Genomic DNA, 233,144 nt, shown 5'->3' on the forward strand with positions numbered 1-233,144 from the left:
CTTCTGCCTTGCAGCGCTGGGGTCCTGGGTTCAAATACCACCCAGGTCAACATCTGCAAAAGTTTGCTCTCTGTATTTGCGTGGGTTTCCACTGGGTCCTCCAGTTTCCTCCCACACTCCAAAAACATACTGGTAGGTTGTTTAGATTGTGAGCCCCATGGGGACAGTGACCAATTTGACATTTCTTTCGGCAGCACACATATGGGATTTATCCCCTAGGTACAACTCAGAAGAGAACAGGTTAACAAGCAGTAGTAGACAATTAAACAATTAGTGTCTTGGCTGACTCCCCCTATATAAGGCCGGAGCACACACACAACCCTTGTATTTCTTTTTCTCTTAGGTATGACAGAAGAGTTCAGGTTCTGTGTGTCTACACAGAAAGGAAAAAAAAAAAAAAAAAAAACAACTATCTAGATAATAAGTTTTCTAGGTCCTCTGTGTCTTTACACAGAACACTTGGATGGACCGGCCCGGGCTGTATACGCTGCATGCGGTCCCTCGTCCCGGAGGAGCCTGTACAGCTATCCTGTCCTTACAGGGGTAATAGCTGAGGCTGTGGTGTGTATCTACCACAATGTACCCGGCACATGAGATCGCTCCTGCATCTCCCACCTACTGGGCCTTGTGGTTCATCACCCTGCGTGCCTCACCATCAGACGCCTGGATCATCTCCTGCATAGGCCGCAGCCCAGGTAAGAGCCTGTACAGCTATCCTGCCCTTACAGGATTGCGTTGAGTATCTACCACACATCACTGACACATGAGATCGCTCCTGCATCTCCTCCCTGCTGGGCCTTGTGGTTCATCACCCTGCGTGCCTCACCGTTGGACGCCTGGATCATCTCCTGCATAGGCCGCAGCCCAGGTAAGAGCCTGTACAGCCATCCTGCCCTTACAGGGGTAATAATACAGACTGGGGGACATTTACTATGGCGTTTCCGCCAGTTTTGTGGCGCTCTCACCACATGTTCTGCTCTCCGACCTATTTATTAGCTGGCGGCGCCAGAAAAAATGCCTTTTTCCGCCTGCTCCGACTCTTCTCCGAAAAGGGGCGTGGCTTTGGCGGAGTGGAAACTCAGACACAATTACTATGTGTCGCAGCCCTTTTTGGGCGGTGTAAACTGACGGAAAGTAGACCAAAAGAAAACTGGTCTAGCAGGGACTGATGGACACATTTCTGGTGCTCGGGACAGATTTTGTCCCAGGGACAGAAAATAGTCTCGGCGCCAGAAATGTCTCTGCACAGCTCCACAATATTAAATGTGTGTCTTCTTACCGAGAGCAGGTCGGTAACAAAGCCAATGCAGACACCGACACTGTAAGTAAATGTCCCCCACTGTGTTGAGTATCTACCACACATCACTGACACATGAGATCGCTCCTGCATCTCCTACCTGCTGGGCCTTGTGGTTCGTCACCCTGCGTGCCTCACCATGGGACGCTTAGATCGCCTCCTGCATAGGCCGCAGCCCAGGTAAGAGCCTGTACAGCCATCCTGCCCTTACAGGGGTAATAATACAGACTGTGTTGAGTATCTACCACACATCACTGACACATGAGATCACTGCTAGTATCTCCTACCTGCTGGGCCTTGTGGTTCATCACCCTGCGTGCCTCACCATCGGACTCTTAGGTTGCCTCCTGCATAGGCCGCAGCCTGGTATTAACCATTTGTTCCCCTGGATGGAGGCAGCACATTGTATCAGTGAGTATATCCAGGCTGTATACCGGCCGCTGGTCTCTCATCCTCCTATGATATGTTATACAGTTTTTTAACCTGTTTTCTCCTGCTGGAGATCTCTGCATATTGTACAGTATTTACACGGTTACTGCATAGGTTTCTGCATGACCTGCTATCACTTGCAGTACAGGGAGCATTACATGTCAGCTCCTGGGATATAGATTGTCAGCTCCTGGGATATAGATTGTCATGTCCTGGACATTCTGGTGTTTCTTGTGCACATGTGTCGGCCATTGCTATGTATCGGTGCATTTTTCAATTTGCATTCACCTGTTGCAGTCATATCATGCAACCTCACAGCAGGTATCAGCTGCCAGATAACCTCTGCCCTCTGCAAGACAAGGTAAGAGGAATGCTCAGGTCTCCTATGTATCCCTGCTGAATGCATTGGTATAATGTCTACCTGCTGAATGCTCAGGTCTCCTATGTATCCCTGCTAAATGCATTGGTATAATATCTACCTGCTCAATGCTCAGGTCTAATGTCTTCTATGCTACCTTGCTAAATGAATAGATCTTTATTGCATTTCTAGTCACTCCTGCGCCCTGTCTGCAGGGTTTATATGCAGAGTCTGTGAGCTCTGCTTGACTTAGAATTATCTTACCGGTATTTCATGTGTATAATCTGTGATCTTTACACTGGATTTACTAACCATTTTCTCTGGACTAGACCTCCAGTATGTAATGAGCCTCTGGTATGTGATGAGCATGTACTCGGCCTCCGGTAAGTAATGAGCATGCACTCAGCCTCCGGTAGGTGATGAGCATGGCCTGTGTGTTATACACTGTACCCACATCCTCTGTCTGGTGAGATGTGCAGGTATCTATGATCTGTATACATAGTGACATACTGTAATAATGATACACAGCAGACTGATACCAAAATTTCTAAGTTCTGCTTCTATGTATGTTCTCCATAGTCTGCTCTACATGAATGGCATTGGAGAGTGATCCTCTCATATCCCGGCAGCAGAACTCCTCATACAGTGATGTTACCTGCATATGGCTTGTCTGTACACATCTTTACCTCATACTAATGTGTCCTTTGTGTTTTCACTAGACGTCCTCTCCTGAGCGGCTGTCACAGACCCTTATGAGAGGAGGAAAACTAGGCAGAGGTTATGTCCTCACCCATTGCCTATTAAGAATGAGTCTTGTATCTATTCTCCTGTGTTACCCCAGGATACAGATCCAGAGATCCACACAGATCCCAGGCCCAAGCCTTCTTATTATGGATCATCTCCTTTTCCTCTGGATCTCCAGACATCATTCTCTATTGCAGATTCTTGTCTATAGGAATATTAAATCTCAGAGATTAAATCTGATGCCCCAGACCAGATATTCCTTCTGAGGAAGGAGAATGTAACCACCAGTGGAATCCACTAAAGATCCTGAAGGGAAACAACAGGGAAAGGATGATTCTACTTTCCAGTCACTGATGATGACGTCTTCCCTACTCACCCAGTCCTGTCTATATATTTTCAGCGTGGCTGGCCCACACCTGATAACGGCATTAGAGGTCCAGTGACCAAGGGATGAAATCCTACTCTGTGCCACCACTGGCCATGTGACCTGTCACAAGAGCTATCTGATGCTTCTATTACCAGCATTAAGGATTCCTCTGAAGTCCTGGTTGCTTTGGTCGTGGCAAAAAGCTGTATGGACAAAGCTCTGGAATAAGGACGCTCCACCAAAAGGATTATTTGAATTTTCAAGATCTAAAGACTCAAAAATCCAGGAAGAGTTTGTCGTTCCATCACATCGACTTGGTACACAGGATCTGTCAGACACAGGCAATACCTTCCATGAGTAGGTAAAAAGCCACTTAACTCAAAACCGTGGGAGTAAGTACATCTGGCCTGGTGGAATATCAACAATAAGAAGGAGGTCTTTCTCTTCAGATTGGCCAAAGTCTTTATCAGACGCCTGGTGTCCTCTACAATACATCAAGTATAGACTCTGTAACCTTCCCACCTGACAGATCCTGACCAGCAATCTGCTAGTTGTATATCTCTGCCTCAGAGGTATCACTGCGCGGCATCATCTGTCCTATCAGATCTTCATATTCCCATCCTGCCTCCACATCGGGAGAACATCGGGATAGCGCTTCAGACTCCTGCCCACTGCATTGCCAGTCATGTCCTTAAAGGTTCCATACCTGGAGGACTGGTTATTTCCATGGAACTTCTGAATCTTCAACTTCAAATTTGAAGAAGAGTAATGAACGTCTATAAATATATTTTTGGAAATATTTCCCCTGATATCAGCTAACAAAAGTTAGTGAGTGACAAGAGCACTGGCCAAATGCCTGGCACCATAGATGTAGTGCAAAGAGCAAAGCCCATATCTGAAGTGAAGGAACCAGGCGCAATAATTTATGGCAAGAAAATTCTGGATTCTTCATCCTCGCACATTAGCCAGAGGGATACGTCTTTCTGAGGCTGGGGTCCCGTGTAGGAGATGATGAGGATCATAAGTCATGGAACACTCAAGAGAAGATATTGTCCTCTATTCATCGGGAGCTGTGAGCCAATCAGACCAGCGTTACAATACTTCTATGTTATTATTCTAACACGTCTATCACAATGTGCTGCTGCCTACATAAGTCATTTACTATAAAAAGGTTCCTGAAGTCTCCAACTTACAAGAGAAATGCTCTCTGGTCATGAAGCTCCAGACCAGCTGAGAGCCAACTCTACATCAACTTCTTTATCTGAGCTCTGTCACGTCTATCAGTCCTACAGAGAAGCCACGTGGTCCTCTCCATCCTCGTCTATAGATCTCTGCAAGATGGACTTCTCTGCCTCCTAAGGCTTCAGCCTTACACAAGGCGGTGCTTCAGCAGGCGACTAAGATCCCTCCCCATAAGTACTGCTTGCTACGTCCCATATGTGTGCTGCCGAACGGACGAAAAAGGAGGAAATTTGCTTATCGAAATTTCCATTTCTTTTAGTCCGTGAGGCAGCACAACTTTCCCGCCCTTAAATGATGAAACGTTATTGCTATATACCATACAAGGGTTGTGTGTGTGCTCTGGCCTTATATAGGTGGAGTCAGCCAAGACACTAATTGTTAATTGTCTACTACTGCTTGTTAACCTGTTCTCTTCTGAGTTGTACCTCGGGGATAAATCCCATATGTGTGCTGCCTCACGGACTAAAAGAAATGGAAATTTCGGTAAGCAAATTTCCTCCATTTTGTGCTGCGTAATCTGTAGGTGCTATATAAAAAATTATTATTGTATAACAGAAACACACCTACTCCTACACACCATCGGGTCAGCTCCAGGTTTCAATAGGCCCCTTTGCAGTGAACTCATGTGGTGGCATTAAAAATTCAGAAACTAAAACAATCTGCCGTTCTCTAAAATATTCCCTAGTTTATCAGCCCCTCATGGTTATTTTATATATGAAACCCTCATCTCCTATGGATTCAATAGATACATCCCTCGTCACCCCCATGAATTCCTTACATACAGCCTTATGTGCCCCCCCACCCCCCCCATGTAGCTCTGGTCCCTGGCACTTGCTCAGGTATTGCTGGCGCCGGCCCTGACACCACCTACTGGTAAAGAATTTGCCAAAACCTACAGTACCAGCAACATCAGTGAACAACTGCAAAGCATCAAGAGTCACCAACCTCTCCTGCCAAAAAATTATATAAAATTTGCAACCGCATCACTTCGTCCTCCTTGACATCTTTACATGAGCGTACATACAACAGCTTGTTCTTAAATTCAGCAATCCTCAAAGGTAACCTCCTGCAAAAGGACTTCAGAATGGGCGTAATCTAGGAAAAGTATACCAATAAACCCACAAGGAGCTGAACCCTTAATGGCAATCTATGAAAATTCTCAAGGGGGGGGGGGATGCTCAGCGACTCTACACATCTGAATGTCTTTCCACAATTTGCACCAGAAAAACAAGAAGAAACTCACTCTGTTGCTGGAGAGGGAGTACTGTAGTTTCTGGTCCAGATGCCTTCAGTGGTGTCACAGACTATTTGTCACCTGTTGACGTCCCCTTTTACTTAGACCACACCCCTTTGTCGGACAAGTGAGAAAGGGGAGAAAAGTTGTCTAAAAGCCTTCATAATGGTGGTTTTTAGCGCAAATTAAGCCAGAAGTCTGGTTTAATGAATTCCCCCCAATAATTCCACATCCCTGGAAGCCCTGGTAGCATTTAAATCCACAAGCGGCTGCCGCGGCTCCTCTCGTTGGAGGCTCAACAGCTTCCTACATGCAGGAGTACCAAGATGGCGTAATGTGAACTTCCGGTGCGGCCAGAAGGGACATCCCGGGCTGGTGATGCACAGCGATTGGAGCTCAAGAGAACTCATCTTACTGTGTCAGAGTTAGCTTGTATTGGTGAGTGGCACTCATTTTAAGTGTCTCCATTCTAGGCACCAATGTTGAGAAGAAGGAGAATATGTACATCCCTAATAAATGTAATACAAGAAAAAAAGCTAATAAACCTTTATTAGTGTCACCCTTAATATGTCCTTTTATTAAATGTTTCCATTTTTGGGGGGTATACCCCAGATCCTAAAGCACATCAATTTACTAATAAAGTCCAACTCATAATTGTGCCCGTCTAAAGGATCACACCTGCCTGGGCAGGTCATGTGATCACCACTATGTTTGGCTGTAGTAGGTTGGTTGCAGTGCATCCAGTATGGCCGGTGCTGTGGTAATGTGCATGGATGGCAGTTACACATCATTACTATGGTAACAGAGCAAGACAGTCTGTTACATCATCACTGGGGGCAGAAAATAAGATGGAGGAGGAGTTACTGAGAACTAAAGGATCATGGGACTTGTAGTTTCCAGCGGCGGGCATCTTGGTTATAACTTCACCTACTTTAGAGAGGCCATAGAATTTTGTGAATCATAAAAACTATTTAAGCTCCATTTTGTGACTAATGACATTGATTTTTGTTATAGTCATTTATTTATAGCATCATGCGTTTTTGTATCAGATGTCCATATTCCTGGAAAACCCCTTTAATATTTTTAGCTCTAGAAAACCTTAAAGAATTAGAGTTAGCTTGTGGCTTCTACTAAAACATTTATTTTTAAAAAACATCCCAAAAAAACCCAAAACAAATATTTAGATTTCATTGAACAGGCCTAATCTTCATTTCCACATGCTTGAAGGAGTATTGGTGCCCTCTTGCAGAGTACCAGTTGACGCCATCCGCATTGGAGGTGTGGGCTCCTAGATGGTATAACCCATTAAGGTTTGCTGAGTGACAATTGGTATACCACCAGCCGCCCTTGTACATTAGGGAACAGTTTCCCTCATAAGTGTCATTATCGTCATCTTTTGTAGAAAACTTAACGTTGCTTAGACCTCCCATGGAATTCCCTGCAAAATGATGGAGACGTCAGTTATCAGATCGGTTTGACATACATGAGGGTTTCATCATTGGACATCTTCATTTATAAACTTTACTCCACTTAAGATGTAGCCTCCACAGAAGAGAGGGGAAGCCATAGCAGGGTTGATATATTGTCCATGTCACCGCTCACCTGCAGTTCCTTCCTTAAATGCTCCGATTAGTAATGTATATTTCTCAGATTCATCCAAGACCTTGAAGCTTGTATACTGGGCGAACACCTTTTTCCCTTCAAAATCTTGTAGATCCACACGTAATTCCCACGTTCCTATATTAATCAAGAGGAGAGCAAGGAAAGCATAAGGAAGTGAAAACAGCCTCAAAAACATATGTTACGATGAGTCCTAAAGTGATATTATGATTGCTTTGGGGACAACTCATCTGAGGTGGCCAAGGTGGCTTTGCAATACCAGGAACATCCTATGGACCAGAGTGGAGTGACTTTCGAAAATACACAGCCATGTTTTTCTACTAAAACTAATTCATTCTAAGTCTCCTCACAATTCCAGGGCAAGAATTCTAACATTTACTACCTTGGATGAAAGTTTCTATAAGACCTTACATACAACAACTACTATCTTTATTCGCCTACATTCAGGGCAACCTCAGTACTCGATATTTATGGCTTACAATCGCAACTGACCTTTGATGTGCTGAAGGCCAAAGTATATTTTATTTACATGACTCACTTTAGCCATACATGGTTACAAGTTGTGGCCAAGAAGAGGAGTGGGCATGCCCTACCCCGAAAAGTGGTCAGACTTAATAAAACTCATTCCCCAGGTGGGCTGTTCCTCTCAAGATCAGAGTCAGAACTGGTTGGTGTGGAGCAGGAGCTAGCAGTCCAGTAGCATGTCTAAGGATGGTCCACAGATATGGCTTATAGTTCCCCAAAATTGAAACTGCAAAACTAAACTGATAATTATGCAGTAATAATCATCAAAAAAAAATTATTAACATCACCTAGGATTATTTGACCCACCACAACATATTGGGGGAATTTATTAATTTCCTCCACCGCCGGTCCTGCGCCGAGGCTCCAACCTCTTAGTGAATATGGGCACCAACTCCGACCTAGAGATATTTGCGGAGATTATAGTAAATGTGGTGAGCTACTCCCCCTCCCCACCCAGTCTATGACCTGACATGCCCATAGTGGGTCGCAGGTTGTAGAAACCCCAAAAGTGACGACGAGAGGGAGATTTATGTGTTTTCTTTGCCATAAAAGGACGGAGAAGCCATAATAGATCTGGGCCATTGTTCTGAGGGCCACCATCCATCTATACATAGTTCCCTATAATTCCTCCTAAAATAATGGACAAGAGTTGATGGCTACCATCAAATAAAGAAGAATAATGTTATCTAGTGCAGGAAAAGTCCGCAGCATCTACTCATGACCTGTCCCTCTTTAAATACACAATATTGATAAAACAATGGAAAGGACAGACGATGAAGAGATGGGACCATCACTGAGCAGAATGGTCAATAAGGAGATGGTCCCCCGGCCGTTTCATTACCTGTTGAAGTTATTTGGTGAATATTATCATTCCCCAACCAAAATTCATTCAGCCGACTTCCAAATCCTTTCTTATATTCATCCCAAGTGCGGAAGAAGTCCACTGACCCGTCCCAACGTCTCTGTATGACCTAGTGTAGGAGAAAAGATCTTGTCTGGACAATATATTCTGTTCTATAGGATAGGATACTCTCATGATGGATTCATATTATTCTGTATATGTAGATACTTACAATCCATCCCCCGGCATCAGTGTCCATATCACACAGGACCTTAAGGGGCTGGTGGCCATCCGGGTATATGGTGTACCAGTCACTGAGCACTGCCCCTTGATTCTGTACTTCTTTGCAGTTCCTGGCAGCTAGAAGATACACAAATACACCTATTAACAGAGGTCCAGAGTTCCCATTTGAAGGACATCTACTATCAGAATAGCTGATTACTCGCCTTCCCATCCTGTTCCCGGCTGCACCAATCTTCTTTTATTATAACTTGAAATGGGCGCATTTCGGAGAAATGTAACTTTATAAAATATGCAAATGAGCAAAACGTGCGTTGTGCTCCGCCTCTATATAATTTATTCATGCCTCCAGCCTTCCTTGGTCTGCCTACATATTGTACACCCCACATCACCCCATTTCTCTGCAAAACGTGCATGAGCGAGAACAACATTGCCGGCGATGAAGGGTGCAATGTGCGAGATTTGCAAAGAGACCTGGCGACATCTCCGGCTCTCTGTACACTATGTATGTGGACCAAGTAGGACCAGGGGCATGATTAGATAGAGGCGGAGCACAGTGGTGCTCTGCAGAGCACATTTTGCTCATTTAGCATATTTTATAAAGTAACATTTCTCCGAAATGCGTCCATTTCAAGCTATAATAAAAGAAGATCAGTGCACCCAGGAACGGGGCGGAGAGGTGAGTTGCATGGGCGTAACTTGAGGGGGTGCAGAGGGTGCGGACGCAAACAGGCCCAAGAGCCTTTGGGGGCCCATAAGGTGTCACTTTCCCATATGAGAAGACTAATACTATGCACCATACATTATAGTCAGGGCCTGGCACAGACTTTGCATTGGGGCCCATCAGCTTCAAGTTACGCCACTGGTGAGTTGTAATCATCTACCATCAGCTAATCTGATGGTAGATGTCCTTTAAGATTGTCACCTATTGGGCAAAGCAGTAAACATAAGGACATACCATGTAGTTCAAAAGAACCTGGCTGTGTAATACTTTTTTTCTCCTCTGGAGGAGCTGTAGGGAAACTGAATACAGGCGGTCCCCTAATTAAGAACACTCGACTTACATACGACCCCTAGTTACAAACGGACCCCTGGATATTGGTAATTTACTGTACTTTAGTCCTAGGCTACAATAAACAGCTATAACAGTTATCACAGGTGTCTGCAATGAAGCTTTAGTGTTAATATTGATTCTTATGACAACCCAACATTTTTAAAATCCAATTGTCACAAAGACCAAAAAAGTTCTGGTTGGGATTACAATGATAAAATATACAGTTCCGACTTACATACAAACTCAACTTAAGAACAAACCTACAGACCCTATCTTGTATGTAACCCGGGGACTGCCTGTACTTGGTTCTGGTTCCTTACAGATAACAACCTTTCTAATGGTCTACAGTGGAAAACCCATGGAAATTTTATGAAAAATGGCACAACTCTGATGTGGTTTTGTCAATAAACTGACATTTATGGCTAAAGCTGGCCAAACAGGAGTCCAGATTTAGAAATGTAACTTACCGTAAAGCGGCTCAGCGACAGCCCCTTCTCCTTTCTCTCCTAAATGAAAATGATATATATCTATTACAACAAGTGTTATAAGAGGAGTAACCCTTCCATAGTTCTTAACTTACCTTTCTGGCCTGGAGGTCCCATCTTTCCTGGCGCCCCCACAAATCCCCTTTCACCTGTAGAAAAGAAATTGCATTAGCTTTCTATGTGGGTGTAGCCAGAGCAAAGATAAAAATTATTCCTATTCATGTCCTGTCGGGCACAACCTTTATATCCAGGTTCATGAGATGAGATGGTGCTCTATATCTATGGCCATTTTTTGACACAATTAAACACCCATAATGAATCATGCTGAAACATTTGTCAATATTCTATATACATGTATCAGTGACTATAACATGATATAGAGATTATCTTATACAAGTGATAAGTTATTTACACTGTACAAACCTTTGTCTCCTGGTTTCCCAACTTCTCCCTTTTGACCTGGAGAACCAGGATGACCAGGACAACCTCTGAGAATTGACAATTTGTCCGACTCCCCGATCCCTAAAACTTTCACTTCTGTCAATACAAAAAAAAAAATTATATATATATATATATTTATATGTATCTTAAAGGAAATTTCAAACAAAATCTCTCATGATAAAGACTTTCTCACGGATCCAGGCACAGAGACTGTGATAATTTTTTCATATATATTTTTATATTTGTTATCCATGGTTTCCTGCCTTCCAAATTCAACATATAAAATCATGCTATTAGACAGTCTCATCCTCGCTCTCTGCTCTCCAAGCACTTCCCCCCTCCCTCTGCCTGATGTCATCTCAAAGAGGAAGGATAAGGATAAACATTTAAAATTGTGTCGCAAGCATAGCACCGGGGAGAAGAAGGTGAACTCCGGCAGACCTGATCGGGGAAGCGACACATGCAGGATATCGGGCGGACGCTTGTAGTGAATCGTGGCAGACTTCATCCTCGTCAGACATTCCAGATCAGGGATCGTGCAGGGACCGGGGGAAAGGGGAAGTGCTCCTGCACAGAGTAACAGCCTGTGAAACTCTGGAAACACCCCAGATCCCTTCTGGCTCTTTAGCATAAATATAAAAGATGATTTTAGAAGGAAGGAGGCTATGGATGACAAATATAAGAAGGTCACCACAGTCACGGCACCTGGATCTATGATTAAGTCTCACTGGTTTTTCATGCTTGATTTTGATGGTAAATTTCCTTTAAGTGATGCAAACTTAAAGGAAGTCTTTCTGAAGAACTCACCTGGACATGACTGATCACCACCAGAGAGCTTAGACACCAGTCCAAGTAAGAGCAGCACTGACAGGTACATGACGGTGTTAGGAGGGGTAGATGTCCTCTCTCTATACTGTTGTACTGATGTAGACAATATATACCATGTGATGCCTCCTAATGCTTGGTGCTGGACTTTGTAGAATATTAACAACAGACTGAATTTTATAAGTGAGTGATTAATCCTTGCTGTACCATTTGTTGTGCTCTATTAATGTTAATGGGCCATGAAGAAATGTGCAGAGTCTAGCTGCAGGGGGCCATAAGGACTTGGGGGAGTAAGTCAGGACTAGGTAAATGGTTTATTGCAGTAACAAGAGCAAGGGTTATGTACTCAATGGATTTGGATATAGAAACTGCCCACCATGTATGGGGTGTGGGTTAGGTACACGACATATAATGGTGGGGTTTAGATATTTAGATTTAGTTTCAAGAGAAGTGGACATTGGCCCACATTTACTACAAACAGTGCAGTCTGTACTAGGTGCAGTAACCTGTGTAGTGTGCAGGTGGCGCCAGATTCAGGATTTGTGGCACCCCCTGCACTGCCCTGAACGGGCGACACGCTTCTGTCGGACTTTGGATATTAAATGTGTTGCACGGTGTGACTGAGCATGCAATGTCCGACAGAAAACTGGCGCAGAAGCCATAGTTAATCTGGGCCATTGTGTTTTGAAGTTTGGTCACTAAATTTAAGCCTGTAGAACTTGCTTATTGGACTTGTAGGACTGATCACCCTAAGGCAGTGATGGCGAACATATGGCACGGGTGCCAGAGGTGGCACTCGGAGCCCTTTCTGTGGGCACCAAGGGCTGTCACCCCAGGACAAAGTTCACCAGACAGGGCTAGAATCTTCCTGCAGTTCTCTTTTGAGGTCCCCTTGCTGGCTCCATGATTCTTCCAGTACAAAGAGACCCTGGCAAGAAGCTACAATGATGTCTGAATAAGCTCTCCTGCTTTCAACTTTATTGAAATTTATTTCCTATACTCAGGAGATCGATACGATTGAATGTTTTGGAATAACACGGATCAATAATTTACTTTTTAAATTCTCATGTTGGCACTTAAAGGCACATAATTACGTTTTGGTTGTTATTTGGGCACGGGGTTCTAAAAGTTTCACCATCACTGCCCTAAGGGTTCATTCACACGGCCGTATGAGGGGACGTACATGCGGCCGAATATACATCCCCATAGACAGCAATGACGGCCCGGCGGCGGTATGCGTATACCGCATAAAGATAGAGCATGTTGTATCTTTTTGCAAGTGTGTGGCCGTGCGCCGCTGTTTTCTATGGAGGGAGAAGGGTCACCTCCTCCTCCTCTCCTGCACAGGTCGGTACCGCGTGTGAATGTGCCCTAGGGTCTGCAACTCAAGTACCCAGCTTGTCAGAGGTCCTCTGGTTAGGCTGCATTCTACTATCCTATGGGACAACATCTCCACCTAGTGACAGCCATAGGTACTTACAATGTACACTATTCCTGCACTATTATTATATATACATTATTATGTATGTGTGTGTTAAAGAGGACCGGTCACCCAGAAATTCGGCACTAGGAGATGCTTACTAAAAAAAAAACTGCCCTGAATTAAGGTGGTGCTGAAGAGTAGCTTCCAACGCCGTTTCCTGAATGTCAGCAAAGTGTTGGGAATACAAGTTCTGGGAAGACGATTATAGAACGGACATCCTGGTAACCTTATATGAGAGCCATTTGTTCCATAAAGAATGGGAGAATAGGAGAGAATGTGACAGTACAGGCGGTCCCCTACTTAAGAGCACCCAACTTACAGACGACCCCTAGTTACAAACACACCTCTGGATGTTGGTAATTTATTGTACTTTAGTCCTGGGCTACAATAATCAGCTGTAACAGTTATCACAGGTGTCTGCAATTACGTTTTATTATTACTCCTGGTTCTTATGACAACTCAACATTTTTAAAATCCAATTGTCACAGAGAGCAAAAAGAATTTCATAGGGGTTACAATAATAAAATATACAGTTCTGACTTACATACAAACTCAACTTAAGAGCAAACCTACAGAACCTATCCTGTACATAACCCGGGGACTGCCTGTATAGAGAACTTTTTTTATTGAATCTGGCCACACATAAAGCAAACGCATGGGCAAAGTTGGATCCCTTTTGGATGCCAGGTTAAAGGAATTCCGTTATATATATTTAAATTTAGGCCATTTAACCTCAAGAGTGGACATTGGGGCAGATTTACTTACCAGGCCCATTCGCGATCCAGCGGCACGTTCTCTGCGCTGGATTCGGGTCCGGCAGGGATTCATCAAGGCAGTTCCTCCGACGTCCACCAGGTGGCGCTGCTGCGCTGAAGTCCGCTGGAATGCCTCGAAATACACCGATCTATCCAGGATGAAGGTGAGTGAAATTTTCGCAGCACAATTTTTTTTTTAAATGCAGCGGTTTATATTCGGAAATATTCGGGTAACACGTCGGGAAAACGCGAATCGGGCCCTTAGTAAATGACCCCCAGTCTGTCTGAAAATAGGGTGGGGGGGGGGGGAGTGGATGGTCTGTACATTGTCCATGGTATTTAGATGTAGAACTAGAGCAGCAAACTGAAGCTACTGCCTGGGTACGGGAAATTATATAGCCAATATACTGGGTTACTCCAACCCTGCCCCTGCCAAACTTAACCCTTCATACTCCACTCCTCCTCAATGACATCATAACTATGACACGTATGGAATATACATAAGGTATTTTGAACATATATTTATAGATTTACAGTATATAATTCCAGGACTGCTTCTAGGTCTCCTTCTAAATAGGCCTAATCTTCATTTCTCCATGCTTATATGGGTAGTTATTTCTTCTTGCAATGAACAAGTTGAAGTTTTCTGGTCTGGAGGGGTGTGATCTTTGGTAATATAATCCATTAAGGTTTGGCTTGGGACAATTCTTATACCACCAGCCGCCTTTAAAGCGTTCGGAACAGTGGCTTTCATCCAAGTCATTGTCTTGATCTTTAGTACTAAACTTCATGTTGAGCTCCTCAGTTATAAAATCTAATAAAAAAAACAACAAGACAAATCACATATCAGAATAGCTTGTCATCTATTTTTTTATGCCATCTTCACCCTTAAAGGGGTTGGACACTCTTTTACATAAGTTGTGCCCATGTGCCTTTATTGCATTGTGTATGATCCCTAAATGTTCATCAAGTGATTCAGCGTCCCTGCTTCTTACTTTTGTGCTGTCTTCAAACCCTCCATGATTCTTTGATTACATGTTTTGACACATCCTGCCCCCCCCCCCTCCCCTCTTACTGTCTCTGTCAGCCAGGACAGACTGTGAGAAGAAAATTACAGTGGGAGAGAGGAAGCTGAGTTCAGCATGGGCAGAACAGGGAAATGATGAAGCATTTAAAGGAGGCAAAAAAAAATGGCCATCCCCTTTAAACCACTTCCAGATCAGCTTTAATCTATGCGGAAACCTGGAATTCCCTCTTAAGTTTCCATATAACAATGGGTTTTCTAATCTGGAAATTTGCCCTTAAAACCTGACAATTCATGTTTCAACATACCCTTCTTACTATAGGATGCATCCCAGATTTAGACATTTACACACACAGCTCTGCTTCATCCATACATTTACACACACAGCTCTGCTTCATCCATACATTTACACACACAGCTCTGCTTCATCCATACATTTACACACACAGCTCTGCATCATCCATACATTTACACACACAGCTCTGCTTCATCCAAACATTTACACACACAGCGCTGTTATACACAAACAAACAGAAATAGGAACACTCACCACTACTGCATACACTGTGCACTACTATACACACACACTGACCGGGCTATACACATAAATACACACACAGCTCCACTATATACATATAAAGAACACACTGGGAAGTACTACACACATGAATACATACACAGCTCTGCTATACACATATAAGGAACACACTGGGAAGTACTACACACATGAATACATACACAGCTCTGCTATACACATATAAGGAACACACTGGGAAGTACTACACACATGAATACATACACAGCCCTGCTATACACACATAAGGAACACACTGGGAAAATACATCATCCGATCTCCGTTACAGCGGTCAGGAGGGTCTGGAAGTGCTGGATCCTCCTGACCCTCGATCTATAAGACACAGGCACTTATTAGCAAGATTTTTTGTTGCTAAAAAGTGCGTCTTATAGTCCAGAAAATACTGTATATAGATATAAATTATGGACCCAATATTATATATCAAATAGCATTTACAGAAGGAAACTCCTATGTCATGAGTTTCCTGATGATAATCATCTATATAATTGTAACAACACTATTGCTCACCCGAAGTTCCTTCCAGAAAGGTCCCAAGCAATAATTGGTATTTCTGTGATTCATCTAAGATTTTGAAGCTTGCGTACTTGGCGAACACCTTTGTACCATCAAATTCTTGTTGATCGACACGAAGCTCCCATGTTCCTTCATAGAGAAAGATATGGAGAACATTATTAAGCTCTATAAAAGGAAAATAAAAGGTGGGGAAATTGAAAGATGTAACCGTCTTAGGTGTATAATCCATGTTATCCCACCTCTAGTCCAGGTTTTTGCCAATTATAATTCTTAAAAAATGCATAACAAAATCAACAGCTTGGATACCTCAGTACTGTGTCCAAAAATGAGCAGAACAGTCATTAAAGGGGTATTCCTCCCAAAAAGACAAGTTTCTTAAATGTACTCAGGATAACAAAATAACACATCCGCTAATTCACTGTTATTAACAAAAATACAACATTTTACAGATATAAGTCCAACCTGTCTCTATCAGTCCTGGTGTACACAATTTCAGTTGCCCCTAGTCCTGTAACTTCTGACTTTAGGGTCGGAGAAGCCATCTTGGTTTTATGTCTGACGGCTGTGGAGCTGAGATTTCTCTCTCTGTCTCTAGCCCCTCCATCTGCAGTCCAGGATAGAGATCACACTGATACACAGACACTGACATCCTGCCGGCAGCAGCAGCGTGAGCAGTGTAAAGCTACAGACAGATAAGTTCTTTATCAGGGGAGGGGGAGGAGGGCACAGCAGATCTAGTGTGTTGTGGAATAGCAGAGGTGTAAGAGAGCTGATTGTCATTGTGTGTAATAGGCATCTTATGGATCTCATCATCTTTGATCTGTCTCATCTCTATGTGTCAGATACTAGTGCAATGTTCAGAATCCAGATGAAAGTGTATATAACCTGTACCCTGATAATCTTACCACATTTTCAGCTCACAGAACTAGATGGATCATAATGGATCATAATGGGGCAGATTTACTTACCCGGTCCGTTCACGATCCAGCGGCGCGTTCTCTGCTGTGGATTCGGGTCCGGCCGGGATTCATTAAGGCAGTTCCTCCGACGTCCACCAGGTGGCGCTGCTGCGCTGAAGAGCATCGGAACGCACTCAAGTTCACCGGCCTATTCCTAGTGAAGGTAAGTGTAAGCTCCGCGACACTTTTTCTTTTTTTAAATGCGGCGGTTTTTCCGAATCCATCTGGTTTTCGTTCGGCCACACCCCCGATTTCCCTCACGTGCATGCCGATGCGCCACAATCCGATCGCGTGCGCCAAAATCCTGGGGCAATTCAGGTAAAATAGGCGCAGATGGGAAATATTCGGGCAACACGTCGGGAAAACGCGAATCGGGCCCTTAGTAAATGACCCCCAATGTGTCTGCTTAGAGAGTCTCTGCCCACTCTAACTATCAGAGTGATAGGAGTTGCAACAGCAAGAAAACTGAGTAAAATTGTGAAGTAAAGGGTTAAAAATCATCTTTATTGTGTAAACATCACTAGGGGATTGAAATTTGAGAATTTTCTTGGATGGGAAAACCCTTTTTAAGGAGATGGTCCTCAGGCTTTTCATTACCTGTTGAAGTTATTTGATGGATATTATAATTTCCCAGCCAAAATTCATTCAGCCGACTTCCAAATCCTTTCTTATATTCATCCCAAGTGCGGTAGAAGTCCACTGACCCATCCCAACGTCTCTGTATGACCTAGAGTAAGAGAAGAGGCGGTTTTCGGCATTGGGCCACATCTACTCATAGCGAGTATCATCACTATAGATATAGACCTGGTCTGGACAATAAAGTCTACACAAAGACTGCTATTATCCTAGACACATACAAAGTCCTAGAATTTAAGCATTTTCTCTGACCTAAAGAAAATACTGAGCTACCGTTCTTTTTTTTTTTTTTTTTTTGCAATGGATCCATATTCCCCCAGACAATCTCTCCACGGTCATATATTCAAATGCTGTAAATACTTACAGTCCACCCCCCTCCATCAGTGTCCATATCACACAGGACCTTAAGGGGCTGGTGGCCATCCGGGTATATGGTGTACCAGTCACTGAGCACTGCCCCCTGATTCTGTACTTCTTTGCAGTTCCTGGCAGCTGGGAGACACATATATAAGCATAAAACTCCATGTTAAAGGTTGTTTGGTGTACAAAAATATTTTAGTAAATTATTATCTAGTAGAAAAATAGGGTTTCCCCATTTAGGTTGTGATGGTTACAGATGACGTCATAACACCCACAATTTTCAGCAAACACCTGTGATGTATGAAGAGGGCTCAGCCCGCGAGCACTTCCCCCATACTACCTCTGCCGCCTACGTACAATTACGGCAGTTTCGTCCACAGGGTTAATTGTAGTGGAGCTCCCTTTGACCTCTAACCCTAATAATAAGAATCTTTATATAGCGCCATCAAATTCTGTAGCGCTTTACATATCATAGGGGACATATACAAATATAATATTACATTACAGAGAACAAACATATGGAACAATAAGAGAGAGGGCCCTCAAATATTTTGTATATACATACATATGTACATTTACTTACCCGGTCCTGTCGCGATCCCTGATTCGGAATGTCCGACGAAGATGAAGTCCGGCGCGATTCACCAACATTGTGCGCCCGAAATCCTGCATCTGTTGCTTCCCCCGATCAGGTCCGCCGGAGTTCACCTTCTTCTTTCCGGTGCTTGTAAGTGGGTTTCTTGCGACACAATTTCTGATGTTAAATCCTGGGCATTGTCCGAATCCGTCGGATTGTCCAACGGCCATGCCCCCCGATTTGTGTCGCGTGAAAGCCAGCGACGATGCACCAAAATCCAATCACGTGAGCTAAAAACCCCTGTTAAATGCAGCGCTAATCGGAAATCGTCGGGATTCCCACCGAAAATGCGATCCCTGGACCCTTAGTAAATGAGCCACATAATTTTTATTAGATTTTTAAATTTTTGACAAAAAGTACCGGTATTATTATACAGAGTCTCATACATCAAACACTTGTGCTCCTGGAGATAATGCAGGGTGCTTCTCAAATGTTTGGGTTAGAGTGCGGTGTGCTGTAGGGAGTCCATTTCAAAATGGTGAGGTTTCCGATTGTACCCCTGGGTACAGAATATTGGGTAGTAAGGAGTTTAGAGAGACTTGGGAGATAGGATAGTAGTTTGGTTCTTTGGACTTACTGTATAGAGGCACAGCTGTACCACTGTCTCCTTTCTCTCCTATAAGAAACAGATAAAGACAAGATTGATCAGAAGTTTCCTGCAGTTGATACTACAATACTCTTGCCATTAACCCCTTCCTGATGCGCGGCGTGGGTCTCGGTGCATGGAGAGGGCTCGCGGGCCGAGCCCTCTTCATAGCCGGTAAGTCTTTGCTGCATATCACAGCAAAGGCTTACCGGTAACACCCGCGGTCGCCAATCGCGGGTGCTTTCACGTCGATCGCCGCCGGCAATGCTGCCGGTGGCTTCAAAAAGATGGCGCCGCATGGGTGCCGCCATCTTGCAGCGGATTGTCGCTCCCCGGGGAGCGGAGATCCGTTGCCATGACAGCTTCAGGTCTCACGAAGGCCCGAAGCTGTCTCGTTTTAACCCATTCATTACAATGAAGTAAAATCCCCATATACTGCCATACTGTAGTATGGCAGTATATGGTAGGATCGATCAGACAACCTATGGTTAAAGTACCCTAGGGAGTCTGAAAAATAGTTAAAGTAAAAATTAAAAAAAGTTAAAAAAAAATTATAATAATAAAACCTAAAAATTCTAATCACCCCCCTTTCCCTTGAACTGATACAAATATTAATAAACAGTAAAAATCATAAACACATTAGGTATCGCCACGTCCGAAAATGCCCGATCTATCAAAATATAATAACGTTTTTTCACTGCCTTTAACCCCATAACGGAAAATAGCGTCCAAAGTCAAAAATGGCATTTTTTTGCCATTTTGAAAAATATAAAAAGATTAATAAAAAGTGATCAAAAGGTTGCACAGTCCTAAAAATTGTAGCAATGAAAAACTTCATCAAAAGTCGCAAAAAATGACACCACCCACAGCTCCATACACCAAAGTATGAAAAAGTTATTGGCGCCAGAAGATGGAAAAATCCCCCCCAAATTCTTTGTACAGGAGGTTTTAATTTTTTTAAATGTATGAAACCATTATAAAACCTATACAAATTTGGTATCCCTGTAATCGTACCGACCCAAAGAATAAAGTAGACATGTCATTTGGGGTGCACAGTGAAAGCTATAAAATCCAAGCCCACAAGAAAACATCGCAAATGTGTTTTTTCACCATTTTCACTGCATTTGGAATTTTTTTTCCCGCTTCCCAGTACACGGCATGGAATATTAAATACCACCACTATGAAGTGCAATTTGTTACGCAGAAAATAAGCCGCCACACAGCTCTTTATGGGGAAAAATAAAAAAGTTATAGATTTTTGAAGGTGGTGAGTGAAAAATGGAAGTGAAAAAACTAAAACAGGGCAAGTCGTTAACGGGTTAAAAGATTCGCAAATACCAACTGGAAGGACAAAACAAAAATTACTTTTAACAGGGGCATAATGTTATGGGGTGCAGTGGGTGCCCAGGAGCGTCTCATCCCCATACTAAAAGACCAATCCTAAAACATTTACAATTTAGTTAGTGCAGATTTTGCATTTGTTTCATATTTCCAAGTTTCCATTTCATTTGTAACTCATTGGCCTGATACAAAGCTAAAGCCCCACTGCGTAGCAAAATAAGTACCCGAAAACTACTGAGACAGAGGCTCAGATTTACTATTAGTGAGGAAACAGCTACTAGGTGCAGTTTGCCCCACTAATGTGCAGCGGACGACAAACTCATGAAGAGCGGATCCTGATCTACATTAATGTGGTGCACGCTGCACGTGCCCAAAGTGCAGGAACTGTGTGCAAAAACAAATTTTTTTTTCGCCATAAATATGGCGTCTGGTGCGCACCAGAATGCCCTTTTCTGTGCATGGGATTGTGTTGCGGAGCGCATAGCGCGGCCACAACACAATACTAGCGCAAACACTTCATAAATACACATGCAACCAGTATAGTAAATCTCTCCCAGAATCTTTACTAACCTTTTTCACCTGGAGGTCCAGCCACTCCTGGCGTCCCAGCAGATCCGCCTTGTCCTGGAAGAAAACATTCTCTAAGTATCCCAGCAGATAGAACATATCGGGGCAGATTTACTTACCCGGTCCTGTCGCAATCCAGCGGCGCGTTCTCTGCGGAGGATTCGGGTCTTCCGGCGATTCGTGCGCCCCCAATGTCCTCCAGGTGTCGCTGCTGCGCTGAAGACCGTCAGAGTTAACTGGAGTTCACAATCCTACAATCAGATCGCGTGCGCCAAAATCCTGGGGCAATTCAGGGAAAATCGGCGCAAATCGGAAATATTCGGATAACCCGTCGGAAAAAACACGATTCGGGCCCTTAGTAAATGACCCCCATCATCTCAATTCTTCATGCAGCGTTGTTATTAGCTATAGTCTCATTACATGTCATAGTTCTTTACTAACCTTTCTCACCCGGAGGTCCAGTCTTTCCTGGCAACCCAACAGATCCCGCTTGTCCTAGAAGGTATAGAAATAGAGTCATATGGGGAGATTTATCAGAAGTGTCTAAGAGCAGAACTATGCAACCAATCAGAGCTCAGCTTTTATCTTCCCACAGTTGTTTATAAAATGAAAGCTGAGCTCTGATTGGGTTCCATGGGCATCCAGAACAGCTTTATCTCAGAGACTCATGATAAATCTCCCTTATATAGGGTTCTACATGTGAGAGTCCTACAGCAAAGATAAATATGAAGTCCCTTTCAGGATCTGGCTGACACCACCATATCGTTCAGTATACACCCATTACAGTGGTGACAAGACTCATGTTAGTGACACCCACATGGGCTGTGTCTAAAGATCCACAGAATATACCTGTCCTGAGAAGCGTCAACATTATAGGGAATATCTTTCACAACCCATAAACCTTAATACTTCATAACTTGTACAAACCTTTGTCTCCCGTTGTCCCAACTTCTCCTTTTTGCCCCGGAAGGCCGGGATAACCAGGACAGCCTCGAAGAATTGATAATTTATCTGACTCCCCGATCCCTAAAACTTTAAGTTCTGCCAAAAGAAAACAGTTTATGTGAGGAGTGGAACATGAATGTACCCTCAAATATCATGTTGTAAAAACTTTTAAGATTTTGTTAAACTTCTTTTCCTAAAACAATGTCAAAATACACAATACAGTAGTATACAGGCGGTTCCCTACTTAAGAACACCTGACTTACAGGCGACCCCTAGTTACAAACGGACCTTTGGATATTGGTAATTTATTGTACTTTAGTCCTAGGCTACAATAAACAGCAAATGTGTCTGTAATTAAGATTTATTGTTAATTCTGGTTCTGATGACAATCCAAAAGTTTTCAAATTCAATTGTCACAGAGACCAAAAAAATTCTGTCTGGTGTTACGATTATAAAATATACAGTTCCGACTTACATACAAATTCAACTTAAGAACAAACCTACAGAACCTATCTTGTACGTAACCCGGGGACTGCCTGTATAAGGGGATTTAGTGCAAATAATAATAGCAAAGTGCTGAATATCACCTACTCTAATAGATAGATATAACTCATGTACTCACCAGGACATGACTGATCCCCGCTACAGAGCCTCGACACAGATCCAAGTAAGAGCAGGACTGATACGTACATGATGGTCTCAAGAAGATGTTCAGATCTGTCCTCCAGTCCCCACACATACTCTCTAAATAAAGTGGTCATGAGGTCATTCATTTTAATATGCATGTCATGTGACAGCCCCAACTACGTGTCCCTAGGGAGTCGGACTTCAGATAAAAGAAGTGGGAGGGAAAATGGGATGGAAAATAATGAGGAATTCTGTGGGGCCAAAAAGTAACCTTGAAAAAAGTTTCAAAAGACTTTATTTCAAGGAAAAGCTTTTACGTTTTCTACAGCTTTCATGTACAGTTATCTGACTCAGCTTTTGTAATGTAAACTAAGATATTTTATAGTCACCGACTCCTTCTTTGGTGGTTTGGTGAAGATCCAGGATACACAATCAGCTCTCCTGCTTTGTAGTGCTGGGGCGCATGCGCCAGAGCTTCCGAGAACTCGGTGACGTTACCAGCTCTCGGGAGGGAGAAAGGGAGTGCGGGCAAGGCTGTCTGATTGAGCCTGCGCGCATGTATAATCATGGTAATAACGGATCGCAATGCGCCCTGTGTTCCGAACACAGGCTCACTTAAGGCTCATTAGCATAATTTTACATTTTTACACTGAAACTGCTCAATTCCTTACCTGTACAAGACCTTGATCCTGGTGGTAGATTTCCTTAAGATGGTTCCTGAACTATACGATACGTAGTTCCTAGCGTCCTTCAAATATGTCTATACACATCCTTCACATGCTACTAAACGCTGAACCCATTCCATCTGTTCTGACCCCTGCCTGAATGACCATTATGACTCTGTGCCACCTGCCCTGAATTACGTTTATGTACAAACACTGCCTGCCCTGACCTCGGCTTGTCCACTGACCACATCTTTACCTCTCACTTTGGTGCCACATGCTAGTATCTTTCAATCTGCATAATTCAGCTGCAACTAAAAAGAGATGTCTCCAAGGAGGTAGCCACCTGGCAGTCCAGATCACTGTAAAGGAGTATAGTCTGAAAACTAGGGAATCACTACCCCCCCCCCCCAACCCCCCTAAACCGATTAGGCATAATGTTGATGCCATCCTTGGTAAATGTTTAAATACCAGGAAAACACTGCATGGTCAGGCTTTGCATCCTGATACACAAATGGAAAATTTAAGCTGTTAATATCTTTTGGGACAAAACATGTCTTTCGGTTGTATTATTGTTGAAAAACTTTAATGTGAAATATGTGCATGTTAACTTTTCTGTTATATTTCTTTGAAAAATGATAATAAAAATACAATTATATAAAAAAAAAGAAAACTAGGGAATCACTTAGACAATATCATTAGGTGTAGTCCTAAGTCAAATCTGAGTCATATCCCACTTGTTGTAGAATTTCTTGTGGTCACATGATGGTCTCCACGCTCCAGGAAATGGAGGACATCATTTAGGAAATTGGAGGTGCTCTGAACTCCAGGACTCCTCTTTTTGCTTCCTTATGTTATTTTACATGTGTGGGTCCCTTCCTCTTAAAAGATTATTGAGTCATCTGGTTCCCTCAGGCCAGGAGGCTGCTGCCTTATCCCAGAAGATAAAAGGTCCCATCTTAATGCGGTTATCCAACATTAAAGGAAACCTACCACTTGAAGTGGCAGGTTTCAGATGGAAATACCGAGCACCAGCTCAGGGTGAGCTGGTGCCGGAGCTTATTTTTGTTAGTGTTTTAAACCGCTGTATTGCGGTTTAAAACACTTTTTAAACTTTATAGCCGGCGCAGGGAGGTACGCGCTCGGCGCTTACCATGCGCGCGGCTACATAGGAAGTGAAGGAGAGCCGCGCGCCTGGTAAGCGCCGAGCGCGTACCTCCCTGCGCCGGCTATAAAGTTTAAAAAGTGTTTTAAACCGCAATACAGCAGTTTAAAACACTAACAAAAATAAGCTCCGGCACCAGCTCACCCTGAGCTGGTGCTCGATATTTTCTTCTGAAACCTGCCACTTCAAGTGGTAGGTTTCCTTTAATAATAACTTTAGTAATGGGCTGAGGGCAGCGAAAAAAAACAAACCACCTAACACTGCTGTGCCTCATGTTTATAGGGGCATGGCAGCTCCACTCCGACAATTTCCGGCGGCCTGGCATGCCCACCCGCTACAGCGCCAAACATAGGGAGGGTTGGGCTTGGCAGGTGAGCGGTGTTGACGAAGTGGAGCTGGTAAATAAACAGTGGTGTAGTAGAGACCGACGGCAGTGCGGGACACCGGGAGCGCTGAGGGATGTAAGGTTAAATTTCATTTTTTCACAGCAGCCCGACAGTAAAGTAATAATAATAATAAATAATAATTATTATTTATTTATATAGCGCACACAAATTACGCAGCGCTGCACAAAGCATGTCAAATTGGTGGTAAATGTTAGATAACAAGATTTTTTCTGTGAATTTTCATTTCTTCCCAGGATTGCCATAATCATGAGATTGATGGTGAACAGAGCTCCTTCATTTTCTCAATGGAGGAAATTGATAAATAGTGGAAATATAGGGGCACATTTAAGCCCCTTCCACACTGGCGTTTTTCACGCGCGAGTTCTGCGCGTGCATTTGACGCGCAGAACTTGCATTGCACTCTGTCCCATTGTATTCAATGGGTCTTTCTTCATTAGCGTTGGTTTTAACGCGCGTGCTTGCGTTCGTTTTCACGCGCGTCAAAATCGCAGCATGCTCTACTTTTGCGTGTCACGCGCGTTTTTCACGCCCCATTCAAGTCTATGGAGATGCATCAAGAACGCATTGCACTCGCAATCATTGCAAGTGCAATGCGAGTGCAATGCGTTTTAAACGTAAGGGTTGCTAGGTGACCAGAATAACAGTATTTCCCCTGCTCGCGATCGAGCATTTAATTAAAAAAACACAATGAAGAACAGTGAAGAATAGAATAAAATCATTGAACACAGTGAACACAGGATCATTTAAGATAAAAACACAGTGCAGAACACAGTGCAGAATAGAATACAGATGTTCGGCACATCTGCTTACTTGTCGGGAGATGCGCACGGAACGGTGCGCCCAAAATAGCATGTGAAGAACAATATATATGTGTGAAGAACACATTGCAGATGTATTTAAACATCTGCAATGTGTTCTTCACACACATATATATTGTTCTTCACATGCTATTTTGGGCGCACCGTTCCGTGCGCATCTCCCGACAAGTAAGCAGATGTGCCGAACATCTGTAATCTATTCTGCACTGTGTTCTGCACTGTGTTTTTCTCTTAAATGATCCTGTGGTCACTGTGTTCACTGTTTTTATTCTATTCTTCACTGTTCTTCACATCTGCTAACTTGTTGGGAGATAATATACGCGCGGAACAGTGAAGAATAGATCGCAGATGTTTGCAACTTATCAGAAGACATTATTTTTCAATTAAATAACACATTTTAATCCCAAACCATGGTCCCTTTGAAAAATGCTCGAGTCTCCCATTGAATCGCGCGTGAAAAATGCGCCGAAAACGCAAAACAACGCTAACAACACGCGCGTGAAAAACGCAAAAACGCTAATTACTCCAAGGAAAAATGGAACAAAAACGTCAGTTTTTCACGCATTGCACCCTGACGTGAAATGCAACGCTAGTGTGGAAGGGGCCTTACTAAGAGCAGCACAGTCTGTACTATGTGCAGTTAACTGTGTAGTGTGCAGGGGGCGCCAGATTCACACGTTCTGCATGAATCTGGCGCCCCCTGCATTGCTCCGACAGAATGCACCAGCTTTATTTTGGTGCACAATTAACATGGGGCATGCAACACATTTCTGTCGGACTTTGCATGATAAATCTGGCGCATGGTCGGACTTAGCACCTGAATGGTTGCGTGCGAAACAAATGTGGCACGGACACTTCTTGAATACATGTGCAAGTAGTTTGCATCTCAAAGAGCGTGCAAAGTCCTATAGAATACTAGTGCACGGCCCTTAGTAAATGTGCCCCATGGTTTAAAAAATCGTCCCTTGACCTTCTTAATAAAAAACATTTGCGGGAATCGCTGTCACATTTCTTGGAGCTGCCTGTGAGTGGTGTGGATAACATTTTCCATATTTCATTCCTTGTTTTTTTAGATTTTTTTTAAAAATTACAATGGTTATTGATTTTAGTTTTATTTCAATGTAAATCGGTTTTGTCTATGGCATTTCATTACAGATCTAGAGCAGCAGTGATAATCATAATCTGTTCTCTCGATGAAGGAAATTCTAGCATGAAAGGAAGCCTACACTAGGTTATCCCACCTTATTGTAACCATCAGGGCCAGCGCCAGCACTGGGCATACTGCTGGGGGGCCCACAAAAGGCTGTACATAAGGAATACATGGGGATAAGGAGTTGTATTTAATGAATCCATGTTAGTTAGGGGGGTTTGACTACTGTAACCTGGAGCCCACCATTCCTCAGGGACAACCTAACTATGTGATATGGCCTCCATCGAGACAGCTATATAAGACATTTTGAGTAAATACTTATAAAGTCATAAAACAAATTCTGGTCTTCTTCTCCATCGTCTTCTAGACAGACCTTATCTTCATCTCTGCATGCTTATATGAGTATTTGTACCCTCTCGCAGAGTGCCAGTTGATGCCATCAGCATAGGAGGTCTGGGGTCCTTGGTGGTATAACCCATTAAGGTTTGCCAAGTGGCAATTATTATACCACCAGCCGCCTTTGAAGATTTGGGAGCAGTGGCTTTCATATATGTCGTTGTCTTGATCTTTAGTACTAAACTTCATGTTGACCAAATCTCCCATGGAATCTCCTGCAAAATGAAGAAGACAGATCATTTATCAGAATGGTTTGTCAGACACTAAGGTCTCATTCACACAACATGTCCTGTAACTCTCCATGTGCAGTCACGTTGTGCTCACTCCACCGTGACCGGACGCCTTAGGCGTTAGGTAATATCTGGACGCAAATGGTGCGTCCAGATATCGGTCCCCATTCAGTTGGTGTGAATGTACCCTAAGGGTGATCTCGACATTGGGGCCAATATGACTAGCCAGTGGTATCCTTGGTTGTTTTGCCACCCATAAAAGAAAGGGAATTGCACCAACCAGGGCTGATCTCCTCTCCTCCCTCTTTTGTTTGAGGCTTAGAGGACATAAACCATCAGAATTTCTGATGATAGACTGCCCAAACTTACTTGGCCCTTCCAATTTTTTGTGTGTGGAACCGTTTTTCTTAACTTCAGGAACATCAGCGTAGAAAAATATGCTAATGAGCCAGAGGTGCTCCAACCTATGTCACTGGATCATCTCTTGGCTTTGCGGTATAATTATATATGCACAACCCCATTCTCTGAAGTTAAGCCTGATGTAACTGGCTGTCTCCAAATCAGCGGGCGGGACCAAGCTAAACTTCAGAGAGTGGGGGCGTGCATATATAATTAGACCGCAGAGCCAAGAAGTGCTCAGGTGACGTAGGTGGAAGCGTCTCAGGTTCATTAGCATATTCTACCAAGGGCTTTTTGCAGATAGATGGTGATGTTCTAGAAGTTAAAGGGGTTTACCCATGAAAAAAGTTAGACCCTATACACGAAATAGGACTAAAATTGCTGATGGATGGGGGTCTCAGTGATGAGACACTCACAGATCCCGAGAATGGGGATGTCGCCGCTCTCCGAGATGAGCGGAGAACCTGGCTGTGCATGTCCGGTGCTGCCACATTCATCTCTACGGAGCTGATGGAGCCAACCGAACCCCCTTTCTCGTGATCTGTGGGGTTCTCCTCACAGAGACCCACACTGATCAGCAAGTTAGGCCCTATCCTGTGGATGAGGCCTAACTTGTTTTGTGGGCAAACCCCCTTTAAGAAAAAAGGTTCCACATACTAGAAAAAGGAAGTTTGGGCAGTCTACCATCACAAATTATGTTAATATTAATTTAAAGGGGTTTCTCACAGGATAGGGATAAATATCCGATCGCGGTGTGGATGATTTCTGAGACCTCGGTCAATTGCAGAAAGCAGGACTGCAAGTTCCACATAGATGCATAGTATTGCAGACTTGTGGAATTGGCTGGAATTGGCCATGCACTGCAGGCTTGAAAGTCCATAGAAGAGAATGGGGCAGATTTACTTACTGCTGTTCTTGCGACACAAATTGTTTTTTAAATTCCACGGTTTTTCTGAATCCGCCGGGTTGTCCGTCGGCCACACCCCCCCCCCCATTTCGGTCGCGTGAAAGCTGGCGCCGATGCCTCAAAATTCGATTGCGAGCGCCAAAATCCCGGGGCCATTCGGCGCAAATTGGAAATCGTCGGGAAACCTGAAGAAAGTGCGCGATTCGGACCCTTGAGCCCCAATGAGGTCAATGCTCCATATCTTACTATTATTATAAAGGTGGGCATGTGGCACCACCAGGACTCCCCATTGGCAGTCATGTGCTGCCTGCTATTTAACCAATTGCATCTTTAAGACATAGTTGCGCATATTTACTAAGGTCTGTGCTCCCAAAAAAAGCTTGTGCACTCTGTCAGAGCAGTGCAGGGGGGCGCCAGAGTCATGAAGAATGTGTGCCAAAAATCCTGAATCTGGTGCCCCCTGCAGACTACACAGGCAAACTGCACTGTTCTTAGTAAATGATTATAAGAGCAGCGCTGCAGAGCTTCTTAGTTCTTGGCTCTACAATACAGATAGTACAATGATGTCATCAAGCCACCTATGTCCTTGCTGTACCCCGTCAGAAAAGGAAGCTGGAGGTAAGTACTTTTTGTGTGGGCACTGATATGTCTCTTTTGGCCATCACAGTGGAACAGTAAAATGTAAAGATGCTAAAAATCATCTTGAAGGACTCTACATACAAGCTCTACACAGCTTTAATAAAACTATAAGTCACCTGCAGTTCCTTCCTTAAAGGCTCCAAGCAATAATTGGTATTTCTGAGATTCATCCAAGATTTTGAAGCTTGAATACTTGGCAAACACTTTTTTACCTTCAAACTCTTGTAGATCGATGCGAAGTTCCCATGTTCCTTAATAGAGAAGAAGATTGAGAACATAGTAGAGCTCAATACAGGGAAACTAAAATGGTGATTAAAACAGATGTTACAATGAGTCCTACAGCGACATCATGGATGTTTTAGGGAAATCTCATTTAGGGAGGAGAAGTACAAGTCAGTAAAGTGGCAATGCTAAGAGATGTTTAACACAATAATTAGCCAGGGCCTAGAAGATATGAAGACTTTGAGTAATGTACGAGCCAGCCTATGTAATCCTTACTGTAGATGTAGATGGTGTGTGTGTACCAGGGGTATAACTAGGAGAGGCAGGGCCCATGGCAGACTTCTGAAGGCGGACCCCTTAAAAATTATGCATATTTATATATGCACATTTTTATATCATTTATATTTACACACATATATATATATATATACATATATATATATACTTTCATACACACATACAGTTCTACACTTATACACACATTTATACATTCTTACAAACATACATACATTTATACACTCATGCATACAGTATATACACTTCTTTTACACACATACAGTACATGTGTATCTTATACACACACATACAGTTCTACTCTCATACACACACATTTATACATTCAAGCATACACACAAGCATACATACATTTATACACTCATGCATACAGTATATACACTTCTTTTAGACACATACTGTATAGACGTATATAGAGAATAAACAAATCACATATACACACATACAGCATATATATATATATATATATATATATATATATATATATATATATACCACACACAATAAACAGGCATGAAGTAGTGTTTAGGGAATCTGTTTTCCCCTGCCCCAACATTTCTTATCTGGGCTGCCAGCTCTGGTGTGTACTGTGAAAGATGTGCACTGTTACATACATATTATGCTGTATAATGTGCAGCATAATATGTATATATGTATTCTTTAGTGTGGAAGGTTGGCTGGCTGGTCCCCCAGACACTATGGGCCCCGTAGCAGCTGCCATGGCTGTTACTCCCCTGCGAGTTGTTACGCCCCTGGTGTAGACCATTCTTGGTCTAAGCAACAAAGTTGGACTCTGGGCCCCGGCTCTAGCTTACTTCCTACTACTGCTTAGCCCCCGTGTAAGGTGCAGGTCTATAACAACTCTGAAAAGGCCAGTGTATCACAGGATTATGTGTTCCCAAACAATCCCTGGTGACCTCTGGTGATTATATGGTACATTCCCCCAGTGGAAGGTGTCAAATTTAGCTATCAAACCTTGTCAAGTTTCTGTAAAGTTATTCCAGTCCACTACCTTCTGTCTTCTGTGTTTGACCCTTTTTCTGATCTTGTCCCCCAGTGTGTTTTACAGGTTCCAAACCCCTCTTGTCACAAACCCCTCTTGTCACAAACCCCTCTTGTCACAAACCCCTCTTTTCACAAACCCCTCTTGTCACAAACCCCTCTTTTCACAAACCCCTCTTGTCTGGGTTAGCTGTCACCAACATCAGGACCATTCCAAGATGTAGCCTTTACGAAGACATCTTCTCTGATCCCTGTAAAGGATATTGTGAAGACCAGGGAGACCCCCTGGAAAACACAACTTAGGAATAGCCTAATAGTCAATCCAGTTTGATACCCAGTTGGTCCACATCTGCTGAGTTCTACACTAAAATAAAGGAAAACCATATCATCTAGTCAATAACAAGCCAAGAAGACCATCAACTAGTCAATAACAAGCCAAGTAGACCTTGGATACATGGTAGCCACACCAAAAATGAGCAGGATGATCAATAAGGAGATGGTCCTCAGGCTTCCCATTACCTGTTGAAGTTATTTGATGTATATTATCATTTCCCAGCCAAAATTCATTAAGACGACTTCCAAATCCTTTCTTATATTCATCCCAAGTGCGGTAGAAGTCCACTGACCCGTCCCAACGTCTCTGTATGACCTAGAGGAGGTTGTGAGAAAAGACCTGGTCTAGATTATATGGTCTACAAAAATCTAACACAAACTACCACAAAGAAAAATATTGAGTCACAGGTCAAATATATAGAGAGAGGATAAGATGATGTTATAATGAATCCAGAAGATTCATGTTCATGCTGTATATACTTACAATCCATCCCCCTTCATCAGTGTCCATATCACACAGGACCTTAAGGGGCTGGTGGCCATCTGGGTATATGGTGTACCAGTCACTGAGCACTGCCCCCTGATTCTGTACTTCTTTGCAGTTCCTGGCAACTAGGAGACACATACATAAGTATAAAACTCCATGCAAAAGTTTATTTTGGAAAGAATAAATATTTTTCCAATGTAATTTTTTAGATATTCAGTGTCTTGATCTAATAACCAGTAGAGTGTGAATATAGAGGGGCAGATTTATTTACCCTGTCCCGTCGCGATCCCGCGGTGCATTGTCCATCGAGGATTGGGGTCCGGCGCGATTCACTATTCAAGTTCGTGCGTCCGAGTTCACGCATGTGTCGCTTCTGTGCCAAGGAGTTCACCTGCTTCTTTCCGGTGCATGTAAGTGCTTGATCTTGAGACACATTTCCTTTTTTAAATTCCACGGTTTGTCCCCGATTTCTGTCGCATGCAAGCCTACGCCGATGCACCACAATCCGATTGCGTGCGCCAAAAACCTGGGGCAATTCAGGGCAATAGAGAAATATTCGGGAAACCCGACGAAAGTGCAGCGTTCGGACCCTTACTAATTGAGCCCCAGAGTGTCTAGCGTTCAAATTAAAATGTGTAATACTTTGTTTCTCCTCTGGAGGTGCTGTAGGGAAAATGAACACTGCTAGCAGTGTGTGTCTGCCACTTACATTGATTTTGATCCCCCATTTGATACAGTGTAGCCTTCTTTATCCTTCAGCCTTTGATTGTGTAATCTGCCCCCAGTTTGTCTAAGTTACATTGATGTAATTGGTATATTTTAGCAGTTTTTTTAAAGGAAGGAATTCTTCGTGTCCATTTCATAAAACTAAATTATTTTTTTATTTTTTTGTATGTCTTATTATCCCCTTATTGTGCAGGTAAGTTATATCTTGGTCGATCTGCAAATTTCATTTAGGGCAATATGGATTCTGTGTATAGGGAGAAGTTCACAGAACTTACCATACATCGGCTCAGCCTCACAATTGTCTCCTTTCTCTCCTATAAGAAACAGATGTGGTGGACAAGAGAAGATGATGGCAAAAGAAACAAGAAAACTTTGCAAAACTTGTTTGGAAGTCTTGAAAATACTAACTAGAAAGACATAAGAATAAATCTGTGACTATAGGCACAAGGTGCAGAGGGTGCCCAGGGGCACGAGGCTGCCCATATGAAGAGACCAATATCAATACGTTACAGTTGGGGGTAGGGGAATCTGGGGTAGATTTTGCATTAGGGTCTTGCAGTTTGAAGTTACACCACTGTGCCACACTCAATAATGTAAGATAATGTGGGGCTGTTTGGTCCTCATAGCTGGAAGCTTCATCTGGACCAAGCATATGAACCTACCTATGAATGCACTTTTTTGGACCCTTGAAAAACATGTGACATATCATTTATAACACACTGGCACCAGACAGAACAGATTATGTGAATTTTGTATATAATATTAAAACATTACAAGTCATAGTTCTTTACTAACCTTTTTGACCCGGAGGTCCATCCTTTCCTTGCTCCCCCGTAGCTCCCCTTTCCCCTGAAGAATAAAGCAGTAGTGTTATAATATGGGACGAGGGACCTAATAGCAAAGATAAAAATGAACCCCCTTTCAGAATCTACATGACACTAACAAAACCCTAAAAAGTTCTCAAAATTCATTACAATGGGGATGAAATCATTATGTATCTATGGTCCCGGTGCCTATTGATTATATCTACTAATCTAGAGAAAACCTAAACTGACACCCTTCTACAATATGGAAAATATCTTACACAACCCATAAACTTCAATAGTTATTCACTTTTACAAACCTTTGTCTCCCGTTGTCCCAATTTCTCCTTTTTGACCTGGAGGACCAGGATGTCCGGGACAACCTCGAAGAATTGATAATTTGTCCGACTCCCCGATCCCTAAAACTTTCACTTCTGCCAATAAAAATGCAGTTTCAATGAGGGGGTGGAACAATAGAAATCTTTTTATATAATTTTTTTTTTAAATATAATTTTGCCAACTTTGTGAAACTTTTTGATGTTGCTCCCAAAATCACATCAAAATACATGAGATGCATATACATGATGTACTCACCCGGACATGGCTGATCACTGCTACAGAGTCTGGACATGGATCCTAGTAGGAGCAGGACTGACACGTACATGATGGTCTCAAGAAGAGGTTTAGATCCGTCCCTTGGACCCTACAAGTTCTTTCTAAAAGAATTTGTCACAAAGACTCCCAGTTTTATATGGGTGTCATGTGATCAACACTCCTCCCCTTTGCCGCCGCCTTCTCCAAGGGACATGGACTTTCTCAGGCCGCAGTTCCATGTTTAACTAGTCCCCTCCGACAATTAGGAATTTGCAGAGTTACAACCTATGACAAAGTCTTCTAACCATCATTCAAACTGGAACAATCCCAAAGCAATTACTGTAAATATGAGGGAGGGAAGTCGGGTATAAGAAACCACAGCAATGAATGGGGAAGAAGTTACCCTGGAAAAAAACTGTAAAAGTGGCCCCATTCTGTGGGCGGGGTCAAGAAAGAAGGCGTGACCATGCAATGTGGGTGGAGTTACTAAACTCCATGCAAACTGTTGATAGATGGTCTAAATCAATATGTACAGTGCAGATAAAGAGACTCATAATACTGCCTCCCTTGCACAGGAAAAAAAGGCTCTTTTTTTAAAAGAACACAACTTAATACTGCCTTATATATACACAAGAAACTACTGCAATACCTTCTCTGATAAACAAGACTGTAACTACTATAATACTGCCCCCTATATACAAGAATATAACTACTATAATACTGCTACTATGTCATATAACACCACCATCCAGTCCCCTCAGTATACAGCCAGCCAGTCCCCCCAGTATACAGCCCACCAGTTCCCTGTATGTATATAGCCAGCCAGCCTGCCCCCCCACAGTACATAGCCAGGCAGCCTGCCCCCCCCCACAGTACATAGCCAGCCAGCCCCCTCCACAGTATATAGCCAGCCCGCCCCCCAGTATACAGCCAGCCAGCCCCCCAGTATACAGCCCGCCAGTTCCCTGTATATAGCCAGCCAGCCCGTCCCCCACAGTCAGCTAGCCCCCTCCACAGTATATAGCCAGCCCGCCCCCCAGTATACAGCCAGCCCCCCCAGTATACAGCCCGCCAGTTCCCTGTATATAGCCAGCCAGCCCGTCCCCCACAGTCAGCTAGCCCCCTCCACAGTATATAGCCAGCCCGCCCCCCCAGTATACAGCCAGCCAGCCCCCCCATTTACAGCCAGCCAGTCCCCCAGTATACAGCCAGCCAGTCCCCCCAGTATACAGCCTACCAGTTCCTTGTATGTAGCCAGCCCGCCAACAGTACATAGCCAGCCAGGCCCCCCCCTCCATAGTATATAGCCAGCCCGCCCAGTGTACAGCCAGCCAGTCCCCCCAGTATACAGCCCGCCATTCCCCCTAGTATACAGCCCACCAGTCCCCCTAGTATACAGCCCGCCAGTCCCCCTAGTATACAGCCCGCCAGTCCACCCAGTATACAGCCACCCAGTCCCCTGTATATAGCCAGTCAGTCCCCTGTGTAAAGCCAGCCAGTCCCCCCATTATACAGCCATCCAGTCCCCTGTTTATAGCCAGCCAGCCCGCCCTCCTCCACAGTACATAGACCCCTCCACAGAATATAGTCAGCCCGTCCCCAGTATACAGCCAGCCAGTCCCCCCAGTATACAGCCAGCCAGTCCCCCCAGTATACAGCCTGCCAGTCCCCCTAGTATATAGCCAGCCATTCCCCCCAGTATACAGCCACCAGTCCCCCCAGTATACAGCCTGCCAGTCCCCCTAGTATATAGCCAGCCAGGCCCCCAGTATACAACAGCCAGTCCCCCTAGTATACAGCCAGCGAGTCCCCTGTATATAGCCAGCCCCCCCACAGTACATAGCCAGCCCCCCTCTACAGTATATAGCCAGCCCGCCCCCCCAGTATACAGCCAGCCAGCCCCCCCAGTATACAGCCTGCCAGTTCCCTGTATATATCCAGCCAGCCCATCCCCTCCATAGTACGTAGCCAGCCAGCCCCCTCCACAGTATATAGCCAGCCCACCCCCCAGTATACAGCCAGCCAGTCCCCCAGTATACAGCCAGCCAGTCCCCCCAGTATACATCCTGCCAGTTCCCTGTATGTAGCCAGTCAGCCTGCCCCCCCACAGTACATAGCTAGCCAGGTCCCCCCTCCACAGTATATAGCCAGCCTGCCCCCCTCCACAGTATGTAGCCAGCAAGCCCACCCACAGTATACAGCCAGCCAGCTCCCCCCCCCACAGTATATAGCCAGCCCCACAGTATATTTCCAGCCCCCAGAGTATATAGCCAGCCCACCCCACAGTATATAGCCAGCCAACTCCCCCACCGTATATGGCCAGCCAGCACTCCCGCACAGTATATAGCCAGACTGCCCACCCATAGTATATAGTCAGCCAGCCCTCCCCACATTATATAGCCAGCCCCCCAGTATATAGCCAGCCAGCCCCCCCAGTATATAGCCAGTCTGCCCACCCACAGTATATAACCAGCCAGCCCCCCAGTATATAGCCACCAGCCCCCCAACAATATATAGCCAGTCTGCCCACCCACAGTATATAGCCATTCAGCCTCCAACCCAGTGGCTAGTCCATCCCTGGCTAGTCCACCCCTGACCCCTGCGATGCAAAGGGTAGGTGTTATCCCTCTCCATGTCAGGAGCTGCTTGGTCTCATAGTCCAATTGTATGCACTGTGTTACTGTAATGATAGAAGCAAACCGGTTGGACAAGGGAGCTGCCAGCTAACAAGAGGAGGTGATAAAGCCCATTGTGGCTGGAAAATTCGAGAGGTTACATCCAGCTGAAGTTTTGCTGCTATTTTGGCTGTTGCCTGCTGCCAATAAAGAACTGCAAGTTATGCTTCACCAACGTGCCTCTGAGTGATCCCTGGATCAGGCTGTACACTACCACGGGCGTCCCATCCTCCATCACCAGGGATCCCTATACACACATCAGGGTTGCCCCACGTTTCCAGCCTCTCCCTCTATTTTCCTGCACACACCACCTGCTGGAGACCTGCCAGGCTGTGGATGAGGCCTCCGTTCCCTGATACCAAGCCCCATGATCATCACCAGGGGCTGGGCCGCACTAGCCAGTGACTCCGGTATTCAGGACTCTGGTATTCAGGACTCCGGTATTCAGGGGGGATGTTGCACATGCAGATATTTTGTGTATTATAACATGTGTGTTGTGTTTTGAATCTCACCTTTGACATCGAGATGTCTGCCCTAAACTCTGCCTAAATTACCATATTGACTCTGACTGGATTACAGTAATGTATGAACTGTGACTGCGACTTATCACATCTTTACAGATCCCTCCAGACTTCTCTGGTAGTGGCCAGTTGTTCCCTGTAGAAAGGTCTCAATCCCCGTACTAGGGATAGGTATTTGACACCAGATTTTACCTTTCTAGAATTTCCCTCTTTTTTTTGTGAAATCTCACCTGTTTACCTACAAAAAAAGGAGAGTCATATGTATGCAGTAAAGTTTAGAAGCTGCAGGTGCACTTCAGACATTGGAGCACATTTACTTACCTGGTCCTGCGCGTTCCCCGATCCGGGGTGTCCAAAGCTCATGCATTCTGCCGCAATTCACTTACATTGTGCGCCCGATACCCTGCATGTGTCGCTTCCCCGCTCAGGTCTGCCGAAGTTCACCAACTTCTTCCCGGTGCATGTAAGTGCATGGCTTGCGACACAATTTTAAAGTTAATTCCCGTGCTTAGTCCGAATCAGTTGGATCGTCTGACAGAAAGCCCCCCCCCCCCCCCCCCCGCGTGTGACACAATCCCCTTCTAAAACCCTCTCTCTGCTGCGCGATCCCCAAAAACAATGCGGCCGCGTGACCCTTAGTAAATAAGCCCCATTATCAGTGGTTCTATAGAACCTAGAAACACTTACTCATACTTAGCCACTGCCATGAGATTACAGCGGGATGGGGGAGGTGCTGAGGGAGCAGGGGTTAGGGGTGAGACAGTGTAACAGCTTGTAAAGACGGAGTACAGAGGGGCTCGGGTAGAGCCCTTCTAGCTCAATAGTATCACTTTAAAGGAAACCTACCACTGCTGGCATGATAAAATCAAGCGAGCAGACCACCTGGTAGGCTATTTAATACTGATGCCGGCACATACTTTAGTTAGGCACGGCGATCGTTAGTTTAGATAAAAAAATGTTTTACTTACCTATGAAAATATTCCTCCGGTGCTACCCCTACGTCATCTTCGGAAGGGAAATGCCTTCCGATCTTTAATTATTCCCGCCTCCTTCATTGTAGCCGTCCTCCTTCGGGTGCCGAGAGCCGTGACGTCACCGAGCTCTCGGCACCTATCGCGCATGCGCAGATACTAGCTCTCACACAGCCGGACAGCGATAGGTGCCGAGAGCTTGGTGACGTCACGGCTCTCGGCACCCGAAGGAGGACGGCTACAATGAAGGAGGCGGGAATAATTAAAGATCGGAAGGCATTTCCCTTCCGAAGATGACGTAGGGGTAGCACCGGAGGGATATTTTCATAGGTAAGTAAAACATTTTTTTATCTAAACTAACGATCGCCGTGCCTAACTAAAGTATGTGCCGGCATCAGTATTAAATAGCCTAACAGGTGGTCTGCAGTGGTAGGTTTCCTTTAAAAGTTGATTTTAGAAGGAAGGAGGCCATAAATTACACATATTCCAAGTAGAATGCAAAGGACCATTGCAGGAACATTATGGTATTTTCTACTCCGTTCAGATACTCTTTAAATCTGTGCAGAATTTTAAGTTGTTTTTTTTTAAAAACTACAAGTAAGCTCCTTATTTTTACAGTTTATAAAAAAAAAAAGAATCACAGACTAGCCCCACTTTGATTATATGTACCCCCTCAATTGATTTATATACCAATACAGCCTTAATCTACCAATGAGATTCTAAATGTACTTGTTTTTAAGTTAGGGTTTTTTTTTTCTGGTTTGCTGTATCGTGGGAAAATAATACAAATTCCTTCCATTGCACAATTTGGGAACTTCCATCTTTCCCATGCAACCCCCCAAATACTTTCACATGAACAATAAAGATTTATTTTGAGAATATACCATCATTTCTGCTTTTCTTTTTTTGGAGTATTGGAATAACCCTTCCTGCCTCACGTGGGGTCTGAATGCTAAAATACATTCAAAGCGTAATATGGCGTGACTTGGTGGGAGGAAATAAATAATAACAAATATATTTTTATAGATTTATTGCACAAAATTAACAAAAAAACACAGAACCAGTCTGACATTCATGACTTATTAAACAGAGAGATCATTGGCCCAAAAAAGCTCTTTAAAGGAAATCTACCATTTGAAATATAAGCAGAAAAATGATCACTAACAAAGATGGCCCCGTAGGTACTACGTCATGAACATACATGCGGGGACCATCAACTGGTACTGCAACTAACAAGCCAAAAGATGCTCTTCGTCAATTACCCGAAAAATGACCAGTCCTGACCACACCAAAATAAAGAATTATTATATAAAGCACATGTGGCTGTTTAAAACATAACTTTTACTAGTTAATCTTAAAAATGGGTCCAAATAGACCCTAATTTTACATCCTTGAATAGCACCGCACAAACCAAGAACATAATGTCACATGATACAGCATTATACAAATAGGGCAGGTGTGTGGGAATATAATGGTGATAGCATTACAGTCTATTTTACTCTCCACATATCATACATCTAGTGGATGCCTATAAAGTTCTCCTAGTTGTCAGAATGATGATTTGACAATATTAAGATGACTAAAGGAGACAGATACTTTTATCCACAATATGTACACACAAAATATAACACAAGAAAAAAAATGGAATAATCTCACCAATTCTTGTAGGTTACGATTTACACGGTACGGTAAAGTCACCTGGGATATTCCGGTATTTCATATATCCCTAGTGTACCTGTACCTATCGCCCAGTACGTTGTTCCCGTCCTAACAAGGACGGTCCCACACTCACCCTAGTGACTAATCTGTCCCTAGATGTTCACAGGGAACAGAAATACTATGCATCCGGACACATTCTCTGGGGTTCATCAGGGGATTTACGGGAAAAAAGTATAGAAGGCACGGAATGAAGGTTCCCGATGCCTCACTTAGATATGCTCCCCCACGGTATAGGGGAGAATGATAAGCTGGAGTGGCGGTGGCCGTTCCTCCTCCTGATCCGGCCGTGTCAGGCGTGCGGGTCGTGATGCTGGCTGGCGTTCCCTGTGAACATCTAGGGACAGATTAGTCACTAGGGTGAGTGTGGGACCGTCCTTGTTAGGACGGGAACAACGTACTGGGCGATAGGTACAGGTACACTAGGGATATATGAAATACCGGAATATCCCAGGTGACTTTACCGTACCGTGTAAATCGTAACCTACAAGAATTGGTGAGATTATTCCATTTTTTTTCTTGTGTTATATTTTGTGTGTACATATTGTGGATAAAAGTATCTGTCTCCTTTAGTCATCTTAATATTGTCAAATCATCATTCTGACAACTAGGAGAACTTTATAGGCATCCACTAGATGTATGATATGTGGAGAGTAAAATAGATTGTAATGCTATCACCATTATATTCCCACACACCTGCCCTATTTGTATAATGCTGTATCGTGTGACATTATGTTCTTGGTTTGTGCGGTGCTATTCAAGGATGTAAAATTAGGGTCTATTTGGACCCATTTTTAAGATTAACTAGTAAAAGTTATGTTTTAAACAGCCACATGTGCTTTATATAAGAAATCTACCATTTGCTTTTATGCATTGTTAAGCAAACATACCTTGAAAATGCTGTAGCTACACTGATGCAGAAACATATCTTGTTTAATGCCCAAGCTGAGTGATTTTGCTGAAAAAAACAATTATAAAATTATGTTAATTAGTCTCTGTCGCTCCTTTGGCTGCTCCGACGCTTCTCCTCTTACCCTAATTATGCACTGTTTCAGAGAACTCTATATTCACTGTGTTGTCCCTGACAGGCAGAAGTAATCAATCGCTGCACCATCCCCCGGCTGGTGTGTAAGAGTCATCAATTTCAGGTTCATTAGTCCTGCCTGGGCAGTTCAGGATTCTCAGTGAAACAGAGAAGCCAGTATGCACCCAGCTTTCCCAAGCTCCTGGAAGTTATAATTATCACTCAGTTCAGGGATTAAACAAGATATGTTTTTGCATCAGTTTTGCTACAGCATTCTCAAGGTATGTTTGGTTCACAATGCATAAAAACAAATAGTAGATTTCCCTTAATGGCAGTAGAATTATGAGTTTAGCTCTGAAGTACGACAAAGGCTATAAAACAAGTTAAATGGTGTAATGCATGTATAACATTGTTATGAAGAATTAATAAATTGTGTCCAAGTTACTGGTGTTCATGGTTACTTATTCAATTTTTTTTCATGTTATTTATGGCTAAAAATCTTGATCCTTAGAGCAAAATTCATTTCCCAGGAGCATAACTGTGTCCACATTTGCACCCTGATCTTCGTTAGGCTACATTCACACGGCCGTATTCAGGGCGTATATACGTCCCCCATAGACGGCAATGGGCTCACGGCGCCGCTGTCAAGTTCTGCCCCTGTTTACACAACTTCAGGTTCGCTAATGACTAATAAAATTCACAGAGTGAGCTCAGAAGAAATCAAACCAAGACAACGTATGGTATAATGTCTCAGTCTCTGTTTTCTGATGAAAGGCTAGGCAGATGTGAGAAACTTTATTTGCGCCACAAAGGATTATACATAACTTTTAGTGAGGCAGGACCTGGGCTTGGTTAGTTATGGATAAGAAGTAATGTCCATAGTTCATTGGTTAGTGAATTATCACATGGGCATCCGAGAAACAAATCATCCACGGTCTGGGAAACTTATGCAATCGGTAACCAGACCCCGATGTCTTGTATTGTTTAAATGCAAGACACCTGGGCTCGATTACCAATCACACTCGCCCCCCCCCCCCCCCAAAGTTGTTGGATTATTTAACCCCGCCCCTAATCGGGTAACCATGCCCCATTAACCCTATAAAAGTCAGATTAAAATGTTGTAGAGAGGGGTGACTGGCTGAACTATGTCATTCAGGAGCCAGAAGAGCCGGTTCTTTATAGTAGCAGAGTCTAATGCTCCACCTCATTATAAAGAGCCACTTCCCATCACTACTATGCAGATATATAACATTTGCCACAACCAATATGGCTGCCCTAGGCCGATATCGTTTCAACAAACTTTATTCATGACAAAATGTCAGTGAACTCTGACGCTGACTGTGGGCGGAGCTTGCAGGCGAATGGCGTCGCGGAGGCCTAAGTCCCCTCCGCCTCCTGTGCCGCGGCTCCCGCGGTGTCAGTCAGGATTGTTCCCCGCTCTGCTCGTCCTGTGAGCGGCCTCCACTCCTCTCCCCTCTGGCCGCCTCTCCGCACGGAGCACCGCCCGCACCTCGGCTGCAGAGAGGCCCCGCGCCAGGCCTCGGCCTCAGGTAAAACGCGCGGCCGGGCCTGTCACTGCACAGAGCGGCCTCTTATAGGGGATGAACCGCTGCTTTTATGCGGAGCCAATGTCATCACCCTTATCATATGCCCCACATGTTATTACACTCTGCCAGTTACAGTGCCCATGTTATACCCACAATAGTGCCCATGTTATACCCACAATAGTGCCCCTGTATTACCAGCCAGGGTGCACTACAATAGTGCCCCTGTATTACCAGCCAGGGTGCCCCACAATAGTGCCCATGTAATACTAGCCAGGGTGCCCCACAATAGTGCCCATGTAATACTAGCCAGGGTGCCCCACAATAGTGCCCATGTAATACCAGCCAGGGTGCCCCACGATAGTGCCCATGTAATACCAGCCAGGGTGCCCCACGATAGTGCCCATGTAATACCAGCCAGGGTGCCCCACGATAGTGCCCATGTAATACCAGCCAGGATGCCCCACGATAGTGCCCATGTAATACCAGCCAGGGTGCCCCACAATAGTGCCCACGTAATACCAGCCAGGGTGCCCCACAATAGTGCCCATGTAATACCAGCCAGGGTGCCCCACAATAGTGCCCATGTAATACTAGCCAGGGTGCCCCACAATAGTGCCCATGTAATACCAGCCAGGGTGCCCCACAATAGTGCCCATGTAATACCAGCCAGGGTGCCCCACAATAGTGCCCATGTAATACCAGCCAGGGTGCCCCACGATAGTGCCCATGTAATACCAGCCAGGGTGCCCCACGATATTGCCCATGTAATACCAGCCAGGGTGCCCCACAATAGTGCCCATGTAATACTAGCCAGGGTGCCCCACAATAGTGCCCATGTAATACCAGCCAGGGTGCCCCACAATAGTGCCCATGTAATACCAGCCAGGGTGCCCCACAATAGTGCCCATGTAATACTAGCCAGGGTGCCCCACAATAGTGCCCATGTAATACCAGCCAGGGTGCCCCACAATAGTGCCCATGTAATACCAGCCAGGGTGCCCCACAATAGTGCCCATGTAATACCAGCCAGGGTGCCCCACGATAGTGCCCATGTAATACCAGCCAGGGTGCCCCACGATATTGCCCATGTAATACCAGCCAGGGTGCCCCACAATAGTGCCCATGTAATACCAGCCAGGGTGCCCCACAATAGTGCCCATGTAATACCAGCCAGGGTGCCCCACAATAGTGCCCATGTAATACCAGCCAGGGTGCCCCACAATAGTGCCCATGTAATACCAGCCAGGGTGCCCCACAATAGTGCCCATGTAATACCAGCCAGGGTGCCCCACAATAGTGCCCATGTAATACCAGCCAGGGTGCCCCACAATAGTGCCCATGTAATACCAGCCAGGGTGCCCCACAATAGTGCCCATGTAATACCAGCCAGGGTGCCCCACAATAGTGCCCATGTAATACCAGCCAGGGTGCCCCACAATAGTGCCCATGTAATACCAGCCAGGGTGCCCCACAATAGTGCCCATGTAATACCAGCCAGGGTGCCCCACAATAGTGCCCATGTAATACCAGCCAGGGTGCCCCACAATAGTGCCCATGTAATACCAGCCAGGGTGCCCCACAATAGTGCCCATGTAATACCAGCCAGGGTGCCCCACAATAGTGCCCATGTAATACCAGCCAGGGTGCCCCACAATAGTGCCCATGTAATACCAGCCAGGGTGCCCCACAATAGTGCCCATGTAATACCAGCCAGGGTGCCCCACGATAGTGCCCATGTTATACCAGCCAGGGTGCCCCACGATAGTGCCCATGTTATACCAGCCAGGGTGCCCCACGATATTGCCCATGTAATACCAGCCAGGGTGCCCCACGATATTGCCCATGTAATACCAGCCAGGGTGCCCCACGATAGTGCCCATGTAATACCAGCCAGGGTGCCCCACAATAGTGCCCATGTAATACCAGCCAGGGTGCCCCACAATAGTGCCCATGTAATACCAGCCAGGGTGCCCCACAATAGTGCCCATGTAATACCAGCCAGGGTGCCCCACGGTAGTGCCCATGTAATACCAGCCAGGGTGCCCCACGGTAGTGCCCATGTAATACCAGCCAGGTTGCCCCACGGTAGTGCCCATGTAATACCAGCCAAGTTGCCCCACGGTAGTGCCCATGTAATACCAGCCAGGTTGCCCCACGATAGTGCCCATGTAATACCAGCCAGGGTGCCCCACGATAGTGCCCATGTAATACCAGCCAGGGTGCCCCACGATAGTGCCCATGTAATACCAGCCAGGGTGCCCCACAATAGTGCCCATGTAATACCAGCCAGGGTGCCCCACAATAGTGCCCATGTAATACCAGCCAGGGTGCCCCACAATAGTGCCCATGTAATACCAGCCAGGGTGCCCCACGATAGTGCCCATGTTATACCAGTCTGCACGAGCCATAATCACCAGTTACTGTCTTGGTTTAGCCATAATAGGCTGTATTATAGTGCCCGCACAACAAGCGCTATCATACCACAGTGCCCGCACAACAAGCGCTATCATACCACAGTGCCCGCACAACAAGCGCTATCATACCACAGTGCCCGCTATAAAGTGTCAGTGCAGTGTCTACCATTTGTCATTGTGGTTTATCCTTTCTGTGTATGATGCCAGTGTGGTGCCAGCAGGGTGACCTCTCCATGTGTCTGTCTCCCTCTCTGTAGGTTTTACTCCTCAGTCTTTAGGTTACTGGATGGTTGATGCGTCCGTCACCTTCTGAGAGTCAATAAAGAGGAAGAGTCTAACGCTGTCTGCAGTGACCTACCCGGCAGTGCACCATGGCGTCTGTGCCCGTCTACTGCCTGTGCCGCCTGCCCTATGACGTGACCCGCTTCATGATTGAATGCGATGTCTGCCAGGACTGGTTCCACGGGAGGTCAGTCATGTCCTGATTTCCAAATCTTAGAATAAAATATTTAGATCGGATTTCTGGGGATACGACCCATTGGATCTCTGGTAATTGGGGGTGTACATGGCTTCTTGTGGGTGCCCATGCCATTACCTCTTGGCACAGTGGCGATCACTATTCACACTTGTAACTCTCTCTTGTCAGCTGTGTTGGCGTGGAGGAGGAGAACGCATCCGAGATCGACCTGTATCATTGTCCGAACTGCCAGATCACTCACGGGCCGCCAGTCAGTAAGTACAGCCGTGTGAGATGTGCCCTCACCCCCTGGTGCCATATTGCAGGGTATGACTAAGACGCTCTCATCCTAATCCTCTAATCTTCCTTCATTTCAGTGAAGAAAAGGCGAGGGAGTTCCAAGCAAGATCCTGCTGTCAGCAAAGAAGTGGGGAAGCCTGTGCAGACCGGAAGCGCAAGCTTCATCAAGGAGCTGAGAAGCCGAAATTTTCCGAGGTAAATGTGAAGTGTGAGCGGTCCCCTATCCCCAGGGTAGAGGATAACCTGCTGGTCATGAGTGCGGGTTCTGTTCTCCCTAATGTTTGGAGTGCACCCCTGCAGGTCTATTGATTCTCGGTGGACTCCCGGAGATGTCCGTGAATGGAGAATTAGGGCGCTTGCCTGAGCCATCACTCCATTCATTCTATCCTGTACATTGTCCCTTATCTATGAAAAATCAGAATGACTCCTATTGAGTCACTTGTATAAAGGAGCTCTGGTAATGGAGCCGTTCGCTCTTGTGACTTGAAGGGACCCTCCAAAATGTAATGATTGAAGCTGCGGCTCGTGGCCACTACACAAAGCAAGGAGCCATCTGTTTGTGTCTCTGCTTTGTGTAGCATCATGCCTGAGCAGATGATCTCTCTGGGAGCTGGTGTAGACTTTTGGATGAGACATTTATGAGCTATACTTAGCATAGGCTACCAATAAAAATACTAGAAGCCTCTCTTCTACTTTGAACAGCCGGTTTGGCAGTGTCCAATGTCAGATACCAAATTATTTGATCTTGAGGATAAAGCAGGAATATTTTACAATAAATAAAGATCTACTATGAAGCATGATAAACCAGGGGCTCATAGATCCAGACACTGTAATTTTCTTATATTTGTTATTCATATCCTCCTTCCTTCTGAAATAAACTTTTAAAATTATGCTAATGAACCAGAAGGGCTGTGGAGGGTTTTACCAGAACCCCTCAGTGTTGCAGTTTCACATAGAGCAGAAGATGTTTACACAACTCCTTGCTCTCTCCCTCCACCCGCCAGGGCTCTTCAGGTTCGTTAGCATAATTATAAAAGTTGATTTTAGAAGGATTTTAGCCGTGGTTGATCACGATGGTCACAATGGTAGATTTCCTTTAAAAATGACTGATGTTTGTCTGAAGGTTGTCATGTTGTGACCTGTCCAGGCACAGCCCCCTACATTGTATAATGGTGTCATAAGTAAATCATTCATGGTTTTTGAATATTTTTGTTTCTAATTTTTGTCTCCTATGCTTCCAGTGCAGATGATGTGATCCTGAAGCCACAGGGTGCTCAGCTCACCGTGGAATATTTGGAAGAGAACAGTTTCAGCGTCCCCATCTTGGTTCTGAAAAAAGATGGACTTGGGATGACCCTTCCACCTCCCTCCTTCTCAGTCAATGATGTTGAGTATTATGTAGGTAAGTGGGGGGGGGGGGGCTTTTAAATCTATATACAGGCAGTCCCCGGGTTACATACAAGATAGGGTCTGGAGGTTTGTTCTTAAGTTGAATTTGTATGTAAGTCGAAACTGTATATTTTATAATTGAAGTTCTGGACAATTTTTTTTGGAGTTTCAAAATTTTTGCTGTAATTGGACCCAGGATTATCAATAAAGCTTCATTACATACACCTTACAGCTGATCATTGCAGTCTGGGGCTATAGTAAAGCATCCAGAAAGCTTCACCAGAGGTCACAGTGGGCAGAGGGGTCTGTCTGTAACTATGGGTTGTCTGTAAGTCGGGTGTCCTTAAGTAGGGGACCGCCTGTACTCATAACCTGACTACCTTGTGTGGAATGTTAATGAAGCAATGGACAGGAGGTCCACACTCCATAGTTGTATATCCAGCACAAACAACCAGAAAACTTTAATATGATTTGCAAAATTTCTTCATTTATCAATTCAAGACATAAGACAACATCACATCATAGAGCAATATATTGGAAATGTCCTTAAAATCCATTAGGACGGCAATAATGCATACAATGAAGATAAGAAGAAATATCATCTAGTGTAAGAGTGCTGCGTGCACCCACGCCTGCTACGTTTCAGGGGGGCCTGCCTCAAGCGTTCAGCTTTTGCCACATTTTCAGGATCAGATTGGTATTATGCATCCAACACAGAATTTGCGTCTCATGATTTTAGGTTTGGAATACCCCTATCCACAGAATAGAATGTAAAAACCTGTTTGGTGTGGGGCTGACTGTTGGAGGACCCCAACCCATCATGAGAACGAACCCCCTACTCTTACTAATGCGTGGAGAGGCATGTGCCCTGCTGCTCCATTCAATACCATGGAAGTGTCAGCACTTCCATTCACTGTCTGAGTGCCGGAGATGCTTGAGCGCTGTACTCAGCAATTTCTCCAATAGGGTTGAATGAAGCTGCAGGACACATGGTTGCCCTGTTACTCCACCTAAGAGTGATAATGGGGTCCCTGTTCTCCAGAAAGCTGGGCATACCATAAGCAACCAGTTAATTATTCCCTACCTTGTAGATTGGGGTTAACGTAATTAGTTGGTGCAACACCTTTAATAGGGTATTCCAATCCTAAAACTATGTGAAGAAGATCCTGTACACATGGGTTACATGGAAATCTTGTTCTTATGTGGGCGTCTTCAGTACAAGTAACATGTGTCAGCTGAGCAACCAACTATTTGGGAACTGAACTCCTGCTGGACCCAGAGCACTTCTTTCTGTACCAATCCGACAGCTTTATGTGATCAGCGCAGAAGCCGGGAGCATGATTTTGGGATGTCCTCGAATGTCCACTAAAAACGACAATATTTCTTAATTTTTAGGTGGCGAGAAGGAAATTGATGTAATTGATGTGACAAGACAAGCCGACATGAAGATGAAGCTAAAGGATTTTGTGAAATATTACAATAGCCCTAAAAGGGAGAAAGTTCTGAATGTCATCAGCTTGGAGTTTTCTGAGACAAGGTATGTAACTACCGTATATACTCGTGTATAAGCCGAGTTTTTCAGCACAAAAAATGTGCTGAAAAACGTCCCCTCGGCTTATACATGAGTCAATACTGACTAAAATTGACTAAAAAAATAATAAACTTATATACTCACCCTCCGGTGGCCCCGATGCGCAGCGCTGCTCCCCCGATGTCATCGCGGCTCCTCTTCTGGCTTCCCGGCTGTTCTTCTTCCTTCAGCGTGCTGGGCGCCGCCATGCTCTTCTCGCGGGCGGCGCCTAGTATGACGTCAGCAGCGGCGCGTCATACTAGGCGCCGCCCGCGAGAAGAACATGACGGCGCCCAGCAAGCTGAAGCAAGACGAGGAGCCGCGATGCCATCGGGGGAGCAGCGCTGCGCATCGGGGCGCACGGTGAGTATATAACTTTATTTTTTTATTCTGCTGGGGGCACGGCTGTGCTGTATACTGCTGGGGGCACGGCTGTGCTGTATACTGCTGGGGGCACGGCTGTGCTGTATACTACTGGGGGCACGGCTGTGCTGTATACTACTGGGGGCACGGCTGTGCTGTATACTACTGGGGGCACGGCTGTGCTGTATACTACTGGGGGCACGGCTGTGCTGTATACTACTGGGGGCACGGCTGTGCTGTATACTACTGGGGGCACGGCTGTGCTGTATACTACTGGGGGCACGGCTGTGCTGTATACTACTGGGGGCACGGCTGTGCTGTATACTACTGGGGGCACGGCTGTGCTGTATACTACTGGGGGCACGGCTGTGCTGTATACTACTGGGGGCACGGCTGTGCTGTATACTACTGGGGGCACGGCTGTGCTGTATACTACTGGGGGCACGGCTGTGCTGTATACTACTGGGGGCACGGCTGTGCTGTATACTACTGGGGGCACGGCTGTGCTGTATACTACTGGGGGCACGGCTGTGCTGTATACTACTGGGGGCACGGCTGTGCTGTATACTACTGGGGGCACGGCTGTGCTGTATACTACTGGGGGCACGGCTGTGCTGTATACTACTGGGGGCACGGCTGTGCTGTATACTACTGGGGGCACGGCTGTGCTGTATACTACTGGGGGCACGGCTGTGCTGTATACTACTGGGGGCACGGCTGTGCTGTATACTACTGGGGGCACGGCTGTGCTGTATACTACTGGGGGCACGGCTGTGCTGTATACTACTGGGGGCACGGCTGTGCTGTATACTACTGGGGGCACGGCTGTGCTGTATACTACTGGGGGCACGGCTGTGCTGTATACTACTGGGGGCACGGCTGTGCTGTATACTACTGGGGGCACGGCTGTGCTGTATACTACTGGGGGCACGGCTGTGCTGTATACTACTGGGGGCACGGCTGTGCTGTATACTACTGGGGGCACGGCTGTGCTGTATACTACTGGGGGCACGGCTGTGCTGTATACTACTGGGGGCACGGCTGTGCTGTATACTACTGGGGGCACGGCTGTGCTGTATACTACTGGGGGCACGGCTGTGCTGTATACTACTGGGGGCACGGCTGTGCTGTATACTACTGGGGGCACGGCTGTGCTGTATACTACTGGGGGCACGGCTGTGCTGTATACTACTGGGGGCACGGCTGTGCTGTATACTACTGGGGGCACGGCTGTGCTGTATACTACTGGGGGCACGGCTGTGCTGTATACTACTGGGGGCACGGCTGTGCTGTATACTACTGGGGGCACGGCTGTGCTGTATACTACTGGGGGCACGGCTGTGCTGTATACTACTGGGGGCACGGCTGTGCTGTATACTACTGGGGGCACGGCTGTGCTGTATACTACTGGGGGCACGGCTGTGCTGTATACTACTGGGGGCACGGCTGTGCTGTATACTACTGGGGGCACGGCTGTGCTGTATACTACTGGGGGCACGGCTGTGCTGTATACTACTGGGGGCACGGCTGTGCTGTATACTACTGGGGGCACGGCTGTGCTGTATACTACTGGGGGCACGGCTGTGCTGTATACTACTGGGGGCACGGCTGTGCTGTATACTACTGGGGGCACGGCTGTGCTGTATACTACTGGGGGCACGGCTGTGCTGTATACTACTGGGGGCACGGCTGTGCTGTATACTACTGGGGGCACGGCTGTGCTGTATACTACTGGGGGCACGGCTGTGCTGTATACTACTGGGGGCACGGCTGTGCTGTATACTACTGGGGGCACGGCTGTGCTGTATACTACTGGGGGCACGGCTGTGCTGTATACTACTGGGGGCACGGCTGTGCTGTATACTACTGGGGGCACGGCTGTGCTGTATACTACTGGGGGCACGGCTGTGCTGTATACTACTGGGGGCACGGCTGTGCTGTATACTACTGGGGGCACGGCTGTGCTGTATACTACTGGGGGCACGGCTGTGCTGTATACTACTGGGGGCACGGCTGTGCTGCATACTACTGGGGGCACGGCTGTGCTGCATACTACTGGGGGCACGGCTGTGCTGCATACTACTGGGGGCACGGCTGTGCTGCATACTACTGGGGGCACGGCTGTGCTGCATACTACTGGGGGCACGGCTGTGCTGCATACTACTGGGGGCACGGCTGTGCTGCATACTACTGGGGGCACGGCTGTGCTGCATACTACTGGGGGCACGGCTGTGCTGCATACTACTGGGGGCACGGCTGTGCTGCATACTACTGGGGGCACGGCTGTGCTGCATACTACTGGGGGCACGGCTGTGCTGCATACTACTGGGGGCACGGCTGTGCTGCATACTACTGGGGGCACGGCTGTGCTGCATACTACTGGGGGCACGGCTGTGCTGCATACTACTGGGGGCACGGCTGTGCTGCATACTACTGGGGGCACGGCTGTGCTGCATACTACTGGGGGCACGGCTGTGCTGCATACTACTGGGGGCACGGCTGTGACCAATGCATTTCCCACCCTCGGCTTATACTCGAGTCAATAGGTTTTCCCAGTTTTTTGTGGTAAAATTAGGGGTCTCGGCTTATACTCGGGTCGGCTTACACCCGAGTATATACGGTAATAATAAGACTTACAGGGCATCTACCACCAGGATGGAAGACTGTATGCAGATTGGAGCTTGGAGTCCCTCAGACAGTCCTTCATCCTGGTGGTAGATGCCCTTTAAAGGATATACTATATCTAAGGTAGCCTAAGGAGGCGGACGTGACACAGAGATTCTGTGTCCCCATCACTACCTATAGCACAGTGTATAGTCTTAACACATATTACTATCAGTGATAATTCTTCATCATTTGTATGTTTTTTGATAGGTTATCTAACCTTGTGGAAACCCCAAAAATTGTTCGCAAACTTTCTTGGGTTGAAAACTTGTGGCCCGAGCAGAGCGTATTTGAGAGACCCAATGTCCAAAAATACTGCTTGATGGGGGTCAAGGACAGTTACACGGATTTCCACATAGACTTTGGTGGCACGTCTGTCTGGTACCATGTGTTAAAGGTAAGTGTTTATGTTCTGCTGCTTCCAATGTTCTAAATCATATTTTGTCTCCATTACCACAATGTATATTCCCAGCTCTTCCTTTGCGAGTCCTTTGCATGTGTTCTGCCTCTATAGGGAGAAAAGATCTTCTACCTGATCCAACCTACCAAGACCAACCTGGCGTTGTTCGAATGCTGGAGCAGCTCCTCCAATCAGAATGAAATGTTCTTTGGAGATCAGGTGGACAAGTGTTACCGGTGTCCAGTGAAACAGGGGCAGACTCTCTTCATCCCCACAGGTGACTAGCGTAGCTGTGACTTGTTAGTTTCCATAGACGGATAAATTTGGGGTTTATGGGCTGATGATGCCATGTACGTTCTGCGCAGGGTGGATCCATGCTGTTCTCACTCCTGTGGACTGTTTGGCGTTTGGAGGAAACTTTCTGCATAGTCTGAACATTGCCATGCAGCTCAGGTAGGAGAGTGGGCAAAGTACTTGTGTGTGTTTAAATTTTTATCATATTTAGGAAAATTCTCAAAGAATTTATTACCTCTTAAAGGGAATCTGTTAGCAGTTTTGATCATAGAAAGCTGCAGTCAATGTAAGGTAGTGTCTCAGGAGATCTATATAACCAAACATCTTTGTGTGTGATTAGTAGCAGCAGGACTGTGATAAATGCATTTCTATTTCAGGATTGTCCTCACACTGCTGTGCTTTTCTATCTGTTTATTTTATAGAGCATATGAAATTGAGAAGAGGTTGAGTACGGCCGACCTTTTTAAGTTCCCAAACTTTGAATCTATTTGTTGGTACGTGGGGAAGCACTTACTGGATATATTTAGAGGTAATTGATTGACCCCATTGGTTTTTGTCATCCTCCCTTGTTGTTCTCTGAGAGGTCTCGTTGCAGAGTTAAAGGAATATTCCTATTTCATAAGAGAACTTCTGCCCACCCCCCGCAGAGTCAGTGCTGCTTCTTTACAGTCAAGGACCCACAATAAAACCCATTCGGTTAAATCCGGTCACCCGTAGGGGTGTGTGGAAGCTCCACTGTAATAGTAAGAGGATTGCTTGGGCTCCCATAGGTCCGATAAGGGGCTCAATGGATAATCCATCAGTTTATGAGATGGGAAAACCTCTTAATAGAATACTATGGTTCTGAAGCACCAGGCAGCATTGTCCAAGTCTAGATACTGCTGCATGCACTCTTCATGATGACAGGTTATGATAAGCATCTTGTGTGTGTTCTAACTTTCTGCCTATGTTTCAGTCTTGCCATATCTTTGTGTATTCAGGTCTGAGAGAAAACAGAAGACACCCAGCCTCCTATTTACTACATGGAGCCAAGGCCCTAAACACAGCGTTCAAAGCTTGGACCAAGAAGGAGGTGATCCTTAGTTATATGTAACTGGGGTTGTCCCACTCCTCTCCCTGTATCTTCCAGTGGAAGCTGCCATGTGCCGTGGGGCCTATGTCTCCATCTCATTTGGATGTGCTTTGCCCTACAGGCCATAATGGATCACGAGGAGGAGATCCCGGAGACCATCATTACAGTTCAGCTCATAAAAGATTTGGATCGTGAAGTCAAACTAATGGAGGTGAGGTCTCTTATGGCTACATCTTCACACTGTGTACATATATCCATGCCATGCTGGTCATGCAACTCTCGCCCTCTCCTTTCAGGATATCTTCCATCAAAACATTGAGAAAACTGGTAACCTGCTGGGTATGACTCGAAGTCCCATCACTGGCACCTCCTCTCCTGTCATGTCCCTGCTGGCCAAGAATGCCAAGAAGAAAATCTTCAAACCCAAGGAACTGTTAAAGAAAGGAGGAAGGGGTCGTCCGGAGGATGAGATGAGCCCAGAGCTTTCTGATCTTCAGGGGAAGGGCTTGATTCCCAACAGCGAAATGGTAGGAAAATCATTGAACTGGCATAGAACAAGCTCAAAGGGGTTGTCCAGAATTAGAAAAACATGACTGCTTTCTTCTAAAATTAGCAGCACTCCTGATATTGTTTTTTCTGGAATGGAGTTTGCAATACCATGCAAGGCACAATACCATGCACAAAATATGGACATGTGTGGCACTATGTCATGCACAACCTACTGATGGGGGTGTGCCATGGTTTCTAGAAGAAAGCAGCCATGCTTTGCTAATTGTGGTCTAACCTTAATTGTAATTTTGTCATTGAGCTACTTCACTCCAGAGATTAAACATTGGATACATCTGCAGGTGGAGCCATTTTTTGCACTAGGGCTTCAATCGAGAGTCTTCACAGTTTTACGTATTGTGTCTTAAATGGTGACGACATGTGTATAATAAACTTTTCTGTGACCTCTGGTAACCAATTGATGAAGAGGCCGTCATATGGAATCATAACTTTGTCCTTACTGTTTTCCCCTCTGGACATCTAGAGGTGCAGAGAGGAACTGCATGCTCCTAGTTGCATCCCGTGAAGGGAAGAATCTAATGGTCTCCAGTGTTGAAGCATATTTAACTCTTAGATTGCTATTAACATTATATTTGCAAGGATAAGCCTTTTAATGTCTGATTATGAAGGGGTTTGGCCCTTGGGACCTGCAGCAATCATCAATTCAGTATTCAATTCAACAGTATTGCAGGGTTTACTTTCCTGTAAGGAGTCCCGTGAGTTCCATGGACGTCAATCGAGTACATTTTTATATTTATCCTGTATCCCATACTTTTTAGTGATCCTAAGGGAATATATAATGGCTATGTGATTGGCTGCTATGCTCGAGTCTATAAATCAGAAGTGTGTGGCACTGACCTGTGTTCCTTCTTTTATTCTTACTCTAGGGGGAAGATGACCTCTTGGATGACCTTGATGAAAAACCTGATGCCTGCTTACTGGATGCAGAATTAACCGAGAGTAAGCTGCGACTGGTCCTGGCCAATGGTTCAAATATGAGGTTGGTGGCTTTTTTGTGGCTATGAAATTCAGTGGAAAGACATCTGTAATTGGTGCTTATATATGGCAGAAGGAGATTTACAAATTTCCTAAAGATAACAAGTAATCTTTATTATGTAATAACTGCATATAGAATAAAACCAATATATTTGGAGCAACAACAGGTAAAAAGGCAGATGGTACCCTGGTAAAAGTCAGTGGTTCCCCTATGAGCACACAGTAATTGACCACTTTGAAATCAGTGTACATAACCCCTTCTCAAGCCCACATGGGGGGAGGATATAGCATAAAGTGGAAATAGAAGAGAGAAAGCACAGATAGGGGACCTGTAGCAATATAGGTGTGTTATGAATTACTCGTGGTAGATTAGGTTTTTCTTTTCGGTGTTCTATTTGGGGGGTGTTTGGGCTTGGCCCGGCTTCTTTCACCCCATCATAAGTTGGTATACTACTAAAATTACCTAAAGTTACCTAATGGTTTTTGAATCCTGCTTAACAATTAAGTAATTTAAAATAGAGAATTGCTAGGTATGTATTTTTTAATGTAGATATTACATTTGTTTTATTTTCTTATTTTCATTGTAGTGGAAAAAAGATTCGTGTAGGAGCAGGAAGTCGGCGTCAGGCGGCTCTTCTTAAAACCCCAAAAACAGAAACTCTGGATGATGAACTCTCTGCCAGCGACCCTTTCTTCATGGACTCTGAAGATGACCTCCAAATTGATGAGACCCCTCGTAAAGAGAAAAAACTACCCCCTACAAAAAGAAAGCTGCATAGTATGTACCCAGTACCAGCCTCTTTTTGTAAGGTGATGGGAATAGAAGTTGGGTGTGAGTTTGTTTCCTTTAAAAGGTTTTCTAGACTCTATCATCATTCCTAGGTATAACTAATTGAAGTGTCGCCCAGCACACTTGTGGCACATATACAATATGGATGATGCTGGAAACAAACCGCTTCATCCATAATCTAGCAGCCCTCTACACACTATGGAGGTTCAGCCCCTGTGTCTGTAGTGAGCCTGGGTATACAACTGTGATACTGTGGACAGAGCTGTGTGCTTCCAACTTTGTACATTGTGTAAATCAGCTACACCCCCATTAGTCTTCCATTATTGGTCTATCTTGTGGATAGTTCAATTGTAGTTAGAGTTCAGAAAATCCCTTAAACACGCCCTGTGCACAATATATGGAGTGGATTTTTAATGCGGGAAGCCCCAGGAATTGTAAAAAAACAGGTGGACGTGTAATAGGTCTTTTCTTCAGTCACTTCTGCTGGCCTTCCAAGGCAGCTATACCCTGTAGAAGTAAATGTAATATAGAACAAGCCTTTGGGCCTCTTCTCCTTTCTGTATTTCTGGGAACTTTGGTTTCCCTCATTTTCATGATCGCTGGGGCGCATAGCAGTCTAACATCAGATATCCCGTATCTTATGACTTCTTTAGCCCAACCACATTAAAGGTACTGTATGAAACTGGACAGAATAGTCCCCCAGGAAAAGTGCCTAATCTATCTAGTACAGCTCAGCCACCCTCAGACTACATAGGGACAAGACTAAAAAATAGGGAATCAATGTTTTCTTTTATGCAAATAAGCCATTCCCTAAAAGGAAGGAAAGTGTGTCTATAGAGCCATCTTTAATTGTGGCTACCCTGCAAGTCCTGACTATGGATATACGCCACATATCATACTAATATTCATAGATGTGACCTTGCCTTACAGCCTTAGTAACACATAGGTGTCTCTAGATTTACAGTTTTCCACCTTCTCATCTCATGCAAATTTTTGTTTTTCCATGCAGAGTTCCCCCGGAAACTCCCAAGAGCAAAGCCGTGTTCAGACCCCAACAGGGTGCGAGAGCCTGGGGAGCTGGAGTTTGATGTGGAGGTCAGTGATAACCTGGTTTGCATTATTAAAACAAATCTAACATCAAAATAAAGCATGGATAAACTAGAGACACTTCCTCATAGATCCAGGCACTGTGACTGTGGTAATCTTCTTATATTTGTTCTCTTCTTTCTAAAAACAACTTTTTAAAATTGTGACAATGAGCTAGAAGCGCTCTGGGGGGTGTTACCAGAGTCCCTCTGTGATGTAGCTTCATAGGCTATCACACTTTGCAAAGAGCACTTCCCCCTCCCACTGTGTCAGATTACAGCAGGCAGGGGGGAGGACTTGCTCTTTGTACAATGTTACAACCTATGATCGTACAACACTGTGAGGGGTTCTAGTAAAGGAGTCCATGCATATCAAATATGAGAAGATTACTACAGTCACGGTGTCAGGATCTATAAGTAAGTGTTCCTGATTTATCATGATGGATTTTGGTTTTCCTTTAAGGAGTTTGGTTTGAGATTTGAGTCTGAAAACTTATACTTTACTTGTAATAGGAAGATTACACCACAGATGAGGAAATGGGAGAAGCGGACGGAGACCAACTGGGCGCCAGCAGCGGAGGAATATTGGACCTTCTGAAGGCTAGTCGACAAGTCGGGGGCCCAGACTACTCTGAAATTGAGTATGGATGAAATATTCAGCTGCTGTTACAAATATTCCTTCTAGTTACCTTTTAACCCTTAATGTTTAGGTGTAACGCAGTCTTTCCTACCTGTCCTTAAATGATACTATTTTTGGTGTTTGATGTCAGTTTCACACTTTGACATTGACATGTAGTGGCAGACGAAGGCATAGGTGTTGCATCTGTCCGACCACTATGTGTCGGATGTAGCGTATTGCATCTCTCCACCAGCCTTCCTGAGTGGATATGTCGCTCAGCTGGAGGGAGGGGACCCAGTGATGTCACTGCCCTGTAAATGTACACTCCGACCCCTGCATTCAGGGGGAGGAGGGGGTCCCTGGGAAATGCCGCCATTTTGGTTGAGGTTGCCACTCCCTGTGACATCATTGGGGAGCAGCGATTGGTTGTAAAACCCAAGGCTATATGATTTCCGCAGATTTCTTAGAATATACCAGTAGGAATGATCAGACCATCAGGGGTTAAAGTACTCTAATAGGGTCTAAAAAAATAAATGATAAATCCTTTCCCTAGAACTGATGTAAAACTAAATAAACTGTAAAAATCTCAAACATGCTATGTATAGCCGCGTCCAAAAAATGCCCCATCTATCAAAATATAAAAATGGTTATAGCCGGCGGTGAACCATGTAACGGAAAATGGCACCCAAATGGGTTATCCTCCGAAATGACTTTTATATTAATTTTACATTATTAACGGCAGAAGATGGCGAACCAAAATTCTCTTTTCCGTACATGTTTTATATTCATTTTTGAAAATGTATAAAAACACAATAAAATTTATATACATTTGGTATCACCTCACTGAGAAGTAAAATTTTTTATGCAGAATTTACTGCTCTGTACACGGAAAAATGTAAAAGGAATAGCTCTTTGAAGGTGGGAGCAAGAAATGAACGAAAAACGCTGCGAAGCAAAGGGGTTTGATGGGTCTCGGGTCTAGCTACTTTTTTGAAAATATTTCCCACCCTTTTTTATTCTGATGTCACTGTATGTTCCTAACTCTAATATTCACTGTCTTTGTAACTTCCAGTGAAGCTCCTGCATCTCCCAGCACACAGGAGGCCATCCAGGGAATGCTCTGCATGGCAAATCTGCAGGCCGCCTCATCCTCCACACCCTCCAATCTTCAGGCATGGTGGGCAGCCGGGCAAGAGGGTGGCGCTTCAGGAAGCATGCCTCCAGGTGGTAAAGCTGCAGGGGGTAACAAGGCTGGCAGCAATGGCACCAGTGGAGGCACAGGAAACGGTAAAGTCATTCTGAGGCCAGGGAAGAGGCCCGTCAGGCGACCAGCACATCGCAGCATGGACAGCGAGGACGATGATGACAGCGTGGATGAGCAGGAGACCCTGGGAGCGTGTTTCAAAGACTCGGAATACAGTGAGTACAAACTTTCTGTACAAGTGCACACGAAGTCTGAGGAGATACATTGTCCAGTTCCAGTGATGACTTTATACTTCTGTACTTTCTACAGTCTATCCCTCTCTGGAATCAGATGATGACGACGACCCAGCCCTGAGGTCACGGCCCAAGAAAAAGAAGCAGACGGACGACGCTCCCTGGAACCCCAAAGGTATTCGTGTGGATGTGACAGGGCCTAGGCCTGATCACAGGCTGCTATTGTCCTGTGGTTGGGCTCTGTTCACATTGCTTATGATACATTGATGTATTCTATACAGTACAAATAACTGTAATAGGGCAAAGATGGTGAAAGTGAAGTGTCATTGTTATAGGGGTTGTAAGTGGTAGGTGACGGAAGGAAGGGAGCATAACCTGAGGCTCGGACAACACATGGTTTGTGGTCTGTTCCGGAGATGTAGGCACTAAAATTCAGCTACAATGTTCAAGCACTTTGCAGATTTCCCAAAGGTGATTCCATAGTATAGTTTTATCTTCTCACCATTACCCAGTGTGTGCAAGTGCTGGAAGAGATCTCCCTGATGACATTAACCAAATATTTGCCACAGTCAAAGCTGACAATACATGGGTCTATTGACACTATTGATGGTGTCTGCACACGCATCCCTTGCTTGTTCCACACCCTTTGCATTGAGCGTTTTTTTTGTTTGTTTTTTTTCCAGCCCGTGTCACTCCTACACTGCCTAAACAGGTGCGACCTGTCCGTGAGGGGACACGTGTGGCCTCTGTGGAGACCGGGTTAGCTGTGGCTGCCGCCAGGCTCTCTCAGCAGGTGAATTATGTGCTGTAGCACATAGGTTATACATTCTGTGTCCTGGGCCATTGCCTTACTGTGTTCCTCCTCCTCCACTAATAGGAACAACAGAAATCTCAAAAGAAGAAAGTCGCAACAAAGAAGAAGCCTCCAAGCGAACCAGAGCCTCCAGTCCTCCCCTCCGAACCTGAGCCCCCTCCACCAGAGCCACAGGTTGAGGTCTTCTCGGGCAGCCTGGTGGATCATGAATACACAGCAGGACCCAATATATTTGGTATGGCTCAGGTCAACCGAGGCACTACCCCTATGGCACCAGGTGTCTTCCTGTCCCACCGGCGGCTTTCTGCTACCTCTCCATCAAGTCAAGTAGTTCAGGGTAAGTATTTTGGCTTAGTTCCAATAACATGATGACTTGGGTTTTGGCTCAGTTCACATCTCTGTTAGGTCTTCAGCCAGTTATGAGGGGTACAACACGCAGAACAGAGGCGATGTGCGAAAGACTTACACCTGTTCAGTGTGTCCCTTCACGCCTGAGGGAAATAACACAATAACTGAGGGAAATAACTGAAGACCTAATGGAGATGTGAACTGCGCCTTCGTTGGATATTTATGTAACTATATTTTTGGTGATTTTCCACATTTTGACGATTCAAATACATTTTCAGGGAAGAGACCCAAGAAAGGCTTGGCAACGGCAAAGCAGCGTCTGGGCAAGATTTTGAAAATCCACAGGAACGGGAAGCTGCTTCTGCTGTGACCTCCTTCCCTGCGCTCTTGCTTGACCTCCCGGGTTGAATAGACATTTGTAGGGCCATTGGACAAACCCCTCAGAGAAAGCAGAGCTGCCTCCCCCCGGCTGTGCTCAACACTTATTTTTTTAAGAACTACATATAAACGTGACTTTTGTTTTACACAGAAACAAACCAAAATGTCAGGCGGGGCAGAAAAACCTCCCCCTCCACCTAGGCGCAGGATCCATACAAGATCCAATACCGTGGCGACCATTCTTCATCCTATGCCATGGTTGGGGGGCTTTCTCCTTCCATAGAGGTCCCAGGTTTCATGTCTTGTACATGGAGTTAGGAAGTCATGAAAGGTCCGGACACTTCCACATTTTTTTATATGTATTTTCCCTGAATATTTTTTCAGATGGATGGACTGCCTAAGGCCAAGGGGGCAGTAGAGAGAAATATCGATTTGTCGTTACATCCTTTCCTCCTTCATTCTCCTCTATCACTAAAATCATGATTTTAGAAAGTTTTTAAACAAAGTTTTTTCCACCGCACTGATCTGGCTGCTGTGAAATTGAAGCCTGAGGAAGCGTCTTCTTGCCCCGTGGGGGTACCAGGGCAGGACATCTCCAAGGTCTCCTTGTCCACCCTCCTTCCATAGACGAGACCCCCCTCATGTGGAAGTTGTAATGTCCCTTCCAGATGGACTGGTTCATAGGGAACAGCAGCATCGCTACACTCCGGACTCGACAGATTTCTGCTTCATATCCTCCAGAACTGGGCAAAACCTTTCCAGAACTTTGTAGGAGGTTTATAGAGGTGGTGCCTGGACCAGAGCTACATCCATGTGAAGAGGGTTTTTTTTTTCTTTTATCTGTGTCCTAGATTTTCTCTGGAACCTTCCAGTTATGTTTGCAGTGCAGTTGTATGATTAGGTTGGCTGATGTGGCAGGTTCTGGTTTATACCATGGTCCGTGTCTGCACCCACCCAGTGTAGTCACTAGTAGTCGTGCAGAGGGTGAAGATGCTGGGACTCTCAGTACAGCTGATCCGGTACACCATGGTGGTGATCTGGGGTGCACTAGTGCCCATGCTGCTTACTACACTTAAGGGACCCAATTTGGTTCCTCTGCTCAGCACTGCAGTCAGTGAAATGCCGACTATAAGTCTCGGAGAACGGTCTTCGGACCCGAGGACTCCAGCTGACTTAGCCGGTATACAGGCACCCGAAAAGAAGACCACCCCTTTATATAGCGCCGAATAATATACTTTTTATCCAGAAACGGCGCCATTCTTCATCACAGGTAGTGTCTGGTATTGCAGCTCATCCCTATCAACCGCATTGGTCGCGCCGAAATCTCGCTGTACTTAGCGATGTCGCTCTTCATCCGTATCTGCAGAGTAGATTTAATACTAGAGACTCCATATTTTTTAGCATTTCTAACACATGAACGGCTCAGGAAGAAAACTCAAGATTATCAGAACTATAACACGGACTCTACCAGCCAAGGGAATGAGGTTTTAGCAGTTTGTACTATTTTGTTTTATTTTTTTTTTAACAGAACATGATAAAAGAAAAAAAAACAAAAAAAAATAACAATCCCCCCCCCCCCCCCCATCACCCTTGCAGATGCAGTGTGAACGAACTCCTCACCGTGTTTGCGCATCGGCTTCATATTGTCAGGCAGCTGTAAGAAGCGTCTCCTCGTTCAGGTTTCTGTTTACTACTTGTAATTTATATATTTTTTTAGAATGTCTGGTTTCCCCCTTTAAGTAGCTATAAATGAATACGGCTGCCCGAATATCCGGCTCTACTGTGTGTTGTCTTTTATTCTACCCAATGTTACTTACAGCCTTTAAAGCTACCAGAATCCTCTGATGAGTATGACATATCCTCTCTATAATTCATGTGAAAATGAGCAGAGACTGGTCAGATTTGGCAGAAGTCGGTCAAATTTGAAGGCTGCAGGAGGAACATCACTTCAGACCTCTATCTTAAATTCTGTATCACCTAGAAACAGGTTTCTGGTGTCATATTTCAAGATTAGAATCTCATCTTTTAGATCACATCAGGCTTCTAGCTTTCCTTAAGGCTATATTCACACGAACGTATGGGGGACGTATATACGGCCGATATACGTCCCCCATACACTTCTATGGGCGCACGGCACCCTACGGGAGCGGTACGGTGCCGCACACGTGCAGCACCGTACCGTTCCGTTCCCGGGAAAAAGACAGGACCTATCCTATCTTTTCCCGTAATACGGCGCCGTGCGCCATAGGTTGCTATGGAGAGGGGCGGGGGTGAGCTGCGCTCACCTCCTCCTCCTCTCCCCGTACACTGCCGTTGCCCGGTACGGTACGGGCGGGCAACGGCAGTGTGAATATAGCCTAAAGAGGAAATTCTAGAAAGGACATTTCATACTCTGGTAGTTTAAAGGAAATCTACCTTCAAAATCCTTCATAATACACCAGGGACACTTACTCATAGATCCAGGCACCGTGACTGTGGTTATCTACTTATATTTGTTATCCATGGCCTCCTTCCTTATAACATCAACTTTTAAAATAATGCTGAAGGGCATTACCAAAGCCCCTCTCTGCTGTAGACTCACAGGTTACGCTGTTGCAGTGAGATTACATCTGTCAGTCGGGGGAAGTACTGAGGGAACAGGCTGGGCAGTGTAACAGCCTGTGAATCTGCAGCACTGAGGGCCTCTGATAACACCTCCAGGTGCCCTTCGGGCTTATTAGCATAATTATAGAAGTTGATTTTAGAAGGAAGGAGGCCATGGATAACAAACAAGGCAATTACCACAGGCACGGTGCCTGGATCTATGAGTAAGTGTCCCTGGTTTATCATGATGGATTTTGATGGTGTAAATCTGGATATTGGTTCCTTTTAAAAGTGATTCTTACCTGGGTCACAAGTAAAATAACCCTGTAGTGAAATGTCCTGCATCATGACATGAGAGGAAGGTGATGTTACACAGACGCCATTTCTGTGCACAAGAATATTTTTCTCACCTATTCATGTGGAGACTGTAGAAAACTTAGACCAGGTCCTTGTCCCCTCCCATATTTGTGGTTTGAGATATTATATATTTTAAAAAATGGAATATGAAGAATATGGAAGAATGTATATTCAGATTTCTCTACAATCAGGACAGATTGACGTGTCGAGACCTTATCATTAGTTTATTCCAGCTGACAGGTTCCCTTTAATGTTTAGCGGATGTTCCTGTGCATCTTGGATTAAGATGCTCCAAATATTTCTAGGAAAAAGTTCAGATCAACCTCCCCTGACCTGATGGTGTGAAAGTCAATGCACGGAGAGCTGTGTGTGGGCCAGCAGGTTAATCCAAAGAAACTAGAAATCCAATGGGAACTCCAGAAACATTTCACTTTTTATTGAGTACAAAAAATAAAAACAATCGGCAACATCAGATGGGGTCTGACACATTTCCGACCAATGGACCCAAACTGGCCTGGCTAAGACTGAGTACCCTATGGTCCGAAGTGCAACATCATCTATTCTCAGTAGTGATGTAATGATAGGTCAGTGTTATCTATATAGAGGTCATTGTACAGGAGGAGGAGGAGATAAGCTGTGACATCATCTATTGTCAGTAGTGATGTAATGATGGGTCAGTGTTATCTATATAGAGGACATTGTACAGGGAGGGGAGGAGATAAGCTGTGACATCATCTATTGTCAGTGGTGATGTAATGATGGGTCAGTGTCATCTATATAGAGGTCATTGTACAGGAGGAGGAGGAGATAAGCTGTGACATCATCTATTGTCAGCACTGACCCATCATTACATCACTACTGACAATAGATGATGTCACAGCTTATCTCCTCCCCCTCCCTGTACAATGACCTCTATATAGATAACACTGACCCATCATTACATCACTACTATCTATATAGAGGTCATTGTACAGGGAGGAGTCGATAAGCTGTGACATCATCTATTGTCAGTAGTGATGTAATTATGGGTCAGTGTTATCTATATAGAGGTCATTGTACAGGGAGGGGGAGGAGATAAGCTGTGACATCACCTATTGTCAGTAGTGATGTAATGATGGGTCAGTGTTATCTATATAGAGGACATTGTACAGGGAGGTGGGAGGAGATAAGATGTGACATCTATTGTCAGTAGTGATGGGTCAGTGTTATCTATATAGAGGTCATTGTACAGGGAGGGGGAGGAGATAAGCTGTGACATCATCTATTGTCAGTAGTGATGTAATGATGGGTCAGTGTTATCTATATAGAGGTCATTGTACAGGGAGGAGGAGGAGATAAGCTGTGACATCATCTATTGTCAGTAGTGATGTAATGAAGGGTCAGTGTTATCTATATAGAGGTCATTGTACAGGGAGGGGGAGGAGATAAGCTGTGACATCATCTATTGTCAGTAGTGATGTAATGATGGGTCAGTGTTATCTATATAGAGGCAATTGTACAGGGAGGGGAGGAGATAAGCTGTGACATCATCTATTGTCAGTAGTGATGGGTCAGTGTTATCTATATAGAGGTCATTGTACAGGGAGGGGAGGAGATAAGCTGTGACATCATCTATTGTCAGTAGTGATGTAATGAGGGGTCAGTGTTATCTATATAGAGGTCATTGTACAGGGAGGGGGAGGAGATAAGCTGTGACATCATCTATTGTCAGTAGTGATGTAATGAGGGTCAGTGTTATCTATATAGAGGTCATTGTACAGGGAGGAGGAGGAGATAAGCTGTGACATCACCTATTGTCAGTAGTGATGTAATGATGGGTCAGTGTTATCTATATAGAGGTCATTGTACAGGGAGGTGGGAGGAGATAAGATGTGACATCTATTGTCAGTAGTGATGTAATGATGGGTCAGTGTTATCTATATAGAGGCAATTGTACAGGGAGGGGAGGAGATAAGCTGTGACATCATCTATTGTCAGTAGTGATGTAATGATGGGTCAGTGTTATCTATATAGAGGTTATTGTACAGGGAGGAGGAGATAAGCTGTGACATCTTCTATGGTCAGTAGTGATGTAATGAGGGGTCAGTGTTATCTATATAGAGGACATTGTACAGGGAGGGGGAGGAGATAAGCTGTGACATCATACACTCACCGGCCACTTTATTAGGTACACCATGCTAGTAACGGGTTGGACCCCCTTTTGCCTTCAGAACTGCCTCAATTCTTCGTGGCATAGATACAACAAGGTGCTGGAAGCTCCTCAGAGATTTTGGTCCATATTGACATGATGGCATCACACAGTTGCCGCAGATTTGTCGGCTGCACATCCATGATGCGAATCTCCCGTTCCATCACATCCCAAAGATGCTCTATTGGATTGAGATCTGGTGACTGGAGGCCATTTGAGTCCAGTGACCTCATTGTCATGTTCAAGAAACCAGTCTGAGATGATTCCAGCTTTATGACATGGCGCATTATCCTGCTGAAAGTAGCCATCAGATGTTACAGGGTACATTGTGCTCATAAAGGGATGGACATGGGCAGCAACAATACTCAGGTAGGCTGTGGCGTTGTACCAAGGGGCCCAAAGAGTGCCAAGAAAATATTCCCCACACCATGACACCACCACCACCAGCCTGAACCGTTGATACAAGGCAGGATGGATCCTGCCGCCAAATTCTGACCCTACCATCCGAATGTCATCAGACCAGGCAACGTTTTTCCAATCTTCTACTGTCCAATTTCGATGAGCTTGTGCAAATTGTAGCCTCAGTTTCCTGTTCTTAGCTGAAAGGAGTGGCACCCGGTGTGGTCTTCTGCTGCTGTAGCCCATCTGCCTCAAAGTTCGACGTACTGTGCGTTCAGAGATGCTCTTCTGCCTACCTTGGTTGTAACAGGTGGCGATTTGAGTCACTGTTGCCTTTCTATCAGCTCGAACCAGTCTGCCCATTCTCCTCTGACCTCTGGCATCAACAAGGCATTTCCGCCCACAGAACTGCAGCTCACTGGATGTTTTTTCTTTTTCGGACCATTCTCTGTAAACCCTAGAGATGGTTGTTCGTGAAAATCCCAGTAGATCAGCAGTTTCTGAAATACTCAGACCAGCCCTTCCGGCACCAACAACCATGCCACGTTCAAAGGCATCAAATCACCTTTCTTCCCCATACTGATGCTCGGTTTGAACTGCAGGAGATTGTCTTGACCATGTCTACATGCCTAAATGCACTGAGCTGCCGCCATGTGATTGGCTGATTAGAAATTAAGTGTTAACGAGCAGTTGGACAGGTGTACCTAATAAAGTGGCCGGTGAGTGTATATTGTCAGCAGTGATGTAATGATGGGTCAGTGTTACCGCTTTAAAACAAATTTTTTTGGTGCTGGTGACCGCTTCCCTTTTAAACAAATTGCTCTTTCACCTGAAACAGAATGCAGACCCCCAAATCCAGTTCCTTTATTGATTGAGTTTGTATGTTCTCTCCGTGTTTGCATGGGTTTCCTCTGGGTCCTCTGGTTTCCTCCCACACTCCAAAATATACTGGTAGATTGATTAGATTGTGAGCTCCATTGGGGACAGGGACCGATTTGGCAAACTCTGTGCAGGACACCCCTTTCCATTGCTCTTGGATACACGGAATATAATTCTATGTTTTGTTTGAGTAGGAGGAACCATCACAGACGCACTTTTACATCAATACATTTATTTACAGATGAGATCAGTAGCGGTGGCTCTGTACAGTGACATGAGGTGACGCACATATTTACATCCTGGGAATATTTACAGCGGAGATTCATCTCTCTATACACGTTACAATTCACATTCATGGTTCTGTACTCCTCCTCCATATACAGTCTATAGGTCCGCCTGCTCCGACATCTAGAACATAAAGAAATCTTCACATCTGGAGGACAATGTTGAGATGACACATTGTGACGAATGTACACTTGTGCAAAGGCTTTACTATCCATCCCCTACCTCCTTTATGGGGGTTTTCTTTAATATTTATTAAAAAAAAATGTCAGGTTGTAAAATGCGACCAATCGTATTCTTCCTCTTATTTTTATAGTGCACATACGACTATGAAAGCCGACACATCACTGCATCACTCTCCAGAAAAGTCCCATCACTTTCCTGCCCAACCTTCTGCTCAGCTCCTCCCTCTCTGGTTAAAAGTTGCAGTGTGGTGGATGGGAGGAGCCAAGTTAATTTTGTCAAAGTCGTCCGAAGATGTGCTCCAGGTTAGTTTGACCATCCTAGATGATGGGTTTCCCTTTATAGTTAGAGAATTTCATTGATAAGATTTTATACAAAAATATAGTGACTGCCTCGCCAGCTAGATCCATTACATATATGCCGGGGGGGGGGGGGGGGGGGGGGTGGGCTAGAGATGGGAACAGGTTGGTCATAAACTTTTATAACTTTTCCTGTTGAAAATACAGTAAAATATTTCCAGTTCTATAAAATTATAGTCTCTTCAATGAGTGTATTGCAGTAGGTGGGATCCTCCTCCTATCAATGTATATCAATAGGGATATCTGATTTTTTTATTATTTTTTTTTTTTTTTGTAATGAATTTGGGATGTTCAGATGGATTGCACGTGTTCAATAGACCACAAATGAAATAATAACCACTAGGTGGCGCTGTAGTCCTGGGTATCAGTGCATGTTCTTTGTCCTACAGATTTAGCTGGATGGGCTGGTCAGTTCCATAATAGACCCCCCCCCCCTCCCAATATAAGAGCCATCAGGCTGTTCTTTGTGACTATGATGCTGTCATCCATCTTCCCTGAAATTCTAACTCGTTCCATGCCACCGGAACCAGCATGCACTGATGCTTAGGATATCAAAGCTTCTCATATTCCCCCCAATCCCAAAAAAGTGCTATATTTCCTCCATTAGAAGTCTCTGATTCATTGCTTTGGACACATTTCTTTGTGTTCTCGTCTTCGAGCTCTTTGTTATAACTCACTGAAGCGCACGGACGGTTCCAGCTTTTGTGAAAGAGCAGTGAGGACTTTGTCAAACTTGTCGTATCTCTCGGCCTGAGTCCCAGCGGCTCCACGGCTGCCCCATAGCATCCGCATCTGGAATTCTGTGCTGGAGACCTCCAGGAGATCGGATCTGGGGTGGAATCCTGGGTAATAAAGGAGAAGACGTCATCAGAATCTATGGCTTCTGTACTGATGTCTTAGCTGAGGGCTATCAGTGTTTGAGAAAGCTGGGTGACAACTACTACAGCCCCCATTGCAGCTCCTGCACGTCACCCAACTTTCCAAGAATTAAAATGTGTTTTTATAGAATACTTTATTATATCCCATAGGGGAAATTAATTGTGTTACAACAACATCACCAGGTCATTCACAGTGCATATTGGGGACATTCTGGAGTCTGGAAAAGATGGGTGAAGACATCTGCTCCAGCTACAATAAGAGAATTTGGTTCTCACCTTGTAGCCTCATCTCGGCATTGGTGCGGTACAGGCCCCCGTGATGTGCCACCATCCTGGCCGCCTCTAGATGAGACATCACCACCTCTACGCCATTGTCGATGCTGTCCCAGGGCTCCCCGCCGTCCAGCAGAGGGGAGTCTCTCTCCAGGAGGGTGATGAGGGGGACGATGTGAGGGAACGTGGTGTTGCTTAGTGGGAGACTCTCTGTACGGGAGACAAGATGTTATAGACGAGTGTCAGTATGAGGCATCTCCCATGACGTCCATGATGCTTCTTGGCCTGCACATTGGTAAAGTCTGAAGATGCTTCTTCTCTGCTTGTCCGAGGGGGCGACGGGTCATATCCAGCCACTATCCCCTCCTCTGACAAGTAGATAATATATAAGCACTAGCGTACTCATGCATGTCATGAGAATAACTCCTATGCCCCTCCACTAGGGGGAGCTCACTTGCAAAGGGATTCTGATAAATCAGAGTTATCTCATAGATATAGCTGGTCGGTGGGGGTCTCCCACTGATCAGCTGTTTGAAGAGACTCTAGCAGCATCGTCGTTGCTGATCAAACAGCGCCATACATTATATAGTGGCTGTGTTTGGTATTACAGCTCGGCCCGAGTCATTTGAAAGTGACCGATGATTGCAACATGAAAGGGCTTAGAAGCAGAACCAGGGCTCACTAGTGTCCAATTTGTCATTGAAAACCACAAAGACTATTTGTTGATAATGGGTTTTACCTTTGCCCTCGTTCATACTCTTGAGGAATGGTTTCAGCTTCTTCTCATACAATATGGCTCCCTCCGTGTGTCTCTGTCTCAAGGCGATCCACGTCTGTTCTAGTCTTGAGATCTGGAGAGTAGATGGAGGAACAGTCAGCCTTTGTTACTCCATGCATGTAGGGAGGACTCATTGACCTGATTATGTATGACCCCCCATCACCCACTCCTGCGAGTTTACAAATGTGACATTAGATGGGAACCGCAATACATCATCTCCTGCGAATGTGAAAGTCACATTAAGGCGTAAAATTCCACCAGACTTATTCGAAATAGGACATCAGATCATGCGGTGCATATAGAAGCTGCGCAACGCAACCACACCCAAAGCCTTGCCCACATGTTATCATGTTGTAGGTGTTCTTGGCCACCATTATAGGTCAGGGAGACACCCAGCAGAGCCATGTTAATGTTTGATGTACCTGTGTCAACTCCAAGGCGTTCATCACGGCTGCGAAGCTGTACAGGTTCCCCAGTGTGCCCTTCAGCTCGGCTGCCAGCTGGATGGTCTTATGGAGCAGCGCTGCCCTCTCCTCTGTGCTTCCGGTGCAGCCCAGGATGTCCACTGCGATCATGATGGACATGGTGTGAAATCTGAACACAGAAAAAACCTTCATTAATCTCTTGTGAGAAATATCTGGGGGTCCAAGGCTTCCAGGGGGCCCATTGCCACCAAAACAACCCAGTTTAAAAGTGGGACCTCCAGCCCTGAAATCCTCATCCATGTGTGATGGCTCTTAACACGTATGTTTACCAGAGACCTTGCAGGACCTTTGAAGACCCTCAAAAGGTTCTTAAACTGCAGAACTGATATACGGGAGAAGGGACCCCCCCCCCATCTTTTCCCAAGAAACATGGTTTGGTACCATGTCTATGAAGTAAATGGCTGTGATTCGGTGCCATACCTCCGAAAGTACCATACAGTCCCAAGCTACTGGGCCCCAGCTATAATGTAGTGTTTATAGTACAGGTCTCCTAATATAAGTGAGGACATCTTATAGGCCCAGATGTGGCTACAGCTTCTCAAGTTATGGCCAAAGGTCCTACTTCGCTGCCCCTACAAGGCCACCTTTATGTAAATGTGGGTGATAGAGCCAGACTGTACCCTAACACCCCCTTAGAGACTGAACTTTTATGCCACCCAATGGTCAATGGACTCAATAATTAGCGTAACCCTGCTATTTGCCAAAAACAATTTGGCGCTCTCCTTCTTCGAAAGTCAAAGCCATCCCAATATTCACTCTTCTGACCTACGTAGAACCTCATTGAATGATATGTGGCTGTGAATAACAGGACCACCCTGGTTCTACAATGAGTAATAAAGTCCCAATTGTTCAATGGGGGGGGGGGGGGCGATCACATCATTTCGCTCCCCACGCACCTTTCCAGAAGGTCAAGCCTCAGCTGGCGGCCATGTGGCAGCGTCAGGAGCTCCATGCCGGAGCTGACTCCCATGATCCTCTGCATCTCCTTGGTAACGCCGAGTATCCTGGCAACCTGTGAACAACACGAAGATGGAGATTAATCTCTTCTAATTGCAAATAGATTGTCGCCTCGTCTAGTGGGTAGTATTCCCCAGGGGGGTAATAATAAGCATGACGGCTATCACTCCTACCGCGGGTGACATCATAGTGACATCATCACCATCATCCTATAAATCACTCCTCTGAGTCAGCCATAATCCTTTTTCCATACAAAGGAGGGGATGAGGTTTTTATATGAAAACATTTTATCTTTGGATTATTACATTTTTAACACCAGTCCTCTAAATTACAGTATGAGAACATTTCTTACCAGTTATCATTATACAAATACGTTTCCAACTTTTTTTTTTTTAAATACTTTTAAAAAATATATATCGAAACACCACCAAAAATTTGTTAGAAAATTGATCTTTTTTTTTGTTTATGTACCCCCCCCCCCCCCAATTTAGTCTATTTAGAGGGGTTTCAACCTCTAGAGTGAAATGACACATAACATTTCATTCCTCCAAACTTGGTAACTTTAGCAATCACCATGGATGTCTTACTGTGCTGAATGCTCGGTCCATGTCTATGGGGGGATCGGGGCTGACATAGGAGGGCTCTTATGCTTCTATTTTGACATAATGGAGCAGATTTACTTACCTGGTCCATTCGCGATCCAGCGGCGCATTCTCTGCGGTGGATTCGGGTCCGGCCGGGATTCACTAAGGTAGTTCCTCCGCCGTCCACCAGGTGGCGCTGCTGCGCTGAAGAGCATCGGAATGCACTCAACTTCACCGAGCCATCGTAGGTGAAGGTAAGCGCGTGTGGAGCAACACTTTTTTTTTTAATGCAGCAGTTTTTCCGAATCAGTTGGTTTTTTTTACGGCCACGCCCCCCATTTCCGTCGCGTGCATGCCAGTGCCAATGCACCACAATCCGATCGCGTGCGCCAATACAGGGAAACCCGTCGCAAAAACGTGAAACGGGCCCTTAGTAAATGACCCCCATAGTGTTCATATTTCCCTGCAGTACCCCTCCAGGACAAATGAAGCATTACATGCTACCCACGGAAACCAATGTAATACAACATTATACAAAGTCCTCCAAAACAAGACAAACTCCTAATAGCCTCTCTCCTATCTGCTTAATATATAAGGGTCTGGATTGGGCATTTTCAGGAAATACAATGTATGTCGTGGTTATCCATTATTTAAGAAAGTAATCCTCAGCTGCCACCTGAAGCCCACTGACCCATTGCTGGTGGCCGTGCCCCTTACCTCGCAGTCTGTTTTGGTGATATGCTTGGCAATGGATTTTGCATCAACCTCAGAGAACAGCTCTTTGACCTTCTTCAGGATGGACATCTCCAGGGGCTTGTTGTCTGCAGGGATCAGGGTGGACTTGAAGGCTGATGGGTTGAAAGATGATTTAATTTCTAAGCTGGGGATAGTAAAAGAAAGTCTGTCCTTGTCAGTGTCTTCTGCCACTCGGGTGACTCCGGCCTTGACACCTTCATCGACTTTTAACCTTTCCACGTAACTCTTGGCTGGTAGAGGTTTGTGTGGGGAGTCATGTGTGGGGGAGGCTGGGCGTAGATGGCAGTAATGTCCATTATCGGGGTCGCTGTAACTGTTTATAGAGGGTGAGGGAGAGATTTGTGGGTACCCATGACTGGGAGTGGAATGGGAGCTTTCAGCCATGTTTAATGTTGCCTTGTTATTTGCTGGATTGACATAAGGTTCACTGGATCGTCTCAGCACTGGAGACCCTGGGGTCACGCTTCCTGCTGGAGGTCCTTGGGGCTTCACCCTGACAACTAAACAAATGCATACATTAAATTGTTAATAAATGTCAATCACGATCCTATTCTATGTTACCAAAAAGTCTGTTTTTACCTACCTGTACTATAGGCTGGGGATCCGGGGGTCTCAGGAATGGGGGACATTGGGGAATGTAGATCTTGGATTTGGTCCACACTGACGGCACAGGTCCTGACGATATCTCTATGATGTGGGGATGAAGTGCTAGAAAAGGAAGAAATCATAATGTGATATAGGACACTGTTTTCAAATCATCCCACCCTCCTAGAAGGACCGTCAAACATGGTGAGGACATCGTAGGGTAATGTCCATACCTGTTGAGGCATCCATTGCTCTTTATGATCTTGTCTGCTGTGAGGCCATCAGTCATTGTGATACTTCTTCGTTTCATATGTCCCTTCTGTGGGCTCTGGGAGCCCTGCCTGCCGGGTGCTAGCCCATAGCTGGCCTCCAGGTATCGCAGTGGGAATGTACGGTTGATGGGACAGTAGATGAGCGCACCGCTCTGATCGGACACCGCCCTTCGGCTTCCAACATAAAAGCGCACCAGGGCTGGGATGTTGTCAAAGCTCTCCTGCTCGAATAGATACTGTATACGGGTGTAGCTGTCACTGGTTTTCACCATCACCTTGTTGATCTTAAAATGCAGAGGTTCATTCTTCCATCGACAGGTTAGAACATAGTCACCCAGGCTGGTCAATGAGTCTCGGATAAGGAAGTCCCCATTCCTCTGCACCAAACTCTCTGACACCTATATGAGTGGAAGGACAAGGAACAAGTTACTCATCTGTGGGTTTAGTATGAAAACTGGAGATGACGACAGAGGGTTAAACCCCACCTTACCTCTCGTGGTATGCGCCCGTGGTACCAGGCGTGGCTGCGCAGGTCTGAGCTGTTGAGTTTGAGCTCTTCCTCTAGCTCCTTATGCAGTTTCTCCGGTGGAGTATCCAAGATGTACTTCTCCTTGGAGAACTGTAAGAACATGAAGGACATTAGAAGACTTACGACTTCATCACAGATTCAGCAAAATGAGATCTCCGACTTCTTCTACGACTTCAAAGAACGGAATCTCTAATATTTATAGGAAAAGATTCCAATTAGTTTTCCCTTTCTACTGAAAATGTAACCTCACATCTTATCGATCTGAAGGCTTCTGGATCAAAGTCAGTGATTTTTCCCTATAGGCCTATACTAGAGAACCATGGCAGGCCCTGTATTCATGTGGACATGTGGTGTCAGTACTAATCTGCGCAGATGGAGAGATGACTGGTGCCATTCTTGTTTTTGGCACCAATGTGTGGACATCTTGCTCCGTCGGTGGACTATACTCACCATCTGAGGAGAACTGAGAGCACAGACCGCTAGGCAGAATCTGTCACTGTCTCCCTTACCGTTATATCTATATTCTGCTATTCATGTAGGTCATGCACCCATGGTCCTGCAACAATATGGGGCAACTACCACTCTGCAGTCTTGGAGCGATGGGTGGCACAGATTGAAGAGGACTTTTCACCACCTCTACCAATCTGTGCCCTTTAATAGATCTTCACTCTTCTGATTCTGACACAGTCTTTCCCCAACAATAAGGGTCTCTACTGTCAGGTGGGTGGGGCTGGACTGGATCAGCCAGCTAGGGACTACCCACTTGACCATAAAGAGACAAAATAAGTATACTGAAACTGGCAGCACTGATTGCTTAGGAATGGTGAGCGCTGGAGGAAAACATTTCATCTGCGTCGGAGGAGGATGTTTCAAGGACTATTGATTTGGTCATTTCGGGTGACAATATTGGCCACCACTCTTCTAGCTCTCTGGTTTAATTGTTGCAGCAATATGGATTTTTTAGACTTAATTATAATGTGATTTCTCTATGTATATTATATATTCTGCAGGTTTCCGAGCCCTTACCTTAAATGTCCCATCTATAATTATGGCGGCTTCTTAAATGGTAGCCGACTGATACCACTGTACCCCTATAATTATACCCCTATGGATATATCCTTTTACTATGAGTGGAATATACAGATTAGGGTTGACAAAGCTCATGTAGAGTCAATCTTGGATGACGTCACTGCCCCGGTGCGATGTCATCACAACCCCTCATCCATAGCCATAGATGGAGCACATAATAGAGACGTGTAATTCATCTCTAATGATTCTTTACTTACAGAGGAGCTACGTGACCCTGGTGTAACGGGATCAGCATAAACCACTTTATTCTGCCCGGTAATTCCCTTGCACATATGGAGGCGACAGATCTGCCTATTACATGGAGAAGTATTAAGGCATTTATTCTTTATCAGTCCAGGTGGCTTTCGTCTGCCGTAGCCCACCCCAGCATGAGATAATCCCCCTCCCTCCGCAGAAAATCGTATCAAAGCTGGTCTGGCTTCTTGAATAATACAGACGGGTTTTCGAGGCATCGTCTGCATTGTAATGAGCTTTTGTGGCCAAGGGAACACCTGAGCCGATCGACCATGCACGGCCCCCGCTGCCTCCCACCCTAGAAAAAGCAATGATGTAATGCCATGAGTCAGCGCCATCACTACAGTATAGCACTGGCTGCTCTAATTAGATTGTAAGCTCTTTGGGTAAACGCATCGCCTTCATCCCATTACGATATATGTGAAAGGTTGCAGCGTTATAAGTAATTTTGCAATAGATTTCACCCAGCTGGTCACCCAGCTTTCTTACAGATTGTCACCCAGCTTTCTTACAGTCCAGAATGGCACTGTCTAGGATATAGCTATGAAATATTCAGGACAGGGTTAGCCCTGATGGTCGTCACCCAGCTTTCCCAGAGAGCAGATACAAGTAATAGCTCGTTATCTCTCTGTACCGTCAGCACATTTGATCAGGATTTACAGTCCCATTATTCGGAGTCTTGGGAGATTCGGATAAAATGTCGCAGTTTAATACAGACTGGAGATCACTTAAATGTAACGTATCTGCAGCTAGTGAGTCCGCTGGGAAATTAGGGAATCTGTAACAACTATTTCCCGCCCATCGTCAGATTAATTAAAGTAAAGCTGGGGGTCTGTATCCGGCGTTTGATTTACGGCAGTATTAATTACATCGCACTTAGTGGTTTCATCCTGACCCAGAAGACAACCACATAGGGTCCTAGGACTATGGGGGTCTTCATATATTCAGATATCTTCATATTTTTTTTATATTTGGAGACCCTACCAAGACTATGACCTGATATCAGGAACCCGCCTCACAAGATTTAGGTCAATGTTTCTTCCCTATTGGATCCCTAAGGGGGTTCTTCCCTGAAGGGGGTCCTGATTTTACTCGCACAATCAAAAATGAGTTTTTTTCGAAAAACAAAATAATTTTTTTTTTGTGAAACAAATTGCTTGAATCCAAATGATTTCTTCTTGCCCTCCCCCACCGTGGCCTTGATAATATTTGCAGCCCCCTCGGACCCCCGCGTCTCCTTCTATTAGGCAACCTTTGCTCAGAGCGGCACAATTATCCGTCCACGCTGTGAAGAAGGGGGCCGCACTAATTACTGGTGGGGACATTCAGCCCTAAATATTCCCTGGAGAGGCCGAGGCTTAAGTAGATGCTGTTGTTATGCCAACCCACTCCTGTCAAGGCTGCGGCTTCTCCTCGGTGCGGGGGTCTGACAACTTCCTTCTTACCAGATCTGTCTCCTGCCACAATCCCTCAATCTTACTACTACACGGGAAGGGAGGGGCTGATCTGTGCCGAAAATTGCTTCCCAATGGAGATCTGACTAATATTTCACTGAGCGACACCTTGGTGTATGTCGGCGCTATGAATGTTACATCACACCTGACCACTAATATTAGGGGGGATACCGGTGCCACCCCCCGGGTCACCCGGCTTGTAAGTGCACCATGTTTCTGCCTCATTTCATCCGGCACATGTGACGGTGTCCTGAGGGGACGCGTTGTCTGATCTCTCCCCCGAGGGCGCCCGCCGCTGCACAACACATGGTACCAGACATTTAACCCCGTCCTGGATATATTAAGCCTTTTATTCAATACCCCTCTTTTCTTGCTCCACATTGTCATAAAACAATAGCCCCCGATACACCTGTAGTGATTTTTCTCCTATTTGGGGGTCTCTGAGCTCACCCCCCATTCTGTGGCTACTGCATATGCTGCCTGGGCTATCATTGGTTAGAAATGATGTCATTGCTCCTAGAACATGGTAATAAGCGATTGGCGGAGGTGCAGAGATGCTGACGTCAGCGGAGTAACACCCAGTCATTCATACATTGCTCCATCACCCATCCTCAGTAACCCTGTCCATGCCGGAATTTCAAGGATGACTTCTAGGGTTTCTTTTGCGCTCACCTATAACTTTTGCCCACCCCTCTTCTGCCACAGGGGGGGCATTGGCACTAAACTGCAATTTTTTTTTAGACGCCATGACATCACTCAGTAGCTTTCAGCAAGACCCTATCCGGCTGTGCGAGTATAATGCACTTCATATGTTTATCCAATGTATTCAATAATTACCCCATATTCACCCCATGGATGGCCATTACCGCACGATCGTGAGGGTCACATGTACACACACGTTTAACCCCAACCATGCCTGTACCATGACGTCACCTTGGTCTAGGCATGTACTTTGCACGCACGTTGGCAAGTAGGTGGCATAGTCTTTACTGTGCCAAGGCTCCGTCATAGGGAATAGAGATATATATATATATGCACATGATCTGTAATATGTTTATCGCCACAACTATTTACGGATGTAATTGCATACAATAAATAAATCCTGCGTCTATATCAACTTTTTTTTTTGCTGCAGAAACGTGTGGAAGCTGGGTAGGTGAACCTGTGCATCCATCAGCTGGTGACATCATGTCATACCCCTAATTCTACCTGTGCCTCTAATGCAAAGGATGGAAAATGAATGGGAAATGATGTATAGACGTGGATATATTGAGGATTTTATCTCTTACCTGCACTTGCATGAAAGACCCCCGATAGAAGCAGCATGCTGCGGCTGACAGCGCGCTCCATAAACTGCACCGTTCCGTCATGATCAGATCAAATCCGCCATCCAAATCCAGAAAAATAAGGAAATAACCCCAAAAAGGAGGCTGGGTTGTGACAAATCCTCTATCCGGCTGGTGGGCGCACGGGCTCTGGCTTGTACTACTGATGTAGGAGACTGGTGCTGATGCTGCTGTCGGATTGCAGGCTGATGCTCCAAGCATTACCTCATCCCTTGTCAAAAGAGCATCATGGGAGGAGCTCCTCGAAATCCAGCCATGGCCAAAGCCTCTCCCCCTCCTCCTTCTCTCTGCTCTTATCTCCCTATTCCCTTTCCGCCTCTCTCCAGGCTTTACACCTCCCCCTTTCTAGGGATTTTAGGCTACTACGTGTGTGTGAATGAATGAAGTTTCTGCTGGTGGGGGGCAGGGCAGGAATGTGAGGGCACTGGGGGGCATGTGGGAATGTGGTGCAGGTCACTTTAAGACAATAGTTGCTTAAAGTGCAATCGCACGTGGTAGAATTCTTTATATATCTGAAAGAGAAAAAAGACTAAATGACATTATATATGGGATAATTAATGTCTGTGCGCCCTTACCTTGAGCAGATGTTATAGGTGGCACACTTGGTACGTTACCCATAGACGCCTCATTGCGTCCAGTTCACATAGTAACATCTGCAAGCCGTTGTAGCCCCCCATAAGCTGTTTAATTACAGCCATAGGCATTTTGCCAAAGGAGGGGCTTGGCTGCTTTTATAGAAAATAGGGGCTGACAGTGATGTACAGCCTCCACATTTACCATTTTTAGACAGTTTTCCTAATGTTAGCAAATATAACAGCAGGAAATTGACAAAAAGTTGGCGTCAAAAAGTTGCTCGCCATTTTGGGTTTATTCATACAAATGTCTTACAGAAATTCATTAAACGGGTATCACAGCTTCAATGTACTGATAACTTGAAGGGCATCTACCACCAGAATGAATGGTGGGGCTCCCAGCTCCATAGGTGTTAATGGAGCCTATAGCCACTCAGGCTCAGCATTTGCATACAGCCCTTCATTCTGGTGGGAGATGCCCTTTGAGCACAGGTCATCAGTATCAGACAGGTGGACGCCCATGACCTCAAATGATCAGACAATTCCGTTTCTACCTAGTGGCTCAGTAGTGTTACTGCAGCTCAGATTGGACCCACTTGAACAGAGATTTGCCTGTAATTACACCAGCTTGGCCACTACTCTGACAATGGAGCTGTTCTCCTGACTCTGGTCTCAGTGGCAGACTCAGATAATCTGTTATACATGACCTAACCTATGAGCTAAACATCAATATATAGAAATTGGAGAACCCCTTAAATACCTAAGATCGTCATCAGCCCAATTATTCCTCATTCCTTCTGACCCCATGTATTCTCAGGGGAGGGGAATAAGTCCCTGCCAGACACATTAGGTGGCTGCTGAATGAGTACGGCCACATACTACTGCCATATAGTGAGACAAATACTTATATAACAAGTACAGTATCAAAATACTGCCATATACCTCCCACATAGTAGATGGCCCCATACTACTGCCATATAGTTCCCACATAGTATAGCCACATACTACTGCCATATAGTTCCCAAGTAGTAGAGACATACACTTATATAATGTGTACAGCTACATACTACTGCCATATAGTAATACACACACTTATATAATGAGTATAGTATCATAATACTGTCATATAGCTCCCACATAGTAGATGATCCCATAATACTGCCATATAGCTCCCACATAGTAGACAACCCTATAATACTGCCATATAGCTCCCACATAGTAGATGATCCCATAATACTGCCATGTAGCTACCACATAGTAGATGACCCCATAACACTGCCATATAGCTCCCACATAGTAGACGACCCCATAATACTGCCATATAGCTTCTACATAGTAGATGACCCCATAATACTGCCATATAGCTCCAACATAGTAGATGATCCCATAATACTGCCATATAGCTCCAACATAGTAGATGATCCCATAATACTGCCATATAGCTTCTACATAGTAGACAACCCTATAATACTGCCATATAGCTTCTACATAGTAGATGACCCCATTATACTGCCATATAGCCCCCACATAGTAGATGACCCCATAATACTGCCATATAGCTCCAAAATAGTAGAGACGCACACTTATATAACGTGTACAGCTACATACTACTGTCATATAGTAAGACACACACTTATATAATGAGTATAGTATCATAATACTGCCATATAATTCCCAAGTAGTAGAGACACACACTTATATAATGTGTACAGCTACATACTACTGTCATATAGTAAGACACACACTTATATAATGAGTATAGTATCATAATACTGCCATATAGCTCCCACATAGTAGACGACCCCATACTACTGCCATATAGCTTCTACATAGTAGACGATCCCATAATACTGCCATATAGCTCCCACATAGTAGACGACCCCATAATACTGCCATATAACTCCCACATAGTAGACGACCCCATAATACTGCCATATAACTCCCAGATAGTAGACGATCCCATAATACTGCCATGTAGCTAACAGATAGAAAACCCACACTTATACATTGTGTATGGCCGCATAATACTACCATATAGCTGGCACATTGTAGAGACGCATACGTATACAATGTATATGGCACATAATACTACCATATAGTTCCCACGTAGTAAACCTGTAGTAAAAGTATTTTGTGTGTATGATATGTACTTTTATGCTCATTAGAGGTGCGGTAGTAATTGTTCTATCATTAGCAGTGTCCCTGCAGTCGTAGCTCGTAGGAAGCCACATTTCTACTTGTTGCCAAGTGTAATAAATTCCCCGAGCACTTGGCAAGGTTATGTCTACAGACAAGTGTCTGTCCTTACTGGCCCACATTCACCCGGCAGATGCTCGATTTTGTGAAGCTGCGACAAATGCAAGTAGACATGTGGCAGTGCGGACGCCCACAAGAGCCGCGCTCTCATCCCCAATGTGTTACTACTCCGGGTGCAAGAGATCTCATTAGGCTGAATCCTGGGGCACCAGCCGGAGGAGGACATAGAGGAAGAATATAGATCCTTAGCTCATACTTAACGGAATGTGATAGGGGCAGAGCATTCTACTCCACACTGATCCTGAACAGTCTATACATCTATCTATATATCTATCTATAGTATATGTGTATCAGCCCGTCCAACATGGATGCCATATCATGAGGATAGGCCCACAGCAGCTATTCCCAGGAGGCTCCTACTATATGTACGGAGGAGAGAGATACATTCCCATCTCTACAACCAGAGGACACATCACCTGCTCCTTTATTGCTTCTCCCCATGTACAATTGGTATCCATCTTATCAGAATGATTGATCGACCATACATCGCTGCTGTATCTAAGCTGTCCTTATATAGAGGTATCCACCATATGTACAGCTGAGCTGTTGTATCTAAGCTGCCATTATATATGTATACATCCTATACACAGTACAGCAAAGCTGCTGTATCTAAGCTGCCATTGTAGAGGTATACATCCTATACACAGTACAGCTGAGCTGTTGTATCTAAGCTGCCATTGTAGAGGTATCCACCATATGTACAGCTAAGCTGCTGCATCTAAGCTGCCATTGTAGAGGTCTCCATCATATGTACAGCTAAGCTGCTGTATCTAAGCTGCCATTGTAGAGGTATCCACCATATGTACAGCTGAGCTGTTGTATCTAAGCTGCCATTATAGATGTATACATCCTATACACAGTACAGCAGAGATGCTGTATCTAAGCTGCCATTGTAGAGGTCTCCATCATATGTACAGCTAAGCTGCTGTATCTAAGCTGCCATTGTAGAGGTATCCACCATATGTACAGCTGAGCTGTTGTATCTAAGCTGCCATTGTAGAGGTATACATCCTATACACAGTACAGCAGAGCTGCTGTATCTAAGCTGCCATTGTAGAGGTCTCCATCATATGTACAGCTAAGCTGCTGTATCTAAGCTGCCATTGTAGAGGTATCCACCATATGTACAGCTGAGCTGTTGTATCTAAGCTGCCATTATAGATGTATACATCCTATACACAGTACAGCAGAGCTACTGTATCTAAGCTGCCATTATTGAGGTATCCACCTTATGTACAGCTAAGCTGCTGTATCTAAGCTGCCATTGTAGAAGTATACATCCGATATACAGTAAGTAGAAATTGGCCCTTGCCCTGGCTTAGGTTAGCCACAGGCATCAATCAGTGGTTGAGGAAGGTTAAGGGTGCGTACACACTGGCATTATAACAGCATTGTAATCCATGTATAGCTGTCTGATCGCCACACATAGCCCCACTTCTGTTCATAGGTTGTATCTGGAATTACAGTAAATGTGAATCAGCTGCAATACCATTTGCAACCTGTGGACTGGTGTGGCGCTGTTGGCTAAAGCAGCCATTGCCATTTGTATAGGAGGTATAACACATGCGCTTGTGCTATTGTCTGCCGCATCTCCCCTTGTGATTTGACTTAATAAGACTGATGTCATCCGCGGTGTATGGGGCGCTACTAATCCTCGGCGTGATGCAGCAGGTGACAGACACAGGATAAACACATGGGGATAAGAGACAGAATGATCCTTACCTTCACATAGTCACTCCCACCATCCAGACCATTACAGGTGCTGCAAAAGAGGGAGGAAAATATTAGGAAAATTTTCACGTAGAAACAGCGCCACTCTTGATCACTGGCTGTGTCGGGTATTGCAGATCGGTCAGATAATAACAAATCATAGACAGGGTAATTCACATAGAATAATGTCAGATAATGAGGATAATATAGTTTGTCACTATAGGTACTCGGCCATTTTCGGATCTCCCTGTGGACCCGTTCAGCTATGAGGGCAGCGGACATTGTGTTCTCAGTCAGGTTTCCTGACCGGGGTGAATCACTGAGGGGTCAAGAGGCGCAGGGTGTGACCCCCCCTGGATGAAGGCGCAATGCAGGAAACAGCAGGCTTCATCCATGAATGTGGACAATGGGAAGCTTCCTCCCCGTACTCCCTGCATCCTATTATGTCACGGAGGGGAACATAATAACTTACAGCACACGCACACACGCTTTTCACCCGCGGCATTGTACAGCACGTACATACTAGGCATAAGAAAACATTGTGTGCCTACCTTTGTCATAAAATCTCCCGTAAAATCCTATAAAATCTCCCTGAAGTCAGTGTTTGCAAAAAGTTTATCTAAAGTTGTCCAGTAATATCACCTTTTCATACACAAAAACAGCGCCACACCTCTTCGCAGGCTGTGTGTGGTATTGCAGCTTAGCTCGATTACCTTGAATTGGATTCATTTGGATTGTAGTTGAGATACCACAACCCAGAGATAAATTTGCTGCTGTTTTTGAATGAAAAATTTTCTTATCCTGGACAATCCCTTTGAGTTATCAACTGGGCACATAGGGACAGAAATAAGTCATAATTAGCACCAATTTCTTAAAATGCTTTGCACCCTGTTTATTGAGGGTTTTATACAACTTTACGACCAGTGTGACAAACCCGTTTTTGGACCGTTTTTAAGCAGTCCATTAAAAACGCATGCGTTTTTGACCGGTTTTACCGAATATCTTAATTAAAACGGGTCAAAATCGGATGCGCTTTTTAACGGACTGCTCAAAAACGGGTTCAAAACGCCACATGTGCCACCAGCCTCACTGCCATAAACGCCAGATTTATCATTCAGCGCCAGAAAAATCTGGTGCGGGTGCTGCAGCTTACTGGCGGACAGAGACATCATATTTGATATGATGCAAGGACTCCAGTCCGCAGTACTGCGCTTGGTCTGTGGGATCTCACCAGCACACAGGTCCATTTCCATGTTTTGGGGGCCTGAGGGCATGTTCACACGTTGCGTTTTAGTTGCGTTTTCATTGCGTTTGAAACGCATTACAACAGCTGAGGAGGGGTGATTTGCCTAATTACATTAGTATTTACATTTAACACTATGTTAACACGTTTGTTAACAAAACGCATTTACAATACTTTTTGAAAATGCAAATGTTAACAGTAATGTAATTAGGCAAAACACCTCTTCAGCTGTTGTAATGCGTTTGAAAACACAGGCCAAAACGCAACGTATGAACGCGCCCTGAGGCCTCCCTAAGGCCTTCCCACATGGCATGGGAGGGGGGTTTGCCTGAAACGCATGCCTTTCATTGCAAACGCATATGCGTTGTGGTCAAACCCCCTCCCACTTTCGTTTTGGATATGTTTAAAAACGCAAGAAAAACGCCACGCGGGAAGGCGCCCCCCAGGGATCTCCCGACCCAAACCTCTGATCACTGGATCACTCAGCATGTCACTTCAATCCAGTGATAAGAGGTTCGGTTCCGGTGATTTCTTCAGCATACGGAGAGGCACCGGATGCTGTGGCCCTGCCCATAGTGCACATAATTGCTAATTTGCATATAAATAAAGTTGTCTCTGCATCCAGGTCATGTGATGCAGGACAAGGCCATATATATGTAGTTTATATAGGAGCTAACAGGTCACCTGCTCATAAGGTCCTGCATAGACATCAAATGTGAAGAGGACCACACCCAGAGGCATGGAAAGGTCTATAGGAGTCTGACAAGGTCCACATATACATAAATAGAAGATTCTAGGGCCATGTAAGGGTGAGCAACCCCTCCAGATGGATCTGGATCCAAAGTTTATGCGGAATTACATGTACATTTTCCTGGAGGACCCCTTTCAGTGTCTCCAGCCTCTTGCAGTACAGCGCTGACACAGAGAAATCCTATTACACACAACCCACAGGCCAGACAACAAGCCAGGGGGGAAGAATGAGATCACCGCTCTGTCAGGGGGTGTGCGACCTCCCTAAAAATAACCAGAATTTTAATTGGAACCAGATGATGTGAAGGAGATAAGTGCAGTTCGTGGGAAAGAGGGAATCCCCGAGAACAAAGGTAGAAGAGGGAGGAACTGTCATGGAGTATGTAGGGGATGAAGATGGAGGATATGTCCACTATATCATAATTAATGGTCTAAGAGGTCACTCAAAAATCCATAAATCCAGTCCTGAACATGTACCTGGCCCCCTTTTACATCAGTGCCTATACTTGGGCTGTATCCATGGACAGGTTTTAGAGAAATAATAATAACATTTATTTACAAAGTGGGGCCCTGGGCAAAACTCAAATTGGGGCCCCTAAATAAAACTATTTTATGAACAGTCAGTAAGAGGCTCCTTTATCCCTTCACAATAATAACACGTTGTAGTTACACACAGTAGTGGGTAAGGCAATGTGTAATATGGGACTGTAGGAGAATTGTATAGGAGATAACAGATAAATATGAAAGATAATAGACAGATTTATAGATGCATAAATATAAAGTAGATTATATATACATAAATGGTAGAAGATATAGATATGAGAGATAGATATAGTAAGAGAGAGATAGAAGATCGTTTGTTTGATAGATGGATAGGTAATAGTTGGCGATAGATAGATAGATAGATAGATAGATAGATAGAAGACTCCCAATAAAGTGACAAAAAGCTAGATAGATAAATGGTTAGACAGGCCGATGTGTATATATATATATATATATATATATATATATATATATATGAAATAGACAAATGATAAAAGATAGATAACTAGACAGGGGGCCCTGGGCAAATGCCCAGTTTGCTGCCCCCTAACGCCGGCCCTGTCCATGGAGGACATCAATTACCTAAAACTGGATGAGAGAATTGGCCATTGACCAGGAATGGATATGATCCAGAGAAATAGATAACATTATTACATCCTAAGTCTATGGCGTGCATAAAACAACCATTTATAACAATCTCTCTCCCACACTGACCTAATCTAAGGACAGGAGACAAACATACAAGTGACATAATAGCCAAAATAGCCACTTTTCTGTGTCCTCTGATGAGAACAACATGTTCTTGGGGGGAAGGAAATGTTCTTCACGCTGTGTTTCAGTAAAACTGTAGAAGAGCTGACATTGTATATAGATAATAACATGACAAAGCCAGCTCTGCTGCATCCGAATGTCCATCCCAAACGTAACATTCACGTCTATATCACATCTAATGTTCCTATCACTATAGCAGATTGCTTACCAGTAACCCATGGGGTAACATCTTCGCCCCACGTCCGTCATGGCTCTGAAATCTAAATTCATCCCAAAGTGATAAGTTCTTGCCTCTTGAACAGCGACTGTTTGTGAACTTGGGAAAGTGAGTGGTGGACCCCTCCAACCTCCCTCCTCCTAGGCCGGGACGTCCCTCCCTCCGCTGCCCTGTATGGAATGTACAAGGGGAAGGCTCCTCTACATTCTGGCAAGTCAAGGAATTCCAGGTCATTAACATGCTCAGGGCATCACCACCGCCTCCTCCCCAAATATACAGACAGGGGAACACTATTCCACAGAGAGAACATTCAAATTTTTGAAAAATTCAAGATCAGATAAAACGTCCCACGGAAACACCTACAACTACCTAGAGCGCAGCTCCGGAGTCATAATGCAGCAGAGTCATAGTATAAATCCTACACTTCTGTGGTGGGGAAATGTATTACTGAAGGAGAAAGCTGCTTGAATAGCAATTCCATAATATATCTAGTAGATACATAACCCACATGCGATGGCAATATTTTGCCGTAAAGTCTACACAACTACAGCTGCGGCCAAGGCTATGAGAACCGTCCCATGTATTACACATTGGGGCAGATTTACTTACCCGGTGCCGTCGCGATCCCGTGGTGTGTTGTCTGACGAGGATTCTTATCCGCCGTGATTCACCAAGATCGTGCATCCAATTTCCTGCATGTGTCGCTTCCTTGCTGAGGTTCGCCAGAATTCACCATCTTCTTCCTGGTGCATGTGAGTGCTTGATCTTGCGACACAAATCCTTTTTTAAATTCCGCCGTTTGTCCGAATCCGTCGGGTTGTCCGACGGCCCGCCCTCAATTTCTGTCGTGTGCAAGCCGGCGCCAATGCACCAAAATCCGATCGTGTGCGCCAAAAACCCGCAGCAATTCGTCGCCAAACGGAAATATTCAGGAAACCCGACGAAAGTGCGGCCAACGGACCCTTAGTAAATGTGCCCCATTGCGTGTGATAACCAATCCTTCCAGGTTCCTATAGTATTGGAAGCAATATACACTGACGGCTCAAGGACATGTTTATATCTCATGGATCCCTGAGGCATCTTCCTTCAAGCACCATAGTGTATGATTGTGTATTAGGAGCAGAACTGCACATCTGCTTTTTGTTTGATTTTTACTTCTCAGGGTTTAGCTACACAGCCTGATATCCACATGGTTGATCAGTAAAATAACCATAATAATCATTTGCACTGGTCTCCTACACTGGCCAATGCAAACTACATGCAGGATACACAGTTACCATGCTGATCAGCTCTGATCTATAAGGAAGTCTTATGTTTAATTTTCTTGCAGCACCCCCACAGGAGAATCAAAGTATTACACAGTGTACATTCATATCAATGGATTATCTATGTAATGCAGGACCGGATAAGTTCTCCAGAACGAGTAACAATTTTTTTTCCACTATGTCCAAGAGATGAGAATCCTGAACAGAGAACCCCATTCACCTTTAATCCCTGAAAAGGGTTGTTCCAAGTCCACAGGAGCACAGGATAGGGGATAGGATCGGTGAGGATCCTCCACGAGAATATAACCCTAGGCAATCTGGAGAATGAGGGTCCCATTCTTACTAATGGATGGAGTGCAGGTTTCACATGTATCCTGCCGCTCTATTCAATTTCTGATACTCCCATGCTATTGAATGGAGCAGCAGGGCACCCCCATTACTGAGAGCAGGATTTCCTGTCCTCCAAATTGGAGGGGGGGGGGGGGGCGTTTTCATGATTTCAGACTTGCACCAGTTTGTAATCGCCTATAGAACGACCACATTAAGGCCCCTTCCACACTTGCGTTTTTCACGTGCGTGTTCTGCGCGTGCTTTTGACGTGCAGAACTTGCATTGCACTCTGACCCATTGTAATCGATGGGCTTTTTCCGACTTGCATGTTTTTTCAGTCACACACGCGTGTTTTTTTAACGCGCGTTTAATGCTCTACTTTTGCAAGTCACATCCGTGAAAAACGCACCATACAAGTCTATGGAGACGCATTAAAAATGCATTGTACTCTGAAAGACTTGCAAGTGCAATGCGTTTTTTGCAAATCAATTGCCATAGAAAAGATAGAGCTCAGCCCTGAGTCCTTTCTCGCGCATTACCTGCACGTGAAAAGTGCATTGAAATTGCATTGGAAATGTGCATGAAAAACTGAGACATTGAACAAACAATGATGAAAACTGATTGCACTCTGATGAAAAATGTCAGTTTTTCACTCACCAAACCCTGATCGCTCCCTGATCAAACTCTGACGTGATCTGCAACGCAAGTGTGGAAGAGGGCTAGTAGTATATATGATACTAGACTAGACCATAGATTAGATGAGTAAACCCAATATTGGAACAATGGGGAAGATGTATCAATCTCTCTACGTTAGAATACTGGATTAAAGGAAACCTACCACTTGAAGTGGCAGGTTTCTGATGGAAATACCGGGCACCAGCTCAGGGTGAGCTGGTGCCAGAGCTTATTTTTGTTAGTGTTTTAAACTGCTGTAACGCGGTTTAAAACACTTTTTAAACTTTATAGCCGGCGCAGGCAGGTACGCGCTCTGCGCTTACCATGCGCGCGGCTACATAGGAAGTGAAGGAGAGCCGCGCGCATGGTAAGCGCCGAGCGCGTACCTCCCTGCGCCGGCTATAAAGTTTAAAAAGTGTTTTAAACCGCGATACCGCGGTTTAAAACACTAACAAAAATAAGCTCCGGCACCAGCTCACCCTGAGCTGGTGCCCGGTATTGCCATCGGAAACCTGCCACTTCAAGTGGTAGGTTTCCTTTAATTTGTGCCGGAAATGTGCCACATTTAATTCAGGTTTTAGAACATTTTTAGACAGTTAATCGACTTTCCAAAAAAAGTTTGTATCCTCGTTAAAATGGGGTGTGGCCCTGAAGTAAATAGCCCACGTGCCAGTAGACTGGTACATTATTAGTACATCTCCCCATAAGGGTGCGTGATCCTGAGCATTGAGTTATATAAGCCGCTTCTTGTTGTGTCTGGCCACACTGCACCAAGACATGACTTGTACATCCTAATGAAATAATGGCAGACGGCTAGATCAATAATCCTCATCCACATTGTGTGATGAGTGACATGACGGCCCTGGGGTCAGGATCAATTACCATTTCTTCTATAATTAACCCAGAAAGTGATCTGATCATTTTATTGTCAGGCTGATGGATTAAGAACATGGTGGTTTTGGAGGTATACTAGCGCCTCCCTTGTCCATAGGCAGCATCTGGTATTGCGAAGCAGCCAGTGAAAAAAAATGGAATGACAATAACTGCAATACCGGACCTAGCCATGGACACTATTAATGTATTTTTTTCATGATTTACCATCTGTAACAGGATCACTTATGTTATAAATAGGAGTCATCTGACTGTGTACTCTCAATTCTCAGGTAATTTATTAAAAAAATTATTTAAAAAAACCTTTTGTTTGTCTAAAACTTGTGACGTTATGTTTTCTGGTGTATGACCTTTTTGTCATCACATTAATAGGTCTGACCTGCAATACCAAGCCTAGCCACTATACAATGTATGGTGCTGTTATTCTTTTCAAAGCAGTGAAGAGTTTGCAGCACTCTTCCAAATGTTGCAGTCTCTTAAAATCCGATGATTGATGTAGGAATAAAGGGGGGTGCTGCGAATTAGACCCCCACCTATCTCATACTGAAAAAACCCTTTAAATTGGTCATACAACTTCACTAACTGCTTGTGTGACTAATAGGTTATCTCCGATGCATAAAAAGGATTAGACATGTTCAAATCCAACATGCCTGATCCTTTTTCTGCCTTGAGGGATATGAGATGGTTGTCCAATATCAATGGTTTGGATGACTTATCTGCCATGTGTAAGGAATTGCTGACAGCGCAGATCACTATTATATCAAATGGACTTTCTATGGGTTTTTTGTTTTCGAAAAACACAATAAAAAACTTTATTTTACATTTTTACAGTCAGGTTTATTCATTCTACACAGGTGACAATGTATATTTACCTCCGATGTGGCATCTACTAAGAACAAAGATGGAGGATACAAAGGTAAATCAATATCTCAGACACTGCTTTATGAAAGCTTCCGTGTACAGGTCTACCACCTACGATCTGCAACCATCCGACCCCCATTAGTGAGACGCAGACGCAGCAGGTTGTGGTGTGACCTTCCCAGATGTCATGGAGACCATTGTGCTATGTGTAGTTCAAGGCTACAGCTTGGCATTTAAGAGGCCCCTTATAACGCACTTGACGTTAGAAGTATATTACACCACAATCCACAGGAGAGAGTTCATAGAAACATATAGGACGGGAAACATTCCTTACATTCTGACCAGATGCTCCATGGGATTCCACTATCATATTTATACAGTTTTAGTGCCCACAGTCCTTTATGGATAGGAAGTGATGACCCATTGATAAATGACCTGGTGCCAATCACTGGCCTCAACGGTGATGCATGCACAAACGGCACTTACCTGACTAGGCCAGTAATTAGCTGTGACCTCAAATACTAGGCAAAACTTGTGATGGGGCCAAACCTTTCCTCTTCCATTTAGATTCTGGTATTGCTCTATGCGGCAGAGTAGTCTTTGAGCCCCCCCTAAGGCTTCAGTACCTAGTAGCAGCTGCTACCTTTGCCCGGTTATAACTATATCCCCACTTATATCTCAAAGACATCCGTACCATTGATGATGTACATTACTTTTATCTGTTTTGATGGATTCACTCTTCTGTTTTTATTACATTATGATAATGGTATCAGGTGTAATTACTGGAAATGGAGAGGCGGTAGGACCCAGGTGCCTTGGAGGGCCCAGAGGACTATATGCCACCTATAACAATTATATTTTTAGAAAATGTCACATAGTAATTGTTTCATCGGCGCCCAGGAGCTATAAGTGGTTGCTACAGAACAAGCGGTAATCAAAAACAGCACAACAACTGTCCACAGCTAGTTTGTGGTATTGCAGCTCAGCACTATTCACTTCAGCAGAGATGAATTGCAATACCAGAGACATCCACTGGACACGCGTGGCAGTGTTTTTATATTCTGTACAGCTTTTAGTTACTAAAAGGGATTGTCAGTACTCCGAGCCACCTAGTCGTGAATAAAGATGACCATATGTGCTATCATATTGGGCCATGTTTGCCAACTTTAAAGGGAACCTACCACCACAAATCTACCTATAAAGGTAGATCGGGTGGTAGGTGGACCTTTTTAGGGCTAATCCTCAAGTCCCCGCACTTTTTTGGTAACTTTTATTAAACTTATATGCATATTTTGTTATGCGGCTACTGGGGCGTGGAGAAGCCGCATCTGAGGTTACACGGGCAGCTACTCCACGCCCTGGTAGCCTCTTTTCTTCTCCTCACAACCTTCGGCGCGCAGCCCTCGTCCGACGATCCTGCCATCTGCGCATGCGCAGAACAGCAGGCCCGCGCCTGTGCGGTTTCGGAGCAGTGGCCGCGCAGGCTCGGTCCTGCTGTCCTGCGCATGCGCAGATGGCAGGATCGTCGGACGAGGGCGCGCAGCTACGAGGAGCTGCGCACCGAAGTTTGTGAGTAGGAGGAGAAAAGAGGCTACCGGGGCGTGGAGTGGCCGCCTCGTGTAACCTCAGATGTGACTACTCCACGCCCCAGTAGCCGCATAACAAAATTTGCATATAAGTTTAATAAAAGTTACCAAAAAAGTGCGGGGACGTGAGGATTAGCACTTAAAAGGACTATCCTCACGTCCCATTGATCCACCTACCACCCAATCTACCTTTATAGGTAGATTTGTGGTGGTAGGTTCCCTTTAAGCTGCTCTTTATCAACTCATGACAAAGTATAAGAACTCAGTGTATCTGTCATACTACTAAGTTGTATCCTGGAACACTGTGCTACAACCTATGTGAGAACCATACTGGCATTGACTTAATGTAACCGTTTGTATTTTCCATAAATTAGCATTGATGTGCAATGTGTGTATGCTCTTCCTGCAAGAGTCTCAGGATGTGGTAACATTGGGTGAAGATGAGCAGATATGTAAGTTTTTATCACTGTGACATAGAAAATGACTTCAAAGATCAGCTCAGCGGTTATTATGCTACAGTGTACTCCACCCCAGGGGCGTATAAAACAGTGCTGTGGTTTGTAGACAGATCTTCTTAAATATAGCTGATGCTAGAAAACCTTTGTTCTAGGGCATTGATAGGGTTAGCTGCCTTAGCTCAAGTCACATTGAAACAACTGGTAACCACCAACCAGCCCAAAATGCTTACCATGCGGATAGCTATGCCCCTGCATTATAATTTGGGAATTCATACAAGGTTCTCCATGAGAATTCAGCGCATGGACCCATAAATATTTTGGGGGCCCAACATCTACCAGGGGTCAGGAGGCCATCATACCAACCAAAATAGGTTGCGCCTTCTACAGTATTTATGACTTAAAAGCAGGTCATCTGACCTACCTCACCTAAAAACGTCTGCATCTATGAGGTATGGAGATATGCCCTGCCATGTGCATCTCAAATGTAATATAGGTCTGTATGTCTACTTTTACACTTGGAGACCTCTCCTCTTACCTATCATCACTGATGTCCTTGTTTTGAAGCCATTCATTATTCTTAGGCATTTTTTGATTTTCTACTTTGTCAAGGACATCTGGTGCCACCTCCAATCTCTCTTGACTGGAGTCATTTGGTTGAGCAGTGGCATCATCTTTTATGATATCTTCCTTCTGGTCTTCAATGAGATCTTGCGCTTGGTTTATTTTAGCCTTCATTTGTGTCTTTAGTGAGGGAACCACGATAATCTCATTGGCGTCTTCATCCAGTAGGTCACTTGTTGAGTGCGATGCCATGGTGGTTGGATGTCCTTTATTTTTCTCTTTCTTGGATTTTGCAAACTTTTTGCTGATTCTGGGCATTGTTCCCATGTGACTGTACATGTCACTTGACCGAGCATAGGAAGGGCTCTTTGGTATGGAGGTGAGGTCATCTTGTGTCTTCTCAAACACATTGTCCAAGCTGGCATTGCTACTTGCCACTGAACTCTGGGAGTCTCTTTTGCGAAAAGCGCGGGGCAGATTGCTCAAACTACTGAACATGTGCAATTTAAATAACTCTGCAAAGGAAAAAAAACATACAAATATTACAGTAATATTTTAGAATAAAGATCTTCAATGTGAAAGATCCCTACAAAAAGAACTGGGACAGTAAAGGAGAAGTGTAACTTCACTTTATGTACAACTGCAAAAAAAAAAAGTTCCTAAATATAGAAACAAATTTCGGAGCTTTTATCCAAAAATAGTTTCAGTAACAGAAGAGTACAGAGTTATCAGAAGGTATTGGAGACTTAATGCAGACATCACCCCCTACAATACATCCTTGCATGGTCTCCTGACCTCGATATTCACAGGCTGGATCGTCTGACCTATATCTATAGACCTGCATGTATAATCTGATCCTTATGATTGATAAATGGGGAAATTGATTGATTGATAGAGATTGGGTTTAGAGGCACTTAGCTCAGTGTCTGATCTGAATTTCCTGTGGACTATTGGGTGTGGGGACTAAGAAACTCTTGGCGCGCCATGCCATCAGACGATGTTGACTTGATAGATCCGGTCATAACTCCACTATATGAATTTATATGATTTTTATGAGGAGGTGAATGCTGCTGCTCGTAACTCTAAAACACTAATGTAAGTATACAGGAATCGTCTTTATGGAAAAGACACTACAAGAGTCAATCAATAGTAGTCAATCAATAGAGTTGACTTTTTTTTTTTTTTGGCAGCTCCATAGAGATGAATGAAGTAGAATGAAGTAGAACGGCCACCTGCCTCATTCATCTCGGGGAGCAAGGAGGAGTCCAGACGGACCATGAATTCATTTCCAGCAAACCTGTGCCTTAGCTTGAGTCTCTTTTCTTACTCAGCTTCTACTCAGCCATCCCCTCTCCATCGACTAATATGTTAATCTCTAAGCCCAGTGTGTATTTCTCTAGCAAGACAAAGTTGGATATTTCACTGTGAATATCCATTCTGTAGGTTGCAGATGAGGAAAAAAATTTTCTCGGATAAGATATGTTACAAAAGTTTTGTATTCACTTGTACTCTTAATTTTACATAACTTAAGTTTGTCTTGTTTAAAGGGCCACATAAGGCGGTGCCTCCTTTAATTTCATGTGATTGGTTAAATATAGAAAAAACATTGTAATCCCCCGTCATCAAGAAAAAATTATCTGTGATAATGCCTCTGTGACATATAAAAAAAATATATAGATATAGATCTCTCATTCTTTGTGCTCTGCTGTCAGTCCCATGATGCTTCAGCACAGCATCCTACAATCAATTAGAATCATTATTATGTGCTTTGGATTTATATGAAAGCCTGATTCGGATTATTATTACTACTCATTATTCACTGTTTTAGGGGTAAACGTGATGTTCGCCTCTCCAAGGTATCCACTGGCTAAGGTAAGGAGAGGTAAGTATTAGGCTGAAACATAACCTTTATTAGATATATTAAAATTTATAATATATATAAAATATATAAAATATTAAAAACAAGACCTGTGACATGCACCAAAATGTCCCTCCATCCTAATTAGAGATGCTCAAGTCCTCTGCTCTTTGGGACAACTTGAGATAAGTAAACTTGGAGGCTAGACAGGTAGGTGCCAAATTTTTGGATACAAAAGCACCCACTCATTACACTTAGCTGCCTCTCAGCACAATCTACAGCTAACTCTCCAGTCTATAGAAACAATCCGACGCGTTTCGATCTGATGAGACACATATATACGTGATTAGGGCAGCATGGAGGCATGCACCTGCATTGCTATTAGCGTTGAGTATCATTATTACTACTCACCACTACTTGCTATTATATCTACTAGCTAGTACAATCTGTTCTACAAGCCAAACACTTTATAGAAAAAAGAATCCAATATGCAGTTTTCACCAAGGCCCGTGACCGACCCGTGAGTGATATTATGACCTATTGCTAGTAAAGAGAACACCAGGAAGCCAGAATTTATGGTGATGGGGTCTCTGGACCACAGAAACTTCCAAATCAACACATTAGATCCTGGTTGTGTGTATATTCACAGTCACTGAGCGTGAAGCCAGATCAATATGACTGTAACCTGTTCGACCTGGTCAACCTTAAAGTGACCTCGGAAAGTCCAATTAAAATTTCACTGCCTGAAGGCGTGAAGAGCTGAGACTGGGTGGTGCAGATAAAGGAGATATAACTAACTGATGGTTGTTCTTTATCTAGATATTCACTTATTTAGCATTCGGGTCAGTTTGCAATGTACAGGCAGTCTCCGGGTTACATACAAGATTCTGTAGGTTCTCTAGTTTTGTTCTTAAGTTGAATTTGTGTTTAAGTCGGAACTGTATATTTTATAATTGTAACATACTAGGTTCAGTTCTGGTTGCTCAGCGTTGGTGCGAAAGTTCCAGCTAGCACACACTGTAAGCATGATCCGAATTGGACACATCGCACTTGCTAGTGTGTAAGGGGCCTAAGAAGAACATGGCTTAATTAACAGACAGCACCACATCTTTTCACAGGTTATGTCTGGTATTGCACCTCAGCTCTATTGAACAGAATTGATTAAATCAATCTGTGGATATGTGGTGCCTGCCCTAGTGATTGCGAACGCAATCATATTCATGGTTTCCCATCTTTCCTAGTAGCAGATCCAGCTAAGTAACAGAGCCAAACGATTACTATTCTCTGGTGAAAATGCTATTTCTAATAAAAGTTGGCAAAATTGAGTGTCTTTCCTGTTGTCAAATCCTACGCTGCTCCGTTGCCAGACAATTACTCAGTGGCGATGACAAAAGAGAGACGCACATTCACTCTCAGGAAATCCTAAGGAAAAACACTTCATTTTGGAATATCTTATGTACGTTTTTGCAATATAAATGTAAGTGTATGTGTAGTTAGTGACTGGGCGTTACAAAGTGGGCGAGACGCCATGTTTAGTAAATAATACGTATGAATGAAATCACGGTATGGTAATAAGGGGCGCTCGGCTTGCAGACACCCAGTGATTAGCATTTGCATATCCCCGGGATAAGGGTGTCGTGTCATTTACATATGTTTACAGTCAGTTAAATGACAAATTGGTGCTGGGAATTTAGTTGACACCGCACCCAAAACAAAAGGCCTCTCCAAGAAAGAAGAGGACATTGATAGGCCATCAGTGTTATACAGAGGGTAATATGATTACAGGGGGCGAGGCGGGCAATCAGAGACAATTAGGTGATTAACCCCCAACAAAGATAACATGCTTCAGAGCATGTACTCAAGGCGGCTGAGCTATGAAAACAGCAATTACATTCAGCATTCATTTACAATATGGCAGCTTTAGATGGTCCGGCTGCTGTGGCGGGCAGATAGCTTTTTTTAAGAAATAAAAAAAAATCTTATTTAAAATAATGTCACAAAAAAAAGACACTAGCGCCATATAAACACCATAAAGCAAGACTCTTAATAGTTTTTGTTTACCTCATTTTATTTAATGCCCTCCTTAGGGCTGTAACATTTGTGGCCAAAAATACTCTAGTGAAAATGCCACAAAAAATGTCCACGGTTATGAAAAGTGTTAGCAACAGGCAGGGATTTAAATACATTGTTATAGGAACCAACAGAGTTTTATTATACCATGTGAAGAAAATTGTGTTCTGAAAATGTGCATTCTTGGTTTGACTCCGAAAGGCTTCATAGATAACTAGGCCTCATTTGTCCAGTTTACCATAGCAACCAATCACAACGCAGCTTCTATTTTTCATGAGAGGCTTCAGAAATGAATGCTGAACCATGATTGGTTGCTTTGGACAATATTTTTAATAAACAAAGTGAAATCTGTGGTAATGTCTTGAAATCTGACAGATGACATAGTGGACATTATTTCACTAAGTTACAGTAGAAGTTACAGAAATGGGGAAGCTAGATATTGGTCATTTCTTGGGTGTGGGAACTGAGAAACCATGTATCTTCTCACTTCAGAAGAAGTGGGAACCCAAATGAACACCCAAAACCACTAGTTTAGCTTTAAAGATCACAGGGACAAATATGGTTTTACCAGCCACATACAGTTTTAAAGATGCCTTCAATAATGTGTAAATCTGGGTACATAGATTTACCAGCCATATTCAATTGGGCATGAGTTGGTCATGCTAGCTTAAGACGAGCTTAAATCTTCTCTGACTGCTCTATCGCTGTCTGTGTTCCTGGTCACATGCTGAAGTCTCATGACTGGATACTTATGAGCAGGATAAATTGTTTTCAAGTGGGAAATTTTTAATTATGGCCAATATCCTGTTCCCATCTTCTCAACGAAAGCTATGTAAATCCTAGAGATAAACTCATGGTATCAAAGTGACACTAAAAGCAAGTAATCTGCTCCAATGTCAGCTGCTGCAGAACTACCGTATTTTTCAGACTATAAGGCGCACCAGATTATAAGGCGCACCTTCAATAAATGCCCGCTAAGACGCCTTGGTTCATATACAAGGCGCACCGGATTATAAACCGCACCTGATGAATGACCAGCAGGTGGCAGACCTGTGCACAGTTCAGGGCAGCTGTTGTCTGTCAGTACGGTTCATATATAAGGCGCACTGGACCATAAGGCGCACCTTTGATTTCTGAGAAAATATATAATTATAGTCTGAAAAATACAGTACATAAGGAGAGTTGTAGGAAGGCACTATTACTCAAGCTGGTCACTTAATGGCTATGGTGCAGCAGGATCTCCTCTCTTTGTTTTTACACAACTCGGCCAATAGGTCTATAGTGGAACAAGATTGTGAGGACCCACTGTGCCATGGATTTGGGGGTTTTGGTTAATCCTTAAAGCACCATCTCCATTGCCTCCTGGTTTTTACAGTTTTTTCCTTGTATGGGGATCTGGTTTTCACAGGAGGACATCAGGTCACTACCTTTGGAGTAGTTAGTAGCAGGTGACCAAGACATGTCTAGATACGCCATAGCCTGATACTAAAGTGTCATGTAGAGAAATAGTCAGAAGGCTGACAAATTTGGAGATTTAAAGCATGTTACAAGTATAAACGTGTTTACAGCTAGATTATCACCTAGGGTCCTTATTTAGAGGTTATCTACTCCCGGACCCTCCACGTGACCTCCAATGTTGTCACCAGTCCATGTCACTTTACTAAATGTCAGTCTACATGGCTTTTTGGTGATTACAGTACGTCTGGACACCATGGTGTAGAGCTTGAATGACCAACCCTGTCACATGTCTCAACGAAGAAGATGCCCAGACACCAGAAGCTCTAGAGATCTCAATATTTCTACAATAAAGGCAAACAACACAACAACAAAAGGCATTACAGGGGTAATCACAGGGGCCTAGTGGACACCAGGGTTTGCTGGTGGTTTCATGTAGGAATTGATTAGACAAACCCAGACATCCTGCCTCGTCCTGCCCCGTTACTTAGATTTCACTCCTCATGACGCTGCAGAACGTCCAGGTTTAAATATTTGTTAGAAGGAAATCAATGCACTTAGCGCTCCGTCAGGAAGGGAAATATGGGGGCTGGGATGGATGAAAGCATTGTAAACATTTTCTGAAAAGAAATTGGTGTTATGGGATCTGCTTTTTAAATTTTCACATTTTCCAACAATTATGTGTAAATACAGAAGTGCAAAACGTAGTCATCATTATTAGCTTCATATCATGATACACAACGTTATGATACAGCAAGAGCCTAAACTATGTCAGAGGGAACACTGAGCAATAAATATGAAAGTGGACTCTCGTGACCCAGCGGATGACCACATCATCACAGCAGGTTACATCATCCGGACGGACTAGTAAATTGTATCTTTAGTGCAATAACACCACCGGCCTTTTGGAGCAAATGTATCTTAGAAGAACCAACTTTTACATAATTACATATAGGGAATTACTGTAAATGTGGTTCCCTTATATTTAAACCACAATTCTCAGAGAAGCTACGGGTAAAACAGAGAATATGTGATGTATTATGTTATTAATGTGCTTCCTTTATATTTTACGGTATGTAAAAGTCCCACAATGACTGATATGTAAAACACTGAATATCCTCCTCCTTACATCTACTTCTATTTCTCAGCTGACCTTCCCTGATGCTGAAGATGGAAATTCTGCACAATGTTTTCTTTCTCATCTGTTTCCCCGTAGAACAGTTGCAAAATGATAGTCAATATATTGATCTTGCTCCATCGTACATAACACACACAGTAATAACACTACTACCAGAAGTGCAGGGGAAGATCTGACATTTCCCATTACTACATTTCTCCTACGCAGTGCTACAGTTATGCATTTAGTTATATAATTCTTGGGGGGAAACAATAAGCTGCCAGACAATCCTTGCAACCATCAACGGGAGAGATTAGGGTGTTCCCACAAATATAAGATTGTGGATGGATCTTATATTTAACTAGATATATCACAAATATATCTATAAGGATTGACCTACCTGAATAATCTCTGTCGACATCCTATAACGGGGATACCTATGGATTCCTTAATTTACTAGACTGTGTATAAATACTGTATATATATATTCTCCATACATTACTATATCTAATGATACCCCATATATCAGTATAAAAAAGTATATACTATGTTATATATGGTTATAGTACATGGATATTTGACTATAGAGCTGTGTGTAACAATCTATTTGTCACTACGTGGAAGTATATATAAATATAGTGGCTCTATAGAAGAGTAATGGTCTATATAGGTCTTATAGCAATCTGTACAATCATAACTATAATAAAGAATTTTAATACAGAAAAATAAAGTAAAACTTTCGGATTTCAGGTGCAAATTTTCTTCAGCAACCTATAAGGTGTCATTTCCCCATACAAAGAGTCCAGTACTATAAATAATACGTTAAAGTTGGTGACCCAGTATAAATTTATCATGGGGAGGGACACAAAGTGCTACAGTCTTACAGAGGAGAGCCCCCTATCAGGATACAGCTTGATACTTACTAAATTTTTTGGAGCTCGGTTTCTTTGCATTGTCACCCATGTCTCCAACTTTGCAGAGAAGAAGATGCTTCAGCTTCTTATATCCGTTCCACTAGTTGCACACGTCCCTCAGCACGTGTGGCCCCATCTGTCCCTGTAGTCAGTCACTACACTTCTCTACTCATCATACTACTATCAGGCCGGGTGCTCTGCGGTTTAGTGTAGAGCACTTTAACCACAAGGTGGGTTGTGATATAAGGAGGAGGATTATTCTAAGAAAGATGGTTATCTAGTAGTAAAATTCCTTTGATGGTAGGAGTCCCCTCCTCCTTGTTGGGGGTCTTGTAGAACTTCTCAATATACCAGTGCCCTGCATGCTATACTATCCATAGTGTAATACGGTATATGATGCCTACTTGTTGTCACTTCTATACCCAGCGCTTGGTGCACATCTTCACTTCCGCTTTTTGACGGGTTTCCTGTGAGGTCTTGAACATAAGAGAAGTGAGGTGACAGGCTGACTAAAGCCGAATATAGATGACAACCATCAGGGGCTGAGAATGGTCTGTCACAGAGCAGCAAATCTAGTGATCCTAGTGAGAAAAATGTACATTAATTCTGCCATTACTTCAAAAAACACCATACTACATTTAAATAATACCACCATACTGCGATTCTGTCATACAAAGCCTCCATCAAAGTCAATAAGAAGTCACTACAAAGTTTCTATATAATAGTGCTATAATGTATTAGAAATAATACTACAGTAGTGCAATACTGAATCAAACAAAGCACCATATTGGAGAACTTGCACAGGTATTTAAGAAGTGTCTGGGCTTCCATGCGGCACGAATTATGGCGTGGACTGAGCTCCGCATTTAGCTTTCAAATTGTGTTGCACGCCCTATGTTATAGGTGCACCACAAAAAAGATGGTGAACTCTGTCTGGCCAGTGCAGGGAAGCGACACATTCATGATTTCTGGTGCACGTTCTTAGTGAATCGCTGCCCGCAGCATTATAGACAGACAATGCACTTTAGTGACTCTAGTGACTTTGTAAGTAAATGTGCCCCATTGTGTTAGGAAATGGCACTATACAGGGTCTAAATGACATTTCCACAACATGTTTACATAAAAGTGCACCACTCTGCCTAAATATGACTATATAACAATAGTACCATACAGTGTTGAACACTGCTACCAAACAGTAACCATATGACACTGCCAAAAATAATACCAAAAATTCCATTTTACAGTATCCACAATACACTCTATATAATAGTACCAAATGGTGCCCAAATAGGACATTGACCAATAAAACTGCCATACATAATGGGGCATATTTACTTACCCGGTTCTCTCGTGATCCCCGATCCGGACTGTCCGACGAAGATGAAGTCCAGCGCGATTCACCAAGATCGTGCGCCCGAGATCCTGCATGTGTCGCTTCCCCGCTCAGGTCGGCCGGAGTTCACCTTCTTCCCGTTGTATGAGAGTGCATGTCTTGCGACACAATATTCGTTGTTAAATCCCGCGCGTTGTCCGAATCCGTCGGGCAGGCCCGCCCCTGTGAAAGCCGGCGCCGATGTGCCAAAATCTGATCGCGTGTGCCAAAAACCCCAGTTAAATGTGGTGCAAAACGGGAAAATTCGGGAAACCCAACAGAAATGTGTTCTGCGGACCCTTAGTAAATGTGCCCCATAATGTTATCATACATTTTTGGACATATTCTCCCTGAAAAGAACCTTACCACGATTTTACAGAACTGTTGTGTTGCAAAAACAGAATGTGTAATTGATATTCCTATGGTTTCCTTATAGTTTATGACTGACACGTAAAACACAGAATATCCCCGTCCTTCCATCTATTCGGAGTTCTCAGCTGATGTTCTGAGATCAACGATTCCGCCAACTGTTTCCTCTTCTGTTCCCTGTAAAAAAGTCGCAGAATGATAGTCACTATATTAATCTTGCTCAGAGGTTTTCATACATGACTTTGCACAGTAAGAACACTACTACAAGCAGTGTCTATATAATAGTGCCGTAAATATGACCACCATACAGTGATCACATACTCCCGCCATATGTAATAATAATAATGACTTAATGAGGCACATTTAATAATAATAATTCCTTTATTTATATAGCGCACACAGATTACGCAATGCTGCACAGAGTTTGCCAAATTGTTCCCTGTCCCCAATGGGGCTCACAATCTAAACAACCTACCAGTTTGTTTTGGAGTGTGGGAGGAAACCGGAGGACCCGGAGGAAACCCACTTAAACACGGAGAGAACATACAATCTCTTTGCAGATGTTGACCTGGGTGGATTTGAACCCAGGAGGACCCCAGCTAACCCGGCCAATGGAGTTCACCCAAAGTGCATTGTGTCGCAATTCATTAAAATTGTGCGCCCAATTTCCTGCATGTGTCGCTTCCCCACTTGGGCCCGCTGGAGTTCACCTTCTTCTTCCGGGTGCATGTAAGTGCATTGGTTCCGACACAATTTGAATATTAAATCCCACGCTGAGTCCGAATCAGTCGGACCGTCTGACTCTGAGTTGCTTCTTTCCTTAAAGAAGGTATACAGCAGCTGAGACGTGGATTCATCCTTTATACTTATGTCTACTTTACAACTTCTTTGTGTAATTAAAGCAATATCTTCTGCGTTCACTGACCCCCTACTCCAGTGATGGCTAACCTATGGCACTGGTGCCAGAGGTGGCACCCAGAGCCCTTTCTGTGGGCACTCAGGCCATCACCAGAGATGACTCCAGGTATCTTCCTGCAGTCCCAGACAGCCCAGGACTTGCTGTGAACAGAGCTATTTTAAAGTGACAGGACTACCTGGGACTATTTTCTGCTTTATTGGTGTCCTCAGAGTGCTGGTATCAATGAAAACTGTGACAGAGAAGGGAGTATAAATCACAAATTAAATTTCTGTGTTGGCACTTTGTGATAAATAAGCGGGTCTTTGTTGTAGTTTGGGCACTCGGTCTCTAAAAGGTTTGCCATCACTGCCCTACTCCTAGCAATAGTATAATGACCTCTAGTGGCCACATTACTTATGTGGACAACACATTAGAGAGAGAGAGAGAGTTTGCAAGTAAATTATATATAAACCCAGGGGTGCACCAGCCATGAGGCAAGTTGAGCCTCTTGCCTCAGGCAGAAGCACCACTTGTAGTAAGTTGGGAGAAAGCATCAGGCCCGCAGGGACTTGCTACAAAACAAGACCTGACACTTAAAAATAGTGTTTCTTCACACATGATGTGAGTATGGGTGTGAGAAACTACATGGAGAACCAAATTACTAAAATAATAACCTCATACATTAGTCCTGGATGAGGCAGCGAGGGGCGCCATCCTTTAGCTTGCCGCAGGCAGCAGAGAGTATAGGTGCACCATTGTATAAACCCGCCTCCTCACAGTACCTTAACAGCCATAATATAGTAATATTAGACCGCCATACAACACTGAATTACTACCGCCATATTGTATCCAATCAACATTGTGAAAATCAGACCAGAAACACTACCTATAAATCATACTGCAATACAGTGTACAGATAAAACCCCCTAACCAGTCCTTCATTATTACTGCCAGGCAGTGCACACATTACAGTGCCATACAATACCCATATTACTATTGTACCTATGGATGCCCCAGTTACAGTAAAAAAAAAAAAATGATGATTTTCAAAAAAAAAAAAAATCTAAAATAAACTGTGAAGTGTAAGTGACATATAGAATGACAAAAACACATAACAAAAAATGATTTTGATTACATAGGACCATATTGGCCAAAGCAACCAATCATAGCTTAGCTTTTATTTATTTCCCAGCATGCGGCGAAATGAAAGTTGAATTGTTATTGGTTATTGGGACATGAACGGCAGCGCTCCTATTGGCTAGTTCTCATCATTGTATCTCACACGCATCCTTTGTGTGACGTCACCTTTAGAAGCAGCCCCGCCTCTTCTGGTGAGACTTCCGCCCTTCCTTTGGTGCCCTTTTTCCGCTTCGATCCATTCCACACGTTCTGGTTCCTTCTGTCACGGGTGTAGGTCGTGTTACTGGGCCCGGATAGCGCACGGTGCTGGCCCGTATACCTCGCCGCCGTACAGGCTCCTTATTTCGGCTCCTTTGTGTGGCGTGTGTAGGCCTCCAGCCTGAACTCCTCAGCTCAGCACCGGGAGAGGCCGGGGGTCGGCGGCCTGTGCCCGGAATCGGATAGTCGCGCCCCGTCCGGGTCTGAGCCTCCTCCCGCGTCCTCCGCAGTCTCGGCCATGGCGAAGAACTACGACTCGCTGGAGTTTCCTTTCTGCGATGAGGTCTCCAAGTACGAGCGGCTGGCCAAGATCGGTCAGGGGACGTTCGGGTAAGAAACGGGGCCTGGGTTCATAGTGGAGGGTGAAGAATCTATCCGCCAATCAGCTGTACGCTTTCATATACATAGGTGGTGTAATTTCCTTTAAGCTGCCCTGGGATTGGCTGCCATTGACTATCTATTGGTGATAGACCTTAAACTGTAGTAAGATGCTGTATCTCTGTCAAAGATGCAAAAAATGGCTCAAAATTAGATTTCTGCATCATCAGTCACAGGGTAACGGCTGCACATCCACTCTGTCCTGCAAAGGGTTAAAGGGGGTAACTTGCTGATGGGTGGTCGCACATGCACCTGCTGCTCTTTTCATCACTATGACACAGAGGTCTTTCTTCAGTGTCACACGCAAAGAACGGAGCGGCAGCAGTCATGTCCGGTCTGACGCTTCTTTCATTTGGGGTATAATGGACAGCAGGTTATCCCCATTTGACTTGTCTGGGCAACCCGGAGATCCACTTTTATAGAAAAACCTGTTTCTGCTGTGGACATATATTGGGCGACATTTATTAAAGTGTTAGTTTTCTGTCTGACTTTGCACTGAAAATTTTGTGTAAACTGCACAAGTATTTATGAAGTGTTTGCACCTGTTTTGTGTCCGACAAGACAGACAAAAACCTTCACCTTAAAGGATTTGTCCACTTTCAGCAAATAATTGATACTGTTGGTGTAAAGAAAAGTTATAAAATTTTCAAGTATACTTTCCCCATCAATTTCCCACAATGTTCTAGATCTCTGATTGCTGCCCTTCTATAGAAAGCTTTTATATTTACTATAGAAATCTGGTCTTGAACTGTTAGTATCACAGAGAATAATCAAAGCCATGCTTGTGCACCTGCGTGCCCATCACTGGAAGTAAAGATAGAAACTTTCTATAGAAGAACAGCAAGCATAGACCTAAAAAACCATGAGGAATTGATACAGAAAGTATATTGCAAAATAGTATAATTGTTCGTTACAGAAATCATTTCAATTGGACCACCCCTTTAAGGGGGGGGGGGGTTACTGCTTTGTCAGAGATTGCGCCACATTTATTACTGCCGTGCGTCACAATTCTGCAGCATAAACAAAGTGCACCAAAAAAATGCTGCCCACTTTCCGAGCAGTGCAGGGGGCGCCAGATTCATGAAGAAAATGCGCCAGTTGAGCGCAATCTGCCACACTCTGCCCAATCCACAGGCAAACTGCACATAGTACAGACTGCACTAGTTTCGGCACATTGTGCATTGATAAAGATCCAAAAATCCATTACTGAGGAGGTAAGAAATATTAATCCAGAGTGAAACCCCTTTTGTTGGAAACGGTGTGTAGATTTGGAGATCACACAGAATCGGTGTCTGTATCGGAGGCAGATGTTTTAGAAATACAGAATACACATCTCTATATTAGATATACACAAGTTGCAAAATGTACAAGTAGATGTGCAATAGATGGGGAATACTGGTGTACACTGAAAGACAGAAAAGATATCCCGCTCCATACATAACAAAAGGGCTCCAAACACAAGGTAGTGGTTATTTCTTTGCTCTTCATTTCATATGTAATGTTTTAAGCCTGAGAAAAGCTCACACCTGAGCCAAAACGTTACCTATAGAACAAAGACCATGGAGAGAATCACTAGTTTGCACTACAGTCTTGTGATATACACTGCACTGCTTTGGACTTCACTATTTACTAGTCTCAACATAGATGTTCTATTATTCTTACAATCTAAGAATCTCATAACATGTGTTATTCCAAATAAAGAGATTTGCAGGAGTCTCTCTAATCTGCTGCTTCTGGTGTCTTTTCTCTTTAGAGAGGTGTTTAAGGCTAAACATCGACAGACGGGGAAGAAAGTGGCACTGAAGAAAGTGCTGATGGAAAATGAGAAAGAAGGGGTAAGTGGGTCGTATATAGCAGATCGGATCAGATGTTAGAGGCTCTGTCCACACTATGAGAAGCTACGGTATACAGCTGATCAAGGTGCCATACTCTTCCTCACTGATCTGGAATGTAAGACATATACAAATGTCATCAACTTAAAGGCTGCATTCACGTGTCCTGGCTGTATTGTGCTTTGAAACGTGATCCAACCGGAATGTTGGCTTGGCATGATCACATGATGTTCAGCAGTAAGGGGCACCGCATGTTTTGTATCATTTACATGAAACACGTGGTTCTCCCTAAAGTTTCAGTAGGTATGCAAATGCAATTGGGTCAAGCCCCTCCCATTTCCAGTTGGATTACATTTCTAGACTCAATACAAGCAGAACGTCTGGATGCAGCCTCAGTGGTTTCGAAAACCGTTACATTATCAGTTGCTCTAATAATGATGTGCTGGCTGCACACGATCATGTCAGTCAGTGAATCCTGGACTGTGCACTGGGCTGATTTCACGGACCGACCACAGCTCCGAGGACCATGTGAGTTCCTGAAAAAGGGTCTAACCATTTCTCTTCTCTTTTCTTCACAGTTCCCCATCACCGCCCTACGTGAAATAAAAATTCTCCAGCTCCTGAAACATGAAAATGTAGTGAACCTCATAGAGATCTGCAGAACAAAAGGTACAGAATATTCTGTGCATGCCAACGTGTGGTGCCCCGGATGTCTGCATGTTTGTAGTGCTTGGCAGTAAGGTGACTGGTGAGCATGGTCACTAGCTGACAATTATATACACCCTGTTCAGTGCCGGCAATTAAAGGGATTTTACCCAGGACTGCCAGCCCTTCTAGTAAGGAGCATATATGACTGTTTAATCTTCTGTCCTCCCTAATGGTGACCAGACTTGTTTGATTACTATTAGATGACCCCCAGCTGATATGAGGGATGTCCTGACATATCTGAAATTGCGATGCCGAGTATGCGTTGGTTCGCAAGTCATGTGATACACGAACCGCGGCAGTTTCTGCCATGCCAGGAATGGGGAAGCATTTAATTGCTCTGTATATTCGTATATTGAAAATATAAGGCAGTCCTGGAAAATCTTTTTAGTTGTGTATATATTTCTTACATCCCCCTTATTATACCATGAGACTGTGGTATGCTGCTGTGTGCGCTAATAACTCATCATTTCTGGGCTAGAAAATGGAGATTTAAAGTGGTTTACCAATTTTATCAATTACATGTTTGGATGATAAAAGGCCATACATTGTCATAGTCTATACTGTGTATTAAATCCTCATGGCTTTCTCGATCTCTTCTTGCTGTCAGTTACTTGTTATGGACAACTGTCCATGTTGATGTGATGAGCACAGGAGTATATGGCTTGTTGGTCACAGCTCTGTTGTATATAACCAGGATCATTGACTGGTTTTTATCCAGTCCCCCCCCCCCCCAAAAAAGCAATGATTGACAGCAAGCAGAGATCTAGAAAGCCATGAGGAATATTGACACCGCAAAGACTATGGCATTGTCTGACTTTTTATTATACAAACATCATTTATTTGCTAAAACTTTATAGGTCTTGTTACAAGTTGAATTGTTATCCCCTTTAGACAGGATAAGGTGATAACGACTTGTACCCCCCCCTATAACGGGAAATGGTCCCTCAGGAATCCGGAGAACTGGGGTCTTATTCTCATTAATTAAGTAGAGCAGAAGACTGTGCCTGTGTCTTCCCATTCATCACTGTGTGTGAGTGTTGAAAACTGGCAAACTATGTTTTCAGGTATTCCTTATTTCTGACACCCGCATAGTATTGAATGGAGCGGCAGGACACGTGCTCTTGGACCACCGTTCCCCTGATTATTGTGGCTACATTCTCCGAATCGGTGAAGGTCCTAGGAGTTGGGCATATTGTTATAGCAATCAGGCTTGGTACAATCCATTTAAGGATATGAATCCTTTAAAACCTATGTACAACCAATCCATTCACGGCTCTTGGTGTAAATCCTGTCCACCCGTGCCAGCCAGTGAGCACACAATTTTTAAGATAATACTTTACCTTCAACATTGTGCAGCCGTTGCAGACTTTGGTCCATGCTCTGCTCTGCAGCCGGAGCCAGTACAGTAAACCCCCTAAATCTTCTGCATGTGGGTTAAACTCTTTGGGTGGTTATTAGTGTTTCCTGCATGGTTACATATGACTAATACTGCTGCCTGCCTATCGCTTTCTCAGTAATAGAACTAATGTGGAGTCTGTACCTTTCATTCCTTAGTTTCTGGCACTGAAAGGGTTTACAGTAGTAACAAATCTAATCAAGACCAAAGTCAAAAGGGCAGTTATTAACAAAGCCGCGCCGGTCCCTGGACCCGTACATGGCTGCCACATAGTATATGGTGGCTGCACTTCTGTCTAGTGAATTGATGGAATAATCGGTTGTATTGAAAGGAACATAAATAAACATTATATGTATTTATCGGTCCCATAATAAAAACACCTTGGTCTTGTTTAGTTTTGCATTTTATTAGTGTATCCGCCGCCTGTCACAGCCATTAGCCAGTATTGTAATGAACTCTGCCCGTTGCTGGCACCAGCCCCCTCTGCCATGTGTGTAGGCGCCGGGTACACTCTATATTGCTTTATGTATATGCTTCTGCTGTGAGTGTCAGAACCTTTCCGAGACTCTCTTGCCCACCTAGTTTCTCCCACAGCGAACCAGTATAATAGATACAAAGGAAGCATCTTCTTGGTGTTTGATTTCTGTGAGCACGACCTAGCGGGGCTGCTGAGCAACACACACGTCAAGTTCACACTCGCCGAGATCAAGAAGGTGATGCAGATGCTCCTCAATGGCCTCTACTACATCCACAGGAACAAGGTGAACCCATCTATGTAATATGACATGATTGTATAGTTCTAGTACATTTCTATGTAGGGGGTCAACCATGTTACCCCTATTCAAATGGATATGAGTTGTAATTACTTGATTCAGCCACTATACAGAGAATGGCGCTGCCTACTTCCTGTTCCAATCTGTTTATGAGCTGCTGATCTCGGACGGTGCTGGGAGGAACTGATTCTATGTTGATTTACTAATGTTATTTTTCTTCTTTTTTTATTTTATAGATTCTTCACAGAGACATGAAAGCTGCAAATGTGCTCATCACCAGAGACGGGGTCCTAAAACTTGCCGATTTTGGATTAGCCAGGGCATTCAGCCTCGCCAAAAACAGCCAGCCAAACAGATACACCAATCGAGTGGTCACGCTGTGGTACAGACCCCCGGAGCTGCTGCTAGGTAAAGCCCTGGCTTGCCGTCTAGTAGACTGGCTCTTTATTTTGTGGTACCTATAGAGGTATATAGAGGTTTTTGGGTTAAATGGAGAGCTGCATCTTGCTGTGCACGGGTCAGCAGGGCTCAGAGACCATTGCACAAATCTATTCCCAGGTCTTTGCCCACTGCATTTGGATGTGGAGTTTCCAGTCCCCAAATGTTTCAAATTCTATTCTAAATGTATTTTATCTTTCCCCCAGGTGAACGGATTTATGGGCCTCCCATTGACTTGTGGGGTGCTGGATGCATCATGGCAGAAATGTGGACCAGGAGCCCAATCATGCAGGGCAATACAGAGCAGCATCAGCTGACCCTCATCAGCCAGTTGTGTGGCTCTATTACACCCGAGGTAAGTGGTTGTAGGAAATGTAATGCCTCAATGCTCAGTTTGGATCTCCTAAAGGGTCAGAAACACTTATTTAGGCCACTTTCATAGGCACATATTCAGTGTGTTAAATAATGTCCATATGTTGGTCATAATTTAAGGACTGCAAGATGCTCTGTGGTCCAGATTCTCTTCATTGTAGTCATCTATGAAGCTGTGAGTCACTTCTTTTCTAAGGGACTATTATACTGTGCTGAAAGCCTGTCCACAGGGACAGGCAGTGACTCATAGCATCATTTATGACTTGAGTGCCTACCCAATGTTCATTCCGGGAAATACAGGCAACACATGGTTCATATTACATAGATCAAAAATCTACCATCATGATAACCCAGGGACACTTACTCATAGATCCAGGACTATGGTAATCTTCTTATTTGTTATCCCTGGGCTCCATGTTCATGAGCCTTTAGGGGTTCTATACTGTAGCTTTACCGGCTATTACACTGTGCAGGAGCCATCCCCCCCCTACTGTGTATTAAACTTTCTCTTCTGAAGTGAAATTGTATTAGAAAGTGTGAGGGTGTATTGCGCTGTGTGTAGAGACAGGCAGCAGCCTGTGAAACTGCAGCATTGAGGGGCTCCCCCCCCCCCCCCCCCCCTGTCAATATTTGATGATCTATCCATAGTATAGGACAGTGATGGGGAACCTTTTAGAGACAGAGTGCCCAATCTACAACCAAAACCTACTTTTATGTCTCAAAGTGCCAAGATGACAATTTATGCAGCAACCTAGTGATCCCAGCTGTATCAATCGTATTGGCTTCCTGAGGACACCAATACAATAGAAAGATGATGGAGAAGTCTGGATTATAGCTTCCTTCTAGGGTCCCCTGAAGAGGAAGAATCAGGGGACCCAGAGCAGGAGCTCCAATGATGATCCATCTCTGTCCACACCTTCTCGCTCCTCCTGTAGTCCTGACAGCCAAGGAGGTGTCGCTTTAAAATAGCGCTGAGCTTGGCGCATCCTGGGCTGTATTGTATCACAGGAGAAAGCCTTGAGTCCTAGCTGGCGAACTCTGTGTTGGGGTGAAGGCCTGGGTGCCCACAGAAAGGGCTCGCAGTGCCACCACTGGCACCCGTGCCATAGGTTCGCCACCACGGGTATAGGCCATCAATATTAAATCCGTTGAAGGGGTAAGTCCGATACAAGGATGGATCCACTTCCTGAAGCTCTAATCATGTGCCCTTTTTTTTTTTTTTTTCTTCTTCTTCAGGTTTGGCCAAATGTGGATAAGTATGAACTCTACCAAAAGCTTGAACTACCGAAAGGACAAAAGAGGAAAGTAAAAGAAAGGTTAAAGGCTTATGTGAAGGACGCGTACGCTCTAGACCTGATAGACAAGTTACTCGTCTTGGACCCGGCACAGAGAATCGACAGTGACGATGCTCTCAACCACGATTTCTTCTGGTCTGACCCCATGCCCTCTGACCTGAAGAACATGCTGTCCACTCACAACCAATCCATGTTTGAATATTTGGCTCCTCCCCGCAGAAGAGGCGGTCACATGCCGCAACAACCAGCCAATCAGGGAAGGAACCCTGCCACGAACCAATCAGAATTTGAGCGGGTATTTTGAGGCTGATAGTTGCCCGCTATCCATGCTGTGTATTGTATAGGGAGGAGCAACTCATCACAAGCGTCTTACATTGTCCTCATGGCTCATGTCACACAGTCTTCTCCCAAAATAAAGCGCCCCCCTGATGTGGCATCCGGTAATGACACTTTCCTGTATCATGGAAGTCTATCTTAATGATTAGTAGCTTGGCACCGTGTGCTACCCAGAGCTGATCTGCCCGCTGTGAATGGACCATGTGTCAAATATACTTCATGTAATGTGGTGGTGATAAAGCCCACACTGTCCATACCCATGAGAAAAGAAGCTCATTGTTGCAGTGATATTCAGTAACCTGATCTTGTATTTCCTTTTTTATCTCTAATGTATGACCGGATCATATATGGAAATTAAATGGTCTCATTTTACTTGGTATATTACATTGTTATGTGATCTAAGTGAGGGGGGGGTTGGTTTGGGTTTCCAGGGATGAGCTCATATCATGTATCCTAATAGATAGAGGGTTGTCCTATGAATCCATATACATAATGATGCTGCATCCAATGCCTGTCTATAGGAAGAGCAGATTGACGGGAGGACCAGGTTTCACACCCCCATCGATAACTTATACAAAACATGCGTCACAAATTGGTAAATAATAAATCTGGCGTTTGAACACCCCTTTAAAAATATCCATAGGATGAATGAATTATCAGTGTTGGGTCTAAGTCTTTGCACTCCTGCTGCATACTAGGAGTCCATAGTGGCCTTTTCTGTGTATATCAGCGTTATCTGGTACTGTCGCTCCCTCCCCCTTACGGACATAGGAACAATCTATAGAAAGGTATTGGACGTGTTATTGGCTCCACGAAAAACATGGATATTGAACTCTCATTGATCCAGTATTTAAGAACAATCACTAACGTAAAGTAAGAAATATTTTGGTCCTGGAAAATCTGTTTCATCCATCTGTACACGGCAAAAAAGCAATCAGCCCACAAACTATAGGTAACACACATCCAACACCCCCCCCCCCTCCTGTAATATGTGTGCCATCATATTTTGACTCCTCCAACATATATCAAATGGTCATCTGAAGTCCATGGTTTTAGACTTTTTTTTCACTGCATCATGTGCTATGTACCCTCTTATACAGCTCTCAATCAGTAGTGCTACAGCCCCCGTCACCGATCACAGGCTGACCATTATCTATACCTGCTGCTTTAGACCCCGATTACATGCAGGGTCCGCATGTATAGGCCGAGGAACGGCAAGAGTCGTAGTGGAAGGATTTTGTACTCTTCTGTACATTGCAATCTCTCCTGATTTTGGCACCACCCATGGCATGTAGCTGTCGCACCATAGTTGGCCACTAGGTGGCAGAAGAAAAGAATGAAACGTACAAACAGGAAATTATATCAATGCCAATGTTTTGGCAGAAGCGTAATACCAGATCCATACGCTTTCACTTGTAGCGGAAGCAGGCTTCATGTCGTCTCATTGTGAGCTGGAGGTAAGTGAGGTCTGCAGGTTCTGTATCTGTGATCTGGATGTGATCCCTGTGTTTCCTGGTTCTGATACTATGGGCTTTAGTATGACAGTGACTATACAGGACCTGATGCTGTGTATACTGTACAGAGGAGCCACAGAAATTCCAAAGATACATTAGGTTATAAATTTCTATAGTGGGGGCTGCAAGTTCACATTATACAAGCTGGGGTTAGGTCTGAAAAAGCGAGCACATGCTAGATGTCTTTGGACACCGTTACAACAATACCTGGTACACCTGTAGCGCCCCGCATGGTGGTTGATCTGGCACATATTCTCTGCTGGCTGGTGACCAAGGCAATAGAACTGCAGGTGTCAGATAACAGATACTGGGGATCCACACAAACTTCCCTTTGTGTGCATTTATGTGTCGCAGAGGATTGATGACTGGTGGGTTCTGAGTATTGGGACCACCACTGATCGCCAGTGCAGGGGTCTCAAGTCCTTGTCACACTGTGCACTACTGCCAGGTGAGTATATATTATCTGCTCTGCCTCCCCATTCCCTTGTTGCGGTCGGGTCACTGGCACCCACTGACCGGCCATAGCGGTCCAGGGACCACCACCAACTCCCATCCAGTCCGGATTGTCTGTGACCTGGGAATAAGGAGCTGGAGCAGGGGGAATACTCTGTTATTTACCTTTTCCAGCCTTTAAGACCATTGTATGCATCATGTCCGTAAATACAAAGTGATAATCTCTATGGAGATAGCTGATGCCATCTACAAGTAAACACCCCACAATACAAAGAGATAGTTATGTGGGTGTGTGACGTGTCCCCGAGGTACCTTCTCAAATATTCCCTGGAAGTGTTCCAGTTCTTCTTTACTGGTTCATGTTATGGACCTTTGCCTCACTTTACATGGTGTCATACAGAGTTATAAACCAGCGGAGGAGGCTGCACGGTGTCACATACACAGCGCGTCACATGAGGTGATGGAGTCACACTTTCAGGTAGGTCCTGCTATTTAGTATTGTGGTTGGAGGATAATACCCTGTCCTGTATACTACAATAGACACCAACATGTTGTACAAAATGTAAATCTGGACCTGAGATTCTCTGATCATGTGAACTAGAGTCTTATTCATTTTTATGAGTTGGGAAGGAAATTATTATTATTATTTTTTTTTTTTATAATATTTGCAACTGGGAAAGATTTTTTTTCCCATTATGCGCCAATTACCATTAACCTTTTATATTTAGATATTCTCCAAACTGGGTAAGTTGAAATCTATTTGCCTGATCCTCCTCTCACTTTTGGGGCAGAGTTGGGAGTGCTCCTGTAGATCAAATAGCATAACTTTGTTACAGGGAACCTGTCACCAGTAATATCATTCTTGACATTTTGGACCAGTAGCCTCTGCATAAAAATGTGTTTGTCGGTATTCTGAGTTGTGTCAGTACTTTATAAAAGTCAATTAGAAATTATCCAAGAGGAGACAGGAATTCGGGCTCTTGGAGCTGAACTAGTGATGGGTCTTTCACGAACGAGCGGTTCCTTTGCGTGAACGATGGGAGTCGGCTCCCTGCAGAGAGCCGGTGGCTCACTTAACCTCGCCCTTAAGCAACTCACCATTATTGCAGATTTTATTAGAACACGTCACCTGCTAAAAAATGACATTCCTGCTGACAGGTTCCCTTTACATGCATTCACCCCAAATGTAACACAGTGGGAGCAGCCGCCCTCCATCCTACCTTATCAAAGTGCTAATGTGTAGTGTTTTAGATTTATAGTTTCCCTCTGTGTTGGATTCTCTGAGAATCCCCTTACAGTCTCGCAGTCAGCTCATACCCTAGGGGTTAATTATTGACCTCCCCCCATTTTAATGACTGTCATGCCGTTAAAAATTTAGGAATCACGCCTTTATGGGAGAACACACTATCCTCCAGTGACCCGCTCTACTCCTCCTATGTTTCTGTACACACCTCCCAAAAATAATGCTGGGGATTGGCTGAGGATCTGCTTCATTGTCAACTTTACACATAGTACACGACGTATGATCCTGCCGGGTACTGCGATCTTTGACCCATCATAAGTAATGTCCTGTGTGGAGCAACTCACAGTCATGAAGCGCAGACACCAGGTAATAACATATATGCCCTCGGGTAACCCTATTTACTTGCTGTAAAGAGTGGCCCAGATAATGGGTTCATGGCTGCAGATTGGGGTCTTACTCTGTAGTAATGTTAACTGGCAGAGATAGATTTAGTCTGAATCTGAAATGTGGGTCACATATGGGCACAGGGCAAGTGGTCCCTTACGTGGACTGGTCCCATATATTGGGATGGCAGTGTAGCAGGATATTGGTAGGGTCTGAGGGGGCGTTCGTCAATCGTCACACTACCCCATAGAAGAGGCACAGTAGTGAGAGGTCATGCAAATTTAAAGGGGTTGTTCAGGTCCTTCAAAATGCAGCTTTCTGGGCTAAAATACTAATAATATCAAATATAATAGTTCCTGACTATCACAATGGTGGGGGTCCAACACCAGCAGACCCCCAGAAAAGCTGAATGTAATGGGAAGTAGACAGCGCCATAATCTATGTAGTCTCCGCAGGTTAGTTAGCGTCCAAATGAATAGGAGTTGCAGTTACCTGGTCTGACCTCTGCACAGAAAATGGCGCTATCTGCTTCCTGTTTCCTTATCTGCTCATATGTGGGTGCAAGGTGATCCAGGCCTTGCTGTTACCTATGGGAAAAGTGAAACCACTAAGAACTGAGGAACCTTATGTAACCAATAAGCTACCTGCTTCTTGTAAGACTATTTGTAACCAAATTATCTTGAGTAAAACAAATATTCTGGTTCTTTTGTATAACTAAACCATCCTCTAGTGGCGCCCCATACATATCACATCCTGGGGCCAATACTTCTTGTTATACCATAGAGCAGTGATGGCTAACCTATGGCACTGGTGCCAGAGGTGGCACTCAGAGCCCTTTCTGTGGGCACCCAGGCCATCACCAGAGATGACTCCAGGTATCTTCCTGCAGTCCCAGACAGCCCAGTACTTGCTGTGCACAGAGCTATTTTAAAGTGACAGCTCTACCTGGGACTATTTTCTGCTTTATTGGTGTCCTCAGAGTGCTGGTATCAATGAAAGCTTTGACAGAGAAGGGAGTATAAATCACAAATTAAATTTCTGTGTTGGCACTTTGCGATAAATAAGCGGGTCTTTATTGTAGTTTTGGCACTCAGTCTCTAAAAGGTTTGCCATCACTGCCATAGAGGTTCATGTGGTCAGGGGAATCCATCCTTCATGATAGCTGACTGTCACACCCTGGAACCCATTGAAGATGGAAACATTAGCAGTCAGCTAATTTTAAGATTTAAACCTTATTTTTAGGTGAAATGGCAGATGAATGAGAATGAGACTGGTATGTCTGGGGTGGCTTAGTGGTTAGCATTACAGCCTTGCAGCACTGGGGACATGGGTTCAAGTCCCAGGGTCAACATCTGCAAAGAGTTTGTATGTTGTCTCCGCGTTTGCGCGGGTTTCCTCCGGGTCCTCTGGTTTCCTCCCACACTCCAAAACATACTGGTAGGCTGATTAGATTGTGAGCCCCATTGGGACAGGGACTGATTTGTCATGCTCTGTGCAGCGCTGCGTAATCTGTGTGCGCTATATTAATAAAGAATTATTATTATGAAGAGTGCCCTACACAGTGCTGGAGTGATTTGGGGGCTGCTAGATACCCTCTAGTTGTAAGAAGATAACATGTATATTACACTGTGTTATGCCAGTAACTGGAGACACAACAGGGTCAGAAAACAATCACAAATATTTATTTTAGGGAGGTGACGTTGTCACGTTACTCCAGGGTAAGGAGGGGTGGGTGGTAGGTTGTAACTTATCACAATGATAAAGGACTTCTAAAAATGTGCAGTTTACAGTGACACCTAATTCCACCTCTTGCTGAACAGTTCCTCCAGCTATTTTGTAGCCATCATATATTGTATGTGGGATTTAGCTGAACACTCACCTGCCCCAAAACAAAGGTTCAGCTGGGGACATTCATGCAGCTATTTATATGCTCATCACCACCATAACCCATGGTTTGTAGTTAGGTAGCAAGATCTCTAGGGTGGCGCAGCTCTGTGTAAGGTGGATACCTCTATAATGTCAGCTTAGATACAGTAGATCAGCTCTATGTATGGTAGATACCTCTATAATGTCAGCTTAGATACAGTAGCACAGCTCTATGTACAGTAGATACCTCTATAATGGCAGCTTAGATACAGTAGCTCAGCTCTATGTACAGTAGATACCTCTATAATGGCAGCTTAGATACAGTAGATCAGCTCTATGTATGGTAGATACCTCTATAATGTCAGCTTAGATACAGTAGATCAGCTCTATGTATGGTAGGTACCTCTATAATGGCAGCTTAGATACAGTAGATCAGCTCTATGTATGGTAGATACCTCTATAATGTCAGCTTAGATACAGTAGCTCAGCTCTATGTATGGTAGATACCTCTATAATGTCAGCTTAGATACAGTAGCACAGCTCTATGTACAGTAGATACCTCTATAATGGCAGCTTAGATACAGTAGCTCAGCTCTATGTATGGTAGATACCTCTATAATGTCAGCTTAGATACAGTAGATCAGCTCTATGTACAGTAGATACCTCTATAATGGCAGCTTAGATACAGTAGCTCAGCTCTATGTATGGTAGATACCTCTATAATGTCAGCTTAGATACAGTAGAACAGCTCTATGTACAGTAGATACCTCTATAATGGCAGCTTAGATACAGTAGCTCAGCTCTATGTATGGTAGATACCTCTATAATGTCAGCTTAGATACAGTAGCACAGCTCTATGTACAGTAGATACCTCTATAATGTCAGCTTAGATACAGTAGATCAGCTCTATGTATGGTAGAAATCTCTATCATGGCAGCTTAGATACAGTAGATCAGCTCTATGTATGGTAGAAATCTCTATCATGGCAGGTTAGATACAGTAGATCAGCTCTATGTATGGTAGACATCTCTATCATGGCAGGTTAGATACAGTAGCTCAGCTCTATGTATGGTAGATACCTCTATAATGTCAGCTTAGATACAGTAGCTCAGCTCTATGTATGGTAGAAATCTCTATCATGGCAGGTTAGATACAGTAGCTCAGCTCTATGTATGGTAGATACCTCTATAATGTCAGCTTAGATACAGTAGATCAGCTCTATGTACAGTAGATACCTCTATAATGGCAGCTTAGATACAGTAGCTCAGCTCTATGTATGGTAGATACCTCTATAATGTCAGCTTAGATACAGTAGCACAGCTCTATGTACAGTAGATACCTCTATAATGTCAGCTTAGATACAGTAGATCAGCTCTATGTATGGTAGAAATCTCTATCATGGCAGGTTAGATACAGTAGATCAGCTCTATGTATGGTAGAAATCTCTATCATGGCAGGTTAGATACAGTAGCTCAGCTCTATGTATGGTAGATACCTCTATAATGTCAGCTTAGATACAGTAGCTCAGCTCTATGTATGGTAGATACCTCTATAATGGAAGCTTAGATACAGTAGCTCAGCTCTATGTATGGTAGAAATCCCTATCATGGCAGGTTAGATACAGTAGCTCAGCTCTATGTATGGTAGATACCTCTATCATGGCAGGTTAGATACAATAGATCAGCTCTATGTATGGTAGAAATCTCTATCATGGCAGGTTAGATACAGTAGATCAGCTCTATGTATGGTAGAAATCTCTATCATGGCAGGTTAGATACAGTAGCTCAGCTCTATGTATGGTAGATACCTCTATCATGGCAGGTTAGATACAGCATCTCCTCCATACAGCAGTCTCCTCCATACAGTCATATAAAAGGAGTAAACCTTGCTGTGGGTTTCCTCCCACACCCCAAAGCATACTGGTAGGTTGATTAGATTGTGAGCCCCATTGGGGACAGGGACTGATTTGGGAAGCTTTGTGGGGCGCTATATAAAGGAATTATTATTATTATTGCTGCTAAATTTTTGCCATTAATCTCCTGAGTGAAGAGGGGGCAGTGGCATCTTGTGTATTATAAATCTCAGTGCAGCGATGGCCGATTTACTATACTTCAACCTCCACACATCAAAGGATACTACAGAGTGTCTTGTGAGATCGGTGTAAATTAATATGGTCACCCTTTTCAGATTTTTTTTCTCACATGGATATAGATCCATTGTGTACCAGAGTACACAATAACAGAAGGTAAAGGGATTTTTTTTACATACATATCTGGGGTATTGATCGCTCTTACATGCCATTGTGAATAATTGGACAGACTTTTAAAAGTTGGATTTCAACCCAAGTAAGAACTAGACTATCATAGGTTTCCACAGAATAGTTCTAAGTGTACAGTGTCTAGAAGGGACGTTCAGGGGTGTAAGTCTTGTGTCACCTGTGCCTATGATGAGAGACAAACAACCTACCATCCATCCTTATGTTGAGCTATACAGTAATGCAACCTCTCTAAAAATATATTATATTTGGCAAATAATTACTGGCCATTTCCTGGTCGAGTGACATTGGGGCACATGTATCATTTGTTTTCTTTTGCGACTTTTTAAAGGGAACCTACCACCCCGATTCTACCTATAAAGGTAGAAGGGGTGGTAGGTGGATGAATGGGACGTGAGGATAGCCCTTTGTTGGGCTAATCCTCACGTCCTGGCTATCTTTTAGAAAACTTTAATGCTCGCATATGTAAATTTTTTTTATGCGGCTACTGGGGTGTGGAGTAGCCGGACATGAGGCTACACGTTGCGGCTACTTCACGCCCCAGTAGCCTCGTTCCTCCGCCTACCATTTAATCTTCGGCGCGCAGCTCCTCACAGCTGCGCGCCGAAGATTAAATGGTAGGCGGAGGAACGAGGCTACTGGGGCGTGAAGTAGCCGCAACGTGTAGCCTCATGTCCGGCTACTCCACACCCCAGTAGCCGCATAAAAAAATTTACATATGCGAGCATTAAAGTTTTCTAAAAGATAGCCGGGACGTGAGGATTAGCCCAAAAAAGGACTATCCTCATGTCCCATAAATGCACCTACCACCCGATCTTCCTTTATAGGTAGAATTGTGGTGGTAGGTTCCCTTTAAAGTCTGGATACTTTAGCAGTGTTCTGTATCTGTCTAAATTGGCTGTTGTGATACATGCCTTTTTTACTTCTTTGTCTCTGTTTTGTGGGTTTTTTTATTTTTTTTGTAAATTTTATTTATGGAACTTAGCATGGGGTAGTTGTATTTCGTTTTGCACCTAAAAAGTCTCTAATTTGCTCTAAAAAAAAGTTGCAAAACAAATAAAACATCTGTCGCGGAAAGATACATTTAGGAACACTGCAACACTCCCGCCATCTAACTTCTTATGCCCCTAGCATAGTCGCTAAATTACACCTAAAAAAATCTAATAAAAACAGACAGGTCAAACTACAGGCAGTCCCCGGGTTACATACAAGATAGGGACTGTAGGTTTGTTCTTAAGTTGAATTTGTATGTAAGTCGAAACTGTATATTTTATCATTGTAGTTCCCGACAATTTTTTTTTTTGCCCCAGTGACAATTGGAGTTTCAAATTTTTTTGCTGTAATAGGACCAAGAATTATCAATAAAGCTTCATTGCAGACAATTTTAAGCTGATTATTGCAGTCTGGGACTATTTTAAAGCATCCAGAGAGCTTCACCAGAGGTCACAGTGGGCAGAGGGGTCTGTCTGTAACTATGGGTTGTCTGTAAGTCGGGTGTCCTTAAGTAGGGGACCGCCTGTATAAGGATACACGTCCCCCATTGTCTCCCTATGACAATACTGATCAAACTCTAAGAGTTAATACAGACCCCATACCAGACCTCAAAATGAATATAGACTCCAGGTCAGATTACACATCATTATGTGAAATCATGGACATACAGAGGTAGAATAGCGCCCCCTAGATTTCTGTGATTGTAAAGGAGGTAAGATTCAATGTCAAAGATTACAGCATCGCTGATACGTGTTTGCTTTCTGCTCACACTCGCTGTGTCCTTGAATATGTAGGATTGTGCAAATAAATAGCTTTCCCACAAAACCACAAAACTAGAGAGGCAGATGGTATCCAGTGGGATACTACTAGATTTTTCTGGCCCCATTATTTTCCAGCTGTTTCCCCTCTGTTGGGCTGGGTGGGAAGTTGACACAGGAGGAATCTGCCTAAGTCAGTGATGGCAAACTTTTTAGAGATCGAGTGCCCAAAATGAGACCCAAAACACACTAGCTTTTCCCAAAGTGACATCATGGTAATTTAGTCAGTAACAAACTAATTGCTACTGGAATCTTTGAGCTCCAATCCGACCCTGTTCTCAGCTTCTCACTCTTCAGACAGGACTGCAGGCAGATGCCATGTTTGGTAAACTCTAAGCCCGGGGGACAGCCCTCGTGCCCACAGAGAGGTGTCTGAGTGCCATCGCTGGCACCAATGCCATAGGTTTGCCACCACTAGGGCATCCTGACACTGAATGAAAGATTAGTCTTCGGCTCCCTGTTTTCGGACTGCAAACAACGGATCTGCAGTCATTTTTTGCAGTCTGTACAGTATGTCATCTGCAAAAAAAACCAGAAGCCTGGCAAATGATGTCATTAACTGTCCCAGACTCTTAGAGGTTCATCCCATTGTGTTACCTATGCAGTAATCCATAAATATGGCTGGCACAAGGATAACACATGAGTGACATCTGTATTTTTCATGTTCCCATAGACTTCTATGGTAAGGCCTGGGAAACAAACACAGGCAAGTGACAAAAACAACATTACTGTCCAAGATCTGGTCAAGGTTACAAATGAATTTCTGCAACACTCAAGGTTCCTAAGAGCACAGTGGCCTCCATAATCCTTACATGGAAGAAGTTTGGGACGACCACAATTCATCCTCGACCTGGCTGTCCAGCCAATCTATGCAATGGTGGGAGAAGAGCCTTGGTGAGAGAGGTACAGATGCAGTAGGGTGATGGGAGTCACCTATCACTGAAGCCTCCAGCAGTCGGGGCTTTATGGCAGAGTCTGGAAGCCTTTCCTCAGTGCAAGACATATGAAAGCAGCATACAGTGTGCAAAACACAAAAGGATCTCTGCTCTGATGAGATGAAGATTTAACTTTTTGTTGTTAATTGTAATTGTTGGAGAAAACCGGGCGCTGCTCATCACCTGCCAAATACAGTCCCAGCAGTGACGCATGGTGGGGGCAGCATCAGGCTATGGGGGGGGGGGGGGACCACTGGATGTAATGGAAGGAAAGATGAATGCGGCCAAGTACAGAGATATCCTGGATGAAAACCTCTTCCAGATGCTCTGGAACCTTCCAACAAGACAATTACCCTAAGCGCACAGCTAATAACACAGCAGGGGCTTCAGGACATCTCTGTGACCATTCTTGCCCGGCCCAGCCAGAACCCGGACCTAGACCCAACTGAGCTTCACTGGAGAGACCTGAAAGTGGCTTCTAGTAACGTGGAGAGGAACCACGGCGCACGCCCGTAACACAGGTAAATATGTTTTATCTTTTCCCCATGTACGGAGCGCAATATCGCTCTGTGCAGCTTTTGCAGTCTATTGAAGTGCAATGAAAACGCACCTCAAAATCGGAGACACAAAAACGTAAGGGAGAAAATGCAAAGTTAAGACACTTCATCCAAAAACCCATTTAAAAAAAGACAATATTCAAAACTGATGCGTTTTACAAGGATGCAAAAACGCAATTTAAAAAACGCACCAAAAACGCCACGTATGTCACCTGTATCGGGAGGTTCTAGGACGGAGGGGGCGTGGCCTGGTGACGTCACCACCGCATATGACTTATGTAAGTTATAATTTCCCTCCCAGCTGCCACACACAATATGGCGGTGTTGGCGCGCCGCTCCTGGGGTTACCCCGGGGTCAGGGGGTGTGTCTGGCGCCGCACAGCATGGCTCCCCGGTACCGGGCGCTACACGCGGTGCTCCGGCTGCTGCACTATCCCGCCGCCCGTGGACTCAGCACCCAGGCCGCCCCCGCCGTCAGGATGGAGTATCAGGTACCGGAGCGGGGAGACGGGTTACATCAGCCGGACGTGATGCGCTGCCATGACACATCAGCCACCTGTGCACAGCGCGCTCCGGTGCAGTGTGTCAGCGCACCTGGTGACGTCACTCCTGCAGGCATCAGCGGGAGACATGGCAGGGCTGTTATAAAGTTTAGGGGGGGAATCAAGTGATCATCTAAAAGTTACACTCAGACCATGTGCCCCAGTAGTGGCCATTGCCATGTGTCTGTGGCCCATGTGACTTCTGACTCTCACACTTTTTTTAGTTTTTTTGGGTTATTTTGCGCCTGTAACTGGACAGTAAAATATAATGTACGGATTGGATATGGCATAGAGGGGCCCAGTCTGCTGCTAAATGAATGGGGTCCTAGGGCCTGTAGTAGTCTGAGACACGCCCCCAGTTTGCTGTTGGTCCCTTTAGCAGAAGGGGGAGTGTCTTAGAACACAGAGAAGCCTGAGAATCTATGGACTGGGAAGCAGGAGAACCCTCGAAGTGAAGCGGAAGTCCCCCCATAATTGTGGTCACCAGGGTCCCTATTCACATAGTCTTTTGCCGGAATTCATGTGGCTATCGATAGGAATATTATTCGCTGTTATCTTGTTCTCCCCATCCCCCAAAAAATAGGGGATAGCATGATGATTGGTGGAAGTTGTACAAGCGGGATCCCAACTAATCAGGGGAGGACACTGTCCCCTAAAATACATATGAATCCTCCGTGCCGTAGAGAATGAATGAAGTAGCATGGTGGTTGTGACCTGTCGCTGGATCTGGGATTGGACCCCCCCAATTGTTATCAAGTTATCCCCCGGTGTTTAGGACAACCCCTTTAAGTTGCAGAAACCTTAGGCTGTACTTTAGACCGTCCCCCTGTATGGGGCCCAGAATATATTCTTCAGATTGAGAGCAGGTCAGAAAGTTCTTGGTTATCGATCTGTGGGGGTTGGGCCGGCGCTGGTGACATATTTACCTGCTCGCTGTGTAGTATTTACTATGCCCTGCTCCCATGTTTGTAGACAGATAAGATAATGAGAAATCCTATAATCCACACCTTTCACTCCTATCCCTTTAAGGTCTCTGTATGAGCAAACCCTTAGCGGGCGTTGCACGCAGCGCTGTGCCCCGGGGTGACTTCATTGGATTTACACCCCTGTATCCGCCGGGAGAAGGTGCCGCATCATGTGGCATTACTGTATCCTCGGAGGGAGGAATATTGGATGGCACTCATCTAGCCGGGCCTGTTGTGTAATCACTCTCAGGAGGCTGCCAAGTTCTCACGCCAGGGTGCCACCCGAGTGTAAGGTACAATAATAGCGTGTACATAGTGATGGTAGGGGCGAAAACAAGTCTGTTCCAGGGATTTTTCGGCAGCGCGAGCTCCGGACTATAGTCACTCACCCACCAGCAGATCCGGACTCGTAAAATGCTTGAGGATTTGTCTGTACTTCATCCATGGCTGGTAATATAATCTCATCCTGTGCCCGGAGACTTGGGCATCGGTGTTATGGATTTGCACATTCTAATTTGTACCATATTCACCAGGAGTGTGCACCTATCAATTATTGGGAGGGCATTGACTTCAGATGACTGGCAAAGAACAAACCCTCTTGTGGCATCTGTCTATGCTGCTGCTCCTGTGCCCATAGCTTGGGTATCAATGTGTCTACAACCCCAGCGCCACCTGCTAGATTGTACCCAGCACAGGTGAACACTCTGACCACAAGATGTCACCCTGCGAGAAAAAAATTGGCTTATTGGCGCTAATTCTGTGATATTATTTTTTTTAATGTACATCCATTGCTCTTCTATATGTGAACCACTGGACATAGTTAAAGATTAACCACTTAGTAACATGTCTTTTATTATTTACTGTTTGATCTTTGCTTGTTGTCAGTGAATAGAAAAGTTACTTGCAATGGCACAATCCTGTTTACACTGCTGCTTGTGCCAAAAAAAGTTTTTTTAACTTTTTGATGTTTATGACCTATCCCACCTCCTATTGATGACCGACCATAGCCATTTTCAGCTATTGTTATGGCCTTGAAAACCTCTAAATGGGGACCATGCATATTAATACTGTCCAAAACTATAATTTGTGGTGGGAATGGCTATATAATCATAGGGTATCCTGACTTCCCCTGATTTCCAATATCGTCGAAAAGGATTGGTCATTCCTGAGCGTTCCTGTGTGTTGGAGGTCTGGAGGAATAGTCCATGCTGACTGCCATCTTAAGTGAATGGTCAGTTTTAATATCATTGTGTCCAGTACGACACATCGGATTATTGGTACCAGATAAGTTGTATTCTTTCTGTCCTTGGAGTACGGCAAAGTAATATAATCCAGTTTCTTCTTTGTCCAGGATGCTATACGGACCCTCAACACTCTGCAGACAAACGCCAGCTTCCTGGATCAGGTGAAGAGACAACGCAATGATCCTCAGGAACAGCTGGTGGCTATGAAAGGCTTCCTGGAGAGGAGCGGTCTGCAGGTAGGTAACCTTGTACATACAGTGCGTATTCTGCATATATAATCACTGGGACCCCCCCCCCCCCCCCTGTCACAGGTCATCTGTGTGAATGGAGCAGTAAGGCGCATGTGTGACCACTGCTCCATCCTCTGAAAGAAAGTAGCCAAGCAGAATGGGCCAATTTGCAGATCTTCTGTTTTGTGTATGCAGCTCTTTTGCACAACATTGTATCTCCGTAGTAACAGACTACAAATAAAGTTTGTTTTTTGCTTTTCTTATGTATCTACAGGTGGAAGACTTGGACCAGCTGAACATTATTCATGTAACGGGAACAAAGGGGAAGGTGAGGACAATGGAAGATGATGCACAGATTTTATACCATTTCCTAGCTTATCTGTTCCACAGAAAGCTGGGTTCATACTAATACTACCGCCACTTTAGTGGTGGGCACTTGGCTCTCCCGGATCAAATATTATCTATCGCCCCCCTGGGCTTCTGGTTCTGTCACACTTTCATTGTGCACATGTCTAGCCTAGTGGTCATGTGTGAATGAATGGCAAATGACCATTGAGTCCAGTGATTGGCTCAGTAGTCATGTACATTGTAATCTTGACATCACTACTGAACCAGAAGTCCAGAGACCAGGAGATCCGACATTGGACCTGGGATGAGTATGTGTTATGACAATATTTAGGAAGTTGTCTGTTTGTTTTTTTTTCTGTTTTGTAAGCCTATATATATATGTGTCACCATTATGAGCCTATACATTTTGATCTCTTAAAGGGATCCACATGTGCCTTTACTGAGCAAATTCTTCGAAACTGCGGCCTGAAGACTGGATTTTACAGGTATTTATTTTTTAAGGAGTAGCCCAAGATTATATTATACATCGTACAGGACCTGAAAAGGGGACGGAGCATGACAAATGGAAACAAAAAAACTGAACTTGGTGAGACCTGGTGTCATGCTCACCCCCCTCAAAGCCACCTCTGGTCTGCATGATCAGTTCTGGAACGTTTACTACATGTACCGCTCGTAACATGGGAGATTATGTTTTTATATCTTTCATATTAATGAAGCTTACCACCTCCCCAGGCTTTGTGTTCTTATGTTGTAGAGAAATGCACTGTTCTTTCCAATAAACCTTTTATAATTTCTGTCTAGTAAGCGCTTTTTATTTATTTATTTTTTTTGTTTTTTCTCTCTTGAGATTCCCATTTTAATCCATATGCTAATAAGACAGTTGGTGCAACCAGGTCATGTCCTTTGAGCACTGCTATTCCTCCCTTTATCCCTATACCCTTTGCAAAAGTGAAAAGTGAGCAGCTTGGGGACAACATGGAGAAGTTGGAAGGGATTTAGATAAGAACGGTGCTCTGGATGCACCAACTGCATTAGCATATGGATTCACCTGAGAATATCTTGGAAATGGAACAATGATTAGAAATAATAAAGTAATAATACTTGATCTGATGGGAGGCTCTCATTCCCTCGCTATCGGATGAAGACTGTGGGGCGGCCCAGGAGTCTCACACCTCGGTATCACCGGCAGCCAATAATGAATTTATTTAAGTTTATTTATCATCCATCAATTGCTATAGAACTCCTGTCAGATTGCCTGACTCTAGATGTCTAGTGGACCTGGCAGATTTCATCCACCTAATATGGGCTTGCGATTACATAGCTGTATTCTGGAGTCAAGTAATTTCTCCGCTGTCCGATATCCTGAATAAACCGGTTCCCGCTTTGCCGGCTCTATGTTTATTGAGAATTACCCGGGAGGATGTCTGGTCCCATTATGAAACTATTTTTCTGAAGGAAGCTCTGTTTTTGGCCATTGCTATACGCTGGATGGCTCATCGCTCTCCTACTGTCTCTCAGTGGAAGAAATTAGTTAACCGGACTTTACCTTATGAAAATATAGTTTACAAACACCGCGGCTGTCCAGATTATTTCCAAGAGTGGGGTTCCTGGTGCCCAGATACCCTTTTTAATGTCCGCAGTCTGAGTCTCTTGTCCCTTTTCAATGAGTGCAATATTTGCTGTAGGTGGTATTATAACTTTATATAGTAATGGGTGCGGGCACCCTTCCTGCACTCTTCTTTGTGCCGTCGACAGGATGGATGTAGGGTGGCAGGTTACCTTGTAGCCTAACCATGGTTACTACTTTTTCTTTAACTTTATGGCTCTCTTGTCACCACTCAAGCAGGTTGGTTACTAGTCTATGTATATGTTGGGGAGGGGTGTTTATTAGAGCGCTGCTTTTGTGCAGAAGTGATCATATATGATGAAAAATTGCATATTAGATGTATGTTATATCTGATGCACCACAGCTAATGCTCCTTGTTTTGTGATGCTGTACCGTTTAATTTCTGTGCCAAAAAAGGCGATTAAAAAAAAAAACCTACTTGATGACGATGATAGACTCAAAGTCCTTTCTGGGTATCGTGTTTCTGGAAATAGTGAAGCCTTTTGTCTTTTTAATATTAAACTTGTATAACCGGTTTAAACTCTGTAAATGTATACTAATCCTGATCTTGGGAGTCTGACTTCTCCTTTTGGCCCCCTCCCAGCTCTCCACACTTGGTGCAGGTGAGGGAGAGGATTCGGATCAATGGGCAGCCAATCAGCAAGGAGCTGTTCAGCAAATACTTCTGGCAGGTGTACAACCGCTTGGAGGAAACCAAGGTCAGTCACGGCGGTGGGGTGGATGGTTATTATTCAAACATGTGAAAAAGTTTGTGTTTGGTGAAATTGGACATCCTGCTAAAAAAATGTAAATTTGACCTTTTGCAAGTCCCCATCATTTTGCTCTTGTGTTAAGTCTTGTACAACAATATGGGCTGCATTAGAATAGCCTGTGGGGGGCGTTATATTCAGAACTTTTAAGCCCTTCCCCATGAGCTGAGCTCCCTCCATGCTGGCACCAATTACAAGAGTTAACCATGTAAATTACTCCAATAAGAGGCATTTCAATCTGAAGGCAGATTACTAGCAATGCTGCAATATACTGCAATACTGAAGTATTACAGAAGTGATTAGACGCCCAATAGTTAAAGGGTTTTTTACCTCGAATTCAAGTTAGGCCTTGTCCACAGGACCCCCACAGTTCACAAAAACGAGCGGTCCAATGGGGTCCCATGTACCTCCGTTACGCATGTCCGTTCTGCTCCATACATCTCGATGGAGTGATCCGATCTGGTAAACATAAAGGGGTAGAAGCACCTGTTGGGGTTTCTAGGGCAATCTACAAAATCTTGCACTAGTTTTGATGTCTTGTACTTGTCCTTGTCTGAACCTTTGTTTTTTTTATTTCCCCAGAGCGATGATGTCTGCTCCATGCCTGCCTACTTCCGCTTCCTGACGATTATGGCCTTCCATGTGTTTCTGCAGGAAAAGGTTTGTATCCCGTGAGGCCTGACGCTTCCTACTCCTCAGCATCTCATGTGATGCCAGCGCTTACCATCTCCTCTCTGTGACACAGGTGGACCTGGCCGTGCTGGAGGTTGGGATTGGCGGAGCGTATGACTGTACAAATATAATTCGGTAGGTGTTGCCAGATATAGAGCTGAAAACATTCTGATAAAAATATTATTGCAGTTATAAGAGTGCCACCTTGTGGTCAGAATTCTGAGAAGTATTAGCTCCTATTGTTTTCATGCTAATACCCTTGCACAGACAACTAACACAGGTTCTCATTTCTGCAGGAAGCCGATTGTTTGTGGGGTCTCCTCTCTCGGTATCGACCACACGGCCATCCTGGGGGACACCACTGAAAAGATAGCCTGGCAGAAAGGCGGCATTTTCAAGGTTTGGAGAATGATGTTAACCTCAAAGATCAGAAGGGAAATGTCCTCCCTCCTTCGCTTTTCACTGCATTGTTCAACACAGCACCACCTTCATCAGGCTGGCCATGCCTGGTACTGCATCTCAGTTCCAGCATTACTTTCTGGGGTTATATATTCTCTGATGCGTCCGTACACTTACGTGGATGACATTGTCGTGTAGTGTAACGACACTGCTTCAGAATTTGGGGGAGAGTCCCCCTGCTTTCTTTGACTTGCTGACTGTGGTGGGTATCTTATCTGGATACCTGTAAATTCTTATCATTGGCCATTGAAACTTAGACCAAATTTACTATTAGCTAGCCAAAATTCTAATCTATATTATCAATGGCATGTCCACAGTATAGGTCTGTATCTTGAGTGCAGGGGTCTGCTGACCCGCCCTCTGGTGGATAGCCTGAATTAAAGTAGCAGAAGGTGGGAGGCCATTCTCCATTCAGTTTGCTCTCATAGACTTGAATGGGCATGTGTCTGATTTATTGTCTCTCTCAGCCAGGTGTTCCTGCATTTACTGTTCCCCAACCTGCAAGCCCCCTGGAGGTGCTAAGAAACCGAGCACAAGAAATTGGGGTAAGTTTATGCCTCCCCTTTAGCCCCTTCCTATCCCTCCCCTGCAGTTTAGGGTGTTTTACTGACTGGTGCTTCATTATAGTGCCCTCTGTATATGTGCCCAGACTTGGCTGAGTATGAGGAGGAGGGCATCTCCCTTCGTCTTGGTTTGGCTGGGGATCATCAGAAAACCAATGCCTCCCTGGCACTGCAGCTGGCACAGACCTGGCTCCAGCAAAGAGGCTGTAAAGGTGCAGTATATTTTATGAAAACATCTCCTGGGGTTTGTAAAAACTTGTTGTGCTTATGAATATGGACCAATTTGACTTGCTTTGTGCAGCGCTGCGTAATCTGTGTGTGCTATATAAATAATTATTATCATCATTATTATTATATGTAGAGAGTGGCTTGTATAGCAATTACCTTCACTCTGTTAGTTACAATTCCTTGATTTATAAATATGTATAGTGAATTTTTTTGTATTTCTATTTTACCTCGCCTATTAGGGTTTGGTGAAAACAAAAATCTAAACCCGCAAATCCCTAAAGCAAAGTGGCCTCTGCCCCTGGCATCAGTTTTCCGACCTTCTGTTCCGATGGTACAAGGTAAACCTTGCTAGTTAATACACTTATAAATCCGGTCAAACGGAGATTAGGGTTTGACATCTTCACAACTACCGTGCGGCTATATACATCCTATTCACACACGCCCCGTGCAGAAAAGACGATTGGTCACAGTCATGTTTATAAATGGCTGTATGTCCAGTACCCTTGCTCCTGGAAATACAATTTGTGTCATGTTAAACAGGGGAATCTCCCATTTAATATGATTTAAGGATTGTTTATGCTTCACAGAACCGGAGATATCCACCCTTACAATTGTACTCAGAAAATAATTGATTTTTATGTAGAGCTTTCTATTTCTGATTGTAACTTTGAGTGGATATCTCCGGTTCTGTTAAGCCATTCACAATCCATATATCATGTTTAAAGGGAGACTGTCCAGAATTGTGTTTCTAGGTGCCAGGGTTCAGTAGATGTAGCTGTTTGAAGTGTGTTTCCCTCAGGCCTGTCAGCTGAAGGCAGAATATAAAAGCAGCTGCTGAAGAACTTTCCCTTTGCAGAAGTACATGCATCTGTAGCTGCCCCTCGGAAAGGTGATGGAATAATGCTGTACATATTTATAACATATTTTGGTACAAGTTACCAAGTAAAAAGTAAAAATTGTTATGATATGTAAAGCTTTTCCAGGGATCTCATCATTTAAAAAAAAAAGCGCATAGCAGAACGTTAAAAATTGATCTGGACATTCAGGCACCAATGACTATCTGTCATGAAGGGGTTAATGTGATTGTCCAACCAAATACTATATCTTGTGAATATGACTGGGTGTCTCAGTGCTACGACCCCTAGAGATCAGGAGACTGGGGTACTGAACACTCCCAATATGGAATATAGAAAAGCTCTTCATGGACAATGTGAGCTAAAGATTAAGAGTGAAGTCATCTGTTTTACAATTACTGTTGGATCCCAGCATCCGATACTTAGGGGATATTTTTCTTCATGGCACTACCCATTTAAGGCAAAATTTCCTGATAATACTGTGGTTTGTCCTGGTGGTTATAATGTACCTGTGTCATTTCCCCAGATTTCTGGCCCTGTGTGGATTTGCATTTTGGACATTGAGCACTAGGTGGCAGCGGTGTAGCATGTGTAATTTGTTGTGCGCTCACTTGTTCCTCTGTTTAGGTTTGCAGCATACAATATGGTTGGGACGTACGCAGGTCATACAGCGGGGGCCCATATCTTATTACATTGATGGAGCACACACCAACAGCAGCATTAAGGCTTGTGTTAAATGGTTCCAGGAGATGGCACTTAATGAGGAAAAGGCTGGAGGGTAAGTCCTTCCTCACTCTGGGAATCTCATTATCACAATGAAATCAATGGGTTGTATGAATATAAAGGGTGCATGGCCGCCCTGGGCAATCCATGAACGGTGTATTACATATTGATGACGTGGTTACTTATTTTGCAGGGGCTCTGTCGTTCGGGTGCTGGTGTTTAATGCCACGGGGGAAAGGGATACGGCCGCTCTATTAAAGCTTCTACAGGTGCGTAGATCCGGTGCACTTATCTATGAAGATGTGACCTCATCACGATTCCCTAAAACTATACTGTAACAATCCTCTCCAGGAGTCCCGTAGATTTCTTGTGATCAGTGGGCCCCCAGCATTTGGACCCCTATGGATCCAGACTGTTCTGGCTTATGATTTGGATATGTGATAAATGAGACATTTTGTCTCAACCTCTCTAAAAGAAAATTCTGTGACTTTCCAAAGTACTTTGTTTCCAGATCACTTCTTGCAGTCAGTGAATGGTAACTTCCTATCCAGAAAATGAAAAGCTGTCTTTTTGGCACCGGTGCTCAGCTGGATAAGAGTCCTTTGTGTGTAGCACCTAACACGAACCAGAATTCTGAACCTAAAGGCAATAAATGTTGGTTTCCGTTCACTGACAGCAAGCAGAGGCCTTTCAGTGCATAAGTATTTGAAATGCCTAGTGTGAAAGGATAGGTTACCTTTTTAGTTTATTAACCCCTTACCAACGTGTGTCGGCTGCGGGTATTCAAAGAGGACTCATGGGTTGAGCCCTCTCCATCCCCAGCGAGTGTTTCTTTCATATTGCGTCAAACGGCCACTAGTAATACCAGCAATTTGGTGCTAGTACCAATAGCGGGTGTTAACCCAGTATGGGCGCCACCATCTTGGCTTTGATCGCCTTCCCTGTGACGTCATCAGGGATTGATGATCTGTCTCCATGACAGCCTTGTGTCTTTGAAAGACCCGAGGCTGTATGATTTCTGGGCATTTGTTACAATGTGCCAGTGGCACATTTTAATAAATGAGTAGCAAAATCCCCATATACTGTAGTATGGCAGTATAGGGTAGGATCAATCAGACAACCTAAGGTTTAAAGTACTCTAGGGGGTCTGAGATATAGTTTTAAAAAAAGTGAAATAAATTAATCTAATAATTCAAAACACCTCCTTTTCATTTCAGAGATAAATATAAATAAACCTTAAAAATCATAAACATGTTAGGTATCGCCGCAGACTAAAATGTCTCATCTGTAAAAATATAATGGTTTTTAACCCATTTAGCAGAAAATGGCGCCCAAACTCGAAAACTCCACTTTTTTGCAATTTTGCAACATCTAAAAATTTTTACAAAAAGTGATCAAAAGTCCGTACAGTCCTCAAAATGGTAGCATTGATAAAGTTATCTCAAGTCTCAAAAAATGACATTGCACATGGCTCCGTACACCGAAGTATGAAAAAGTTATTGGTGAAGATGGCAAAATGAAATATAGCATCAACCCAAAGAATAAAGTAGACATGTAATTTGGGGCGCACAGTGAAAATCTTAAAATCCAAGCCCACAAGAAAATGACGCAAATGCGTTTTGTTTTTTTCCCCACTAGTTCAACTGCATTTTTAAAAAAAAAATACCGCTTCCCAGTACACGGCATGGAACAGTATTGTCAATTTCTTGCAATTTCTTAGGCAAAAAAAACAAGTCCTCACACCGTTCTCTACATGGGGAAACCCTCTGCTGTTGTCTGTAGTTGGTTTGCTTTTTGTGAATACAAGAAGAGACCTTGAACTATGTAATGGTAAATAGTTGCAGAAGTTTGATGTTCAACCTGACTTTATTTACAGTTGTACAATATAGACCTAGTGAAAACCGCGCTTTGTGTCTCTTATTTTTCAGCCCTGCCATTTTGACTACGCCGTCTTCTGTCCCAACATCAGTGAGGTGTCCGGGGTGGGCATTGCAGGTGAGCACCATGAATGATGTGATAACTATAGCCATTGTGCGCTATTAACATCTGCTACTTTGTGTTCCGTGTTTAGCGCCACATAAATGTTCCTTTATTTAGCAGACATTCCATGGACATCCCAGCGCTCTGCATGCCCCCTGAAACCTGCGCTGCGAAACATTGGCCGGTCCAAGGGTTAGGAAGCAAATCAGACACTTGGCAAAAGTAGTGGACATTCCTGTGTTCTGTATGTAGCACCGCTGCCAAAATGCGAGCAGGGAAACTGATCTTGTCTCTGTCTGTCTGGAGAGCCCGTGCAGCAGAGCGTGTCAGAGTCCCTGCATCCTAGGGGGAAGTTTTTAGAATCTGGGGCATTATAGTGAAAATTAAAAAAAAAAAAAAAAAAAATTCTAAAAAAAAGTTATCACTCTGGAGGTTAGGGTTAAGCCCAACTCGCACATATGATGAAAGTTGACTGACCCCATGACTATCATTGGGATGAACCTCTAGATCCCTTACAACATTGTATATTACCTTATATACTTGAGTATAAGCCTAGTTTTTCAGCACAAAAAATGTGCTGAAAAACCCAAACTCGGCTTATACTCGAGTCAAAAAAATAAATATCTCTAAACTCAAGTTTCCCGTGACCCCTGTATATCTTCTGTGCAATCTGTCTGGCAGCGGCGGCAGGCTATATACACTGGGGCAGCGGCGGCAGGCTATATACACTGGGGCAGGGTCTGGCAGGCTATATACACTGGGGCAGGGGCTGGCAGGCTATATACACTGGGGCAGGGGCTGGCAGGCTATATACACTGGGGCAGGGTCTGGCAGGCTATATACACTGGGGCAGGGGCTGGCAGGCTATATACACTGGGGCAGGGGCTGGCAGGCTATATACACTGGGGCAGGGGCTGGCAGGCTATATACACTGGGGCAGGGGCTGGCAGGCTATATACACTGGGGCAGGGTCTGGCAGGCTATATACACTGGGGCAGGGTCTGGCAGGCTATATACACTGGGGCAGGGTCTGGCAGGCTATATACACTGGGGCGGCTGTGACCAATGCATTTCCCACCCTCGGCTTATACTCGAGTCAATAGGTTTTCCCAGTATTTTGTGGTAAAATTAGGGGCCTCGGCTTATACTCGGGTCGGCTTATACTCGAGTATATACGGTATGTATAATGCAGGATTATTCGGGAGGTGGAATATTGTGCCCCCAATCCCTGTAGAAATAACCTAGGGCTCTTGCAGTTTTCTAAGGGGCGCTTGACCACCTAAGTTTTTGTGATAAAGTCTAGGTATTTTATGATGGGGGAAAAGGATCACTTAGGACAGTGACGGACAAACTTTTAGACATCGAGTGCCAAAACTACAACCAAAACCCACATATTTTTCGCAAAGTGCCGATGCGACAATTTAAGCAGTAACTTATTACTCTTGGCTCTGTCACAGGTTTAAATTGTATAGGCACCTGAGGACCCCAATCTAGTAGAAAGAAGAAGTTTTAATTTATCATTGTAGCTTCCTTCCCGGATCCTGGGACTGCAAGAGGCCTTGAGACCTGTCTGGCGAACTCTGTGATGGTGCAGGTGCCCATAGAGAGGGCTCTGAGAGCTCCGTGCCATAGGTTCGCCACCCTGTCTTTGGATATAAATTGCTCTTCTTCCATCCGTTAAATTAGACTTTTAGGGACTTCATAATGGCCCAATCCTGTATCTTGATGTTAATACTTTTCTAATCTGGCTGCCCACTATATTCAGATCTTTGCTCCATTCCTCTCTGACACTTTGTATTTCTGTCCCTCAGATCAGCAGAATTATAACGTGACCCTGGAGAATGTTCTCACACGATGTCTGGAGAACCAGAAGAAGTGGAACCTTCTCATGGAGGAGAGAAGCTGTTCTGACCCTTGGGGTTCCTCCCTGCCAGTTGATTCTCTGATTAAGGACAGCCCCCGCGGTGCGCCCCTGCTCCTTGCCCCTTCTTCAGAGCGTTTATTAAACTGCAACTCCCTGGTGTTCCCCTGCATCTCCCACGCCCTCCAGTGGGCCACCCAGGGTAGAGACCCTGACCTCCCATCTGCAGACACCAGCCTTCTCCACCATCATCCTGTAGCCAGTTCTGGCTCGGTTCTGCTCCAGGAAGCTGCTCATATTCAGATCCTCCTCACCGGAAGCCTTCACCTAGTCGGGGGCGCTCTGAAGCTGCTCGACCAATCCCTCTCCGAGTGAGAAACCAGGTTTATCGAATACTTTGTGCTGTTTACTTGAATGCTGGATGCTCCTGCTGCCTGATATCAGATGGCCTTTTTTTTTTTTTTTTTTTTCTTCCAATTTTTTTTTTTTTTTTTTAAATGTCAAACATTTTCTACAAAAACAAAAAAATGGTTAATCCCACCCATACTGGGATCATTGACTCTTACCTCCGGACCATCTCTTTCACAAGGGCTGCTATTTTACATATGTCCCAAGTCCTCTACAGTTCTCATAATACTTGTACCTTCTCTGTATAGTGGTGGGAGATATCTGGTTAAGATTAATTTTTTATATAATATTCCTTCCCTGCAGAAAATATTTATTTAACATGGCAACTGTGTAAAGTTTCTTTTTTTTCCCTTTTGGTGTTGGTGTGATTCTGGATGATTCCTGTAGGGGGCACTTATACAGTAAGTTACAGATATTACAGATGGGGGGGGGGGGGTGAGGATCTATTATCACACTTGACCAACTTGTTTTGCTTACGTTTAGTAAGACTTTTAGACACAGGCTTATGACAGTAGCAGAGATGGATCCTTTCCTGGACAATAACATCTTCTTATTTCACTGAAAATTTTAACTACTGTATATAAACTCGAGTATAAGCCAAGATTTTCTGCACAAAAAAACCTCACCCCGGCTTATACTAGAGTCAAGAAAAAAAGACAGTGTAATAACCTTGGGACGCCCCCCACGGGCAGGTCCTCTTCTATGCAGCGATGCTCTGGCATCAGCTCCATGTCCCCACGGAGGGCTGGGGCTGGCAGGCTATATATACACTGGAGGGCTGTGACCAATGCATTTCCCACCCTCGACTAATACTCGAGTCGATAGGTTTTTCCAGGTTTTTTGTGTTAAAAATAGGGGTCTCGGCTTATACTTGGGTTGGCTTATACTCGAGTATATACGGGTATATTATTCTTGGATATATTTGTAGTATGGGTGTGGCCAGAAAACTGTTCCTTCTTGGTCTGTGATATAGCATTTCTAGATGCAGCCCATGGTCAATAAACAATTTTGGGGAAGTAGTTTTTATTTTATGGGGGGAGGAGAGGTGTTTGGGGAATTCGGTGCTGATTGAGACCATATATGCCCAAGTTTTCATGGTTTCCCCTACCCACTTACCTGATGATCAGTCCGGACCTGGTTTTGCACAAACTGCAATTTTGCAATATATTTGCATTTGCTTCAAATGGTGCTAACCTAAAAAATGCTGCGAACCTAGAACACCCATCTAGGAGCTTTTTTTTTTTTTTATACACGTAAAGGGCATCTACCACCAGGATGAAGGACTGGATGCAAATGAGCCTGAGGGGCTCTAGGCTCCATAGGTGTTAATGGCACCCTGGAGCCCATGCGGCTCATTTGCATACAGTCTTTCAACCTTGTGGTAGATGTTTATTGTTGCAGAATTCTTTTGTCACTGTCCATTTCATTTGATTTTGATCTTGCACTCCTCCCCCTCCAGGTTAAGAGAACTGAATCCTTCCACATGCTGTATGTAGTCCTTACCTAGACCTGGCCATTCACACGGATGATATCTTATGGAATGATGAGCAGTGCTGAGCATACATACATGCACGCAGTCCCCCGGTTACGTACAAGATAGGGTCTGGAGGTCTGTTCTTAAGTTGAATTTGTATGTAAATCGAAACTGTATATTTTATAATTGTAGATCCAGACAAAAAAAAAAACTGGCCCCAGTGATAATTGGAGTTTAAACCTTTTTTTTTTTGCTCTAATGGGACCAAGGATTATCAATAAAGCTTCATTACAGACACCTTACAACTGATCGTTGCAGCCTGGGACTATAGTAACATCCAGAGAGGTCACCAGAGGTCAGAGGGGTCTGTCTGTAACTATGGGTTGTCGGGTGTTCTTAAGTAGGGGACCGCCTGTATATGCATATAACATAGGTCTAGCGGAAATTGGAATCTGTTATCTGTTCTTGTTCCTCTCCATCAATGATTGTTAAATAGAAAAAAAAATTGCCCCGTCCTGTCTGCGGAGGAAATGGTTATGTCATGGCTGACAGTGCAGTGTGATCCTCTACCTGTTTACTCCTGTTCCTTGTATGTCCTAATGGAAAAAAAAACCCCACATTGGGCAATTTTTCTTCTCCAGCTGTGTAGAGAATATTTATGGGCAAAATTGCAAAGTTTAGATATTATTTCCTTTAGCTAGGGAGGCAGTTTGCTGTGGCAGAAATCTTCTACTGCTTCTTAACCGTGTTTAGCTTCTATTGCAAGTAATAGTGTCTGGGTCTTGAAGATTAAACAAATCTTGATGATATATAGTTAGGATTGGGCATTACTATCAGATTTGTGGGAATCCAAAGTAAGGTACACCATAGTAATACAGCCCCCCCCCCCCTTCCCCCTGTGTACACCCCACCTGTAGCGTCCATAAGTGAAACCTCAATTTCTCTGACTCCCACTTCCATGGAGAAAGTTAAAATTACAGTATTAAGGCTTTTTATTTTAATTTATTGGAATATAACCTTAGAACTATAACTTTAATAACTTGTAATTATGCAGAAAACTATGTGGGGGGGGGGGGGGGGGATTATAAACAAAAATGTAATGGATTCGTTTAGTGAGTATGAATTTGTTTTTAGACACAGTATTGTCTCCATCAGGTCCTCTGTCCTAGATGACATTGAGTCTCACCTAATTATTTTAAGGCTAGAGAACAAACTGTCTACATGGACTGGTGGCTGGCGATGCAGTGACCACACGGGCAACATCTGTAACAATTTCCGGGTATAGAGGGATTGCCTCCCAAACAGTCAGTTTTGATGAATGGCTGAACTTTCAATATCTGGCTAAAATGTTCTTATCATGATGCTACAACGTCTAGCAGTGCTATACTTTTATGTGTTTCTGTATTTGTGTGAGATGTAAGAAAACAATTTTCCCCTCATATGTACAGTGTATATAAGGAACCATAGCAGCTTCCCTCTACAAACATGAAGAAAAGGAAAAAACTAAAACAAAGCAGTACACAGAGAGAACATAAACTGGACAAACCTTCATCCAGTTTTCCTGATCACTCTAGCAGTTCTAAGATAAGGGCAGGCATTGCATCACTACTCGACATGAGCAAAAAGTGCATCCACATTCATATCAACTAAAAGCACATTCCATCATTTACCTAAATTCTGATGAAATTCGGGTCAATTTTACTCTGACTCCACCAAAATGGTCTCTGCCTTTACTGACTTGGTTGCTGGGGCAGAAGCTTGGATATGTATCAGATGCCTGACAAATATTTATCTAAACCCATTCCCCCATACCGAGTGCCCAAACTGCAACCCCAAACCCTCATTTATCATGAGGTGCCAACCTAAAATTAAAGGGGTTATCCGGGTGTTAAAAATTACTGAGGGCCGGGCTGGGGTGGGCTAGTTAAACTAAACATAATAAACATGTACATCTGTGTGCCGGTTTGTATACAAGGGTGCACAGGGAGCTTCTGGCCGGCCGGAACAACGCTGAGAGATAGGGACGGATGGGAGGAGTCGACCACATCGCGGACCGGAAGTTCACTGTGCGCGCCTTCTGTGCCCCTTCTGCCTTCTGTGCCCCTGTAAACAAACAGGGGCATGGATCGAAGGGACTGCGGCGCGGGACATCGGCGGTGCCGGACGAGGAAAGAACAGGTTTATTATGTTTAACTAGCCCACCCTAGCCCGGCCCTCAGTAATTTTCAACAGCCGGATAACCCCTTTAATGCAGTCACTTATTGCTCCTTGTTCTTCAACAACGTTCAATCATACCGGCCTCCTGAGGACAGCAACACAGTAGAAAGAAGGAGGGAAAATTTGCATAATTGCAGCTTCTTTCCAGTGTCCCTCTGTACACAGAGAATCCAGCAGGAGGTCCTCCAAAGATAATTCGGCCCTGTCTACACATTCTCCCTCTTCCTACAGTCCCAAGTAGGCGAGTAAGTATCACTTTAAAATATCACTTAAAGCAGCATCTTTTAAGTTGCTTGGAACTGCAGGAAAATTCTTTGAGTCCTTTCTGGTGTTCTGGGGCAATGGCCAGGTGCCCACAGAAAGAGCTTGGAGCGCCGCCTCTGTCACCCGTGCCATAGGTTCACCACCACTGCCCTATACAAAAGGGTTTGGCCAAATGTACTTCTATTCTGAAAAGGGAGAAAGGAAAGAACCCATGTTAAAAACCTCTAGGTGCATCTTTTCTACCTGTAACCTAAAGGATCAAGCAGTGCAAATCCATTTGTGTGAGGCCTATGTCCTTCAGGAATTACCGTATATACTCGAGTATAAGCCGAGGTACCTAATTCTACCACCAAAAACTTGGAAAACCTATTGACTTGAGTATAAGCCTAGGGTGGGAAATGCATTTTTCACAGCCTCCCAGTATATAGCCTGCCAGCCCCTTGTAGTATAAAGCATGCCCGCCCACTGTAATGTATAGCCTGCCAGCCGCTTGAAGTATATAGTCAGCCCCCTGTAGTGTATAACTTGTTAATAAAAAAAAATAAACTGAGTACTCACCATTCCGTCGCCCAGGTAGCTCCTATTCTCTCTTCATGTGCGCCGGCTCCAGGTCCGCGACAGCTCTGAGGGCAGCGCCTCTTCTTTCTTCACGTGCGCCTTCGCCAGGTCCAAGACCGCTCCGTGCGCATGGCTCAGCAGGTGCACAACTGTGATGTCAGCAGCAGCTGTAGCCAGCATGAAGAAAGGAGAGGCACTGCTTATGGAGCCTGCTCACATGAAGATAGATGAGGCGTTGGAATGGTGAGTACTCAGTTTATTTTTTTTATATACCCGAATATGAGCCGAGTGGGGAAAACTTTGCTTATACTCGAGTTATATCTGTTTTTGGGTAGGGAACCTGTCATCAGAAATTGACCTAATAAACTATTGCCAGTATGTTGTCAAGCAGCTGAACAGCTTCTAGGTCCTGTTTCTTTCATGGCCCAGGTTGGTGGCATCAAGAAAATAAACTTTGAAGTTAGATGTATAAAGTCAGGGAGGCGGAGATTTTAACACCAGAGTCAAGCTCTCCTCACCTCTGAACACCTTCTCTTATGTGACTGACATCACGTGACCAACTTCAGGAGATCTGGTCCAGATGTGTTATTGTGTTAGTCTCTCTGCCTCCTTGACTTCACTAAACCAAATGACATCTCACATCAAAGAAGAATTTCTTGATGATGCCACCACACTGGGCCATGAAGGAAACATGATCTGCTCAGCTACTTGTCAACATGCTGGCAGTGGTTTATTAGGCCAATTTCTGATCACAGGTTCTCTTTAAGCAGTACCCCACACAAATTAAATGGAACTGGTCACCAGATATGACCTCATTAAATTGCCAGCTCTGTCAGGTAGGAACAGAAATGTTCTTTCTAGAATTCCATCTTTCATGTGAAATTGGAGGATATTTTGTATGGGTAAACTACAAAGTCATGTGAAAATGAACAGAGAAGAGTCATGTTTTACCAGAGATGACAAGTTTATTGGCTACAGGGGAGCGTCACTTCAGACGTCTCTATATTCTGTTATATAGTACCTAGAGCTTATTGATGTCACATTAAAGTTAAGAATGTCATCTTTCAGATTGCATCAGGCTTGTGATTATTTGAGCTACAGAACTGGAAATACAAGGAGTTAAATAAATGTGAACTGGATCTTTTCCAACTACGTCTTTACTTGCCTTTATCACCGCTTCTGTAGATCACAGAACCACAATCCTGATGTAATCTGAAAAATAAGATTATAAACTTCACTATGGACAACAAAATCATTTTTCTAGCTACTATAGAAAATATAAGCATATGAATTGACACCATCTGCAGCCTCTAAACTTTACTAATCTCAGGCAAAATATGATTTGTCTTTGCTCAGTTTCTTATTACTTTAGAGGTTTTGTTTCTATGTAAACAGTTAAGAATTCATATAAAAGAGGGAATTCTATAAAGGATGTTTCATACCCTGCCTGAGGGGGCTAGTAGTTTAATTGATGTGAAGTTCAATGCAATAGTGACCACTCAATCTGTCTTGACAATAATAACTTATTACAATATTGTATTAAAGGTTGTCTACCACCTCTTTACTCTGGACTGTGAAAAAATGCATTTATATTCCAGGATTGTAGCTGGACAAATAATCAAGAGAAAGCAATTCATTGTTAATCATAAAGGGATTATTGAAAGCGCTGTACAACATAGTGACTTCATCCTATGGACATTCCTGCAGGTTGACATATGGCCATAAAATATTTTCTGTATATAATGCTCTTCCTTTCAGCCTTGTCCTTGGAAGTTAGTGCAAACCTCGAGGTCTTCCTGTGCTGTGTATTGTGAGGAAGCGGCAGCCTGGCCTAGTGCCCAGCTCGGTGCACCGCCTGCTGCCTCGATTAAGCCGTGACCCTCACACATGGCGCCATAGGGACCCCCTTTGTTGTCAATGAGCCTGAAGGGGAAACATAACTATTTTGTTTAAAAATTCTTCTCTCTGACGCTGCTGAAAATTTCATTCCGATAACGGTTCTTCCTAATCTGCTTTTTTCTTTTATTTTTGACCCCTCCGTCGAGTCGCCCCACGCAGACGTAGAGTCTGCGCCAGATGGAAAATTCCACCTCCTGTTACGTGAGTCGTCTAAATAAGAGTCTGCTCCCCCAGTGCGGTCCGCTCTTTGAAATGCAGCCAAGACGTGGAATCAAAGTAACGTCTGTGTTCTAGGGGGACATGTATGGATACAGAGATGTCCTCATACTGGTCAGCATTGGATGGACATCTTGGGTTCCTAAAATTACTTCTCTCAAATTAGTGCAGGAATGACACTAGTCATCCATAAAATTTGAAGAAAAAAAATAGCTCCGTCTCATCTAGGCCCGGAGTCCACAGGACCTTGGAAGTATGTGGCACCAGAACATGAGAAGCAGATGCCAGGTACACAGATACAGATATTGGGGCATATTTACTAAGGGTCCGCGGACCGCATTTTCTTGGGGTTTCCCGACTTTTTCTGCTTTGCGTCGCATTTAACTGGGGTTTTTGGCGCACGCGATCAGATTTTAGCACTGACTTTCATGCGACACAAATTGGGGGGCGTGGCCGTCAGACAACCCAACTGATCCGACTAAGCGCGGGATTTAACATTCAAAATTGTGTCGCAAGCCATGCACTCACATTCACTGGGAAGAAGAAGGTGAACTCCAGTGGACCTCAGCGGGGGAAGCGACACATGCAGGAAATTGGACAAACGATCTTAGTGAATCACAGCAGCTCCGAATCCTCGTCGGACAACGCACCTTGGGGTTCGCGACGGGACAGGTAAGTAAATGTGCCCCATTATGAAGGTCACAGTATGAGCTTTCCAGACCACACATTTACTGTTTCCTGCTTATCTGCAATCTTAAGGGTGATGTCACGTGCAAAACAGACAAAGCCGCACCCACCGGGGCGGGCCGCAGCCCGATCGCATTGGCGTTTCTATGGAAACGCCTGCGATCGGGAACAAGCCGCCAGTGTTTTGCATTGAATTAACGCAAAACACCGGCGGCTCGTTCCCGATCGCAGCCGTTTCCGTAGAAACGCCAATGCGATTGGGCCGCCCCGGTGGGTGCCACTTTGTCTGCGTTTGCGTTTACAGGGGTTTCCCGAGTTTTTTCCGTTTTGCGCCGCATTTAACTGGGGTTTTTGGGGCACGTGAGACATGCACCTTATTTCTGCAGGTGATAAAACTTGTGTTAAGGTCAGTTACAGATGAGTTAAATCAGAAGACCCAGCAATGACCCTTGGGGGATTATAAGGGTGCGTTCACACATGGCAATTTTTGAATGCGCTTTTAAACGCGTCGCAAAAATGCATGCATTTTTTCAAGTTATAATCTGTTAGGTTATTGAAAGTCTAACCAGCTGTGTTTACAGTTCAGCAATGAAGAAAACCGTCAAATGTGAAAACACCCAAAGTGGCAGCCCGTCTGAGCGGAAATCGTGTGACACAACTAGGAATAACAGAGCCCTCTATCCTCATCACACTTTCCAGCTGTGCACATGAGTTGTCAGACATGGCCGCCATCTTTCATTGCCCATTATAGGACTGGGGTCAGCCCAGTTTGGTCTGTGGCAGCCATGAGCTGTAATGCCCTGTGTGTGACATTAGAGGGCACTCTCACAATTTCAACTCTCCCCTGGAGGAAGATAGAGTTGGATGTGATGTCTGTGAGGCAGCTGTGCTGAGTCCTCACACATGAAGTGCTATACAGATACAGATTACAGGACAGTCCTCCAAAGGTCCTGAACACACAGGGAGGAGATGTATGAGGTAAATATGGACGGTATGTGTCTGTATGTCTGCCTATAGGTTTCCTGTGTTTTCACACGTGGTAGTAGCGCATCACAACAGCTAAGAATATTTGCCAAGGTATGCTGCTGTCAACATTGCGTTTACACAGCATTAATGTGGTGTTAACACATGTGTTTTGTAAACACAATATTGACAGCAATGTAATCAGGCAAATCTGTTCTCAGCTGTGATATGTTTGAAAAAGCATGCGTTAACGTCACGTGTGAACGCACCCAGAGGCCAGCAGCACACATGGCGTTTTGAACCCGTTTTTGGGCCGTTTTTAAGCAGTCCGTTAAAAAACGCATGCGTTTTTGTCCCGTTTTAAGTAAGATAATTGGTTAAACTGGTCAAAAACTGATGCGTTTTTTTAACGGACTGCTTAAAAACTGGTTCAAAACGCCACGTGTGGCATCACCCTAAGGGCTGTCTACAACGCCTTGATCACATGTACAATCAATTTCCCCAAACCAGGGGATCAATAAAGTTGTATCATATCGTACTGTATGTCGTTGGCTACTGCTATAAATAGTCTTTCCTGTATCCATCTTTATGTACAGTAATGTTAATATGTAATATGTAAACTTTTCAGATACAAGACGAGGCTGGAAAAAAAGTGGTGATGGTGTCCCTGGAATGAGAGAGAAATGTAAGTCACTACATTTTGTTTGTAATCACTTAGGAACGGTGCTGATCCCAGATTAGAATCATTATATACCTCTATATAGGCCATGTATGGTGGTAATATTGGTATACAAGGGTTTGGGGTTAACCCCTTCCTGTACTGAACATCTAGCTACACCTGTGGGCTCATGTCAGTCCCCTAAATGTTAACCTGAAAATTCAACCAGATCTGAGTCTCTACTTACTGCCTAATGTATCCCCCATATCATATATCCCATCTGTAATCTTCACATCCGTATATGTCCGCACATTATAGTAAGCTACTCTCTATGTTTCTACATAAATGGAAATTTACCATTTGGTATTATGTATTTTAAATGAAACATACCTTTACATTCTTGTATGTATGTGGATGAAGGATTTTATCCTGTTGTGAGAGGGAACATTGTATAATTTTTTTGGGGGGAAAAACGCAAAATATACAAAAAAGAATCAAAAAGCGATCCTGGAAACTACAGACCTGTGAGTCTAACTTCCGTTGTGGGGAAAATATTTGAGGGGTTTATTAGAGATGCTATCCTGGAGTATCTCACTGTACATAATCTTATAACCCAGCATCAGCATGGTTTAGTAGGGACTGGTCCTGTCAGACTAATCTGATCGGCTTCTATGAGAAGGTAAGTTCTAGACTTGACCTAGGGGACGCTGTGCATGTTGTATATCTGGACTTTTCAAAGGCATTTGACACCTTGCCGCATAAAAGGTTGGTATATAAAATGAGACTGCTGGGAATAGTGGAAAATCCTGTATTTGGGTAAGTAATTGGCTTAGTGATAGAAAACAGAGGGTCGTCATTAATGACACCTTTTCATTATTGGGTTGACGTTACCAATGGAGTGCCACAGGGGTCAGTATTGGGGCCACTTCTTTTTAATATTTTTATTAATGACCTTATATAGAGTGTTTACAGAATAGATTTCGATATTTGCAGATGATACTAAGCTCTGTAAAGTAATTCATATAGAGGCAGATAGTAAAACGTTACATTTTTTTTTTTTTTTTTGGTTTAATGGTTTAATAGAAAGATACTATACCTCCGGACTGCCTGTGACATCATCAGCACCGTGGTGCTCACACCCTCTACACCTGCTTAAACACTGTGGTCCATGTTTCATGACCGTCTAAGGGGTTAAACACCCAGGATCTGAGGTTTTCTGATTGCAGTTGTTAGTGTCGTGGCCTGGCTATAACAACACAGACCAGCACCGGCACCAGCAGGACCCGATCTCCTGTAATCTTCTTCCGATGTGGCGCTATAGAAAGGCACCACATAAGAAGAAGTACCAGTAATGACCCCATAACAACCAGCTGTAGAGATTGCCTGGATCTCCAACCATTGTCAGAACGGCAGACCGCAAGTCCCTCTTACCTGCCCAGTATTGCAGATTTTAACATTGGCTCATCCTGTCGGCCATCCTGCAATTCTCCCTTAAATGTTATTCCCATGAAGACAAGTTACTTATATGTGCTCAGGATAACAAAATAACACATTCTCTAATTCACTGTTATTAACAAAAATACAACATTTCACAGATATAAGTCTCTATCGCCCCTGCTGTACACAATTTCAGTTACCCTTCAACACGACCCTGTAACTTCTGACTTGGGGTCAGAGAAGCCATCTTGGATTTCTGTGTGATGGCCCTGGAACTGAGTTTCTCTCTTTGCTCCCTGCACAGAGCTCGCACTGATACACAGACACTGGCACCTGGCCGGCAGCAGCAGCGTGAGGAGAACTACAAGCTACAGACAGGTTATTTATCTAGGGAGGCACAGCATGAAGTCACAGCAGATCTAGTATGTTTTGGAATAGCAGAGATGTAGGAGAGCTGACTGTCATTGTGTGCAATAGGCATCTCATGGATCTCATCATCTCATGTCTGATCTGTCTCATCTCTCTTTCTATGTGTCAGATACTGGTAAAATGTTCAAAAGCCAGATGAAAGTGTATATAAACCTGTACCCTGATAATCTAACCACATTGTCAGCTCACAGAACTAGATGGATCATGAAGTGTCTGCTTACTGATTCCCTGCCCACACCCTGGGATTTTGCACAGACCAGTCTAGGGAGTCTTAGGAGCTAAAACAGCAATAAAACTGAGTAAAATTGTGAAGTAAAGTGTTAAAAATGTTCTTTATTGTGCCAACATCACTAGGAGGTTGAGATTTGAGAATTTACTTTCATGGGAAAACCCCTTTAAGACATTGGGCTTTCCCTTTAAATAACGCAGGGAAAAAAATGCCAGAACACAAAAGTCACATGACTTTGGATTGGATTCTGTCACCGTCATCATAAAACAATTGAATATTTAGGGACTGAGAACAAAGACATTTCATTTTGTACCTGAAAAAAAAAAATCTGGAGCGTCTCGTTTTATGCTGTTGATTTCCGGAATAAAACAATAGCACTCACATGCATGCGAGATGATCTCCAAAAACATTTTCCAGTCGGATCACAAGCTCCAGCGCCGCCATTTCCTTTATCTTGCCAGGATTAGGGGAAGTGTTTGGTTTATAAGGAAAATTGAGGTCAGTGCTGTAAAATGTTGTCTAGTATTGCAGATCACATGCATTGCCCTGTGTGCTGCTATACCAGTCCATGGATAGGAGCTCTGCTGTTTCTAGAAGAAGGTGCACATATTTTTTTGGTCTCATAAAAAAACCCCCAAAACTGCTTTACTCACCCCAATTGTTACAATACTGTGCAATTTATACAATTTGTCAATGTATTTGTTTGTAATTAGCAGAAATTTTAATGCAGCTCTGGATTGTAACTCAGGGCCAACAGAAGTGTGGGTACAATCCTAGATTGTAACTCAGTATGCACAGAAGTACAAGTGCAGCTCTGGATTGTAACCCAGTATCCACAGAAGTGTGAGTGCAGCTCTCGATTGTAATTCAGGATCAGCAGAAGTGTGAGTGTGCAGCTCTGGATTGTAACTCGGAATCAGCAGCAAATTTGTTATCCCTGTAATCGTATTGACCCAAGAATAAAGTAGATGCGTCATTTGGGGCGTGAAGTGAAAGCCGTAAAATCCAAGCCCACAAGAATACTGCGCAAATGCGGTTTTTCACCATTTTCACTGCATTTGGAATTTTTTTTCCCGCTTTCCAGTACACGGCAGGGAATGTTCAATGCCACCACTATGAAGTGCAATTTGTTACCCAGAAAACAAGCTGTCACACAGCTCTTTACATGGAAAAATAAAAAAGTTAGAGGTTTTTGAAGGTGGGGAGTGAAAAATGGAAATGAAAAAACAGGAAAGGGCCTGGTCCTGAACCGGTTAAAGGGAATCTGTCATCAGGGAGGTAATTTTTACCTGAAGACAGATTTTAAAATGCCTTTGTCAGCAATATCAATTAAACCGGTGCTTATTAATTTATTATTTTATATCGTCTAGCTCCCTGCCAGCAGTGTGTGGTGAGTCCCAGGGGGGTGGCAGTGCAAACGATTTCTCCCATCCCTCTTCATTCTCTCCTCCCCACTCATGCCTCTCCCCTTCTACATGAGTTAGGAGAAGACGACTTGTGCTCTTTAAACTGCCCCCTGCCCCCGGATTCATCAAACGCTGCTGACAGGGAGGCAGGTAATGTAAAATAATTAAAAATCACAGAATTTAGTCTTTTTGCTGAACATTTCATAGGCTATCAGAACCTTGGGTACAAATGACCTCCCTGATGACAGGTTCCCTTTATGAGGGTGTAGCTACAATACAGTGATAGAAAAATAAGATAAAGGGAGGGCAGAATAGGGTATCCATACAGTAAGGTAGGTGACTGACAGACCTGGAGACTCTAACTCAAAAATGGATAAAGTTTGTTGCAGCCTCCTATCCTTTTGTTACTAGGAAGAACAGCTCCGGAGCAGAAACACAGTTGCGATTTAGTTGCAACCACTACAGAAGGAAGAACAGCTGTGAAGCATCGACTTCTGCCCTTAGATGAGAGAGATGCAGGTTTAGAAAAGTGGAAAATACATGAAGCTTTAGTATTTGGGAAGAGATTTAAATCAGAAATGATCCTATAGGTCCACACATTGTATACAGGTACATTACACATATAAATAGCACACAAGATATTTCATTAAAATTCAGTGTATGAAAGTATTTCCCGTCCAATCTTACTCCTTAAAACTCTTTATAGAAAACTATAAAAAGTCGCCATGAATTGCGCCAAGAACAAAGGATCAAAGCGCTAGGAAGGAAATCATTGCTGTGAAGAAACCACATTCTTAATGTGTTATTAACTCCTTCTCTTCCCTGGGCTTCGCAGTCACATACTTATCCATCATAATTACAGATTTGCTGGTATGTAAGCCTTTACTCCACCCACAATGCACCTGACCGGTGGCGTAAAATAGGTAACAATCTATTGCATTTGCACTTGGTATGTCTTTGGACCTGTGAAGTTGAACAATACCTGCCAGTCCCTTTTGTTAGTATCATCACAATCAAGTGTTCAATTCTCCTGCAGCTCCCCCACAGGGCAAATAAGGAATTACATAGTTCCTATTGACATCAATGGACTATCTGTATAATGAATGGGCATACTGGGTCCTCCAGGGTTAGGAATGCTCTGTGTAATCACTTTTTTCTTTACTTGAGGGTTCTGAATAGCGAGTCAATTATTATCGACTCAATTTAATAAAAGGGTGTTTGGAAATGTAATTTATGGAGAGTTGGGAGCTTGGAGGTTAGCTGTGAAGAGCAGAGTACTCCAGAGTAGAGATGAGTGGATCTGATGGTTGGGTTTGGCTTCTGGGTTTGGCCACCTGACCCAGACATATTGCCCTATTGGTGGCCAAACAGCCAATGCGGTAAATATGTCCTGGGGTCAGACAGCGGAACCCGACCATCAGGTCCGCTCAACTCCACTCTGGAGGTCCAGACATCAGCATCTCTATACTTATCTTCAACTTCTTCCTGGCCCTGTGCTGCGTCTTCTCCTCTTCCTGCCCACACTCTGGGCACACACACACTACGTCATTTGCCTGTCCGGAAGGAGAAGATGGAGCCGCGGGCCGGAGAGAAGAGACCGGAAGGTGAGTATAGACGGCGGATCTTCATATAGGGCCCGGATATGGACAGACGTGGGCCCCTTGCAAGCCAAAGGCACCGGGCGCCCACCCATACCACCTATATGAGGATCCAGCAGTGCTAAACATGTGTACCTAATATAGCCCTGTGCGTTGTAGCATAGTGTGAGACGACATCCTTATTGCTTCTCCTGTCAGTTCCAGCAAATAAGCTTGTCATCAGAGGCTGCTTCCAAATTAAAGAGTGTCTGAACTAGACAATTCCTTTAATTTTTCCTCTCCATATATACAAATAGAGTTGTCTGTAAATTTTATAGCGTGTCAAGTAGACAGGACATGAAAGTGCATGCGATTTAATAGACCTAACACAATTGCTTTGAAGAGGCATTCCAGGATATGAACTTCTCAAATGAATGGGGATAAAATCTCGGGAATGAGGCGCCACGTTGAGACCGCTAGGACCCAGACTGCTCGGGGAGATGTCTCTGTCAGAGTCCCGACTGCACCATGCGAGGCGCTGAGGCTGAGTCAGCTATCAGTAAAAGTGCTGGACAGCAAAACAATGCGGCACCAGGCCCCGGGTACTGTGCCATGACTTCACCCGCAGCCACAGCCAAAACACAGACTTGGCCAGACAATGTCATGTGATGCGTGCAGAAAGCTACAAAAACAGCAATTGCAATAACAATCATATGCTAAAAACATGACTTCAGAGTTTGCTACACTTCTATCCATTGTAGGAGGTCTCGAGCACCTGTGATGTATACAGTCAGTTCTTTCTCTATATTGACATTGTTTGGTTATTAGTATACTGCATTTAGAGAATCCATGTACCCTTACCAGAACACAAGAGTGACAGTGGAGGCTGTATTTTCCTAAATACATACATTGTGTGTCTACAGGAGGAATAATACAATATCTATATAATTTATAGTCTGCATTTATATGCACCCTGACAGAATCCTCTGTGTAGTCCTAGGGGTTGGGCTTTGGTTTGGATGCATTTCAAAAAACAACATGTGACTTGTCTGTGCTACAGACTCCTCAGCTCTTGGCCCCCATCTTTGTGCTCCTATACAGTTCCTCCCTCTCCCCCTGATGTCAGTTCACCAAGCTGTGACCTCTGTGAAGGAGCAGGTGGGAGGAGCTGTACAGAAGCCCAAAGGGCTGAGAGCTGAGGAGTCTGCAGCACAGACAAATCACACATTGTTTTTTGAAATGTATCAAAACCAAAGCCCAAACCCTAGGACTACACAGAGGATTCTGTCAGGGTGGAAGGTAAGTTATAACACAGAATTAGATTCTAATGCGAACACTTGGAGAAAGTAGAAAGACATATTTGCACTGCAGGTGTGATGGGCTTCTTCAACCTGTCTTTAGTGAAAATTAGGTTCCTGGTGACTGGTTCCCTTTAAAGATTAGTGCAGGAGGCAGTGGAGGAGAGTGATCAGTGCAAGAGGAAGGGGTATGAGAGGAGTCTTAATTCAGATTAGTGCATGAGGAAGGGGAGGAAAGTAGTTTGAATTTGAGTTAAGAGCTTATGATCAGCACGGGAGACAGGGAAGGAGAGGATTCTAGATTGAGAAATATCTGCAGTAATCAGCTCAGGGGAGGAGTCTGAACTGAGATTTAAAGGGGTTGTCCAAAAGTATTGAAAAAATAGTGAGGTGACTGGGTGGAGAGGGGGGGCTGCATAACTTGTACTCGCCACGGTCCCTCTGTGCCCTTTCCCTGTTTGTTTACAGGGGCAAGGAAATTCCACCGTGGACCGTGGCGCGGGACACCGGGACAGCCACATAAGGTGAGTACATGTAAATATTTTTATGCAGGAGAGGAGAGGCATCTGAATTGAGAGTAAATGATTACTCCAGAAGCAGGATAGAGCGCTGACAAATGGAGGATAGTGAATTTCTAGTTTCTTATCAATATGTACTAAGTCAATTTATGATAAAGCAATGTTACTTAGTTTTCTCTTTGTTTTGGGGTGGCTATTTATGGGTCAGTAAACTTAGGGTGCCTATTTAAAGGGGATAACATCTTTAAGGAATTAGACTTCAATCTAAGGAATTAAGATGCTATACAAATTCACTAACTGGAAGGAAGTTTTATCTCCTGGGACGGTCAGTAAACAGTCCCACTTCCACAATGTGCTTACAGACATCTCTTAGCTATGTGACCTTAATATATGTTTTGTCTATTTCTATGTTTGAAGATTCTTATAAGCGCAGTAGGTGATTTAGGTTAAATAGACAGGCAGATGTCTCACAATCACTCAAGACTGACGATGCATCAATCCGGATACTAGGTTAACACCGGTGATTGTCTTCAACATTTTTGAGAGTGCCACAAGCCCTTAGATGTTCTTTTTATTGATACTTTCGATGCTAAGAGTTCTAATTTTCAAAAAACAGAGCTCACTCGGCCATGTAAAGACAACATATGAGTGTATGATAAATTACTTTGTGAATTAGCCACCACCAGGGGGAGCTTCAGCTGACTGCATACATTTTTAAAATTCGGCTCCCCCTAGTGTTTGCATGAATCCATCACTTTATTACTTTCATGGCTTCAGAAGGGATTTTGAGTTTTGTTGGAGTAAAACAAAGCTCAGAGCATGTAAAGTAAAAAAATGAAAAGAAATCTCACAACTTTGGACCCACATTGAAACAAAAAGAACATAGTCTTAAGGGTATTCATTTATTTTTGAAGTGACTGCCCAAGAGGCATAACATGAGGGTGTACGGTAGTCAAACTGGGGTCTAGGAGCCTTGGTTAAGCATAGCAGGGAACCAGTTCTATAATCATAGTTGGGGGGCGGGGGGGGCGGCTGGTTGACCCACATGCTGATTTTGGGACCCAGATAGATAAAGGTCTCAATGGTTTGTGACTGACTTCACTAAAACACAACTGAATAGTATTGCTTGGTGTATTGGCTCTGGAGCCTTTGACTGACCATCGGGATGGGGGCCATCTCTGCTCATGGGTGCTAATGCCCAGGTGGTCATCTCCAAATACTGGCACATGAATACCCATATAATAAAGGCAGCTTTAGCTTTCTATATCATAATATAGATGTATGTTAGAGATACGTGATGTCTGCTATACACAAGGAGGACATTGTATATCTTGATAGTAATGACCTTGGGTTGGGCATTTCCTGGTAGACGGAAGAGAGACCACGAAGGAAAGAAAGTGCCCATTATTTCACGAGCTGGCAGAGGGTATTATTACTATTATAGACTGGTAACAATTAGAAAATAACATGATAAACATCTGCAGAGACGTTACAAAGTATGACCGCGGTGATGGAAATCTTTAGAGGGTCATGGGGGGACATTGCGGGCCTCTTGAAGACTCTATACATCTGTACGAGTTCAAAGGCGCCCTATATAAACATATATAGGGAATGATAAATATTAGAGCCTAACTCTTCCTGTCACTACTAAATTTGTTTTTCTTAAAAAGGTTGACGTGAGTGTCCCTGTCCTCGAGCATGTCCACAACCCCAGGGGTAACAACTGCGCTATTATTAAGTCTATTATGACACTACTCCTGAAACCGCTAAACTCATCTCTTGTGAAAATCGGGTGAGAGGAATTTTTTGCCTGACTTTTATAGGTAAACAAGGGAGATTTCACATAAAAGAGGGAATTTTAGAAAGGACATTTCATAGCCAACCAGAGGGGGGTACTAGTTTAGTGTGGTAGAACCTGTTGACAGGTTCTCCATACATGTACAGTGCAGAACTGCTATCACTGTATGAAGAGGGCTCACGTCATACAGAGGTGAGGTTTGCTGCACATTGCAGCAAACACTCACTGCTAGTACGCAAGTATTAACCACTTGGTTGGCATTTAAAAGTTGCCCATGCACGGCCATCTTTGTTTTGATTGTAGCTCCCAGTGATGTCATCGGGGATCGGCAATCGGTTGCCATGACAGCCTCGGGTCTTTGTAAGACCAGAGGGTGTATGACTTGTACAGATCCGTTACAATGTGACAATGGCAAATTGGAATGAGTCCTATGTAAAAGCACCAAACGATCGGACCATCTAGGGTAAACCTGTTCCTGCCGAGGCCCTTTGCTTTTTTGCGTTTTCATTTTTCACTCCCCACCTTCAAAAATCTATAACTTTTTTTATTTTTCCATGTACAGAGCTGTGTGGGAGCTTGTTTTCTGCGTAACAAATTGCACTTCCGTTTTCTTGTAGTGTTGGATTTAACGGATTTCACTGTGCAGCCCAAATGACATGTCAAATTTGTATAGGTTTTATAATTTTTTCATACATTTACAAAAATTAAAACCACCTATACAAAATGTTTTTTTTTTCTTTTAGTTTTTTCCATTTTCTGGCGCTAATAACTTTTTTAAACTTTGGTGTACGGAGCTGTGGGTAGTGTCACTTTTTGCGACTTTTGATGACGTTTTCAATGCTTCCATTTTGAGTACTGTATGGCCATTTGATCATTGGGCATTTTCGGACACGGCGATACCTAATGTGTTTATGCTTTTTACTGTTTATTTATATTTGCCATATATCAGTTCTAGGGAAAATGGGGTGATTTGAATTTTTTTTTTTTTATATTTTTGTAACTTTTTTTTTTTTGTTTTTATTTTTACTATTTTTTCAGGCCCCCTAGTGTACTTTAACCCCAGGTTGTCTAAGCTGATCGACTACAGTATGTGGCAGAATATGCAAATTTTCCTCCTCATTCTAATCGCACATTGTGATCAATGGGTTAAAACGAGACAGCCTCGAGTCTTCGGAAGACCCGAGGCTGTCATGGCGACCAATCGCTGCTCCCCGATGCCGTCACGGGTAGCGACTATCTTCGTCAAGGTGGTGGCACCCATGTGTCCCCATTTTTATGGAGCTGCCGGCAGCAGCTAGCTAGCGCTGTGCATGGGCTGGGGATATCGGGTCCTCTCATCTCTGTATATAATTCGTGTTTGGGGGGAGGGATGGGGGGGTTGCAAAAAAATTATCCAGTTAGAGGCCCAAACATTCCTAGTGGCGGCCCTGTCTGTGAGATCACTCTTCCCTTTTTAAATAGAGGCCATGCCCCATTTTTTTGGCGTGGCATTTCCTATGCAAATTACTCCAGTATTATGACTTAGACCGATTGATACATCTCCCCCAGTGTAGCTATGGGACTGTGTCATATATGGTAGTGATGGGGGGGGGGGGGGGGGGAATATAGGTTATGGCTTATCCCATGGAGCAGCAATAGACACAGACACGCTGGGGCAGGTTTATCAAGCTGTCTAAAAGTAAGAATGTTCTTAGTTGCCCATGGCAGCCAATTACAGCTCAGCTTTCATTTTACCAGTGCTCATGAATATTTTGAAGGAGAGCTGTAATTGGTTGCCATGGGCAACTAAAAAATTATTAATTTTAGACAGCTTGATAAATCTGCCCCGTTGTGTCTGACACCTATCCTATTTACAGTGCAATGGTGGGTGTATAAGGCAACAAGTCTTGATGATTGCAAATCATACAAACTTCTGTCCAATCATGCCAGTACTTGTACTTGTGTTTCTGTCACACAATTATTTTAGGTATAACTGTGGGAGGCTGCGGATGTCCAATTGTACCTGGCCCCGGCCCCATGGACAGGAGCAGCTTCTTCTCTGTGTTGCCTCAATTACAGGTGTCTGTCGCTTTGGCTTTACATCACAAGTTCACTTAGTGGCACCAAAATCCATCATGGCCATTCCATTAATTTGGTATAAAACACATGGGGAGGTATGCACTTTTTTTTGGAGTTTTGGTCAACCCAAAAATTAGGCGAGTGTGAGGAAAATGTGGCACTGTACTGGAGTCCATTATAGCGAGGCCGTGATACAAATACTTGGTCCCCATATTATTAAGTGGGTCAAAGATATGATAAATCTCTGCCATATATAAATATAAGTCTCTTAGAGCAGAACTGTTCTAGTTGCCCATGGAAACCAATCAGAGCGCAGCTTTCTTCTCCCCACAGCTGTTTATAAAATGAAAGCTCTGATTGGTTTCCATGAACAAGTAAAACAGTTTTACCTCAGAAACTTGATGATAAATCCCCCCCCCCCCCCATAGTATATTTTATCTCTTTCCTTTCTATTTGCTGATAAATTCCATTTGAGAAGATTATTGAATAAGAATCTTTATTTGGATGTTACACTTTGTACATAACGTTGCTGATAATGTGGTTGTGACCATTATATCCGGGTGTGATGGAGGAGCCGAGGACATCACACTGGATACCATATGGAAGAAATGACTGAATAATGAATAATTGTACTTTTACCGGCAGATGTCTGCTCCCGGGTGTATGGGGGTAGCTTATATCTTAGTCATGTAGGTTGGATGTCTTAGTAAGGGAGGCACGGTGGCTGAGTGGTAAGCACTACAGCCTTGCAGCGCTGGGGTCCTGGGTTCAAATCCCACCCAGGTCAACATCTGCAAAGAGTTTGTATGTTCTCTCCATGTTTGCATGGGTTTCCTCCAGGTCCTCCAGTTTCCTCCCACACTCCCAAACATACTGATAGGTTGTTTAGATTGGGAGCCCCATGGGGACAGGGACTGTTTTGGGAAGCTTTGTGCAGCGCTGCATAATCTGTAGTCGCAATATAAATAAAGGATTATTATTAGTGTTGTATTTATTGTGCACTATGAGATTTGTTTCTCTAGTAATGGATGTGCAACTTTGGGGGTCTGGACAATATATAATGTACCAACAACCAACATATATAAGACAAATATTCAAATACAGTCAAACATATATTTCTACATCTTACAAATAATACAATGCCTTTAATAAATATGTACAACCGTTGTCAAATCTCTTTACAGCCGGAGCCGTAATAAGCAGCCATCATGACCCCAATAATTATAATATCTATACAAAGGTAACAAGACTGGTAAATACATGAATCCAACCTTTTGGGCTAGAACTAAACCATGACTTGTGACAAAATCGGCATAAACTGTCTAAGAGAAATACTGTAGTTGCTCGTATCAACCAATCAAATTGCACATATAATGCCACTCGAAAAGTGAAAGCTGTGTTGTGATTGGCTGCTATGGATGACAGTTTTTCTTTTAGACAGCATCATAGACCTTACTTTGTCTACGCTAAAGAGATGTTTTTTATTCAACCAATCAAATTTCAGCTTTTATATTTCAGATGCAGTTTGGAAAATACAAGCTGGAATCTTATTGGTTCCTATGAAAAATTCTAGGCCTCAGTTATCAAAACAGCCAAACAGACTGGTCTTATTAGCCGTGACAACCGTCAATCAGTGACGCTGCACTGTGATTGGATACCCAAGGCCCAGTCTGGCAAATTGGTCAAATAGTAAATCTCTCTTTTGTTGTTCCTAGCAACCAATTACAGCACAGCTTACATTTTACTAGAGCCATTTGAGAAATTAAAGCTCAGTTTTGATTGGTTTCCTTAGAACTTTTTGATATTTGAGGCTTATCTGCATTGCACATGTCACGGTATAGCTCCAGGCATAGAAAATTCTGTACTATCAACAAACATACAACTTTTACATAGTAAAAATAAATAAATTAAAAACACTGATAATTTTTTTTTTTACAGACTGGTAAAATCTGAGATCTGCGCATTAGTAGGCCTACTTATAGGGTGTATAAATGGAGGTAAAATGTATATCCCGCTATAGTTTGGAGTGTAAATGCTATGCCTGGTGTAGATAAAAACACAGGGATGTATATATACCTGATGGTGAGCTTGTGCATATACACCGCAGAAGCAGAGCGGCAGTGTAAAGCATGGGGACATGGGACAGACCACCAATGTAACCATTGTAATGGGTGTGGGTATTGCCATGACCATGCACAGGTTAACACCTTCTATAAGGAAGGAGGTCCCTGACCCAAAACGCCTCGTCTCCTTGACCCAGAAGGTACTTACACCCGTATGGGTCAAAGAATTTGTGAGAGGGTCTTGGCGATGGTCGGGCATTTTGAAATTTCCAAATGTTCCTGAGGTATTTGTCATTTGCTACAATATACACTATGGATAGTCCATCGGCCTCTACGAGGCACCTCCATACCTGCTTTATGGCATTGACGTAAAGTGTTGTTCCTACTGCTGCAAACGATTGTCAAGTCTTATGATATGTAAAAGCGAATAGTGTAGGTTGGATTGAGAGGTTTATAGTCACGTTGGTTATGTAGCTTAATAAAAAACATTAATAACTGGAACTGTCCATGTTTATCAGACCGGTCCCGTTGTAACCGTCCTATTCCTTCTGAAGGAAACCGTCTCCTTTGGTTTGTTGACCATTAAATACTAGCTGGTCTTATGTCCGTGTCCATAATCAGCTTTAGATGGATTTTCCCCAATTTTTGATTTTCAGATAGCAGAGACATAAGGGGTCATCTTGAAGACCCTCCCAGCTTCATAAGGTGATTGGGCACAGTCCTTTGTGCCTCCTGTATAGCGTGGTCCTTATGGGGGTCCTCTCCACGGTTATGCTCGGCTGCTGGTGCTGCAGGGGGTGCTTTGTGTGCTGTCGATACTGTGGTTTGTGCTGCTGCTCTCAGAACCTCCAGGCAGGGTTGGAACCGGTTGCATCTTAAAAGAGGAGCCTACAGTGATGAAATCGAAGGAGAACGTACTTAAGGACAGATAATTGATTTGATCTTTTCTCCTCAGGACACTATGAACTAGCTGTTTATTTCTTCCTGCTCTATAACATGCTGTATGAAGTTGGGACACTATGTGCAATCTACTCAGCTCTTCCTCCTCTATAACATTATAACAATCTTAATGTGTTGCACGCTTGGCTCCTATAACATGCTGCCTGCAGATAGGCCACTTTGTACAATATGCTTTGCTTCTCTTGTACTTTAATATACTATATTCAATCTGCTAGCTATTTCTGCTCTATAACATGCTGGCTTTACATAGGACACTATGTACAATCTGCTCAGCTCCTCCTGCTCTATAGCATGCTGCCTGCAGATAGGACACTATGTACAATCTGCTCAGCTCCTCTTGCTCTATAGCATGCTGTCTGCAGATAGGACTCTATGTACAATCTGCTCAGCTCCTCTTGCTCTATAGCATGCTGCCTGCATATAGGACACTATGTACAATCTGCTCAGCTCCTCCTGCTCTATAGCATGCTGCCTGCAGATAGGACACTATGTACAATCTGCTCAGCTCCTCCTGCTCTATAACATGCTGCCTGCAGATAGGACACTATGTACAATCTGCTCAGCTCCTCCTTCCCTACAACATGCCGTCTGCAGACAGGACACTATAAACAATCTGCTCAGCTTCTCTTGCTCTATCCCATGCTGCCTGCCGATATGCAGAATGTTATATGTCTCCTTGCCATGAATGATAGAACAATATTTTGTTTTCTTTATGCATTAAAATGTTTTGATGGATGAGATGACATGGGCTAAGCGCTCTTATAGTGTACTCACGTGTGCGGGTATAGATGAACCACAGGGCGGCAGTAAGCAATGCTCCGATCAGGAATGCTCCAAACGTGATTCCAAGGACAGACTCCATGCCGAGGCCTCGGGCTGAAGAGACACAACATTAGGGACCTGTTTTTTATTTTTTTTCTATTTTACTCAACATCTTGTGACGATCCCAAATGCACATGTTTTCTACATTTCTGTTCCTGCTGTATGTATTTGGCATGTTATCCATGTTACATGCTGCCAAACTGCTTATCTCTCTGGCACCATGGCCCTCTCGCCCTCCCTGCCTGATGAGTATTCGGTGTCTCTTCCCCTTCTCCTTTCCAATAGCCTTGTGTTTATTTTGGCTTCTGGTTGCTTCCTTCCTGCCCTCACATCTCCCCATTCCCCACGTACTGGGGTCAGCACACACTGCTTCCTGAGGGCAGCCGTAGCCCTTGTGCTGACTGCTCCCTGCCGGTGACATCACTGGACCCTGGGGAGCTGAGGAAGCGCAGTCCTGCCTCCTCTCTTAGGGTAAAGTCAGTAATTCTGATCCCAGATACAACGTCAAATTGGGTTCTTCAGTCAATGATGTTGACAATTTGCAACAGACTTTTTTGCTGGTTATCCTCACAAAGCTGTCCTATATAAAAATATATAACGTGCTAGGATCCACAGCAAACTCCCCCTTCCTGTTCCCCATGTGAATGGATTGCTGGTACACAGTACTGAATAAGTGTTATCAGAAGAAAAACCTCATTGACCTGTTACAGTAGAATCTTGGTTATAACTTGTACTCAAAACTTAAAGGAAATCATTGGGTAAGAAGTTTTGGAGTTGTTGGTTTTCACTTACTTTTAGGGTTAGACCTGTTGACAATGGTTACATCCAATGACTCGTACACGCAGCAGTCCTAGGGTAGGAATATAACGAGAAGGACGTAAATACAATGGAATTGTACGACCACGGTAAACTCTGACGATGGGGACATCTGCATATTTTGAAGCTCCTAATAGATTCCTGGTTCTACAACCTAAACTGCAATGACTTGCAGTATTTTTCGGACTATAAGGCGCACCGGAGTATAAGGCGCACCATCAATAAATGCCTGCTAAAACGTCTAGGTTCATATATAAGGCGCACCGGAGTATAATGCGCTCCTGATTATAAGGGTGAATGACCAGCAGGTGGCAGACCTGTGCACAGTTTAAGGCATGTTGTCTGCAAGTACGGTTCACATATAAGGCGCACTGGACTATAAGGCGCACCTTTGATTTCTGAGAAAATCAAAGGATTTTTAGTGCGCCATATAGTCTGAAAAGTACGGTAAATCTACAAGATAGGGAATATCTAGGGATCCAACCACTGAAACCCCCCACCCCCAGCCACCACTTTTATAATGGGCCAAAAAATCCAGCAGAAGACAAATCCATTAGAAAGTCAATGGAGCAATCACTGGACACTATGGTCTACTAATAGGCTGATTCACAAATAATATGGATTATTATATCTTATTGAGGATACATTCTACAGATATTTTATGGATGGAGGGTGGAATCCCAAAACACCACCTCTGGTAGGCCCATCTTACCCAAATCTGACCCTGCTTTTTACTTTACTATGAGAGCTGGGGGTGTTCTCTATTATATCATATAGAAATAATCAGGAATTCTAAGCAGAACTTTCTTCTACTGCCAAAGAAGAGCCACAGGGGAGTCTTTGCACCACCTTTGGCACCTTGGTCCAAGTTTGACTGTCACCACTTTCTTATATGTCAGAACTCACCAGCGGGATATCATATCCATAGCAGAATTCACAGCTGAGTTTGGCAGAATCTGTTTCTGGCAGTGATAATCCTTCTGTGTTAAATATCCAGGATAAATAATTCATCATAACTTGAGGTCGGCTTTTGTTCAGTATCAGAGTCTTATCGCCCACCAATAAGTCGCACTTGCTCACTGACCGGATGAATAAGGAAGTGTCCACCTAGTAGAGGGACAGTGAAAAATAAAAGTCGGTCACAGTTACGTTATGCAGGCACACACATAATAGGTTCTAGGTTTGCTTTAAAGTACAGGCAGTCCCCTACTTGAGGACACCCGACTTACTGACGACCCCTAGTTAAAGACAGACCTCTCTGCCCACTGTGACCTCTGGTGACCTCTCTGGATGTTACTATAGTCCCAGACTGCAATGATCAGCTGTAAAATGTCTGTAATGAAGCTTTATTGATAATCCTAGTTCCCATTACAGCAAAAATTTTTGAAAACCCAATTGTCATTGGGACAAAAACATTTTTTGTCTGGAGCTACAACTATAAAATATATAGTTCCGACTTGCATACAAATTCAACTTAAATACAAACTCAAGGAACCTATCTTATACGTAATCCTGTAAATCGGAATGGTTTTTATAATTGTAGCTAAAGAAAAAAAAATAGTCCCAGTGACTATTGGACCCTCGAAATTTTTTGCTGCTTGGATGGCAATAGCTATACCACTATGTACATACCCCATATCACCACACACATGATTGGATTCCAATCTCCAGTAAGTATCCTAGTCCCACAGAACTTACCTGCACGTAGGTGACCTTGTCAGCATCAAATATCTTGGTGGGCAAGGTGAAGTCAGGGCTTTGAAATACTTCTACTTTGATTGTTGGAATCTCGCACATAATTGTATTCTAAAAAATACATCACATTTATAAATCTTCTACATTCTGTTCTATATCCAAGCAAAAACTAGAGCCATTCAAAATAATGCATGCATGTGTAAAACTGAAAATACAATGAAATAATATTAGTTCTTATCTTTATATTATCTTACTTACTTCAAAAATGATGAGGTCACCCCGTCTTACGTATAACTAAAGAAAAAAATAATTGTACAAAAATATTAAAACATGTTATATAAGAAAGATGGTGACTAAAGTCTGAAGCATATAATGGCGCAGCAGTCATAACTAATCTCACCATGAACACTGCAACTATTAGTTGTTGCAAGCCAGTCAGAAGTCAAATCAGGACAGAACAGAGGGCAGACGGCTCCATCACTTGTAGAGAGGCCATGATGGTGAACTGCAGCCCCCATTTTTGTGTGTGGTGGCTGCTTAAAACAGATTGGTGCAGAGTCCGGGTGTTGGACTTCCACCAATCGGCTACTAGAAAGTCATCAGTATCTAAACTAGACCCCCGTATTAGGCTGCCTTCACATGAACGTGTGATTTCTCCAGTCCCGTATTTCCGTGCCATATTAGCCCGTATATACGTGACGTTTTTCATCCGTATGCAGCACGTATGTAACGCGTATTTTATACGTCCCCATAGACTTCTAGGGCATATGGAACTGAAATACGGGAAAAATTAGGACATGCTCTATATTTTTATATGGCTAGTACACGGTACTGTACCGAATGGTGTTAACAACGGCAACATAAATGGTCATATTGGTCGTATTGTCCATTGAAATGAATGTGACCACATGTAATCCGTAAACAAACGGTACGGAACAGGTACCATACGGCCGTTTTCATACTGTCGTCTGAATGCAGCCTTAGGGTGAAGACACACGTGGCGTTTTTAGGTCGTTTTTGGGCCGTTTTTAGATCGTAAAAAACGCATGCGTTTTTGACCAGTTTGAATTAAGATAATTGATCAAACCTGTCAAAAACGCATGCGTTTTCAAAAATGCATGCGTTTTTTACGATCTGAAAACGCACTAACTAAAAACGGCCCAAAAACGGCCTAAAAACGCCACGTGTGTCTTCACCCTTAGTTTTTTCAGCTGCCAACCAGTTCAAGGGGGACTTTGCTTGGTAAAGGTCTAGTGGTTGAGGCACTCTAGGTGCTCTGAGGCCGTTCCTGGATGGAGACCTGGGGTCTCAGAAAGAAATAAAAGTTTGGTGCAGTTTTCACTCACTTTGTTGATTATCTTGTTCCCATTTGCAAAGCTCATACACTCCGTCTTGGATGTTGACAACACGATATGGTCTTTTGCGGTTTTAGCCGTGCACTCTCCTCCTCTCTCCTCAAAAGAGATATCGTCAAGACTCTGGAGATTACACACCTGAAACATCCAACAATGAACAATAATGAATCTCCAACAAATCGCTATCAATGTATACAATCCAGAAACTGAGCCCTGCACTCCCACCATATCCGCTTCGCGTTCTTCCTGGAATTACAACTCATTCCAAAAAATCTTTTACCTTCATGACTTCTTTGCTCATGGATATGATCAGTCGTTCCTCATTGCACATGGAGTAAAGGCTAGAGTGCAGCAGGTTCAAGCAAAGGTCCTCTGGTTCCTGAGGTATTTCTTTTGGAACTTCAGTCACTAAAGAAAAAAAATTAAGATTTCAAAAGTCAAAAGCAATATACAAAAACACACAATTTACTGGAACGGGGCATCCATTAGCTACCTGAATACTTTGGGCAACATGATATATCCCCCCCATCCAGATTGTCCACCCAAACGAAAACAATGACTGAAGTGGAGCTTCTGAGACCCAACCAATGCCAGTTATGGTCATACTCCGCCTTGTACACATGATGACCACAATAATTGGGTAAAGCTTGTCTTACAGCTCTTCTCCAAAGCAATATCCCTAATTTCCTGATATTGGAAATGCCCCACATCACCGTCAATATATGATTTAGAAGAGACTCCTAGCATGGAAGGAGGGATCTGATGCCTTATTCAAAAGATCCTGCACCTATAGATTATATACTGAAGAAAGGAATCTTATTAAAGAGCTTTTACATTACCACACTGAAAACTAACAAGATTAATATTTGCTAAGTCACCTTAAGTTTTCTGGTCATACCCTATCCACAGGAAAGGTGAGCAGTGATCTTGGACCACCCTTGAGAATGAGAAAGGGACCCCCAGCAACCTGGAGAATGGGGGTCCTGTTCTCACCTATGCTTGTCCTATTGCTCCATTCAACAGTGTAGGAGTGTCAGAAATTACTGAGACTATCAGTATATCCAGCACCCTACTCACTGTCTTTGAGCACTGTGTTTAGCCATTTCCACACCCCTGTACTTTTGAATGGAGCTACAGGACCCAAGCTCATCCTGCCATTCCACCCATTAGTAAGAGTTGGACCCCCTGTACTCCGGATTGCTGAGTGTCCAGGTCTCGTGAATGTGGGGTTCCCATGAGTAGGACCTTCACCTTTCAGCTTGTCATCCCCCTTTCCTGGGGACAGGGAAACATTTTAAAACTCTGGCAACCCCTTTCTAGTCCAACAAGTAGTCTAGTCTCAATTCAAGACTATGGGGGTCATTTACTAAGGGCCCGATTCGTGTTTTCCCGACGTGTTACCCGAATATTTCCGATTTGCGCCGATTGTACTTGAATTGCCCCGGGATTTTGGCGCACGCGATCGGATTGTGGCGCACCGGCATGCACGCGACGGAAATGGGGGGGCTTGGCCAAACGAAAACCCGACGGATTCGGAAAAACCGCCGCATTTAAAAGAGGAAATTGTTTTGCGGAGCTTGCACTCACCTTCATCCAGGATAGGATCGTGAACTTCAGTGCATTTCAGGGAACTTCAGCGCAGCAGCGCCACCTGGTGGACGTCGGAGGAACTGCCTTGATGAATCCCGGCCGGACCCGAATCCACCGCAGAGAACGCGCCGCTGGATCGCGAACGGACCGGGTAAGTAAATCTGACCCAATTTCTTACATTCAGTGTTACATGACTATACACAACCAGTTATAATTAAGCACAACCTGGACTACTCAATAGACTTGTCCTGTCCATGCATTACACTAGTAACGATTAAAATGACTACTACATAATTTTACATGCAGAGATGAGCAATGATCAAGCACATGTTGATCGCTGATCATTTGCATTTGTTTACATAGGACCATATTGGGTGGACTATACAATCCTTCCTCCCCCTTTCTGGGGAGCAGATAACCTGCATTACTACATTGTTAGGAAACCTAGGAAAACTTGTTCCCGATAATTTCTCTGATTATCGTATTGCGAGTCAAAGTCCCTTTAGTGAAACGCCTCATGGATGGTAAAGTCCTCGAAGAGCAGTGCATGGGCACGGTAAGAGGCAAAGCTTATTTGCCTGGGTCATCAGGTGCAAGAAAGGCTAGCTCCAGCTATGATGAATAATAATAGGTTTTGTCCTTACCACAAGAAACGGGAAGATGCACATAGCTGGCGTCAGAGACGTGCAGATAGGATATGCTTTTCAGCTCCGCACCACCATTACGTCTAGCGGTTTCAATAAGTTCTTCTTTAGAATCAGGCAGAACATTGGCAGGTATCATAAAATTATTCAGTGTGGAATTGCCAGAGGCCTAGAAAAAAGGTCAAAAGTTTAAAATGTTTTATCTTCTTCGGTTCAAAGATTTCATTTTTGTATGAGCATAGTCCACTTGGTTGGGTAGGAATGGATTCATGTTTGTAGACGTGCTACTGGCGCTGATCTTCACCTTTAGAACTCCGGCCCTATTTGACTCCATTTCGGAGATGGACACACATGGCATCACCTTCTTCAGTGGTCTTTAGAGTTAAGGAGACAGCCAAGCCAGTCACTCCCTTATAATAAGAAAACTTCACACATTTACCTATTTCTTCACAACTTAAGCTCATTGCCAAAGAGGCAATGTGTTCCTGATATTTGGAGGTGTAAAGTACATATAATAGCAATATAAAGGTAGTGCCCACATATAAAGTTCAAAAAGTACAAGGCATAGGGTGCATCTGAGGCCTCTCTTTTACCTTCCAGACAACCAATTCCTCAGATTTAGTTTAGAGTTTAACAAGCTAGAAGGTTCGATGGTGGAGACCAACTAGAACTTCAATTTATGACAGCTACTGGGTCAATGTGCCCATATTTACCCTGAATACTGGTGCACGGTCTTCATTAATCTGGCGCACCCTGCACTGCTCGGGAAGATTGCAACAACTATTTTTGGTGCATCTGTAACATGCAAAATGCAGTGATAAATGTGGCACATGTTCCGGATCGGCATCGGAACACCACTTTAGGAGCAGAATTCTACAAACTCAGTCCTAGGCCTGTTGTTAATGGTCAAAATGTCCCTTGACATGAATGAGAATATATATTTTTTCCCTAAAACCAATGCTTCACAATGCGACAATCCAATCAAGCAGCATTTCTCTGTAAAAACAAGTAATTTCATGGCTACATACACAACCCCATGTGTATAACCCAAAAAGAGACATCTTCTTATTAACATACCGATATACCAATGTCCTGATTATAGATGTTCCAGCTGTAGCCTTCCTCGCTCTTAAGATAGACAGTGGGCGGCTTATCACAAGGTCCATTGTTGATGGTCACATTAATATCTATTACATGACTGCAAAGAACAAGAAAGAATAATTCATTACATAACAAGAAGCTTGCACTGTTGTGAATACAACTCCTATGCTATGCTATATATCACTATGGTAACAGACTACAAACAGTGTTTCTCGCTTGATGGTGACCAGCAATGAAAGCTCTTACATATAACATACATAAATGTAAATCAAACCAGCAGCCTTTACCTCTGGATCAGGGTCCTAAGGTTAACTATACATATTACAAAGCTGCCTGATGTCTGGCTTGTTCATTAGATGATCAGTCCCTTAAATCGCACAAAGTAACCCTAATGTGCATTAACCGGAAATGAATGCAGTGTACCTTGGTTGAGGGTGTTGATGGGTGATATGTACAATGTAGACATTTTTTACAGGTTCTTCATTCGGGACGACACACGTCTGGATGTCCACAATGGGGTACTCTACTTGGAGAATGTTTGTAGCGTGGAAGTTCTGCTGTAGCTCACATGTCTCTGGTCCAGTTTTGTCTATAGAAATAAGCCATCATGTAACACAAAGAAAAATGATTAGCCAATTCCTCTGCATTGAACCTTGTGGTTTAGAAAAAAATATTATACTTGGATGGGCACAGGGGAGTACCAGAGAATCTTACGGTGGGTTTGGGCTCTAGCATAGGTTAGTAGGGTTTCCAGAGGTCTAACAGAAGACATCCTATTATGAAGGCTATTAGGGTTCACTTCCTAGAGGTTGATGTAAAGCGAGCCCCTTTTTTACCTGATTGCCCCAAGGAACACTGAATTTTGAACTGGTGGTGAGTTAATTGATTAATTCATAGTATTGGAGTAAAAAAGATTAGAAAAATACATCTGTCCATCCAGTCCAACCTATTAATTACAGTGATGATACCAAGGAAGGCATAAACCTTTCAATGCTCATGCCCACTGGCCCAAAGTAGGGAAAAATTCCTTCCTGACCCCTTAGGTGGATTTGGATTAACAGAAACTACTTACAAAAGTTTTATTCCCATAAGATGTGATATTATTGATCCCCAGAAAGGAATCCAGGCCCCTCTTGAACATGTTCAAATTATCAGCCATTACAACACCTTGTGACAGAGTTCAAGTGTCTCACTGCTTTTACACTAAAGAATCCCTGTCTAGTGTAGAGGATGCCTCCTTCTCCTGGCCGGATGCCTTGGTAGAAAAAGATCTTTGGAAAGCTCTCTCTACTGTCCATTGAGATATTCATACATTGTAATGAAGTCTCCCTCTCTAATATTCTACTATCTTCCTCTGTAAATTACTTTACAGAACTCAGTATCATCTGCGAATATTGAAACTCTACTGTGTAAACCCTATATGAGGTCATTTACATTTAGGCTGCATTTTGGAGAACTGAAATTAACTCCAGTAAGTAGATTCAGGTTTTTGTTTTCGTTAAATCAACTTTCAAGGCTGCCCACCTCCTAGCTTAGCCCCAAGCAGGTTGGTTTGATTACATGAATATATCTACATAATATACAGCTCACCCTTCTTCAGGTCCAGGTAAACTTTCTTTGGATTCTGCAGTTCAGCAAAGAAAGTCACTTCTAAGTAGTTGGCTTTTGCCCACTGAAGAAGTTCCTCGCTATTTCCTGGCAAATTTACTTGGGAAATGTTCCAGTTTGGCTTATCATCAGACGATGTCATTGCATAATTTGAATACTGATGAAAAGAGTCAAATAGAGAAATAGTTAACTCATGGCCACTTTATGCAGTAAATGCAGCATGTTGTGAGCGTCCAGTCAGTATCCTGCTGCCTTCCTTGCCTCTGTTATGGGGTTCTGCTGCTTAGTCCTTACCTCTGTTATGGGGGTCCAGTAAGTAACCTGATTCCTAGTCCTTTCCTCTGTTATGGGGGTCCTGTCAGTATCCTGCTGCCTAGTCCTTGCCTCTGTTATGGGGGTCCTGTCAGTATCCTGCTGCCTAGGCCTTGCCTCTGTTATGGGGTCCTGTCAGTATCCTGCTGCCTAGTCCTTACCTCTGTTATGGGGGTCCTGTCAGTATCCTGCTGCCTAGGCCTTGCCTCTGTTATGGGGTCCTGTCAGTATCCTGCTGCCTAATCCTTGCCTCTGTTATGAGGTCCTGTCAGTATCCTGCTGCCTAGTCCTTTCCTCTGTTATGAGGTCCTGTCAGTATCCTGCTGCCTAGTCCTTACCTCTGTTATGGGGGTCCTGTCAGTATCCTGATGCCTAGTCCTTTCCTCTGTTATGGGGTCCTGTCAGTATCCTGCTCCCTAGTCCTTTCCTCTGTTATGGGGGTCCTGTCAGTATCCTGCTGCCTAGTCCTTGCCTCTGTTATGGGGGTCCTGTCAGTATCTTACTGCATAGTCCTTGCCCCTGACTGTTCCTGTTATGAGGGTCCTGTCATTAGTCTTATACGTACTTGAAGGGTGACTGGATAATTGATGGCGCTGCCGGTGATAAATAAGTACACCCCAGGGTTTGTAGTTACAATGATCACTGGAGGTGTCTCTGTTATCTTCTCATCCAGACTGTCTCTGGAGATCTCTAGCTGTAGGATCTGTGAAAATGATAAGAAATATATTTATTGCATATTCGGATTATTGATTTGTGGAAAAAGATCTGCATATACAAGTATTTGTAGTGGGGCAGGCTAAAGCAACCGGAGCAAGGAAGGATGGGGAGACTGCAGGAAGGTGGAGAAGAGGAAGATCAGAATGTTGGAGAGATTACAAAACGGTGTAGAAGAGACCAAGGGAATGATGGGGAGACTGCAGGAAAGATTAGAATAGAGGATCAAGTAATGTTTGGGGGACTGCAGGTAGATGGAAAATAGAGAGACCAGAGCAGGGAGTGATGGGGAGACTGCAGGAAGTTGGAGAAGAGACAGACCGGAGCAAGAAATGATTGGGAGACTGCAGAAAGAAGGAACAGAAAGAGACCTGAGCAGGGAGTGATGGGGAGACTGCAATAAATTGACTGGAGCAGCACCCACAGAGTAGGTGTTGATATCTTGGCCCCATCTTGCGCCTACTGTGTAATTGAGAAAACTTTGCTCTCTGAAATAGAATTTATCTTTCATGCCTCTTAAAATTGAAATAGCTGGTAAAGGTCCCTGTCACACATCCTCCCGTCCATCTGTGGGTGCATCAGATGCTTCCTGTGACCTTCCCCCATGTTCCTGAAGCTCCATCTGTGTATAACTGATACTGTATAGTCAGGCTTTCCTGGCTATATCATTTATCTTCAATGTTTCAAAATCCTATACCTCATGGAGCTGAATCCCACTTTAAAAGAAACATCCACGTTTCAAAATCCCTTGTACTGACTTTTATCAAGAATAACGCATCATACATCAGTCATAATCTGTATCACACTGGAGTCAGACTAACCAAAATCACAAAAAGTTGCAAGTTTGGGACTTTTATTTAATAATAATAAATTATTCATTATATAGCGCACACAGAGCTGCACAGAGCTTGCCAAATTACTCACTGTCCCAAAGGGGATCACAATCTAATCAACCTACCAGTATGTTTTTGGAGTGTGGGAGGAAACCGGAGGACCTGGAGGAAACCCACGCAAACACGGAGAGAACATACAAACTCTTTGCAGATGTTGACCTGGATGGGATTTGAACCCAGGACACCAGCGCTGCAAGACTGTAGTGCTACCCACTGAGCCAAAAAACTGGCACGCATACTAAAGCTTAATAAATGAGGGGTAAAACAAGGTCTCAAAAAATTCTAAATTGCTGAAAAGGTTTTAAAACAAAAATAAAAACATGATCCCTGCTGTGGGTTTACAATCTGGAGCATGGTATGTTCTGTGGCGAGTGTCCCGAGCCTTAGTAATAACGGGATATTTAAGCCTCCCCTGCATAGACCCCTACACAGAACACACTAAATTTGTAAGTATCTTACTGGCATCACTGCTTAGTGCTGTGCCATAGTGCCAGTAGTATGGCATATGACCACTGCGGCCACGGATTGATTTTGTATTCTTTCTGCCTGCAGCCAACACTAGAGGGAGCTCTCTTTTTTACTTGAAACAAATGATATTTCTTATCCATGGTTCTGACCTGTTTGGATTGGTAAAAACATTGGTGGTGCAGCAGTCAATAAGCTATAATAATGACCCTAAAATGTATTCCAGGAATTAGAGTGTAAGCCTCTGTGCAATATTCTCTGTAGAGAACCAAAGTTGTGTTTTAAGCAGTCCCTGATTTGGGCCTCCTTTGTTGCAGCCAAAACATTTGTTTTCACTTAACATTACGAAATGTACAAGTGAGGCGCCGGGTACACAAGCAGAAGGATTGTCAGAAGGAGAAGTCTGGTCCATGAAGTGTGATTTGTCCAGGACTTGCTGGAGCAGAGAGCCCAGGGGTTTTCCGACCATTTACAAAGGAGGGAGTTTTGTCACTAGAATGACCCAGAGATTTGCATCCAGTAACGACATAGTGTCGCCCATAATGATGCCGCCTGGTGAATCGACTCATTTTCTAATTTTATCCAGTGAAGTTTCAGACATTGTTTCCCCTGAACTGAATTAAGACGGTAACTTAAGCTGCATTTCCAGTAATTCTTCTCTCAGCCAAGAATGGTCTCTTTCCCCCACCCAACGCACTATACCCTCTGCTCTATATACTCCTCAGATCCATGTAAACAAAGCAGAGGAACTGTTAGGAAATAGGTTCTAAAAAACCAAGACTGGGGGACTTGTGCTGAAAAATATATTATATAGAGAGATACTTCCACCACACTGTATCCATAAATATCTCCTTCGGAGTAGCTAAACAATACTACTATATAGTGGCCTATACTGTCACTAATATGTCACAATTATTTTACCATACATTATAAATAGTATCAGCCTTCATTGCTCAACAATAGTACCTCCCTACAGAACAGTGCACAGATTGTAAAGTGCACTCAGGGCACAAAGTTTTAGAATAGGATCTCTATACACTCTACAAATAGTAGTACCATGCAGTGCACAAATAGTATCCACATACACCTTACAAATGATACCATCACGCAGTGCACAAATAGTACCATCATACACATGATAGTACCTCCCTACAGAGCAGTGCACAGATTGTAAAGTGCACTCAGGGCACAAAGTTTTAGAATAGGATCTCTATACACTCTCTACAAATAGTAGTACCACGCAGTGCACAAATAGTATCCACATGCACCTTACAAATGATACCATCATGCAGTGCACAAATAGTACCACCATTATTAAAGACCGGCGCACAGTCTTCATTAATCTGGTGCACCCTGCATGCCCTGATAGCACTTACACTGAGTGCACCCAGTTTTTTTCACTCAGTTTAACGGGAGTGCTGCACAATTATGTCGGGACTTCCGACATAAATGTGGCAGCTGGTGCAAATCCGCACCGAAACACCCCTTTAGGTGCACAGTTTTGTGTTGCGGCAGTCACAGTGCAGCCGCAACACACAACTGGCGCAAACGCTTCATAAATACATGTACAAGCAGTTTGCACATGTATTTACTTGCAAAGTGTCCCAGAAAACTGGTGCTGCCAGCGTTTTCATACAGTCCACAAATAATACCACCAAATACCATAAAATAGTACCTCCATACAATACCACCATGAGGTGCTAAGAGAGTATGTCCGTACAGTTGACAAATAATTCCGCTATGCAATGCAAAAATAGTATCACCTAATAGTGCACAAATGACACCACCATACAGTGCTGAGATCATACCACTATATTCTGTATGCTCCACTAAGTGCCTAAAAACTTTTATTTTCACTCATCACTTCAGTCAGATGGTGCTGACCTGGTTCATCTCTGCATAAGTGGCATCTCAGAGGCTTCATAATAGGAAGGCACAATACGGTATAAGCTGCTGGTGCTATTAATAATTGGTGATATACCAACCTTGTATGGTGTATGGATTTCAATATCAGGGACATTTTATGCTGTATATGACAGATATGTAGTGGACACACAGATACTCAGATACTCACTGAATTCTTGTCTGTGAACTGAACATTGAGCACGTAAACCTCTTGGTGGGAAAACTTCCCTATGCAGCCCTTCACGGTGAGGGAATGTTTGGCCATGGCGTCGTAGACCGGGTTATCGCTTTCATCACTTTGTGGTTCACACAGGGACACTGGAACTGGAATAAGAATATTAGGACAAAAATTGATCATATTACCAAAAAAATCCATGCAATGAGGCAGAAATCAGAAGGAATATAAGAACATGACTCCCCCATACACAGGATACATGAACAGCGAGGGTCCGAGCACTGGGATCCCCTCTGATCCTGAGTACGCTGTCACTTTGTGAGTGGATAGGCAAATATCGTCTATCTTTGCCTGTCCCCATAGAGGTAAATGAAGGTGGATCCCAAAAATCGGACCACAAATGATCAGTTAGTCATAACCTATACAGTAAGTTAGGACCACTGTGAAGACCCTCTGCACACACTGGGACTTTACTTCCTTCTACTTTGGTTGGAGATTTCTAAGATCTTAAAGGGCATAAATATTGAGGATGTGTTTAATGTAGGTCATCAATATCAGATTGGACGATATCTCAAATACCCTCATGGATCAGCGATGGAAAATAAATCAAATGGACTTTCAAAAACATGGAGCATTTACAAATAGGTGATGGAATAGATTTGTTCATCCCTCTTTTGGGTAGTCAGTGGTGTCCCCAGTCTCAACTCCACCACCGACCCTATAATTTATACTGTTGTGGTTGTACTTCTTTCCTAGCCGGTGATATATCAGTATTGTATGGCGGTTGCGTTGAGCCGGCTGGTTCTTCCTTTGTTGCTGTGACCAGTCACTGACTTACAGCCGAGTCCTAGTGTGTCACTCAACAGCAGGTGGGACAATGTAAGGGCGCTGGAGTTCCCCTGTGTGTCACCACGTGTTCTTCAGTCAGACGTATAGTAAAAATAGCATCCTGCCCTCTGGATGTGTGGGCAACTTCCTTCTAACAGGGGTGAGGATGGACACACGGAAGCTCAGCACTGGATTAATAGGAGGTTTAATTAATGACTGGGGCTCCCATCCAAACCCCGTAGTGGGTCACAGACCAGAGTAGTCACTATTGTGCAGGGCTTCCTGTCAGTACTAAAAAACAAGCCTTATCTGGATGGACCAGACTGGCTTCTTACACAACCTCCCAGCTTGCTTCTCCTCGCTGTACTTGCTTGCTTCATGAAGCTACATCCTACACTGACTCAGCATGGCGCGCGTCCTTTCTAGTAAACTGCATAAAAAAAAAGAATTTCCTACTAAATTATCCTACTTTTACTTTTCTAACACACAACCGTCATGGTCAAAGAGGAGGGTGTAGGTTGGCGGCCCTAGTGGCAGGGAAGGGAAGTAGCGGGGCCAGTCTCCCTGCGTCACCCTCAGGCCAGCTGGCACCACATTATGTCATTATCAGATAAAGCCGCACAGGCGGGTGCCTGGACAGAGGCGCTCGGTGGATCAGATAGGGAGGAAAATGCAAAAAAGGGAAGTTCTCTGGAAGCAAAAATAAATACAGTCACCCCTCCTCCGGCATGACGCGTCTCAGCGTCTCCCCAGAGCCAAGAACCAATCAGCAAAACAACTCCAAGAATGGAGATCTCAGTTGGGTTCAGTCTGAGATCTCGAAACACAACGTGAGGAAAGCATTACAAGTGTACAAACATTGTAATAAAGTATGAGATGCTGCAAAGTAACATGGAAAAGAAATTGAGGCATTGGATAGAACAAAAACTTTAGATTGATAACATACAACCACTGGTGGTCCTACTGAGCTCTACCATAGGACGTGTCTTCCTGCTCCTGTAAATGACTATAGACACAATATACATGTTCACATGAGATGAGGAAACCACAGCTGTTGGATTGGCCGGAGGACCAACAAATGGTTGTGGTGGGAAAGTGGTATATAGATGGGTGAGCATGTCCACTGCCTCTAGATAAATCTGTGGGACATAAGGAAACATCTGGGTTTCCTCACCTTTTTGGTGGTTGGCCAACTACTATACTCAAGTAAATGGTGGCATCTGGAAGGTGGTGCAGCAAGATGGATGAGTGTGCCGATGCCTTCTCCAAACTACTGAATACTCTCACCAGTTAGACTGGTGGTGGCCAACATAAAGTGTTGTATCCCCGAATACTGCCAAAAAACTAAATAAATGATAGGAGTCAGCACCGTGCTATTGTTCTGTAGGAAAACATATCCCCAGTCGTTGCCCAGTCTCTCGAGACAGGAAATTTTATGACATCCTGTGTCTACTGCCCCAGAGTCTACAGGCTCAAGGTAAGTACTAGTCTGTATTCTGTTCAAAGGCCAATGCTGGAAAATAAATACTTCTTACTAGGAACCTATGAGGGTGATGCCCTTCATGTAATACTCTAACCCAACACCTCAAGATTCTAGAAGTTGCTCAAAATTATTCTACAAGTATTGTCCAAAGGAGTAGGAGATCAACCTGGACATTTTAGTTCTTATGTAAAGGATAACCAAGCCCTTATGTACTGTAAGACTCAGGAACTGTAAGCGCTAAGGGTCTGCTCCGGGGCTGCGAGTCCCAATCCTCAGAGCTGAGCTAGAGACAGGATGGAAGAGCACTTCAACCCCAAGTAAATGTTAACAGGATGGAGCCAGGCAGACGGTCAGACGCGGCACTTGGAACAAGTTTCTCCGGGCTGTAAACTCCGCTATACTCCTTGTCGCCAAGTTGTCATAGTCTATATGATACAGAGGAAGATATAGGCCTCTGAGACCATGTATTATATGACATAGTACTAAATTATATAGTTATAGTATATGGCCTTGTATTATTTTAATGTATATTGTTACACTAGATAGCATGTCAATGATTCCCTGATCCTTTCATATTATCTATCTATTTCATATCTATCTATTTCATATCTATCTATTTCATATCTATCTATTTCATATCTATCTATCTATCTCATATCTATCTCATATCTATCTATCTCATATCTATCTATTTCATATCTATCTATTTCATATCTATCTATCTATTTCATATCTATCATCTATCTATCTATCTCATATCTATCTATCTCATATCTATCTATCTCATATCTATCTATCTATCTCATATCTATCTATCTATCTCATATCTATCTATCTCATATCTATCTATCTCATATCTATCTATCTATCTATCTATCTATCTATCTATCTATCTATCTATGTGTTTAAAGGAATTGTTCAAAAAAAAACCCACTATCCTCTATGCACAGTGTACCACAGCCCCCCTCCCGGTTTTGTGGTCTTTTATTGGTCAGTCATTGATCCTTTATGCAGTGGATACAGGAAGAGTATTAAATGTTCTCCACACCTAAAGGTCTTAAAGTAGTCTACAACTTCCTCCAGGCATTATTAAACGCTGGCACCATGTTGTTTCACTCTGATTTCAAAACTGCCTTAATTATTTCTGTCCATTAAGGTGTTTGTGAGAACTTCCCATTTTAATCTATATGCTAATAAGGCATTTGGTGACCGGAGATGTCCCTTTTACGTCAGATGAACAGGAGATTTGTCTTGTGAGAAGCATGGGGGGCACTGGAAGAAGAGGGAAGGGCATGGGGGGGCACTGGAAAAAAAGGCAGGACACTGGAAAAAAGGCAGGGCACCAAGTGCCTCATTAGCATATGGATTAAACTGGAAATATCATGGAAATAGCATAATGGATAGTAATAATAAAGGTATGTTGTAAATCACAAGGCTTTTCTCTACAACATGATGTTAGCAGACTCTAATGTTTGTAGATTTGCTAGACTTTGATTAATAAAAGCTCATGGGTCCTCTCTGCCGATCTGTGGTGCTTTTTTTTTAGTAATTGGGTTCTCCATGCAATGTCTCACACCCATACCGACACCTGGTATGAAGAGACAATATGTTTAGCTTTCAATTTATGCTTTATAGCAGGTGACGGTGTCCCTGATGATGCTGCCACCCGATCTTGCTGCAGTTGGTGCTGCCTGAGGCAAGTGGCTCAACCCACTACATGATTGATGGCTTCTATGGGACACAGAGGTTTTTAGACATGTTAAGGAACTGCAGCTCTACACCCCTGCTTTTCCGTGAAGTACAACTTGTCCCTAAAGTACAGTCCATCCGCAATAGACAGAATACAACTTTCCATTGTGCTGGGGTCTAAAGAAGTGAATGAGGACGACCTTCCTTCCTCACTCACATCTGCTGGAGAACTCAGAGAACACACTTTGACATGATTTGATTAATTACAGCCGAATTAAAGTTGGTGTCGGCTCCAGCGTGTCGCTCCCTCCTCCATATCCTCTCCTTACTGTTATGTATCAGTCACGGCCAACAACAATCTTGTCTAATGATGTCACATTCACCTCTTGTAACACAGATGGAACCTATTTGACCTCATATTTCTCCAGTTGTTGGAACATATTCTTCTAGATTCATTTTGTTTGTTTTTTTATTAATTCTTAAAGGGTCCTCTTGAGTATAAAATTATGAATGACTGAGAATTGAAGTTTTATTGGACGATTGAATATAGGAGCTAAATTCCCAAAAATCTGAATTAAGAGGCTAGATACTAGAACAAGGCTAATTTGTAATACCATACTCATCCAGGGGATAAGATTGGCGCTATTCTTGGTTTTCTGTTCATTGGAGATCATCTTGAAGTGCATATTAATACATGAAAAAAACATTATATTGGCCAAGATTAGGGGAAATTAGCACTTCTTTTTTGACAGCGTACAGAACTACTACTCATGGTCTGACTTTCAGAATTATCACTTTCATACCCTTTCCATAATATGTAAGAGGGACTTGGGGGGGCCTGTACTACATGTCCTATCTCCAGTCCTGTAAAATGTTGCATAGCAGGTGGAGCAGAGCAGATTGCAAGCAGCATGTTACAGAGAAGGAGGAGCTGAGTGGATTGTACATAGTGTCCTATCTGCAGGCAGCATGTTATAGAGCATGTGGAACTGAGCAGATTGCTTATTGAGTTCTATCTGCAGGCAGCATGTTATACAGCAGAGGGATCTGAGCAGATCATACATATGGTCCTAGCTGCAGGCAGCATGTTATAGAGCAGGAGGGACTGAGCAGATTATACATAGTGTCTTGTCTGTAGGAACCATGTTATAGAGCAGGAGGAGCTGAGCAGATTGTACATAGTGTCCTATCTGCAGGTGCAATGTAACAGAGAAGAAGGAACTGGGCAGATTATACATATACAGATTATATAGTTTCCTATCTGTAGGCAGCCTATATACAATCTTCTTAACTCATCCTGCTGTATAACATTCTGTCTTCAGGTAGGACTATATGTACTACATACTCCACTCATCTTGCTCTATAATATGCTGCATGCAGATAGAACACAGTGTACAATAAGCTCCTCTGATCTTGCTCTATAACACACTGCCTGCAGATAGGACACTATGTACAATCTGCTCAGCTCCTCCTGCTCTATAACATGCTGCCTGCAGATTGTACATAGTGTCCTATCTGCTCAGCTCATCCTGCTCTATAACATACCTTCTGCAGATTACATTTTTAAAGTTCCCTTTAAATAGCTGCTCTTTACACATCATTTGGTTAACATAACCGTACCCAAGTGTTGATCTCAGAGGAAGAAGTACTGTACATAACATGGTATACTATTTATAGCAACTACTTAAGTTAAAAAAAGAAAAAAAATCTCATACCGTATAATGGTATACAATGTTTTCGAGTCAACAGGAAATGGAGGGCCATTTCGGACAAGCTGTTTATTATTTGTGGTCGCATCCTGTGTTTCTGTAGGACTTGGCTGCTAAATGTGACAGTGAAATCCACACTATAGAGAATACACGAACAAAACCACACATGACCACTGCCGCATACAATGCTGGCAACACTTAAAGGACATCATCACAGTTCTCACACCAAAGTCCTCACTTCATTCCACCGCCCTCCACATCTAATGATGGAAAACATCTGCTCTGTATAAGTTTCATAGGGCATGAAGGTCTATTCTGGCAATATGTAGGGCTTCCAAGGTGAAACCTCTACCAATCAGATGGGAATGACCCTTTAAGCATGTGACACAAGGATGGTTAGATCATTATCATTCCTATTGACAACGAACAAGGAGAAGACCATGGTTGAGCAGAAATTAAATAGAACTTTGGCGTAGTTGGTTTATGAACTTGAAAATCATGTGAGTAATAGATGCCCAAAAATCATTTAGGGGAGCAAGGTCAAGAACCAGTAAAAGAAAGAAAGCCCATTAACATCAATACGGTTATAAAATTGTCCTATAATATTACTTTGTGGTTTTCTGGTCATTGGAAAGTTATATAATACAGATATAGATGTCGTAAGACACATTTCATGTTCTTCAAGCTTCACAAAACTAGTACAGGGACCATATGCAATATCCAAACTTCTGAATGGTTATACTGACAAAATTGGTACAACATCCCTGCTTATATAAAATTATAAAAACACACTGGCGCAAATGGTATAAGAGTGAACTGGCCGTTCTGATTTGCCTTCGCTGGTAATGACAATGATAGAGTTTAGAGTCGGCCATTTTGAATAATAGTCTTTACAGGGATGAAGATTGCTGGAGATGTGAGAACATTAAACATTGTCCTTTCTCTGTAATTGGATGTAATATGAACATTTAAGTTGTTATTCTTTATAGAAATGAAGACGCTAAGTTGCATTATCATTGGTTAGGTGTTGTTTTTTTGTTTTTTTTATTGGAAGAATATAAAGGCAACCCCTTTTTGGTATATTAAAGATTTTAGGAGCCAAGCTACTAGAGCATGCACTTTTTAACCCCAATACAACCCTGGACACGGCATGAACCTGCAGAGCTCCTATACATCATCATGAACATTGGAGTAGACTATTCTTCATGGTCCAGGTAGACTGATAATCCAAAAAACCTCAACTTCTCTTTCTTCTTGAAGATGGTCACTTATATCTGGCCACCTACCAATGTTTACATTACATTAAGTTGTTTGCCAAATCTCCTGAAATAGCCAGAAATGGCAAATGTTGATCCAACTGCATGGATAACCATCTGATGTCTATGGTGGGAGAGTGTGAAAAAGGTATTTTACCACGCATGACCCGATTGTCTCCAGAATAGATATACCTCCATCAGAGGTGTCTGGGAGAGACTTCCTCTCTTCATACTGGAAACACATAAACGGGCAGCCCGGCTAAGTGTTTGGCCGACTGGTATATCATATGCATGACTAGCTTTAGTTGCTCTAGAGAAGGAGTGTAATTAGCTGCCAGACCTTATAAAATTAGTTGTTTTTTTTTGTTGGGTACCACCAATTTTAGACATTGATGTCTTCATTACTCCAAATTGGGTTTAATGTCTGGATCAAAGGGATCGTCCACCATGATTACAGACCGTTCACCCAATCAGTGGCTCACAAACCTTTTGCAAAGCTATCAAAGTATAAAGAGAGAAATAGTTTTGCAGCATCTGGCGGGTGAAAGGTTGGAGATCACAGGTTTAAATTCTTCCATCACCCATGAAGAGTGATGCTGATGACTTTTAAAACACAAATCATCTTGATTTCTTAGCAGTCGACCTCACTAGATGATGTCCTTAGAAACAAGCGAATAGTAGCTCTGTGTCACATATGTCAAAAAGTTGAAGCCACAAAATTGCTCATAAAGGTCACCAAACTTTCATGTTCTCAATTTAAAGTATTTAGTTCCTGTTTTTGCTTTTACAGTCTAAAAAATTCCTCCCAAACTAACAACCATCTGTTTTCGTGCATAGCATGGTCCCTGGGTATTTCTTCTGCTTGAGGGAAATCATCCGTCCAAAATTGTGGGATGATTTAACTCAAGATTAAACAACTTATCACTCACAAGATCGTGTGAACTACAAGTCCCGGGAGTCACTACAAATCAAAACCATATTTAAAAAAAAGAATCTTACTGCCTTCTAAATCTTCCAAAAATGAACTACTTTGTACCTCAATTCCCATCAACGCTCTTCAAGTGGAATATACAGAGTCTTCTAGCTGGCATATGATGGTGGAAGTAGTAGTACCAGAACTAGTAGTCCCACAACGAGACAAGTATTAACTTATTTCCACCACGACTTTTTTAGTTTTTCAGCCCTTATTCCCACCAGATTAACCCAGACAAAGGGTGAATGGAGATGTGATGAACATACACGGAACGTAGAGTAGATTGTAGGCTCTTTGGGTAAGAATCTTCTTTAACGAAGTGTGTGTTTGAGATAAGGAAATTAGATTTTCAACCGCAATGTGTACAGGAACCGGGGTGAGTGTATACTCTGTATATATCACAGCTACATATTAATAGACATAAACATGGAAAAGTCATAAACTTACGCGACTGTCCCATTCGGAGACATAGAAGAAGAAGAACCGTCTGAAGAACCTTCATCTTTCCCGGTTGTCTCCTTTTCTTCTTCCTTGAAGTCTTCCCTTAGCCTGTGTCCAGGAGCGTCGGCTCAGACAAAGCTCTGAGCAAGCGACAAAGTAAGATCTCGACAAGACGGGCTGACACGGAGCTGGGAACAGGCAGATGGTGACAGAAATCCAGATTTTGTTCCTCTTGAGGAGACTGACTGTTTATAAGCAGGGGAAGAGAGAGATAAAGACTTAGAGAGGGGAAGTTTATGAAGTAAGAGAAGATGGAGGAGATGAGGAGTGGACAGCTGTCCAGATTGCTCTGCAGTCTTCTGACAAGCAGCTCTATCTGATGAGCTCTGTCCAGGAAACTAGCGGGGACTGGGGAGGTCTTATGCAGCTGGATATCACTGAGGAGGAAATGCCTTTTACACAAGTAAAGAAATTCTCCAAGGAGCCCAAATACCAGAAAAACAGACCCCCCTCCTCCTAACACACGTCCAGAAGGCGTGGTATATATTAGCGAAGGCACCCCCCGCTGAGGATGGACTTGAAATTTTTGGTGACGGCTTTTGAAGTATCGTGTATGTTATTCATTTAGCCTGACATGACAATGGGAATTTTACAATGGAGCCAGATTTATCACATGATGTAGAACAGAAATACATGCTACAAAAGTCACAGTATGTGCGTGGAGAGTCTGGGTGACAAATAGTCTGTCTGGAACGTGGCCGATGTTATCGTCATTTTATTAATGTTCTATTTGTCTGGAATTTCTGGACATTTTGTAGCTGTTTTGGTTTGGTGGATAGCGAGTTACCTCCTAACACCAAAACGATTCCGAATGTCGAATGAGTCTAAGAATGGACAGAGGTCTTAAAACGGACAATATATGGTCCTGTCTAAAATGAATGTCCATTTGTAGCTATTTAGGTTTAGCAAAAAAAGATCTCCAAATCTTGGAATTTGGTTACTGTGTCCATGGTCCAAATAGTTGGCTGCCATGGTGGTTTGCTGTGCCAGGCTGCAAAGAGCCAACCCAGACTGCTATATTATAATTCTATATTCTAATATATTCTAATTCTAATACCAGTTATTGCATGTAAAAGAAATGTAATCCTTTATAACTCAAACATCAGGCCCCAACTAATACAGAAGCCACAGTAAAACAAGGGGAGGGGGGCACCATAAAGTTGCATGCACAACAATTTGCAGTCACCACTAGAGGGAGCTCCTTGCAAATGGAACTCAATGGAAGTGTCACGGGTGGAGTCGCAGGCGCACCCATGCTCCTATCTGTGCCCCGGGCCCTGCCACTGCTTACACCTTTCCTAGATTATGTGTTGGCTCCAGCGGTCCGGTGTGCATGTCCCTGCCTCCTAGGGCACACACGCCCCGGCTTCTGGAGATTTAAAGTGCCTGCGAGCCTCTTCCTGTGTTCCCTGCCGGATCTTCGTGCCTTGTGCCCTAGAGAAAGCTTTGTTCCTATGCCCTGTGCTGTTATTGTGATTCCCTGTTGTGACCTTGGTTCCGTTATTGACTTAGATCCCGTGCTGCCTGTCCTGACCTTCTGCTACGTCCCCGACTCCGATCCTGTGCTCCCTGACCTCTGGCCTGTCCCCGATCCACAATTCTGCTCAACGTCTTTGTACCTCGCCTTGGCCACCCCTACAGGCAAAGTCACACCTGTGGAATGACCTGGTGGTACCACGGCGCAGAAAATACAACCTGCTTTGCGGCAGGCTCTGGTGAAAATAGAGTACCACTTAGACTCCGGTCCCAGGTGTCGGCTTACGTCATTGTTCATGGTGGTCCAGTGGGTCCACTACCCCTGGAGTCTGACAGTAAGGCTACATTCAGATGGCCGTATGGGGGATGTATACACGGCAACGTATAGACTTCCCCCATATGCCGGCAATGGGCGTGCGGCGCCGTATGGAGTGCCCGTGGAAAGTTAGGATATGCCCTATCTTTTCTTGGCATACGGCGCCGTGCGCCATATATCCCTATGGAAAGGGGTGGGGGTGAGCAGCGCCGACGTGTGTCCTCCGTGCTACGGTGCAGCGGGCAAACATATGTCTGAATGCAGCCAATGCTGTATTAAAGGGGGTTTTCCAAGTATAGAGGAGAAGGAATTGAGTGGAGAGGGATGAGGGTTCCAACAGGGTCCCAGACAAGCCTTATCCATTAGACAAGGACTACTTGAAATGTTCCTTTTTTGTTTTTCCTTTCGGTGTATTAAGAGTGACTTATCAATTATCATGTGTGTAACATTATAGAGAAATACTAAGCAGTAGTTGTGAATGCAGATTTCCCCCCTAGCATTATACTATGGGTAGCATGTAATCTGATCCATCAGTAAACTGGTAGTCAATCTCTTCACCCAAAATAGATTTAGCAATAAATTCAGTGTGCAAAAAAAATGATTTGGGGAGGAAAAAATATATTTTTTTTTTGATATATCACACAGTTTGTTAAATTTCCCTACATTATAAATATATGGAAAATCTAATGGAACCACTAAGTAGCGAACGCCACTTTACAACATCGATACCTCATTTGCATTTCCTCCACATTGCATCAAAATTTTACCTTCTAACCATTAAATTGTCTCCATTTAGGGGGCTAAAGGAATATCCCTGTATCCTAGTAATATGTGTGCTATAGAAGCTGCTATGGGGGTTATCTAAGAGAAATTTTACCACTTTTATCATTCTAAAATGTTATCATTATGGGTTAAATACACATTCAGTCAATTACGTGAACGCATGGGTTTTATCTGGACTTTCCCTTAAAGAAGAAGATTGTATGAAGCACTTTACGATCCGTCTCTGTAATGTTATCAGTTTTGGGCTGTGAAGAGGATATCCTGAGTCTATGGTTGAGAAGATACAATGATGGTGTTTATCAAGCAGCGTGGTTCCATCTTTATTCGTGTGTGTCTGCTCATCATCTCGCAGGGTACAGCTGCTGAAAGAATTTCCTGAGCAGATGGCAGTGTCATTATCAGGTAAACAATTTTATATTTAGGGGGAGGAGAAGAGATTTTAGACAATGGTCCCGCTGAATGTCACTGATAATATAATCCTCAGCAAAATAGGAAAACTGGGATCATCCATGAAACCTACTTCCAGGGAAAACGGTCATAAAGAGCACATAATACCATAACACCACATCTATAGCTCTGCTTACTGTCATACTAGTTAAAAAGATTACATTTTGGCTACTTTTATCCACCACTAGGGGGAGCTATAAACCATTTTTTTTGCTTTTAGCCATCATTGCATACTGAGAGCAAATTATTTATTTTTCTATTAATGTGACTATACAATGTGACACATTTTGCATCTACTAAGAACAAAAGAATCAGTTGTGGTGAAATCCATCTGCCTCCCCCTTCTTTATTGTGCCATAGAAAAGTCGGGACAACCCATTACACATAAGATGGTCAGCCAGTCAAACAGATTCAACCAATACTATTCTGAAGTGCACTCCCATTATTATACGTACCTCCCAACCTTCACATCTTTTTGTGGGATCGTCCTGCAAAATGGGTCATAAGTCTGTAGGACTTGTACCATAACATCAACCGTCAGGTTTCAGTGGGACATTCCCGGATCTTGGGGTTTGTCCCACTATCCTGGGTGGTAGGAGGTCGGGACCACAGGGAGGGGGCATTGTACTCAGTGGGGGCAATTAAGGGGATATTTTACATTGTAGGGTTATGGTTAGGGATGTGGCTTAGGGCCTCTTTCCACATACGAGATACTGGAAGATAGCCTTATGCAGTTATACCTAGCAGTGGGTATTCCCTGGATGTTTTGTGAGTATTCCTGGATGCAGCTGTTGTGAGAATTACCTTTATGGACTAATACATACCTACTAATACATACCCGGTGCAGGGTATAAGAATCTAAAAGAGCGGATCCTGCCAGATACATATGGCAGATACAGTATGTTTGGTTTACAATCCTTCATCTTGGTGGTAAATGTCCTTATAAATATAAATTTGGTCATGTAAAGAGACTACGCAGAGGAGTAAAATGATAACTGGTGACGTCTGACCACACTGGAGCAATACTAGAAGATCTATAGGGAGATGGAGATAGGAATAATCCAGAGAATCTGACCTTGGATGGAAGGAAAAGTTCACACAAAGCAACTTTACTTCCCAGGAGGCCATATAAATATCCAGAGCCTGGGATTTGGTACAATGTATCTTGTAAATGCTGAGATCCAAAGTTCTAAATCCAGATGTGAAGAAACTGGGGTTGTCATTAAAATCTAAGTTATGTTGCGTTTATACTGAATAACATATAGTACTCAGATGTAGCAGTGCTGAGATCGGCGCAGCTCACTATTGTGATCACTTTGTCACAATCTGCTGCGTAACAAGAGCCCCACACCTATATGGGGGTCAGAGCTCTGAAAACATAGCTCTGCTTTCTGTCATACTAAGTAAAAAGATTACATTTTGGCTACTTTTACCCACCACTAGGGGGAGCTATAAGTTCTCAGATGTAGCAGTGCTGAGGTCGGCGTAACTCCTTATTGTATTCACTTTGTCACAATCTGTGGTGTAACAAGAGCCCCCCCCCCCCCCGTCTATATAATTAGTGGCATTATATATGGGGGGTTACTTTACAGTGCTTAGTCGTCAAATATACAAGTTACTCACAAATAAGTGGAACAATAAGTCAAATATTAAAAAATAACTACATAATTATTGTTGCTGCATGTGTGCTGCCGTATCTACAACAATATATGATAAACAATACTGTGAACGCCATTATAAAAAAAAAAAATTGGTCAAAACTGATGCTCTCTTAAAAAAATGCAATGAAAAAAGATCAAAACAAATTGTAAGTACCCCAAATTGGAATCCGGAAAGAAGTAACTTGAAGTTGCTGGGTCCCAATATAAAATAGGTATTAGCCCTCAACCCACTATTGTTATACCACTGGTCTCTTTATATGCAGCAGTATCAGGCCCTCTGCTCCCCTTAAGTTTGTATGTTCTCTCCGTGTTTGTGTGGGTTTCCTCCGCATCCTCTGGTTTCCTCCCACACTCCAAAACATACTGGTAGTTTGATTAGATTGTGAGCCCCATTGGGGACAGGGACTGATTTGACAAACTCTGTGCAGCGCTGCGTAATCTGTGTGCGCTATATAAATAAAGGAATTATTATTATTGGAACGTATAAACTAGATTGTAGTGCTACTACCCGCCTTAGGAAAGGTATGAAATGTACTTTCTAGAATTTCCTTTTTATGGAAATTGTCAACCATTTACCTATAAAAAAAAAAAAAATCTCATGTGAAAATAAACAGAGAAGAGTCATATTTGCCTGAGATGAGTCAAGTTTAGAGGCTGCAGGAAGCGTGTCACTTCAGACGCTCTGGTCTTAGGCTCTATAGTACCTAGAAACATGCTCTTGGTACTATCTTTTCAGATTGTATCAGGTTTGTGGTTCTGTGAGCTACAGAATCAGAGATAAATACTGTTAAAACCATAGTTTAACATTTTTATATTTTATTATATCTTCAATAAAACAGTACAAATTATTCACAATCAGAATACATCCGTTATAAAACCTTCTCATATTACCTTTGCATTTCTTTAATAAATTACTTGTTATAACCTTTACATTTCTTTTTTTTTTTTTTAACTGTATTTATTGAATTTCCAATTTTATGAAACACAAAAAAACAAAACAATACAAATGTTGGGTCTAGGACCCATAGGAAAGAGGTGGAGGGAAAGAAAAGGAAAAGTAGGTTATCAGAATGTATTTAGTTCCAGTTATCAGCTTTAGTCCTCTCTTGCCAGTGGTAGAGTCCTTATTCAATTTGGAGGTCCAAAATTATACGGTATAGGCTGGCATATTAACGTCCTCACAAAAATAGTTATATCCTGTTCTGGGGGGAAACAGATGGGGAAGGGGGAGGTGGGAAAGAACCTTTACATCTCTATAATCAGTTACTTATTCCCTTAAAGCCAACCCCTCCAACCCCCCCCCCCTTGACTTGACTCATCTCAGTCAAAAATTACTCTTCTCTGCTCATTTTCACACAACTTTGAAGGTGATTTTTTTTAAATAATCAAGATTACACATATTTATAAAATTGTTCCGGTTGGCGCACTTATTTAGAAGAATTAATGAGTATTTTCTAGTGTCGCTGGTATCTAAGAATGGTGACCTGCACCCAAACTACCAAGTGGCTACCAAAAGGAACCACGTCAAAAAAACAGAAAAATATAGTTCAGATACCTGCGCCACAAAAGATATACGAGAAACACCGGTAAATCGCATAGGGCTACAATGCTATAATGCCAGTAAATCGCATAGGGTTACAATATTACAGTGCCAATATCACTCACCATACTCCAACTAGGTAGTGAAGATACATCAAAAACCTGTCTACTGATATGTGTCAAAGCAGGGTATTGTGTGCATTGATGTCAGTGAGATATGGTACCTGTATTTGTGGCTGCGACCGGCTGTTCGACCAGTTTGCAGTAGGCTGTGCGCGATCTTGAAGTTAACAGTCGGGTAGTTCCTGGGTATATCTTCGTATATTACCGGATTTGAAGAGATGGTTCACTGGTATCCGAGCTTGTAGATGGTCAATACACGTGGAGGAAAGCCCCGGCCGGTGGCTATACCTCCAAACACAGTCCCGGATATTGCCTTGTGGTGACGTCACCGAACTACGGCAAGTCCAGAAGGACACAATTCCAACGCGTTTCGGAGGCGATTACTTAATTTATTTAATTCATTATTAAGATTACACTTAAAAGATGGAGGAGAAAGGACATAACATGCCCTACCTGATGGGACTAGTAAAAAAAAATAAAAAATCATATAAAAACTGTAACAAAATAGCATTCGGCTATATTCACACTGCCGTTGCCCGCCCGTACCGTAGCGGGCAACGGCAGTGTACGGGGAGAGGAGGAGGAGGTGAGCGCAGCTCACCCCCGCCCCTCTCCATAGGAAGTAATGGTGCACGGCGCCGTATTACTTCAAAAGATAGGACAGGTCCTATCTTTTTCCGGGTACGGAGCGGTACTGCACCGTACCGCTCCCGTAGGGCGCCGTGCGCTCATTGACGTCTATGGAGGACGTATATCGGCCGTACAACATATTTAATACAAAATGTAATACATTATTTGTGCCAGTATAAAGTACACATAAACCCCTGGTCTTCCTGCAGCAATATCAACAGAATCAGAGAAAAATTATGGCACTACATCATTATCACCTGTCCATAGATTAGGTAAAAACTTTTTTGTTGTGGTCTGAGAGATCATAAGAACGAGGGTCCCATTCCTCATGTGAATGCAGTGGCTGGTGGATCATTGAATATCTATGGGATTTCCTATGGAAAGGGGATAACTTTAAAACTTAAAACCTACCAGACAAATTATAGTTATTGAAATGTAACCCCAAAAAGTTAAAGTTATGTTGCTGCAGAACTTATTTTCACACTTCATCCAGCTCAAAGTTTAGTCTACCGGACTGTAAAATAATCTAAATCTAATAATAATAAAAGAAACCCAAACAATATTTTGTATATTTTCTTTTGCCTCTCTTTTTGCAACAAGACAAAAAGAATGACTTCATACATGAGACGCCGCAGGGGGGGGGGGGGGTCTGGGGGGGCGGGTTCACACGTCTCTCAGATGAAAAGTCTTATTTCACCCAAACTAAATTTACCCACAATGTAAACAGTTCCCTAAACAATATCACACGTCGCAAACAATAGCAGGTGACGCGCAACAAGGGAGGGACTGCGCCCGAGATGTAGAGATCGCCACATATCTACAAAATGAGCTCACTACACGAGCCGCGCGCCCCCTTAGCCCTGCCATCGGGGTGTTTTGGAGTGGTTTGGGAGACATTGCTGGTCTGAAAATGCTCCCTGCAGGAAACGGAGAGACAGATATTTTTGGGATATAATTGTGCAAGTAACGCACAATAGGAATAAATGGCAGGGGGCATTTCCCGTCTGTCACCCAACATATGACTGGCGACAGTAAAGGGTCAGGAAGTGCCCTGTCTGCGTCCCTTATAACTGCGACCTATCCAAATAAGTCAAGAGACACCGTGTCACAAGGAGAGGGGAGGGGGGCAACAGCACATGGCTGCGGCGATATACGTGAAAACACAGGCGATGGGAAATACGTCATATACAGGCACGAGACAGCGGACTAATCCATGCCAGGCAGGGCACACTGTGCTTACAGTACATGGTGGGGAAGATGGTGATGGATTTATTCACAGGGACAAGACAATGGCTCCAAAAGTCAACAATTATGACACCGAGCAGATCCTTCATCCTTCCGCATTAACCCACGCAATGCTTGGCGCCCTCTGATCAAGGGGGGCACGCAGTGACTTTGTCAGGATGCCGGCGCAATTTAAAGCAGGAAAAAAACTTATTTCTCTGCCTTTCAATGTTTTTGGGAACCCACTCCTCAAATATAATTTTCGCCTGCTTATAGAGTCATCCATTGTAGCCACACATGATAAGGTGGGCATCGTAGACTGGCACTCATTGGAGACATGGCAATAGATAGGGTTGTTAGCATATGTTGATATTAGGAGAAGTCACTTTCTCATCATTTCAGCATCTCTGCTTGCTGGCACTAAATTGACCACACAAATTTAGAGGGTGAAAACATGCCTTGGCTTATAGTATAAGTGAATTCACCCACCTGAGCAGTGGATCTCGGGGCGATCCTTGGCCTCTGTGGTTCATTGTCAGGGCTCGGTGGACGGCCATGTCTTAGTAGTTGTGGCATAACATATTTCCGTGAAATGTCGAGAGCTGAGGCTATAATATAATCTAACCATGAAATACAACTTTATTACAGAGCTGTCTGGTTTCTTGATTTTCATTATGTTGAGTACATACGTACAACACACCGCTCAGTTTTTATTCTGAAAAAGTGTATTTTCTATGGGGCCACATCGGAAGAAGTTTGCAGGACCTAGGGCCCGTTTTGCGCCGACGCTGGCCTATTCTATCACAACTCAGCCCCGGCACTAACACTGATCTTTAACACCTTAGGGTGCTGTCACACGCTTGCGTTCTTGGACCGTTCTTGGTGCGTTTTATAAAGCATGTGTTTTGTATGGATACCATGCATTTGGCTGGTACAAACCTGTTCATCTTCATTTCTAGAAGTGTAAGCAGCTGTGAAACTTAAAAAAAACCCCAGCCAAATGCATGGTAAACATACAGAAACGCCTGCATTTAAAAAACGGTCCAAGAACACCCCGTGTGGCAGCACCCTTAGACACGGCCACCCCACTGCAACGATCACAGGGTCCCAATGGTGAAGGGCTACCTTTGCTAACTATCTATTAAGTCAGAGCAGTAGTGCAGTGCATTATACATGAGATCACAAGATCTTATGTGAGCGTCCCCTTGTGGGACAATGTAGTCTGTAAATTTTTTTTTTTAATTCTAAAAATATATATATATATTGTGTGTGTGTGTGTGTATGTATATATATATATATATATAGTAAACAATAGTCTAAAAGAAAGTTACAAATAATACCAAAACACACAAAAATTGTCACACACATTTGACATCCCCACAACCGTACCAACCCAGGCTACAAAACTATAATAGTATTTAGCCCATTACAACAACAAAAAAGTTAAATAAATAAACGGTGCTCGAATTTACATTTTCCAATCATCCATCACACAAAAAAACTATATTAATTGCAATCAAAAAACTTCATGAACCTCAAGGGTGCACAAATAAAATCTACAGGTCTTTTCACAATAAATGACCTCGCACCGCAACATTGTCTAAAAATTCTAAAGCTCTGGCACTTGGAAGGTGGTGGTGCAAAAAGTTTGTTTTTCCCCAAAACTATTTCATTTTGAAAAGGAAAGTAATATTTTTTAATTAAAAATAAATAAAAATCTGGTATCGCTGTGTGTGTATTGATCCAGAGATTTTTTTTATTTTAGTTAGGTTTGACAATAAAGGTAGAATATTTTTCTTAGAAAATTATTTTTTTTTTTTTTGCATTTGCGTTTTTTCTTTTATTTTTAATACTGCTCATAGTGGTATGTAGAGTTGTCTTGGGGGTACAGACAGAAAAGTTTTTCTAATTTAACATACATTATGGATAGGCTGTGTTCTCTGGTGACAACCAGATTGTCTTTGTGTAAAAAACTTTTAACCATCTGCTTCCATGTAGAATTATGTTGTGAGTGGTGAACATATGATAATATGATTGTGTGACCACCGATCACATATAGTAAAGGATTATAACACAGTTCCCCTAGTGGCCAAACTAACAAATAACAGAACTTTTGAGCTTCTTAGTTTGCTGACTGAAGTTTATCTAAACTTATACGTTAAAGCAATCTTCAGACCTATTTTTGTTTTATTTACCGTCTTGGAGAAGACAAATTACTTCCAGCTTTTGTTCTCAGTGTTAAAGACCATTTGTCCCAAAATCTGTATCTATAGAAATCCATATTATTATTAAGCCTGCATTGGAGTGATTGCTATATCCCCCATGAACCAGAAGGCTCTGGATGAGCACTTTTATGCTTTGGAGCAAAGCCAATGGGAGAGTTATATCTTGAGTGAAAACAGTTATGTTGCAGTCTGTTTACTTATCATGTCATACTTTTATCATGTTTTACATAAACTTTTGGTAAATCTGGTGTCCCTGACAAACCATGTAAAGGGTAACATAGTCACCTAGACAGAGGAGACGAGCTGAATAGATAGCCATGTTCTGAGCAAAGCTTCACCTTTTAGAAGTAGCTTCCACTAAGATGTATATGCTATTAGTATTGACTATAGGTAATGGAGGCACTAACTTCTGTACTGCGACATCACTGTGTGTATTATCCCTGTACTTTGACATTGCTGTGTGCATTGCCCCTGTACTGTGACATCACTGTGTGCATTGCCCCTGTACTGTGACATCACTGTGTGTAAAATTCCAGTATGGTGAAATCTCTTTGTGTTTAATTCCTGCATTGTGACATCACTGTCTGTATTTTTCTTAATGTACTGTGACATCACTGTGTGTATTATCCTTGTACTGTGACATCACTGTGTGTATTATCCTTGTACTGTGACATCACTGTGTGTATTATCCCTGTACTGTGACATCACTGTGTGTATTATCCCTGTACTGTGACATCAATGTGTGTATTATCCCTGTACTGTGACATCACTGTGTGTATTATCCCTGTACTGTGACATCAATGTGTGTATTATCCCTGTACTGTGACATCACTGTGTGTATTATCCCTGTACTGTGACATCACTGTGTGTATTATCCCTGCACTGTGACATCACTGTGTGTATTATCTCTGTACTGTGACATCACTGTGTGTATTATCCCTGTACTGTGACATCACTGTGTGTATTATCCCTGTACTGTGACATCACTGTGTGTATTATCCCTGAACTATGACATCACTGTGTGTATTATCCCTGTACTGTGACATCACTGTGTAGTATCCCTGTACTGTGACATCACTGTGTGTTTTATCCCTGTACTGTGACATCACTGTGTGTATTATCCCTGTACTGTGACATCACTGTGTGTATTATCCCTGCACTGTGACATCACTGTGTGTATTATCTCTGTACTGTGACATCACTGTGTGTATTATCCCTGTACTGTTACATCAATGTGTGTATTATCCCTGTACTGTGACATCACTGTGTGTATTATCCCTGTACTGTGACATCACTGTGTGTATTATTCTGAGAATAAGGAAAATTAAAGCCTGGGTGCAGTCTTTGTTACCCGTTTTGCCCCTGTGTTACATGTGTTACATCTCTGCTTTTGCTGATTAGATTTTAATGTTATCAGGATTACATATTTAATGTATAGGGAACATTAGTTTCACCTCTGTTAACCCTTCACATGATGTCTGTATAAGTGGATTATGCAGTAATATTAGATTCATTTAGCCGGGCTCTGCACATTTGTCAAAGTGACTTGTCTTTTCCAGATGAAGGTAATTTATGTGTGTTGTCATGTCTAATCTTCAGGTCGGTGGTGGCACAGAACAGATAGAGGAATCCCATGTTCTTCCCTCGTTTTTTGCTACCTTGTATTGAGCCGCTCTATCAAACTGTCATACCCCATGTATCCACAGAGCTGACAGATGGCATTCTGGGACATGTGGTACACATCATAGGGATGGAATGATATTGTCAGTGATATGATCAGTCACTTTGAATCAATGTTTGGTGAGCTGTGAGGGGTTAATGCCTACTGATCGTACTGTAAGCGGCTTATAAGGATTTGGCTGCGTTATTGCTTTTGTAATATAAATATTATTTATTATTATTGTATTATTTATATATATCCCATAGAGAGCAGTATTTCTTGAGTTGCTTGAACATGTGGTTTTAAGATTTCCTCTTTTGCCTGTCCCCTATGCTTTACACTGCAGCTTTCCTTTTCTAGATTGACTTCATTGTTGCATATTTTAATATATTTAATCCAGTATTAATCCTGTATAGTCTATGTAGACAGCCCATGGTACTGTTGTTTGTGGACCGGCTCCTTTAAGCAGCCCATAGTTCTGTCTCGGGACCACCCACATCGGATCTCCAGATACTGTATTAGAGACTAATGATACATTTATGATGAATTTACCATGGAACCATTTAACCCCGGAGCAATGACCTGCAAACATCTGCACTTCTTCTCCTCATAGGGAAATGATTTGTGCTGAGCGTGCAGCTTTCACATCTTGTCCTAGAGTTCACAGTTTCGATTCATTTTGTATATTTTATTAGGTTTTTTGTCATAAAGGGGTGTAGAGGAAGTAGTTGCACTTTGATCGCAGTGATTTAGGTGGTCCTAAAGGTCCCTATGGCACATAATCTGTGCACTTGGGTATAAAAACCTCACATTGTGTTTTTACTTCACAACTGCTTAATTACATTAGTTAGAGGCTTAAAGGGCTTGTCCAGAATCTTATATTGCTGGTGTATATCCAGGATAGTACATAAATATTTAAAGGTTGAGTGCTGATACCCAACCTCTACAATGTCTAGGTGTGGCACAGTGGCCATACCCTGTTACTGCAGAAACAGCTTCCATTTATTTCAGTAAGAGCTGAGCCTGCAGTTACGCAGCATGGCCACTACACATAATTTGGTGGTATCTATCAGAGTGTTCTGTTCTTGCTTATATCGATTCTGTAAGTGGCTGATAGGGATCGTTATACTGCACACATTTTGTAATACATTTTCCCTAGGGAGCAGTATCAGTTTACATTGATGTTTGTACATGTGGGTGTCATGTGTGCTGAACCTCAATAGCTGATCAGTGCACAGGCAGAGTATTTATGGCCTGTGCTGAGGATATAAATCCTGGACCACCCCTCCAAGCTGGCCATACATATTAGAGGAATGTAATATGCATGGATCACGGTCGTGGCACCCGCTCTGCATGAATCTGGTGCCCCCTGCACTGCCCCGACAGAGTGCACCAACTATTTTTGGTGCATCTTTAACATGGGGAGTGCAACACAATTCTGTTAACTCTGCGTGATGAATGTGTCCTAAGGTCCGACTGTGCCCCGGAACACCCCTTCATACGCAGAAATTTGTGTTGCGTCTGGTATAGTGCAACCGAGACATAATTGAGTTGCTTGAGACACACATGTGGCTCTAAAACTTATTAAATACCAAGTATTCTGCATTAGAAAGAATGTACAAAATCCAACAGAAAACTGGTGCAGGGGCTTTAGTAATTGTGGCCCATAGTGTCTCTACAGGTTTGTGTTATGGCTTCATATGCTAGTGCTGCCATATGGTGCTTCAGTGAGTCACTGTAGCTCCCATATACAACCATAAAGTTATCCTCCATCTATTTCTCTGTGAACCCTATGGCACATGGCGGTACGTGTCCTAGTGGATACACAGCTGAATTATTAATCCATTCTACTGTCATATTCTGCTTCTTTAAAGCCAAAAAATAAACTTCACTAAAATGTTTGCCTAAAATTAAACTGATATTGATGACTTATCCTTAGATCAGAGAATCTTACTGATGAATGCTGCAGTCTCTTTACTCCTTACCAAGTACTATGCCGTATATTGTACAGTGGCTGTGCTTGGTATTGCAGCTCAGCCCCGTTCCCTTGACTAGGACTATGCCGCAACCGACCAATGGATGTGATGATTGATGGGGACGCCACACGTCTTATGTTGACGACCTTTCTTAAATTCAATATTTTTTATTTCTGAAACAAAACCTATATAAGGATCCATCCCTCGCATTTTTCATGTTGTGTGTCTCCTGGAGAGGTCACATCATCTCCTTTCCTGGCATATATCAGGGCGGGTGACACAAAGGACAAGGCTGGCAGCCCCTGAAGGTTGAAGGACTTAGCACCTAACTAATGAATATGAGCAGATTTCACCAAAAACAACAATATGTGACCTCGGGCAGTTAAGAGGTTAAGTATCTCTTCCTTTCTGAACATTCCGATGAAATTATTGTATGGTTACTTTGTATCACTTTCTGCTGAAATAATAAGTGACAAATGCATCATTTCATGTTGGGACACCTCCCAGAAGACAATGTGGTATCCGGTCTAGCACTCTTCCTCTCTGCCGCAGCCCCCCACTAGCCTGTCCCTTCATATCAAGGTCAAAGGTGACGTTCCAGCTTTCTACAAGGAGATAGAAGGCTTCCAAGAGGAAATTGCCTTAAACGCTAACTTCAGCTTAACCCCTTGGTGAGACTCTTATGATGGTGTCACTTAGAGCGGGGCCACGCGAGTGATAGGCAGTCATGGGGAGCCGTGGAGGTGACGCATATTTTAAACAAGCTTTTCCTGTACTGGAAAGGAATGTCTCCAGCCGGAGAGAGTGGAAAAGTGCAGGAATAACCGGAGCCAAGGCAAAGGGACCTGCAATGTTTCCTTGAAGTCGTTTACTGCTCAGGAAAACAGGAAGAGAGTGAGGATATCAACAGACAGAAGGGGATCGGGGTTGCAGAGCGCACCTTCCTACGGGAAGAAGGGCGAATTCTTTCAAGTCTCTGGACAGGACCGTATGACGTGTGAGACCAGCGATTGGCAAGCAGAGCGACATTGACCTGGTCCAATGTTCAAACAATCCGGGCTAAGTTTGTTCTTGTTTGTTTATGGATGATCTGTATTTTTTTTTTTGGGATGGTGTGGGGGGGATCAGAGAATAAGGCAAAAGAATGTTGTGTACAGAGAAGAATAAGGCATAATTTGTGTTTTTTTGTTCGCCTTCGCTGTTTATTTAAGGGCGTCAAGGGCTTCGCTGACTTGTTTGAAGACGTCGTCTACTGATCCTTCTGCGTTGATCTGTTGACAAGATAAACCAAACATTAATTCTGGTGATTCAAATGCAGCCGCAATAACTAAGACAGCCTTTTGGACAAGTGTGGCGCTGTTGCTACAAAATAGCCGCAATGTTTCACTTCATACATATTGCTCAGTAAGGCCGCATTCACCTAGTGAGTTTTGAGAGGCTTCCCCCATGACCACATGTTGAGGTAGCATTAGGTTTCCATCACGATTTAGCAAAACGCATCGCATGAATGTGGCCTAAAGCTGGAAATAAAAACCGTGACCATGGTCTGCTGCATAGAGATGAATGGAGATTAGTTGCAATGCCGGTGCAAACCATGATCAGGCGCGGCACTGTTTTTGGAAGAAAGCAGCCATTTTTACCAGGAGCTATTAAATAGGAGCTAAGCTGCAGTTATCCACTCCTGCCACTTCAGAGAAAGTGGAGCTGTTCTTATGAATAGGTAATCAATATGAATTAATCATATAAGGATGATCGTCGGAGACTAGGAACCCTCAAACAGATGCTGAATCACATTATGAAGATATCCCCCTTTTAAGGTTGTTCTTTCATTATACACTATGGAAAATCAGCTTTCTCTGCAATAAAGTGTTATTAATAAGATCAGAAGAATTGCAATATCCTAGAGCCGGATTCCCGGGTTTGGACTCCAGCTCTATGTTGGATCCCTCTACTTGGGTGGGATATACTGCAATTGTGGATTGTGCATTTACAGGCTATATATAAGTGTGTGATTTTTTTTTCCGGACACCATACCTTTCTCACGATGCCTCTGCTCTCGTACAGGGCAATGACGGGTTCTGTGGCTTTGTAATAGGTTTCCAGTCTCTTCTTAATGGTGGCTTCATTGTCATCAGCGCGGCCGCTGGTCTCTCCGCGTTTCAACAATCGTTTCACCATTGTGTCAGAGCCGGCGTCAATGTACAGCAGCAGTGATGGGGGAGCAATCTACAATAACAAGAGAAAACAAGTGGGATGATGGTAAGATGCAGACAAGACATGAATGATAGCAAGCAAGGAGTTATTAATAGGATTATGTCAATGTATGGAATAAAGCATGAGGGGGTCAATGATCTGAGGAATGGCCATAGGGTCCTGGGTTCAAGTCCCATCCAGGTCTACATCTGCAAAGAGTTTGTATGTTCTCTCCCTGTTTGTGTGGGTTTCCTCCCACACTCCAAAATATTCTGGTAGGTTGATCAGATTGTGAGCCCCATTGGGGACAGGGACTGATTTGGCAAACTCTGTGCAGTGCTACGTAATCTGTGTGCGCGCTATATAAATAAAGAATTATTATTATTATAATGTATTATTTATTGTAATGTTCTCATATTGGAGGCCCATAACATATAAAGACATGTTATGGTCCCCCTGATGCTCCTGTTCTCTCTATTACCCTCTGCTTTTAAATTTTTGTGGCTGCGTCAATTTATTATAGGTTCCAATGGTCATGTGCCATACATACAAGCACTGGCAGATTACCATATAGGCGGTTTGGGTCCTGCTCCTGGAGGGCAATGGCCACCTAGACTACCCAGCAATTACCACCACTGTGCTATGTCCTAAGTGGGTTTAGTACAGCAGAATCTGAGGGGGAAATTTATCTTAAATCTAGAAAACGTACCGTTAGTGCCCCATTCACAATCGTACAGAAGAGGGTGATTTGTTTGGAAACGCAAGCAATCAGTAACCAGAACCCAATGTCCTGCATTGTTTTAGTTTCCATACAAACGTATATGCGATTGGGCCGAGGTGGTACGTGTGACTGGACCCTTAGACCGGTGACATATGTGGCGTTTTCGGTGGGTTTTTTTCATTACGTTTTTGCATCCTTGTAAAACGCTTCAGATTTGCATATAGCCTTTTTGCCATCAAGCATTATGTTTTTAAAAACACAAACCCAAGCGAACATTTAAAAACATATCTCTAAAACCGCATGTGAGTCTGTTGGTTTTGCAATACTTTTGTCTGAAAAGTTGCACATTTTTGTCTGAAAAAGTCATACATTTTAAGCAACCCCATGCCGATGCCTCCCGTGGACTGGTATTTATTCAGTAGATTTTGATGCAGATGTCAAAATCCACCCAGAATCAATGCTTTACTTTGAGTAGAAGAAAAAAGCACACAATCGCCTCTACAATCTGATCGAAAACCACGAATGCACCCTGACTGAATTATTAATTTACCTCATTACAAGATGTTACCGATGTCTTAGTCCTCATGCACAGTCCTCAATATGATCTAGCCTTCTATTAGACAAGTTCATGGTGTGGTGCATGCATCGGACCTCGCCGCGGTCGGTCATTTTCACTTGACATGGGCTGCAAACAACGGTCCGCATATACACACACGGTGGTGTGAATAAGGCCTCTGGCCCCTTTAACGAACCGTATATGATGGCCTTATGCTAGCCGTACAAATGGCTGCAAAGAAGTGCATTGTGCATGATATGGTGAGCACACATGTGTTTCACCGTACTGTGCCGTCATCCGAAAAAAGCTAGAGCCTAGTGCCTAGTGCCTGGGTGCACATTTCCCTATGGAGAGAGGAGGGCAAATGAGCGCTTACCCCCTCCACCCGAACGTATGCTATGCCCAGGTCCCAGCATACGTTTGAGTAAAGGGGGCCTTAGGTTGAGTATACATCAGTACTATAGACTTCTGTTATATTCCATTATAATAATGGCAAAATAGTGACACTCGTATTGCATTTATATCTGGCAGTGAGCAAAAAATTGTTGTTTGGCCTTATTTTTTACTGTTTAGTTTTCTTTGGTTTTGGCGGATGGCACATATCCCCATGTATTTCTATGGACTCGTACACAAAGGCTGTCGCTTCTATGACCCCACTTCTGGCCATCTCCCTGAGCCTCCGCAGTTGTTTCTACTGTCATAGCTGCCTCAGATCGGTTGTTTGCGGCCCAATATTGCCCAGGTTTGTGAGCACGTAGCTTTATAGTGAGGATACATAAATGTATAATTGATTTGACATGATACACATTTGGTGGGGGGTGACAGACATGGGGGGTTGTACATAATGGAATTCACAAGTCCCAAATCTTGTGGGAATGTCCAGACAGCTGTAATGTTATCAGGCATCACACTTTGTGACATCACCACAAACATTTGCTTTGGATTTTGGATGTTTTTGTATCTTTTTTTATCTGTTTTTATTTGGAGGCTGTAAGTGTAGATACCATAGAATGCATTTATCTGGGGTCAGGAGTTATCTTGACGGATTTCCTTACCATCCCAGGTCATTGCACATTTTGTATGTTAAATCTTTCTCTGAGCTCAGGAATGACATTGCACAAACCGTCCAATATGGTTTTAGGCTCTCCTCCACCAAGGACATAGGTTTAGTTCACTATCTAAGGCCGGTATTAGATGACCATGTTCAGGCATGAAATATGGATGTGTTGGCACAGACTTTGTGGAGCAAAGGATTAATGAATTGGTGCACGGACTAAAAGGTTTAGAACTACCTAGACCAGCTTTTAGCTGCTCTTTTTTTGTGCCACAAAACTGTTGGATTCACAAGCAGTACAAAATTTTGTGCCAAAAAATACAAAAAGTTGAATCTGCCAGAAAACACCAATATTGTGGTGCCGACACTTCATAAATTTATGTGCAAGAGGCGCACAAAGGGGAAAAAAACACTGCCGTCCCCTACTGAAAAAACGATTATAATACACTACAGGATAGTAGTTCTGCAGAGAATGCTGGGACTAGTCCCTGCACAGTGTTTTGTATGGTCCATATTTTACTGATCCAACATTGCATTTTAATTGCTTCCAGCAACTTGTACAGTGAATATGGGGGTCAGTGAATACTTCTGACAACAAAAATGGTAATGCTAAATGAAATGCCATAATGTTACCATTGTACCAAAGGAAATCTACCACCAGGATGAAGGATTGTAAACCAAGCACACTTACATGCTGGTGTGTGCCCCCTCTGGCAGGTTCTGCTTTTCCTTTAGCTTTTTAGGACCCAGTTTTTTTATTTTAAAAAAGGGTTTTAAAATATTATGCAAATGAACCAGAGGTGCTCCGGGCTCCGAAGGTGCCAATAGCACAAGAAGAGCAGATCCTGCCAGAGGAGGCATGCACCAGTATGTCAGTGTGCTTGGTTTACCATCCTTAATCCTGGTGGTAAGCGTCCTTTATTAATGCATGGGGTCACAACATGTTGGCAGCATTCAATATGAATACCGGGCAAGGGGTACGTGAAAACCCGCAGGTAGATTAATGATCTACATCATGTCTTTATTGCTTGCAGCAATATAGCAGCATGAAACGCAGAAGACACCAGTCAGTTCAGTTTCTGATGTTTGCAGAATTACCGCATCCATCTGTTGTGTGAATATTATAATGACCTGGGTTACGTTTGTTTACGCCAAAACTTGAGATGTCTGAAGACATAGGAGTCAATTTGTTCCGTGTGTCTAAAAGGAAGACAAGTGTAAGACGGCACGTTCCTCACCTTCTTCTCAAACTCTTCTCCCTGCTTGACCTCACGTGGGTATCCATCTATGAGGTATCCTTTTGAGGTGTCAGCCTTGGCGACCATAGCGTCTCGGAGCATGTCCAGAACTGTGTCCTGGGGAAGGAAGAGACACTTGACTAATGAAGATTTGATCGTTACTTAGAAAAGTACACGTACCACCATAAATATAAGAAAAAACCCGTAAACAGGACATTTCATCCCCCTCCCTCTTCCCCAGAGCTGACCTGCCTCGGGTCTTGCACTGAGATCTCTAATAAGACTTTGATTTCCTCTATATCCTTAATTCAATGTTTTTTCCTTTCATTAAACCGTCTTACCGTCTATGAATGTGTTCCCGGTCACAACAGAAACAAAACATTTGCCATACATGACCTCACCATTCAGCTCGGTGTATGAGATACACACAGGACGGGTATAATTTAATATATGGAGTGGAAATAGGCGCCAATTAGATCAATGTACGTATAGAGTATTAATATATAAGGGGATAGTTAGGAAATAGCTCCACCTAGTGGAATAACGGAGGAAGTTTTTAAACAAATATTTACATGGGATATTATATACAAATCAGACTGTTTTCATGTGGATCAGTCTTAATGTGGGACTCACCAAAGGCACCAGCTCCCCCCTCTCCATGATGGCAGACAGGGTCTTCCCTCTCTCTGTTCCTGAGGACACTTCAGCTCTCAAGAGGTCTCCAGTAGACAGATGGGTGTAGCCATATTTTTGGACAATCCTCTCACACTGAGTCCCCTTGCCGGAGCCTGGTCCTCCTAAAGATGTCAAGAATAAATACTTGTCATAACTACTTGATGCGAGAAAGAAAGTTCCCCACATATGTAGTGTAATAAGAAACTTTAACTTTTTTTGATGTTGACCCAACAGCCTCTAGACTGCTACTTAAATTACACTTTTATGGCTTTAGGACTGTTTAAACTTCTCATATCTTGTATTCCTGGGACCCTGTAATATTTTTTCGGGACTAAATTTATAAAATTGATGTAATTGTATTATACTATTTTATTTGCTCTGTATTACACTTCAGATTATAGACATTTGTATCAGGTCTGTGATAGCCATGTATAACACATGATTTAGCACTATGTCTCTAGGAGGAGGAATTATCGCCACTCTGTCTAGTTTCTTGTACTACCGTAATTGTAGAGACTTTTTTTTATGTCTTAACTGTGATTTTAAAAAAAATGGTAGTAAAATAGGGAAGATGTATCATATGTTTGATTGCGGCATCCCCACTCCCCCGTCACTCCGGACACCCTCTTGTTGTATCAGCAGGCGGCGCGGCCGATGGGCAAAACTTTGTCAGGCCCGACCTTTATGCATAAAATCCAACAAATTAAAGTTAGCTGCTTTATTAAAAAGAACGCAGGCACCCGTCTACACGGCCTTCACGCCCCCATGGTGTGGAGTTGGTGTATTCATTATTGTATTAATGCACAATCATCTATTTAAAGGCTAGGTCCTTTATTCCTCCAAGGAGCACCTACAGTTTAGCATGTGAATAAAATTCATACAATATAAGGCTACATTCACACACATGTATGGGAGAAGTATATATGGAGTATATACGCCCCCCATAGCCGGCAATGGGCGCAGGTGGCGTACATGCCACACCTGCGGTACCTTACCGCTCAGTAAATGTCATATCTTTCGTCGGAATACGGCACCTTGCACCTTATATTACTATGGAGAGGGGCAGGGGTGAGCAGCGCTCAGCCCCTTCCTCCTCTCCCCAGCGTGAAAGTAGCCTGAGGCTCCCGTACCGCTCCCGTACGTCACCTTGCGCCCATTGTCGGCAATGGGGGACGTACATACGCTGTATATACGTCCCCCATACGTGTGTGTGAATGTAGCCTAAGGGACATACATTTTAAAAATGCTAATTCCAGATAAGTCAGAAACATTATCCAGAAACAACCATGATGGAAATTTTTTTTATTATTTTTTTTTTAAATTTACCGTATGTATATGATATGGATTTTATCAATGGTTAAGCAAATGATTTTGTGATAGAGAAATGTGGCTAACTCCTTTTTTGTGTTTAGTATTCGCTATTGTAGTTGCAAATTTTAGCACAGCGCAAGAATTCACAATTATTTCACTGCTAAGCCAGAAAACTGGTGTAGAAGCCGCAATAAATCTCCCCCTTTGTGTTTGTATAGTTTACCTATACGCAAATGTATAGATGATTAGTACACATATGAGTAGATCATTAGTAGATGTATACATGTATAGTTTACCAGTACACTTACATATAGCTCATCAGTACATGTATGTATAGATGATAATTACATCTGATACTCACCGACCACAAAGATGATCTTGCTGTTCTTTAATTTTTCTAAAAAAACATAAAAAGTGTAATAAATGAGTCTACTTTAATTATAATCACGTTCTTGATCCCACCAGGCCATTACATTCTGAGCAATTTTAGATCTTATGGCAAATCCACCAAAATCTAACTCTGAGATCCTATCGTCCTTGGGATAGGTGTTTTATTTGGGTCCAACACGCACAAGTCCTGATGTTAGGTCACCAATGTACTCATAGCAGTTCACGGAAAACCCCTCAGGAATTGCAGCCATTTCTATATGCACATAACCTGTGTGCAGCTCAGTCCCATCCTAGTGAATAAGATCTGAGCTTTAGTACCAGACACAACCACCATACTGTGTATAGCAGTAAACTTGGTAGGAAGTGAATACAGTGCTGAAGGACATTGCTACATCTTCTGACATTACATAATTTTTTGGAGAAACCTCAACAAAAATGTAAAGGATTGTCCTTCAAATGAACACACTTTGCTAATTTTCTGGTTTCCACAAAACAGAGTAGGCCTCAAAATTAATAATTGCCCATAGAAACCAATTACAGAACAGCTTCCATTTTGTTTTCTGCAGTTTGAACATCAAAGCTGCTCTGTGATTGGTTGCCATGGGTCACAAATCCATAGTCAGTTTTTAAGTCTTTCCCAATGTCCTACGTGATCTCTTCCAGATAAACCTCAGCCACCCCTGTTCATACGTCTAACTCGGGGTGACTAAAAAAATACTAGCCAAAATGGGGAACTCGACAAAAAACAAAAAAAAAATAGCCACAATAAGAAACATGATTAAAAAATATAAACCACGATAGGAAACCTGAATAAAAATTACTAACCCCAATAAAGGGTCGTAACTCAAAAATACATAATCCACAATAGGGGGGTCATAGGTCAAAAATTGTAGCCATAATAAGGGAAATTACTTAAAAATAGGGGGCAGCTAGGGGTCCCTTAATCCGATCGTTGTGCACCGATGACAATAAAGGCCTCATATGGGGTCAGGGAAAAAATTCCAGCACAACAGGAAAAATATTCTATTGTATTGTTACCTTCTTCGGGTGTCTGGGGAGATGTTTTGGTTCCTCGACAGCAGCCTGCCCCCATTGTGTAGCGTTACCTCAGAATCCCCCTTACACCTGCAGACTAGTAAGCGGCTCTATCATGGCAGAGTCACAGGACTTTTTAGAGTTAGAAAAGTAGGAGAGAAGTTTGTTAGTTTTCTGCTGTTCTGGCAACCACCGCTCTCCTCCCTGAGGCCGGGCCTTGTGGTCGGTGGCAGCCTGCCTGTCGCCCCGGAGACGCTGTGGCCGTTTACTGGTATAAACAATGACAGCAAGCAGTGATCCTAACTGTCTAATACTACAACCTGACCATCATTTCTCAAGAAAAAGTTTATTTTATTATTAAAAAAATTGTGGTGAATCACGTTGCATATGTTTTCTGTAATTTTCCGGGTTTTAGGATCTGGGTAAAACACATGAAATGCCATTTTCTAATTTGTGTGCCTTACAGCCACTTAGTACGCTTAAAATGAAATGGTAAGTTCCAGTAAAATGTAGTTTTTTATCAGAGGGTATCCTCAGAGGCACCTTAGGATGTCCTATAGCGCCCTATTTAACCCATTACTGCATTATCCACACATCTCATCTGGGAATACATGTTAGCTTATGCGGGCATTTAGATATATCAGTCCATTTGACATTGTCTTGAACAATACAGCTCTCACTGGGCTCCGTGCCCAACTTTTTTCTTAAATTGATGAATTTGATTTGCTTTCTTTATTTTGTCACCCGGTTTCTGCACTGTATAAATTGGAGAGTGGGAAAGCTGGGTGATAATTCCTATAATGGTAGCCATATTAATTATCACAAAACTAATCTACAGATGATGATAATCGTTTTTAAGATACTTCTGGTGCTGCTTATCTTGGGGAAAAAAAATCAAAGGATCTGATCAAAAAACCCCAGAGAATTGTAAGTATCAGGGAGTAGCGCATACAGTGTTAGCTGGTATTTGGAGTAACATATGTTGGTGTAACATGTACTTACACAGCTATAAATAGTGGTCAGGGGGGTTGTGTGGGGTGGCCGCTAACATTTGCCTGGCTTGAAAGTACTGCACTTTGGCTGGGAGAGGTCTCTGCGGTGTGTGTCTGAGAATATCAGATTCTCTCCGTCTGTTTCACTTAAAGGGCATTTCTATTTTAAAAAACCTGTATTTATAAGGAGGAGGCGTAATAAGATGTTCACCTGCACAGCTGCTTATTAGAAGTGTCCCCTGAAATAAGAGTTACTGATGAGGGGGTCTCTGGCCCCCACATAAATCCTCTGATATTACTAAGTGTACACAGCCAGAAGCAGGCAGTTCTATAACCCCTATAATATGTACACTGTCCCCCAAAGGAGAGATTAAGCATCATGTTAAAAACTAGTGGATGATCTTACATCTTCTACAGCTTATTAAAGGGAATCTGTCGTTGTGACCATGTGGTACTGCAGACAGCATTAGGCATTGTCTCTGGAAATCCTTTGTAACCATATTGTGTGAGATGTTAGTAGCAGCAGGACTGTGAAAAAAATGCATTTATATTCCAGGATTTCAAGAGCACTTGGCGATTCTCTCACACCATGCACCACGATTCCCTTTCCTCTGACTGCTGTAGTGTCCAATAGGAGCATGCTACAGCTTTAAATCAGAGCAGAAGGGAAGGACTATGAAGCAGCTTAACACACAGAGCACAGCAGTGTGAGGAGACGCCTACTGACTGCATACACAAAAGTATACCGTATTTTTCGGACTATAAGGCGCACAAAAAATCCTTTGATTTTCTCAGAAATCAAAGGTGCGCCTTATATATGAACTGCACTTAGACAACAGCTTCCTTGAACTGTGCACAGGTCTGCCACCTGCTGGTCATTCATCCTTATATTCAGGTGCGCCTTATAATGCACTGCGCCTTATATATGAACCTAGACGTTTTAGCAGGCATTTATTGATGGTGCGCCTTATAATCCGGTACGATTTATAGTTCGAAAAATATGGTAATAAAACTGGCCAATACCGGACACTGCATGGTATAAGTGTAAGAGATACGTATGAACTAGGCACCGATGGCATCGCTTATGAGCCCAAACTGTCCAATAATGGACCACTTTATAAATCCACATTTATTTCCGACTACTATTTCTCCGCTATGCATAAAAATGATTGTTGCTGGTGTTTCTTTCGGGAGAAATACAATCTGCCAATTCAATAAAATGTCACCTTCATGTACTATGTTACTCCTCTTCCCATCTATACTGGCTGGAGGACATATTGTAGTGTCGCTGACAAATAGTGGAAGCCAAAGGCTGACAATGGCACAGACAGATAGTCAGAAGAATGGGGCAGGGGCGAGAGTTACCATCTTACCTGCCATTTCTGTAGGATCGCTGCTCACTGGAACCTCTATCTAGAAAGAGACAAGAAACTGAGTTATTATGTTGTTAATGTATTTCCTGTGACCCTTCGGGCCTTGGGTATATGACATTCAGGGTCTGTGGAAAGCTGGGTTGCTACACTTAAGTAGTGGCTGCTATATGTAGTAATCATCAGTGTTCCATTGTACAATAATCACACTGTCAGGGTATAAGGTGCTGGAATAGTTAAACTATATCTCACCTACCTACCCCTCTATATGGCGTCCATTATCAGCACTGACCTGCCCACCCTCCATTGTCTGTGTACTTGTAGACTCTATGTTACCTTTGTACTGTACTGGGAAATAATGTATTTCCTCCCAGCGCTCGAGGCTACAGGCGACTTGTCTCTAGAGTCTACAGCGTCACCATTTCCTTTACGCTGATGTATTTTCTCTTTAAATTAACCCTTGCGGCACCATGTATGTGTTATATATATATTGTGATGGATGCTGGGATACATGGACCTGGTACCACTGGGGCCATGGAATGGTAGGTGGCTGGCTTTCCATTAAAGTCCCACTTTTCTTTCACCTAGAGGGTCTACATTTATCCAAGAGGGTCCAAAGGTAGTTAAAGGGGTATTCTCGTCTGGGCACTCACATTCAGTTTCATTAATCTGCCATATATAAACATTTCTTCAATTGGATGTTATTAAAAAAAATGTTCCTGCGTGAAGATAATTTCTCATAAATGTAGTGATATGGTCCCTTAGAAACGAGATGGCTTCCTCGGATACGACCACCTCTGATGGATTGAGTGCACAAAGAAACAAAAGGTTATTGTATATAGAATGTCCGGGAGTTACTACATGTCCCACAGCCGTCCTGTGGTAATGATCGCTGAATCCAGGTGGTCCGGCAGGACTCTATAGCACAAGTCTGGCCACCGCTGCCAGAGTGTGACGTGGTCGTATCCGAGGAAGCCATCTCGTTTCTATGGGACAACATGACTACATTTATGAGAAATTATCTTCACACAGGAACATTTTTTTCATTGACATCCAATTGAAGAAATGTTTACATAAGGCAAATGAATTTAATTAAATGTAAATGCCCTGATGGGAATACCCCTTTAAGTATACTATTTTCTAGATCTTTGAACCCCTTCTCGACCTCCTTTTCTCTGTTTATACAAAACAAACCAAAAAAGTTTGGGATTTGCTAGAAATCAGAACATTTTGTATAATTCATTACAAATTGATTTGTACCAATTTGATTCACTTATCACTTAAGTATCTAATACTGCCGTCTTGTTGTTTCCTTCTCCTTAGTATTTGCTCAATAATCCATGATGATGGCGAGTCCACCACCTGATCCAGATACCGGCCTAAAGCCGCTACTTGCTTTTGGATCCACTTTCTAATATGCAGCATAATGGTAAGTGCACACAGAGCAGACTGGCCGTACTAACGTCACTGTTCCCAACTTTACACCCGGCAAGCGGACAAAAAACACGGACTCGAACATTGGGATAAAATGTGGGGGGTCGGCCACAGCTTTAATTTTAAACAAATTAACTGTCGGTCCAAATGGGGAACCCGAGACCCTCCTGTTACAACCTCGCATGCCAAGCCCCGCCTCTGCGGGGGCATGTCCTCGTTGATTCGTCAGGTGATTTGATCTCACTCCCGAGAGGGTCAAGGATTTCGCCATAGGCCAAGCTGTGACTTCCAATACATAATTAACAATGAAAGAAATAAAACATAGTTTGACAAAACACTTACAAAACCAAATACATTAACAAAAGCAAACAAATAAGGGAGGGCGGGCAGTATCTTTCCTGGCGCGGAGCCGTCCTGAAAGAGGACGGGATGCTCCGCGCCCTGCCCGCCCTCCCTTATTTGTTTGCACCCCCGTGTGGCCAGCGGAAGAGCTGGCCCAAAAGCTGCCGGGTGGGAGGGGTCGCAGGGCGGGCCGTGCTCCAAGCAATAGAGCACGGCCAGTCCTGCAACCCCGGGCTTAAGCAGCCCGCAGGTTTAACATGAGCATCTGCCAGAAATGAGTCGGCAGCAAAATCCAGAATATGCTGCAGCTTTCATCCCACTACATTGAAGATCTGCAGCAGAGACATGTATTCGTTCAGTTCTCATCCACATACCATATTAGGCCCCATGCACTCAAAAGTATGCTACGCCTGGGCTGGCTAGAGAGGGGGGAAGTGCTGCTCACCCCTCTCCATAGGTGGTCATGCAGCCAGGCCGTATTTCCAGCATGACCTATCTTTTTTTTATCCCGACGACAGCGCGAAATTGTGCCGTGTACAATGCACTTCTATGGTAACCGTATGCTACCTGACATTCGTATGGGTAGCATACGGCCACCATATATGTCAGTGTGCATGTGACATGTGCACATACCTAAAGCGTTTCATTGTATGCCCATGGCAAACTATAGATCATACAGAAACTAATAGAAGCAATATCGCCAATACCCAACAATTTGGGGTGACTCACAGCGGTAAGTGAACTAGGATCTTTCTCATACAACTTTATCCCCGGATGGAGATTTGGTTATTATAAACACCCACTTGTATTTCCTAATTTGCTTCCATGTAGGGAGATATCCGGCTGAGAGAAATAATGTTAGATTTGCATAGGCCATCATTATCAGGGCCGCTATGAAGCATATAAGGAAGCATTGCTGTGTGTCACATGCCATATGATTGTCTGTGCTTGGCATCTGACGCCCAGTGTATATCAGCACTAGATAATAACCCATAACCGAACAATGGCATCTCAGTATTATGTAAGGTTTCGCCCACACACCCTCACTGTCTTTGCAGGCTCAGTATTCACACAAAGGTTATAAATATGTAATAATGAATGCATATCAAATACAAAGTAACACGGCAATACTCCACATAATAAAATGCTAGCAGATAGCGGTAAAGTAATAACAGGGCAGCATCATAAAGTTAACTCTTTCATAATGCATATGCCTACGTACATCAACTCACAACACCTATAGAAATAGAAGGTCTTACACAGAAGACACCAATGACCTTTGCCAATGTCACGTTGCAGAGGTGCCCTCCTCAGTGGACAGGTGAGCGCTGCGAGGGTGGTAAGCTGGGAGAACTTAGCATGTCAGGCTTTTATGGTACATGAGATAAACAACCTTCAGAAGAACAGGGATCTGCAGAGGAGCGGAGGCTGCGAGCAAGAAGCAGAATGACGCAGGATGTGATGGAGGGAGAGGAGTTAACTATTGTGAGGCCAGACTGGAAGCAATGCACTCTACAGCTGTCTTCTATTTTCAGATACGGTTCTCACACCCACATATCACACCCCCGAATGGGAGGGGCTTACACTGACAGTCAGAATAGATGCATATGTAGATGTGGTACTTCCTGCTTTCTGCATATGTATTTCATGCAGTGTGTATATGGTCAAATATTTAACAATCAGACGTGTGACCTGCATGCTGAGACTGAGATTTTATACACTGTTTTATGCTATGAGCAGTTAGAAAGTCATTTAGTAGTAGGCCCATTAGGCAAAAGCCTAAGGGCACAAATAGAAGCTTCTGTGCTCCAGAACCAAAACTGTATTGATGCCCCCACCGCCCTTTCATATAAGCAGAGAAGCCATAGTTTCCATCTTTATACACGTCACTCCTACGGGGATAATGGTGCACGAGTAGGGTACCACATGTTTCAGCATAAATATATATTAACTCAGCACTCAATTCTGGTAAAAAAATATCCCACTTTCTTTATTGAAACATCGGAAAGCGATCCACAATAATGAAACATTTTGGTTTGGCGACCTTCCTCAGAAACGGAATCCTGGAGGGTATATAGAGCAAGAAAGAAGAGACCGGCCTATAGCTAAGGTGTACAGCGTCGTATGGAACAGCAGCATGATGACCGACATAGAGCGTTAGTTTTCATCATACTGCGGTTCAATATGACACTATAGACCGTGACCATAGACCGGTCTTTTCTTTCTTCCTCTATATAGACTCTAGCATTCTGTTTCTAAGGAAGGTCACCAGACCGAAACGTTACATTGATGTGGATGGTTTTCTGATGTTTCAATAAAGAAATTGTGATCTTTTTGGACAAGTATTGAGTGCTGACTTATATATTTATGTATATATATTATATTATATTAAATAATAAATAATAATAAATAAATAAGTATATATTTATGCAGAGAAGCCTAATGGCCCCCTTTAGTAGCCAGGGTCTGGCTGCATCTGCTTCTTCTAAACCCCCTATAACTACTCTCCTGTGATAAATGTCCGATCACTAAAATGGGGGTCCTGAGTTCCCCCATCTCACTTCACTGTACAATGGCAGTCAAGCATGTTGGCCCCCTATTCAGAGTGCTCCATGCATTTAAACTCATCCTAACTTTGTGACCCTTGTTTTCGTGATCAGTTGGACCCCCAACAATCTACCGTTTCTAACTAGAAAATAGGTGATAAATGCTTTCTGTTTGTCTGGCCATCTACTTGAGATTATGTATGGCACTGCATAGCAATTTTACTTTAGTCCAAACTATTACCGGTAATTGCTTTATTAGACTAGATTTTGGTAGATTCTCTCCTATTGCATTTCCTTTATTTTTCTACCGACAGTCCCTGGGTTACATACAAGATAGGTTCTGCAGGTTTGTTCTTAAGTCAAATTTGTATGGAAGTCGGAACTGTATAATTGTAACCCCAGCCAAAAACTTTTTGGTTTCTGTGACAATTGGATTTTGAAACTTTTGGATTGTCATAAGAACCAGGATTAACAATAAAGCTTATTTGAAGACACCTCTGATAACTGTTATAGGGCTAAAGTACAGTAAATCACCAACATCCAGAGGGCTGTTTGTAACTAAGGGTTGTCTGTAAGTCGGGTGTTCTTAAGTAGGGGACCACCTGTATTTACTGAAAATGGACGCTTCCAGAGATCCCTATCCCATACTCCTATGACGGGCCTAATATTGTGGACCAGTTCTTATACTCAGCTCCTCTCTATGTTGCTGTATGTAAGCGCTGAGTGTACAATCATATGTTGCTCCTGATGTGACATCACCTTTACCTTCTCGTGCTCCTGTGTGGTCTCCATCCTGGCCGTCTTGCTATGAGCTGCTTGTTATAATGCTACCCGCCGCTAATGCTTTTCCTATCTATATTTAATGAGCTGAAAGGATAAACCTAATTTGTGCTGTCACAACATCCCTCTGCTGCGGCTCTTCATTCCTACTGATCATTGCCGGCGGCTCCTGGTACACATTGTTATCTGTATCCTGCATCACATAGGTACAGTGTAATGCTGGGGGGATGGGGGGGTATGTCATCTCTAATTTATCCACCTGGGGGCGGCAACACACACCATTACCTGGTGGCCATATACAGTATCAATAGAAACCTATAGAAATGCAAACTATGGTACATATTGAGGACACTAGAGTTTGTCATGAAGATAAATGGGGTTTGTGAACAGCTGCTGGTATGTAAGGACCCTGTGCACCCTGTCACCTGTCCAGACTCGCAGACCTAGGTAGGTCACATTACATCCTGGCCCTCAGCCCCTACCTAATAAGGTCAAAATGGCTACCAACCCCGTCTCCTTACTGGTTCTAAGTATGGATCACTCTGGCAGCTGTACATTCACCCATTGCACTAAATACAGTTCTGTCTGTGCTCTTATCCCTATTTCCTTACAAAATATAGAATCGAATACTTTCAACAAAAAGACAATTATTCCCCCCATTACATATGCATAAAAAATAATTTCTATATATTTAACTCACCGCACTCAGGCCTCTACAGACGGGTTGGGTACGGCGCCCATAAAGGCTATCTTTATATTGCACTAGTTATGTAATACTGGTAGCTGTCCTTTTACGAAGGACTGAAATGTCACACAGGAAAGTGAACTGATCTGTTATCTGCTGCAGATACAGATAGTGTAACCTTACCCGTGACGTGACATTCAGAGATCCTTATAGCAATGCTTGATAGACATAAGACGTGTTCGGGCCAGAGTAATGCATACCAGGCACTACTAGCTTGATACAACCTACTGTTTCATAAACTTGAATCGTACATTCTTAAATCCTGACAAATTAGTTAGTAAGGATGGGTAATGTATTTTTCCAAAACATGCATATTTGACTTGGCCAGGAGTGATTACAATTTGTTCAGTAGTGATATGAGTCAGGACTGATCTGTGATCCTGTGTATATATAGGCAAAGCACAGTACTACTCCTCCTATCCTGCATATATAGGCACAGTACTACTACTCCTATCATGTATATATGTGCACAGCACAGTACTGCTATGTCTCTCCTGCATATAGGGGAACAGCACAGTCCTGCTACTCCTATCATGTATATATGGCACAGTACTACTACTCCTATCCTGTATATATTGGCACAGCAGAGAACTACTACTCCTATCCTGTATATATTGGCACAGCACAGTACCACTACTCCTATCAAGTATATATGGGCACAGTACTACTACTCCTTCTCTTGTATACTGTATATAAGTACAGCACAGTCCTGCTACTTCTATCATGTATATATGGGCACAGCACAGTACTACTGCTCCTATCCTGTATATATGGGCACAGCACAGTTCTACTACTCATATCCTGTATATATGGGCACAGCACAGTACTACTACTCCTTCTCTTGTATACTGTATATGAGTACAGCACAATTCTGCTACTTCTATCATGTATATATGGCCACAGCACAGTACTACTACTACTCCTATCCTGTATATATGGGCACAGCACAGTACTACTACTCCTATCCTGTATACGTGGGCAGAGCACAGTACTACTACTCCTATCCTGTATTTATGGGCAGAGCACAGTACTACTACTCCTATTCTGTATATATTGGCACAGCAGAGTACTACTACCCCTATCCTGCATATATTGGCACAGCACAGTACTACTACTCATATCATGTATACTCCTCGGTAGTCCCCACTGATGTGTTAAAACTAAAAAAATTATGCAAGTTACAGTAAACATCTCTAGTATGAAATGGCTAAAACCAGGGAACGACTAATGGAATTCACCCATCTGGATTTATCTGACTTCTATCTGATATTTGTTGCCAGGTATTAATTTAAAATGTAACGCATACCATTATAAATATATACGTAGACTTAATGATAAGGCCATATAGTAATGAAGTAACAATGCCTCTATACAGAGTAGCCCTTCCTCTGCTCCACTCTTTGCCCTCTCCATGGATTTGACTTTGCTCCGGGCTCCTGTGGCTCCATGAATATTTATATATACATATATATACACAGCAAAAACATAATTAAATCTAATAACCTATAAAATATACCAGGCGTAGAATCATTGAATAAAACTAATGGCATGACTAAGGCACAGAGACCTGCCCCAAGGGGAGCGCATCGGATCAAGTTTATGCTCCCAACTTCATTGCTTAAAAGGTAACTCCATAATTTACTGCTATTATCAGATTAGGCTACCTGTCTGTGTGACAACTTGTGTGTATAAAGTAATGGCAGCCATATAATTGTCACCAAAAGTGACAATTGTTAATGAAGACAAGTGTTGGACATGTGTAAGTGATTGTAATAATTCATAAAATTTCTGTAGGACAACTACATGGAGTATCATTTCCATAATCTGGAATAATCTACATGCCCAGAAGTGTCTGCTCCTGGAACTCAGGTACATTTACATTTCTCCTTATCCCTGGGGAGTTGTTGAAAACATTTTTCACTTTAAGCTTTACAATAGGCTAAGAAAGTCATTTACAGCACAAATCAACGAAAATAAGCCCAAAAGTCCCCGCTCTCCACCTCTGGGTCCTCTAAGTCATGGGTGAGCGCAAGGGCCCTTGCTATGTTTTGTCTAGATTCTAGACAGAAGAAAGTCAGTAGATCAATAGAATCTCCCAGAAGCCATGACACTAATGTAAAGAGATCCTTTCTACTCCATGGACTTTTAAGGACTAAGAAATTGATAACTTATCCTTATGATAGGTTGGCAATATCAATTTTGTGGAAATATGACTTACACCTCCTGACACGATCAAACTTCACTATATGAATGTGCCCTGTAGCCTCTTCACTGTTTTACCAAGCACACTGCCATGCAATATATAGTGGCGGTTCTTGGTATTGCAGCTCAGCCCTAATTACTTGCAAGATAATGAGCTGAAAAAAAGGCTATTGTTGGAGATATGACCGATTCTAAAGCCATATCAACAATATTTTACTTGTAAAACTTGTGGAGATGTATGGTCTAACTTATTTACTGAGGTTCCACGTCCACATTTTATAGTGGTCATAACCAAAACCTTAAATGCTAATCAAGGGGTTAACAAAAAGCACATAAAGCAAGCATCCTGACCCAGACGGATTTGCAAAAAAAAAAAATGGTGTTAAACCAGGATTACCCAGCAAATGTACAAAATGCAATGAGTGTCTAATCCTATCTTTTATAGGAGAAATCAATCATCTGCGGATACATGAAAGTATCAGGACTTTGTCTGGAACAGAACATGGAATATTATCCTCCAGAACCGGTGTAGTATTAGGAGGATGAAATCCTCGGGTCTTCTAAGGCTCTGCCCCGAGCAACAGGTGGTGCCTAAGGATAAGTCCGCTGCAGGGTGGACACAGATCCTGCGCCGGCCATTAACCCCAACTATTATTAACCCCATTAATGCCAAAAACACTAGTCAAACAGTCCTGGGCATCTAAATGCAATGTGCATCCACTGACCGCAGACACGCTGCTCTCTTACTGACCTGTCCGTGCCTAAGCAAGGGGAACCCAAAGACCAGGGATGACCAGGCTTGGTGTGTTCAAGCAGCTGTCCTGGCTATTTATGCCCTTATATATAGCCGTGTGCTGCAGTGCATGCTGGGATTGGGATTTCTTAGCATATCACGGCCTATAAAGGACAGCAGGCTCTGAAGATGTGACCTGCATAATAATGCCGGAGAAGGGAGGAGACAGAGGGGAGCGTAAAAGCTCCATAGTAAAGATAGGACTGTACAGCTCCTCAGGCACCTGTTAACCCTTAGTGCTAGGAAATTACGGGAATAGAACGAACAACCAAGGTTGTATTAAAGACAACCTCTCCTTACATAATATTCTCCATTGTCCTACAATTCTGGAACTTATTTTCTTATCTCTCTACATTTTTTTTGTAACTTTCTTATTCTTACTAAAATGATGAATACATCGACATCTGGGTTTTATCCTAGGGTTATAAGAATATAAAAAGGTTTAAAAAATTATTTACATTTCTTGAAAAAAAAAAAAATTACTATAACCCCTCCTTTCCCTAGAACACATAAAATGGTAATCAAACCCGTCACAAAAATAAAATGCCCCAGGATTCGAAAACAGAAGTGAATATTAAAAAATGATGGGTTTTTCAAGACAAAAACACCAAAATATTAGATATATATTTTAATTCTAGAAGTATCAGCCACCCTTTGTATTTGTAGGGGGTCATCTGCCCTGCATATAAGTTAGGGGGGGGGGACACCCATATTTACACTTGGTATGATTACTTGGAAGTGCAGTGTATGTTGGAGGAGTCTGACCGCAGAATTCTACATTCTTATTCAGGACATGAGTTTCTCCAAGACAAACCTGTATAAGAAGGTCTAAGGACCTGGCACTTGTCAAGTTTCTTGACTGATGATGTTGAGGGGGAATCGGGCATGCAGAATTTTTTATCATGTTATGTTATTCTAGTGGTTATGGGAGATATGCTGTCCCCAGAAAGGGGTTTACTCCATAGATATGTCATATTTCTGGTATATGGTATAGAGGCGCTAGACAGACGGGAGCTGTCACTCTGATTTTTCCAGTCTCCTTGTAATCACAAAGCCTCTATCCCACACATCAGATGTATATCCAATATAGAACTGAACCAATCTTAAAACTAAAAACAGGAGCCACTTCGTCTTCTTACAACCTGTTGTGTCCAATACCATCAAAGAAAAAAATTCCTTTCTACTCAGGGCAAGATTCAAACAGCCGAAAAAATAATCTTTGGCAATAACCAGAAGCAATGTGGTTCTGTGGTATCGGACCATAACATTAGCTGCTTCATTAAGTATCCTGTGCCCTGTCGTCTGCTATTAACTAATGCCCTACTGTCCTTGAACTATTATTTCGGGCCTGCAGCAGATAGTTGTATATCTCACTGACCAGCAGCACAGAATCTGCATGTCTTTTTTCCCTCTGGACCTTACATGGACGAAATCTGCACTGCATCGAGTTTTATCCAAACCCAATACACGTATACCGCCATAAACCGCTTCAGTAATTGTCTGGTTTGCATGACGAATGGAAATACGGATAAGTAAATTCTGCAGCCATTCCGCATCGTGTGCACCTACAAAATTACTGGATGTTGACCCACATGCTGCAGACATGGACAGAGAATAATTTAATAGGAAACTACATATCATTTGTGTCCTGTAGCTGTGAGTGACCCTCTCAGGTGTCCGTTCACACTGCAGCATCAGCACAAACCTCAGGATTCAGCCGGGCTTTCACGCGACAGAAATCGGGGGCGTGGCCGTCAGACAACCGATGGATTCGGAAAAACCGTGGAATTTAAAAAACTAAATGTGTCGCAAGATCAACACTTATATGCACTAGGAGGAAGCAGGTGAACTCTGGCGGACCTTGGCGCAGCAGCGACACCTACTATATATCGGGCGCACAACCTTAGTGAATCCTCGTCGGAGAACACGTGCGGGATCGCGACTGGAGCGGGTAAGTAAATGAGCCCCATACTCTCTTGATGGGAAGCTCCCTGGAAGAAGCAGGCTAGAGACTTCCCGTAATCAAGAAGAAATATTTACAGCTATTTGTTAAATTTTACTATTAATTTGCATGTCATCACATATGCATTTGCAATACCGTACATCACCCATGGATAAGGGTGGCGCTGTTTTCTTTATAACCTTAAACAGTCCATTTAATACATCTTTTCTACTCTTATGTTTTGGGTCTGCAGGAAGCAGAAGGTCATCCCAAAATGGACATGGAAATAACAGAATATTCTCTGGGGAAAGCCACAAGCTTTAAATAGTCATGAAGAAGATTAATGTGATCAGTCATTTGTGGAATAATCTGATGTCTGGAGATATAAACCTATCTATGAAAGCAGATGGGATCGGATTGAGACATGTAAAGGGAGCAGATAGTGAGTATAATTTGGCTCATGGTGGGCACATTAAAGCGAACATGAGCTTTGATGTGTATTTAGGCCTATAATAACAGAGCACAAAACTCAGTTGAGGTTGTAATATGGATTATCACTTAAAAGAGTTTTCCCACAAACAACATTTATCCCCTTACCACAGCAAAGGTGACAAATATCTGATTGTGATGGATCCGACTCCTGCAATCGGCAGGATGGGCAAACACAAGCCGTATTAGGGCTGAAGCACCCAAACATACCGCTTGCCCAAGCATTTGGTTATATACGATGCAAGGATTCCCTTCTACCCGGCGAATCATAAATATATCATGGTTGTCTAGAGGATTTACTGTGGGTCCTTGCATCAAGAAGCTTAGCTTCCCCACTCCGGTATACTGAACGACCAGAGTATGGTCTGGGATTCATGAACCAAGCTTGTTCATGTGTTGTAAGCCTATGGCTGAATCTGATTCAGGGCGTTTATCCATATCTTCAAGTCTGAATAAACCCGGGTCATCAATGTCGGACGCGAGTACTTTCTGTCAATCAGACCTTTCGTATGTGATTTACGTCTATGTATGTGTGCGATAGAAACATCATTGTGCGACCTACAGAAGTGATTCACTGCTCCAGAATGTTCAAAGTTATTCAATGCCAGTGAAAATACAATTTCTCCAAGTGTTTTGACCCTGGCAGCTGAGATGATTCATTTCCCCGGTGCCCACTTCATCTCTGTACACTTCAGATGCCTTCATTTTCTTCACACCTTTAAGTGACTGCTCAAGGACAATGTCAATAACAGGGTCACATCCGATCGCAACACGTATCAATAGATCAACTATGGGGCATTCACATAACTAAGAATTACTATTCAGTGGATAGAAGGATCTACAGGATATGATTGTACCTAGTCGCACGCAATACAAGTCCTCCTGATGTCATTGTCACATGCAGAGAAAGAAGTCCCTTGAAGAAAAGGTGAGTGAGTGGTGATATTTATCTGTCCACTTTGGACCCCACTATTTGGACCACCAGGATTACTACAATAGAGGGTCCGAGTGGTGGTCAGGTAAGAACCTTACCCCTTCATTCAGTAACTTGAAAACTTCTTTAAAATAATTTGTAATTAATATATATTTATATTGAGTGGGTTTCCTCCGGGTACTCCGGTTTCCTCCCACACTCCAAAACATACTGCTAGGTTGAGTAGATTGTGAGCCCCATGAGGACAGGGAACAATTTGGAATGCTTTGTACAGCGCTGCGTAATCTGTGTGCGCTATATAAATAAAGAATTATTATTATTATATCAATGTATCATGTGCTACAGTTACCTGCTCTTTCAATGCAACTTCTTTGGGTTGTCCCAACTCCTCCGAAAACGAAGCCTGGAAATTTTGCGGACAGAACTCTACAAAACGAGCAACAGATCAAAACAAAGAAACGATTTGATATATGGTGAGTAATTACACTCCGCATTACACTCACCTTCTACTCCCAGACCATCGGGGAAGAGAAGACCCTGCACCGCGCAGCAGATGTCCTCAAAGATACAATTTTCTTCTCTGTCTGCATCAAACTGTGGAAAAAATAGTCACAAGATAGTTTCACGTGTAAAACACTCAGAAGAGCTGTAAATCTAATAGAGGAATGGGAGTATCAACATGCTGTAAGATGCTGTGTATGTTCTATAGAGATACTCTGTTTATGGCCAGGCGTGTATATAGTGATCATGCCCATAGGATCAATAGGTGAATCAGTTTTTCGATGTCGAGAAGGAATCAATTTGCCAAACACAGTCTAACATGGAGTAGCCAATCATTTTTCTTTTTGGGTGTATTTTGGATTATGTCCAATAGGGGGCAGACCTGTAATCCATTCTACTGTATTACAGGATATCAGGTCTGTCGTTCAGCATAATGAATACCCAACATGTTATAATGCAGTTTAGTCTGCAGGCATAAAACAAACTATTGTTAAAATCTGGACAAGTATTCCTGTCACAAAGATCATCCTAGGGTCCAATACCACCCCAAATCTAACTGGAGCATCCACTTTGGTGTGGTGTTCTACACATCTGGCCCCTCTTAAAGCCTGCACATGTCTGAATTTACAAGTATCATAGAGTGGGAGATTCTACTGAGTGTCTGACAGCTCCTTTTTTTCATTCATTGAATGCTGTGCAATTTTAGGAAAAGCCAGTGGATTGAACTGGAAGAAGTAATTCACGATCGGTGGGGGTCACAGAGCACAGACCTCCACTGCATCATAAAATGATCACAATCATGGATTTGGAAGACCCCTTTAAGTATTGCTGGTTCAGGATAAGCATCTCCAATGTAACATGTGGGCACTCACTCGGGCAATGAGTCCTTTGTCTTGATAATATTTGACAATGAGAGGAAGGTTCTGTTTGAACGTCTCCAGTCTCCGGTCTATGGCGTGAGCGTTATCATCCGGTCGCCCCTGTTGTGCTGATCGTCTTTCCAATCTCTGCCGTAGACGTTGGCTAGAACATGCCAAGAAGATCACCAGGTCTGGGGTGCCAATCTGCGGACAGATGTGTAAGCGGTTGCTATGACATTTCTAAGTATTTCTAAGAATTTGGAGTACCCTTACTGAATCCACACCTGTTCCTCAAAAGTGAATGCCTGTCCGATGTCCCTTGGAAAGCCGTCAACGACAAAGCCGGTGGCGTCCTGGTGGTTGATAAATTGCTGTTTCAGTTCTTCAATTGTGGTTTCCTGAATTCAAGAAAGACAAAAATAACTAAACCGTGGCACTAGAGAATGCTGGTGGGACCTTAAAGGGGTTGGTCTGTGTGATTTACTGGTGTAATTACTAGTTGGTCCTATCCCTGCCACAGGCCATATGTGCATATATTATAGGGTTGTTTAGGAATTACCAGTGATGCTCTATAATACACCAATAGTAAATTGTTTGGGCTTCCATACCGATTAACTGCAAGCATCGGGTACAGAGCCGAAATCAGGCGAATCCATTGTCTTATAGTGGATGGAAGCTGTAACTACAGTCACAAATCTCATTCACAAATCTCCCTGGCTTATTGGCTGTCCTGATTTAGTTACACCCATTTGTCAATTGACTCCTACATACCAGGAGGAATAACCGAGCCCCTGCACAACAGTGAATTGTGCCAGAATTGTTATTTCATGAAGAATCTAAAATGGCAAAGATGACCAGTAGGATCCAACCATGTTACTTCTAGTTGTAGCATTTCCAATTGGTGAATAGATCTGTCTGGTAATAAATGGGATTAAACCTAAACACAATCTTTTTATTCCTACACCTATTTATTTTGGTGCCTCGCTGCAATGCCTCCTACCTCCCAGCAGGGGGGAGTATAACACCTATTCTCCCTCTACTTCTGCAGCGCTATCACAGCATTAAGCATTCATTAAAGCTCAGCTGTTACACTGGCATTACACAGGGCAGCAGAGCCCCTTAAGTGGCTTTGGACGATAAGGAAAGTGCATTTCCGAATAGGACCGTACCATTTTGGAAAGACTTGGTGACAAACAATGTTATCACTTCATTAAATACAGCAGAAGATCTCTGTACATACACTATGTACTATTTTCAGACTCAAAAATTATCCCACAATGTATAATTTATGAGAATGGAGAAATTAATGGGCCAGACCGCGAGTCAATGAGCGGCTTTTACCGCAAACTGGAGAAATTGGATCATATTTATTAGAACTGACACTTTGAAAGCTGCTAAATGGCCCTTGATGTGCGCTGGTGATGGCCATATGCGGGGGGCAGGTCTGTAATCACCACCTCCAACCACATCCCATAGACTGACCCTGTGGTCGGAGACTATTTTTGATGATAGTTGATTCTGACAACCATCACAGAGAGTGGTGGGAGCACAAGATGCACTGATATTTAGAGGTGCTGTCCATACCTAGGTCCTACATGTGAGATGCCACACTCCGCTATGTGTCTACATTACTATTACATGGCACTGTGATGGCACGTTTTGGTGTAAAAGCTGCTTTGTCTCATGTGTGACACTATGAATAATCGCCTGGCTATTGTGCCAAGCTAAGATTAATTAGACGGACATGTATAGCGCCATCTGCGATATGGCCAGCACTTCATTTCTGCTCACAGTTAAAATTGATATGGGATTTAAAGGGGGCTTTTAATACTTACCGGCGGAGCAAGTTCCCCTTTGGAGATAATCTGGGCTATCAATTCCCACTTTCGATCGCTGGTGGCGTGATGGATTAGCTGTTTACGTAAGATCTCTCCAACTGAGATACAGATAAAACCAAAATGGGAGGCCATCTTTGTGCTCTGAGTCCCTTTACCACTGCCCGGACCACCTAAAAGGTTAGAATATTGACATAAAATGGGTCAAATAGGCAAACCAATAACAACAAAAGCAAAATAATCATCAAATGTGACCGTCACCAATACAGACATAATCGTATCCCCATCAAGTAACTATTCTCGATCATATTTTCTTATAATTCCCTAACTGGCTTTCTTAGATAGGATGGTCCCCCTGTAGACACAAATACTATCCAATCGGTTCTGACAATGCCGGTAAGGATAAACCCCTTTGTCAAGCCAACCTGGAACACTCAAGTGTACATTTCCAGGAGTAGTAACAGAGTAACATTCCAACATAGAGCTATAAGAAGACAATACTGGATTGTTATCTTATGGGGGATACAAGTAATTACTAAAATGCATCTGTCCACAGAATTTAGGGGTCCTCTTTAGCCATCAAATTGGAATTTAGGGGGTAAAGGATCAGTCATCCCTTGTATCAGCACCATTTGGATTGTTTCTGATATGATACATAATGGCAGCAAAATTTAAGGAACATGGCAGATCCACTAAAAGCAGCATGAAAACGACATAACATAAAGTAACATCAGCTCTCACCAATGACAAAGATGATTTTAGGTCGAGGTCTGGTGGGGTCAAAGACATCATATTCCTGGATAAGCCCTGAAGATTCTGTCATATCTGAATCGCTGTCAATCGAAAACTGAGACTGGATAGGAGGCAGACGCTCATAGCGACGCATATGCGGAGCCTCTGGAAGGGGAAAGTAAAACTCAGCAATGATGGAAAGCATCAAAATCACAAAAAAGAAATCCAAAATAGAAAACAAGAAAATGCAATGTGTGAATGAGGGCTTGTATGTACCTGATTTTTGTGTGCTTTTCTTTCCTGGATTTCCATTGATAGGAGGTAAATTCCGAGACAGAAATGTGTCCCACTGTACGTTCTCTGGTCCCCCTAAATCCCGTACCCTTTGTAGACACAACTCCAGGTAATTGATGGGGTCCTCTGGACGATAATACATCAGGCCTGTCAGCAGACTCTGATAGGAAAGAGGGAAATATGTGTTTACATACAGTCATCCGCAGGGATTTCTGAACGCATTCCAGCAGGAATAAGGAATCCAAGTCATAACATCCACATTATGTAACAATTTATCTCCATTGGAAGCTTTACTCGTGTAGGTGTCGGAGCTATAGAAATAAAGAACAGATACATATGTTATCCAACTCCTCTGTCCCTCTGGAATTTTTGGTATTGTGTCCTGCACCTGATTGGAGATTTCAGAGGGAGACCCACTTGACCCAATGAGTGGCCTCTTCGGAACACAGGAGATGAAGTTTCCTGGAACAAGGAAGTGACATCCGGTGTCCAGGAGGCCGCTCATTGGATGAAGTTGTAATAGAGGAGAAGACGACTATAGGCAAGTATCTGAAGTTTCATTTTATTACCAACTGGTGCTTTATTCTTATGAGCGCTGCTCAGCACTTTTCTATAATGTCCTACATGCTGCTGCTCATAAGTGAGTGAAAAAAAGCCATTTGCTGTATATTTCAAGACATTAAAAAAAAACAGAAGAAAATGTCTGTTTTACATGGCTAAGCATCCGCTAGTTTGTGTTCTTCAGGCCTTATGGAGCAGAATCTCTACATGTAGTGTATGACAAACCTCATAGCAGCTTGGAGACAACTCCGTATTAGAGGGAGAACCATAGAAAACTGCAAACAGAAAAAGGTACAGGTTCTGCACAATATCCTTCAGAGTCTAAAGATACAGCGCTCCGAAAATAGCAGCAGGACATAATTGTTACACATAGTCCGGTAAGGAAACATAATCCTCTGGAGATCATGGCTATAGATTTTTTTTCTAATGTTAGTTCCCTGGAACCTTGGGATTCCTTGAAAACTTGTCAGGGGTTCCCCAGAAAACAGCAGCAGTGTGACCTGTCACTTTAATTTTAAGGGTGAACTGGGGGCAGGTAATAAATCTTAGCACACACACACATAAATAATAAAAAACGTTAAGATCTTATTAGGAATGACTAAGTAGGGGGATCCTAAACCCTAGAAACTTAATTTACAAGTTTCCTTAACCAAGGGAATTGATTGATGTGTCACTATATACCTAAATCATAAATGCAATGTATGTTACATGGTATTTACTGGTATATATAGCGATCAAATGTGTGGTGTAAACAGTATAGTAAAATATAATATAGGAAGTGATGGGGTGACCCTATATCCTCCCCATACATATAGGGCAATGTACTGGGAGATAGGGAGACATCAGGGCTGTAAGATACACCAGCCCTGGCGATGTGCAGCCTCCTGCACTATGAGACACTGCAGCACATGAGCCACACACAGCAGTGACATGTACACAGTCTATGCATGTGTGTACCTACCTCAAACAGCCTGGGGATGTGCCTGTCTTGCAGGTAGTCCTTAGCCTGTGCTGAGCTCATGCTGCTGCAGGTGCCCGGGCTGTGTGATCCCTACTGCTACTGCTACTGCCGTCTCCTCCTCTCCGGGCTCTGCCGCCTCCTCCTGAGCTGCCGCCCCCAGCACCACCGACACCGGGGGCATCACTGACCCCACACTGCACCCCGACCCCAGCACCACCGACACCGAGAGGCATCACTGACCCCACACTGCACCCCGACCCCAGCACCACCAACACCGAGGGGCATCACTGACCCCACGATGCACCCCGACCCCAGCACTGCCAGACACTGGCTGCTTACAACTAGCTGTCTGTGTATATCCAATATCATCCGTCTCTCTTCTCTCAATCACATATCTGTCTGTCTGTCTGTCTATCCTATCTATCTATCTATCTATCTATCTATCTATCTATCTATCTATCTATCTATCTATCAAAGGAAAGTCCAAGCAGCACAGACCATTGGATGGGGTGGGTGCAGGCGTCCTGGGACAGGGCGTAGGTCCCTCAGCAATATATTGAAGAAAGTGGGTAGCACTCCAAATTGTGATGAAAAAAGTGTAGGTTCTTTATTCCATAGTCAGCAACAAAACAGCGACGTTTCGGTTCCGAGGAACCTCTATCTATCTATCTCCTATCAATCACCCATAATCTCTCTATTTCTATCATGTCTATATCTCCTAGCTATCATATCTGTCATCTATCTTTATATCTCCTATCTATTGAACTGGGTATCTAATTTATATCATTGTATTCATTGTATCTATCTATCTTATATCAATATATCTTTGTATCTCTTTTCTATTTATATTTACATTCCCTATTTATCTACTGAACTCTGATTCTCTATCTCCCCTATTGATCTATCCTATGACCTCTATCTTAACTAGTGTTTTCTATGTATCTGTTTATAATCTATCCAAATGATATTTAAACTATACTGTAATCTTTTGTCTGGTTTATTTATTACATACCTATGAATCTACCCAGTGGTGTAACGAGAAGCTGAGGGGCCCCAGTGCAAAGTCTGTGCCAGGCCCCCAACTATAATATATGGTTTATAGTACTAGTCTTCTTATATGGGAAAGTGACACCATAAGGGCCCCCTAAACCTCTTGGGCCCGGGTGCGATCGCAACCTCTGCATTGTCTGCAACCGCTGCATTGTTTTGCTCACCTATAATATTCTCTATTATCATCTATTTTATCTCCTATTAATTATCTATCGCTTAGTATATACATTCTGTCCAAGTGCTTATTGCCTACAAGCAATGGCTGCAGGTTACTGAATATCTGCGGTTCATGAATTCTCCGTGTACAGATGTTCTCTTACTGAGGAAATCACTTTTATAATTGCAGTTTGTAGAGAAGATCCCGGGTGTGATACTACATTATTCAGCCATAACATTAAACAATATTGTGCGGAGCTGCTTGTGCTTCAGGAATAGCTTGAAAATTTGGGCACCATAAGACCCCCATGATGAGTCCTGTTCTGTCAGGAACCAAGGCAGGAGCAGGAGTACTAATTTCCAGGGTGGCAGGGGCTTTTTTGTAAACTTTTTTTTAATTTTTTTTTATTTTAAGGAGAATAACTGTGGGAGGTGTAGTGTAAGGGGAGAATCGCACTGCGGGAGGTGTAGTGTATGGGGAGAATCACACTGCGGGAGGTGTGGTGTATGAGGAGAATCACACTGCGGGAGGTGTGGTGTATGAGGAGAATCGCACTGCGGGAGGTGTGGTGTATAAGGAGAATCGCATTGGGGGAGGTGTGGTGTATGAGGAGAATCGCACTGCGGGAGGTGTGGTGTATGAGGAGAATCGCACTGCGGGAGGTGTGGTGTATGAGGAGAATCGCACTGCGGGAGGTGTGGTGTATGAGGAGAATCGCACTGCGGGAGGTGTGGTGTATGAGGAGTATCGCACTGTGGGAGGTGTGGTGTATGAGGAGAATCGCACTGCGGAAGGTGTGGTGTATAAGGAGAATCGCACTGGGGGAGGTGTGTATGAGGAGAATCGCACTGCGGGAGGTGTGGTGTATAAGGAGAATCGCACTGGGGGAGGTGTGGTGTATGAGGAGAATCGCACTGCGGGAGGTGTGGTGTATGAGGAGAATCGCACTGCGGGAGGTGTGGTGTATAAGGAGAATCGCACTGCGGGAGGTGTGTATGAGGAGAATCGCACTGCGGGAGGTGTGGTGTATGTGGAGAATCGCACTGCGGGAGGTACAGTGTATGTGGAGAATCGCACTGCGGGAGGTGTGGTGTATGTGGAGAATCGCACTGCGGGAGGTGCAGTGTATGTGGAGAATCGAACTGCGGGAGGTGTGGTGTATGTGGAGAATCGCACTGCGGGAGGTGCAGTGTATGTGGAGAATCGAACTGCGGGAGATACTACATTACACAACCATAACATTAAACAATATTGTGCGGAGCTGCTTGTGCTTCATGAATAGCTTGAAAATTTGGGCACCATAAGACCCCCATGATGAGTCCTGTTCTGTCAGGAACCAAGGCAGGAGCAGGGGTACTAATCACACTGCGGGAGGTGTGGTGTATGAGGAGAATCGCACTGCGGGAGGTGTGGTGTATGAGGAGAATCGCACTGCGGGAGGTGTGGTGTATAAGGAGAATCGCACTGTGGGAGGTGTGGTGTATGAGGAGAATCGCACTGCGGGAGGTGTGGTGTATGAGGAGAATCGCACTGCGGGAGGTGTGGTGTATAAGGAGAATCACACTACGGGAGGTGTGGTGTATGAGGAGAATCGCACTGCGGGAGGTGTGGTGTATAAGGAGAATCACACTACGGGAGGTGTGGTGTATGAGGAGAATCGCACTGCGGGAGGTGTGGTGTATAAGGAGAATCGCACTGCGGGAGGTGTGGTGTATAAGGAGAATCGAACTGCGGGAGGTGTGGTGTATAAGGAGAATCACACTGCGGGAGGTGTGGTGTATGAGGAGAATCGCACTGTGGAAGGTGTGGTGTATGAGGAGAATCGCACTGCGGGAGGTGTGGTGTATGAGGAGAATCGCACTGTGGGAGGTGTGGTGTATGAGGAGAATCACACTGCGGGAGGTGTAGTGTATGAGGAGAATCGCACTGCGGGAGGTGTGGTGAATGAGGAGAATCGCACTGCGGGAGGTGTGGTGTATGAGGAGAATCGCACTGTGGGAGGTGTGGTGTATGAGGAGAATCGCACTGCGGGAGGTGTGGTGTATAAGGAGAATCGCACTGCGGGAGGTGTGGTGTATGAGGAGAATCGCACTGCGGGAGGTGTGGTGTATGGGGAGAATCGCACTGCGGGAGGTGTGGTGTATGGGGAGAATCACACTGTGGGAGGTGTAGTGTATAAGGAGAATCGCACTGCGGGAGGTGCGGTGTATGAGGAGAATCGCACTGCGGGAGGTGTGGTGTATAAGGAGAATTGCACTGCGGGAGGTGTGGTGTATGAGGAGAATCGCACTGCGGGAGGTGTGGTGTATGAGGAGAATCGCACTGCGGGAGGTGTGGTGTATAAGGAGAATCACACTGCGGGAGGTGTGGTGTATAAGGAGAATCACACTGCGGGAGGTGTGGTGTATGAGGAGAATCGCACTGCGGGAGGTGTAGTGTATAAGGAGAATCGCACTGCGGGAGGTGTGGTGTATAAGGAGAATAACACTGCGGGAGGTGTGGTGTATGAGGAGAATCGCACTGCGGGAGGTGTGGTGTATAAGGAGAATCACACTGCGGGAGGTGTGGTGTATGAGGAGAATCGCACTGCGGGAGGTGTGGTGTATGAGGAGAATCGCACTGCGGGAGGTGTGGTGTATGAGGAGAATCGCACTGCGGGAGGTGTGGTGTATAAGGAGAATCGCACTGCTGGAGGTGTGGTGTATAAGGAGAATCACACTGCGGGAGGTGTGGTGTATGAGGAGAATCGCACTGCGGGAGGTGTAGTGTATAAGGAGAATCGCACTGCGGGAGGTGTGGTGTATAAGGAGAATCGCACTGGGGGAGGTTTGGTGTATGAGGAGAATCACACTGCGGGAGGTGTGGTGTATGAGGAGAATCGCACTGCGGGAGGTGTAGTGTATAAGGAGAATCGCACTGCGGGAGGTGTGGTGTATAAGGAGAATCGCACTGGGGGAGGTTTGGTGTATGAGGAGAATCACACTGCGGGAGGTGTGGTGTATGAGGAGAATCGCACTGTGGGAGGTGTGGTGTATGAGGAGAATCGTACTGCGGGAGGTGTGGTGTATGAGGAGAATCACACTGGGGGAGGTGTGGTGTATGGGGAGAATCACACTGTGGGAGGTGTAGTGTATAAGGAGAATCGCACTGCGGGAGGTGTGGTGTATGAGGAGAATCGCACTGGGGGAGGTGTGGTGTATGGGGAGAATCACACTGTGGGAGGTGTAGTGTATAAGGAGAATCGCACTGCGGGAGGTGTGGTGTATGAGGAGAATCGCACTGCGGGAGGTGTGGTGTATGAGGAGAATCGCACAGTGCGGGAGGTGTGGCGTATGAGGAGAATCGCACTGCGAGAGGTGTGGTGTATGAGGAGAATCACACTGCGGGAGGTGTGGTGTATAAGGAGAATCACACTGCGGGAGGTGTGGTGTATAAGGAGAATCACATTGCGGGAGGTGTGGTGTATAAGGAGAATCACACTGCGGGAGGTGTGGTGTATAAGGAGAATCACACTGCGGGAGGTGTGGTGTATGAGGAGAATCACACTGCGGGAGGTGTGGCGTATGAGGAGAATCGCACTGCGGGAGGTGTGGTGTATAAGGAGAATCGCACTGCGGGAGGTGTGGTGTATAAGGAGAATCGCACTGGGGGAGGTGTGTATGAGGAGAATCGCACTGCGGGAGGTGTGGTGTATAAGGAGAATCGCACTGCGGGAGGTGTGGTGTATAAGGAGAATCGCATTGGGGGAGGTGTGTATGAGGAGAATCGCACTGCGGGAGGTGTGGTGTATAAGGAGAATCGCATTGGGGGAGGAGAATCGCACTGCGGTAGGTGTGGTGTATGAGGAGAATCGCACTGCGGGAGGTGTGGTGTATGAGGAGAATCGCACTGCGGGAGGTGTGGCGTATGAGGAGAATCGCACTGCGAGGTGTGTATGAGGAGAATCGCACTGCGGGAGGTGTGGTGTATAAGGAGAATCGCACTGCGGGAGGTGTGGTGTATAAGGAGAATCGCATTGGGGGAGGTGTGTATGAGGAGAATCGCACTGCGGGAGGTGTGGTGTATAAGGAGAATCGCATTGGGGGAGGAGAATCGCACTGCGGTAGGTGTGGTGTATGAGGAGAATCGCACTGCGGGAGGTGTGGTGTATGAGGAGAATCGCACTGCGGGAGGTGTGGCGTATGAGGAGAATCGCACTGCGAGAGGTGTGGTGTATGAGGAGAATCACACTGCGGGAGGTGTGGTGTATAAGGAGAATCACACTGCGGGAGGTGTGTATAAGGAGAATCACACTGCGGGAGGTGTGGTGTATAAGGAGAATCACACTGCGGGAGGTGTGGTGTATAAGGAGAATCACACTGCGGGAGGTGTGGTGTATGAGGAGAATCACACTGCGGAAGGTGTGGTGTATGAGGAGAATCGCACTGCGGGAGGTGTGGCGTATGAGGAGAATCGCACTGCGAGAGGTGTGGTGTATGAGGAGAATCACACTGCGGGAGGTGTGGTGTATAAGGAGAATCACACTGCGGGAGGTGTGTATAAGGAGAATCACACTGCGGGAGGTGTGGTGTATAAGGAGAATCACACTGCGGGAGGTGTGGTGTATAAGGAGAATCACACTGCGGGAGGTGTGGTGTATGAGGAGAATCACACTGCGGGAGGTGTGGCGTATGAGGAGAATCGCACTGCGGGAGGTGTGGTGTATAAGGAGAATCGCACTGCGGGAGGTGTGGTGTATAAGGAGAATCGCACTGGGGGAGGTGTGTATGAGGAGAATCGCACTGCGGGAGGTGTGGTGTATAAGGAGAATCGCATTGGGGGAGGTGTGGTGTATGAGGAGAATCGCACTGCGGGAGGTGTGGTGTATAAGGAGAATCGCACTGCGGGAGGTGTGGTGTATAAGGAGAATCGCATTGGGGGAGGTGTGTATGAGGAGAATCGCACTGCGGGAGGTGTGGTGTATAAGGAGAATCGCATGAGAAGAAATGAACGTATGCTCGGGCCAGATGTAGCCTACCACCAATAGGGGGCCGTGCAGTTGCACCGTTAGCATACTTTTTTCTTCCGGTGTCTGCACGGTTCGGTGTGTGCTCAGTGCATCGTGCCGTGCATAATGCACTTTTATGGCGGCCATATGCTATATGCCGTTCATACACGTTTGTACGCTCATTTTGGATGAATGGAATCACACCATGGGGGATGTCGTAGAGTTGTAGTCTATATATTATCACCATTTTACTGTACTTACATCAGATTTCAATCTTTTACTGGTCCTGTTCAGCTTCTCTATATAGTACACAAGGCTTGAGAGCTAGAACACACTGATTTATCTACAATGACACATATGTCACATATTAGTGACCTGTCACATGTGTTTAACTGACTTCTGGCGTATGGATCTGGTATGGGGCCCACAGTGTCAGGGGGCTCCATCATCCAACTTAACACTCAAGAATAGAGGATGTGCACCATTATATACATATTTTGCTGCACATTGTTCATCATGATATGTATGTGGGTCTACACTCACCGGCCACATTATTAGGTACACTTGTCCAACTGCTCGTTAACACTTAATTTCTAATCAGCCAATCACATGGCGGCAAGTTAGTGCATTTAGGCATGTAGACATGGTCAAGACAATCTCCTGCAGTTCAAACCGAGCCTCAGTATGGGGAAGAAAGGTGATTTGAGGCCTTTGAACATGGCATGGTTGTTGGTGCCAGAAGGGCTGGTCTGAGTATTTCAGAAACTGCTGATCTACTGGGATTTTCACGCACAACCATCTCTAGGGTTTACAGAGAATGGTCCGAAAAAGGAAAAACATCCAGTGAGCGGCAGTTCTGTGGGCGGAAATGCCTTGTTGATGCCAGAGGTCAGAGGAGAATGGGCAGACTGGTTTGAGCTGAAAGGCAACAGTGACTCAAATCGCCACCCGTTACAACCAAGGTAGGCAGAAGAGCATCTCTGAATGCACAGTACGTCGAACTTTGAGGCAGATGGGCTACAGCAGCAGAAGACCACACCGGGTGCCACTCCTTTCAGCTAAGAACAGGAAACTGAGGCTACAATTTGCACAAGCTTATCGAAATTGGACAGTAGAAGATTGGAAAAACGTTGCCTGGTCTGATGAGTCTTGATTTCTGCTGCGACATTCGGATGGAAGGGTCAGAATTTTGGCGTCAACAACATGAAAGCATGGATCCATCCTGCCTTGTATCAACGGTTCAGGCTGGTGGTGTCATGGTGTGCGGAATATTTTCTTGGCACTCTTTGGGCCCCTTGGTACCAATTGAGCATCGTTGCAACGCCACAGCCTACCTGAGTATTGTTGCTGACCATGTCCATCCCTTTATGACCACAATGTACCCTGTAACATCTGATGGCTACTTTCAGCAGGATAATGCGCCATGTCATAAAGCTGGAAGCATCTCAGACTGGTTTCTTGAACATGACAATGAGGTCACTGGACTCAAATGGCCTCCACAGTCACCAGATCTCAATCCAATAGAGCATCTTTGGGATGTGGTGGAACGGGAGATTCGCATCATGGATGTGCAGCCGACAAATCTGCGGCAACTGTGTGATGCCATCATGTCAATATGGACCAAAATCTCTGAGGAATGCTTCCAGCACCTTGTTGTATCTATGCCACGAAGAATTGAGGCAGTTCTGAAGGCAAAAGGGGGTCCAACCCATTACTAGCATGGTGTACCTAATAAAGTGGCCGGTGAGTGTATATGCTCTATATGTTGTAAGAGTGTATAAATGTGTGTATGAGTAAAGAACTGTATGTTTATGTGTATATATATATATATATATATATATATATATATATATATATATGGGGGGCCCCATTCAGAAGTCTACTATGTCTTTTCTAGTTACGCCCCTGGTGGTACATACTGGATCTCCTTTACTGAAAGGCAAATGTTGCCACCAGACAATCATTATGATATTGCAGCAGCTGTGACTGGCAACACAAACTCCTGCCACAAGGTCCCTCAGGTTTTCTAAGAAGTCTAGGAAAATGTCTCGTCTGTCTAAAAAATATCATCTAATTATCATCTGCCGGGAGTTCGGCTTCTGCAACTTCGAGCAATGGCTTATGGTCGATGGAGTACA

At 43.7% G+C, this 233,144-nt stretch overlaps 8 protein-coding genes and 1 long non-coding RNA gene across 28 annotated transcripts; 4 read left to right on the plus strand and 5 right to left on the minus strand.

The window, feature by feature from the left end:
• Positions 1 to 6,858: 6,858 nt before the first annotated feature.
• Positions 6,859 to 22,835, minus strand: LOC140076465 (uncharacterized). Its single transcript, XM_072122992.1, has 17 exons — positions 22,726 to 22,835; positions 22,086 to 22,199; positions 21,600 to 21,653; positions 21,162 to 21,215; positions 19,242 to 19,280; positions 18,032 to 18,159; positions 17,629 to 17,758; positions 16,067 to 16,201; positions 14,512 to 14,754; positions 11,685 to 11,849; positions 10,860 to 10,973; positions 10,532 to 10,585; positions 10,419 to 10,457; positions 8,890 to 9,017; positions 8,658 to 8,787; positions 7,274 to 7,408; positions 6,859 to 7,109 (listed from the first exon to the last, which is right to left on the minus strand). The coding sequence occupies exons 1-17, from the start codon at positions 22,793 to 22,795 to the stop codon at positions 6,859 to 6,861; spliced, it is 1,983 nt and encodes a 660-aa protein (XP_071979093.1). The 5' UTR covers positions 22,796 to 22,835.
• A 4,043-nt stretch (positions 22,836 to 26,878) lies between these two features.
• LOC140077183 (ficolin-1-like) lies at positions 26,879 to 34,100 on the minus strand. Its single transcript, XM_072124138.1, has 8 exons — positions 33,965 to 34,100; positions 33,691 to 33,804; positions 33,363 to 33,416; positions 32,843 to 32,881; positions 31,839 to 31,966; positions 31,541 to 31,670; positions 29,620 to 29,754; positions 26,879 to 27,543 (listed from the first exon to the last, which is right to left on the minus strand). The coding sequence occupies exons 1-8, from the start codon at positions 34,032 to 34,034 to the stop codon at positions 27,296 to 27,298; spliced, it is 918 nt and encodes a 305-aa protein (XP_071980239.1). The 5' UTR covers positions 34,035 to 34,100; the 3' UTR covers positions 26,879 to 27,295.
• An 8,087-nt stretch (positions 34,101 to 42,187) lies between these two features.
• PHF8 (PHD finger protein 8) lies at positions 42,188 to 62,130 on the plus strand. Its single transcript, XM_072124139.1, has 22 exons — positions 42,188 to 42,421; positions 45,090 to 45,301; positions 45,479 to 45,564; positions 45,667 to 45,784; positions 46,831 to 46,991; positions 48,374 to 48,515; positions 51,786 to 51,972; positions 52,090 to 52,252; positions 52,341 to 52,428; positions 52,692 to 52,798; positions 53,250 to 53,341; positions 53,463 to 53,552; positions 53,638 to 53,868; positions 54,775 to 54,887; positions 55,471 to 55,661; positions 56,683 to 56,768; positions 57,272 to 57,399; positions 58,450 to 58,796; positions 58,891 to 58,989; positions 59,498 to 59,607; positions 59,692 to 59,965; positions 60,255 to 62,130. Exons 2-22 carry the CDS (start codon positions 45,204 to 45,206, stop codon positions 60,344 to 60,346), a joined length of 3,003 nt encoding a protein of 1,000 aa, XP_071980240.1. The 5' UTR covers positions 42,188 to 42,421; positions 45,090 to 45,203; the 3' UTR covers positions 60,347 to 62,130.
• Positions 62,131 to 67,302: 5,172 nt separating this feature from the next.
• SH2D3C (SH2 domain containing 3C) lies at positions 67,303 to 100,259 on the minus strand. 4 transcript variants are annotated; one of them, XM_072124146.1, is made up of 12 exons: positions 99,977 to 100,259; positions 92,528 to 93,068; positions 82,415 to 82,454; positions 73,643 to 73,771; positions 73,114 to 73,550; positions 72,879 to 73,003; positions 72,257 to 72,795; positions 70,895 to 71,010; positions 69,936 to 70,107; positions 69,475 to 69,586; positions 68,739 to 68,945; positions 67,303 to 68,426 (listed from the first exon to the last, which is right to left on the minus strand). In XM_072124146.1, the coding sequence occupies exons 1-12, from the start codon at positions 100,014 to 100,016 to the stop codon at positions 68,251 to 68,253; spliced, it is 2,634 nt and encodes an 877-aa protein (XP_071980247.1). In that variant the 5' UTR covers positions 100,017 to 100,259; the 3' UTR covers positions 67,303 to 68,250. The 4 variants fall into 4 exon arrangements, with proteins under 4 accessions (XP_071980247.1, XP_071980249.1, XP_071980251.1 ...); XM_072124148.1 differs by lacking the exons at positions 92,528 to 93,068; positions 99,977 to 100,259 and adding an exon at positions 85,918 to 86,070; XM_072124150.1 differs by lacking the exons at positions 92,528 to 93,068; positions 99,977 to 100,259 and adding an exon at positions 84,330 to 84,364.
• CDK9 (cyclin dependent kinase 9) lies at positions 89,989 to 111,911 on the plus strand. Of its 3 annotated transcripts, XM_072124153.1 has the most exons (8): positions 89,989 to 90,003; positions 94,382 to 94,435; positions 106,136 to 106,217; positions 106,793 to 106,883; positions 108,901 to 109,079; positions 109,328 to 109,499; positions 109,736 to 109,884; positions 111,138 to 111,911. In XM_072124153.1, exons 3-8 carry the CDS (start codon positions 106,197 to 106,199, stop codon positions 111,498 to 111,500), a joined length of 975 nt encoding a protein of 324 aa, XP_071980254.1. In that variant the 5' UTR covers positions 89,989 to 90,003; positions 94,382 to 94,435; positions 106,136 to 106,196; the 3' UTR covers positions 111,501 to 111,911. The 3 variants fall into 3 exon arrangements, with proteins under 3 accessions (XP_071980254.1, XP_071980253.1, XP_071980252.1); XM_072124152.1 differs by lacking the exons at positions 89,989 to 90,003; positions 94,382 to 94,435 and adding an exon at positions 103,915 to 104,334 and having other exon boundaries at positions 108,913 to 109,079; XM_072124151.1 differs by lacking the exons at positions 89,989 to 90,003; positions 94,382 to 94,435 and adding an exon at positions 103,916 to 104,334.
• A 960-nt stretch (positions 111,912 to 112,871) lies between these two features.
• FPGS (folylpolyglutamate synthase) lies at positions 112,872 to 136,349 on the plus strand. 7 transcript variants are annotated; one of them, XM_072124160.1, is made up of 15 exons: positions 112,872 to 112,989; positions 125,429 to 125,557; positions 125,826 to 125,879; positions 126,320 to 126,384; positions 128,110 to 128,224; positions 128,858 to 128,935; positions 129,021 to 129,082; positions 129,244 to 129,346; positions 129,874 to 129,951; positions 130,034 to 130,181; positions 130,437 to 130,535; positions 131,679 to 131,829; positions 131,968 to 132,043; positions 133,703 to 133,769; positions 135,566 to 136,349. In XM_072124160.1, the coding sequence occupies exons 1-15, from the start codon at positions 112,966 to 112,968 to the stop codon at positions 135,988 to 135,990; spliced, it is 1,674 nt and encodes a 557-aa protein (XP_071980261.1). In that variant the 5' UTR covers positions 112,872 to 112,965; the 3' UTR covers positions 135,991 to 136,349. The 7 variants fall into 7 exon arrangements, with proteins under 7 accessions (XP_071980261.1, XP_071980262.1, XP_071980258.1 ...); XM_072124161.1 differs by lacking the exon at positions 112,872 to 112,989 and adding an exon at positions 113,945 to 113,977; XM_072124157.1 differs by lacking the exon at positions 112,872 to 112,989 and adding an exon at positions 115,044 to 115,108.
• Positions 136,350 to 144,067: 7,718 nt separating this feature from the next.
• On the plus strand, positions 144,068 to 218,622 carry LOC140077198 (uncharacterized). Of its 2 annotated transcripts, XR_011849726.1 has the most exons (4): positions 144,068 to 144,316; positions 144,930 to 144,986; positions 208,185 to 208,290; positions 217,899 to 218,622. It is a non-coding gene; the product is annotated as an uncharacterized lncRNA (long non-coding RNA). The 2 variants fall into 2 exon arrangements; XR_011849725.1 differs by lacking the exons at positions 144,068 to 144,316; positions 144,930 to 144,986 and adding an exon at positions 204,902 to 204,991.
• Positions 156,189 to 181,654, minus strand: ENG (endoglin). Of its 2 annotated transcripts, none has more exons than XM_072124167.1 (15): positions 181,213 to 181,654; positions 172,822 to 172,976; positions 169,241 to 169,378; positions 168,346 to 168,520; positions 167,179 to 167,344; positions 166,732 to 166,852; positions 165,655 to 165,823; positions 163,701 to 163,828; positions 163,412 to 163,558; positions 162,324 to 162,359; positions 162,069 to 162,176; positions 161,277 to 161,477; positions 160,347 to 160,404; positions 159,507 to 159,608; positions 156,189 to 158,646 (listed from the first exon to the last, which is right to left on the minus strand). In XM_072124167.1, exons 1-15 carry the CDS (start codon positions 181,265 to 181,267, stop codon positions 158,612 to 158,614), a joined length of 1,794 nt encoding a protein of 597 aa, XP_071980268.1. In that variant the 5' UTR covers positions 181,268 to 181,654; the 3' UTR covers positions 156,189 to 158,611. The 2 variants fall into 2 exon arrangements, with proteins under 2 accessions (XP_071980268.1, XP_071980267.1); XM_072124166.1 differs by having other exon boundaries at positions 156,189 to 158,660; positions 181,213 to 181,653.
• Positions 196,169 to 224,944, minus strand: AK1 (adenylate kinase 1). Of its 7 annotated transcripts, XM_072124168.1 has the most exons (14): positions 224,813 to 224,944; positions 223,273 to 223,450; positions 223,006 to 223,161; positions 222,265 to 222,437; positions 220,714 to 220,827; positions 220,442 to 220,633; positions 219,572 to 219,662; positions 219,418 to 219,494; positions 206,865 to 206,904; positions 203,436 to 203,471; positions 201,722 to 201,885; positions 201,089 to 201,205; positions 197,361 to 197,552; positions 196,169 to 196,597 (listed from the first exon to the last, which is right to left on the minus strand). In XM_072124168.1, exons 1-14 carry the CDS (start codon positions 224,870 to 224,872, stop codon positions 196,529 to 196,531), a joined length of 1,659 nt encoding a protein of 552 aa, XP_071980269.1. In that variant the 5' UTR covers positions 224,873 to 224,944; the 3' UTR covers positions 196,169 to 196,528. The 7 variants fall into 7 exon arrangements, with proteins under 7 accessions (XP_071980269.1, XP_071980271.1, XP_071980276.1 ...); XM_072124170.1 differs by lacking the exons at positions 219,418 to 219,494; positions 219,572 to 219,662; positions 220,442 to 220,633; ... (3 more) ...; positions 223,273 to 223,450; positions 224,813 to 224,944 and adding an exon at positions 215,662 to 215,799; XM_072124175.1 differs by lacking the exons at positions 219,418 to 219,494; positions 219,572 to 219,662; positions 220,442 to 220,633; ... (3 more) ...; positions 223,273 to 223,450; positions 224,813 to 224,944 and adding an exon at positions 210,031 to 210,107.
• Between the last annotated feature and the right edge of the window lie 8,200 nt (positions 224,945 to 233,144).

This window comes from Engystomops pustulosus, chromosome 9 (assembly GCF_040894005.1).
Source record: "Engystomops pustulosus chromosome 9, aEngPut4.maternal, whole genome shotgun sequence".
Classification (NCBI taxonomy): Eukaryota; Metazoa; Chordata; class Amphibia; order Anura; family Leptodactylidae; genus Engystomops; species Engystomops pustulosus.

Coding starts and splice junctions, on each gene's coding strand:
- LOC140076465 (XM_072122992.1), bottom strand. CDS start 22,795: ATGTACGTATCAGTCCTGCTCTTACTTGGATCTGTGTCGAGGCTCTGT. Junction 14,755..16,066: donor CTTTCTGGAAGGAACTTCGG/GTGAGCAATAGT, acceptor TTTTTTTATTAG/ATTTTATAACTGAGGAGCTC. Junction 11,850..14,511: donor AATGAAGATTAGGCCTATTT/AGAAGGAGACCT, acceptor TATTCTACAAAG/TCCAGCACCAAGCATTAGGA.
- LOC140077183 (XM_072124138.1), bottom strand. CDS start 34,034: ATGTACGTGTCAGTCCTGCTCCTACTAGGATCCATGTCCAGACTCTGT. Junction 29,755..31,540: donor ACATCAAATAACTTCAACAG/GTAATGGGAAGC, acceptor TTCTCTATTAAG/GAACATGGGAACTTCGCATC. Junction 27,544..29,619: donor CTTTAAGGAAGGAACTGCAG/GTGACTTATAGT, acceptor TTCATTTTGCAG/GAGATTCCATGGGAGATTTG.
- PHF8 (XM_072124139.1), top strand. CDS start 45,204: ATGGCGTCTGTGCCCGTCTACTGCCTGTGCCGCCTGCCCTATGACGTG. Junction 48,516..51,785: donor TTGGAGTTTTCTGAGACAAG/GTATGTAACTAC, acceptor GTTTTTTGATAG/GTTATCTAACCTTGTGGAAA. Junction 52,429..52,691: donor AACATTGCCATGCAGCTCAG/GTAGGAGAGTGG, acceptor TTTATTTTATAG/AGCATATGAAATTGAGAAGA.
- SH2D3C (XM_072124146.1), bottom strand. CDS start 100,016: ATGGGTGACAATGCAAAGAAACCGAGCTCCAAAAAATTTA. Junction 93,069..99,976: donor ACCGAGCTCCAAAAAATTTA/GTAAGTATCAAG, acceptor TTTCCTTTGCAG/AGTTATTTAAATTGCACATG. Junction 73,004..73,113: donor AGCAATGGATGCCTCAACAG/GTATGGACATTA, acceptor TTCCTTTTCTAG/CACTTCATCCCCACATCATA.
- CDK9 (XM_072124151.1), top strand. CDS start 104,243: ATGGCGAAGAACTACGACTCGCTGGAGTTTCCTTTCTGCGATGAGGTC. Junction 109,080..109,327: donor ACTACATCCACAGGAACAAG/GTGAACCCATCT, acceptor TTTATTTTATAG/ATTCTTCACAGAGACATGAA. Junction 109,500..109,735: donor ACCCCCGGAGCTGCTGCTAG/GTAAAGCCCTGG, acceptor TCTTTCCCCCAG/GTGAACGGATTTATGGGCCT.
- FPGS (XM_072124155.1), top strand. CDS start 124,248: ATGTGGCATTACTGTATCCTCGGAGGGAGGAATATTGGATGGCACTCA. Junction 130,536..131,678: donor TTCTGTTCCGATGGTACAAG/GTAAACCTTGCT, acceptor TCCTCTGTTTAG/GTTTGCAGCATACAATATGG. Junction 132,044..133,702: donor CTCTATTAAAGCTTCTACAG/GTGCGTAGATCC, acceptor CTTATTTTTCAG/CCCTGCCATTTTGACTACGC.
- ENG (XM_072124166.1), bottom strand. CDS start 181,267: ATGAAGGTTCTTCAGACGGTTCTTCTTCTTCTATGTCTCCGAATGGGA. Junction 160,405..161,276: donor ATGGATATGATATCCCGCTG/GTGAGTTCTGAC, acceptor TTCCTACCCTAG/GACTGCTGCGTGTACGAGTC. Junction 159,609..160,346: donor CAACAGGTCTAACCCTAAAA/GTAAGTGAAAAC, acceptor GTGTCTCTTCAG/CCCGAGGCCTCGGCATGGAG.
- AK1 (XM_072124168.1), bottom strand. CDS start 224,872: ATGAGCTCAGCACAGGCTAAGGACTACCTGCAAGACAGGCACATCCCC. Junction 206,905..219,417: donor AAGTTGCATTGAAAGAGCAG/GTAACTGTAGCA, acceptor GTCTCTTTCTAG/ATAGAGGTTCCAGTGAGCAG. Junction 201,886..203,435: donor CAAGATCATCTTTGTGGTCG/GTGAGTATCAGA, acceptor TGACATCTTTAG/GAGGACCAGGCTCCGGCAAG.